The sequence below is a fragment of the Acinonyx jubatus genome, chromosome F2 (assembly GCF_027475565.1).
Source record: "Acinonyx jubatus isolate Ajub_Pintada_27869175 chromosome F2, VMU_Ajub_asm_v1.0, whole genome shotgun sequence".
NCBI classification, from domain to species: domain Eukaryota; kingdom Metazoa; phylum Chordata; class Mammalia; order Carnivora; family Felidae; genus Acinonyx; species Acinonyx jubatus.
The window spans coordinates 72,174,134-72,462,491 of record NC_069394.1 but is presented as its reverse complement, the minus strand read 5'-3'; the positions used below and the strand labels follow the sequence as shown (position 1 = coordinate 72,462,491).

At 41.4% G+C, this 288,358-nt stretch overlaps 4 protein-coding genes and 2 long non-coding RNA genes across 15 annotated transcripts; 2 read left to right on the top strand and 4 right to left on the bottom strand.

Annotated features, from left to right (window-relative positions):
- Window positions 1-71,217: 71,217 nt before the first annotated feature.
- Window positions 71,218-98,992, top strand: UBXN2B (UBX domain protein 2B). 2 transcript variants are annotated; one of them, XM_027042910.2, is made up of 8 exons: window positions 71,219-71,373; window positions 75,753-75,856; window positions 81,490-81,640; window positions 84,192-84,275; window positions 85,070-85,179; window positions 88,499-88,636; window positions 93,521-93,682; window positions 94,642-98,992. In XM_027042910.2, the coding sequence occupies exons 1-8, from the start codon at window positions 71,293-71,295 to the stop codon at window positions 94,802-94,804; spliced, it is 993 nt and encodes a 330-aa protein (XP_026898711.1). In that variant the 5' UTR covers window positions 71,219-71,292; the 3' UTR covers window positions 94,805-98,992. The 2 variants fall into 2 exon arrangements, with proteins under 2 accessions (XP_053064068.1, XP_026898711.1); XM_053208093.1 differs by lacking the exon at window positions 93,521-93,682 and having other exon boundaries at window positions 71,218-71,373; window positions 97,936-98,992.
- Window positions 98,993-126,781: 27,789 nt separating this feature from the next.
- On the bottom strand, window positions 126,782-135,903 carry LOC106984174 (cytochrome P450 7A1). Its single transcript, XM_015082387.3, has 6 exons — window positions 135,728-135,903; window positions 133,704-133,944; window positions 132,226-132,803; window positions 130,597-130,727; window positions 129,065-129,240; window positions 126,782-128,473 (listed from the first exon to the last, which is right to left on the bottom strand). The coding sequence occupies exons 1-6, from the start codon at window positions 135,805-135,807 to the stop codon at window positions 128,174-128,176; spliced, it is 1,506 nt and encodes a 501-aa protein (XP_014937873.1). The 5' UTR covers window positions 135,808-135,903; the 3' UTR covers window positions 126,782-128,173.
- Window positions 135,904-145,318: 9,415 nt separating this feature from the next.
- On the bottom strand, window positions 145,319-167,418 carry LOC106984170 (uncharacterized). 5 transcript variants are annotated; one of them, XR_008292645.1, is made up of 4 exons: window positions 166,689-167,418; window positions 155,850-155,911; window positions 151,889-152,040; window positions 145,319-145,771 (listed from the first exon to the last, which is right to left on the bottom strand). It is a non-coding gene; the product is annotated as an uncharacterized LOC106984170 (long non-coding RNA). The 5 variants fall into 5 exon arrangements; XR_008292646.1 differs by lacking the exon at window positions 166,689-167,418 and adding an exon at window positions 163,225-163,387; XR_008292647.1 differs by lacking the exon at window positions 166,689-167,418 and adding an exon at window positions 156,011-156,096.
- Window positions 167,419-170,648: 3,230 nt separating this feature from the next.
- SDCBP (syndecan binding protein) lies at window positions 170,649-204,931 on the top strand. 3 transcript variants are annotated; one of them, XM_027042916.2, is made up of 9 exons: window positions 170,649-170,777; window positions 185,481-185,546; window positions 191,238-191,316; window positions 192,527-192,636; window positions 198,363-198,521; window positions 200,882-201,057; window positions 201,781-201,952; window positions 202,685-202,776; window positions 203,767-204,931. In XM_027042916.2, exons 2-9 carry the CDS (start codon window positions 185,496-185,498, stop codon window positions 203,819-203,821), a joined length of 894 nt encoding a protein of 297 aa, XP_026898717.2. In that variant the 5' UTR covers window positions 170,649-170,777; window positions 185,481-185,495; the 3' UTR covers window positions 203,822-204,931. The 3 variants fall into 3 exon arrangements, with proteins under 3 accessions (XP_026898717.2, XP_026898715.2, XP_026898716.2); XM_027042914.2 differs by having other exon boundaries at window positions 198,360-198,521; XM_027042915.2 differs by lacking the exon at window positions 170,649-170,777 and adding an exon at window positions 184,401-184,454 and having other exon boundaries at window positions 198,360-198,521.
- Window positions 183,797-198,363, bottom strand: LOC128312882 (uncharacterized). Its single transcript, XR_008292792.1, has 3 exons — window positions 197,775-198,363; window positions 189,310-189,569; window positions 183,797-184,435 (listed from the first exon to the last, which is right to left on the bottom strand). It is a non-coding gene; the product is annotated as an uncharacterized LOC128312882 (long non-coding RNA).
- A 606-nt stretch (window positions 204,932-205,537) lies between the features above and the next one.
- Window positions 205,538-267,035, bottom strand: NSMAF (neutral sphingomyelinase activation associated factor). Of its 3 annotated transcripts, none has more exons than XM_027042913.2 (31): window positions 266,414-267,035; window positions 249,570-249,659; window positions 245,471-245,549; window positions 245,307-245,374; window positions 245,190-245,226; window positions 241,359-241,409; window positions 238,578-238,649; window positions 238,211-238,258; window positions 238,062-238,114; window positions 229,547-229,676; window positions 227,101-227,172; window positions 226,645-226,753; window positions 223,802-223,978; window positions 222,104-222,183; window positions 221,466-221,556; window positions 221,307-221,370; window positions 220,098-220,149; window positions 219,860-219,980; window positions 219,328-219,459; window positions 218,529-218,571; window positions 217,828-217,991; window positions 216,228-216,336; window positions 214,849-214,907; window positions 212,279-212,346; window positions 211,411-211,478; window positions 210,864-210,987; window positions 209,328-209,411; window positions 208,015-208,165; window positions 207,498-207,600; window positions 207,240-207,349; window positions 205,538-206,247 (listed from the first exon to the last, which is right to left on the bottom strand). In XM_027042913.2, exons 1-31 carry the CDS (start codon window positions 266,470-266,472, stop codon window positions 206,153-206,155), a joined length of 2,763 nt encoding a protein of 920 aa, XP_026898714.1. In that variant the 5' UTR covers window positions 266,473-267,035; the 3' UTR covers window positions 205,538-206,152. The 3 variants fall into 3 exon arrangements, with proteins under 3 accessions (XP_026898714.1, XP_053064459.1, XP_053064460.1); XM_053208484.1 differs by lacking the exon at window positions 266,414-267,035 and adding an exon at window positions 265,668-266,123; XM_053208485.1 differs by lacking the exons at window positions 223,802-223,978; window positions 226,645-226,753; window positions 227,101-227,172; ... (8 more) ...; window positions 249,570-249,659; window positions 266,414-267,035 and adding an exon at window positions 223,735-223,756.
- Between the last annotated feature and the right edge of the window lie 21,323 nt (window positions 267,036-288,358).

The window sequence follows — 288,358 nt, the reverse complement described above, 5'->3', positions numbered from 1 at the left end:
TAGTGCCTTTATTAGCAGGGAACGCTTTCTCTCCCTTGCTCCCTCTCTGTCTCTCCCTACCATGTGTAGATGGAAGGGAGATGGAAGCAAGAAGGAAGCCATCTGTAAGCCAGGAAGAGGGCCCTCACCACTGACTCTTCTGGCACCTTGATCTTGGACTTCTTAGCCTCCCAGACTACAAGAAATGAACATCTATCATTTAAGCCCCCAGTCTCTGGTATTCTGGTATAACCGCCTGAGCTAAGATATCCAGCTTCCCACCAACAGCATCTGTGAATGAACTTACCACGACCCATTCTCTGGCAGAAATAGGATAGATTTGGTCCTTACTGATGAAGTATAAGGTTTCAGTTGGGACATTCAGTGATAACACGCCTGTGGGCACTTTTTCATGTCTGAGAGGAATCACAGTCTTAAATAGCTTTGAAAAGCATGTGAGTATTAGATTTATGTTTTCAGATGAAATTGCATTTTAGAAAGTAATTTTACTCCTAGATAAAATATTGTATTTTCATAACAGAGATATATGGAATAAGCTTGGGGTATCATTCCAAACAAAATGATAAAGGTTTATTTCACAGTTTAAAATATTGTCACTTTTAGCCCATCCTACTAAACTTGGGCCTGAGGCTTGCGCATCATTCACTTGTCATCTGCCCAAAATAAAATCTTATCTTTTGAGACATCTGTGTAAGTGGCAAAAATGCTGAAGGACATACAGTTAGTCATTACTACTGTCCCAAGTTTGAATAGGAAAGTAGAAGCAAACTAGCCCCCTTTAAGATCACCAGGTAGGGGCAGATTATGTCCTGTATAATTTATCAAATGGGCTTTTTTGTGTGCATTTTCCACAGACCACTTATTTTAATTTCAATTCTAAGCTACTTGAGAACAAGGATCATACCTTGGTTTAAAAGTTTCTCAGTAACTCCCTGGTTATGCCAAGAATCCTGGTTGGCCGTGACGGCCCAGCACAACTCTTGGAAAATTCATAACTACCAAAGGTTTTATCTCAATTATCCGCCTATCAGAGCATCTGTTGGAGCGCATCAGGAAGTCCATGCACACGTCTCAGGTCCTCCAGGAATTTCCATACCTCACAAATATCCCCCAGCCTAATTGTGAGGAGGCCAACTCAAGACACTGGACATTTCTGGACCACATCTGTGTGGGTTAAGGGTGAGAAAAACATGAAAGGACTAGCAGGCCTATGAAATGCAACCTCTGTCTTCTAACTCTAGAAGGTGAAAGGAGGCCACAATACAGCCACAGCATCCTCTGGTTTGCCTCATCCCCAACCTGGGAGCAGTATGGAAACTACCTAAGATTCAGAGGGAGAAAAAGCAACTCTTTGTTTCTTCTCCCTACATTTCCACCCTGGTATTTACTAACGGGAAACATAGAAGAGTTCATTAGTGTTGAGGAAGAAGGATGGTATGCAAGTGAGTGTTATGGAGTCAGCTGAGCGTCCACCAAAAATCTGTCTTGTTTTGAGCACATTGTCAGGCTATGCTATACAGTTTTCCTCTCTGTTATGTGTGACCATATGACTAGGTTCTCAACGGCTCAACCTGAAAAAGCGAGGTATGCTGTTTCTATAGAGTCTGGGCCTTAAGACAATACCCTTGCTTCCTTCACTATTTATTTTTCCTTTGTGGAAACTGGAACCTACCAGAAGGATTAGTGTGAACAGAACACGTAATTAACCCCCATCCCAGCCCATAGACTTAGGACTCCTGTTTCTTCATGGGGTATTATAAAGGAAACATCCATCCTTTCTCTACTTCTCACAAGTTTTTCAAATGGAAGCAGAGTGATTTATTTGACTGGCGAAATTGAGCACAAGAGTCAGTCTCCGTGCCTTGACCGGTCTGGTGACTCTTATTCTGAGTATCGTCCCATCCTCAAAGGGTTCATTTTCTTTTTAGTTCCTTCTGTTTGTAGCTAATAAATATACCTGGGAGAGGGGTCAGAATCAACCTCCATGGGAAGACCTGGAAGCCCATCTTTTTTGGCTTCAGCCTGCCTAGACTTGAGGAGTACAACATAGGCTACCATTTTCAAGGCAGCCATCTGGGTAAGCGCCCTTATAAACTGCACTCTTCAGACACAACCCTTTCCAGTAGCAATCCTGTAGCCCAGATTGGGAAAGGGGAGAGAGATCATTGAAAACTGCTTTTTTTTTTTTTTTTTACTTCAGACCCAAGTATAGTCTCCGTTCAACCCATGGGACTTACCATATTATGTTCGCCAACTAATTTCTAGGTGTATTTCTCAATTTGTTTCAGAACCTTCAGAGAAAGAAGGATGTAATTGTTTGGCACCTTTATACCCCAAATGAGAGGGCAACACCTCAAAGAAATGTTACAAAGCCCAATCATTATTTATTTCATTACATTGCGTCTGCTTTGAGAAGTATGAATTTTGACTCATTAGGTACATGGATACAATCATTCTGGAAGACTTTCTAGCATGATCTATCAACAGTTTTCAAAAAGGTGCTATGGCTGATGGGGCACCTGGGTGGCTCGGTCGGTTAAGCACCCGACTCTTGGCTTCAGCTCAGGTAATGATCTCATGATTCATGGGTTCAAGGCCTGCATTGGAGTCCACATTGACAGTGCAGAGCCTACTTGGGATTCTCTCTGTCTCCCTCTCCCTGCCCCTCTCCCAGCTCATGCTCACACACTTTCTTTCTCTCAAAACAAATAAATAAATTTTTAAAAATGTGCCATGGCTGAGATGGCTACAGTCCCACCACTGATTCATGTGTCACCAATTCATCACCCTCACCTTGGGTGGAATGACTAAGCTATGCAGGGTCATTTCCCATCCCCCTAACACCTAAGTGAGGTCATGTGACTCTCTCTCACCAGTGGAACATAAGCACATGTGAGGAGCGTCATTTCTGTGCCACATGCCACAAGTCAGGCTGAAGTGGACTTGTGTGATAACCCTGGAGGCCTCATCCAGAAGATGGTGGAACTCAGTGCCACCAGAGGAGAGAGAATCAGCAACAACCACTTTGAAATCTGAGTAAGGGAGAAACTGTCTGTATTTGAGCCATTACCCTTTGTTTTCTGTCTACTTGCTATAGCACACGGCCCCTAATGACAGCACTGAAGCCACAATCCTACCTATAGACCATGGCCCAAGGAAATAATCACAGATACACAGAAAAAGTCATATCCAACGATGTTGTCACAGCATTTTATGATAGTGTAGCCATTTGGAAGCAACTGAAAGTTTGAACAAAAGTCAGTTAGGTAAGTAAATTAATTTAGAAGGTATTTTTGAGCATTTAATATAAATTTTAATTTCAAATTAAAGGATATAGTAATAATTTTTAAAAAGCTAATTAATACCTACGAAGTAGTTGCCACATTTCAGGCACTGTTGTAACTGCTTTAATCTTTATACCAACCCTGTTGTGTGCTTTTTGTGGATAAGAACACTGAGGCCCAGAGGTTAAATATCTTACCTCAAGTCACACGGCCAAAAAGTGGGGGAGATAAGAAATGCACATAAAATCACATGGGGAAATAGCTATTAGAGATAAATATTAAGAAGCAGAGAACAAAATTCACATACATTCTTTACTATTTTGTATGAGTGGGTCAGGCCGGCTGAGGATCATTCGTGCATTCATTCAGTTATTCATTTGTCCATCCATTCAAAAATGTTTCCTGAGTGCTTACTACACGTCAGGCATTACTCTGCAACAACACATAACACCAGCTTCATAAACCTTCCACTGAGGTTTATGAAGTTTCTCTTACTCAGGTAGGAGAGACGTAAGCAACAAATAAGCAGGTGATAAAATGTTGACTTGAGAATTGCTGTAAAGTGAAGCCAGGTAAGGAGACAGATGAGCGAGCGGGACACTCACTTGAGGAAGGATCATCAGAAAAGGCCTGAGAGAAAGGAGGACGCAGATCACACAGGGTCCTGGGGGACAATTCTGTTCTGGGCAGAGGGACATGCAAAAGCCGTAAGGAAGGAACAAACCTGCAGTGTCGGTGGAAAACCAAGGCAGCCGTAATGGAATGCGTGGAGAGGACAGAGGGAGGAGAGGAGGTGGAATTCAGACAGGTCCAGTCTGCACATGGCTTTGCTGGGAAGGAGTTTGGATCCATTGTGAGTGAAGTGGGAAGCGTGGCATGTTGAGCTCCCTGAGACGGAGTTCGAGGTCCCGCAGGGGCAGGACGTTTCTGGGAAGGGATCTCAGGCATCTGTATCTACAGAAGAGTGAAAGAAGCAGGATTGGCAGAGGGAGAAGTCAAACTGTGATGTAGCCTCTTCCCCTGGCAGCTCAGAAGCTACACCCGCTAATACAATGCAGGCTCAGTATGCCCGCCTCAGCCACCCGTGGATGTGGGCGGCGTGAAGGGGACCTTGGTTGAGGTAACACTCTTCCCCAGACTTCCTAAAGAGACTCGGCTGAGGCCCGTCAGCTGCCTACCATCCCAGCATCTGAGGAAATTAGTGCTTCAGTCCTGGGGAGGGATGTCTAGGCAGAGCACCAGACCATCCACTACAGGAGGCCACTGGAGGGTTTTGAACAAGGGAGTGACAGGGCTGGAACCATGTTCCTAAGGGTCACCCAGGCTGCTGTGAGAAATCATGGTGAGAGCAAGAGCAGAAGCAGGGAGACCAGTTAAAAGGTGAGTGGCCGCTTTGGGCTTCTGGTCTTCACATTTTCAAAAATAAATTAGGAAGCTGTACGAAGCCTACTAGGCATCCAAAGCAATTTCTCGATTAGTCGTATCAGAGAGTCAGAGCATCCATTGGAGAATTCCACTTACACTTTTAACATGAGCAACAAAGTGAAGAAAGTCCCATGGATCTCGGGAGGCATCGTCAGTCTGACTTCAGAGAGAAGGCGATGCCACAATCACTTTCTACAGTTGTGATAATAAATTGGTTCACAAAAACTGGTGATCTTAAAAAGAACTGTAAGGGTGACTTTGCTGTATCTCATTAAGAAAGATGGGAAACGGTGTGGCTGTTAATTGAAACTGACAACATCAACAAAACAGGAAATGCCAATTTTCCTACCCTGAGAAGGAGCCGGCTTTTGTCCGGGCTACAGAAAACTTTATTGCAATAAATACAGTGATGGGTATATATGTGCAAAGTTCTAGACCAAAAATTTAATGCTGAATCACCTGGTATATGAACTTAACCAGATCTCAGATTTAATTCGTTAATATTTTTTCCAATTTGGATCTTAAACTGTCTCTCATCAAGAAAGTGGTTCTGAAACTTTTCTCTGCATGAGGGCCACCTTGGATGCTCATGTCAAATGCAAGTTCCAGGGTGCCTGGGTGGCTCAGTCAGTTAAGGGTCTGACTTTGGCTCAGGTCGTGATCTCGTGGTTCATGAGTTCGAGCCCTGCAGCAGACTCTATGCTGCCAGCTCCGAGCCTGGACCCTGCTTCAGATTCTGGGTCTCCCTCTCTCTCTGCCCCTCCCCGACTTGCACTCTGTCTCTGTCTCTGTCTCAAAAAATGAATAAACATTAAAAAAAATTTTTTTTTAATTCAAGTTCCAGGGGTACCTGGGTGGCTCAGTGGGTTAAGCATCTGGCTCTTGATCTTGACTCAGGTCATGATCTCACAGTTGGTGAGACCGAGTCCCTATCCCCCGCAACCCCTGCTCCCATCAGGCTCTGAGCTAACAGCACAGGGAATCTCTCTCTCCATCTCTGCCTCTCCCCTGTGCACTGTCTCGCTCTCTCTCAAAAATAAATGAATAAACTTTAAAAATAAAATTAAAATTAAATTAAATTAAATCAAAATTTTAAAATGATAAAATAAAACAAATAAAACAGAATAAAATAAAATAAAGTAAAATAAAATTAAATTAAAATTAAATAAAACAGAATAAAATAAAGTAAAATAAAATAAAATAAAACAAAATAAAAGAGAATAAAATAAAATAAAGTAAAATAAAATAAAATAAAATAAAATAAAATAAATAAAACAAAATAAAACAGAATAAAATAAAATAAAGTAAAATAAAAATAAAAATAAATAAAACAAAATAAAACAGAATAAAATAAAATAAAATAAAATAAAATAAAATAAAATAAAATAAAATAAAATGCAAGCTGTAGGCTTGCACTCTAAAGACTTGATACAGGTCTGGGTGTGACTCAAACATCCACAATGATTCTGATGGAGGTGGTTAGCAGGCGGTCTTCCAGAAACTGTCTAAGGGAACACTCACCAACAACAGAAGATGACTGACATTTTATCTTGGTAGGTACAGCAAGCATATATAATTGTGAACGGATTTGTGGTCATCTTCACCATAAATATCCTCTGCCCAACACAGTTGTATGTCACCCTTGCACATACCTGGGTTTAAAATCGTCCTCAGCCACAAAATCCTCTAAACCCGGGTTCATAACATTAGTGCCAGAAAATAGCTCAGCTGAAAGTCACTAGGCAAAAGAAGTGCCACAGACAAAAATCACAGGAAGACAGGCAATCACTTGTACTTATCACCACATCTGCTGCACTGCAGGAGAAAGTTTTGGTTTCACACCCAAAGTGAAAGAAAAACTTAAAATCCCATAAATAATACATTGAAGGCAGCAGAGTTGTTTTAATGCAGTGTCTGGAGAGGCCCCGCTAAGATAAAAGGCCCTGTTCAGTGTTCATCTTGCCGGCAGAGGACAAGGCAGGCAGTGAGGCAGGCTTGTCATTGACCCAAAAGCGTCTATGGGAAATGAACCAAGGGGAGTGTGGATTTAAAAGCTTCATAACAGAAACAGTGCAATCAGGTAAAGAGTCCAGCAAATCTGCAATTCAAGTGATGTGAAAACACGTTTGACTCAATATACCGATGCACTGAATTTGTACGGAACTCAAGCTTTTGTCCGAGTGTATTTGGCAAGGTCCAGAAATAAATTTGAGGCTCAAGTTTTAGCGTCCCCTTTCTCTGAGACACACCAAAGGATGCAATTAACCAAAACAGCTGGTTACAAGCTCTATTGGACCTTCTAGAAAGCCCGTACATTCCACTACTAAGGCTAGAAGCTGAAATCTACAATAAATATTGAATTTGTAAGCCAAGATGCTTATTAACTCTGATCAACATACAACCTTCTGATGAGACCATACAGTCCGTGCTAGAGCATCTATTTGATGATTCTTATATGAACAGGTGTTTAAAACTGCCTTATGACCAAAGTTCTGTTAACAAGCATAAAAAAAGAGATTTTTATTTGATAAAAAACCTGATATAGAAAATTATATTTAGTATAAAATAGTCAATTCATTATTATCTACCGGAACCAAGAAATAAACAGAGCAAAAATAGCTAAAACTTGGCTTTAATATTTATAATGTTTCATAGATTTATTTTATCAACTGGGTTGTTTTTTTTTTTTAGAAAAAACACTTCATTTAGATATGTTTTACTTTTACATCCCAAGCACACTCACAACGAATGGGGACTGGCCCAGGCGAGAAGGTGTCAGGATAAATCATGTTGATATTTAAAGCTTAGAGCTTACCCTTGTTAACCTGGAATCAGAAGACGGAAGTTAAATAATAGAACTTCCACTTGCATCTCTGATAGAGTAACTAGGAGACCTGCTCTCCCACAAAAACAACCATAAAAGTAGACAAAACATATGAGGCAATTGCTTACAGGCACTGAAACATAGGCAGCACAGAACCATGATCTTTGACAGAAGGGAAACACACAATATAAGCTTCACAATAACCCAATTTTCTGCCTCGGGGCAAATTCCTTCTGTGGCAGGAAGGTGGGACCCTAGCAAAGCAGCAGTCTGAACGAGATGAGATGAGCAAACAAACTAGACTGCTGAGGCAGCTGGAATTTGCAGGGAAGATTATTAGAGAAGTGGGAGAAGCCTGCAGGGTCACCCCACAGATCTGCACAAACCGTGAGTCCTTGGCCAAGGGCTCCTCTGTGCACCTGCAGGGTATGCCTGTGAAGCACAACGTTCCCGTGCTTTAGTGCTGAGACCTGTTTGGTGACATCAGAGGTTCAAAGTGCTGAGAAACATTGGGGCTCCTGGGGCGCCGGGTGGCTCACTTAGTTAAGCTCCTAACTCTTGATTTCAGCTCACGTCATGATCTCACGGTTCATGAGTTGAAGCCCTCCGTCAGGCTCCGCACTGAGCACGAAACCTGCTTAAGATCCTCTCTCTCCCTGTCCCTCTGCCCCTCCCCTGTTCATGCTCTCTCTCTCTCTCTCTCTCTCTCTCAAAATAAATAAATAAATATAAAATAAAAAGGAAACAATGGAGCTCTAGTCCAATCAGAGTACAGTTTGCTCACTAAGCAGCCTCTTCATTAAGAGACATGCCTTAGGATGAAGTTCAAAAAAAGATTCTCCTAATAAAGAATATAAAAAAGACTCATGGGACAATTAGGACTCACCATTAATTCAACTGGCTGCCATAAGAAAACTCAAGCTCAATATCCTTCAGAGGTAGATAATATAATCCAGACTCTATAGAACATATCATCCACACTATACAATATGCAAAAATTACAATAATAAAATAACAAATACAATAGACATATAAGTAAGAAGGAATGCATAGCTCATAATTAAAGGGAAAAAGAAGTTAATAGAGATAGAGCCAGTCGTGATCCAGATGTAGGGAATGATGGTCATAATGAATGTACAGATGGTAAAAATTAGCAGAGAATTGGAAACCATAAAAAACTCAAATGGAAATGATAAAATTGAAAAATATAATATCTGAAATTAAGAACTCACTATGTGGGTTTAACAGCAGATCACAAACAGAAAAATAAGTGCTCAAATTTAAAGATAGATTAATAGAGGGGTGCCTGGGTGGCTCAGTCGGTTAAGCACCTGACTCTTGGTTTCAGCTCAGGTCATGATCTCACAGTTTGCGAGATCTCACAGGCCCCACATTGGGCTTTGTGCTGACAGTGCAGAGCCTGCTTGAGATTCTTTCAACCCCTCTGTCTCTGCCCCTCCCCCGCTCACTCTGTCTCTCTCTCTCTCTCAAAAATAGATAAATTTTTAAAAAAATTTAAGATAGATCAATAGAACTTTCACAATATGAGGATCAGAGATAAGAAAATCAGGAAAAGTCAACGTAGATACATGACCTGTACAGCAACATAAAGCAGTGTAAATGCAATTAGAATTCCAGAAAGGCAGGCGTGGGAAAACAGGACAGAGAAATACGTGAAGAAATAAGAAATGAGAGTCAAGACAATAAGAAATAAGAATCAAAAACCTACATTTAGTAAAAACAAAACAAACCAAAAATCCATAAACTCAAATTCCTACGAAGCCAGGGAAATCCAAGCAAGATAAAGATAAAGAACCACATACCTACACACATTGTAGTCAAAGCACTGAACACAAAAGACAAAGACAAAATCTTTTTTTTTTTATTTTTGTTTAACGTTTATTTATTTTTGAGACAGAGAGGGGCAGAGCACGAACGGGGGAGGGTCAGAGAGAGAGAGGGAGACACAGAATCCGAAGTAGGCTCCAGGCTCTGAGGTGTCAGCCCAGAGCCCGACATGGGGTCGAACTCACGGACCGCGAGATCATGACCTGAGACGAAGTCGGACGCTCAACCGACTGAGCCACCCAGGAGCCCCGACAAAATCTTGAAAGTATTCAGAGGGGGGAAAAATAGCTCTCACAAGAAAAATAAAAATAATAATGCACAGAGGATTGTCTTTGAAAATCGTAAAAGTTGGAAGACAATAAGATCCTATCTTCAGAGTGCTTTGGGGAAAAAATACAACCCTGCCAATCTAACACTCGAGGTTCAACAAAAATACCCCTCGAAAATGAAGACAAAATACAACCATTTTCAGGAATGACATAGCTGAAAGAGTTCATCAGTAGCAGAGCTGTGCTGTAAGAGTGAAATTGCTACCAGAAAGAACTTAGGATCTTCACAAAGAATGAAGAACACTGGAAACGGTAAATGTGTGGGTAGATATAAACTAATCTTCTTTTCTTTCAATTTCTCTAAAAGATAATTGATGCAATAAAATAATAAGAATAAGGTAGTGGGATATTAGCATATGTAGAAGCATAATGTATGACAAAAATAGCAAAAAGCATACGGTGGGTAAAAGTACAGTGCACTGAAGGGCATCACATTCTCTGCGACGTAGCGGCCAAAGCTAGGTGGTAATAAGTTAATGATGCTTATTGTAAGCGTTAGAGCAGCCACTTAAAAAAATAAAACAGACATAGCTAATATACCAAGGGAGGAAATGAAATCCATTACTACAAACACTGAGCTAACCCAAAAGAAGATGGGAATAGAAAAATTCAAAGAACAAATGAGACTGATGGAAAACGAAGTAGCAAGAGGATAGACCTAAGTCTCTCCATATTAATAATTAAAAGGGTTTAACACTCCAGTAACAAGGCAGAGTGTTAGATTTTCCTTGCAACTCAGAAAAGGAAACTTATCTAGGCAGAAAAATAATATACACATTATATATATTAAAGTAATATAAAATTATATATTATATATAAAATAAGTAATAAAAAATTATAATATAGAATAATATAATATAAATATAACATAATTATATATAGTTATATAATAAAATATAATATAAAATTATATATATATATATATATATATATATATATATATATGGCTGTAGAAGGTGTTCTACTTGTGACTAAATTTAATCTTAGAAGTGCTGGAATCTTCACCTTCTCTTCAGGCTACTAGTCTTTCTGATCATCACCAAAAGTGCGCTCTGAGGTAGGTTTAGTCTTCTGACCTTATCACGACTACACTTGTTGATATAGTAATAAGACAGACACTACCAATCCAACATTACGCTGGAACTTAAAAAAATTTATTTGTACATGCCCCGTGCCAGTTGTTAAAACAGCCGCACCAATTTTTAGAGGCGCCCGGTGGCTCAATCGGTTAAATACCTGCCTTCAGCTCAGGTCATGATATCACGGTTCGTGAGTTCAAGCCCCACACCAGGCTCGCTGCTGCTCATGCAGAGCCCACTTCGGAGCCTCTATACCCTCCTCTCTGCCCCTCCCCTGCTTGCGCACATTCTCTCTCTCTTTCTCAAAAATAAATACATAAATGATCAAATGAATAAATAAATAGCTTTAAAAAAATAATAAAGTAGCCACATCAATTTCTAAAAGCATAAACTCAGCACATTAATCAAATTCCCCAAATGTGAGGTGCAGCATCACGTAGGCATATCTTAAATAATCTAAAAAGTTAAGTAGAATGTCCAGCTCAATGCTTTAGGACATCATTTCTTTTTCACTGTTCTTCAGACGTTAAACTTCGGTGAAGAAGATATTTGGCCTGAAAAACTTTGTCATCGTGAATTTAAAATCTGAAAAAATTAACTGATACCAACTAACATTTATTGAGCATATACTATCTGCTAAGCCTATGCTAAGCGGTCTACCTATATTATCTTCTTTGTGCTCAATTTTTAAAGACGAGTCTTAGATTAGTTGACCTGCCCATGATCCCCTGAGGTGGAGCTTGAGTAGTTTTCAATATAAAATATCTGACATGAGAGCCTGTGTGGTTTATAGCTTTATCTTCATTCTTACTTCTCCCCATATGCCTCTTCCATCTTTGGAAAAGATTCCTATCAATACGATCTGCCAAAGTAAGCAGATTGTGAAACAAATCAGAGTTCAGCAAAAAGGGACAGTAGTGTCACTTGGAGATTGAAACCAGGCTAAATATTCAACTATGGAGGCAGTTTGTGTCATTCTAATGAGGCCTCTTCTACAAATTTAACCACAGGGGACCAATCAAAACACCTTGGGAAGAAATGAGTCCAGGATGCAGAAGTATAATTTGCTATACTACGGAACATCAGTTTTGGCAACCCAATCTCTAATGTGAGCTCTGTGAATCAAAGAAGTGAATTCACTGTGACAGAAGTGTTTTCTGTCACTTTGGTGCTGGCCAAGAGTCCATCAACCCTGCTTGCCAAACAGAATGCCTCTGACAAGGTCATCAACAAAGTCACCCTTAAGTGATTGGGCTCAGTTGATTATATAAGCACTCATGGCTGGCTGTGGAAATGTTGAGGGCTGGTGTATACTGAAGAATCTTAAGAGACTGGGATTGCATGCTTATAAATAGAAAGTAATACTACCTTTGTCCTGTTGAGAAATCATTATTGCCAACAGAATGTAGTTCATCACCAGCAGAATATAAAATATGTTAGGGGCACCTGGGTGACTCAGTGGGTTAAGCATCTGACCATTGATTTCGGCTCAGCTCATGATCTCACGGTTCATGAATCAGAGCCCACTTGGAGTTCTCTCTCTCTCTCTGCTCCTACCCCACTCATGCTTGTGCACGCGCTCTCTCTCTCTCTCAAAATAAATAAATAAGCTTTAAAAAAAGAATATGAAATATGTTCGAAAAAAACAAGAATCACATAATTTCTTGCTACTGACTAGACTTTGATGATTCCATCTCAGGGACTCAAACTAATGATCATACAACTGTTCTTGGAATTGATACAGGTACAAAATCATCACATTTCCTTTAGAATTACATGATCTCTGTGCAGGTAGGTGAAGCATAGATACAGGATGTAATGAATTTGTAAACAATTGTGATTCAAGTTGAAGAATAGTATTTGCTCATCAGAAGAGAATTTGAGGTCTTTAAGCAAAAGTAAGCACTCACATTATATCATTCACATATCACAAGTTGCAGAGGAACAATGACATGTGATTCCTCAGTATTTCAGTGGTTGACTGTGAACTACATTTAGGAAATGCTTGGCTGTATAACAAATACCAACTTTGAAAGTTTAGGGGAGAAAAATGATCTTTTGGTACCTATCTGCCTCCTTTATTCCAGCTAACTTGCATTACTCAAGAGAATTCTGTGTTTACTTATTCTTGGAGAGATATAGGAAGAGTCTAGGAATAAATAACTTAGGTTTCATTCCTTCTCTAAGTCAGGCTTTTCTAAAAGCAGAGTGAAACAATAGTGCTCACTTATTAAACTGGAGTCTTTTAAAGAACAAAAGCTTTTACCGCTGATGAAGTCTTTCTCGTTTATGGATTGTGCTTTTGATATCAGAGATAAGATATTTTTGCCTAACCCAAGGCCACAAAGATTTCCTTTATATTTTCTCCTGGAATTATAATCTGGGATCTTTCATTTAGGTCTAGGATCCATCTAAGCTAACTTTTGTGTGTGATGTGAGATAAGAGTCTAAGTTCAGATATAATATGTATATCTGAATTGTCATAGATCCATTTGTTGAAAGTACTTCTTTTCCTCATTGAAATATCTTTACATATTTCTCAAAAATCAATTGACTGGAAGTAGAACAACTAAAACAACCTTGGGGGAAAAAAAAATAAAGTGGGAGGAATGTAACTATCCATTATTAAGGTCTTGGATACAGCTGTAATAATTAAGACAGTATGTATTAGCAGAGCCAGTCGAAAAATGCAAGTTAAAGCCACAAGGAGATATCACTACACTTCTTTCAAATGACTACAATTTAAAAAATGGTGATAATACCAAATATTGGCAAAGATGCAGAGAATTTGCATCACTCAGATATTGCTGGTGGGGCTGTAAAATGGTACAGCAAATCTGGAAAGTCATTTGCCGGTTTCTTTAGAAAATAAACATGCAATTACTATAAAGCCAGCAATTTCACTTTGGGGCATTTATCCCAGAGAAATAAAAACTTATGCTCATTCAAAAACCTGTATACATGTTCTGAGCAAACTTTTTTGTAACAGCCAAAAAATGGACACAACCGAAATGTCCTTTAACAGGTGATTGCTTACGCAAATTGTTAGTAGATAGGCACAATGAGTACTACTCAGCAATAAAACCAAAAGGAAAAACTCAGCAACAAAAAAAAGAAAAACTGTTGACGCCCTCAACAACTGGGACGAACCCCTAGAGAATGGTGCTGACTATAAAGTCCAGTTTCAAGGCTCCTGGGTGACTCGGTCAGTTAAGCGTCTGATTTCGACTCAGGTCGTGGCCTCACGGTCTGTGAGATATGGTCCCAAGTTGGGCTCTGCGCTGACAGTGCAGAACCTTTTTGGGACTCTCTCTCTCTCTCTCTCTCCCTCTCCCTCTCCCTCTGCCCCTCCCCCACTCACATGCACGTGCATGTGCACAAGCTCTCTCTCTCTCTCTCTCTCCCAAATAAATTTAATAAATAAATAAAAATTCCAGTTTCAAAAGGTCACATATATGATTTCACTTCTATAACAGTTGTGAAATGACAAAATTATAGAAACGGAGAATAGACTAGTCATTGCCAGAGGTCAAGAATGAGAGTAGGGAACAGAAGTGGGTGGGACTATAAAGGAAACAAGAGGAATCTTTGTGGTGATGGAAATGTTCTCTATCAATGACAGTATCCTGGCAATGATATTGCACTATAGTTTTGCAAGATGTTACCTTTGGGGAAACTGAGTAAAGAAAACGTGAGATCTCTTTGTATTCTATATCACAACTACATGTGGATCGACAATGATCTCAGAGGAAAAATGTTTAAGTATAAAATATTAATTACTAGTGTAACAATTTTTCCTAGGTTCTGAATTCTGCTTTGTTGAATTGCATATTTATCTTCAGGCAAATTCCACACACTCTTGAGTCTGTGACTTTATAGCAAATTTTTGAATTTGGCACTATCAATGCTCTGGCTTTGTTCTTATTTTTCAAAAATGTCTTGGCAATTCTATTTCCTTTGCATTTCCACATAAATTTTGGGATCATATTGTCAATTTCTCCAAAAACGCTGCTGGAATTCTGATAAGGATTCTGTTGAATGGAACGTCTGGGTGGCTCAGTCGGTTAAGTGTCCAACTCTTCATCTCAGCTCAGATCTTAATCTCAGGGTCACGAGCCCAGGCTCTGTGTTGGGTATGAAGCCTATTTTAAAAAAAGATTCTGTTGATTCTATAGATCAACTTGGGGAAAACTGACATCTTAATTATTATTTCCCATCAATAAACATGGGATATTTCTCTACTTATTTATATCTTTTTAAATTTCTCTCAGTAATATTTTATGGTTTTCAGTATATAGGTCTTTCTCTTTTTGTTCAATTTATCCCTTAATATTTATTCTTTTTGATACTACTGTGAAGGAAATTATCTTAATTTCATTTTTGTATTGTTTGCTGCTGGTATATTAAAATTGATTTTGGTATACTGATTTTGTATTCTGTAACCTTGCTAAACTCATTTATTAGTTTTAGTAATTTTTGCGGATTCCTTAAGATTGTCCTTCTACAAGATAATACCATCTGACAATAAAAAAAACTGTTTCACTTCTTCCTTTCAAACCTGATGACCTTCCTTCTCTTCCCCTCTTCTCTCTTCCCCTTCCCTTCTCTCTCTTTTTCTGTCTTTCCTTTTTTCTTTCTGCCTCTTTATTATTGTACGTCCAATACAATATTGAGTACAATGGTGATAGTTAACATCCTGTTTTCTGGTTCTTAAGACAAAAAACATTCAGTCTTTCATGATAAAATATAATGTTAGCTATATGTTTTTCATAGATACCATCTATCAGGTTAAGGAAGTTCACTTCTGTCTTTATTATCTGTTGAACTCTTGGATATTTGTCATCAAATTTGGGATGTTTTGGCCATATTTCTCCAAATATTCTCTCTGCTTCTTTCTTTTCTCCCTCTGAGACTCCCACTATACATATGTTGGTGAACTTAATATTACCCTACTTATCTCTGAGAGTCTGTTAATTTTTCCTCTATATTCTCTTTCTCCGTTCTTTAAATTGGATAAATTTGATTGGTGTATCTGCAAGAGCAGTGGTCCTTTCTTCTGCCGTACTAAGTTTGCTGTTGAATCTGTTTAGTGCATTTTTCATTTCAATTAATATCTTTTAACATTAGTATTTCCATTTGTTTCTTTTAAAAGTTTCTATTTTTATTGATGTTTTCTATTTGTTGAGTCATTGTCATATTTTCCTTTAATTTTTTAAGCATTGGTTCCCTTTAGTTCTTGGAGCATATTTATAATACCACCTTTGACATCTTGGTTCGATAAATACAACATCTAGACTTACTAGAAACATTATAATTTATAATGTTGACTTTCTTCTCTCGGTGTGGGTCACACTTTCCTGCTTCTCTGCATGACTCTGCATAATATTGTGTTGAAAATTGAGCATTTCAGGTAATATATTGCAGATTCAGATTTTTGTGTGTTGTGTAAGAGAGTTGTGTTGCTGGAATTTTTGGTCTGGTTTTGTTTTGTTTGTTGTTAGTAATTTTCTCTGGACTAAATCTGCCATATCTGTATTCCCCATGATGTTCAGCTGCTGATGTCTCTTATTTTCACTTTCTAGCCTGACTTTTTAGAGTTTGCCTACGTGTCTGCAGGCTTAATAGTCAGCTAATGATTGGTTCAAAGCTGCGCTCAAATATCTCATGCCTATCAGGTTCAACCCTATGCAGATGGATCCATGCATGGTTTGGAAACACATTTGAAGTTCAGGGGTTTTGTTTCTTTTTTTTTTTTTTTAAGTTTATTTATTTATCTTGGGAGAGAGAGAGCACATGCGTGCACACACATGAGCGGGGGTGGTGGGGAGGCGGGTGGGGAGGTGCAGAGAGTGAGGGAGAGAGAGAGAATCCCAAGCAGGCTCTGCATGGTCAGCACAGAGCCTGATGCGGGGCTCAAACTCATGAACCGTGAGATCATGACCTGAGCTGTGATCAAGAGTTGGGCACTTAACCAATGGAGCCACCCAGGCACCCCTGAAGTTCAGGCATTTTCAAGCCTGATGGCTTTTACTTTCCCCAGGCCCCCCTCACATCTTCCCAAAGCCTACATGCAGTTTGTACTCTCTCTGGTAACTCCTGCACATGAATGCAGCCTCCTGGTCAGCCAGGGGGTAAGAAGAGTTTATCTACTATGTCTATGGCTCTTTGAGTTTTAAGATCTCCCTGTTAAATTTCTGGAGAATCCAACAGTCTGCCGCTTCCCCCAACCAGGATTGTAACCTTAGTCCTGCCCTGTGCGTCTCCTTCCAAGATGGCTACTTTCACTGGCAATGCCCCTGAGTGTGGATTTCTTTCCTTCCACTCTAAATCAAATCAGCCCCCATAGTGGAGCTGCTGCTGTTTGCAGTCAGCCCCATCCTTCTAGAATAGACACACCTACCGGGCTGCAGTCGTCACTAAACAAGAACACCATCGACTTCTACTGTTCGTACCTGAGGTTCAGGAGGAGTTTTTCTGTCAATAAATGTGTCTCAATTTATTATTTGCTTTTGGCCAATTTTTAGAGCCAGAAATGTGTTTGACAGTTTTGTTCAGTTTCATCATTAGTTTTGTAGAAAGGATTTTGCCAACCTCTTCAGTCGCATCTCTTACACCCAATTTATTCTTAATTCTCTAATTTATGATCTCCTTGCACCTGCCCTTATCAACCCTCCTATATCTCAGCTTTTGTTTTCTTAGTCTTTTCTAGCCTCTCAGTTTTGATTTTCAGCTGTCTTCCACTGGAAAAGCTGGAATGAAGAGAACAGCATCATCTATGGATATCGTACTATAATTATAAGGATATAAAATGCCTAATAAAATAGAAAGAGAACGTACAGACAATGTTAGTAATAATCTTTAAAGGGTGTGAGGTTGTGGGTGATTTCTTCCTAATTCATTCGTGTCATTATATTACCACTCTTGATAAACGGTGGCTACTGGGATGTTATTTTTCCTCCAAGAACTTGGAAATAAAGAGCATCAGGCCACCATTCAGGAATTTGATGTACAACCAATGTGGGTCAGGGCAAAGATTATGAAAGTAGCATAAATGAGAGGAGGGCTCCCAGGTCACTTAGTTTGATGGTAACTGAATGGATATGTTAATGTCTCCAATGGCCGTTCATATGGGATCAGCCATGGAGACACAGAAAGGTGACAATCACAGAGTTAGTGTTAGCAACATGAGTCCAAACACAATCAAGCAAGAGGGTGCTCTGGTGCAAGGACATGACATATCTAGTCTGAGTGATACATTTCTCTTCCTTGTGGAGGCCAATGTAGCCAGCTAACTTCTCTTCATATCATTAGACAGCTCAATTCTGTAATTAACTCCCCTACTCTGATGCCATATACACCAATCATCCTTCTGATTACAATTTGGCTTTCCATATCGCTCGCCTTCAAGAAGCAAATTAGCTGGCCCCGGTATGCGTATCCCCTTGACAGATAGCTTTCTCCTTTTAAATTAGAATGCTGGCATCCTGGTGAAATAGAGCATTAGGACAGTGTAGGATAAATTTGAATCTCTGGATAAGATCTGAAATCAGGGAGGTGAGGCAGACAGCTATGGCAACAATTGTGATATGAAGTATAAAGGACCTTAACAGAAACAACTGTAGTCAAGCAGAAAGAGAGAAATACAAGAGACATTGTGCAGAAAGACTTGACAGGAGAGTGTCTGGTTGGACATGGGATGGAAGAGGTAGGAATCAGGAGGAACTCTGGGATTTGACACCCAGCTGAGTGAGCAAATGATAGGCATGAATAGAAACCAGAAAGCCTAGAGGAGAAGCCAGTCTGAGATGAAGTAATTGATGAATTCATTTGGACATGCTGAATTTGAGCAACGGTGAAGCATATGGGGAAATATCCACTAGGCTGATGAAAAGGCAGGAGTAAAGTCTGGAAATACAATGATTACCAAGATTCAGGTTCTGGATATGGACCAGAGATTGGATTATGAAGCAGGGGCTTTAATATCTGCATGGTTTTCAGGTGGTCTCTCTGGAAGACAGAAGGAAAGAAGAGGAGAGCAAGACCAGGAGAGTAGAATACAGGGAGTATCCACATTAGGTAGAGGAGAAAGATTGGGTAAATATCAGAATTGCAAGTCGTGTAGTCTGGTGTGACCTAAATTGCCTAGTATTCAGAGTCGTGTATGTGGTTTATTAAAATTATAGACTCCCTGGCCCCAGCCTAGACATGTTGTCCCAGAAACCTCCAAAGATGGGCTCATAAATCGACAATGCAACAGGTTCGTTTTTTTGATTTTTTTGAGCAGGCAAGTTTCATCAAGAAATATGTTACACTGGATCAGGCAAGTTTCTGAAAACCACTAAAGGAGAATGGAGTGAGCAGATAGGAAGGGAAGGAAGAGGAACTAGGGCATCAAAAATAAGTCAAAAAAAAAATCTTTTAATTTAAATGGGAAAACATTTAAAGCAAAAGAGAAGGACCTAACAAAAGAAAGTAGAAATGAAAATGCTGGGGGTAAGGGTGGGTGAGTAATGTACCGAGCAAAACTAGGAGCTCCATGAGAGTAGGACCAAGCTGGCTTTGTCACATGGGTCCCCAGCTCTCTAGCAAATGCGTAGCATACTTGTAGGATCTTTATATGTAACTGAGGCATAAATGAGTCAGGCATGGGAGCCAGTTAACAGTTAGAAGGGTTGAACGTATACAGGAAGATGAGTTTGTTACTCTCATGCTATAGGAAAGGATGAAAAAATGTATACACATAGTTTGAGGGACAGGAACAGAACAAAGCTGATCTTTAATGGACAAGATTTTTCGGGTTAACTAAAAAGAAGGTCATGCATAGAGAAAGCCATGGGGGAAACACAACAATACTACTGTTAGAGAAATTTATACACTTGTATTCCTTTTAAATGCAACTCTCTCTTCTGCACTGCTTTTACATATTTTTTGATGGTCTAAATGGGGACTATTTTAAAAACAAAAACATTGTCTAATCAGAAAAGGATTTCAAAATCACAAATCAAAGATGAAGAGATTCTGAAGTATGGTTTCTCTCAAAAGAGAGAAGAAGTAACAGTAACTCGGCTCAAAGCAATAGCATAGCTGAGCGCCATGGAAACCGAAGCAAATTTCTGGCAGTGATTCGGAGAAAGATATAATAGAGTTAGATCAGATCCTCCACATTTCCTTTTCTGGCTAAAAAGAAAACCTAAGGGAAGTTGTCCTGGGTCTTTGCCAGTTGTGGCGTGAACAGAAGGCAGGACCGATAAGACCGCTACCTAATGGGGGTTTGAGCTGGCACTTAATTCTAGATGCGATGCCCACAGGGAGCAGGAGCAATGTGGTGTTTCGTGAAAGATGGAGTCAAGTGCGTTGGCCAGTGGTACTGAGCAGCTCAGGCTTCCGGGACGCTGACCGACAACAGCCGGATGACACCTGCTGACAAAGCTGCAGATGTGACTGTGGCAGATGTGATACCTCGGTGCGCACGGGAGGGCAGCCATCAGCCCCGACGCTAGGGTACGACCCCAGCCTGACTACATCACAAAAGCGTTTTGACCTGGGAGAAGACAGACGCAAAAAACTCTAACATGTAGGGATGGAGGTACATCAGAAACTTAGCCTCAAGGGGAGATGGGCTGCAACTTGAGACAGGTGCTTTCTGCACTTGGATTTTGTACTTGTTACCAGTGCAGATAGGTGACCGATCGGCATTGCATTTTATGTTAGCATATTTGACTATATTTTACCATCAAATCATTTTATTTGCTTATGACTTCAGAGTACCATCCATGAAAAGAAAAGCAAGTCAGTGTGGACTCATCTCCTGAGGAAAAGAGAACACCCAGGATTCCTGAAAACTCAAACAGCCCAAAAGAAAAACAATTAGGTATCTTCTAAATATGCCACTCATTATCACTTTCAGATAATACTACATTTAGGTACACAGCGATCAAGGATATTGTGGGCGAGTGGACACCCATAGTAACACCAAACAATAATCAACCATCTTTCAAGAGTGTAATAAAAGAAGCATGTTGGATAAAAAAAAAAAAAAAAAAGTAGATAGATCCGTGCACACTTCCCCACCCCTGCTCTTTGAAACTCTCAGAATATGCCATTTTGATTGGGGATCATCTTTTTATCCTAAAAGTCAGTTCATTCTAATTAATTATCCCCACACTCTCCAAACTACTGGATATACTCTCCCACTTCGTCCCAGAATTTTCCACTTTCAATGAGAGTACAGAAAATTCTTTTATTCTACAATTAACATAGCCAAACATTGTATTTAGTGTAATCCAGATTTAACCAAATGTCATAGCAGCCATCATTCACTACTCAACCTAAATGATGATGATGATGATGATGATGGTGATGATGATGGTGGTGGTGATGATGATTTTTGAAGGATGTAATAATAAAGTGTACGACTCCACACAGTGTATTGCTGAAAAGTTTCATAGAAGTTAAATTCTTGTTAATCAAATTATGTTTAAATTGCACGAGAATTCTATGATAAACTCTTTTGTAAGAGAAAAATGCCTTTGAAGAAGAATAACTATTGCCTCATCTGTCTTTTATAAATTTGGAAGTTGCATAGATATTGTCTTTAAATCAGGGCAATACACGCTTATGTTTATATTTCCAAATTTGTGTTTATATTACCAAATCCCTAAAGCCTTATCCAGCACTAGTCCCCCCCGCCCCCCAGCCTCGGCCAGAGGAGGGTAGTTTTCCTTGGCAACCAGGAGGTGCTGATAGGAGGGTAAGTGTGAGATACAGTTACATGGGAGGGAGGGACTTCAAGCATCAGGAACAAGAATAAGTCTAAGTACGATGAGGAAAAAGGCAAAGCGTTGGGATGGAAGGAGCCCTGAGAGGTTTGGGAACAAAAGCATAGACAAGTGAAGCAAACAGCTTCACATATGGACTATGACCTACACGAGGGTGGGTGGGTGTGTGTGTGTGTGTGTGTGTGTGTGAGAGAGAGAGAGAGAGAGAGAGAGAGAGAATGCCTATACAGTGGCCATTGTGAAGAAGATAGCGCATGTTTAAGTCATGTGCCAACTCTAGGCCATAGGAGCTGGGTGTTTTATGATACACAGGGCTGAAGCAGACGCTGAGCATTTTGACATACTTCTGGCAGTTGAAAATGATCACGATAGACACGTTAGACAGGTTCTCCTATCAAACACCATGCCGATGCCACGCCCTGGAACCTGGTATGGCTAGAACATGAAAGCCAGGAAGCCTAGCACAACCTTAACATGTTTGACAGAAACACTACGATTGTTTCCAGCCTACAGTTAGGATGGTTTTACCACTAATAAAAATTATGCCCGTATAAAAATCTTGAAACACGGGGGAAATAAAAGTAACTTCCTAGAGCATGTTCAAAATAAAAACGAGGGCTGGAAAATCCTGAAGTATCTCTGGACAACCATGGGAAAAGGGTCTCGGTGAGAAACATGCTGTGGGATGCAGACACAGGAGCCCGAAATGTGGAGGAATGGTGTGGGAGCAAGATCCAGGGCTCCTCTAGGCTTCTTCCCAAGGCAATGAAACAATCTTGGAAGAGCCTCATCATCTCCCAGGAAGGCTGGGGCTGGGCAATGGTATGATTCTAGACTACCCAGGACCAACTCACCCACCAGAAAGGAACCGGTATTTTGGTTATTCCCACCTCAAATAGGAATAACCTCTTCATATTTGGGGAAAATCCATGACAAACGTGTGGATTTTGAAGTCTGTGTTGACCAACCCAGCTCATGTTGCCCCCACTCCATCCCCTAGCATGTTTCCCTTTTTCATTATCTTTAGTGCCTCTAATGCTAACTGAAAATATGGCTTTGTTTTGTAGGTTGCTTACTTATGTCCCCGTAGATGATATTTGTTTTGAAATGTCTTCACTGTCTACACGTTCAGCATTTTCTCATAGTCCTTACTTCAGACGCTGTTTCTGGGGTGCCTCCCCCCATTTAAAGCAAAGACCTGTGAGGGCAGAGATTTAGGAATTGTTCACCGCTCGAATGCTCAGCCTGGCATTTACTTGGTGTTCAACAACTATCTGACAAATGAATGAATTCTATCAAAGTTTGGGTGGGTTTCTCATAGTCGGATTCTATTTTTTTCTATGCCTTCTTTCAAAAGTTCAAGAGGCCTTTTGTTTGTTGTGTTATTTTTTCAAATAAAAGAAAAAGATCAAATAGAATAAGAATAAAAGCACTCTATTCAAGCAGAGTTAGAGGATGACATAATAGGAAATGATCAATAGTCATTTATTTTAGTAGGACCTATTACACTGTTGACTTCATGTTTGAACAAAACACTCAACAGCGGACAGACAAGTTCAGGGTCGGAAGGGATGTTTGAAGTACTATGATACAGCAAACGGTTTGAAGTGTTCTTGTATCTTGATAGAAAATGGGCTGAATTTTGAAACTTTATCCCACAAGTAAAATATCCAAACTTCTTAAGCCATTCCATGCTTTCTAAGGCAGAAAAGGGAGCTCTGGACAAAGCAAGTGGAGGAAACACAATTCAGCCACTGTGCAGAGCTCACTGGCCAGTGAGGTTCAACCTTCCGCGCTCTTTCCCACAAAGTATTGCACATCCATCGACATCTGTCCTTCTCCCAAACCCGCACACGAGTATGAGAAGCTATTAAATGTGTACTATATATAGGATAGCATGATCTATTTCATACAAAAGACTTCTCCATTTGATTATTTTATTATGGCCACATGATTGCTGAAATTTAAAAAGTGAAACTTATGGGGGGGAGCCAAGATGGCGGAAGAACATGGAAGTTTTTTGTGCGTCTCGCGTCCGTGAAATACAGCCAGACCAACACTAAACCATCCTGCACGCCTAGAAAACTGATCTGAGGATTAACACAACACAACCTGCACAACCTGAACCACAGAATTCAGCAGGTACGTGGCGCGGAGAGGTGAAGTTGGGGAGTGAGAAGCCGCAGGAAGGGAGGTGCTTTTGCGGGCCAAGAGAGGACGGAAATGGGAGGGAGAATATAGGAAAAGTACCCCTCCCCAAAAGCAGCTGGAGAAAAAGTGGAAAATTGGAAACAGCCTCAGGGACTGAAATAAAAAGGGAGAAAGGAGAAAGGAGAGAGTTTAAGTGCCATTAAGACTGTAAACAAGGGGGGCACAGAGATTGCAACTCCGCAGCTCCCTACCTGGCGGTGCTCTGGTGGGAAGGGCGAATCCCCAGGAGCAGAGTGGGGTCCGGGAGGTGCTCGGGACACACGGGGAGAAGCGGCTCCACTGCTGGAAGGACATTTGGTGGAGACTGTTGAAGCCACCTGGTCCCAGCAGACCCCGGAAGGCAGCCACAGTCACTGGTGCAGGAACAAGGTCGTCGAGGGTGAAGCCCGCTGCCAGGCGTGTGTTGTGATTTTCCATAATCCCTGAGACGCTGCTGCTACACCATCTCGCGACCTTTTTCTGGGGCGGGCTGGCACCTGGCCGCAGTCTCGGGGCTCCGGCAGCAGCAGGGTCCCACAAGCGGTCCTGGGTTCAGCCGACTTTCGGCTGTTGCTCATTCGGCCAGTGCTTGGCGAGACCCTCCCGCAGAGGGATGGAACGGGCCAAAGCCGCAGTCCTTCGGAAGTAAGGGGCGGGGAAAACAGCCGCATCTGAGACAAAACTCGGGAGAGAGGTAGTGCCTGGGGCTTGGTCACGGACAGTGAAAGAGCAGGGAGTGGACAGAAGCTGAAGACAGAGGACAGGTGCGCGATTGCTGATCGGGGAGAACAGACAGGGGGCTCGAGGACGCCATTTTCACGCTCCCGCGCACGCGCATACTTACGAGCGCCGCCACCATCCACCCCAGGAGGCTAGCAGCGCCATCTAGTGGAGAACGGAGCCGTCACACTGAGCCCCGCCTGACTGGGCCCACCTCGCTCTCAAGAACACAAGTCTCACCGAGGGCTTAGTTTATGGACTATAAGGCTCTACATAGACTGACTTCTAGGGGAAAACGAAGTAATTTCAGTCTGATTTCAATCTGCTAGCAGGCCCATCTATTCAATTTTCTTTCTTTTTTTTCTCTTTTACACTTCTTCTTCGTGAATATAGAAAGAAAAAATTCCTTTTTATTTTCAATTTTTATTAAAAATATTTTCATTTAATTTTTTACTATATTTTTTACTTTTATGTAAATTTTTTCAATTTCTATTTTATTTCCATCATTTTACCACTACGGTGTATTCACCTTTTCAAATTTTCAAACAATTTCCTTTTTATTCTCTTTTTCATTTCTTTTCTTTTTCTTGAGTACTGAAACAGAAAAAATTCATTTTTATTTTTAATTTTCATTAAAAATATTGTTAATTTTTTTCTACTATATTCTTTACTTTGTGTGAACTTTTTCAAATTCTATCTTACTTCCATCATTTCACTTTAGTCTACTTCAGTGTATTCATTTTTTTCAAATTCTCAAATAATTTCCTTATCCCCCACTTTTATCTCTAGTCTATCAAACCACTGTCAACACCCAGACCAAAACACACCTAGGATCTAGCATCATTTATTCGATTGTGTGTGTGTGTGTGTGTTTAATTTTTTAATTTTAATATTTTTTTAATTTTAATTTTTTTAAATTTTCTACCTCATTAATTCCTTTTCTCCCCTCAAAATGATGAAACAAAGGAATTCACCCCAAAAGAAAGAGCACGAAGAAACGACAGCCAAGGACTTAACCAACACAGATACAAGCAAGATGTCTGAACCAGAATTTAGAATCACAATAATAAGAATACTACCTGAGTTGAAAATAGACTAGACTCCGTTTCTGCGGAGATAAAAGAAATAAAAACTAGTCAGGATGAAATAAAAAAATGTTATACCTGAGCTGCAATCATGGATGGATGCAGTGATGCCAAGGATGGATGAGGCAGAACAGAGAATCAGCGATATAGAGGACAAACTTATGGAGAATAATGAAGCAGGAAAAAAAAGGGGGGGATTAAGGCAAAAGAGCACGATTTAAGAATTAGAGAAATCAGTGACTCATTAAAAAGGAACAACATCAGAATCATAGGGGTCCCAGAAAAGGAAGAGAGAGACATAGGGGTAGAAGGGTTAAGCAAGCAAATCATAGCAGAAACCTTTCCTAACCTGGGGAAACACACAAAAATCAAAATCCAGGAAGCACAGAGGACCCTCATTATATTCAACAAAAACCAGCCATCAACAAGGCATATCGTAGTCAAATTCACAAAATACTCAGGCAAGGAGAGAATCATGAAAGCAGAAAGGGAAAAAAAAAAAGTCCCTAAACTACAAGGGAAGACAGATCAGGTTTGCAACAGACCTATCCACAGAAACTTGGCAGGCCAGAAAGGAGTGGAAGGATATATTCAGTGTGCTGAATCAGAAAAATATGCAGCCAAGAATTCTTTATCCAGCAAGGCTGTCATTCAAAATAGGAGACATAAAAAGTTTCCCAGACAAAAAAAGTTAAAGGAGTTTGTGACCACTAAACCAGCCCTGCAAGAAATTTTAAGGGGGAGTCTCTGAAGGGAAAAAAGGATGAAAATATAAATAAATAAATAAATAAATAAATAAATAAATAAATACCAAAAGCAACAAAGATTAGAAAGGACCAGAGAACACCAAAGAAACTCCAACCCTTCAAGCATCATAATGGCAATAAATTCCTCTTTCAGTACTCACTCGAAACGTAAATGGACTCAATGCTCCAATCAAAAGACATAAGGTAACAGAATGGATAAGCAAACAAGATCCACCTATATGCTATTTACAAGAGACCCACTTTAGACCTAAGGACACCTTCAGATTGAAAATAAGGGGATGGAGAACCATCTAGTATGCTAATAGTCAACAAAATAAAGCAGGAGTAGCCACACTTATATCAGACAGTCTAGACTTTAAAGTAAAGACTGTATCAAGAGATGCAGAAGGGCATTATATCATAATCAAGGGGTCTATCCACCAAAAAGACCTAACAATTGTAAACATTTATGCACCAAATGTGGGAAAACCCAAATATATAAATCAATCACAAACATAAAGAAACTCATCGATAGTAATACCATAATAGTAGGAGACTTCAACACCCCACTCACAGCAATGGACAGATCATCTGATCAAAAAATCAACAAGGAAACAATGGCTTTGAATGACACACTGGACCAGATGGACTTAACAGATATATTCAGAACATTTCATCCTAAAGCAGCAGAATATACATTCTGCTCCAGTGCACATGGAACATTCTCCAGAATAGACCATATACTGGGACACAAATAAGCGCTCAACAAGTACAAAAAGATCGAGATCATACTGTGCATATTTTCATACCACAACACTATGAAACTCGAAATCAACCACAAGAAAAAATTTGGAAAGGTAACAAATACTTGGAGAGTGAAGAACATCCTACTAAAGAATGAATGGGCTAACCAAGCAGTTAAAGAGGAAATTAAAAAGTATATGGAAGCCAATAAAAATGATAACACCACAACCCAAAACCTCTAGGACACAGCAAAGGTGGTCATAAGAAGAAAGTATATAGCAATCCAGGCCTTCCTAAAGAAGGAAGAAAGATCTCAGATATACAACCTAACTTTATGCCTTAAAGAGCTGGGAAAAGAACAGCAAATAAAACCCCAAACCAGCAGAAGACAGGAAATAATAAAGATTAGAGCAGAAATCAATCCTATCAAAACCAAAAAAACAACAGATCAATGAAACCAGAAGCTGGTTCTTTGAAAGAATTAACAAAATTGATAAACCACTAGCCAGTTTGATCAAAAAGAAAAAGGAAAAGACCCAAATAAATAAAATCAAGAATGAAAGACGAGAGATCACAACCAACACAGCAGAAATAAAAACAATAGTAAGAGAATATTATGAGCAATTATATGCCAATAAATTGGGCAATCTGGAAGAAATGGACAAATTCCTAGAAACACATACACTACCAAAACTGAAACAGGAAGAAATAGAAAATTTGAACAGACCCATAAGCAGTAAGGAAATCGAATTAGTAATCAAAAATCTCCCAAAAAACAAGAGCCCAAGGGCCAGATGGCTTTCCAGGGAATTCTACCAAACATTTAAGGAAGAGTTAACACCTATTCTCTTGAAGCTGTTCCAAAAAATAGAAATGGAAGGAAAACTTCCAAACTTTTTCTATGAAGCCAACATTACCTTGATTCCAAAACCAGAGAGAGATCCCACTAAAAAGGAGAACTATAGACCTATTTCCCTGATGAACATGGGTGCAAATATCCTCAACAAGATATTATCCAACTGGATCCAACAATACATTAAAAAAATTATTCACCACAACCAAGTGGGATTTATACCTGGGATGCAGGGCTGGTTCAATATCCACAAAACAATTAACGTGATTCATCACATCAGTAAAAGAAAGGACAAGAACCATATGATCCTCTCAATAGATCCAGAGAAAGCATTTGACAAAATACAGCATCCTTTCTTGATAAAAACCCTCAAGAAAGCAGGGATAGAAGGATCATACCTCAAGATCATAAAAGCCATATGTGAACGACCCAACGCTAATATCATCCTCAATGGGGAAACACTGAGAGCTTTCCCCCTAAGGTCAGGAATGACACAGGGATGTTCACTCTCGCCACTGTTATTCAACACGGTATCAGAAGTCTTAGCCTTTGCAGTCAGACAACACAAAGAAATAAAAGTCATCCAAATCAGCCAGGAGGAGGTCAAACTTTGACTCTTCGCAGATGACATGATACTCTATATGGAAAACCCTAAAGATTCCACCAAAAAACTTCTAGAACTGATTCATGAATTCATCAAAGTTGCAGGATATAAAATCAACACACAGAAATCGGTTGCACTCCTATACACCAACAATGAAGCAACAGAAAGAGAAATCAAGGAATTGATCCCATTTACAATTGCACCATAAAATACCTAGGAATAAATCTGACCAAAGAAGTGAAAAATCTATACCCTGAAAATCATAGAAAGCTTATGAAAGAAATTGAAGACACAAAAAATGGAAAAAGATTCCTTACTCCTGGATAGGAAGAACAAATATTGTTAAAATGTTGATACTACCCAAAGCAATCTACATATTCAATGCAGTCCCTATCAAAATAACACCAGCATTCTTCACAGAGCTAGAACAAATAATCCTAAAATTTGTATGGAACCAGAAAAGACCCCAAATAGCCAAGGCAATCCTGAAAAAGAAAACCAAAACTGGAGGCATCACTTCAAGCTATACTAGAAAGCTGTAATCATCAAGACAGTAAGGTACTGGCACAAGAACAGACACGCAGATCAATGGAACAAAATAGAGAGCCCAGAAATGGACCCACAAACATGTGGCCAACTAATCTTTGACAAAGCAGGAAAGCCTATCCAATGGAATAAAGACAGTCTCTTCAGCAAGTGGTGCTGGGAATACTGGACAGCGACATGCAGAAGAATGAACCTGGACCACTTTCTTACACCATACACAAAAATTAACTCAAAATGGATAAAAGACCTCAATGTAAGACAGGAAGCCATCAAAATCCTCAAGGAGAAAGCAGGCAAAAACCTCTTTGATCTTGCCTGCAGCAACTTCTTACTCAACACATCTCCGGAGGCAAAGGAAACAAAAACAAAAATGAACTACTGGGACCTCATCAAAATAAAAAGCTTCTGCACAGTGAAGGAAACCATCAGCAAAACTAAAAGGCAACCTACAGTATGGGAGAAGATATTTGCAAATGACATATCAGATAAAGGGTTAGTATCCAAAATCTATAAAGAACTTATCAAACTCAACACCCAAAAATCAAATAATCCAGTGAAGAAATGGGCAAAAGACATGAATAGACACTTCTCCAAAGAAGACATCCAGATGGCCGACTGACACATGAAAAAAATGCTCAACTTCAATCATCATCAGGGAAATACAAATCAAAACCACAATGACATACCACCTCACACCTGTCAGAATGGCTAACATGAACAACTCAGGCAACAACAGATGTTGGTGAGGATGCAGAGAAAGAGGATCTCTTTTGCACTGTTGGTGGGAATGCAAACTGGTGTAGCCACTCTGGAAAACAGTATGGAGGTTCCTGAAAAAACTAAAAATAGAACTACGCTACTACCCAGCAATTGCACTACTAGGCATTTATCCATGGGATACAAGTGTGCTGTTTTGAAGGGACACATGCACCCCATGTTTATAGCAGCACTATCGACAATAGCCAAAGTATGGAAAGAGCCCAAATGTCCATCGATGGATGAATGGATAAAGAAGATGTGGTGTATATATACAATGGAATATTACTTGGCAATCAAAAAGAATGAAATCTGGCCATTTGCAACTACGTGGATAGAACTAGAGGGTAATATGCTAAGCGAAATTTGTCAGTCAGAGAAAGACAAATATCATATGATTTCACTCATATGAGGACTTTAAGAGACAAAACAGATAAACATAAGGGAAGGGAAACAAAAATAATATAAAAACAGGGAGGGGGACAAAACAGAAGAGACTCATAAATATGGAGACCAAACTGAGGGTTACGGGAGGGGTTGTGGGAGGGGGGATCGGCTAAATGGGTAAGGGGCACTAAGGAATCTACTCCTGAAATCATTGTTGCACTATATGCTAACTAGTTTGGATGTACATTTAAAGAAAAGAAAAGAAAAGAAAAAAAAGATGAATAATAAAGTACCAAAAAATGGCAAAAAAATGAAACTTATAGTTTACCTATTTGTGTTTCAATGCTGCCTGCAAATTAAAATTAATCAAGTCTTTTTTTCATTCAAGTATAGTTGGCATACAATATTATTAGTTTAAGGTGTACAACATAGTGATTCAGTAATTATATACATTACACAAATAATTGGATTTTTTTTTTTTAATTGCACATACCGTGCCTCCATTCCAGGAAGTCTGTCTAATTGTTCTGGGGTTGGGCTCAGCAACTGTGTCATCAAGGCTGAGACCCACTGCCCTCTACTGTTACTAATTCTGTCTAGGACATATAGAAATTCTTTTGTCTCTGCTTGAACATCACTAATAACAGCAAATTTACATGTAGCATTTATCCTATTTTCCAGACAACTCATCCTTAGGAAGCTCTGTCTTCCACATAACCACAATTTTCCTGCCTATGCGTACATTGGTTGGTCGGGTCCCACCTTTTGTTGTACACTCATATTCTCCTCCATATCAGGGAAGGATTCATGCTTTGCTGATTCTGCAGAGTCTCTGTCCTTCCCTGATATTTTTGCAAAGATGGAATTAATCAGGCCACTCTCTGCTTCAGTACATCTGTTCCGTTCCTTGGAGCTCTCAGGCTTCAACTCACCCTGCTTTCCAGCCTCATGGCCTGCATTCTTCTTCCCTCTTCCTAAATTCTCTTCCCTCTCCAGCCTACTCAAGGATCACTGTGTTTTGTTCTGAAATGGCCTTCCTCCCTGGGCTTATTCCTACTTATCCTTAGATCCCAGGAAGGACAGCTTCTCCTTCTCCCCACTTCTCACTCAGGAGCTGGCCTCCCTGGTCTGAGCACCACAGTACCTTCTTCATATCTTTCAGAAGCAGTTACCAGGTTCATGTTCTCCAGTGTATGTGTCACTGCCTTCCCACTAGACTTTGATATCCTCCCTGTAAAACATGTATCTTACTCACCATTCAATCTTGAACTCATAGCGAAGTGCCTGACTTAAGTTAGAAGCTTAAGTAAAGTGAATGAATGAATTAATGAATGAATGAACGCTGTATATTTTCCAAAACAATCCCATAAAAGGCTTCCATTTTCTAACCTAAAATGGTGTTTGTTCTTCAACTCTTCCCAGAGTGGCCTGGTTCAGACCTTTAACCAGTCTTGGTTGCTTTTCTCTTAAATATAAAATTACAGTTAAAAACTAAAAAAATCTTCCCATTGCTGAGATCCTTCTTAAAGTGTAATATTCCACTGAACACAACAGACGAGACGTGATTTCATGATGTAGGACACAGCAGAAACAGTCCCTCTACTGCTGTCCAGAATTAGCTTACAAAGGAAACTTTATGTACAATTGCCTTGTTTCTAGCGATCTCACCGCCATCATGGTGAACTTGCTGTCACTTAAACCCCCAGACTAAATCTCCCATGTGCTGACGTCTGATTAACCTCTGTTATGAATTTAGTTTGTTTTAAGAGTCAAAGGAATTCTTTTATTATGGTAAAATATATACAACATAAAATTTACCGTCTTAGCTATTTTTCAGTGTTTAATTTAGTGGCATTAAGCACATTCATATTGTACTACCATTACCACCATCTTTCTCCAGAACCTGTTCATCTTTCCCAACTGAAACTCTGTGCCCTTTAACAACTCCCACTACCTGCTCCCACCAGCCCCTTAAAACCACCATTCTGCTTTCTGTGTATGAATCTGATGACTCTACGTACGTACCACATATAAGCAGAATCATACAACATTTGTCCTTTTGTCACTGGCTTATTTCTCTTAACATAATGTCCTCAGCAATGACCCATGCTGTAACATATATTAGAATTTTCTTCATTTTTAAGGCTAAATAATAGTTCATTATACATGTATGCCACATTTTGCCTATCTATTCATCCATTGATGGACACTTGGGTTGCTTCCAATAACATCTATTGTATCAGGCTATTCTACCCCCAGAAGTACATCTAGATCCTGACTCTATAACCCCCCCCCCCCCCACGCATGGTATGCTTGCAGCTTCTATTCACCTGGGAGGTGTCCTCAACCCCTTTATCAAGTGGCAGTGTTGCTTCTAAAGGACTTTGCAGGCCCTCAGCATACCCACGTTCCTTCCCAACCTTGAATTTTGACCAGGGCTTTGGTCACAGCAAAGTCTTTCTCACATTTAAGGACCCTATTCAAACATCAGGTTTTCTCCGACACCCTCTCTCTTCCTAACACTACAGCTGAGGTTCCAGAAGACCTTTCTGCTCCGCAACAGCCCCACTTGTGATAAATTGCAAGTATTTTAATTATGTGTGCTTCCTCCTCTCTACTATGGGCTCACGCTAAATATATCTTTAAACCCCCAGGGCTTAGTTCGGTAGATGGTACATACTTGGTACCCGGTAAATGTTTTGTGTTGTTTTTAATGAATGAATAAAAACACGAATCCTCACTGCCTTCCAAAATTGAAGAAGTAAATTGAAAACCATATATTCTGTGAGTAATTTTCATCCTCTGTCCTCTAAAATGGCCTAGTGTTGTTGTTTTTGTTTTCCTGCATTCCAATATAAAGCTGTCCGTTAAATACGATACACTGATCCCAAGTAAAGATCAGATTATTTAACAAAAGAAAGATTTGAAAGAGACCTAACAGGAGAAAGAACAATGATAGATCGGCAGAGCAACATTGTCTTCTCGTAACGTTGTCTGCTTTCTTCTGTCACTTTATGGGGCACCGGGGTACAAGGCTTCAACGCAGAGAACTGTAATGATTAGATCTTTATGCCTAGCCGGCCCACCCTGCGGGTGCGTAACTCACTTTGCGGACTTCCAGCTCCCAAAGGCTTCAGATGCAAGTAAGATGGAGTTGACTTTGATAACACAGAGGAGCAGCCTATCAAGAAATGGCTCTGTCGAGCAGCAAGCGGATGCTGCGCTTTCAATTGCATAAAAATGGTACCATTTATTTTGTGGAGCGGGCACGGTAGCAACATATAATGAAGATTAAACAAACCTTCCAGCCTGCTGGTTACTGCAGCCACTCCTTCAAAGCTTCAGTTGCTGTTTGAAAGTATTGCTAACGTGGACCGAATTTGGCACAACTAGCAGGAATCCAACATTAGAAAGGACGCATTTAAGTTACAAAAGAGACGCGCTAACATAAATGTATGGAGAAAACACAACGCCGGATTCTCTTGTCCAGTTTCCAGTCAGTAATTTTCATTTGCCTAAGTGACCAAATTCACCCAGATCTTGGGAAAAAAAAAATGTACCTTTATCCGTTAACCCTAACCTTCAAATATGTCCTTAAGTAGATGCATTTATACCTGCTACCATTCAAAGAAAGACTGCAACCTTTTTCGTGGTTACGTGAGTTACATGGGTTATGTGGTTACGTGGCTTATGTGACTACGTGGGTCACGTGTGTTATGCGGAAGTGTCTCGGATGCCGCTAGAAGCTGGAGAAGAGGGAATGAGGTGTTCTAACCCCTCAAACCTTTCCCAGTGCAGCAAGTTAGTTTTAGATGCTCCCCACGTGGATCATCTCCAAAACAGAGTCTATGATTTCAAAAAGCCTGATAATCACGATACTAAAAAACTAGAAATCTAAGGCAGCAGAATCTTAGGAAAAGGACCCAGGACTCAGATCTAGGAGAGCTGAGATCCAGGCTAAGCTGAGCACTAATCAGATCAATGCTAATTGGACAGACCACAGAATTGAGACCTCTCTGGGTCTCAATGTCCTTGTCTGAAAACCGATGCAATGAATAAGAGTCCATAGTGTGTTTCAGCTCAAAGATTCTGAAATGCAAATGAAAAATTTTGAATGATATTAATGATCACTTGTGGGTATGTAAACACAATTTCTGTTTCAGACATTTTAAAAGAAATTTTATTTCTTCATGCAGTGACATTCTGTATAATAAATGTAATGTGTGGGAGTCATCGATCTTTAGACGTTGTTTCTCATCATTGGTGCTTAATCTCAGTGCTTCCTTAAAATTCTGTCCCTGTTGTTTTTGGTTGCCTGATTGAAAACTGCAAACATCTGAACCAGACCTCCTATTCAATTTGCTCAACTTATTAATTATTTAAATTATGTGGTTCAATTAAACTGAAATGGAGATCCCTAGCACCCCAAGGTGATTAAGAGAATATGAGATCTAATCCATAATTCAAAAATTATGAAGATATGATTGAGCCCAGGAGCTCAAGGCTGTTCCATATGTCACAGCAAGTGTTTCTGTATGTTGCTAATAAAATCTTGAATGTACTGCTAAGTAATAATATATTTGACTTTCTTGGGTATATCACACCTAAGATAAGCAAGCATTGAAAACCATATACATACACATATATTTCCACACATATATACATATACACACACATGGATGTATATGTGTATACACACAGGATTTTCAGAGAGCTTATCTCATTTAATTTGCACAACAGCCCTACGAAATATGTGTATATATGTGTGTGTGTGTAATTAAGAAATTATCAAAGAAGTTAATGACCCTGCCCAAATTCACATCTAGTAGGGATCAGAGATCCAGAATTATGAGATCTTATTCACTGTTCTATCCACTACATCTTGTACGTGCAATGCAAGGACCTTGAGGGAGACGTCCTTACCTATGGCACTCTCGCCATCTAGTTGACAGACAAAGCGTGGAGGAAGCACCATATGACAAAGGCAGCATTATTGAGATGCCTGATGAGCAGTATGACCCACGGGGGCTGTGAGAACTCAGAGAAAGGGAAATGATTGGCTGGGTAAAGAAAAGCTTCAGGCAGGAGGTAGGATCTGACCAAAGTTTTGAAGAATGAAGTTTTGAGTCCATGGGAAAGCACAGGAGGCATTCTAGGGTAGGAACAGAGGGCACGAGCAAAAGCTTGAGAGGCAAGAATGAAAAAGCATCATGCAGTTAGAGGAAGTGGTAACGCCCAGGCCCAAAGTTGAGGGAGAGGAGGAGGACCATAGGGTTCATTTCATTACTATGCTTCAAAACACACACACATGTGGTATACACATTCTTTTGCATACAACTGTTACACAACAAAAGTTGAGCAGATTTAGCAAAGTATATTCAGGGAATAATTAATAGAGCCTCCTGGAGATACAGGGCCTATAATTTGAAGAGAGGAAAAGAAGATTTGGCAGATGGGTTGAAGTCAAAATGAGAACTGACTTGAACACAAGAAAGAAACAATTAACAGTTAAGGACAATGGATACCATTGGGGAAAAATTTTAAGGTCTGTGTAATGACGTTATGATAATATCTTTGCAAATATGAAAACACTCTTCTGTTCACTGATTGCAGCAAATTATATATTTAATGAATAACCCTGGATAATCCTGCATATTGCCCTGGTTCTTGTCCACACAGTGGTTGCTGGCAGTGACCAATAAATGGGGCTGAAAACATGGACATTCTATTCGCGTGCTAGGAAATATTTATGTTTCATCAATCTTCTTATCTTCAGCATGCCAGTCACCTAAATCTTGTCGATACATAAGCATCTAATAAACAAAGCGATTTAAGGGGCGCCTGGGTGGCTCAGTCGGTTAAGCGGCCGACTTCGACTCAGATCATGATCTTGCCATCCGTGAGTTCGAGCCCCGCGTCAGGCTCTGGGCTGACAGCTCAGAGCCTGGAGCCTGTTTCAGATTCTGTGTCTCCCTCTCTCTCTGACCCTCCCCCATTCATGCTTTGTCTCTCTCTGTCTCAAAAATAAATAAACGTTAAAAAAAAAAAAAACTAAAAAAAAAAAAAAAGCAATTTAAGCTAGTTGGTGTTCTTCTAGAAGCCAGAGATAATGTCTGTCTGCCTCACTGTCACATCTCTAGAGCCGAGGATTTGAACTCCTATAGCCATTCAGTTAGTACTTGTCAAATACACAGATGAAAAAGAGAGAAAGGGAGGGAAGAAAGGAAAGAGCACTTACCCTCCGTTTCCTTTTCCCAAGTACATCTGTTCGTTTATCACCTACGAAATCATTCTACACATACTTATTGAGTGCCTTTTATGTGCTAGTCAAGGTCCTACATGCTGGGGATACAGCAGTGATCAAAATGGATCAAAACTGCCTGCCCTCATGGAATAATTTCTAAACGAATGCCTCAGAAATAAATTCTTTATCATCCCTGCAGAATGTGACTTCCGGTTTGATAAATTAAACTGTGTGTGTGTGTGTGTGTGTGTGTGTGTGTGTGTGTGTGTGTGATTTTGTATCAAAGGATTTTACTAGTTTTCAGTTAAGAGATGCTAAAACATTTTTTTTCAAGTTAATCGGATCTTCCTAAACTTATGCAGTTAAAGCCTGCCACACATTAGATACTATTGCTCTGGTATTGGAATGGTGTATTTAGGGAAAGGAATAAAGAAATCCATTTTGTTATAATGGTATTTCACATTTTGTAAGGTTCTAGTACAGAAATGATAACATAACTCTTTATAATAACTGGAAAGGACCTACGATACTTTCAGCCTAACAAGGTCATGTGAAGACTAAGCCACGGTCTTCATTTCACATGTCTGGATGTGGGGCATTTGGCAGACCTCTGGTTCCTCTTCAGCAGAGATCAGTGGGGAGGGAGCTATTGGAGGTATAAATGTGGCTCAGTCTTTCAGCGATCACAGGCAGACTCTTGTTTTATTGATTAAAAGAAAAAGGATTCATCCTTGGATAGAATGATCCAAAGTTATCCATGCTAATGTGAGCTGAACTCCCAACGAATTGCTCGGGAACATACCAAACGCTATGCAGAACTCTGGGTACAGATAGATTTTACTTAACTATAGGGCCAACGTACCATTTCATTAATCTTCCTTCTCTCTCCACTCTAAGGAATCAGTGTTGTGACGAAGGGATAACCCCACACAAGACCAAGCCTACGACGCGGTGTAAATAACTTAACATCCTACAATTTTTAGGCATCTCTTTATCTCACAACAGCACACATGCTCGCATCTGCTTCACCGTTGGAACCCCGTAGCTTAACTAGGCCTTTTTAATTAAATTGCTTTCTTCAAAATCTTAACTGGATTTTTATTCCTGGCTTTGTCTTCCTTCAGCTAAATTACAAAGAAGAAAGTAATGTGCTATCATTATTTGTCTTAATTCCTAAAATAATTTTATAGGTAATCTAATAGGTGATTTTCAGTTCAAACAAAAGCACCCAGAGAAGGTCCCTGTATGACTGTAACATACCGACTTGTCCTTTAAATTCCCACCGTCCTGTATTAGAGAATTCTTCCTGGAGGCACGGAGGATGAATGTTTAAAAGCTCATTAACTGCTAGTCAAAATAAATCCTTAAAAAATGTATTTTAATCATACGGAAGGTCCAAATGGCTTTCCAACCAGAAACAACTTGTACTCTCCCATCATATTATTAACCACACATTAAAGTTTGTGAATTGCCTGACCCCACTCCAGTAAAATTCTATGATGGCAGGGAATGTGCCTATGTGATAACTGAGTAGCTGCTGAGTAAATTTATGCCCTGAGATTAACATTTTCCTAATTAAAGAAAAAATTTAATGTTTATTTACTTTTGAGCGAGAGAGAAAGAGACAATGCATGAGTGGGGTAGGAACAGCGAGAGAGGGAGACACAGAATCTGAAGCAGGCTCCAGGCTCCAAGTTGTCAGCACAGAGCCCGATGTGGGACTCAAATTCATAAACTGTGAGATCATGACCTGAGCCAAAGTCGGAGGCTTAACTGACTGAGCCACCCAGGCACCCCAACATTTTCCTAACTGGTATTGAAAGCATAATTCTGAACAAAGGATATATGAATACGTAAATATAAATATATATACCACTTTTTATATGTGCAAATGTATGCATATATTACGGAAGACAGAATGGCTGTTTTTGTTCTGCTAAGAAAAGCAAATGACTATCTCACACTTTTTTGACACCTTTCACTGTTTGACAAGGCTGTGGAAGTTTCTCCGGCATCCAAAAAGGACAAATTATTTTGTTAAAGGTAGACTGATTAGCAGAGAGGAATTCTGACATATCAGGGCAGGGAAGGAACATGGAGCAAGAAAAAGACAATGTTTTCTAGAACTTAGCATCAGAACTTTCTACATCAGAGGATGAAGAAGACAACAGATGGTTTTCTCCATCCTACCATCTTTCCTCAGGGAACAACAGTGATTTCTCTCACGGGCCTCTCTATTTTGCCAATTTTGCAGGCTAGTGTTATCATTGATGCTGGGAGAGGGGTAAGTCCCTAATTGAATATTGCCAGATTTAACAAATAACAGGAGGCTATGCCTCGGTAAATTTGAATTTTAGATAAGTAAGGAATAATTTCCAAATATATGTCCCAACTGTTCTATTTGAGAGTCCTGTATTTTCTCTGGCAATCCTACCCCCATAGCAGATAAATTCGAATTTTAGACAAACAAGAAATAATTTTGAAATATATGTCCCAGCTGTTCCACTTAGGAGCCCTTTATTTTCTTTAGCAACCTTATCCCAACCCTACTGTGCTTCCCTAGAAGGATATTTCAAATTGATTGCAGGCTTCCTAGAGTTCGATTTCTTTTGTTTTTATGCTACACCTGTGCCATTTGGCCTCTCTCAGGGCTGAATGATTAACTACACTGGAGATGTTTAAAAATTTTTCTCAGGATAGGGGCACCTGGGTGGCTCAGTCCGTTAAGCGTCCAACTTCAGCTCAGGTTACCATCTCACAGTTCACGGGTTTGAACCCGGCATCAGGCTCTGTGCTGACAGCTCAGAGCCTGGAGACTGCTTCGGATTCTGTGTCTCCCTCTCTCTCTCTCTCTTTCTGCCCCTCCCCACTTGTGCTCTCTCTCTCTCTCTCTCAAAAATAAACATTCAATTTTTTAAAATTTTTCCCTGGATATTGTATTTGTATGTCATGATGACTTCCCAGTTTTTGCAGAGAGTCCACTCACCCACCCACATCATCTTCCAGCAAGTTCTCCATAGTAGCTACAACATCCCAAATATTGGCATAAAGGGGAACCCTGCTGACATATTTTTCAGACTAGATCAAACAGACCTCCTCACCTAAAAGAAGTCCGCATAGCCTTGTTGCCTTCTGACATAGGGTGGAGAAAGAATGAAAGGCAATGTGGGCTTCACCTCTGGCTCTCGAGGTGACTTTCCCTACAGACGCCAGGCAACTCATGTCAAGATTTTTGTGTCCCTCCCCCTAGCATGTCAACGTTGCGGGGGAAGGGGGGTGATCATCGCAGCGTCTCCTAACCGGGAAGAATATTACAAGACCAGGATGAAACGTCTTTTGGAAAGGTGACATTTTGTGGGAAAATGTACCATCACTTGTTTAGAAAATGCCTACTCCTCGGAAGGCCTGAGGATGGCATAAAATAAGTTTACACGTGAACTCTCTTTTAAAATAAAATGATGTCTCATCTCCCCGGCTTTCTGGGAGAGTGTTCCATATTAAGCCAAGGTTTTAGAAAAATATTTCTAAATCTTGCCTCTCTGAGCATACTGGAAAAAAAAAATTTGCATTTTCTTGATGATTCTAGGGCAACGTTAAAAACATTGGTTCTTGTGGGCACCTGGGTGGCTCGGTTAAGCACCCAACTTCGCCTGAGGTCATGATCTCATGGTTCATGGGTTTGAGCCCCACCTCAGGCTCTGCGCTGACAGCTGGGAGCTTGGAGCCTGCTTTGGATTCTGTGTCTCCCTCTCTCTCTGCCCCTCCCCCACTCGGGCTCTGTCTCTCTCTCTCTCTCTTTCTCTCTCTCTCAAAAATAAATACACATTGAAAATTTTTTAATAATAAATAAATCAATAAACATCGAAAAAAATAGTTACTGGGCTGCACTACATGAAACAAGTAAACAAGAAACAAACATATAAAACGATTTTGTACTTTTGAGAGTTTCCAGGGCCACTGCGACATGGAGGGCGGTTTGCCCTTGTGCTAAATGGCCCTGGCTGCTGGCTTTTGCAGTGCTGTCTCTCAGCCGCCGTCATTCCTCACGGTTGTCACGGGCCATCATTCCTCCGTGCCGCTTTCCATCTCGTGTAACATATCCTATAACAAAGCGCACAGAATTTGCCACTCAGAGGCTTTTTTGCTCACTTCTGTTTTGCTCCCTGTGGTCCAAGTGCTTGAGATGCACAGTTTCTGGAGGACTCTGGTCTACGTCTTCATATCACCCTCAGGTCCTGTGGACCCACGACACATTTAACAATCATTGATCCTTACCTGAAATGTTGAGTGGTTAATACGCCTCCAGATACATTACCACCTACCACCAGTCAGCTGGAGTGCCGCGTTCCTTCATTCTGAGCACGCCTGAATGCACGTTTTACGATTTCTTAAGTTGAGCTGTCTTACAACTGATAATGTGTACTTAATCGGATAATGTTCCTTGGATTCCAGAAACGCTGCTCTTAAGAATGACACATCTGGGGCGCCTGGGTGGCTCAGTCGATTGAGCGCCGGACTTCGGCTCAGGTCGTGATCTCACAGCTGGTGAGTTCGAGCCCCGCGTCGGGCTCTGGGCTGACAGCTCCGAACCTGGAGCCTGCTTCGCCTCTGTGTCTCCCTCTCTCTCTGCCCCTAACCCACTCGCATTCTGTCTCTGTCTCTCTCAAAAACAAAACAAAACATTGAACAAAAATTTAAAAAAAAAAAAAAATGATACATCTTCAACTAATGAAGTTGTGGATGAAAAAAATAGGAACCTTGTTAGGACTTTTCCACCCAAGAAATTTAGAGATTTTTCTTTGATTTTGTTTAAAAAAAAAATTTTTTTTAATGTTTCTGAATTATTGAGAGACAGAGTACGCTTGGGGGAGGGGCAGAGAGACACGGTGCCATGAGAAAAGAAGTAATATTACAGGTATTACTAGTACAGCTTTTAATCACCATCACATCTATACCGTTATTTCCCCCCCACACTCCAAAGGCAAGTATAATTTTGAAATATGGGCTTCAATTCCATTTTCCTATTTTGGTATGTAGACTTTCATTCCATAGATAATTTACAATACCTACTCTTATTCTATTGCACGTTACAGAATGATCTCACAACACTGTTGTGTAATTTGTTTGTCTCCTTCCACGTTATGTTTTGAAAACTAGCCAATATGTATGAGATTCTCCAATCATACAGGAAGCCATTGCTCCTCTCTTTGAACTGAACTATAACCTTCCTGGAAGTGATCGCAGTTTATGAACTCGTTCATCGGTTGGTGGATATGTAGTTTGCTTGACATCTTTGATGCCTACCAACAGGCCTCAGAGCACATGCTTGCTCATGTCTCTTGTGCTCATGTGCCACGTCTCACAGTGGGAAGATGGACCCAGCTCAGGTGACCCGTGAGAGTCAACGACAGTGCACCGCCCTTCCCTGCTCTGCCAACCGTGATGTTACATTGGTAGCTTAAATGTGACCCTAGCGGGAGCATTTACACCATGAAAAATGGCAAACCTACACATCAAACTCTCCATCTTCCAACCAGAAAGCCAATCGTTAAACATTTACCAGTAAACCGCTGATACTTTTCCAGCCCAGCACTGGATGTATATTCCCTGAAGCAGAATTGCTAAATATTAGACTAAGCTTGTTTGCATTTTTTCTGGATGCAACCAAAGTTGCTTCTCCACCACGTACTCCCGCCAGACAGTGTATGAAAGCACTGCCTTTGAAATATCTTCACAAAGGCCTGATGGTGCCAGGCATGTTAACTCATGCCTGCACGATACGTGGAAATCTGCATCCCATCACTGGTTGCGTTTACAGTTCCGCACTGGCCAGTGAAGTTGAGCCTTTTTTTGCATGCATAGTAGATATTTGGATTTCCTTGCCTTTAGATTGCTTTGCCCATTTTGAAATCGGCCAATCTTTTTTTTTTTTAATTGAAGTATAGGAGTTCTTTATGTATTCTGGAAGATGAATCTTTTCCTGTTACACAACATACAATGTTTTTTTTCTCAATTCGTTGGTTGTCTTGTAACCTTGTTTATGAAGTCTGTCATGTACTAGCTATGTGACCTTGAGAAAATTACTTAACATCTATAAATCTCATATTTCTCACCAATGAAATTAGAACAGTCATTGAACCCTCCTTGTTGGTTGTGTCAGTACATGTATTTATACGTATCAGGGGCCAGTAATTGTTATTATTGTTGTTGCTGTTGTTATTATTACATTGCTCTGTGGAAGTTCTTGGTTTTCATATAAGGTTGTTTTTTTGTTTCGTTTTGTTTTTACGGTTGTTTGTTGAAGACGTAGTTCCCAAATCCAAAAGGAGAGGAGATAGGCTACTCTTTGTTTTTCCACCCAAAGTTTTAGAATGTTTCACATCAAGGCCACTTATACCTTTGACTTTGCATTTTCTTCCCTTCATTCTGAGTACCTAGCCAGAAGTCTTACAACCACTAGGTACTCAGTATGTGTTTACAGAGGAAAGAAAGGAGGGCAGGGGAGAGGAATTAAGCTTTAATTTTTATAAGTGGTCCTTCTTAGAAACCCAAAGTGGGGACAGATGATGGAAGAGCTAGAAGCATGAGTTAATATTAACCATACTTACAACCTCTTAAGATGGAAATCCCTTATTCCCTTGTCATATTTATGTCAAACCTTCTAGAAGCTTCTAAGACAAGCAAAGGCACTTGGTATTCGTGCCTTCAGATATTTTACCCTGCACATAATAATGAGTTCTTCCTTTATTCTCTCCTTAGATAATATCTAAATCTTGCACCCTAAATTCTCTCTCCCTGAATCATGGTTTTCTGTATGTATTCTTGGGCTTTGGGGTGAATCTAATTTAAATTAACAGTCAGGGCGCCTGGGTGGCTCAGTAGGCTACACGTCCAACTCTTGATTTCTGCTCAGGTGGTGATCTCATGGTCTCAAGATCAAACCCTGAGTCAGGCTCATCAAGACGTGCAGAGCCTGTTTGGGATTCTCTCTCTCTCTCTCTCTCAATAAATAAATAAACTTTAGGAGCGCCTGGGTGTCTCATTCGGTTACATGCCTGACTTTGGCTCGGGTCATGATCTCACGGCTCCTGGGACTCAGGTCCGTGTTGGGCTCTGTGCTGACAGCTCCGAGCCTGGAGCCTGCTTCAAATTCGGTGTCTTCATCTCTCTCTGCCCCTCCCCTGATCATGCTCTGTCTCTCTCTCTCTCTCTCTCTCTCTCTCTCAAAAATAAATAAATAAATAAATAAATAAATAAATAAATAAAACATTAAAAATAAACTTTAGGGCGCCTGGGTGGCTCAGTCGGTTTAGCATCCAGCTTGAGCTCAGGTCACCATCTCACGGTTCATGGGTTCAAGCCCTGAGTCGGGCTCTATGCTGACAGCTCAGAGCCTGGAGCCTGCTTCAGATTCTGTGCCTCCCTGTCTTTCTGCCCCTCCCCTGCTCACACTCTGTCTGTCTGTCTCTCTCTCTCTCAAAAATAAATATTTTTTAAAAAATTTTCTAAAGACTCAGATGAGTCTTTTTTTTAATGTTTTTTTAAATTTATTTTTGAGAGAGAGAGGGAGAGACAGAGCATGAGAAAGGGAGGGGCAGAGAGAGAGAGAGAGAGAGAGACAGACAGAATCTGAAGCAGGCTCCAGGCCCTGAGCTGTCAGCACAGAGCCCGACACGGGGCTCGAACTCACAAACCACGAGATCATGATCTGAGCTGAAGTCGGATGCTTAACTGACTGAGCCACCCAGGCACCCCTAAAATTTTTTTTAATAAAATAAAAAGATAAACTTTTTAAAAATTTACAAAAAAATAAGTTTACAGTCAAAAAAGAGGATGGGAGAATATACTGTCAGGCTTCTTGTTTCCTCCCAAGGCCCCACTCAGGGATCCATAATCCATGTGGATGAGCCATGGGACCAGTACACAAACCCCTCAAATTTATAAATACCGAGTCGTATCTATAAGACTGAAAAGTTAATGGTACCATCACTGGCAACTGGGCAGTCCTCATACTCGAAAGCTTGGGAGCCACCAAAATAAATGGTAAGCACTCGGAAAGATAGATTTTCAAGTGCTTACCTAGATTTGAAAATTTCAAATTCAAGCCAAGCTGGAAAGTCATGAAGTTCACCATCAGGTGATTTTTACCTTATTGACACGTTCTCTTTGCTTTTATTCCATCAACCAATTAAGTTCCTCAAATGTTAAATTCTTTGGGATTAGGGGTTTTATCACTTTTCTAATGCCTCTGTCCATTCCCATGATTTAGATACATTTCTAATGTCCTGCTTACCACATAGTAGCAAACGGAAATGCTCTGGTTTACAGGTGGCTCTTGAGTTCAAATTATTAGCCTTTCTTACAACCAGAACTTTTCGTGATCAACCATCATTGTGTCTGGTACACTTTTTTGACACTAATGGGAGTTTTCATCCATCAGCTCCTAAATGCATCCACAGTTCGTGGTGCAGTGCTCTGTCTCAGGCAACATTTGCACTTTTGCACAGTTACCAACTTGAGCGCTCAGAAGCCTCAGATGCAATTGCTAGAATCTTGCATTAAAGTTTGTAACAATAGGGCCACATGGGTGGCTCGGTCGGTTGTCTGTGTGACTCTTGATTTCAGTTCAGATCATGATCCCAGGGTTGTGGGATCGAGCCCCGAATTGGACTTCGTGCTGAGCACAGAGCCTAACTAAGATTCTCTCTCTCCCCTTCTGCCCTTTACCCTTGCTTGCTCTCTCTCTACTTTTCTCAAATAGATGGATAGATAGACCAAGTTTACAAAAATAAGTGAAAGTGGAGAAAATAAGAGTGCTGATACTAAGGAAAAGATCATTGTGACAAGAGTGAAATTGCCATCACGCTAAAATTAAAATATATAAAACTTCAATCAGATACGCCTTGTCTTCAAGTGATCATTACACATTCAGTCTTGAATAGAAAGACTAACATAAATGTGTAGAAAATGCTAGAAATACATATAAGGAAGTATGTCTAAGGAAGGATATGGAATTATGGATTTGAAGAGAGTATCGTGTGTACAACTGGAAGACGGTATTGTGACAGCGTTTGTCCTCTGCTCCTTGGGAGAGGAAGTCGGTTCAATTGGTCTTAAACCCCAGCACCAAGCACAGCGTCGTCTCCTGATAGGCACTCAAGGGACGTGTGTTGAACCAACTTGCTTAATTGTGTACAAGCCTCTACTTCTATTCGCCCCAGATATCCATGACCACTCTCACCATATAAGAATTTAAAGTACTTCTTAGTGGCTACAGTTTGCCTTTGTTTCCGTTCACCCGCAAGAAAGCATTTCCGTCTCGGCTCTACGGCTAACCCTCACCAAGATTAAGCTACTCACATCGTCTAAACAGATGCTGACTCCTATGTTAAGTGCCAAAATTCAGCTTCACACTCTTCCTACTTCCTCCATGTCTACGATTTCACTCACCAGCCATCTTGGGGACAAAACGAATGGATGCAATTTTTACGTATGTGCAAAACGACTCCTTTTGAATGAATCCCAGTCCTTCTGCTTCTGATGTGCAAGCTTTTCACTGGTGCCAGTGAGAGCTTGGCTGGAGTAAGCCTGAAGGGATTGGTCTGTTATTGGAGAATGGAGAGGACAGAGCGTTTTATGAAAAGTGGGATCATTATAATGCTTCCCATTAAAACATTTTTGGTGCTCACATTTCAAGCTTAACACAGTCGACCCTGCAAATTGGCAATATCCCAGATCCAAGAACCAGTAATCTCCTCCGTGCTTCCTGAGGCTTCTTAAGCAGTGAGGCAGGCAGCTCCTTCTCTTTTCTGATCTCCATCAAAAGAATAAATTACTAAACAATAGACAATCCCGCTTCATTTAAAACATATGAAGGACTTCACAATGCTATTGCCATCCTTTTTTGGTCAAATGGAACAGTTGTTTTAAAGGCATAGCGTTAGACCTTAAAAATTATTAATCTAACTTAGAATGATTTAATCCATTACAATACACACGTCACACTAAGTGCAGGCTGTCGATTTCAATGAAGTTACAAAATTGCCTTACAAACGTGGTCTCAGAAAAATCTATTTCTTCGAGACGTTGTGACAAGATCTTTCTTTCAGAATGTCAAAGATCTTGCTGAATAATTAGGCTTTTTTTAAAGCAAACATCTTTGTTTTTTTAAATAACGAATAGAGACTCCTTATAAACATAACCCTGATCTGCATGCTTTTGGTCTGCGGTCTGACCCATGAAGTTTTTCTCTGCTGTGAAGCAATGCATTCAGTCATAGCCTTGGTTGACACAGGTATTTTGCTGATATCCCTGGGTTGAGCAATTTCTGTCAGTCAGGGCAACAGGAGCCAAATTGATCTTTTGTTTCTGAAGTTTCATTTATCCTGCAACCTCCAAAAACAAATGACGAATTCAGCTTTACTCTTGTGACTAAGAGAGTGGTTAGCGATTTCTAACAACTTAAAAAGAGCTTGGAACCAATGGTTTCAAATTCATATTGATGTACGACTGTTTCAGCCACAAAGGAAATAACGACATCTAATCATGATATTCTTGAAGTCAGTAGGGCCGCCTGCTTCCAATCAGTAATCCTCTACGCCAAAATGTTTTCTGAGAAGTATGTGTATAGATGTATTTTTGAACTTCCTGTGTGTCCTGCTATAAGAAGAAAAACATCCCTGAAAGTATAATCCTGCCAAACAGGAAAAAGGAAAGAGAGATGTGAGCTGACGCATGCTCTCCATGACCCTCTGAGACGTCCTTTTAGGTGGCAGTTAGGGATATTGCGTCACATAGGATCTGGCAAAGTAGGGAGTCACAAAATCAAATGTGTCCGGGAGGACACCTGGACACCTAACAAGAAAACAAAAATGATTGTGTGTGTGTGTGTGTGTGTGTGTGTGTGTCTGTGTCTGTGTGTGTCTGAGAACATAACAAAATAAACTACAGTTTATTGATGAAATTTTACATTAGGAAATTCTATGGTCAAAAGCTATTGACTAAGTTTCAATCAATCAGTGTTTCTGAGTACCCGCTTCATGTGAAGAATCGATCTAAGCACCATAAGACGTAGAGGAGAAGACATTTATGAGAGACGCACCTTCAAGGAGCTTATCACCTAGTTGGGCCAAACAGACCAACACACAGAAGGACGACAGCCCTAAGAAGCAGAATATAAATGACCAAGAAGTGGCAAAAACAGTCAGTGTTGTGCCTCGAGGGGTCACTTTGAGCCAGGGAGGTCAGTAAATATTACCCAGAATAGAAAAGAGAGAAGTGACCCCAACCATGTCAGTCAGAAGCTAATCCTTGCTGAATTCTTGATCATAAATATGATTCTTTAAAACTCAATTAATACAGTGCTCCATTCACATGATTTCAGGGTCTCCCCTCCCCTTCTTTGGCAAGGGCCAAGAGAAAACCTCACTCAATAAAATACAGTGTTGACACTTCTCAACAGATGTTGAAATAACAATCGCCATGCCTATTCTAGGCTACATCTAACAAAAAAATATGATGAAAGTAACAAAATTTGAATTGAACAAAGTTAAATTAAAAAACAAATCTCATTAAAATGTTTGCCTTCCTGAGGTAAAGAGCAAAAGATCAAGAATGAGTAAAAATGTTCTTGTTAGTAGAGGTCGTGCTTAAGATACACTAGCCAAGTCAAGTCTCAGCTAAATGACACAAGCCAGTGATGCCACATCCGGTGGCAATGAGCGAGAGGGATTGAGAGAGGGAAAGGGGCAATCAACCACCAAATAATAGAAATACTAGAGAATGAAGCGGCAATACTAAAATAATACTCAAAGAAATAGAGTTCACCTGGGGGTGCCTGGGTGTGGCTCAGTCGGTTGGACGTCCGCCTTCAGCTCAGGTCATGATCTCATAGTTTGTGTGTTTGAGCCCGGCGTTGGGCTCTGTGCTGACAGCTCAGAGCCTGGAGCCTGCTTCCGATTCTGTGTCTCCCTCTCTCTCTGCCCCTCCCCCCTCCCTCTCTCTCTCAAAAATAAATAATCATTAGAAAAAAAGAAATAGAGTTCATCTGGATAGAGAGAGGATCCCAGTATAACAACTATAGAAGAAACACCAATTTCTACAAGAATGGTTGAGGCCTTCAGAAAACAGGTGACATCAACAATTAAGGGCACACAATTCTAAAAACAAAACAAGGCCAATGAGGAAAAAAAAAAATAACTGGCAATGAAATGGCTAGAGTATTAGATGCAAATGTAACATCGTACATAATTTCTAAATGAGTTAAAGTGTAGAACACACATTAAAAACTACAAATAAGTCAGTAAAAAATTCAAAAACACGTTTGGTGTTTTTTTTTAATTTTTAATGTTTACTTATTTTTGAGAGAGACAGAGCGTGAGCAGGGGAGGGAGAAAGAAGGGGAGACACAGAATCCGGAGCTGACTCCAGGCTCTGAGCTGTCAGCACAGAGCCTGACTCGGGGCTCAAACCCATGAACGGTGAGATCATGACCTGAGCGGAAGCTGGACGCTTAAACGACTGAGCCACCGAGGTGCCCCTTAAAAACCCACTTGTAAAATGGCATGAATAAATGTCTTAAAAAGAAAGCAATGAAATTCCCAACTGACAGCAACATAACTCCTAAAATTTCATATTCTGACTTATAAAAACTGATCCAAATAACGTCCATGCTCACATTTCACTGGAGAGACGGAAAAAATGTAAATCAAAAAAATTTCAGTTACCACTACATGTCTGTGAAACCAGCCGTAGTAAGTACAAATGGTAGTCAACGTGAAGGACCAAAGCTGCAGGAAACGAAAGGTATTCCCAGTAAACTATCTGACACTGTCAAACAATATTTACAAAAATCTGTAACAACATGGAGTGTCTACCCACATAGCCACGGGAGAAGGTGGGGGGCAGGTGGGAGGGGGGTCCGAAGGAAGTGGATGCTGTGGTTCATTTCTGAAATTTACAACTGAAGAAATAGCAATTTACAGGTTGTTGTTGTTGTTGTTGTTTTTAATAATATGGACCTAATTACCTTAAGAAACAGACAAGACAAGCCGTGGCCGGAATCATGAGGAAACAGTGAGGCAGAAGACTGCTGTTTGTAATAAGCCTTGGTATATTAATCAGTGTTGTGATCATGCTTTGTTTTGAAATTTTTTTCTAGCATAATTAATTAATTGATTTGAGAACCATGTGGGCATCATGCAAATTTTCCACTTCCTTATGTGCAAATTTGGCTGCAAGAAACACGAGCAATATTGCACCCAGCTGACCTGGTGGGAATACACAACACACACACACACACACACACACACCCCTCAGATATCTACCAGCTGTCTCCATGCACCGTGTGTATGAACCACACCCCTCCACAGCCCCTATTATGCATCAGTATCACTCTTGAAGATGAATAGCGATAAGTGTGGCTGTTTCTTCCTAGTCACGCCAGCATTGACAATTTTAGCTATTTTTTTTTATTTTGCTCTTAACGAAAGTATTTTTAAAATGTTATGTCCATTCTGATCACTGTGTGTCAAGTCAATTTATGTCACTGACGACGTTTTTTGCCCTGCGGTCTTTGTTTGTTGTCGGGTTTGTTTGGCATGCGTAATTAATAGACTAGATTTTTTAGAGCAGTTTTAGGCTTACAGAAAAATTGAATGGGAAGCATAGAATTCCCCCAAACAGTTTCCTCTGTTATTAACATCTTGTACCACTGTGGTACCTTTGTTACAAGTGAGGAGCCAATATTGATGAATTATTATTAACTAAAGCCCGCAGTTCAGTCTTTGTGTTGTACATTGTACGGGTTCTGACAGATGTGTAGCATGTATTACCGCATCTTACACAATAGTTTCACTGCTCTAAACATCCCCTGTGCTCCCCCTACTCATTCCCCCCACCCCACTAACACTTGGTAGCTGCTAATCTTTTTACTCCCCATAATCTTTTTACTGCCCTACAGGGAGTAAAATATCATGTAATTGGAACCGTACGGTATTTAGCTTTTTCAGACTGACTTCTGTCCCTTAGTAATAGGTACTTAAGATTCTACCACGTGTTTTTGTGAGTTGGTAGCTCATTTCATTTTATTGCTGAGTAATACTCCATTGTATGGATGTGCCATAGTTTATTTTCCCATTCATCTACCGAAAGGACATTTTGGTGACTTCCAAGTTTGGGCAATGATGAATAAAGCTGCTATAAATATTTGTGTGCAGGCTTTTGTGTGGACATAAGCTTTCAACTCATTTAAGGGCAATTAAGTTTTGTTTTATTTGTTTTAGAGAGAGAGAGAGAAAGCACCAGCTGGGGAAAGAGACAGAGGGACAGAGAGAGAGAGAGAGAGAGAGAGAGAGAATCACAATGAGGCTCCATGTCGAGCACGGAGCCCAATGTGGGCTTCGGTCCCCCAGGACTGCGAGATCATGACCTGAGCTGAAATCTGGAGTCCAACACTCAACCCACTGAGCCACCCAGACGCTGGGAGGGGCAGTTAAGCTTTTTAACTCAAGGAACACAATTGTACGGTAAAAGTAGGTTTAATTTTGCAAAAAAAAAAAAAAAAACAACAACTATGAAACTGTCTTCCAAAGTGGCTGTAACATTTTGCATTCTCACCAGCAATACAGGAGAGCTCCGTTTACTCCAGATCCTTGCCGTCACTGGATGTTGTCAACGTTTTGGATCCTGGGCATTGTAACAGGGTGTGTAGGTGTACCTCATTTTTTTTTATTGCAACTCCTTAATGACTTGATATTGAGCATCTTTTCACATGCTTATTTTCCATCTGCGTATCTTCTTTGGCAAGGTGTCTTTTCAGACTTTCGTCCATTTTTTAACTGGGTCGTTTCTTTCCTCGCTGTTGAGTTTTAAGAATTCCTTGTGTATTTTGGATACCGCTTCTTTATCAAATACGTATTTTGCAAAGATTTTCTCAAAAACCTGGCTTGTCGTTTCCTTTTCTAAACAGTGTCTGTCACAGAGCAGAAGTTTTTAATTTCAGTGAAGTCCAACTTGCCATTTTTTCTTTCGTGGGTCATGTTTTTTATTGCACAATTTTGCACAAGTCAACGATTTTTAGGAATTCATAGACTGTGATAGCCACTGACCACATTGAACCTTTTCAACCATCCATTTATTTGACCAGATAATTCCATTTTGAATAAAGTCCCTAAAACAATTGGTGCCGATGTACTGAGCAGCACAATTTACAGTGAAAAATAGGAAACCTACCGCCAAACAGAGGAGAATGGAGACATAATAATAGAGAATATTAACGTTATAAAATACACTGTTGAAGATTGTTAACACGTCAACATACTTGGCACACAAATAGAAGTTCATGGAAATGTTAAGTGCAGAAAGTGGCACAGAAAGTATTATTTATCCATTAATTTCAACTGAGAAAAAATACGACCTGACAAATAGAAATGAAAATCCAGAAACATGTTTTCGTTAGAATAAGTAGCACTAGTTGCTGTAAAACACATTCCAAAGTTTCGTAGTAAAAGTTGAATTTTTCATTCATGCAAAGCCTTATTTCAGGTTAAGTAACCGCTAAGGGACCCAGGATCCTTCTATCTGGGGCTGTACCCCACCTCCCGCCCCCCCCCACCCCCGGCCCCGGGCTGTGGCGCTCTTGGCCCTTCCTTCCTCTGCGTTGGCTGGCGGATGAAAGAAGAATTTGGGGGATCACACAGCAGGTTTTCACGGCCAGGTTTAGAAGGCTGAACTTGACCTGCACCCACCTGGCTACATCTACCTTGAAGACAGGCTGGGAGAAGTGACCTAGCTGTGTGCCCTAGACATGAAGGGATGCTTCTGTGCCTACATAACGCTGCACCTGACAAAATTAGACTGGTGTTCTTAGGTTTCTTTCATTTTCAATTTTGCTGGACTCCGTAGTAATACATAAGTATTCTTTATCATCTTAATCTATTTAGTTCCAGAGTCCAGATTATGAGAGTTTAGACACCACTTATGCCACTTATCCAAGTCTATCAGGTTCCTGTGTTCAGATAGGAAGAGTTTTGATAGCTATGATTTACTCCTTCTTTCCTTAAAAAAAGAAAATTGAAATTTGCAGCCTCTCTGGACTCATCCCCTATCCTTCATGTCAGACAATACCTCCTAAACCAACTTGGAGTATCGCTGGTCCTATTTAAAAATTTTACAGCAAGATGACATGTCTTGCCAAAGAACAACGCTGAAAAATCATTTCTGTGATTCTTTATTCATTTCTGTGATTCTTTATTCCTAACCTAAATTTGTGTGTGTGTGTGTGTGTGTGTGTGTGTATGTGTGTGTGTTGTGGTCGTTGCTTTGTTTTTTAGAGAGAGAGAGAGAGAACACGAAGGGGAGAGAGGGGCAGAGGGGGAGAGAGGGAAGCTTAAGCAGGCTCCACACTCAGCAAGGAGCCCAACCCAGGGCTCAAACCCACGACTCTGGGATCATGAGCTGAGCCGAAATCAAGAGGTGGACGCTCCACTGACTGAGCCACTCAAGCGCCCCTAAATTTGTTTGTTTGTTTGTTTTCTAAGAGAAAGCAAAATTCCTAAGATTTTCTTCCCTGCGTATTAACAACTAGTGTTTGGTTATGCATCGAGAACATTCATCAGGGTCAATTCTTGTAGAAATGTTTCATATTAACACAATGTTTATATAAGGGCCTGTAAACATGTTGTATTTGAAGCGTAGAACATCTTTATATGATAATCCATTTCTAAAAATGTTGGTTTTTTTTCCTGTGGCAGCTCTTCCTGCCCATGGGTTCTCTCCCCATGTTTTAATAAAGTGCTTTAGTAAAAAAAAAAAAAAATCCGTTTCCATGATCACCTTAACATTGCTCTCCAGTCACCTTTTTTTCTTTTAAGATTTTATTTTTAAGTAACCTCTACACCCAATGTGGGACTCAAACTTAGAACCCCAAGATCAAGAGTCACAGGCTTTATCCACTGAGCCAGCCAGGTGTCCTTCCAGGTACCTTTTAAATTTAACAAAAGTTTTGAAAAACGTTTGAAGGTTTTCTAAAGTAAGTTGATTGTTAGTATCCTTGTGGTTTTTCCAGATTTTTTACTATTAATTTGCCAATTTGTATAAAATGTCTCCTACAGGCTCTTAATATATATTTACACTTTATCTATGTTTACCTTAAATAATATTTGCATGTTTAATGTATTTAATTCTGTAGTTATGAGTGTCTTACTTTATTTTTCCTACGAAGGTTTTATTATATTCTGTTAATATATATTATATGTTCCAAGATAAATCACTATCCATCTATGCAAGGCTTTGTTGCTAAGTTATTACATTTATTTTTTTATTTTATCTTCTAACTACATGCCATTAATGTAAGTGTGCAATTGATTTTTTGAAGACCACATTAAAATCTTGCCATTTTGTGAACTTCTAATTTTTTGGTTGATATCCTTGATTTTCTGTATGATTATACAATTAGTAGAGGTTGACTTCCTAACAAACTATCCAGGAAACTTATTTGAGACTTTCCTTTAACTAGCTTCTTATACAGTAGTTTTAAGGTTTCATTAAGATATACAAAGTTCAATCTGTGTGCACTCTTAGTTTTGTGATTAAGTAAACCTATTAAAACCAAAATATTTATAAAATTAACTGAATTAAGGAAACTGTGACAGATTGGAAATTATATCATCTGACCTAATTGGATTTGGAATTCTATTTCTATAGACGTTAAAAGAACAAATTACCAATCCATTGCTATCCTAAGTGAATAAGTGTAACATAAAAAATTTTACAAATGCACTTTTTGTATAACAATAAGTATACTATAACACATTTTGTAAATGCATTTTTTTGTGAAAAATAAAATTTTACTACAATGGCAAAGGCTATTTCTGAAATGAATTCTGAGAATTACAGTCAGTTATCAGATCAGGAACTGTTTGGAGTGTTACAGTATCACCACCTACTGGAGAATTAGAATTGCAACATTTTCATTGTGGAAATCCTCATCAAATGGCAATATTTACTCAATTTAGACATTCCTAGACTCATAACATTTCTTAAGATGTTGGGGTCCTAACCCCTGACTTTACACACATGTAAAAATAGACACAGAAGGGCTAAACAGTTCAATGATTTGCCTAAAATCACTAATCATGCATAAGATGACTATATATGCTAAATTGTAGATAAGACTATACCACATTTCTACTAGTCCTCAGTCGCGTGATCTGTGGTCTCTATCCTGTGTCTCCTACTGCAACACTCATCACGCTCATTGTCAGTGACCTTTATGATAAAGGCGAAAAACACTCGTGTTTTCCTACCAAATTATTTAGCATAATTTCCCATTTTTCCTTTACTGTCTCAGAATAATGAAGAGCTAAGTGTTCACTGCATCCTTAGGTTTTCTCCTACAAATGAATGCTGATCAAATTATTTATATTAGCAGCCAATTTCTCAATATCTCTCTTGCATTTTCCCACCCACAATCTAAAAAGGAAGACAGCACTTTCCAACCCTCTGCCTACAAATTAAAAGGCTGCTGGAAACTGTATGAGAAAGCAGGCTCCCTCTCAAACTGGGAGAGAATAAATTAGTGTTAAAGTTTGTTAGTAATTTCACAGCACTGTATCTATCAGAAGCTTACCTAATGTCACTTTGACACCACAATTCTACTTCTGGGTATTCATTCTCCTGATAGTTTTGCCCAAATATTCATTGCAGTATTATTGGTGATAGCAAAAACAAAACAAATCTGGAAACAACCTAAATGTTATATAAAAAGATACTGATAAATTAGGGAACATTGACACAGCCAATACTGTATGGAGTACTGTTCAGCTATTTTTTTTTAATCACATGGTTCTGTGCACACTTATAAGAAACAAAGCCTAACCTTTATGCTTAAAAAAAAAAAAGAGCCAGTTTTTATTTTATTTATTTTTGAGACAGAGAGAGACAGAGACAGAGTGTGAGCAGGGGAAGGGCAGAGAGACAGACAGACAGACAGACAGAATCTGATGCAGGCTCCAGGCTCTGAGCTGTCAGCGCAGAGCCTCACGCAGGGCTCGAACTTAAAAACCGCAAGATCATGACCTCAGCTGAAGTTGGATGCTTAACCGACTGAACCACCCAGGAGCCCCTGTACTTGTTTTTTTTTTCTTTTTTTTTAATATTCAACACATGAGATTGAGAGTTTATAGGAGTATAAGTATCCATGTGGGTTTAGTTCTTTGTTGACTAAACTTGAGTTTTCTGTATTTATTTTGTAGTGGATTCTTTATAAAAACTAGAGTGTATTGAATGTACCTACCTTTTAGGCTGTTAAATAAACCCCAATCTTAATATTTAATTATCTGTAATTTAGCAAATGGGTTAAGGAGTCCTTCAGCTCTAAAAGAGAGTTATGACCTTACACTGTCATTTAAAAAAAATTTTTTTTAATGTTTATTTTTGAGAGGGGCAGAGAGAGACAGAGACAGAGAGACAGAATCTGAAGCAGTCTCCAGGCTCCGAACTGTCAGCACAGAGCCCACTGCGGGACTTGAACTCACGAACCACAAGGTCATGAACTGAGCTAAGTTGGATGTTTAACCCACTGAGCCACCCAGGCACTCTTAGTCTAACTCTTGATGGCCACCTTTGATGAAAAGCTTTATTTGCACAAGAATACAATTTGAAAAAATTGTAATTACTTTACAACCATGCAAAAACTTTAATATACCTGAGAGTCTTTGTCTTTTCAGTTAATGTCTTATCTTTTTCCTTCATCAATAAATGTAATGTTAAAACTTCTTTGGTGAGGTGACTGGATTTCCAAGTTAACCAAACGCTTTCCTACCAAGTATTTCTCAGTCTAAATAATCTCTAATTTGCAAAAAGACATGGGCCTTGTTAGAGCAGTCACCTTCACTGTGGTTTGGATGGCCCTAAAAGGGCACGTCTGCCCCCAAGTAGGCAGAATTAGACAATATCTGTGGTGCACAGGGTTGAATAGTGTCCTCCACAAAATTCATGTCCATCCAGAACCTCGGAATATGACTTGATTTGAAACAGGGGCCTTTGCAGATGTGATCAAGGTCATGTTTAAGATAAGATCATCTTGGATCAGGGTGGGCCCAAAATCCAGTGGGACTTTTCTTAAAAGAGACAGAAAAGGAAAAGACCCAGGGATACTGAGAAGAATGTGATGTGAATATACAGGCAGGAGTTGAAGTGATGCATCCTCAAACCAAGGGAGGCCAAGGATTGAGGGCCACCAGCAGAAGCTGGGAGAGTGGAAGGGACTGGGTTCTCCCTCAGAGCCTCCAGAAGAAACCAACCCCGATGACGCATTGACTTCAGACTGGTGGCCTCCGGAACTGGGAGAGAAGGTATTTGTGTTATTTTAAAGCCTAGTTTGTTTATGATGTCCAGTCAACTTTGCCATGGCATCCCCAAGACACTAGTATACATGGGACGCCTTCTCGAGGATGGGATGCCTGGGGTCGGGTGGGGAGTCCAGTAGAGCTCTCTTTCCATGAGGTAAGCCAAGATTTCAGTTTCAAGATAGAAAACCCATGAGGCTCAGCTGTGACTTTACTCAGCACTCCACAGCCTGGGCCAATCCACCTCCCCCATGCCCCCCATACAAACGCTTCAAGGAAACAACCTGTGAGGGCAACACTGAGAGAACAGCTCAGGAAAACAAGATATTTATTTAATTCCTGTTGCAGTGCAGTAAAATGTCGTAGAGAATGAAGAAAATGATCAGGCTTTTTCAGAGAAAGCAGCATCTGTTGGAGGGGCGCCTGGGTGGCTCAGTCGGTTAAGTGTCCGACTCTCGATTTTGGCTCAGGTCATGATCTCAAGGTTTGTGAGATCAAGCCCTGTGTCAGGTTCTATGCCAAGCAGGGAGTCTGCTTGGGATTCTCTCTCCCCCTCGCTGTCTGTGCCTCCCCCGCTCACTCGCACATTTTCTCTCTCTCAAAATAAATAAATAAAACCTTAAAAAAACTGTCAGAATATCAAGAAAATTTTAAGCACATAGACAGTGAGTTTGATGAAAGGCCATATTTGAAAAACATCTTCGAAAATATCAACACATGTGAACCTCAGCCACCTGATACTAGGTCATGCTGCGGCTCCAAAATGATTCTGGGAAAGAGAATCTTCTCAGACAAGGGTTAAATGAAGTCTTCCTCTGAGACCACCAAACTGAAGGACATTTGGTTAATGATCCTAAGTATCTTGGACATAGAATGTGGGCAGAGAGATATTCTCCAGGTTTTCAGTGTATTAATGGCTGGGGCTTAGTGTCAATCACCCTAATATCCATGCAGGCTTAGAACAGAGCAAGACATAGTTGGCTCAAAAGAAATACAATATTTATAATATAAAATATTTATGGGGCGCCCGGTGGCTCAGTTGGTTAGGCATCCAACTCTTGATTCCCGCTCAGGTCATGATCTCGTAGTTTGTGAATTCAAGCCCCACCTCGGGCTCTGTGCTGATGACAGGTCCCGGTTGGGATTCTGCTTCTCCTTCTCTCTGCCCCTCCCCTGCTCATGTTTGCTCTCTCTCTCTCTCTCTCAAAATAAATAAACTTAAAAATATAAAAATATTTACACAGTATCACTGTTTTCACAGCATTTAAATCCGTGAAAAGAGTGCACAAATCAAATTTTACAAATATAATCATATCTAAACATTCTATAGAATGTTTTTATTTGTAAGAACCACAGAAAATACCCTTGTGGACACCGAAAAAAACCTCCTGCGGCAAAAATATTTATTTTGTTATTAATCTCTTTAGTTTATAAGGTACTTAAGTATGTTTAAAGTGAAGAGCCCTCAGAATTTGTTTTCTGACATGAATTTTTGTTTGTTTTTAGAGCTTTAGTGCAACATAATTGCCAAAAAAATTGTGAGATATTTAAAGTGTATGTGATTTTGTATATATAGTATATATTTAAATATATTAAATATGATACTCATATTAATATGTGATATATTTAAATAGGTAAATATTTAATACATTACATATTACAATATATACTATTGTATATTTAAGTATATTAAATATGATGATCATATTAATATGTGATATATAGTTAAATATCATTTAGCATTAAACGATACACATTTAAATATTGTATATATATACATATATAGTGAAAAGATTCCCCACAATCAAGTGAACCCACCCATCTCCTCCCATATTTACCTTTTTTGGGAACCAGGGGGACACTTGAGATCTATTCTCTTAGCAGATTTCAGTTACGCAATGTAGTACTATCAACTATAGTCACCATGCAATTCGTTAGCGCCTCAGACCTTATTCACCTTGCAACTCAAGGTTTGTACCCTTCCACAGCCTCTCCCTGCCATTTCCTTACCCCAACACTTGGCAACCACAATCTCCTTTCTGTTTTATGAGTTTGGCTTTTTTTTTTTTTTAAGCTTCCATGTATAAATGGTACCATGCGGTGTGTGTGTGTCCTTCTCTGAATGATTTCACTTAGCACAATGGCAGGACATAACCCTTGAGTTCCTACATGTCGAAGAATGCAGGACGACCTACGGGGGTTCTCTGAGACGCATACTTAGCCGTCGGGCTTCCTTCTCTAGGCGGGGAGGGTACCTGGTGTTGTCTAGGAATTCAGGGTGAAATTTCCTTCGTTGCATTTTTGTCATTCACATTGCCTGCCCTAATTCTGGTCCTTTCTGCAGATACTGGGTGTGTTTGTCTTGTCGTGGCTGTGTTTGCGTTGGGGCCCAGGAAGAGGGGTGAAGGTCAGGTGCTGGGAAGGGCCTGGGGTAGTGAAGAAGAAAACCACTGGCTCTGTGCTCTCCACAAAAAGCTGAGGGCTTAAGGAATAGCTTGGTAAAATGTGCGATCAAATCAATCAATACAATTTGATTACACTAGACTCTTTAAATGGCTTTTTAAATGTTTTTATGCGAGTATAATTGACACAGTAGTTTCGAATGTACAACATAGGGATTCAACCTCTCTACATTATGCTGTGCTCAAAAGTGTAGGTCCCATCTGTCACCATATAACACCATGACAACATCATTGACTATATTCTCTAAGCTCTGCCTTTTATTCCCATGGCTTTATTCATGACATAACTGGAAGCCTGTATCTCCCACTCCCCTTCACCCATTTTGCCTTTCCCCCCACCCCCTCTGACAACCACCAGTTTGCTCTTTGTATTTATGGATCTTATTCTACTTTTTATGTGTTTATTCATTTGGTTTGTTTTTTAAATTCCACACATGAGTGAAATCGCATGGTACTTGTGTTTCTCTGTCTGACTAAATTCACTTAGGATAATACCCTCTAGGTCCATCCCTGTTTTCACAGGTGTCAAGATCTCATCCTTTTTTATTGTCTGTATCATACATATCTATATATGTATATGTATATGTATATCTATATCTATATCTATATCTATATATCTATATCTATCTATCTTATCCCCATATCTTGGCTGTTGTAAACAAAGCCGCAGTAAACATAGTGGTACATATAGCTTTTAGAATTAGTGTTTTCATTTCCTTTGGGTAAACACCCAGTAGTGGAATTATAAATATTGGGTCATATGGTATTTCTATATTTAATTTTTTGAAGAACCTGCTAAATATTTTTTCAACTTTCTTTCCCAGGTTATTTGGCAAAGAATGGGAACAACCCCTGCAAATTTCACCTCACCAATTCAACTCTCCCTCTCCCTCCCATTCTCTCTCTGTTTCTTAAATTCAGCTTTACAGGGGCACCTGGGTGGCTCAGTATGTTAAACATTTGACTACAGCTCAGGTCATGATCTCGTGGTTTGTGAGTTCGAGTCCCACGTCAGGCTCCGGGCAGGGGAGCCTGCTTCGGATTCTGTGTCTCCTTCTCTCTCTCTCTCTGCCCCTTCCCTGCTCTCTCTCTCTCTCAGAAAACGAATAAAACTTAAAAAAAATTTTTTTAAATAAATTCAGCTTTACATTTCTATATAATAGCTATCAAAGTAATATACTTAATCCGCTTTTAATGTATATTTTATACATTTATACATTTATAACAACGTATGGCTGAGAACTTCAGTCAAGATTAAGGAATCTGAAGCTCAAATTGGGAATCTCAAATTACAGGCAAGTCTGTGGGCTGGTGCCCCCTCTGGTGGACAGTTTTTACATTGCGCAAGCTTTTTTTTTTTTTTTTAGGGCCTTTTTTTTCCTTTTTTTAATGTTTATGTATTTGAAAGAGAGCGCACACAGGAGTGAAGCGGGAGAGTCAGAGAGAGAGGGAAAGAGAATCCCAAGCAGGCCCCGCGCTGTCAGCACAGCCCAAGTCAGGGCTTGACCTCACGAACCAGGCGATCATGACCTGAGCCGACACCAAGAGTCAGACACTCAACCCACTGAGCCCCCCAGGCACCCCTGTCGCTTGGCTTTGTGTAGGTCCTACAGCAGAAAATGGTGCAGAAGCTGATTCTATGTGCCGGGTGATTTGGGGTTCTGGAGGTGGCTGCCTGAGACACAGTTCAGAGTCCGAAGGGGCTGCTGAATGTTGGAGGCCAACCTTAATTACCACTATGGTCCTTTGTTGGGAAGATGCATAAGCCCATGATGCTACGGTGTCTCTGACTCAACACGACCGGAGCGCTTGTAAGAGTCAGAACCAACGCCGTAGGTCGGTGTTTCCCAGCGCGGGAAATGGCGGCCTGCATGTAGCTTCCTGACCGAGGCGCAGGTCCAGAGCCCGTGCAGGGTAACCTCCCACCCGGTGTTGCTTTCCAAGGCCCAGGAGCACTAGTACCTCCGCACCACTGTAGCCCACCGAAGGCACCACTGTGGCAGGTCGACGGCACGTGGGTGGCTGAAATGGCAGGGACTTGGTCAACAGGACTGAGCGTCGCCCTCTGGACAGGGCTGAGGCCTTGGGCCTGCCCCGGGTCTTCCGAGGCTCTAGCTGCGTCATCCTGTTCTGTGTCATCTTGTCGTCGTGGAACGGCCTCTTTTACTGAATGCTACCTGGCTGGCTTCAACCGGGTGTTTAGTTCCTCTGTGAATGTACTCAATGGCTCTATTTTCAGTCACAGGCGGATAGAAATGCAATACAAGTTTGGTGGCTGCCTTTCTTCCTTTGTTTTTACCCTTCCTCTGCATGGTCATTTTGCTCCGGCTAAATGCTTCACTAACAAAGATGGTAACACATTACACAACTGAGAACAGGGAAGTTGGGGGGGGGGGGGGGGAAATGCCTCTGAACGACCAAAACAGATATTGCAAAGCCCATGTGTGAGATTGATGTAATGTTTGCATAATCCTGAAACCACTATCTGAGGACAATGCTAACATCTTTTACTGCTATAAAGGAAGATCTCAGTGCTTTTAGAGGTAGAAGAGAGCAGCTTTCTGGGAAATTTGCAGTGATGATTGTCCCGATTTACTAAGTATCTTTTCCAAAGCTACATTTCCTAGTCAGCTATTGATGGGGAAGGTCATCAAAAGGACATGACCTCTAGAAGATATTTGCAAATGATACACCCCATAAAGGGTTAGTATCCAGAATATGTAAGGAACTGATACAGCTCAACACACACACACACACACACACACACACACACACACACACACAATAATCCAATTACAAAATGGGTAGAAGTCATGACCAGACATTTCTGTTTCTTCCTAAAGGAGACATCCCGATGACCAACGAACACTTGAAAAGATGCTCAACACCACTCATCATTGGGAAAATGCAAATCAAAACTACAGTCAGATATCACCTCACACCTGTCAGAATGGCTAAAATCAAAAACAGAAGAAAAAATAAGTGTTGGCAAAAATGTGGAGAAGTAGGAACATTTGTGCCCTGTTGGTGGGAATGCAAACTGGTATAGCCACTGTGCAAAACAGTATGGAGGTCCTCAAAAAAAAAAAAATAAAATAAAATAAAAATAGAACTATCCTATGATCCAGCAATTGCACTACTGTGTATTTATGCAAATAATATGAAAACACTTATTCCAAGGGATACATGCACCCCTATGTATACAATAGCCAAGATATGGAAGCAACCTAAGTATCAATTGATAGATGAATGGATACTGAAGATATAAATATGTGTGTGTGTATACACATATATAACAGAATATTATTCAGCTATTAAAGAATGAAATCTTGCCATTTGCAACGACATGGATGGAGCTAGAGGGGTACAAAGCTAAATGAAATAAGTCAGTCAGAGAAAGACGAATACCATATAATTTCACTCATATGTAAAATTCAAGAAACAAAACAAATGAGCAAAGGGGCAAAAAAAGAAAGAGAGAAACCAAAAACAGACTCTTAACTACGTAGAACAAACAGATTGTTGCCAGAGGGGGAGGTGGATAGGAGGATGAGTAAAATAGGTGAAGGGGATTAAGAGTACACTTATCTTGATGAGCACTGAATATATATACATAATATATTATATATATTATATTATATATTATATATTATATATGTGCAATATATATTATATTTATACAATTATTGAATCACTATATTGTACACCTGAAATGGATAAAACACTCTATGTTAATTACACTGGAATAAAAAAAAAAAAAAAGACATGATCACCAATTGACCCAAGAGCTAGACTGGGCACTTGGAAGTTCCTCACCTCCTCCCTGTGCTGGGAAACGGGGTAGACTTGCCTCTCCTACTTCCAGAGGCTGCTCCCAGGTCATGGCCTTGAGACAGTGATGTGGTGTTGGCAACACCTGCATGGTATATATGACTGAAACCAGTTAAGACCTCTTAATAAACTTTCAAGATTTGGATGGTGGGTGCTGGGATCCATTCATTCTGTTGCCCAGTACAAGCGCCATATGTAAGTTGCTTTTGCTTAGTGAAACCACCACCTACCATACCAACCTGGAGTGGCCTCTTTGTCTGGTCTCTCCCTGCCCTCTGCATATGGGGGCCAGTTTCACATTTCACCTGGGAAGTTCCTGGGAGGGTTATGAACCAACGGCTGTATAGTATCTTGGTCACAATTTTAGATTAGATGAAAGAGACTATTCACTCTTAGGACCAGTGCTTCAGAACCAGTGCAGGAAAACTCTTTAATACTCCCCTGTTCGTAATTTATGAATCACACTGAAATAGTCAGTGCTATTCTCTGAGATTTCCACTTCTTCAAAGCACACCATAGGATTGTACTTCCCCAATTCCTTGAGTTGGGGATGGCCATATGATTTTCTTTGGCCAACCAAATATGCTTATTCGAAGAAATAATGGTCCTTTGGGAGCCTACACAATGCATATATGGGTGAGCTGAATGGTGTCCCATAATTCCCTCAAGCTAGCTTCACTCCTTTTCATTCTTTTTAATTTTTACTCCCCTGATTGGATGAATTCCACTGCCTTGTCTTGGAGTTCTTCACTCTTAAGAAAGAATGAAATCCTGCCATTTGCAACAACACAGATGGACCTTGGGGGCACTATGATAAGTAAAATAAGCTGGATATTACATGCTACCGCTTATATGTGGAATCTGAAAACAAAAGTCAATCTTACAGAAACAGAGAGTAGAAAACTGGCTGCCATAGGGATAATAAGAAGTTAAAAGGTACAAACTTTCAGCTACAAGATAAATAAGGTCTGAGGATCTAATGTATAACACAGTGACCACTGATAACACTCTATAATTAAAATTTGCTAAGAAAATAGCACTTAAATGTTCGTGCCGTGTGTGTGTGTGTGTGTGTGTGTGTGTGTAAATGTGAGGTAATGGGGGTGTTAATTAAGTCAGTGAGGGGAATCTGTTCATAATGTATACATAAATCATTACAGTGCATACTTTAAATATCTTATAATTTAATTTGTCAGTTATACCTCAGTTTTCAAAAGAAAAAGAATTTGTACCATGTCAGTGGAAGTAAGGGTAGAAAAGAGAAGACATGCTCAAGAGATATTTTGGGGGGAAACTTAAAAGATGTGGTAAACAATAAATGGTGTGGGTAAAGCAAAAAGGAATTAAAATGACTCTGATTTGTAGCTTTTGCTAAATGGTGATGTAATAAACGCGAAACTAATAAAGAAGGTTTATAGGAGAAAAAAAAGAGTTTTTGGTTTGAGACACGATGTTTTTGAGACATCCAAATGAAAATTACGGTTGAAAAGACGATTGGAGATGCGGGTCTGGAGTAGAGGAAAGAGATAGGTATTACAAAAATAGATTTGGAAATCCTAAATGCAGTCAATCCTCTATTCACATTTCCATATTCGCAAATTCACCTACTCGATAAAATTTATTTGTGACCCCAAGTCAATATACATGGGGCTTTTGTGGTCATTGGCAGACATGAACACAGAAGCAAAATACTCGAATTACTCAAGGAGCATGTTCCCAGCTGAGGGCAAAGCCGGCAATCGTCTGCCTTCTTGTTTCAGATCTTCGCTGTATGCAAATATCCTTTGCAAGGTCTATTTAGTGTCACATTTTTTACATTTTTGTGCATTTGGTTGATGATTTTGTCATCGAAAAGGGCCCCAAGTGGAATGCGGTACTGCTATTCCGAAATCCAAGTTCATAAGTACGAGGCTGTAATGCACCTTGTAGGAAATGGAGGAAATGTATGTGTTAGATAATCTTCGTTCAGGCATGAGTTATGGTGCTATTGGCTGTGAGTTCAGTGTTAATGAATCGACGATGTATATTAAATAAGATGTCTTTTAACAGGAACAGAAAACAAGGCTATATATCAATTGGTTGATGAAAATATAATCGGAAGCTTGGAGAACCCTAACCTTGTATTTCCTCTGGGAGCAATGGTTCAGTACTCACTAATTCAATGTTCTTGGCAACGTTATAGGACACAACCACGGCAAATAATGAGGATTTTCTGTGTAGAATAGTCAGTACGAGACTGGGAGACATTGAATAGCGAAAGCATATACAGCAAGATACAAGATAGTAAGAAGGCTAAAGACAGAATTCTAGGGAATACCAGTATTTAGAGGGTGGACGGAAAGCAAAATGTCAGGGGAAGCTCAAAAGGAAAGGTCAGGTAGGTAAGCAGAGAGTGCCAAGAAGTATCCTGAGGAAATTTCATTAAGGGAGCAATCCCCAATGTCAAGAGCTGAAAAAAAAGCTCCCGGGAGACCCACAGATGGCATAAAGGAAATGCATGTCTTTAGACCTAATATACCTGAATTTATTTATTTTTAAAAGATGTTGATTTATTTACTTTGAGAGAGAGAGAGTGTGTGTGTATACACATGAGGAAGGGGCTAGAGAAAAAGGAAAAGAGAGAATCCCAAGGAGGCCTGGCACTATCAATGCAGAGCCCGACAATAGGGCTCCATCTCACGAACCCTGAGACCAAGACTTGAGCTGAAACCAAGAGTCAGATGCTTAACTGACTGAGTCACCTGGGGGCCCATAATAGACCTAAATTTAAAACTTGGTTCTGCTACCTAATACCTGGGTGATACAAAAAAAAAAAAAATTCAGCTTACTTCCCTGGTCTTTAATTAATTCTGTAGAATGAAGACAAATCCTAACCCAGTAGATTGTTGTTTATGTGAAATAATGAGCAACTAAAAATTCTCCATATTCTGTAAACACCAAAAAGTCAAGATTAATGTGTTTAATTTATTTTTAATTTTTTTTCAACGTTTTTTATTTATTTTTGGGACAGAGAGAGACCGAGCATGAACGGGGGAGGGGCAGAGAGAGGGAGACACAGAATCGGAAACAGGCTCCAGGCTCTGAGCCATCAGCCCAGAGCCCGACTGCGGGGCTCGGACTCACGAACCGCGAGATCGTGACCTGGCTGAAGTCGGACGCTTAACCGACTGCGCCACCCAGGCGCCCCTGGATTAACGTGTTTTAAAGGGTCATATACTACAATGACCTCGGATCTTGTTACATTCCAGCAGAAGTAAATTACACAAGTGTGCGTTTCACTTAGGTTGGGAAGTTCGCAGCGAGATGCAGTTTATTAGTCCGTGATGGATAGGACTGCATTTTATTGTCTTTCCTATCCATATATGATGATCTCTGTTGATATTTCTTGTTATTTCTTGCAGAGTTGCAGCTCTGTCTCTGGAGAGAGTCAAATCTCGGTTTGAGTTATGGATCCCTACCTCCGTCATTCACTCATCCACTTATTAAAGATTCATATTATGTTCCAAGCTCTACATCAAGGCACTGGAGATAGAGAAATGGCCTGTAGCCTCCAGGATCTTACCATCTAATGGAAGGAAAAACGAAGTATAGCAAGGTATAAAATGACGTTTCTAGTTTAAGCACCCCAAGGAACAAGACATATTGTATGTTGAAGCAAGTGTGAGACAGAATCTCCTGGATTTTATATCATAGAATAAATGTCGTGATTCTTGAACCGCCCCCCCCAACCACTTTGAGAATATAAAATAAAAGATGGAGGGCAGTGAGGTATTTGTAATCATAACTCTTTGGAGAAGAATGGAAAGAAATACTATAGTTTTCATCACAAGCTAAAAGAGAGGGGACTTCCAAGTGACCACGTGAATGTCAGCTGATATTTTTATGGAAGTTAACAAGATTTGAGTGAAACAACACAAACGTATGGAGGAACTCAATGACATGACATGAGCAACTTCTTTTGTGAATCCTCTAATAAGCTAATAATTTACAAATACTGGAATAAAAGGTCTTTCTTTTTTTTTTTTTTTTTTTTGCTTTTCATACTATTAACAGCTATAGACACAGCATACTTTCAAATCTTAACTTCATTGCAGGGGCACCTGCGTGGCTTAGTCAGTTAAGCATCAGACTTTGACACACGTCATGATCTCACAGTTTGTGGGTTCGAGCCCCACGTCGGGCTCTGCGCTGACAGCTCAGAACCTGGAGCCTGCTTCGAATTCTCTGTCTCCCCCTCTCGCTGCCCCTTCCCCCGCTTGTGCTATCTCTCTCTCAAAAATAAATAAATAAACACTTAAAAAATTAAAAAAACAAAGTCATACCCTTAACTGAGCCACCCAGGTGCCTCTCTCCACCACATTTTTAAATCTGGAGTGGACTGCAAACAAAACAATAAATCAAACCCTTCCTTATGGTATTTGCCAATTTCTGAGGTGTGATACTCCCATCATGGTAAATTTCAAGCCACCGCATACTGTTGCTGAATGCATAGAGTTAGGAAGAGGGGTTCAGTAGCGTGCCGTTACATAGTGTCTCCACCATATGGATACAAGAGATATAAATAACCTCAACAGCATAGATAATAATAAAATGTATTCAAATAATTAGGCAACAATGATTTTTGAGTATTCATTACATTGGTTTTTAATATGACGTCATTGTAAGTTTATGTAATTTACTTTTTAATAATGGTTATGTTCTACAACTGCTTGTAAAATTCCTGAAAATTTAACAATAGGCTCTCGCAAGCCAGCCTAAGCCACTTCTTACACACCATTGACTTTAAGTACATGGAAAACATAGACCTCACTGTCCTGGCTGTCACTCTCAAACTACTAAAATATGGATTTTCCTCTGTATGAAATTAGTAGTGACCTTTGGTATGCCAATCTCCTCTTCCTTTAATCCAGCAGACACTTTCTGGTCCTAATCTTGCTTGATTTTCTGTAGGAGATGACACTGTTGGTCTCTTCCTTGAAACCACCCTGTCACTAGTTTTTCCAGTCTCTCGCCTTCATCCTACCTGACTATTCCTTAGGTTTACTTTGAATGCTCTCCTTTCTCCACCGAGTCCTTCAGTGTTGGTGTTTCCGTGTATTGTCAGTCCTCATAGCTTCTCGTGTTTCACATTGCCACGGGAAGCCTCACCTACTCTGCTCTCACTAGTCTGCAATCAACACCAAATCTGTCTGTCTCCACACCAACGTTCTCTCCTGGTCTCCTAGAGTCCACATCCACAGTTGCGATTGTTCCGTGATGTATTTTCACTGTATCGTTTCACATGAATTTCAAATTCAAAATGTCCTTAACGGAATGGCTTCTTTCTGTTGAAGTTTGTGTCTCCCTTTCTACTCAGTAATTTGCGGGTAGCACCATTTCTCAAACCACCTGACCAAAACCTGGAATGTCATTCTTTATTCTTCCTTCCATGTATTTCCCATGTAAACTCCAGCATCATTGGGTCTGACCCTAATATCTCTACCAACTGTTGCTTCTTTCTGTACTCACTGCCACTGTGGAAACTTCTAATTTCCTAACAATGCTTCATCCTACACCCTGATGCCTCTGTGATCTTTTGAATCACAAATCCTTTCGTGGCCCCCAGTTGCCTCAGATCGGTGGTTCTCAACCATGGTCACAGAACAGAATTATCTGGAGAGATTTTTTTCAACCAAGTATATAAATGTATAATTTACGTATAATAAGGCATGCCTATTTTAAGTATGCAGTTCCGTGTGTTTTTAGCAAATGTATACACCTGCGTAATTACCACAGCAGTCAAAATATAAAACATTTCTATCATCTCAGACAGTTCCCATATGCCCTTTTCCAGACAACCTTCCCAGGGCTTATCTTCCCCAAAGGGACAACCCTAAGCAACCACCAGCTTTCTGCCCGTAAAGATTAGTTTCGCCTGTTCTAGAATTTCATATACATTAAATCACACAATATTTACTCTTTCGCATCTGGCTTCTTTTACTCAAGATGTCTTTGAGATTCATCCATGGCGTGTGAGTCCACACTTTCTCCCTTTTTACTGTTGAGTAGCATTCCACTGTATGAACTTATCAAAATGTTACCCATTCAGTTGCTGATGGGCATTTGGATTATTTCCAGTTCGGAGCTATTATGAATGCAGCTTCCATGGACATTTGGGTACAAATATTGTTGTAAACCTGTTTTCATTCCTCTTGGGTCAATCTTAGGAGTGGAAATGCTAAGCCTTATGATAACTGACTATTCAGCCTTAGAAGAAATGATCTTGCAAACGGGCTGTGCCATTCTCCATTCCTACCAGCACTGTGTGAGCGTTCCAGGCAGAAAGTCAGAGCAAACACAGCTCATCTTGCTTGTTTCTCTTCTCTGGGATATCACAGACCTGTACTGCCTGTTATTCAATATCTGAAAACAGTTATTTCATGTACAAGTTTTTTAATTGTTGGGAGTGAGAGTGTAAGCGTAGGGCTAACTTGTAGCCTTAAGAGATAACAGCTTTGTTTTAACACTATAGGTTAAGAGATAACAGCCTTATCCTATCAATCAAGGGATGGATTAGCGCTTGATTGGATTGGGGCGAGGGCCTGTTTGAACTGTTTCCACCTGGGAACTATGCCTTTGTTCTGTTCCCAGGTGATAATAAGACGATGTGGTCGGCTCTAAAAACTCGGTACCCCGGCTGTTTGAGACCACGCTCTGGTCAAGAGTGTCGGTCCCGATCGATTGGTTTGCCTTGCCTCTCATTGCAATAAACTTTGTTGTGACTGTCACTGGTACCCATACATTCTGTTTCAGGAGTGGTGTGGATGCAACAAGAGCAAGTCTAGTGCCAGCTGCAAAGTCATGGCCAGAAGCAAAGTCCACTTGGGAAGCAACTTAAAAAAAATATGAGCTTGAGTCCCACCCCATATGAATTAAATTCGAGTTTCTGGGGTTAGGTGGGGAGGGAAGGGGGTTCTGATGTGAGCTCTAATGCGCAGCAACACTTGAGAATCACTGGCCGAGAGGTAAGGTTCAATCTCTTCACTAAGACAAGATCTTTCAGAACCTGTCTGTGCTAAGCCTGCATCTTCAGTCTAGATCTGTACCCCACCCAACCCATTTCTATCTTTTGTCATTTCCCCTAAGCTTCAACCATGTAGTACTTTATCAACATGAACATGGCGTCTCAAACCAATGCCATTCCTTGTGATCCCTTTTGGTCCGTAGTCGATTGGAAGTACTTATCCTTTAAGATTCGGCCAAAATGTCCTTGGCGCTATGGAACATAACGAAGAGCCAGGGATTTCTAGAGCAGATGTTGCATGAAAAAAAAGAATACTGGAACCGCCAATACCGGATTTGGTACCTGGACTGCCATTTACAACAGGGTGAATCCAGCCATTATTTACCGTCTGGTCTCCTCGGGTACAACACGATAATAACAGTACGTAACGAAGAGAGACGGGATTACAACACCGAGCGCACCTAGCAGGGTGCACAGGGCAGGTACCAGCAAAATACTCTCCTTCACACCCCACATCCCACTCATACCATTCAATGCAAAGCTCTATTGCAAATCGCATTTTATTATCTGTTTACATCTCTCTTTTCCCCACTAGATTGTGAGTTTTAGAATGACTGGGGCCTACTATTTTCTACCTTTGCACCTCCGGGGCATAAAAGTGTCTGGAATAAGACACGAGGAGTTTAAACACATCTCAGATGAACGAAGAGGGTTTCGCAGTCTCCAGCTCTGCGTGCAAAGAACTTTCACTGTGTTCTTCATCCTCAACACCGATTCACGCACTGGGGGCGAGCGTACCACCACCCAGTCTTTGCTGGGGAAAATGGGCTAATTTGACCAAGACCAGAAAAGCAAGGTTGCGATTTTTAACAGACAATGCGTCCAGAGGACGTTTCCATTGTTGAGTTAACAGAACCTACACGTCTACGCCGCCCTGTAGGGCGGCCTACACCACCACCAGGCGCGTGGCGGAGACAGCGCGCGGCTTACGTAGATACGTCCCTGCGGAAAAAAGTCTCCGAGCCTACTTCCTTTAAGGAAAAGAGGATTAAGGCCCGGGAGGGACGGCGCCGGAAAAGGGCGAGGCGCGCCCCACGCTCCGGGGAGGTGGGGGCGCGCAGGCACCGCCCCTCCCGCGGTTGCCGGGCAACCGGCCCGGAAGTCGCGGAAAGCGCGTCGGCGCAGGCGCCTGTGAGCAGGTGCAAGATGGCGGAAGGCGGTGGCGCCGATCCGGGGGAACAGGAGGGGTCTTCTGGGCCGCGGCCCCCGAGCGCGCGGGATCTGCAGGTGCGGCGAGCGGCCGAGGGCGGGGCGCGGCGGCGGGAGCTGCGCGGCGGGGTGCGTTTCGGCGGCCGCCCCTGGCCGCGGCCGAGCCCTCGCCAGACCCCGCCTGGGGACCGAATTGTAACTCCCGCGATGCAGGTGTCCCCAGGGCGGTGCAGCGGACAGTGGTGTTCCTGGAAACAGGTGCCCGAGCCCAACGCTCTGGTGCCCGCGCCTCTTTCCCCTCCACCCGATTTGCAATTTAAGAAGCAACCGTACATTTAAAATGGCATTGTGTGTGGGGTGGCTCACTGGTTGGTGCCGCCTTCGGGAGACTTCTTGTAGAAGAAAGCTTTGCGGTGGCCGCGGGCAATCAGCGGTCACTTTATAAGTAATGATACGTGCCGGCTTGATCTTTCTTGTCTCGGAGGCTGTTTTCTGCCTGGATTACTTGTGTATAAAAATGATTGCTTTTAATCAGGGAGCCTTTCCCTTTTAGAAGGGGAGCTAAGGTATTTCATCCTAAGGCTGTGCATCCTCGTTGTAGAAACTAGTGCGTGAAGCATTGCACATAAGAAACGGTGGCTTAAAACTTCATGATGACATTAGTTAGCTAAATAAGAATGGGGCAAATCTCGCTTTCTCAGATACTTAACCCTACTGTCCTCATTTAAGCTTTTTCCCCCCTGTCTCATAAGACCATTGATACAAATTCAACAAGTAAACAATCATAATACGCTGTGTAATTAGAAGTAAATGACACGGAATCTGCATGCGTTGGTAGAGAAGTTCTGATGCAGTTACACCTTCAGTTCTGCTTCTTTGAACAAGTATTGAACCACCTGCCATGCATCGTTCCGCTAAACCCCCCAGAATGAAGAGACGAGTAGGACATCAAATCCACAGTTGGTACTGGCCACTCTTGAAGGGGATAGAAGGGGAAAAGGCATTTCTATCTATTTGTTGCAGAAATAATATATGAATATGTTGAACACAGCATTTTAAGGCGGAGTATGATTGAATGCCAAGTTAAGCAGGACATAAAATGAAGAATTTGGAGAATGGAGAGCTCAGTGTCAGGTTAGAAGACAAACTGAATGGGGAATAGTCCCAGTGCTCGTAAATTAATTCAGTGGTAGTTACCATCTACTTCTTCTTTTCTGTTGTAGACTACCCTCCTTAAGAAGCAACATGGGATGGTGGGGGAAACCGGTCCTGCCACTTAGTAGACTTGTGAATGTCAGAAATGTCTTAATCCCTCTGATGATCCTCAGTGTCTTTATTTGTAATCTAGGGGTGATGTAGGTGGTGTCAGGAATGAAATGTCTATAAAGTGCCCATGCACCCCCATAGTATCTTGGGCTCTATACTTGCTTGGTAAATATTTGGTTGCTTTTTCTTTAAAGGAGGAGAATACTATACCTTTAACTGGTTAGTCCATTCTAATACTATTAAAGTGAAAACCCTGTAACTTAATATCCTGTCTCTAACTTCAATCCATTTCTTCTTTTCATGTGAAAAATGAGAAAAGTTTGGTTCATGATTGCCTGATACTTGTCAGATTTACAGACCTAAGGCAGGGGATTTGATATGATTAATGGTTACAGATGTTTTGGTGAATGTCACTAATTGGAGAATGCCGACCTCTTCACCATCAGTTAGAGGATAGGGATTTTTTGTTCTTATCTATTTCTGGTAGGTTGGTAGGTGGATAACTAATATCTTATGAACGTGATTTGGATATTAAATACATTAAGTATTGATAATGTGTCCTTTAGAATTTAATAAGCATCTGAAGAACTTGCGAATAAACCTGAAAACAACCAAAGTGATGATGTAGGAAGAAATAGAGTAGGTTTAAAAGAATGATGTTCTTCTCCCCAATGAGTTTCTTTAATATCAGTTATTGTTTTATCGTCTCGTTATTGTCTAATCTAGCTCTGCTTTTTTAAGTGTACTTTTCAGCAGATACTTCTTTCTGGAAAGTTCCTTCTAAGAGTCACAATATTGTAGAGGAAAGGAGTAATGTATTACTAATTGGAACACGCAAAAGATACCCCTAAGTATGTATATGTTAGCTGCCAGGCAGTGTAGGGTTTGTTGGCATCAAAGTCAGAAGAGATTTCCTCATTTAGCACAGGAGGAAACATGGACGGCTGTCCCCCAGAAAGCCTCCCGGCACTGTGAGCCTCTGACTTACAAACCGCAAAAATCTCCTTTGTATAACAAACCAAGAGCAGATCTTAGCTCCCTTCCTGTACCCCCAAAGTGGGAAACATTCAGTGGGAAGGCTTAGGATGGGGTTGTGAGTGACAATACTAACCCTAAAAACCTCAGTGTTCGTAAGTTTCTGAACATTTTCAGAGACTTTTCTCTCTTCTGGTTCCCCTCAATCAATCCACACGCACATGGGTTTAACACTTGGTTAACATATTTAATTGTATGCTTCTGTCCCAGTTTTCCTCCAGAATCGTATCAAAAGAAAAAAGGTTTCTGTTCTCAGTGCTGTGTTTCCCTATAGACTGGAGTTGGGGGTGATTAGAGATGACTTCAGTACTTACGAGAGTTAGGACGGGTTGGGGGAAATAGTGGAGTTCTGTAAGTGGGCAAAAGAATAAGAATGTCTGATCCTGTGTTACAGTTGCCACAAGTATCCTAATCCTGATGGCTATCAGTATTCCATATCATTGGTTCTCAATTTAGTGCGTGTCCGAATCATCTAGAAGGCTTGATACAGCACAGATTGCAGGCTCCTCCCCCCACCCCAAGAGTTTTTCACTCACTGGGTCAGGGTGGGGCCGGAGTATGTGCATTTTCAAAGCTTCCCCGGTAATGGTGATGTTGTTCTTCTGTATAAAAACCATACCTTCTGGCACTTGTCACTCTAAGACTGAGAATTCCAGGAGTTTTCATCTTTTGCTGTCTGCTTGATTATTCTCATTCTCAGTTAGTTTTCCTTCAGGTTTCGCTTCATGCTCTTCACATTTTAAATTCTAGAGAAAAGATGATCAGTGCTTATGTGCTTTATTCCCTCTGTGCAATTGAAATAGCTTCATAATCTCATTGTTTAGCCCGTGGAACTTTCCGTCCTGATGATTCACATGCTTCATTACTTCATAATGCACACATTCTCATCTCTGTATTTGACGGATATTTTGTTGTTGTTCTGTTGGTTCTGACCAGTACTTTAGTTTATTTTGATCTGTTTAAGTAATCATTTCCTTTTCTGGTGTGGTGTCTTTTGCTATGTCAACTAATATAAATTAAATTTCTTTGTAACATTTACGAATGAACTTACACCATATGATGCTGCAGGGACATCATGAATCCCAGCATTCATTCCCTCTAATTATCATTTTTGGTTACTTTTTTCCCAAAAGATTTCCAGAGATGATCATGCCTATTTGGGGGACATTAAGGGAAATTTTTGAATTGTTCAAGTTGTCAGAAGTGGCAACAAAATAACTTAATGCTGAAATTTTATGAATAACTTTCTAAAATTCCAATTTCAAGAACTATGTTGGATTTTTCTTTCCATTTTGAAGGTACCCAGCCATGTATCTATAACGCATTATTTGGTAATACTGCTTTCTAAAAGTTATATAAACCATATGTACAATTTATTATCTTATATTTTTAAAAGTTCATTTGCGTAAACTTGATGAAATTCAGATGTCTGTTAAAGTTTTAAATAGAATAATTTTGAAATTATTTTATGTGCTTGGATTTTGAAAACTTAAACAGCTAAATGAAATAATTTTTATCAGAGCAGACTGACATGAGTGTAAAACATCTTCAAGTATTTTTTTTTAATTATAGGAAAATTATACACCCAACTTTGAAAATATTATCAAATGCAGTTTTTGAAACAGGTGAATAGTTAATTGAAAACAATTAAGCAGTTATTGTAACTTTAATTTATTCTAGTATATGTGGCATTTTGATTAGTTTTATCAAGTGAGAGATACTTTGGTTTTATTTTGGAAGGAGGTCATCTGAAGCAGCAGCCTTTATTTTTCATTAAAACTTTTACAACTCAGGGGCAGCTGGGTGGCTCACTCAGTTAAGCGACCCACTCTTGATTTCAGCTCAGGTCATGATCTCACGGTTCCTGGGATCAAGCCCCAAATGGGGCTCTGCACTGACAGTGCAAAGCCTGCTTGGGATTCCCTCTTTCTCTCTCTCTCTCTCTTTTTCTGTCCCTCCCTTGATCGCTTGCTCGCTCTCTCTCTCTCTCTCTCTCTCTCTCTCTCTGTGTGTGTGTCTCTCTCTCAAAAATAAATAAATAAACTTAAAAAAAATTTACGACTCAATCACAAGTTAATATTCTACTCTTCATTTCTACTTGTCTGTAAGAGTTCATTCCTAGGGTTATACTTCATAACAAATCTGTTGTTTTATAGTTGGCCTTGGCGGAATTATATGAAGATGAAGTGAAATGCAAATCTTCCAAATCTGATAGACCTAACGCTGCAGTCTTTAAAAGCCCACGAACACCACCTCAGAGGTAAGTTTTGTTTTTGTCTTGTTTTGGTTTTAAACATTGCATGTCTTTTTAGTTCACCAATCCTCTTATTTTAAATGGCCTTGGGAATTTTTTCTAAAACTATAATTTCTAAAATACATATTATTTAGGTAGTATTCCTAGAACAATAATAGAAGGCTAAAACATACTTATGGAAAAATTGTCTTAAAGTCCTGATACTTTGGCAGACATCATAAAGAAATACACACTGAATAGTATTTTTGTTGGACACTGTGGTCCTTTTTGAGTCATAGGACACACTGAGGATATGACAAAAGCTATAGCCCATCTCCCCACAAAATAGCATTTACGCACAATTTTATTAATTGTTTTTAAGGATTTGTGTTTCTGAAAACCCACTCATGGAGTCCCTATATGCCTTCTATCCTCCATTTAAGAACCTAGAACTTCAGGAACCTGTCTGTGCTTTCACAGATGATGACCCATCAAATAAGTGATCTCTTAGACAGTGTTTGCTATTGCTAAACCCCTGAACTAGAAAGAGAACCACTAGATTTAAGAGATGAGAGCCAGGTACACTTCATTACCATGAGTTTTCCTGTTTCTAGCAATGTTTTCATTAATGTCATTTTAATACTGCGAATTTCATCACTGTGGAGAAACTTGGAATTTTTCCATTATATCTCATTCACAGAAGGTCTGTCATTTTACCAGAAATTTAAGACTTCACTAGAAATTATCCTTTCTTTTTTGTTTGTCACTACTCCACATCCTTTTTTCTGTAGGGGAGATAAAAATGATGTACCTTTTTTGGACATGAATGAGAAGAAAGAAAATTTGTCCCCAAACTTTTTATTTTATGAATTTTCAAACCCATAGGTAATCACAAGATTAGTACAATGAATATATGCTGTATATGCTTTCCCTATATTCCCCGGTTGTTAACATGTTAACAACTGTAAAAACACTGTTACTCAACTACTTGGAAGCAAATTGCAGCCATCATAACGTTTCATTAGATACTTCAATAGACTGTCCACTAAGAAGAGGCACATACACCTTTATCACCTGGTAACGTATCACAGCTGAGAACATGAACAGTAATTTCCTGAAATCCTGTAATGTCTAGTCCATAAATATCTCTTCAAGCCTTTTTTGGATTTAGGATCTAACCAATGGCCATGCCATCCACTTGATTGTGCTGGTTTTGAATCTGAATCCAGAGCATTCTCCTCCTCATCTGTTCGTTGTTTGCTCTTAGCTCAGCTGTATAATCCAAAATTCATTACATTGACATTCAAGGTCATTGTTTCTTCACCATTAGATTCTTGTTAAACATATTTGTCAAGGATACTAGTAAGGGATACTGTCTGCCCTGTATTATATCACATCAGGAGCCATATGTAATTTCAGATTTTCTCACTATTGGTGATATGTTCACTTGATAAAGGGGCAGATCACCACATCATTCCGTTGTAAGACACGGTTTTTCTTTTGTACATCGGCAGCTTGGTATCTTGGCACTGTTTGAATATCCTGTCCTTTTCATTTTTGACACGTATGTGTGTATGTACATATATATGTAAAATATATATACAATATATTTTAACTTCTTGACTTACACATTCTCCAAAGTTTTGAAAATACTTAAAATATTTATGTACCAAAGTTTTATTCTTTAACTGTTTGACCATTGTTTCGCCAATTTGAGCGTATTTTGAACAACTTAATTTGTTTACGATATAACAAAATAGTTGACTACTTACAATAAGGTTAGTGTATTAATGTTTTCCTTGCTATTCAAATATAATCATTAAGTTTTTTTTTTTTATTTAACACTTATTTTTGAGAGACAGAGCATGAGCAGGGGAGGGGCAGAGAGAGAGGGAGACACAGAATCTGAAGCAGGCTCCAGGCTCTGAGCTGTTAGCACAGAGCCCAACACGGGGCTTGAACTCATGGACCCTGAGATCATGACCTGAGCGGAAGTCGGATGCTTAACCGACTAAGCCACCCGGGCGCCCCAAGATTTTTTTTTTCATGTTTATTTATTTTTGAGAGAGCACAAGCAGGTTAGGGGCTGAGAGTGGGAGGCAGTGGTTCCAAACAGGCTCCAGGCTGGACAGCAGCGAGCCTGATGTGGGGCTCGAACTGTGAGATCATGACCTGAGTGGAAGTCAGATGCAAAACCAGTTGAGCTGCCCAGGCACCTGAATCTTTAAGATATTTTAATGAATGGTTTTTTTCTCTTTTATTTTGTCCTGTCTGAAACAGTGTTGCCATTAATAGTTGCAATTTGGTAATGCCATTTTGAAGAACTTTGTGCCTCAGATTTGATCTCTGGAAATATTTACATACCCAAAAGGAGGAGCTGCCCTAAAAGATATTGACTGAGGCTTAAGCTGTGTTTAATCTGCTTAGAATACAATGAAGCAAGTTATTGGCGATGTTTTTTTTTTTAACTCAGTATGCTATTTCCTAATACTAAGTATGTAATTCTTTTGATTCCATCCTCCACATTGACATATACTCAGTTTCATTGCATCTCTGCTGCTTTATTTGGTACAGAAGACCTGCTTATTTTCATGGTTCACTTTCTTGGGCAGAATTGCATATCAAATTATTTCTCTGCTCATTGTCATTTTTAAATCCAGTATATTTTCACTGTCTGGAACTCTGCACATAATGTGGTCTATGTTTGTAATTTAGGAGAGGAGGGATAGAATCTACAGAACTCAGAAGATAGCCTGACACCAGCTTTAACATATTCGTCTGCAAAAGTTGACATCTAACAGAACCTAAAAACAATGTGCCTCCTTGTTCACACTGGACGACTATGAAATTGGAGTTATTCAAAAATTTGAGAACTTATAAAAAAAAAAGTTCTTTTGAGTCATCAGGCAGTAGTTTTATTTTGAGAATTAAATGGGATAAGTGTTTAAGATGACTAGCACAGTGTTGGAACCTAGCTGGACCTTAAAAGATTATTAGGATACAGGTACCACAAAAGACAAGGGACAGGGTTCCTAAACAAATGGGCACAGAGGAGAAAATGATAAGTATGATGAGAGGGATCCGAATAGGAGCTAGCAGAACCTTAGTTAGACCAGCTGCAGATAAGGTTGGCTAGATAGAGTATTCCTGGCCATGTGACCTGCGCATTCACCCAGAGCCCCATGCTGCGAAAGGCCCCGTGCTGGGGTTAGTGTTGTGCCGTTACTATATTGAAATTCCTAACAAATTTTGAGCAGAGAGACTCCTTTTCGTTTGGCACTGAGCCCCGCAAATTACATAGCCAGTCCTGGATAGAGCCACATTATGGGCAGACAGCCTTGAATGCCAAAGGGGCTTGTACTTGTGTAGAAGGCAATGGAAAGCCAGCATATGTTTTTTAATGTCAATTTTATGCTAAAAACTGCAACACAGTGAGAAAAGCTTTGTTTCTAGAGACAGAATCAGTTCTGATTTTTTTTCCTCTCTGTTTTAATAAGGTTTTGCCAATGGACAAGTTTTTGAAACTCCCTAAGGTTTAGTTTTCTCTGTAAATCAGAGATAATACCACTGTTAGGAGGATTAAATGAACACATAGTTACTCCTTGATAAGTGGTAGCTATTGTTATATATTTTAGAAAAATAGGACTGGCGATACAGTGTAAAATTAATGTAATGGGGAGAACAAGATAAGGAGAGAAATTAAGAAGAAAACAATGACAGTAATCTAAGAAATGTGGCAATAAAAATTTGGACTCAAGTGGCGTCAGTGGAATGGAGGAGAAAGAGTACAATCAGTGTGGGATACTTCCAAAGGATTCACTGTAGAAACATGGTAACGTGGGATATAGGGAGCAACTGAGTAGGAAAGAGACCTACAGGATGTACAGGGAAAAAATGTGACTGTTCATGAGAAGATTTGTGTGCGGAATACAGGTTTAGTTTTGGAGACATGAATTTGATTCAGTAGGTGCTTTTAAGTTCAGCCCTGGACCCCGTAAGTCACAGGAGGCTAAAAACATACTTGAGAATCGCCTGTAGAAGAGGTCGTTACCTAGGGAAGTGCACAAATGTTTTGATGATCAGAGGAGTTCACGTTTGAGGACAAGAGTCAAGGATATAGGCGTACTTAATTATGAAAGAGGAGAGACGGATGGATTGTGATCTAAATATAAAAGGAAATATAAATAGGGAAATAACATATAATAAGAAAAATAAAATAAGACTTCTGGAAGAAAGGGGAATATCTCCACGACCTTCAGGTAGGCAAAGGTTTCTTAAACAGGAAAGAAAATCATTAACCATAAAGGAACTAGTAAATCCTTTCCCATGTCACATTTTTCCCGTAAGGTCTTTGTAACCAGGACTGAGATAAAAAGGAAATACATAGTTGTGCTTTCCAGAATAGAGACATGGGAAGGAGCTACGACAGGAAATAGCTGCAACAGGCAGCTTTTCTTTTTGTTTTCCTTTCCTCCTTCCTCTTCCTTTCCTTTCCTTGCGCACAGCTGCCTTAAGTTCTCTGCTACCCCACCTTGTACCACCACTCGCCTTAAGAGCCAGCTGTGGCACTGTTCGGCCTTGCCTGATCTACCCGGCCCTCTGAGGATAAGCTTGGCCCCTGAGGCTTCCATTGTCTGCTGCTCTGGGCAGACTCACCTCTGTGCTTGCCTAGTGCCCTAGCAGGATGGGGTCCAGCCCACCGCACCCCTGTCCTCAGTAATCACGAGCTGGTCTTGTGTTCGCAGGGTTCTGATGGTGCCCACCTGTTCTCCAGGTGGATTTTTTCCTTCGCTTACAGTGAATTAAGAGCCATTCTGCCATTCTGTCTTTTCTGTCCCGTTTTCCATATACTAATTTTGCAGAAAGTCTTCTAGAAAGGCTATTCTCAGCCTGCAGTATTGATGTAATTTCCCCTCTTTGTTTTGTGAGTCCGTTCAGGACAGATTTAGAACTGAACATATGAGGTTTGTTATCTTATTCTGGTTGTCTCCATGTTGATATTTCGCTGGTTATATTTTCTGATACTCTTGACTGAAAAAAAAATCTTGAAAGATAAAATAGATAAAATCTTATGTAAAACATGATGTGAATTTTCTGTTCCCTAGGACCATTATGAAGTTGGAGTCAGGCTAGAAATTAGTCACTATGTAGCTGATACACTGGAAAAATTGTGGTCTACATTATGTACCTTTGATACAGGGAATTATAATTTTTGAATCCAAAAGTCTCTGAGGAATAAATCCCTGTGTGGGAGTAGGTCCCTTCACTAAGTAGGTCCCTACTGAATGTGGATTCATCAGGGGAAGAGACTTAATTCTGATTGTCAGCGCTGTTTTGCCCACCGCACCAAGAGTGCCCACGTTGTGCGAGAGATGCGTTTGCTAAGCACTTACAGAAAGGGGATGGCAGAATCGACAAGCCAGTTCTCGTGTGGGATGTGGATTTGACTGCCATACTCCCCACAAACCCCATCAGGAGAAAGTATATGAAGCATTTCCTATTTCATTCCTTAATCCCATTTTTAAAATTAAGAATTTCCACAGAAGTCATAGAAATGGTTCTTCTTAAACAAAGGTCATGTCCTAAGACTGTAGCTTTTTACTTCAAAGGAGTTTATGTTTGTATTCTGAGTTTTTCTTCATGAACTTTAATGTCGAAAGGTTCTATTCAAGTGAACGTGAATACAGTGGATTACATATAGTTCAACCTTCAACTGGGAAGATTGTGAGTGAACTTTTCAAAGAGGCAAGAGAACATGGGGCTGTCCCTCTGAATGAAGCCACAAGAGCTTCAGGTGATAACAAATCTAAGGTAAGTGCGAAATTTAAAACTGAAATACACTGTTTATATATTTGATCTCGTCTATAGGTTTTTATCTCGTTTGGAAGCATTGTTTTCTGACTACATGTTTCTGTTTTAAACATTTGCTCTATTTTTATAAGATTATAATCCATTAATGATTGAAAGTCGCAGCAAGTTTTTACGTTTCTGTGAAACTTGCCTGTTTACCCTTCCTTAAAAAATAATTACAGATTCACATGAATATGTGAAAAGCACACAGAGAGGTTCTACGTGCCTTTCACCCAGTTTCCTCCGGTGGTTATATCTTACATAATTGTCGTACAGAATCAAAGCCAAGATCTGACGCTGGTACCATGTACATATATAGTTCTGTGTCGTTTTCTCACGTGTAGATTTGTGTGATTGTCAGCCCCGTCAAGGTACTGCTCTGCCATCACGAGGATCTCCCGCATGGCGGACCCCGCTGTGGTCACACCCTCTTCCCATCCCTAACCTCTTGCCACCTAACCCTGTTCTCCATCTCCGTAACGTCGTGACGCTGAGAACGTCATACAAGTGGGATGATACAGTAATAGTATGTGACCTTTCGGGATTAGCTTTTCTTCACTCCGCTCCATGCCCTGGAGATCATCGGAGTTACTGAGCGTCTCAGTACCTTGTTCTCCTTAGTCCAGAGTAGCACTTCATGGTATCGATGTGCCGCAGTTGGTCGAACCTTTTGCTTTACCGAGGGACGTTTGAGGTGTTTCCAGTTTGGGACGATTACAGATAAAGCTGCTGTGAGCAGTCGTGTCCACATTCTCGTGTGGATGTCAGTTTTCCTTTCTGTGGGATAAATGCCCCGGAGTCCAGTTGCTGGGTCATAAGGTAAGCGTGTGTTTAGTTTCTTAGAAACTGCCGAACCCTTCACCGTGAACGGCAGAGCCCGTTTCTCCATTCTCGCCAGCGTTTGGTATTGTCGCGATTTCACCTTTTAGCCGTTGCGGTAAGTGTGTGGTTGTAACTCGTTGTGGTCTTCGTCGGCGCTTTCCTAACGGCCAGTGACGTCGGCTTGCGTTTTCCTGGCGGCTAGTGGTGCGCAACGCCTTTTCACCTGTTTGTTTGCCATTATCTTTCCTCTCCCCCACTGCCAAATGGCTTTGGCCTCTTTTCAAATTGGATTGTTTGTTACTGTTGAGCTCTGGAAGTTCTTTAGAGATTTCAGTAGGTATGAGTCCTTTGTCAAACATATGCATTCAAACATACATATGTATTTATATATTTACATACATATATATACGTATTTACATATCTCTTTATACTTACACGTACTTATATACATTTATAAATCTATATGCATATATATATACACATATATCCGTACATGTGTGTGTATATGTATATGTGTGTATATATATGTATTTGAAGGAAGACTAAGAGAGCGCAAGCTGGGCAGGGGCAGAAGAGAGAGGGAAAATCCCAGGCAGGCTCCTTGCTGCCAGCACAGAGCCCCGTGCGGTGCTCAAACTCATGCCACCCTGAGATCATGTCCTGAACTGAGATCGAGTTGGACACCTAACTGACTGAGCCACCCAGGTGCCCCTGGATCGCAGGTATTCTCTTCCAGATGGTAGTCGGGTCTTTTCATCCTCTTATCAGCGCTTGTCGCAGAACAGAAGTTTTTAGTTTCGACAAAGTCCAATGCACCTTTTTCTTTTTATGGATTATTTAGTCTATAGAAAAGAAAGGAATGTGATCATTAAAAGCGTATTTATGATATGGAAAGTGATTAAAAGGAATGGTATTTTTACTTCATAAGCCTTCCTCCCTGAAAAATAGAAGACCTTGTGATCAGTGTAATAAAACAAAAAGTACAATCATAGTTGACTGCAACAGTTAAATAAAAGCAGCTTATAAAATAAAGATGCAGCCTTTCTTCAGAGTAATTTATACCCATTTATAAAATTCTTCCTTAACTCTGAAACTGTTATTTACTTTGTGAAATATGATTTAAACATAATTTTTATGGTAAGACATAAAATATTAATGGTGGCTTTTTAAAATCTGTTTATACTTGAAATTAGATATTTCAGTGTGTAAATACATTAAAAAAAATTTTTTTTAATGTTTATTATTTGAGAAAGAGACAGAGAGCAAGCAGGGGAGGGGCAGAGAGAGAGGGAGACACAGAATCCAAAACAGGCTCCAGGCTCTGAGCTGCCGGCACAGAGCCCGACACGGGGCTGAACCCACAGACGGCAAGATCATGACCTGAGCCGAAGTCGGCCGCCAACTGACTGAGCCACCCAGGCGCCCCTGTAAATGCATTTTTAAATTTGAGATTGGTCTAAATTATTTCAACTCAAGTCACTAATGTTTTTAGGGAAGAAACATAGTATCTTACTTGAGTATACTTCTCTGTAACATAAGAGCTTCATTTAAATAAAAAGTTTTCCTCGAAAGTGCAAACCAGTTGGGCTAATTATAACTGATCTAGTTTTAAAATATATATCATACATTATCATAACGTTTTTCACTATAAACCTTAGTGAATTTTTCGCTCATTTGCGGTATATTTTAGTCATTTACAGGTGGAGGATATAGATTGGGCAATTCCTTTTGTAAGCGCTCTGAATACATCTATGGAGAAAACCAACTGCAAGATGTAGGTACAGTAGCCAAAATGAAAACTTGTAGACATTTGCCTCTAGTTACTGCTGTTTTAAATTTAAAAATTGATAATATACTCTCTTTTCTGTTATGTTTTGAAACATGGATTTTAAAAGGATCAATGTGTAAGCTTTTAGTCTCACATTTTATATTTTGTATCTCCATTATGCCTTGTACTTAGATTGTAAATATTTTCTATACGTTGAAAGAACGTATGATTCACTATCAAAATGAGCTTTACGTACATATGATAATAATTACCCTTAGTGGTAGACTGTCAGAATATAGAAATAGCTGAGTTGTAAACAGTCATTCTTTGTTTTTGCCTTTTAAAATTTGGAGTTACAATTTCATTTAAACACATATAGTTTAGCCTTGGAGGGTCATTGGAAATTCTCTCTTGCCCCTTGACATAACTGTTTAAGCCCTGTAGCAGACAGGAGTGTGGGTACAGATGAATGAGAAGGGTGGGTGTGGAGTGACAGCTGTATGCTCTCAATCCTTTCATTTTCTCAGTGACCCAGAATAATTGTACTTCAAGGCCAGGGTCTAGCTGTGGGACCTTTGGTATTTCAGCCATTGTTGATTTGTTAAGCTACATACAAATCTGCCTGGCAAACACATGCTTTCATTTATGTCTTTATTTTAACCGTGAGTAAAAAATAATAACTCCCATGTTTTAAACAAAGTGGGTGGCTTAATATGTTGTGAAATATCACATTGGAAGCTTAAGATTGTTCAGTAAGATGGATTCTTATATGCCTTTGTCTTTTTTCCTATGCCCAACAGGTTCAGATTTTGCTTAAACTGTGGAGCAATGGTTTCAGTTTAGATGATGGAGAACTGAGACCTTATCACGACCCACCAAATGCTCAATTTCTGGAGTCTGTTAAAAAAGGGTAAGACGTACGTGTTCTGTTTGTCACTTAGGGTGGGACTTTTTCACGATGCTGGCATGTATTATGTAAGTGGTTGCTGAGGGAAGGGTATCTTTAAGTATCTAAAGGGTATAGTGCTATCTGTAAGTCTCTGGTTCTTAACTTGCTGGGGAGGGACAGTAGACATTGGCCCCTTCCAAAATCTGATCAAGCTATGGTCCCAGTTCCAGGAAGAAACCTCTTGATGTAATAAGTCAGTGCATTGATTAGCATGTAGCTGTCCATCCACTAAGCCACTCTCCTGCTTACCATTAACAGGATGACTCTCATTGTATGTGTACCTGAAATTCAGCAACTTATATTAACATTTTTAAGGTGGCTTTACTGCTGGCAGAAGAGTTCAAAAGGTTAGTTGGGGTAGTGGCTCGTGAAAGTAAACCATCTATACGATGCTCTGACCCATCTAACGAACATCATAGCTCACCAGCCCTTCTTGCTAAAGGATGAGGCATCAAGTGATTTTGCTATGATTATGAAAGCTTTTCTGCATCAATGTGACCGTTCCTAAGTAGAAACGCAACTAAACAGAGAAGGTTGGTGAGTAAGTGGGGGATTTAAGTAGCAGGGAAGGGGCTGGAGTAGGAGCTTATGCTCCATCCAGGAACTGAAGCTGGGGCTTTTCCAAGCGATGTAAATACGTCCAAGGAGAGTGGCTGAAGTGGAGTAGAGGTGAAACTCATTGGCGTTGAGGGAGTCGGGAACCTCTATTTTTAGAACACTCATCAGCATGAATTTTGAATTTGAATTCTACAAAGATAATGTTTGGATACCAAAAAGTGCTGTAGGCGATATGCTGAAGTCCTTGAGAAAGGTGGGAAGCTGTCCTAGAAGGCAGTATGTGGCGAGGGTAAATACGAGGAAATAATAGTTTAAGACAGTGCTGTGGACCGGGAGACCTGCAGTCACTGGGAAGAGCTGGGAGCAGCTGGTTAGGGAAAGTGAAGATCTGCTAAGGGAAAATCAACACTGCTATTGAAATTGATGCTTGTTTCAAGATGGTGGAAGACAAGACCACGCTGATGTTGGATGTACTATAATGTAGACCCAAACTCATTTATTCTTAAATGAAAATAATCCACAAACTTCATGGACTAATATTCAAGCCATCGTGGTATCCTAAAAGGAGTTTTAATTTGAAGTAAAATTATGATCAAGAACAGTTTTTAAAAAGACTCCTTGAAGACAATGATTTGATGTGAGATAGTAGTTGGCAACTGTAGAATCACCTTCCTCTTTTTATGACAAATATTTTGTGCCACCACCTTCACTGTCCTCAAAGAAGAACTCACAGATGATATAATCTGCCCCTGCATATTATTTCCCCAAAAAATGATCTAAAATTTACTTTAAATGTATTGAAATAAAGGAAAGTAATTTATCATAAAATTGTACATATTTTAATTTGTAACTGCTTCATCTGACCACACCAGAAGACAAAATAATAGTAGTCAGATAATTCGCACCTATGTGCAGTCTTACACCTCTCAAAGAAAATGTGACAAACATAAATGCGGAATGATGAGGTGTGTGAGTTTGGCAACATAATTACCATCAGTGGCGTTGAAGTCCGGGGCTTGGTAAAGCTCCAAGCAAACCAAAGTGCAGCCTTCTCCGTTTATATGATACACATATTCCTGAAATTTTCGAAGTACATTAATACAATGCTCCCCGTCCCCCCAAAAGTGTCTTGCTTTTTTCTAAGACAGACCCGAAGCCTGAAGTTCTAGACTCGGACGTTACCGACAGTGTTGTCATCCATGTGAGTCTCAGGCAGGGCATTCAGTGATTCTGTGGAACCCAAGACAAGACTTGATTCGGCAAACAGAACCCCTGTGGCAGACCATCTCATACCTGGGTCCCGACCCTGAACGGCAGCACTCGCGAATCACTCGACAATCAAAGACACCTATTGATTTTTAAACTTCAGCTTCTTCCAGAGAGTTTAGAAGTAAATATCTATATTAACTCTTATGTCCTCATAGGAATTTGCTAGTGTTTATTTAGGGATAAATTGCCATCTTACAGTTTGGCTTTCTAAATGTTAGAAGCACTCCAGGATCACTGATGACAAAAAGTCCCTGTATTGAGAACCACTAAGGAATAATGTGATACAACTTTTTTACAAATTCTGATTCCAGTATCGTTATCATACGGTGTTACATGCATTTCAGGTGTACGATGTAACAATCCAACAATTCCCACATCACCCAGTGCTCAGCACAAGTACAGTCCTTAGCCTCCTCACCTGTTTCACCCATACCCCACCAGCTCCCCTCTGATAACCATCCGTGTGTTCTCTGTAGCTAACCATCTGTTTCTTGGTTTATCTCTCACTTTTCCTTTGGTCGTTTGTTTTGTTTCTTAAATTCTACATATGAGTGAAGTCATATGGTATTTGTCTTTGAGTATTTCACTTAGCGTAATACTCTGGCTTTTTCCACATCATTGCAAACGGCAAGACTTCATTCTTTTTTTTTTTTTTTTGGCTGACTAATATTCCATTGGGTATATATAGCACATCTTTATCCATTCATCAGTCAGTGGACACTTGGGCTACTTCCGTGTTTTGGCTACTGTAAATAATGCTGCTATAAATATAGGGGTGGGTGTATCCTTTAGAATTGGTGTTCTTATATTCTTTGCATAAATACCCAGTAGTGCAGTTGCTGGGTCACAGGGTAGTTCTATTTTTAATGTTTTGAGGAGCCTCCATACTGTTTTCCAGAGCGGGCGTACCAGTTTGCATTCCCACCAGCAGTGCAGGAGAGTTCCCTTTTTGCCACATCCTGGCCAACACCTGTTGTTTCTTGTGTTTTTTTATTTTAGCCATTCTGACAGGTGTGAGGTGAAATACCTCATTGTGAAAGAATTGGAAGATGACACAAAGAAATGGGAAGACCTTCCAGGCTCATGGATTGAAAGAGCAAATACTGTTAAAATGCCTGTACTACCCAAAGCAAACCATACATTTAACACAATCCCTGTTAAAATACCAACAGTATTTTTCACAGAACCAGAACAAGCAGTCCTGAAATGTAAATGGAACCACAAAAGACCCCGAGTAGCCAAAGCAATTTTGAAATAGAAAAGCAAAGCTGGAGGCATCATAATGTGAGGCAGCTTGAAGAAGAAAAGATCTACAGGGACTAATCCATCATCGTGGGAATTTCTATATTATAACTGTTTCCCAGAGTAGCTCACAACTTGGTTATAATCATGTCAACGGTGTAGATTAGGTTTTTTTTTTAAGTGAACTAAAACCTTTTTCCCTTTTTAAAAGAGAGATTCCCCTGGAGCTTCAGCGGCTGGTTCACGGTGGCCACGTGAATTTGGATATGGAGGACCGTCGGGATCAAGAATACATAAAACCTAGACTGAGGTTCAAGGCTTTCAGTGGAGAAGGACAAAAACTTGGAAGGTAAAATCCTAAAATGAGAAAAATACTTGTCTTTGTCCAGCATGAGTTTTCTTCGAGAATAACAAAAGCAAAACAACCTAGCAAGTAAAAACTAAAACATGAACTGCGAAGGCCTTGCCGGTAGAATTACATATGCAAATCTAGTGATAATGTTGGTAGCTCATACCTAGATAGCAGTCACCACATCCCTGGCCCAGGAAACACCTTAAAATACATGAAGTCACTTAATCTTCACGACTCTTGGATATAGATCCTGTGATGACTTCATCTGCTGCCACGGCAGTCTGCCCAAGGCGACGGGTCTGGGAAGTGGTTGCTCTGTGGGACTCAGACCGCACACTCTGGCTCGAGCTGGTGCTTTTGACCCCTGTGCGGTCCTGCCTCTTTCTGATTACACGGGCACACAAGGGGAGGTTGTAAAGGGTTGTTGATCGGATGAGACAGTCGGCATCTTAGGTCTCAGCTGTGAGCTTGCCTGTCCGCCATAAGGCACTGCTAAGCTCTCGCAGCAGGAGCTGTGTGCTGAGGTTGGTTTGTGTTCAGCACATTTAAAGCCACCAAACCCTTTCTTCAAGTTAGGGAAACCCAGCACGGAGAACATTTCACACGACCTGAGCTTGGATTGCAGAAGGAAGGCATTGCTCTGGAGATGTTTCTAAAGAGCCCCTAGGACTTCGGCGCATACAGTTCAGAAACCAATGTGCATGGCATCTTGTGTGTGTGAGCGGACTCCTTTATGATAGCCGTGGCTTAAGAGAATTTTCAGAAATCTTGCGAACTTTGTTGGTAAAAGTCACCCTGTCTTTGTCCACGTATTACGAGTGACACGTAAAATAGTAACACGGGCCTTGTTTCCATCACAGCCTTTTCAGTGCGTCCTTTGTTCCTTTCCACGTGATTCCTTCCCATCCAGGTTCTTTCCCCTTGCCTCGTGCACACTGGTTCGCCATTCCCCTCGCGTTTCTCAAAATAGGGAAGAATTCACGTCGGTTCTTTATGCTCATCTCTCATACCTCGAGTCTCCCTTTCTGTATCCGTTTCTCCTGACAGACACCGACTTCTGAGACAGGTAGGGAACACAGGGACAGGTGTGGCCCTGGCTTCTCTTAGGACCCAAAGCCTTCAGTGCCCACTCACAGATCTGTTTGGAAATTTTCTCCCTTATCTCTCCTTACCACTAACACGGGTCAGCTTTCTCCTGACGGTTTTCTTCCTCTCCTTTGTTTTTAAAACTGTGACCTTCAGATGTAGCACTCTTCATTTCTTAATGTTTAGTCAGATTATGATTTTTAATTTAGAACACAGGTAAAATGCCCAGCCATCTCTCTGCTTTGTGCATAGTCTTTCTTTTTTATTTAAATTTATGACCAAGAATTAATGTTACAGTGCACACCTTGGTTAGTAGAACAGTAAATCTAGAACTGAAAATGAAGAAAGTAGCATAAAGGGGAGATAGCTGAGACGAGCCAGTGATTGCAATCGACAGTTTCAACTCATAAAAATAAGGATGTTATCTCATTGTTGTATCTTACAGAGACCGGTCTTTCTTCTCATAAGGCAATTAGCTAGAGAACATGACCCCCCCAAAGAAAGGAGGTAATGATGACAAAATATATGACAAAAAATACCTGACAAAATGACAAAAATAAGTGGTGATAATGCTGTGTTGTTAATCATTAGCCATATTGGTCAGGGTTTTCGAGTGTAGAAAACAGAATCCACTTACTAGCTTAAAAAGGGGCTTCTGACAGAACCCTGGATAGTTTATAGAATTTCTGGAAATAGCAAATCAAGCTTTCCTGGAAGAAACAAACGCAACAGAGAACTTTCTAGAGTGAAGACTTCTGTGTCCCCCTCAGCTGCTCAGTGCCCATGGAAGCTAGGGACCAGACACTGGAACATTCTGTCATGGCTGCTGTAGAAGAATCAAATGCCTCCAAGACCTTGGGGACCAGAAGAGCTGCAAAACCTTGGCCTCGTAGTGCTTACGTTCACCATGCAAGTGTGTATCTGTCGCTCGGCAGAAGGGTGGGATTATATAAAATTCTCGCTGCAAGGGCATCTGAGAAATGTAGTCTTCAGAATTTTCAGCTTCTACTGTGTGGGAAGCGACACTAGGAGATTAACATGGTGGTGTGAGCCTCTCGGATGCACATGAATCGAAATGCAGAGTAGTAGAGTACATGTTACGTTCTCAGAAAGTGAAGAACTACATAGGACATTTCAGAAGGCTTTACGTTAAGAAGTCTGTTAAAATATAAAAGTTCTCTAACGGTTCACCTTTACAGATTCAGAAAGCAACTTTCTAAAATGGCTCATTTCCTAAGAATTCCAGATGACGACTGAACAGAAATCACAAAACAGAGGCAAACAAAACAGAAATGGAAATAAGTCCATTGTTTTCCATAGCCGTCAGTCGAATTGCAGACAGAACGTTACACAAGATAGGGATGCCTGGGAGCCTCGGTCGGTGGAGCTACCGATTCTTGATTTCAGCTCAGGTCGGGATCCCACGGTTGTGAGTTCAAGCCCCGTGTCGGGCTCCGTGCTGACAACACGGATCCTGCTTTGGATTCTCTCTCCCTCTTTCTCTCTTAAAATAAATAAACTTAAAAATACATATAAGAACATTACACAGATGGAAGCTAACTTAATTTTTTACTGGGATATGACAAATATAGGAAAACCTAAATGCAATAAAAATATTACCTAGTTCCTTCGTGTAATATCGTAGGAGCAAGCAGATCATAGGTTTGAAGCTACAAATGTACAGTGGCAGAATAAACTGTTTTCCTGCATAAAAATTAGCGAGCTGGATGGAGTAGAACCCAACAAGACCCAGGAAATCACAGAATCGTTTCTGATAAGCAGGGCTAGTAAGTGACCGTCGCTGTAGGTTTGTGAGCTTGTGTGTATGATGATGCAAATCATGATTTGCAGCAAATCTCTCTGCTTAACAACAGTGGCTGCCTGTTCTCATACTGTGCACTGCAAAAGAACCCACCTGCCACTCACCTGTTCTGAGTTTGGACTTCATCTCGACCCCTGGACCCTAAGGGCTCTCTCCTCTAAAATCTCACAATCCTTCCCTTCCTGCCTTTTCTTCCTTTTCTTATCTCAGCAATTCTGCAGCCCCTTGCCTTGCTGTGCAGCCTGTGGATTTGTCTGCCCCTGTGCAGCCCAGTACTGTCAGGGATGTTCGCACCCCCATGCCGGGCGCCCCCATGCCGGACGGGCAAGCTGCCCTCTCCCACTCTCAGAGGGCTCACCCCAAATGTTTCCTGCCCTCAGCAGACTTTTTTTGCTTCCAGCTTCCCTGAGAAAACGGAGCCTGACCGGAATTAAGTTTCTGAATATATTCCTCTTGGCCTCCAAGTTTAGGAAATCCATGCTTACTTCCCTCTCTTAAGTTAGAAGATGCTTCTCCACCTGACCAAGAGACTCGCTCTCCTTCCAGACAACCTCTGTCCTTCCCTCCAGTTTGCCTGCAGAGTTTGTTTTATCAATTAACTTCCCTCTTTCTCTTCATTTTCCTTTTAATGTAATACTTGAACCATGCAAACAGTGTATCAAAAATGTCATCCTATTTTGATCAGTTGAATGATAAGGAGAATGTTTTGATAAGTAATAAAGAGGTGTAAGTTTGAAGGCTAAATACTAAAGTTGCCACAACTTTTTAAAATGTGTTTTTACACCTTACTAACCAGCTTACTCAGCTAACTATCTTTCGTGGCTTTGAAAATGCCTTTCAATCTCTGTGACTCTGTTTTTTTCCTATAAAGTGATATGGTTGGCCTAAACCTCCTTGAAGATCCATTCCTGTTCTCAAATGTTATTATTCCACATAAATTCATTTTAACATACACACATCTTATAAAGAAATTCATTGAACAGCTTTCCTTACCTAGTTTCCCCACCTGGTACTTTCTTTTTATATTTTGAGAAGAAGCTTATCTGGTCAGAATCTGTTTTAAAAAAAAATTCTTTTAACCTGTTTTATTTTTGAGAAACAGAGAGACAGAGTGAGAGCGGCGGGGGAGGGAGGCAAGGGGAGGAAGGGCAGAGAGAGAAGGAGACACAGAATCAGAAATAGGCTCCGGGCTCTGAGCTGTCAGCACAGTGCTGGACGCTGGGCTCGAACCCATGAACCGCGAGATCATGACCTGAGCCGAAGTCGGATGCCCAACCGAGTGAGCCACCCAGGCACCCCAGTCAGAATCTGTTTTTTTGGTTTTTATGTATGTATGTATGTATTTATTATTTTTGAATGTTTTAATTTATTTTTGAGGGAGAGAGAGACAGAGTACAAGCTGTGGAGGGGCAGAGAGAGAGGGAGACACAGAACCCGAAGCAGGCTCCAGGCTCCGAGCTGTCAGCACGGAGCCCGACGTGGGTCTTGAACCCACGAAGAAGTGTGAGATCATGACCTGAGTCGAAGTCGGACGCTTAACTGACTGAGCCACCCAAGCGCCCCCAGAATCTATTTTAAACAGAAAGCATGAAAGTACAGAAACAGCATTCCAAGCCGACTCTGTGCTGACACAGGGCTCGATCCCACAAGCTGTGAGATCATGACCTGAGCTGAAATCAAGAGTTGGACGCTCAACCAGCTGAGCCACCCAGGCGCCCCACAGAGTTAAGCTGTTGAAAGAGATCGGATAAACCATAAGTTAGAATCCTAGGACACACGATAATTTTAGTATAATGAAAGAAGTTGGAGGAATTATGGGAGACCCAAAGGAAGCCGTGTTCTTGCTGGTCCAGATCCCAGGCGGGAAAACTTGAGAGTCAGCTGTGGATGTCAGTCGTTATTCCACTGTCTTCACTGTTTCACGTCTTACGTATTCAGACTTGTGTTCTAATTCTTCAATTCTTCCTTCTCAGCCTTACACCTGAAATAGTCAGTACCCCTTCGTCCCCTGAAGAGGAGGATAAGTCCATACTTAACGCCGTTGTTCTCATTGATGATTCAGTGCCAACGACAAAAATTCAGATCAGATTAGCAGATGGGAGTCGTTTGATACAAAGATTCAATAGTACACACAGGTGAGCTCGATCGCAGTTTTACACGTGGTTCCTCGTCCAAATAAAACTATGCGACGTAAGCAGAGGAATGGGAAATTCATTAGATACACTTTTTAAGTATGTTTTTGACAGAAGGAAAATAAAAGGATCATAGCTGTGTGAAAGGTCAGTGTTAGAACATCCTCTGTGAACTGCTCACAGACTAATGCAAATTCAGGTATCTCTCCAAAATAAAATTGTTAAAAGTTGCAGTTTTGCACTGTTGCTAAAACCGTGTAAGTGGGATCAAATTTGGTTTAATGTAGTATATATAGTAAAACTTTATTTGGACTTTACTCACTTAAAAATTATAATTCTGATTGGAGTTAACTTTCTACTTAGCAGATTCTTCATAATATAAGTTTGTGGTGTAGATAAAGTATAATTGTGCTATTGACAAGCACTGTCAATAAACTTTTCAATGTCATTTTAATATTCATTTGTACTTTTGTTGTACTCAAAAGGTACCATTTTTATTTGTTCATTGATTCCCTCTAAGGGATATATTTATAATCTTAGTTGAGTTACCAGGGATATGTGAAAGTCATTTTTTAAAATGATCCTTATGACTTACACCTTTGGTAGTTATAAACTCACCTTGACCCAGGCCACTCAAAGTACCTTTTTCTGGGCTGTCTGCTGCTAAGATATTTTATACTCTGAAAAAAGTGTTAATAACATTGTTGACATTTATTTTATGTATAAAACACTTAAAGATTATCTCTGTTTACAGTTAAAGGAAGTATTAGCTACACTCAGAGTGAATGCTCATGTTTTATCTATAGTCCAAGATAAATCCATCCGTTGAAATAATGTACGTTTTTAAAAGCTACAACACATTTAAATAAGGGTTAGGACTTACCATCGTCTAATTTTAGCTAAAAGCTTACATTAAAATAAAACTTTTAATATCACAAATCATTTTTATCTTATTTCTTCAGGATCCTGGATGTCCGGGACTTTATTATACAGTCCCGTCCTGAATTTGCAACTCTTGACTTTATTCTTGTGACTTCATTTCCAAACAAAGAGCTAACAGATGAAAGCCTGACACTACAAGAAGCAGATATTCTTAACACTGTGATACTCCAGCAGCTAAAATAACATTGCTCCTACCCATGCACTAGCATGTAGGAAAGATAATGTGCCATAATAATAAGGAAAATGCGTATAGCATTAAGAAAACAAACTATTTTTATTATTTATACGGATAAATTTTGGGTTTATTCTCATTCTGTCTTCCAGCCTTAGAATAGATGAATTTGGACCAGGAATAGATTTTGAGAGAAATATGTTTGAGGTTTTAGTTGCAGGGCTGGCTTATGTTGATAGCCTGTAAATGTCCAGGCAAACCAATTTGTTACATGCTCTGTATTAATGTAACAACATTTGTTTGCAGAGAAAATGAACAAAATCCCATTTTGATACATGCGTTTGGTAAAATTTGCACTAAAGTTGCTGCATTGAGCAACAGCCATCAAGAAATCTTGTGATCAAATAGCTTGAAATTTTTTCTGTGTCATGTACTGAAAAGTATCTGTGTTCTGATTTTGAAATACGTTGATCGTATAATTATTCCTCCTATTAAGATTGTACGCATCCTTTTTACTGATTTAGCTATATTACTGTGTCAAAAAATACAGTTTGGCCTTGTATGTTACAGAACTATGACCATCATAAACCAGAAGCATAGACATAAAGGCCAGCAGTTCTTGAGAAGATCTGTTAAACGGCACTTTAGAGTAATTACAATCCCTCCCAGAGCCTGTCTTGATCGCATTCATTTATTTATTCAACACATTTTTCTAGGGGACCCACTATATATACTGAACACCGTTCTAAGTGTTCAACCCAGAATGTATTCTACTCCAGGGCACAACGAGTGTACAAATTCAGAAATGTAAATTCCGTCAGCCAGACTGGATCTAAAGAACTACCAGCATAAATATTTGCATTTCTGCCAAAGCCAGCTACTTCCCGAATGAGGTAGGCTACATCAGGAATGATAGAAAAGCTTTTTCTTCTTCCCAGATACCATTTCATCTTTGGTCACCACTTCTGGTTCGTTTTCTGTGGCTGCTGTAACAAGTGACTGCAGACTTAGTGGCTTCAAATAGCACAGATTTATGATCTTGTAATTCTGTAGGTTGGACGTCCACCATGGGTCTCACTGGCTAAAATAAGGCATTGACAAGGCTGTGTTCCTTTTGAGAGGCTCTAAAGGAGAACCTTTTCCTTATGTTTCCAGCTTCTAGAGGCCACCTGCCTTCCTTGGCCTATGGCCCCCTTTTTACATCTTCAGAGCCAGGAATACTGCCTCTCTGACCCTTCTCTGTTGTTAATTACACCTCGTTAACAACAACCGGGAAGGGTTCTCTGCTTTTAAGGACTCATGTGATTGGATTGGGCCCACCAGATAATTCCAGATTATCTCCCCCCTTATAAGGTCTGTGGTAACCTTGCCGCATCTTTAAAGAGTCCCTTTTCCCACACGAAGTGGCACATCACAGCTTCCCTCTGGAGGCTCCAGGGGCGAGTGTGTTCTCTGCCTCTTCCGAGGCTGCTGGCATCCCTCACTCTGGCTGCATCCCGCCAATATCTGCTTCTGTCCTTCGTCCTTTACTACCGACTTTATTTCTCCTCTTTTCCTCTTACAAGGACCCTTGTGACTACCTTTGGTTTACCTAGCATAATTACCAGAAAAGTCTCATCTCAAGTTGCTTAACTTAACCACATCTGCAAAAATCCTTTTCCCACGTAAGGTAACACATTTATGGGTACGGTGATGGGAACAGGGACGTTTTGGGGGCCGTCCTGACTACCACGGCCCACTCCTGCTTCAAGGATCCATATGCATCCCACAGAAAGTCACCCCATCCAAAGATGCTCGAAAGTGTCAGCCATTCCCGCATCGACTTAGACTGCAAAGTCTTACCTGGATCCCACCGGTTCAGAAGTCCCAAGCCTCATTTGAAATCCTCTAAATCAAGTGTGAGTGAGGGTCTGGGCATGATTCCTGGGACACAGTCCTCTCCACCTGTGCACCTGTTAACCTAGAAAAACAGTTATCCGCTCCCAAATAGAATGGTGGGACAGGCAGACAATAGGGTTTATAGGCATCATTCCTGTTCAGGCAAATGAGAAAAAGAGCCACCCATGCCAGGCAATTTAGAAATGAGCCATGCGCACGCCATTAGGTCTCAAATCCCGGGTACAGCCTTCTGTGACCCACAGCACCATCTAGGCTCGTGGTGTCCTCCCAGAGCCGTCTTTCCTTTCTTGTGAAAGGTGGCACCTGAGCAGTTTTATCGGCTTGTTTCTTACCTGTGGAATTGTGGGAAGTCTGACCGTCTTTCACTTCATACATCTCCATCCATTTCAACGTAAGAGAGCAGTAGCTGCCCGTATAACATCCGAAGAAACTTGGGGATCTTGCGTGCGTGTTACGAGGATTCGGTCCAGAGGCCCCTGCACAGAGCGTTCCTAGCTGATTGGTCTCCCTTTGTGGCTTTTTCTGAGAAGGCCGAGAGGACCGATGGGTCACACCCTTAATCTCTTCAAAGAACCTATAGTGTGACAAAAAAAATTCAGGCCTTCCTCAGGTATTAGCAAAAGGTTCCATAGCTGCACCCTCCTCTCTTTCCCCTGAGCCGGCTTTCCCGACAGGGAATCTCTTAAGGCCCTTTGTCATTTCGGTAGACTGAGAATCTGCAAGTCATTTTTGAGTCCTGTTTTCTTTAACACGTATGTCCTCAATTTATCTGGCTCCTCTCACCTCTTACTGTAACTGGCGAGAAGAAAGCAGGCCGCATCTGGCCCACTCTGCTTGGAAATCTCTTCAACCAAACAAATGTCTTCGGTGTATCCCTTACAACCAATGCTTTCCACACAGCTGCTGACCCTATGTTGCTAAGCTTTTTGCCACTCTGGAACCAGAATCTTTTCCTTCGGTTTCCAACAGCATGTTCCTCATCTCCTAGGAGCCCTCACTGGCAGCACCTTTAATGCCCATATTTCCTCTAACAGTCTGTTTATGACGGTTTACGTAATCTCCATGGCAGTTTAGGTGTTCTCTACCCTGCCCTTCACCTCCTTCGTGCCCTCATGAGCGTTAACATGCGTAGATCCGCTCGCTAACGACACTCGGGGCCGTCTTGCCTCTTTCTGCCATGCTCCTGAAAGCTCTTCCAGCCTCTACCCACTGCCCGATTGCAAAGCTCCGTCCTCATTTCTAGGTATTTGTTCCAGCGGCGCCCCATTTCCAGGTGTCTGGGAAAGCACGATGCCTACTCACTGCCACGTGACGTGAATGCGCCAATAGGAGACCTGGGCTCCACCTGCCTCGGGTGCTCTGGTCGTTTTCAAGGAGGTGAACTGACCCGTGGCAGAGGGCTTCCCCCTGGCAGGGCTGGCAGAAGTTCCACGGATGGAAGTGTTATCTCACCTCCACAGAGAAGCTTGTCCGCAGTGTCACGAGGCAGAGGGACGTCATTCCTGAGCCTTCTCAGAGCAAAGGAAGCCATGCTCCTCTCCACCGACTGATAACCGCTTGGAGAATCTGTGAACAGATGGCAGGCTAAAACGCTTACCAGGAATGAGCTATGGTGTCACGGGAGCAAAATCATCTTCCTTCGAAAGTCATCTGTTGGAACAAATGGACATTTTATATTAAAGGGCATTGCCATATTTTGGATTCACAAAACCCTGTAAAATTGTTTGAAATGTTATTCCTGCAGTTCCTTTTTATCGCGTAGGTCGCGTGCCTGTAGACGCACACACAAAAGCCACTGCCATCGTTATATATGATAGTCTTCGACAATGTAGAAGTTAGGAGGGAGAATTGGGCATTCAGAACAACACTTTCACACGTACTACATGGCGTTTTGCTTCCTTGGAGTCCTTTCCCCGAATTCTTTTTACTACTGGAGTCACTGTAACCTGTAGGATTTATCATCACCCCCCCAAACGATGACATTACATCGAGCTGTTAGACAACCACGTGTGAGGGCAGTTGGTTTGCATGACATACGTAATCAAAGAGTTTAAGTGTCTGCTTTACCAATAAAGAATGTTTTCACTGAAAGTCATTGAAAATCCTTTTCAAAATCTCCTTGATTTGCAGGTTTATTAGAGTGACGTAGATTAAAGCATGAATAGCCTTGCCTGTGCTTTAATTTCCTGTAGTGTATCTTCTTGATTGACAGAAGAACTGAATTGTAGCTACGGTATCTCAATTTCCCGTTACCGTTTTTGTTTTTATTCCATCAAAATAAAGGTGCGAAATTTTCTGTATGATTTTGTATAAGTCTGTATAATTCTCTGTATAATTTTAAGTATCTTTTAACTCGAAGGAAGTCATTTATAAAAGCAGCCCCAATGCACATGTGTAACTGTGTGTGTGTGTGTGTGTGTGTGCACGTGCACGAGCGTAGCACCCAAAAATTAACGGTTGGTATAGATAGCAACATAATCATGTTTAAGGCAACGCCTTTTCCTGCTTTGACCTTCGTGATGGAAGATTGTTTAAAATGAGCACGTGTCGTTTTATGCCTTCACAGTTGCTTTTTGGTTCATATTTCCCGTCTCTGCAGAGTGCACCTTTCCACGTACCTTTTAGAACATTGTTAATTATACAGCGTGTCAGGCCGGAGTTTCCACGTTTAACATCTTTCCCGTTACGTTCATTTTTGTCTGTGTGGGAAAGGCTTGTTTCTTCTAATGTTAGCAGATTTTGTCATTTTTGTCCTAGGATTGGGAATGGTAAACGTGTAATTTTTAGTGTCCCATCAGAATCTGTGTTGATTAAAAAGTAGCAACTACAAATACTGGAAATATTCAGAACATCAGTAGGCTTGAACATGAATGCATGAACACAGTTGAATCCGAGTGGAGGTCTTGCTCCCAGCAGCCTGGACTTTTTAGCCAGTTCTGGGCTTCTGAGCGTAGAAGGTAGTAAGGTAGAGTAGCACCTTATAGGAAGCAATGTTCATCCTCAGTGCAGATTTAACAGTCCCTGAGGTGAGGTGATAATTTTTATTAACATAGTAAAATTACATGCAAATAAATGGTTTAGATACGCATATCATAAAATATAACATGAAGGCTGGGTCTTTTTTCCCCCTTGAAAACACACTGTAGGGGCGCCTGGGTGGCTCAGTCGGTTAAGCGTCCGACTTCGGCTCAGGTCGTGATCTCGCGGTCCGTGAGTTCAAGCCCCGCTTCAGGCTCTGTACTGACTGCTCAGAGCCTGGAGCCTGTTTCGGATTCTGTGTTTCCCTCTCTCTCTGACCCTCCCCCATTCATGCTCTGTCTCTCTCTGTCTCAAAAATAAATAAACGTTAAAAAAAAAAAAATTTGAAAATTCGCTGTAAATGTCCATAATGTTAGTAGATGTCACTGAAACGTTGTGTGTACATAGGTATTCTATGGCAATTCAAACTAATCTGACTTTATATTCTTTTTTTTTTTTAATATTTATTTATTTATTTATTTATTTTAAGAGAAAGAGTGAGCAGGATAGGGGCAGAGAGAGAATCCCAAGCAGGCTCCACACTGGCAGCACAGAGCCTGATGGGGGGCTTGAACCCACAAGCTGCGAGATCGTGACCTGAGCCGAAATCAAGAGTCGGATGCCTAACTGAGCCAGTCAGGCGCCCCTGACTTTATATTCTTTAATTAAGCTTGTGCGTGATTCATTTGCAATAAGGCCTATAGATAATAAGTACTTGGGTTGAACATTGATTGAGGGCTTAGGAAAAGCAGGGTCCCATATTCGATAGGCAGATGTCACTCATGGTCAACATCCCTCTCTGTCACCCTGATCTCAGTGTAAATGTGACTTCAGAGAGACCTTTCGTGAGGCCTCAGTCTAAAATCACGCCTTTGTCTCTGTCACACTACCCTATTTACTGTAGCATTAGCAATACCTGATATTTTCTCGTTAATTTGTTTGGCTTTTACCAACATCTAACATGGAGACGGTCTTTCCTGTACCCTGTCCCCCCTTTCATGTGACGAAAGTAAAACTATTTAGCAACAGCTTGATGTCCTTTACCTAAGGGAAAACAATCCGTGGGTTGGGTGGGGGGTGGGGGGGTGGGGCCGGGAATACACCGCCTCACAAGCCCCAGAGCACTGACCCCAAGGGATTTGGGGCAAGAGCGAGCCTTGTAGATGGTACAGGAGGCAACCGAGAGACACGCATGATTGGCTGGGGGGGCGGGGGGGGGGGTTCCTTACAAGACTGGCAGGGCCTGTTTTCCAGAGAAAGGTAAGCTAGCTAAAGCTGAGACAGAGGATTATGATTGGTGTGTGCTAGGTTTCCTTGACGGGCATTTCCCATAAGAGCAAGCTTGGGTTTAAATTTGTGACACGGGCCAGACCCTGGGGGCATCCTACATTTTGTGGATCCCAATATATGAACTCACTTTATCGCCCCAGATAGCCCGTGCTATCCACTGCTGGGGACATCGCTTGGAGCTTAGAACAGTACCTTAAATGTAAAAGTCCTAAGTGGTTAATAAGTCACCAACCAGTGAATTAAGAATGGGACCCTCCGAATGTTGGAAGAATGTGTATATACATATTTTGAAACAGAGATTCAGAGGTGCTAACAGAACTGACACCAGTGACAGAAAACATTTGCCCAGATGTTTGGGTTTTAAAGGAAGAGGAACAAAGTATTGTACAAGTGGGAGACTTGATTCATTTCCAGGAGCGGTGCCACCTATAACTCTAAGTGGATGGCCCTGGCATTTCCCGTGGTAGAACTGGGATAAAGAGAGCTGAAGAATAACGACCTCCTGAGAAGCCAACAGTAAGAGAAACACCCGACATTGTCTGGATCCCAGTGGTAGGTGCTGTGATTCTACAAGTTCAAGAATAAGGAAGAACTTTGTTCTTTAGGCATGGTTGAGACCCTCAACTCCTTATGTTCTACTTGATTATTCAGAAAGATATGCTGCCCACCTATCGTGTAATCTAATTGCTTCTAGTCTGATTTCTCTTATGGATTCTATCCTTACATCAGAGTTAAAATACCACTAGCCTCTCAGTAACTATTACTTAACTTGCTCCCTTTCACATAAAATGTTAGCCGTTGATGTTTTACGGTAGAATGTGATGCCTCGTCATCGTATATCTGTTAACTTTAATACTGATACCTCAAAAATGCGAAAGTTGATTTTAATGAAATTTACTTGAAATTTATTTAATTGGGAGTGTGCCACAGTTTATGTCAACTCTCATCAACTGAAAAGCTGCAGAAAGTCAGATGATACTAGAAACTTTGCTTGCACATCGCTTGTGCCTTTGAAATGAAATTAGTGTGAGGAACTGTTTGTTGACTTTGGCTTGACTCTCACTTTGGCCGAACTGATAAAATTCTCACTAGTCACTTTATATCGTTCTTGTTCTCTAAATTAACTCCCATTGCCCAATCTTCCACGCAAGCAAAGAAAGCAGAAATGACCTGGAGTTAACGGATTTCCAAATAACCTTTATAAACAGACAAGGATATCAGCAAACAGGTGTGAGTTTCAATGTTCTTGAAATTATTTTTCAGAGAGAAAATAAGGCTTAAAATTCTCTTAATTTGGGGGCACCTGGGTGGCTCAGTCGGTCAAGCATCCGACTTCAGCCTAGGTCATGATCTCCCAATTCGTGAGTTCGAGCCCTGTGTCGGGCTCCGTGCTGACAGCTCGGAGCTTGGAGCCTGCCTCGGATTCTGTCTCCCTCTCTCTCCGCCCTTCCCCTGCTCATGTTCTGTCTCTCAAAAATAAATAAATGTTAAAAAAAATTCTCTTAATTTTGATATTCTTTAAATGTTTATTTTTGAGAGAGAGAGAGTGTGTGTGAGTGGGGGAGAGGCAGAGAAAGAGGAGAGTCCCAAATAGGCTCTGCATGGTCAGTGTGGAAGCTGATGTGGGGCTTGAATGCATAAACTGTGAGATCATGACCTGAGCCAAAACCAAGAGTCAGATGCTTGACTGACTGAGCCACCTATGCACCCCAATTTTGATATTCTTTAATAGCACCCTTTATGTCTTTATGTATGTTAAAACACCTAGTACTTATTTAATTTGCATAGATTTTTAACATACTGTAAATAAATACAAATATTAAGTATATTTGACACTCAAAATGGCACTGAAGCTCATAGCTGTAAATGATCAGGGGTTCCCTATGTGCAGCCCATGAAATAAATGACTTTTAACATAGAATTATGTCCCAAGGCATCCTAATCATTTTGTTTGAGATGTAATGAAAATTTCAAGAGAGGCTACATTCGATTCCAAGGCACACACATGACTCATTGAGTGTGTGGCATATGCTCATTAGATCTTGTCTCCTCAGACAAGGACCACTGGGTGATTCACAAACTGTATTTATCTTTTCTTTCTCTAAATATTTTTTTTTAATAAGAGGATCTACCGTAACCTATCAGTGAAAACAATTATAAAAACTGTCCGCAGTTTTAGAAGTTTTCAATTTTATCACTTAAGCTTTTCGTTTCATACCTGCAAAGAAGTCCCCTAAATCCACTTCTGGATGGTTCTCCAATGAAGGCTAAGACTTTTACTCAAATAATTGCATTTAGGTGTATGTAAACATATTTTTGGTTATTTCCCTCATTATTCTTCCTGTTATAAACAATAGTTAGTGCCTACTTTGACTCATAGGGTCTACCAAAATATCTAAAAATCTTCATCCTATAGGTATGTGGGGGGCTGGGAGCGGTGGTGGTGATGTGTTTTCCAACCAACACACACACGTTTGTTTCCATTCTCATTTCTCCTGCCTTTCTCTTGTCAGGTTGTCTTTTCTCTCTTTTCTCCATATGCCGTTAAACATTACTTCCCAAACTTGTTGACTGGCTGGGGGCTTCCCATGGAAGAATCAGTTCTTCATCCTCAAATGTGTAGGGAGAAGGGCCACGTGTAGGGAAGACAGGGTGAGGCGAGCCTTCACGAGAGCCCTGGGAGACAGCAGCATCAATGTTATCCCCATTGTCCTTCTGGGAGAAAAAGTGAAATGACTGGGGAAGAATCACGTTGTGAGCAGACATGAAGTCAGCGACTCCTGCCTCTTGGTGTGCTTTGGTTTCCAGTGGGGTCCGGCAACAAACATTGTCCTCATTTCTGATTAATCATCTACAGTGAATGTACAGAGATATCAGGACACTCATTTTACAGACTGTTGATAAAAGGTTAAATAATATGCTAAAACATACTCAGCAAATATGGCAACTCTTAACTTTACCACCAAAGCCATCCTCAAATACAATCTTACTCCATGATGATTTGGTCACTTTGGTGCTCTGTAACTTCTTGTGTGGAGTATTCAAATATCGTTCAAGGTTTTGTTCTATTTTTCCTCAGTGTTTGCAGTTTCCCTAGCAATTTTACTACGTCAAGAATAATGAGGCAGAAAAAAAAAAAAACAGTATTGGAAGGAATCAGGCACTAGTCCTCTAAGTCTTTTTTTTTTTTAATCGGAGCAGTGAATGTCGAATTCTTTTTACATTGATCTAGTGCATGAATCTGGTATTCTTGCTCAACTTTAAAGCGGAATATCTTGAAAGCCAAAATGTTAATAAGCCTAGGAATCTGAAAAATTCTCCGTACAGCCTTTGAAAAATCCTGTGTGCTAAAACATGGCGGTGGATGGAGGCTGGCAGGTGGTTATCTCCAATGTAAGAAAAGAATTGAGCTTACCGTAACAGTTATCACTGCCTGGCAGCAATTAACAATATCAGACATGCTCTTGTTGATTACCGGTTAACTTCTTTCACAAAATGACTCCAATCTTATAAAACAACCCGGGTGGAAAGTGGAAGGACGGCATTTTCGCCCACCAATGCCTGTGTCTGGAGGAGGAGCCAGGGGAGGTAGGGCAGTGAGTGAAGAATTTCTTTTCTCATATGTCATCATCCGGTAGTAAACATCGAAGGCCACCGGCCCCGCTGATCTTCACAAGGATCGAGGTGCTGCTGTTAACAAGACGGAATCCTATAGTGCCTTTGACAAGTTAGTGCTGGGACATCAGTATGTGCCAGTTCGGCTCCTGAGTACTGTCTCCAGCAGACAGTGCGGAGGCCCTGGGATAGAAATTGCATCGTTGTCTCTCCCTTAGCTGTCTGAATCAAGTGTAGGGAGAGGATGGAACCTACTGGTTAAAATAAGAGCTGGGAGTGACCCAGACCTCGACATCATTCGTTTTCTGACCTGTGCGATGCCTAAGGAATAGGAGGCTGAACACAACGTGCGTTGTCAGAAATGTGACAGTAAATTGTGAAACTGTTGACTGTGTCGTGTACTAGTCCTTAGGGGTTTTTCGGTGTGGTGTCATTGCCCAGATGTTTATCACTTGGGCACATTGTCCACGGGCCATTCTCTCCGGAGAGCATCCAACTCTTATGCCCCAAATGTCTCAACTCCCTCACTAATGCACTTGCCAGGGGGCGCCTGGGTGGCTCAGTCGGCTGAGCGTCCGACTTCCTCTCAGGTCATGAGCTCACGGCTCGTGAGTTTAAGCCCCGCGTCGGGCTCCATGCTGACGGCTCAGAGCCTGGAACCTGTTTTGGATTCTGTCTCCCTCTCTCTCTGCCCCTCCCCTGCTCACGCTTTGTTCTGTCTCTCAAAACTGAATAAACATTGGGGCGCCTGGGTGGCGCAGTCGGTTAAGCGTCCGACTTCAGCCAGGTCACGATCTCGTGGTCCGTGAGTTCGAGCCCCGCGTCAGGCTCTGGGCTGATGGCTCGGAGCCTGGAGCCTGTTTCTGATTCTGTGTCTCCCTCTCTCTCTGCCCCTCCCCCGTTCATGCTCTGTCTCTGTCCCAAAAATAAATAAAAAACGTTGAAAAAAATTTAAAAAAAAAACTGAATAAACATTAAAAAAAATTTTTTTTTAAATAATGCATTTTCCATTTTAAGGCACTGCTATAAAGGCTCTGTCCTTTTTTTTTTTTTTTTCCTTTTACCCATATCATATTCCGTGCTGTTTTCTTTGGCTAGATTCTGATTACTCAGATTCGATTCTTGCAGTGGCCGGTTCTTCCAAATTGTGTGTGCAAACCGTATGCTCGCCGGGCCCGCTAATAAAGACAAAATTGGCAGAGTTGGCAGGTGGAAACGGAGAAGACTGGCTTAAGAGCTGGGTGTCCTAAACTGCTCAACATGCTTTACCACCAGCTCTGCCAGTCCCTGGTCTTCTTCTGTCCAGAACAAGGACATTCGAACACGGTCCTTCAGCTCTTAATTCTGATTCTTTCCACAAAATTCTGATTCTTTCCACTGACCAACATAACGTGCCTAAAGGTGGTGTGATGGAGGTAAAAATGGCCAATAAGTAAATCCACAGAAAATACACCTTGTGTTGTTTATTCTCTTCCTTGTAGGTGGGTTTTCTGGCGCTGTTCTACTGGTAAAAGAATTTGAGGAATCTTGTCAAAAGCGTTTTTAGTATAGTAATATCTGTGGAATAGCTGGTAAATTATAGCATTAACGAATAGGTTAAAGACAATTTTACAGGTTGGGGCGCCTGCATGGCTCAGTTGGTTAAGCGTCTGTCTCCTGACTGCAGCCCAGGTCCTGATCTCTCAGTTTGTGAGTTCAAGCGCCGTGTCCAGCTCCACACCGACAGTGCAGAGCCTGCTTGGGATTTTGTCTCTCTCTCCCGCCCCCCTCTCTCTCTCCCTTTCCCTCTGTTCATGTTCTCTCTCTCTCAAAAATAAACACTTTTTAAAAAGACAATTTTACAGGTCAATACAATTTTTCTCATTGTTTGAGAACTTTAAAAAAAATTGTTAGTGTCTAACTGTGCAGATCTAATCAACAAAACGTATGGTGTCTGTATAAAATACTATTCAGTCATCTTTTAAATGCAGAATATTTAATAGTATGAAAAAATGCATGCTAAAAACAAAGTCATGTTAGAAAAGGTTTACCATAGGGGCAGCTGGGTGGCTCAGTCGGTCAGGTGTCCGACTTCGGCTCAGGTCATGGTCTCAGGGTTTGTGGGTTCAAGCCCCGCATCGGGCTCTGTGCTGACAGCTTGGAGCCTGTTTCAGATTCTGTGTCTCTTTCTCTCTCTGCATCTCCCCTGCTCATGCTCTGTCTCTTTCTGTCTCAAAAATAAGTATTAAAAAAAAATTTTTTTTAAAGAAAAAGTAAAGGTTTACCGTAGGATGACAGTTTACTTAGGGAGAACAAAGCAAACAAACAAGCTTCTTACCATTTCTAGCCCAAATTTCAGTCTCTAATATTATTCCTCACCGAAAGTAACCAGAGTCCCTTCAAAAAAAATGGCGGATTTCAGCAGCCCCCTAATTCAGCGACCGCACTTAGCATCCCCGGTGGTGAAACAGCCAGGCACTGCACATCTCCCAGTGGGTTGCCTGTGGCATACGCGTAGAACTTGCCAGATAACTCTCTACTAGAACTGTAACTTGAATCTGTCAGCCTTAGATGAAAGTTGCACTTCATAGGAAATATATAGAAGAATAAGTTAAAGGTCAACCAGAAGTGATCAGACAAATCCAGAAGGTGAAACATTTTACAGGACAGATCTATGTCATGAAAAGAGGAGACTCTTCTAGATTCAGGGAGGGATAAGGAACACAACTGGATTAGTGTGCATTGAACTAGATCCTGATCCGGAGAGACAAACTCTAAATGATATTTTGAGGGCAACTTGTGAAATACGGTCGGGGAATATTGAAAATTATGATCGATCTTGTGAAGCGTGGTTAATATTTTCAGCTATGTAGAAAAAAGTGGTCAACACATATTAAAGTATTCCAAAAATGTTAATGCTCATTAATGACAAAAATGTTAATGGTGGTGGAGTGTATAGGCTTTGGAGACAGGTCTGACTTTGACCCCTGACTTCATCATTGACCAGCGGGTCAAGGCACGTTAACTCTATGCCTTAGTTACCTCGTTATGCTATGCCTACCTTATAGGTAATGGGAATTGTACAAGATAATGTATAGTTTAACAACTGTCTACGCCACTTTCCCATTAACCTCCTGATGGTTGACCTATTTTCTATTACAATTTTTTTTTCTAAATCTCTCTGTTCCTGTTTTAAGCTTTCACTAGATTTCATCCTTATTTCCACTCAATATTCTTCTATTCTCTCTGTGCTGTGAGGACTCGGGGTGAAATTATCCATTGTTATCTCCGTGCCGCTGAGTACTCTGATTATACATAATCATCCACTTCTCTTAGATCTTTTTGTCACTAAAGAATTCAACAATCCCTGCTGCTGTGTCACTTGGTGACAGTTCATTTAGGACAATACCTTTTTTCTTACTGACTTCCTAATCTCCTTCAGCCCTCTATTTCCTAAAATAGTCCTGCCTGCTTTATTTTCGTTCCCAATTCTTTTTTTTTTTAATTTTAGTTAACATAGAGTGTAATATTGGTTTCAGGAATAGAATTCAGTGACTCACCACTTTCATACAACGCCCAGCGCTCAACACAAGTGTCCTGCGTACTTTATTCGCGATCGTTCAATCTCTCTTTTTTCCTCTCCCTCTCTCTCCCTCTCTCACTCTCTCTCATTCTGTCTCTTTCTGTATCATTAAAGAGAGCCAGATTTTCTCTCATATAAGGGAGAATAGCTTTTCTGCTTGACAGTGTCTACTTCTCGTATCTTTCTATTTCCTTTGTCTTGCTCCTCAGTGGAGTCCAAACCCACTTGGCTTGTGTAAATGCTTGAACTGCCTCGCTGTCCACTCTCCAATTCTCTCCCCAGTTTGGGCTCTGACTTTTGTTGCCCTCAATTATCAGAAACAGCCATGATAAGGTCTTCCTTAACCTCTTCTTCTTTTTTTTTTAACGTTTCTTTATTTATTTTGAGAGAGAGTGAGCAGGGGAGGGGCAGAGAGAGAGAATCCCAAGCAGCATCCACGTTGTTGACGCAGAGCCTGAGGCAAGGCTAGATCTCACAAACCATGAGATCATGACCTGAGCCAAAATCAAGAGTCCAATGAGCCACCCAGGCATCCCAACCTCTTTCTTAACTAAATCCAAAATCTTCGTGGTGATCTTTAACTTTTGGACTTTTCAGCCACTGGTAATTGTGATCAGTCTGTCTTAATTTACCTAGAACTGGCTTTCTTACTTTTCCAGTAATGTCTTTAATGCTCTCATTTGATTACAGCTACTTGTCATTCTCTCCCACCTGTCCCTCATTTGCACATGGTTTCCCTGTTTTGATCATATTTACTTTGCAGTCCCTGCAATTTCTGTGCAAAGAACAGAAACAGTGTGTTTTCTGCAGCAAATTCCCCCAAGAAAACAGACTGCTGAAGAACCAGTGTTAAGAGAGTAAATGAAAATGATGATATGGCAAATGTCATTCATTCCTTTAAAATCTCCTACTTTTTCCTTTAGGGATCTGAATATATACGTCAATATATCGTTAGTCTCATTAATATGTGGCAAAGTGAGTTGGTTAGATCACAAGCCACCAGAGATCCTCCCTGCCCCCAGTGTAGGGAAGTATGCTTTTCAGTCACTCTGGGCGGGGAGGGGGGGAGGGGGTCCACGTTGCTTCCATGTGCCCTAAACATCATCCTGGGGTCAGGTCTCAGCATAATCCCTCGCTCTCCCACTGTTCATTAGTGTCCCTGGAAAAGCGACCCAGAGCTCTAATATCTTCTTCTGTAAAATCAAAAAGAAGCTCATAGTACCTCCTAAAGGCAAGATAAGGAAAAGTTCGGTAAAGATACTTGTGTATTTGTTAACCACCCCCTTCCAGAGAGGGAAAAGGTGAGCAGGAGAAAAATGGAATTACTTCTACCCAGAGCGGCTGTGCTTTCTCATCCTTCTAATTTCTACATGAGACCGGCTCTGACTTCCCTTCCATGTCCTGCGGAAGTCAAAAGCCCTCCCCAGCATTGCTCCACATTCGTCTTGTTTTCATGAGCATCTTTATTCTGAGCTCCTTGTTTCTAACGAATTAGTGCAATTTGTGAACCACCATGCCACTGCCCCATCCCACCGCCCCGTTCCTATGCTGCACGACATTGATGCAGATGTCGAACCTGGACATCACCCATCCTGTCCTCCCCCAAAAGCCCAGCAAAAACAAAACTCTGCCTACAGGGTCTTTCTTTGGGCAGCCAACTTTAATAAAAGTTGCAGAGGAAGCGGAAAGAAATATTACAGCAAGACAAACAACTTCAGTAGAACATTCCAGCCCTACCACTGTCTATTCCTGGGGATTTTTCTTTGGCCACCTTGTTCTGTGCTGCACCTCCAGGCTTATGCCACCGTGCCGACTTTATGCTCTCTGCTAGGAAGTTAATGCTCCCTAAAACTCCAATTTTTCTAAGTAAAGCCAATCCCCTCTTTGCTGTCTATAATCATAAACTTAGCCTCTTCACCAGACCAATTGAGGTCCTCAGCAGAAAAGGGTGGAGATGTCTTCCTTAGTAGCTGTATATGGCATTTTCACCATCCATTACATAATGGCTTGGTTCTTAATGAAAATGTGGCTGTGGTATCACAGTTGTTTTGTTTTGTTTTGTTTTAAATGCCGTTGACCTAGAGTTTATAGGCCTAAGAATAAAGAACTACCTCAGAGTAAACATAAGAAGTACAACACACACAGGATCAAGGCTACATGCAAATACAGTTTGGTTTCAGCGTTCCCAAATAGCTGTAGGGGGGCCAAAAAAAAAAAAAAAGACCTTGATAAGTACTGTTCAAGGTCTATTCTTATCAGTAAATGGCCTTGATCTTGGCTATTGGGTCCAGAGTTGAACAGGCCATGTATATAACCTACTGGCTTATGTTGACATTGGAAGCTTTATAGCTCTTCAGTGACAAAATGCTTGCTATTTCCAAACTTTCTAATATACACACAAATACACACTGTTACCTCTACTGATATTTCTTTGTCCTAAGAGATATAGTTATCTGTTTACCTTTTTGTGCAAGCCAATTGTTTATAAGCTTTGAAAAGTATGCTATTTCAAGGTGAACAGAACAGGGAGAGGGAAATAATATCAAATATTCAAATAACACATCTCAATAGAACCAACTTTGCGTCCTCCTGCTTTATTAGAGGGAGATTTTTAAAACACTTACAGCACCTAATGTGTGGCCAATGTCAGATGAACCCAACGCGAACTGGAGGCTGGAGTGCGGGGTAAGTTCTTGCTTTCTTTCTTTGAACTTCCGTTAAACAACCAACAAAAACAGCATGTCCCATGACATCAGTGCTTGGACCAATTTTTCAATTAAGTTTCGGTAGATCAGCACCATGGCAATGAACTCACTGGGTTACATGTTTAAAGTTTTGTATTTCTCGAATGTTCATGTCTCATGTGGATTTCTGCAGAAGCAATATGGTTTATGGACACATCATGGCTTGGCAGGAGGAAGAAAATGACTATATAAACTGAAGTCTTGTCTTTATTCCACCACTTACCATCAATGGGACATTAGGCAAATCACTTCACCTCTCTAGAGTGTTCCACAACATAAGAAGTCATTATGTATCATCTGTCATCTATTGATTTAAGGCCTTCCTTGCTTTGCTGACCACTGTCTGTGAAATAGAGATCGTCCTTTTTAGTTTTAGTTTTTCTAAAATTTGTTTACATCTTAAGGAGTCTAGTACTTTTGAAATAACTTGACATTTGATGAAAAATAAAGTTACTCTGTTGATAGCTGTCATGATCTTTCAGTCATCCCCCAAAACTTTTCTCAACATTTGGTCATAATAATAACATGCTGACTTAGAAGTCTATTTGCATGTTTTTCTCCCCAAATAGGATATCAACATAGATCACCGTTTCTGAAGATTCTTTCAACCTTGGAATGGTTGGAAGATTTCTTGAGGATTGTGACCAGACCAGAAGAGAACAAATATAGAGGCAACATATTAGTCAGTTATAGCCTTAGTTAGGTTTTATTTGAATTTTTCTTTGGATGATTTACCTTAGAACTGTTTGGGCACATCCAAGCTCAAAGATAGACTTAACCCGTTGTACGTATAAAGCAGGATTTCTATGAGGGTAACGCTTCTTCTAGCCTGGCATTTTATAAGGCAGCATCACTTCTGGTCAAACCAGCCACAGCCCACCCAGACTCAAGGGCAGAGGGAATTGACCCCACCTCTCAAAGAGAGGACTATCATCTTTAGTCTTCCACAAGTTCATTTTCCAGAAACATCACTCTCAAACATTTTTTCCTAAAATGACATTTCAAAAAGCCATGATGGATTCTAAGAGTAATAACATAGGCAGAATTTGATCTAAGATACAGAGACGTTCCTCCTTTATTTTGGAGTTAAGTGTACCCTAATGTAATGTAATGTGTGGTGATATAGCACAATGCAGGTGCCCTATTTGGGGGATCCATTTTCCTTGTTATGTGACTTCAGAAAATACCCACTCTGGGTTAAGATAAGTTATTTCATTACAGTTGTGGGTGGTTGGCTAGGGAGAAGAAATAATTCTTTCAAAAGGAATGAATATTTATGTTTATATCCAAAAGTCATAGTGAATGTGAACACTAATGTCCCAGGGTCTGTTAGTTGTGCTCTATCTACTTTAATAACAACTAATGTTTATTCTTATTGTCAATCTCGTGTAGCATCTGAGGACCAGCTACTAGCAGCTAATCAATCAGGCGCTTTTAAGTACACGTCGTCTTGATGTTCAAGGCTTTGCCGATAAGATCAGCAGGCTACAAAACAAAAACAGCCAGAGTAAAACCACTCCATCTGTTCAGAGCTACAGGTTATACACATTTAATTTGTCGGCTTTGGAATCTAGCCATTGACAGAGGTAATCATCATGCGAAGCGACCCTGCTGATGGGACTGAGCCATGAACACGTGTGCCGTGAATAGGTGACTGAGTGCACTGACAGTCGGCACTTGGCAAGCTGGCTGGGTGCTGGGACGGCGACAGTCCCCCGACCGATGACCTCCGGCTTCAAGCAGACCTTTCCAGTTACCCCCATGTGCCTGAGGTAGAATAATGTCTCTATGTGTACCATGCTGAAGGAAAAAAATGAAGAGCCACCCACCCGAGGAATAGCTGTCATCAAATTTTTAACTACCCAGGTTGGAAGGTCATCTAGCCTAAAACCCGGACTAATTTATCGACACATATCTTTGTTTGCTCACAATGGCAAGATTCTAGAACACTGATCTCACCGGCTGATTTTTTTGGAACTGTGGTAAAATACACATAACATGAAATTTACCACCGTAACCATGTTTACGTGCACAACTCAGGAGTGTTAAGTACACTGTTAGGCAACCAATCTCCAGAACTCTTTTCCTGTTATAAAATTATAATTCTACCCCCTTAAACAACAACTCCCTATGGCCCCCTCCCTCTAGCCCCTGGAAATCACCATTCTCTTTTCTGCCTCTATGCATTTGACTCCTCTAAGCACCTCATGTAAGGGGTATTGTGCTGTGTATGTCTTCTGGTGACTGGCTCGTTTCACTTAGCATAATGTCCTCAAGGTTCATGTGTGTGGTAGCGTGTGTTAGAATTTCCTTCCTTTTAAAAGCTGAATAATATTCCATTGTGTGCAACTGCCACGTTTTGTTTAACCCACTGATATTTTACGCATGTTTTTATTATTGATACAGACTTACTTCTGCAGCCTGATCAAGGCATCTAGAAGCCATTGCATTGTGATTCATTTTCATTTATTATCCCTTTTAAACAAATGCATCTGCCATAGGTCAACCACAATATTTGGGGGGGGGGGTTGGGGGGGGTTGTTTCTGTTTTTGCCTTGGTAATGTGTAACGGATGTTACGTAATATAAATAGAGCAGAAATTATTAGAACTCTAGTCCAGGTCAAAGCACTTGACTGTCTATGACATTGAATGAAATACCTTTGATGGCTGGATTCATTACAGGATTGTGTTAGTGAGGACTCCTGGTTGCCAAGGCCTCGAGGGCATCTCGCAAAATCTAAAGAGAATCTAAGGAGTAGAAAGGGAAGGACTGGGGCGCCTGGGTGGCTCAGTCGGTTAAGCATCCGACTCTTGATTTTGACTCAGGTCATGATCTCAAGATCATGAGATCCAGCTCTGCATCTGGCTCCACAAGCCTGCTTAAGATTCTCCCTCTCCTCTCTCTCCCTCTACCCCTACCAACCTTCCCCCCACCCCCATCCCCCTACCCTGTACTCTGTCTCTCTGAAGAAAGAAAGGAGGAGGGAGGGAGGGAAGGAAGGAAGGAAGGAAGGAAGGAAGGAAGGAAGGAAGGAAGGAAGGAAAAGAAAGAAAGGAAGGAAAAGGAAGGAAGGAAGGAAGGAAGGAAGGAAGGAAGGAAGGAAGGAAAAGGAAGGAAGGAAGGAAGGAAGGAAGGAAGGAAGGAAGGAAGGAAGGAAGGAAGGAAGGAAGGAAAGGAAGGAAGGAAGGAAGGAAGGAAAAGAAAGAAAAGAGAAAGAAAGAAAGAAAGAAAGAAAGAAAGAAAGAAAGAAGAAAGAAAGAGAGAGAGAAAGGAAGGAAAAGAGAATGACTTATTTGAGGTACAAGAACAGCTGGACCTGGAACTCAAATGACATCAAGACCTTCTCCCTTGTATCTACTTCTCTCTTGTCTGTCAGCCTCATTCTTCTCTCTCTACGCATCCTGGCCTTCTCCACCTGGCAGAAAATATAACAACTTCAGGACCTAACTGAACCGTTAACAGTTGAGTGGCTTTAGCAACTGACTGGCTTTAGCAGCCTTCGAGGAGCCCAGATTCCCGAGAGCCCACTTCAGACGTGACCATAAGGCCAGTGAACACCCTGCCAGAGGGAGGATCCCAGGGCCTGGAGAACACAGACAAGGGAACATGATCAAGGTCTACTTAAGGCGCTACACACCCACTTCCAGGTACAGAATCCTTATGGTCCCTGCCCTGGCGAGATTCCGTCTTCACAGAGAAGCAGTGACTGCTGTGTTTCCTCTTTTTCCAAGTGGTGGTTTTTGTTGCAGTCACCAAGCTTTGCTTTACCACATTCCCAGCTAGAACGTGACGCGAGCAGGGCCACTCCGTGGTCTCATCTTCTCAAGGTGTCTCTGATGATACAGCTCTGTGTGTCTGACTCCTTTGTCCCCACCTCCATCCCCTGTCCTCCTTCCCCACTTTTGCTCATGGAGGGTTGGGACAGTAGATGATACAGCTCTGTGTGTCTGACTCCTTTGTCCCCACCTCCATCCCCTGTCCTCCTTCCCCACTTTTGCTCATGGAGGGTTGGGACAGTAGCAAGAGTGATGTTCCGCCCTGTCAACCCTTACCTGTTTTGTCAAACCCAGCTGGCCTGCCTCAGATCTTTCTTTCCTCAGAAAGAGTTCCTTCACCCTCTAATCAGTGACGAGTTGAGATATAGCTTGAGGTTTCCCAACATTCTTACCGTGTTAGTGAGGGTCTGTAGTGATCTGGCCCTGCTGGGACGTCCAACATTCATAGTGCACCCCAGCATACTCCCATCCCACAACCAACGGTTTGTTACTAAACACCTTCTGCCTTTCCCTTCTTGCCGGTAGTAGCGGAAGGTCTTTGCGCTGGGGCCTTCGGGGTACAGATCATTCTTGGCCATGAGTCACTTAGCTTCTGTAAATCTCAGTTCCCTCTTCCGGAAAAAGAGCCAATAATGGTATAAACCTCATAGGGTGATTGAAGCAATCCATGAGAGCCCCCAGTGCAATGTCTACCTCATAATAAGCATGTAGTACATTTACTATTATTAGTAGTCTCAGTCCAAAATATTGGATGGAATTAGATACTTGGGATTTCAAGCTGATTTAATAAATCAAGAAGTCTGATATGTGAAAATCTCAACAGAATGCCTGTGTCACTTCCCATCAGTAAATTTCTTCTTCTAGGTGATTTATTTACCCATTCCCCTGGATATACACATCGGTTGGGGGTGGAGTTGAAGGGTCAGAAAATCTTTGGAATTCTTATCCTGAAGTTGGAGGTTAGCCTCTGACTTCCCTTGATCCTACACTTTGCAGCCTGACAGGTGAATCATGAGAGTGTTTTCTTTGCTGGCAATTGCAAGGCTTTTAGGTCTGGTGGGGAGGCATAGCTGTACTCTGAGGTCAATAAGATTTGCAAAGATATGTTTACTTTGACTTTAGCTCTATTGGAATTCTGTAACCTTGGGCAGTTCTCAAATATATTTTTTCTGAAGGGCAAAGTCAAGAGGTTCTCCATCCCCTATCCTCTTCTTACGAGTAAAATAGAGATAGGGAGCCATCAGAAACAGAAGAAGGTAGGGGTGCCTGGGTGGCTCAGTCGGTTGAGCGTCTGACTTCAGCTCAGGTCATGATCTCATGGTCCATGAGTTCGAGCCCCGTGTCAGGCTCTGTGCTGACAGCTCAGGGCCTGGCGTCTGCCTTGGATTCTGTGTCTCCCTCTCTCTCTGCTCCTCCCCTGCTCAGGCTCTGTCTCTGTCTCAAAAATAAATAAAAACATTTAAAAAAAATTTTTTTTAAAAGAAAGAAACAGAAGAAGGCTGCTGGTCCTCAGGTTCTGAGAATTTGGACTTCCCTGATGAGATTTTTGGTTCTTCCCATCAACATCTCCCTCTCCACCCGAGGCCTTCTTGCCGCGAGATGGGAACTCTGGTAGTGCTCCACTCAGGCGGCCATTTATACTTTTGCCATTTTATTTTTCCTTCGGTACCACCTCCCTGTGGGTAATGCACGTAACAAATATATCACCTCCTATGTAACCCAATACAGAAAGTTCTCATTTTTAGCCCCACAACATTTTGAAATCCAGAGTACCAAGCAATCCCTTGTAATAATCACCAAAGCTTCTGGAAGGCTTACTTAGTGCTAGGCGGTGTTTTAAGGACTCACTGACTACTCATAACAGCTCTGTGAGGTGGGTGCTTTATTATCCCCTTTTTAAATGTAAGGAAATTCAAGCACCGAGAGATCAAGATCATGAGGCTAGTAAGTGGAAAATCTGAGACATGACCGCAGGTATTATGATTCCAGAATCAGACTCCTAGCCACTGTGCTATACAGCCCCAAAGATGGCCCCAGTGATCCCTGCCTTCTGGGATTCACGCCTTGTTTGGGAGCTAAAAACTTTGACTTGCTTCTAACAATTAGAAGACAGCAGAAGTGATGGGATATTACTTCTGAGGTCAGGTCATAAAAAGACTGTAGGGTCCATTTGGGGCCTCTTGCTATCTCTTGGGTGACACTCCGTGGGGGACGCCAGCTGCCATGGCATGAAGCAGCCCACATAAGTAAACCCACACAAGTAAACTGGATACAAATTTCTCAGGTCTGCCAACAGCTACATGAGTGAGCCTGGTACCGGATTCCTCAGCCCCGATCCGGCCTTGAATGACTACAGTCTCAGGAAAGACCTTGAGCATCGAGAGGTCTGGACGTCTGGCCCGTAGAAACCGTGAGTTGATATTTATTGTTGTTTTAAGCTACTAAATCTGGGGGTATTTTGCTGTACAGCAATAATACAACTGCTAAACAATACTGCTCGGTTTTTTGTTTGTTTTAAACCATACAAGATATCACAACGAGAACTTGCGTTTCTTAACAAAGCCTATAGTTAGTGAGGGCACTTGGCTGTTTGTGGTGCCTGTGTTGATTGCTTACTCCGAGCAAGTTCTTTTATGCATATCTAATGAGAATTATTTCTATAACAATTTCATGATGGATTTTGTGAAACTTATCGAAGACTTTCTGAAATTCTAAATGGGTCCACTGCATCCTGTTAATCTGATGCTTCCCTCAAAGAAATCCATTTGCCATGCCTACCTTCCTGGAATTATGTGGTCAACTTTTGGTTAATGAGACGTGATCATGTCATATGATGGAGGCTCCATGAGCTCGGGCAGTGTGAAGAATCACCCCTAGGTGGTGACCCAACTTACCTTCCCCATCTGGTGCTTTTAGTGTCTTTCTTACACCCTCTTCTGTCTTTCTTTGTTTTTTTCTTCATCTCTGTGTATGAGTGCATCTGTGTATGTGTGTGTGTGTGTGTGTGTGTGTACAGGAAATCTGCTTGTGATCTTCTCCTCTGGCACAAGTGAACATATTCTGGCCAGAAGCTTTTCCCTAGATTCTTACAAAATTATGAAATTATTTTCATTCAGGTGCATTAAATTGTTTAAATATTTATCAGTGTCGCTTAGAAACGATGAGGAACTGCAATGTGGTCTTGTGCATCTAATTTGTACATTTTATTAATAAATTTGAGCTCAGAACCTCTTTAACATATTTATCAATAGAGGCCAAGGACGTACGTAACCGGTGAGTCATTAGCCTTTGTTCCTTTGGTCTTATCCCCATAATCATGAGAGGGTCCCTTCCTTTGAAGATTTACCATCACAGTTTGGAACATTCAGGAGGGTCCCCCCACCATCCTTAGTGTTTAGTAATCTGTGATATTTGTGTGCAGGAATGAGTCACTTACCTGGTGAATAGACACTTGAACAGCAGTGGTGCTTGGGGGTTTGGGTGGTCTTAAAAATACATCCCTGACTACCAAGGGGCTACTTCATGTTTTCTTTGTTTGTTTGTGTTGTTCTCTTGTTTCTCCGCAAAGTCCTTTGGTTTGGATCGTGTTTAGCTCGCCGTCTAGTCTGGAGATGTTTTATTATTTGCAAATACTTTTTCCTTGCTCTTTTTGAATATAAGTTGCAAAAGGTTACTTAAAGTGTGTGTGTGTGTGTGTGTGTGTGCGCGCGCGTGCGTGTGCGTGCGTGCATGTGTGTGTGTGTGTGTGTGTGTGTGTGTGTGTTGACTGGCCGTATTTGGGCAGGCCTGCAGTTTTTTGCATTCTTACCCATCAGCCTTGCCACTGCCCTTAAGTGACTTTAGATTCAAAAGCTGATTTACCGAAGATATAGCGATGGTTACATCATTTCACCCAAAGTAACCAAGCTGAATACTTTGCAAACAACTGTTGACCCTAGATCTCCTGCCAAAATTTCAAACACCATGAGACAGCATTGGAAGACATCCAATGAGGGTTATTAGTTTGGAGCACTGAGGCCAGGGTTGCTCTGCAAGACTCATACGGTGCACAAGGGTTGATAACGGCCAAGCCATTTTGATGAATAAAGCAAAAGGCTTGTTTTGTAAGTGAGCAGTCAGATAGAAGAGGTGACCACTGTGTCCCTAATACAGGGCCAGCCTCCAAAGAGCAATTGTCTCCAGGCCTGACTGCAGGACCTTAGGAAGACAGCTTCACCCGTCTGCCACTTGACATCCTCTGATATAAGATGGGGTCTGTTTGTTCTGAAGTTAGAAGTTACACTTTAAATACCTGCCCCCGCCCCAAAGGTATCATGTTATTTTAAATGCACCCTTAGGTATATGTGCTGTTGGAATTTCATCTGTCTGGGCTCCTAAAACAATTGAACTCAACTCTGAACTCTTGGAGGGCAGGATTGGGTCTTTTCATCTCTATGAATTACCAATCCTGGCACCATGTCTGGGCATTCAGCAACTCCTAACTCTTTCATGAATAAAAGATGGGCACTGGGAGACGAGGAAGGGACCGCCAGAGAGTAAGGCTCACTTCATAATTGCACCTTGCCTTGTTCTCAGGTCTCAGGCTAAAATCATGTTGGGTGAGTCACGGGGGTCATTCTCGCTACAGAAATGCTATAGGCTCTGGGCAGTTCAATATTTGTTATCTCTAGCTGTGAAAGGACCCACTGCCTGCAGGTAAATACAAGGTCCCAAATGAGGCTGAGATTTGCTCTGTGGCCCTATGAGTCCTACAATTACCTGCTTACCCAGAGGAAAATAGGAGTGAGAAGGGGCCCCCCTATGTGTAGATACTTATGCTGCCCTTCTTACTCTTGGGTTGCAGTAAACATACGGACAAGTTGACCATAAAGCAACAAGAGTCATCATCAGACCAAATCAAGCTGTTACGTACGTTCTCAGAGGAGGGCTGAGCACTGAGTGGGGGAAAGGGCTGAGGAAGGGCTGTTGGTAGTGGTTCTTAGCGTCTCCTTCCTCATCACGAGCAATCAGCTGGTCATAGGGGTGCACGTCAGTCTCTTTCCCTAGAAAGCGATTGAGCAGACGCCGGACATTACTGGAATGTGCCCCTTGCGGGGGTCTCCCTTCTGCCCCACTCCCCACAAACAGCTGATCAAAGGATTCTGAGAGGAATTTTTGGCAAATACAATTCCGTTCGCTTTATTGCATTTCCATCGCCTCTCATGGATTGGCTCTGAGGGCAGCTGCCCAGCTGACCCACCCCTTTGTTTGATTCCGATTCCGAGGGGGGCTAGAGTGCAGCACAGAGGAGCAGGCTGAGAGCTGAGAAACAAAACCTCAGAACAGCCTTTTGTGAGGTTGCTCTAAATTTTTGGAGAACAAGGTATGTGGGGGGACTATTTGGAATGAGTTAGCACATGGGACTGGCTGGAATTTGAGATAAGAAGTCTTTATGAAAGCAAGGGTCGAGGGAGATGGGAAAGGAGGAAAGCATACAACAGTGAGGCAATTTCAGTTTTAGAAAAGCCTGGGACATGCCTGTTTTTTGGTGGCATACACATAATAAGCAGATTTATTTCTCACTGATGCAACACCCAGCGTGTGAGTCAGGTGGCCCTTGTCCATCACGTGCTGGCCTCCAACATGTTATCTGCGGTCACCACGGTGAGGGAAAAGAGAAGTGGCTGATCTCAAAGAGGGTTCCTAAAGGCCAGGTTGGGAGCAACCAACAGCACTGGTGAACTCATCCTGTTCGCCAGAACCCAGACATCTGGCCCCAAACTCACCACAAGAGAAGCCAGGACAGGTAGTATCCCATGTACCTAGGAAGAGAATGAGGAGATAGAATCTGAAGACCCATAACATTGTCTCTATAGCAACCCACCCTCTGAGCACCTCTAACAATCCCACTGTTCTTCTCATTCATGGAACACACTGACCCCGACCCAAGGGGAGCTCCCTAGAGGGACTGTCAGCCCCATTCCAGCTAAAAGTCTAGGGTCTCCAGCAGAAGGCCCATCAAGTCAGAGATGCCTCCTCTTGATCTGGGCATCTATGAACTAAAAAGGCACACCTTGGACTGATGAACCAGGGTTGAGTAGGGGTCGAATAAGTGCAAGAAAACACTCCCCTTTAGAATAGGAAAGAGTGGGTGACATACAGCGGTCAATGTTCTACAGCCATTCTGAAATTCCCAGGCCAGACACTGTGAAGGCCTTCTAACGTGAAGGGAAGCTCCTTGATTAGTGTTGGATTACACTGTCCAAGAGGGAATCCCTTGGCCAATGTTATCTGACTGTCATGTCTGACGTGGGTACTGGGAAGGATGCCTTCATTGGAGGCACAGCCACCTCAGCCAGCTTCCTGTCGAAGGAGTTTAAGATGGGTTAAAAGTCTTCATGGAGACTGTGTGTGATGGCATCACTCTTTAGGAAAAAGTCAGATTCATGGGGTTGAGAATTGAGGTGCCTTAGTCCCCCCCCAACACACACACACATACACACCGGCTGGTTCAGGGGCCCCATACCCCACTCCCTGTCCTCATGCAGAAGCAACTAGCCAACCACTGGCTTCTTCCCAATCACCACTCTGTGTGCCCTGCCCCGTTCACTTGTCACGTTGGTAACGCATAACTCCTCAACTCATTTCTTGATCTCTCTCACCTTCCCTACTGGTATGGACTGAATTGTGTCCCCCCACCCCAAATTTGCATGTTGAAGCTCTACCCCACAATGTTTCAGAATGTGACTGTCTGGAGACAGCGAGTTTACAGAGATAATTAAGGTTAAATGAGGTCACATGGGTGGGCCCTAATCCCATATGGCCGGTTCCTTGGAAAGCTATGCCAAGACACCAGGGATGTGCATGCAAAGAAGAAAGCCTGTGTGAGGACACAGTAAGAAGATGGTCACCTACAAGCCAGGGAAAGAGGCCTGCGGAGAAACCAAACCTGCCAACACCTTGATCTTGAGTTTCTGGCCTCCAGAACTTGGAAGCCACCCAGTCCGTGGTATTTTGTGATGGCGGCTCTAGGAAATGAATGCACTGACCTGTCCCATTTCCCCCAATTCTCCTTTACGTGCTCTTAGCCTTCTCCCTAACCCCCCCCCCCCCACCACTGCTGACACAGCCGAATGAGAAGTAAATCGAATGGATACGCTTTGAGGTAAAATTAGAAATAGCTTTCTGCCTCTTGTTATCCTCAGCTATAAAATCAGGGAGTATCCTTCCCTTAGAGACTATGATTCTAAACCGCCTCCTGTAAAATTACCTCCTTCAAAGTACCCAGATGACTCTTCGGGCTTCATATTCCAACTCCCATCCTCCTCTAAGACATATTTTCAAGGTAAATCAACCTGTTCCTTAACTGACTTAACATATTCATATTTCAACAGCGTCCCCCCCCTTTTCTTTTGCATTGCAAAATTACTCAAAACAGAATGACCCGCGTGACGTTAGGGATTAAATTAGCTTTTGTTGGTTTCTCTGAGAATTGAAGCCCCATTTATAACGTAGTTTCGTCCATACAGTATGTTCTGAGTCCCCAATATTCTATTCACAAGTGCCTCTTCGGAAATTACTATATAGGAGTTGGGACTGTCTAATAAACACGGTTGAATTGAAAGAAGTCACATATCTTGACGCTATTTCTTTGGCGATAAGCCTTCGTTATTATGAGACGAGCAGCCTGAGCTAATTCTAACATGAGCGGAAATCCGAAAGGTGGCTGGCCTTACAGCTCCATAGGAAACTACACAGTGAACGAGTTACCTCACTGTGCCACAAGCGAAGGCCTGATTATGACCATTTCCGAAACTTCAGTTAATGACAAAGTAGGGTATAAACGTGAGGTTTTCCGTAAATGAATGCACCCTGAAGGGTTCTGTTGGCTCTCCGCCCAGTCTCTGCTGCATGTTCTGCCTCTGTCACCGCTGACCAGGCCACCTGTCTGCCTCGGGGACCCGGGGGCCGACTGCTCGGCCGGGCGAGGGGCTGAGACCCGGTCCACCTCGGCTTTCTCTTCGCAAATAGTGAACCCACCTCATCACGCAATCGGGTGCTGAGCTGTGTTCTCAATTCTGTGTGTAACTCTTTCCCAATAGTTTAATAGAGTGAGAAATCAATAGAAGGAAAAAGGTCTGCCAACAAAGCAGCCAAATAAAGCATTTGCAACTTGTGGAGCCTGGACTAAGGCAAAACAGGGGACCCCCACACCCCCACCCCAGAGCACGGAGCGCCTCCACACGCATCATTCATTTCCTTTGGAGCTGTGTTCAAACATCATCGGAACTCCTGCTGTAGGTAGAACCCCAGTCCGGAGCACTGGCGAGCAGTGGAGGGGAATAAAATACAGTTAGCCTCCTGTGGAACCGGCTTGCCCTGGAATCACTCCAAAGAAGTGATGAAGTAAAGGAACTAAGGTCCATATTTCTGAGAAACTAACTGCTGAGTCTGCCTGATTGTCCTGTGTTCACGCCAAAACACCCCCAGGACACCTGCCCTCACTTCTCAAGGACAGCCCTTGACCGACACACGTTACTTGGAGCACCGAAGGCTTCCCTAAATCCCTGGACCTACCTTCTCCCTGGCCATATACTCACCAACACACTCAAAGAAAAATTCTGAAGAAAAATAGTTTCCTGGATGTATTTCCCTACATGTATGTGTGTGTATGTATATATATATACACACACACACATGGGTTTTTTTAAGTTTATTTATTTTGAGAGAAACAAAGCTCAAGCATGGGGGAGAGGCAAAGAGAGAGAATAGAGAGAGAGAGAGTCCCAAGCAGGCTCCACGCCATCAGCACAGAGCCCGATGCAGGGCTCCATCTCATGAACCCTGAGATCACGACCTGAGCTGAAATCAAGAGTCGGATGCTTCACTGCCTGAGCCACCCAGGGGTCTCTCTGTTTGTTTAAAAAAAAAGACACAAACAAAAACAGGGGCGCCTGGTGGCTCAGTCGGTGAAACGTCCAACTTCGGCTCAGGTCATGATCTCAGGGTTCATGGGTTCAAGCCCCGAGTGGGGTTCTGTGCGGACAGTTCAGAGCCTGGAGCCTGTTTCGGATTCTGTGTCTCCCTCTCTCTCTGCCCCTCCCCCACTCATGCTCTGTCTGTCTGTCTCTCTCTCTCTCAATAATATAATAAATAAGCGTTAAAAAAAATTAAACAAAACCAAAAACAATTTCTGTTTCCCAGGGAGTTGGAGTGAATCTCTCTTTTTTTCCTGCCAGAAAAGTAAAACAAGATTACATATTGATGGAACACGTATTGATGGACAGTGGGGAAGAGAATCCATACCTCACTTACCACCTGGGTCCCTTATCCCTTTTTCCTCCCAGAAGGTTCAGAGGAACCAGAGACAAAAACGCCAAATTGGAAACTTAAAAGGAAGATAATTACAAATGAAAACCCTAGCGAAAATCACTCGTCAAGCCATCTTTCTTGGTAAAAGCAGACGTGGCGAAGTGGGAACGTGGCCGATCTGGATGAGAGTGGAGGGCGTTTTCACTGTGTTCTCTAACCTCTTCTCAGCGTTTGAAGTTTTGCGAAACAGCACGTCAGGGAGATCGTCCTTTCTCTTGTAAGCTCTCCCTTGTGTCAAAGCCTGTCTCACACAAACTCTGAACATTCTCGAAATTATCATTCATTTAGTCCGTGATAAATTGGCTCTAGAACTCCCGACGGTCCCATCGACATTCTGATTAACTTAACAGCAGATTTGGGGTCACTTTCGCTGACTGGGAAGTGGTTTTTAGCAAATGGGGTTAAGGATACCAGACATTGTTGGTGTATTGCTTTTTTTCAAATAAAGGCTGGAATTCTTTTTTTTTTTTTAATTTTTTTTTTTTAATTTTTTTTTCAACGTTTTTTATTTTTATTTTTGGGACAGAGAGAGACAGAGCATGAACGGGGGAGGGGCAGAGAGAGAGGGAGACACAGAATCGGAAACAGGCTCCAGGCTCTGAGCCATCAGCCCAGAGCCTGACGCGGGGCTCGAACTCACGGACCGCGAGATGGTGACCTGGCTGAAGTCGGACGCTTAACCGACTGCGCCACCCAGGCGCCCCAAGGCTGGAATTCTATAAAAATATCGTAGTATTAAAGTTTATGAATACTTGTAATTTTTCTATTTTTTTTTTCATGTATATCTTTATAGATAAAGAAATGGACTTGGTGGAGTCTATGAAAAAAAAACTAATGCCTCTGGTTTGGAGAGCAAGGTCCTTAATGTTAAATATATACCGACTCATTCAGCGACTACTGTTGTCTGCTGGAGATTTCTAGATTCGGGCCTGTCCTGGACCTTGCTGTGCAACCTTTTTAGCAAAATCGCTTCTCTCTCAACAGATACCAGTTTCTAACTAAAAGGAGAGCTTAGACTAGAAGAATCTGAATAATCTGTGATGCTCTGCGAAACATTAATGCCTTGGGTGCCTTGGGTGTCCAAGCCTCTGAATTGGGATCAGTCGAGGTGATGTAGAGAAGGGGCTGGTGAGTATGACATTGGCATTCGGTTATCTATCAATGAGATGGAGGCTGGAGCCTGAAACCCAGCCGCCCCAAAAATGTCTAACACTGATCCTGAGAGGGACAGACGGAGACTCCACAAAGAACAAGTCCGAGCTATCGGTGAGGCAGAGGACTGCCTTCCCCGCGAAAGGGACCACAGTTGAACGTAGCGACATTGTATGTGACTACACAGCAGCTCCTCATGCACACGTGGTTGGAGTCCCACCGCCAGCATCCTGGCAACCCTGGACCAGCTGAGCGTGGCCAGACGAGGCTCCCCCACGGTCGAGATTTTAGGATAGAAATGACATTACGGATTCTGTTAACTGTGGCCTACCTTCGACGACCTGAGTTCAGAGACACAGCCTGTCACTTTGACTTGCCACGAGGTGAAAAAAGTTGGCTCTCGAGAGGGAACAGCCTGGATTCCAATATGCTGCCACTGGCCAGCACTGTAACCTTGGGTCGGTGACTTGACCTTTCCGGAGTTCCCTCTCTCTCCTCTCTCACACAGGGGTAAAAGTAACGAGCACCTCCAAGGACTCTTAGGAGGATCAAATGAGATAAGTGAAGCAAGTGAAGTGAGTGTTCAAGCTTGGACCCGGACTGCATCACCCTGAATACATGTAGCCGTTAATAGGCTTTTAGGCTTTACAACCTAATAAATCTTTGAAGCTTTATAACCGCATGTTCTCTGTGCCAACTACTCAGCCCCGCAGCGGCATTACAAGAGCAGCCGAGACACAAACACAAATGGATTTGCTTGTGTCCCTGAGTAAGACCTCACTTATGGACGCGGAGATCTGAAGTTCGTGTAATTTTCAGACGTCACGAAATAGCCTTTCGACTTTCTTGCACCCGTTGAAAGCTGTACGCATCATTCTTAGCTTTCAACCTATGCAAAAACAGGTGGAGAGGTACCTTTGGCCCACAGTTGTATCCACGGCCAGACCTTACTCTACGAGAATCAAGACGTGGAAAGATGTATAGACACGTTCGCCAAGCTGTAAAATATATTGGGGAGCCACAATTAGAAATTTAGTGTAAAACAGTTTGCCATAGGGGCGCCTGGGTGGCTTAGTCGGTTAAGTGTCTGACCCTTGATTTCAGCTCAAGTCCCAATATCAGGGTTCATGGGTTCAAGCCCTGCATCGGGCCCTGTGCCGACAGCTCAGAGCCTGGAGCCTGCTTGGGATTCTGTGTCTCCCTCTCTCTCTGCCCCTCCCCTCCTCACTCTCTGTCTCTCTCTCTCTCTCTCAAAATAAGTAAATAAACATTATAAGTAAACAATAAGTAAATAGATAAAACAATTTGCTATAAAAACAGAATTTTGTCCATCTTGAACCATATAGAAATGAGTTTAATTTTCTTAATATGTAAAAAAACCCACACAAGAGATAATTCCACAGTAATATTAAATAGCAAGATTAAAAATCTTCAATGACTTGTATGAAGTATGGAGGAGATTTTTGAGTGAAGGAATATTTTGTTTTTTCTAAGAGATGAATAATAAGCAAAATTGTCACAGCCTGTCACTAGGTGAATGTTTGAAGCATTTGGAATATTGAAGAATTTAACGTACACACACGTTCACACGTTTATTTCTGAAAGGTGAATCATTTCAAAATTTTCAAATGTAACAGATTTTCTTAGAATTTGTAGTACAAGAAAAAAGTAAATTATATTTACATATATATACATACAGAAATATCAATAAAAATAGTACAGCTGATAACTCCAATGTTTCAAATATTTTACCAAAGCACTGTTGTATACAGGAGTTAAACACTACCATATAGCCCACAATTACTTTTCCTTCAGCTACAAGTCACTTAAAGATAAAACGTATTTAAATAAAACCCAATGTCGAGCTATAGTTAACGAACTCTTTGCATGTTTTATATCCAAAGTTGTTTTAAGCAGTCATTTTCATCCAGTTTTTATTTTAAAAGGTATCACATGAGAGCTACATTCTCTTCATTGATGGATGTTTAGTAATACCAGAAAAAACTGCCTTCTCTGAAAACAATCTTCTCATTCACATGAAATCTGATGAAGACATAGATAAAATAGTTGAAACCTGATGTAGACATTAGAGTTTCCAGCAAAAGTACATTGAACCATAGAGAATATTAAAACCATCTCTAATGTGTTTAGGATCTCAAGGTCATCATTTTAAAAGCCCTGAATACTATAGGGAACACTGAAAAAAAAAACATTTTGTTTTGATTAAGAAGCACGATAAAACCATTTGAAATATCGTTATAATATGCATCTCCATTTGACTGTGGTGGGAGCATGTCAGGTGTGGGCTTGGTTGTACGAGCAGCACATTTACCATGTGTTAAGATATTTGCTTACTTCTGGGTGTGCCTACCCCCTCCTTTTCCTTTAAAAGGGCTAATAATGCTCTAAACTTCCTGTATCCTTTAGAATGACATGAATCTGTCACAGGTGCTGGACAATGAAAGGGTTATACTCTAAAAAAACAAAAACAAAAACAAAACAAAACAACCAGATATCCCATATCTACTCAAACCATCATGTTGTTTCACTAAAACGTGAATCTGTACCTTCTACATAATTGTTGGGTGGTTTTTATAAAAATGAAATCATTTCCTTAGGAAAAAAAAATAAAACCATTTGCCAATTGGAATATCTTCATTCTGGGGGTGGGGGAGAGGAAAGACATTTTTTTTTTTTTTGAAAATAATGAACTTCAGTCCCTGGCTGTATGAACATTCACTGACTTATTCAAATGAAAACAAAGTATTGTGCTTCTAGAAGCTAGTTTTTTTCGCTAGCACAGCCTATGATAGCATCTGGGAACTGTCACCAAAATGTTAAGATTTACAAGCACATTGACCTGTGAATCAGTGCCACCACGGCCAAATGTGACTGTCCAGAGGGACTGATACGTGATGGTGTGATGCAGGCCAGTCACGTGATTTCTTGTCCTCTTTTGCCAACCGTATGTTCACAAATGTTTGAATTTATACTTAAACTCGATATCATTTAGTGGCGGCAAAACGCCCAAGCCTGCACGGGACTGGTCCAGAGGGGGACATTTAACATGACTGTCCACAAGCTCTAGTTCAAAATAGGAAAGCATCAGAATCAAAAACTGTTTGATTTCCTGCACAGCAAATAGTCTTCCTGGACATATGGTCGCTCCTGACCCAAAGGGCATGTAGTAATACTTCAACTTGATTCCGTTGCTGTAGAAGGTGGTCTTCGTCTTCCCATTTTCATCAAGATATCGATCGTATTTAAAAGTCTGCAATAAAAATACAAAGAAAATAAATCTATCAGCTAGTTTTAAAGGAATCTGTCTCTTGCTTGACCTGGAGGCTCCAACAAGTCATTCTCGTTTTTAATCCAATCTGTGGGTAATTTAGCAAATTCCCCACCTTGACTCAGAAAGTAATAGGGAATAGGAGTTTAACAAGAACCGACGGGAACAGAAAAAGCTTTATAATACCTTCCATCCTGCCTGGGTAACTAGTTCCTCTATTAGGCAGGACAAGAAGGACAAGTTCAGATTAGAAACTAGAAGAGCCAATATATATATTAGCTTCTAATTTCCTGGATTCGGGAGCAGTACTTAAGGAAAAAGGAAGCCAGCAACTCTCTTATCATGACTGCAAACAAAATCAGGCAAAGATGATGTGATGACAAATACCAGGAATTTTAAAATTCAGGACAGCCTCCAGGTTTTCCAACATATATGAATACTGGACATAATTCAGGAGGCAATGCCCATCTATGGTTTCAATGGTTAAATCAATTCTGCAGTGATAAATTTCCTCTTTATTTCCATCTGGGTAGGCCTCCCCTGGGTATTGAACTGGGATTAACAGTCACTTACCAAAGGGTCTGGGTAGATTTCTGGATCTAAATGCATCAACTGCGGATAAAGAGCTATGATGTCATCTTTGCGGATGTTATAGGAACCGTCCTGGAGGTGCAAAGTGAAATCCTCTTTAGCCGTCCGGATGTTCAGGGAGGCACTGGAAAGCCTCAGAGACTCCTTGATGATACTATCTAAATATTGTTAAAGGAAGCAAGAAGGAGAAGGAGGTAAAGAAGGATGAATGGAAGAACAAGTCATGTATTCAAAAGCCTCATAATATGGAGTCTGAAATACTGATAGCAACCTATTACACAAAGTTGAACAAACTCGGGACAGCCGGCCAGATAAAACCTTCCCAAACTTTATTCTGTTGCCCCTGTGCTATAACCAGTGATTCACTTGTGTCTGAATGTGCTTTCTAATCTGATAATCTGAGTTTGAAATAATCATTTAATCAAGATATAATCTTCTTGGACACCAATGGGAACTAGACTTCCATAATTTTATAGCTAAAATCATCTTATTTCTATCTGACACTAGACATCCAATACAACAGAAAAATCAGTGAATCACTTTCATGTGAATCAGTCAAAGTTAATTACTTTTGAGATTGAATATACTGCTAACCTTTTTATATGGAAACATTTTCCCGGATGTTTAACACAGCTACCGTTGAGTGTTTCCAAGAACCCATTTTCATCACTACACTCTGATGTTGTATGATGTAAAGGGGCAGAAAGAACCACCCTGAAAGTAGCTAAAATATGAAGATCTCATGCGAAGGTCTAGCCTGATCCTCTAGCCTCTGTCCTTTTAACTCTCGTGTTTTAGGTGCTCATCACATGATTGTATATAAAATCATAGCGTGTTAGCAGCTTTATTTTACAAATGAGAAAAGCAAGGCCCCCCAAAATGAAGCGACATGTCTGGGGGTCATCCATGGTGGGCACAACCCAACATAGGATCTATGCTTCTTGCCTCATGGTCACCTCCACTAAGGCCTGCTGCCCCTAATTGCATACACTGGTTTCTTTCCTCAAGAGAAAAGGAACAAAAACAAGAAGAAAACTCTTTATCACTACACACATAGAATACTTTCGTATTTCTGTAAAACACGGAGAAGCAAAGATAAGAAAAGTAAAACAACCTTCAATCCCATCAGTCCACCCATGCAGCTAATTGCGGTTTCTTGATGGTACTTTTTCCTCTTTGTTCCATGAAAATGAGTAATATGCTCCCAGTAATCGTAACATGAGTGGTAAGAGTCGGGCAGGGCAGAGACACAGTTGAGAAATGTAGGGTCAGGAGTCCCACATAAACACTGTCTCTGGGTCCACCATTCTATCCCAGCTCAGAACTTAACCTTTAAATATCAATTTCCTCTCTGGTTATATAGAAACTAGTCCCCAGTCATAGGATTGCTGTGAGGCTCAAACAGGACAACACACATGAAATACTTAGCTTCATGCTTACAAAGTAAGTACGTAATGCATGTTGACGATTACCGTTTGTGGCGCAGTCAATGAAATGTAACACAGTAAACGTACCTAGCACTGGTGTCTCATTCAGTTGCCTTTGATTCAGACAAATAGGACTGCCTTCAAAGCTGATTTTTTGGCCAGCATTCTCTAGGGTCCTTTTCACTTCTTCAGTGGCTGCTTTCAGTGCTTCAGGGCTCCTATCAAATGTTGAGAAAAGAAAAGATGTGCAGAAAATAAATGGTGTCTATACCAAAGGAGCTGCCAACAAATAGGAGTTTTCCCCTTCTTTTAAGGAGGCGGCCAAGACGCCAGAGAAGGTGGGGAAGGGGCATTCGCAGTTACTTGTTACTCCGTTTTGCACTTGTGTTTAAGTCCTTGGATATTCGCAAGAATCGTTGCCTTACAAGGCCTTGGACATAGAAGTAAAACTTGGGGCATACTTCTATAAATAAATGATTCTAATAAGGAGTACCTGGCCAAATCAGTCACACACATAGCAATGGAGGAGGAAAATTGCCTCTAAGATAACAATTATAGAGTGCAAATGGAAATCTGAATTTACTCTTAAAATCCATACCACGATTTCAGGTAGAACAATAGCTCTTCCATTCATATTGTAAGTCATTGTTCTAGCGTGTTGACTTGTAAAATGAATGGCACTTCATTTCAGCGCATGGACATTTAGTAGATGCCATGGGAAGGGGTCTATAGAACACGATTGCATCTATAGATGAGATTTGAGTCCCGTAAGTATATGTGTGGCTATCATAAAATGGCTACTATTACCTTGATGATATTACGTTGATGTTGTAACCTTACGGTAAATATATAAATTTATTCTGGATAGAGCTTTCTCAAGTAAAAACTTTGGAAGCCATTTAACATCTGAGGCAGATTTGTAATGGAGTTTTATATCTAAAATTGTTTCTAGATATTTTTTATATTAAAGGCATAGCATAGTCAACCATCAGTGGGAATTTGGCTTTCCCAATGGTACAGAATAGTAGTTTTGTATCCATGTGACACGAAACACTCAACTTAACTGGGATAATTCAGTGAACAATTTGAATGGCAAATTTCTAAAAACACTTGGGAAGAAAATCATGTTATGTAAAGTGTATATTACATACAGTGTTTTCGTTACATACATTTAAAAGGCAAAATCTAGCTAAATCCCATCAATAACGATTAATAATAATATGACTGATCCACAGCTATCATAGTTGGTGAGATGAACTCTAAGAAGTAATAAGGGAGCGAAAAAAACCAAACTATTGATGCACAAATGAATAAGGCATAGGTACTGCCCTCTTACTGTCCAGAAGTCAGAAGCGCTTAAATATATTTTTGTGATTATGAAGACAGAATTCATCAACTTAAGGAGGCATCATGAGGAACAGCTTGAGGTTGAAAGCCAGGGCTCTGGGCCCAGGCGGCCTGAACTGACCCTACATAGTGTGTTATTTTCCCCTAGGAAGGTCTCCGCTTCTACAAGATGCATTTACCAGTCACATTTGCTTATGTTTTTATGCGGATTGGATGAGCTGATACCTGTTAAGCACTTATAACGTAAATGTCACACTCTTGATTGACAGCATGACAAAGTACGATGACTCTTTTTTTTTTTAAGTGAAAATAGTAGATTTTCTTCCTCTCTATTCAAATAAAGAAACCAACGGCTACGTGGCTCGTTACCTAATCATTTGAAATAAGCTCCAGAAAGTCGCCGGAATGGTGTTTGCTTGTGATGCCCAGAGGACAGCGAGGTGTGTCTTGGCCTTCTCCATGTCATCTAAGGTGTAAAGCATATCATTCAGAAACCTGACCAGTTCTGAGATGTGGGCTCTCTTTCCGAGGTTCTCGTGTCGCAAGCCCTCTGCCAGTTTTTCCCGAGCATGGTGCGCGGTCTTGAACACGTGAATGGGGAGGCCTGCCACCAGAGCCGGAAAGATCTTGTCAAACTGCTTGAAGTGGTCAAGGTTATTTAGAATAAGTGCTTTTTGTGCATCTTGCCCTGTAAGATCTTTGCCGAAGAGGGTTAAATACCCAGCTTCAAACATCACTCGGTAGCAGAAGGAATACATCCCTTCTGTCACCCAGGCAGGCGTGTTTGACTTAGCTACCAGTGGACGTCTCATGACAAGTTGGAGGTTCTCCATCATGGCTTCTGTGAGGGAATTCAAGGCATCGCCCTGCAGGGTTTTGATGAAAGTTTTGTTTATGTTTTCAGTGGTATTTCCGTCACTTGGGTCAATGCTTCTGTGCCCAAATACCTGACGATAGATGAAATGTGCGAGAAAAGAGATTAAACCTGATGCAGTGCTAGAAAGTGGCTGAAAACCAGATGAGATACTTTCATAATCTTCTACTTGTTAAAAAAAAAAAAAGGGGGGGGGGAAGGAGGGAAATTGGCCTTTCCACATACAGAGAACTTTTCAAAGACATGGCTTCCTGAAAAGCCAAGTTGAAATTCCAGTTCTTCGGTGGAGTATCCCTCAACGCACACAAGTTGCCTATTTCTTACTTTTCTTATGCTACTGCATCTATTGGAAGGTTAATTTGGTACTAATCTATATTTGTCTTAGTCATCAGTTCTCTTCTATATTTTTTGTAGATGTACTTTACCAGACTTTAATCTGCTTAGAGCAGAGACTGTGTCTAACACTTCCTTGCAGAGACTCACTAAATATTGGCTAACTCCCTTCTCTATTAAGGAGCCTCTTAGATTATAGCTAAGCGATACCAAAATATCTGATCAGTTGCTTAACAAAATTGAACAACCGGTGTGGCATAGAGTGTGGCAAAACAGTTGTTCAGGGGTCAGTTCCCACCACATGTGCTCTGGGAGTCATGTAGACATCGTTGACAAGAGTGAGTTTGTACCTGTCTTACTGATACAGTGCCATGTGGCTCAGCAAAATATTCCATTTTTTCTCTCAGCCTAGGTAGTTAAGAAATGACAAATCTATACCTATTTTGACTTTGGAAATGACTAGTACCAAGAGGTTATATCTAATTGGATCTATTATATTTCTAAGAATCTCCGTGTAAGGGTAACCCTCTTCGCCACCTCTATTTTTTAAGTCTAAGTACATCAAAATGCTAAGTAAACTGACATGTTCAGAAGTAGAAAACAAAGAAGCAGAATGCTATACACACGGGAAACGGGTTACCTTTGCAGAAGTAGTGAAGTGGAACTTTTTCCAATCCAAATATTTTCCATGGCACAACACTTTCTGATATGACAAGGGATTCGTGAGAAAGTGGACATAGTTTCCCATCAATCTGCAGGTGAAAACAGGACCATGTTTCTTTTGAATTGCTCTCAGGAACTCAAGAGGATTCGCCCCAAATTGCAGAGCACATCCCAGGTACGGAATCAACCCATTCTCCAGAGGTGGTTCACCCATCTGTCTGTAAGACACAAATACATGATAGATATGAGAAATTACACATTGTTTTTTTTATTTACACCTCGTTTTTAAACTTTTACTACTGACTTTCAGCTTCAAAGCTCTCTACAGTTCTAGATAGTTTTTTTGTCCCTGGGGCCCTCATCTTTTACTAAAATAATGGGTTGTATTAACTTAGTAACATGAAAATGATTGCTATATACATCCATCCATCCATCCATCCATGCATTCCACAAAACTTATTGTCTACTAAATGATAGTCATTTTTCCCAGTGATGAGGATAAAAGAATCAACAAGGCCAACAAGATTCTTGCTCTCAGTACAGATGAAACTACCTACATTCTAGTGTTTATATTTTTTCTAAGCATCATTGGCCTGAGTATCTCAGAATGTTTTCTCTTATTGTTACCCTTAAAGATACAGAATACTGAATTGCAGAGAAGATGGCAAAATTGAAGTGTTCAGAATCTTCACAACTTAAAGATATCATTCTATAGTGATATTTGACAATAAGAATCTCATTTAAAAAATTAGGTTATTATAAGATGAAATTATGTAAGAGTTGACAGGATCATCAATTGTGATTCAACACTCATGCTATTTTTTTGCATCTTTTTTCAAATATAGTTGACACACAGTCTTTTTTTTTTTTTTTTTTTAATAGAGTGTAAGTGAGGGAGGGGCAGAGGGAGAGAGAGAAAGAATCCCAAGCAGGCCCCGTGCCCAGCACAGAGCCCAATGCAGGGCTCAATCTCACAACCATAAAATCATGACCTGAGCTGAAACCAAGAGTCAGATGCTTCACCAGCTGAGCCACCCAGGTGGCCCAACACAGTCTTTCATGCTATTTTAAATGTTTTTATTAAATAATATCAACATTAATTCTCCAACATAAACTCCTATCCCTCTTGACAGAATTACTTAGCATAAAATAATTATTTTCATTGTAGTTCAAAGATAAGTAAGGTTCACTAAAACTAGAAATTATCAGGCCTGAATTAAAATACCTTAAAGCACACACACCAAAAAACTTGTAAAAGACGGACAACACATAGCAATCTACATAGCCGAAGACATGTTTCGGGTAATTCCGTCTTTTGGAGATTGATATAACAGAATACTTACATACCCCTCCCCCAAATGCTCTTTGAGCCAATCAGAAGGTAAAGAAATATGGCTATGTATGTGACTCTATTTGTACTTCTTATATGCTTGAACCAATTATAAACGACACACAAAAAGTGATAGTATATATATGTAGCAGTTTCCCAATGTAGCATGGTTGATTATCAGTAATGAGAAGAAAGTGACAGAATAATCAATGCAAGCTCTGTGCTCTTGTCCAAACCTAGGCTGAGTCTATACGATGCCCAAGAACTGACAGAGCATCTTTTTAATCCTCATGTTAGAAAGAAACCCTTCCCACTGCAGACCCCACTTACCATTTGTATCCTTACTAATCCAGACTTCACCTTTACAGACACACATAAACATGCAAAGAGACCTTATAAAATTTGTCGGGTATGTTTAACAAGTTTGTACATTTTTGCATGACCATGGATATGTCAAAACTAAAAGGGAAACACTGTCATTCTATCTTTTGTTAGATATAAGATCTCACTTTAAAATTTTTAATTAATTTAAAATTTTTAAGTTTTTTAATTAAAGAAGAAAATGCTAATGAGTATAAGTGCAGGACACCAAATTTATTATATAACCATGAAGGTAAAAGACTATTAAACGAATGAACTAAAATGCAATTCAAAGATAAAACCTTCCTTACCTTCTCCTCATTCCAAGAATAAGCCACAAACAACAGCACACTGCTACCACAATCCCCCAGATCAAAGATACGGTCATCATTTTACAAATCTAGTGCAAACTCTAATCCGACTCTCTGATTAGAAAGGTAAGGATGTCACCGAACAGAGACTCTAGCTAGACTTTTATATAAGGTAGGATCCTACACTTGAGTGACCAAAGCAAACAATTAACCATTTGTTCATCTTATTAGAAAAAAAAAAAAAAAACAACTGGCCTTGAACTAAGTCCACAGGTATCAGAAGAGGTTCCAAAACAATCAGAGACCTGGAATACTTGATAAGTTGAAGGTCTCTCAAACATACACTGACTTAACATTCAGACCTGGCAACAACAGCTAATATTGCAAGTTTAGTATGCTTATAAAGAGAACAAAACATAAACGTGTTCAGGATATCAAATAGCAATGTAAAATGTAATAATTTAAAGAAAATAAACATACATTATCATCAAGCTAATGAGTAGATCTTGTTACCTTTTGAAGAAGAAATCAATTTAAATCATTTGCAAGAGATAATCGTGGTCAAGTTCAAAGGAAAGAGAACTGGGTGAAATGTTTCTGCTGCTTCACGTTTCAGCGCGTTCACAAAATCATAAATATTTTGCTATATATAGTAACACATTACTTACCTAACATTCTCAAGCAGGTATCCCACATAAGTCCACCTGCCACTTAAACAGTTTATTTTAAGCACCAAAATTTTATCAACCATTTTTGCTCATTGAAAATACATTGTTACTTTTTCTAGTTGTTAAAGTAATGCAATTTCATTTCAAATAATTTAAGACTAACTGAAACCTATCTTGGTAGAAAGTGAAAGTCAATTTATAACTAACCTTCCCTACTACTCCCCACTCAGAGCCAACAACCGTTAACTTGTATGGTATGTATCCTTCTAAATTTTATTCCAACACACATATATATTACTTGAGCACCTACTCTGTGCCAAGAATTCTTCAAAAGTATTCTGGTTATAGGTGTTAACAAGATAGACAGATTGCCTAATCTAATGTAGACTCTCTTTCAGTAGAGAGACAGCTACTAAAATATAAGTGTTATGAATAAAATAAAACACGGTGTAGAGAGTATCGGGGATGAGAGCAACTTTAGACATGGTGTTCAGGGAAGGGCTGTCCGAGGAGGTGACATTTAAGATCTGAATGACAAGAAGTGATTAGTCAAGTGAGAATCAGAAGGAAGAGACTTTTAATTTTTTTTAATTTTTTTAATGTTTATCTTTGAGAGACAGAGAGAGACAGAGTGCGAGTGGGGGAGGGGCAGAGTGAGAGGAAGACACAGAGTTCCAACCAGGCTCCAGGCTCCGAGTTGTCAGCACAGAGCCCGATGCGGGGCTCAAACCCACGAACTGTAAGATCATGACCTGAGCCAAAGTTGATGCTTAACCAACTGAGCCACCCAGGCACACCACAAGGAAAAGAATTTCAGGAAGAGGGAACACCACATGAAAGGTCCTGAGTCAAGGATGAACTTGGTATGTCTAAGAACCAGAAACAAACAGAGGCAATAAGAGGAAACGTGGTTAAGATACAAAGAGCTTGACGTAGACACGAGCTAGTTCATGTACAGAGATGCTTCAGAGTAGAGAGAGACGGATTTTGGAGGGCAACAGGTCAAAATACAGTCTTTAGTTCTGTAGATTGCTATGTGTGGCCAAGTTGACAACTGAACTTGAAAGAGTCTCAAGCTAGGAAGAAAAACCAAGTTGGGAATAGAAACCTCAAGCCTTCAGCATTTGGGTGGTACTTAAAGCCAAAAGGCCTTACAAGATCACCAAGGGAGACCATAAAGGCCACACCAGGCCACAAAGGACTCCACTTACTGAGGTCAGTCAGAGACCAGGCAAAGAGGAGAAGGGTAAGGAAGAACCAGGAAGAAAATCAAGAGAATGTGGTGTCACAGGAAGCAAAAGGAAAATGCATTTGAAGAGAGATCAGTGATTAACTATCACATACTACCTGGAGGTTGAAAAAAATGAGCAACACTGGATTTGACAGCATGGAAATGGTTGGTGAATCACATATAAACACACAGGGATGGGTTGTATGGAATGTCACGGCAGGATATCACAGAGAAAACACCAACCTAATATCTGAACAATTAAGCCCTTTAGAATTGCCCCTCAAACAAATAAAAACAAGCAAAATACCTAAAGGAGAGGGGGCATGGGACCTCTTACTATCATCTTGCAACTTCCTGTCGATCTATGATTATGTCAAAATTAAAGATTTTCAAACGGTGAAGGGGAAATACATTCACAACCCCAGGCAAACTTTCTGAAGTTTTGTCCTCTTATAATCCTACCAACCTCTTATAATCCTACCAACTCCTTTCAAATACAGCCTGGTTAGTGTTTATCTCCGTTTTCCTTACCCTGATCTATTCTTTTTACTCCTTTACTTGCTATCCCTCTTCTCTACAACAACAGCCCCGGAAACACACACACACACACACAGTTTCCTTCAGTTGGCTGAGGGAAAGCAATGGCTTGAATACAAATATTCATATTTTTTCATGTTATATCCGGCTTATGTGTTCCTTCTGAGGATATCACTTCCTGCTGCTGTCATATGTCCACAAATAACCTCCATCACACCCCTAACATCCTGCTTCTAATCCAATGAGTGGGAATTAGATGCTTGTTACAGTTGTCAAAACAATCCGTAAACTTCATGGAAATCCCTACAAGCTCTCCTGATGCCTACGGGTGTAAAAATTTCATGCATGAATTTTAGGACATCTCAGTGTGTTCAGCATGGTGCTCAGAGCATCAGGCACTAAGTAAATGCTAGCTGAGTTGGAAAGCCCTTTGCTTGCTTTTTGATTCTCTGCTATGTTTCAAAATGTGAAACTTCTCTTTGCTGTCTTTGCCTCCCTGCTCTCTCTGGTTCCACACTCACACACTCATGCTCGTTCACACACACACACACACACACACACTCATACACGCCACACTGAGCCCCTACTACTCGTGTCAGGCACTACATCAACACTGGGGACACAGTGCTTTGTTAGGCAGCTGTGAGCCCTGACCCTGTGGGGCTTCTGCTGCAGTGGGGGGACGACTAAGTGCCCTGATGCCCAAAGAAGGATACTCTAGTTGCCAGAAGGCCAGGCGTGATAAACCGAGTTTATCTAAACTCTCTAATCCCTCCATTGCCTGTCAATTTCCTCTTTGTTTGTAGATAGTAGCAGAGAGCATATGCTGCTGTGCAGAGGAATAACCTTGTTCTGAGCCTCAAAGAATATAAGGCCTGAGTCGATACCCCATGGCCACGAACACACGTATACAAAACAAAGAAACTCAGACGAGAGGAACAGAAAGTAAAAAGGACAACTACAGCTATCAACTTATGTCAGCTAATGACACATGTCAGTAGTTTTTATTAAGAAATGCAGAGCCTAAATGCCCATCAACTGTTGAGTGGATAAGGAAATTGTGGTTTATATACCCAATGGAATACTACATGGCAATGAGAAAGAATGAAATCTGGCCTTTTGTAGCAACGTGGATGGAACTGGAGAGTGTTATGCTAAGTGAAATAAGTCATACAGAGAAAGACAGACACCATATGTTTTCACTCTTAGGTGGATCCTGAGAAACTTACCAGAAGGCCATGGCGGGGGGGGGGGGCGGTGGAAGAGGTTAGAGAGCAAGGGAGCCAAAACATAAGAGACTCTTAAAAACTGAGAACAAACTGAGGGTTGATGGGGGGTGGGAGGGAGGGGAGGGTGGGTGACGGGTATTGAGGAGGGCACCTGTTGGGATGGGCACTGGGTGTCGTATGGAAACCAATTTGACAATAAATTTCATATTAAAAAAAAAAAGAAATGCAGGAAACATGGTTTATGAACAACTTGCACATCAGTATGATTGCTTTAAATAAAATGAACTGTGAATGTGGCCAGACAATTGAGGCGAACAAGTGGTTTTCCAGAATTTACAAGTCAGACTAGCTCTCTATGGTGGAACCTAGATTGCCTGAATTAATGCAATGCTTTGCATTTTTTCAAAAGCATCTCATTTCCCCCAGATCAAGACTGCACATCAGGTTCCTAATTCAGGGCAAGTCAGTGGGAGAGGAAAGTGGAATGAGCTGCTGAAATTCCATTATGAGTAATTAGGGCTCTTAAAGAAGCATTTAGGAAATATGTCGATTCACATTTGAGCCACATCATCCATTTTGTTTTTTGTTTTTTTTCCAGAAAATAAAAAACCCCATTCTGTTATGGCAGATAGAGCGTATCTGATTCTCAAACATAGTTTTGAATCTTAAACACATGGTTCTGCGGTTGTAAATGCCTGGTATATCCAAATGTGTCCATTGGGCAAATACAATTTCACAAGACTAGAGAATAAGAAGGGGCTGGTAAGTTCTGTTTCAGAGAATCACAATCATTTTTACACTTGTTTTGAAGTTTTCACTTTTTAAAAGCTTCCGCCGTATCTTTTCTCCTTGAATGGAATAATTAACTCAGGTGGGCAGGATAGGTATTTTAGCTATTTTAAAGATGAGGAAATAGAGGCGTGAAGGTTTAGTGGCTGAATGTCACATGGCTTGAAACAGGTCAGGGGCGGCTGGGTGGCTCAGTTGGTTAAGCGTCCGACTTCGTCTCAGGTCATGATCTCACGGTTTGTGAGTTCAAGCACCGTATCAGACTCTGCCATCAGCGTGGAGCCTGCTTGGGATTCTTGCTCTTTCCCTCTCTCTGCCTCTCCTCTGCTTTCAGTCTGTCTCTCAAAAATAAAAAAAAAAATAAATAAACATTTAAAAAAAAAAAGAAAAGAAAGAAACAGGTCAAATAGCTCAAAGCCGGCCTTAAATCTGGGTCTGCGTCTATACTGCCACTGACTAAGTACATACCTGTGAACAAGGCGCTATCCTCTCCAAGGCTTTGCTTTCTTCTCTGTAAAATGGGAATGATTATACTGCATGACTCCTAATACAGATGTCAAGGTGAAGTAAGGCAACGTGTGTAAAATGTTTGGCCTGGGGTTTGGCACAACCTGTGCTCCAAATGTTTGTTGTCCTGGCAAATCCAGGCCACAACCCTCGATTTTTCTGTGTTGAAGCTCAGCATTCCTCCCTTACGGCTCAGAACCTCACAAGAAGTTCAGTGCAACCGAAGGGCACCTGACCACGCGTTTAGGAAAGAGTTCCCATGCCACCTACATACTCAGACATGAAGATGATTCATCAAACATGTTTTGAACACTGAGTACGTAGAAGGCGCTGTTAAGTAACGAGGGAGAGATGGACAGATTCCTTAGCAAACACTTGTTTCGTGCATGCATTCATATTAATTTAGCACCTACTTTGTGCAAGGCACTTTTTAGGTGCTGAGGGGATGGAGGGAGCTAAGACAGGCAAAGTCTCTGGCTTCGAGGGGACGCTGCCAATCAGAGGAGCACAAATCCACTGTTTGATTTCTGATAAAGAAACATTGCGTCCGTTACCAGAAAAGGTCAGGCAGCGCATTGGCGTTTTGTGCCAAGATCTTCACGGGCTTGCCTCATTTGGTCCGCACGGTAGCACCATGAGATGGACGCTGCTGTCTCCATTTGTAGATGACTCGACTCTGTGAAGCTCTGGCCCCAAGCCTTTTTTGATGGGTCTCACCTTAATCAGAACTTTCTGGAACTCAGTCCAGGAAGCTCAACTGGACAGTGAGAGAAGAGAAGCAATGGTTCACTGGACCCTTTGGGCCCAACCAACCTTGGCAGGAGGTTAAGAGAGCTCAGGAAGAGGGAGAAAGGGGAGGGCAGCCAGAGGAGAGGGAGTCAGCTGAGCCCTCTTCCATTTTTTTTCCATTTTTCACTTGTTTCGAACAGTGCTACTGTGAACGCTCACATTCAAGTTTTTGTGTGACCATATGTTTGAAATTTCCTGGGTATATAACGAAGAGTGGATTTTCTGGGTCAGATGGTAACTTCATATTTAACTTTATGACTGGCTTCCAAATGGCTATATTATTTTACATTCCCACCAGGAATGTATGAGAATTCCAATTTTTCCATGTGCTTGTCAACACTTATTATTGTCTTTTTTTTTTAATTATAGCCATCCCATTAGGTATGATGTTGTGCATCTTTTTATGTGATTATTTGCCCTTGCAAATCTTTGCTCATTTTTTAAGTAGGTTATTTGTCTTTTTATCGTTCAGTTGTTAGAATTCCTCCCATATCCTGGATACTTTACCGTTAGCAGATACGATTTTTCAATATTTCTTCCCATCCTGTGGGTTGTCTTTTCATTTTCTTGGTAAGGTCTTTGGATGCACAAACGTTTTTAATTTTGATGAAGTCCAATTTATCTATTTATGTATTGGTTACTTATACTTTTGGTGTTGTATCTAAGAAACATGGCCTAATTTAAGGTCATGAAAACATAACACCTATGTTTTCTCCTAAGGGTTTTATAGTTCTAACTCTTCTATTTGGAGTTTTGATCCATTTTGTGTTAATTTTTGTATATGATATGCGGTAGGGAGTCCAACTTTACTCTTTTGCACATCGATATCCAATTGTCCCAGCACAGTTTGTGGAAAAGAATGTTCATTCCCAAGGAAATCTCTCAGCACCCTTGTTGAAAACCCTTTGACCATACATGGAAAGGTTTATTTCTGGACTCTCAACTCTATATTCCATTGATCTACATGTCTATCCTGGTGCCAGAACCTCAGAGTTTTTATTGTTTTAGGCTTGTAATAAGTTTTGAAATTGGGAAGAATGAATTCTCCCACTTTGTTCTTTTTCAAGATTGTTTTGGATATTCTGGATCTCTTACATGTCCATATAAGTTTTAGAATCAGGTTGTAAATTTCTGCAAAAAAAAAAGTAGCTACAATTTTGATAAGGGTTGCATTCACTCTGTAGATCAATTTGGAGAGTATTGTCATCTTAACAATATTAAGTCTTTTGATCCATGGTCATAGGATGACTTCCCATTTATTTAGGTCTTTAATTTCTTTCAATGATGTGTTACAGTTTTCATTATACAAATCTTGCACTTTCTTGTTGTTGTTAAATTTATTCTTGTTATTTTATTCTTACTGGTGCTATTGTATAGGAGGTTGTTCTCTTAATTTGCAGATTGTATATTGCTAATGTATAGAAATAAACTAATTTTCAGATGTTGATTTTGCATTCTACAGCTTTGCTAAACTTGTTTATTAGCCCTAAGAAATTTTTTATGGCTTCTTTAGGATTTTCAATATAGAATATCATGTCTTCTGAAAATAGAGGTAGTTTTCCTTTCATATATGTATGTCTTTTATTTCTTTTTCTTGCCCAACTGCCATGGATATAACTTCCAATACAGTTTGAATGGAAGTGACAAGAGCAGATGTCCTTGTCTTGTTCCTTACCTTTGGGGAAAAGTTTTTAGCCTTTCATCATTAAGTATGATGTTAGCTGTGGTTTTGTGTGGATACTTTTCATTGTGTTGAGGCAGTGTCATATTTCTCAGGGTTTTTTTAGTGATTTATCATGAAAGGGTGTTGGATTTTTGTTAAGTACTTTTTTCTGCATCTATTGAGATGACCGTGTTATTTTTGTCCTTATTGCATTAATATGGTGTATTTCATTGATTAATTTTTGTATGTTGAACCATCCTTGCATTCCTAGGATAAATCACATTTGTTAATGGCATATATGCTTTTTATATGTTGCTGTATTCAGTTTGCTAGTACTTTGTTAAGGATTTTTGCATCCATATTTTTAAAAAATACTGGTGTGTAGATTATTTTACCTGTGGTATCTTTATCTGATGTCAGTACCAGATAACACTGGATTCATAGGATGAATTGGGAAGTAATACCTCCTCATTTAATTTTTGGAGAATTTGTGAAGAGTTGGTATTATTTCTTTTTTAAATGTGTGGTAAAACTCACCAGTGAAGCTGTCTGATTCTGGTATTTTCCTTGTAGGAATTTAAAAAAAAATTAGTGTCTTTTCTTATTATAGGTCTATTCAGATTTTTTATTCCGTCTTGAGTTAGCTTTGATAATCTGTGTCTCTCTGGAACACCTCCATTTTACCAGGGTTATCTAATTTGTTTGTACATAGTTGTTCTCAGCATTCCCTTATTTTTCCCCTCTTTTTATTTCTATAATGTTAGTAGAAATGTCCCCTCATTTAGTCTTCATTTTAGTAATTTGAGTCTTGTTTCCCTCTTTTTTTGGTTAGGCTAACTAAAAGTTTGTCAATTTCCTTTGTCTTTTCAAAGAACCAACTTTTGGTTTTATTAATTATACCTATTGTTTTTCCACCCTATTTCATTTATTTCTGCTCTGATTTTTATTATCTCCTTCCTTTTGATTGCTTTATGCTTATCTTGCTCTTACTTTTCTAACTTCATAAGGTGGAAGTTTAGGTTATTAATTTGAGGTCTTTCTTTTTTAAAAATATAGGCAGTTATACGTTTCTAAGAAACTGCTTTTGGTGCATTAATTTTTGGCATGTTATGTATTTAATTTCATTTGTCTCAAAGTATTTTCTACTTTTCTTTGTGTTTTCTTCTTTGATCCATCGGTTATTTAGAAGTGTGTTACTTAATTTCCACGCATTTGCAAAGTCCCGAAATTTCTTTCTGTTATTGAGTTCTAATTTCATTCCATCATGATTAGATGCATGAGTTCAATCTTTTATATTTGTTAAGACTTATTCTATGGACAAATCATATCTGTCCAATATACCAAGTGTACTTTTTGTATTCTGCTGAAGATTTTGTATTCTGCTGTTGTTGTGTGGGATGTTCTGTATACATCTATTGACTCTAGTTTGTTTATAATGTTCAAGTATTTTAGATCCCTTTTGGTCTCTTACCGTTCTGTTTATTAGTGGAAGTTAAGTATTGAAGCCTCTGTTACTATTGAATTACCTATTACTCCCTTAAATTCTGTCAGTGTTGCTTCATGTATTTTACAACTCTATTGTTAGGTGCATATATGTTTATAATTGTTATAATTTCTTGACGAATTGACCCCTTTCTTATTCTAGAATGTCTCTAACAATAATTTGCTCTTACATTTGCTTGATTTTTCTCCCATTAGTGTGCAATTTTAGAAAATATTAAATATGTTCCAACCACAAGGTAGTGCGAAAATCATTTAAATTTTCGTTGCTTTAGAGTTCATTGTTTTCTCCTTAGTGTACAAATACATTTGTGCTAGAAATCTGGCTCAGTGCCATGTTTAAAGACGTTAATACTCAATATTGCTCTCTAGTGGACAACCATATACACTGACACTTCCTCTGTAGTGAAGGAAACCAGAAGAAGCACTCGTAACTCTCACTGATGGAACCATGGACTACAGTCCTAGAAAGCTGTATAAATCCAACCCATAGAAACAGAGCCCAGTCTCCCACCTCACATTTTGGAGCCAGCAAAACCTGGACGTGGGGAAGCCTCCATTTTTTATTATAAGCCAACACCCTGGGATATACAAAAGTAGTAAGACCACTAGGGGCAGTGTAACCAAAACAACATGAATTTGCTCCTTTGGTGAATCACAGAAGCTATACCAGGTGAATTGTCACACAAAGGAAACTTTATTTGCAGCAAATCAGGAGATTGCAAGGAATAACTTCCAAAGCCCTGACTCTTCAAGCAAGGGTGATTGGGTTTCTTTTGTTTAGGGTTAAGATGAATGTTTAGATGAGGAAGTCTTGTCATCATACGCAGAGGTGGGCATAAGGTCATGCATGGGCCTGAAAGGAACATGCCTACACATACATGTTATGTAAATGAGGCTACTGTTCCCTCCTTGAATGGAGATCTTAGTATTATAATGAGATAAAGGTGATTGTTGGTCATTCCAGAGGTTACTCCATGGCCCCTCTGTGCAGGTGCAAGTCAGGGGTTTAGTTCAAACTGGTCTGGGTCATCTGGTCCAACTGGAGGTCTTGTCACATCATTCACTATTGCCTGCAGGGTGGTTTTGCTGTCCATTAGCCTGAGTTAAGAGATAAGCTGGAGAGAAGAGCTTAAGAAAAAAAAAAGTATGACAAAGGTCAGTGAGTACAAGCAGGTGGGCAGGAAAGGTCAGGTCTTGGGGTCTAGCTGGTGATAGGAGGACCCTGGGGAGGTTCCAAACCCAGAGATACTAGGATAAGTCCATTTAAGTTTTCCCATTTTCATAGCAAACAAAGAAGAGAAACCCAGCAGCGGGTCAGATAGCTGGTCACAGCTTCTGCTTGACTTATACTGAGCAAATGTTGTTTTGGCAGGGTGTGGTTGCAGGTCTGTATGTAATGTTTTTCCTCCTCTGATTGCCTTCAAGATCTCCTTAATATGGTACTTAGGAGTTTGACAATGATTTTTTTTTCTTTAAAAAAATGTTTTTAACGTTTATTCATTTTTGAGAGAGAGAGAGACAGCGTGCGAGTGGGGGAGGGGCAGAGAGAGAGGGAGACACAGAATCCAAAGCAGGCTCCAGGCTTCGAGCTGTCGGCATGGAGCCTGATGTGGGGCTCGAACCCACGAGCTGTGAGATCATGACCTGAGCCGAAGTCGGATGCTTAGCCGACTGAGCCACCCAGGTGGCCCTCACATTTTTTTTCTTTAATATATCTTTGGCTTATATTCTTTCATTGACTTTGGAAAATTCTTGGCTATTATCTCTTCAAATATCCTTTATACTTCCTCTCACTCTCTTCTTCTGCGACTCCAATTACAAGTGTGTTAGTTCCTTATCCCACAGTTGTTCCCTTCCTTCCCTCCTCCTCCCCTTCACCTTCTCTTACTCCTCACCCTCCTCCTCCTTCTTCTACTCCCTCTTTGTGTTTCAGTTTGTATGATTCCAGTCGACGTATTTCCAACTACACTGATCTTTCCTCTGAAGTTTCCAGGCTGTTAGTAATCTTATTGAAGAAATTCTTCATCTCTGATCCCATTTTTAAAATTTTATTTCTAGCATTTCCTTTGGACTGTTTGATAGTTTTTGTCTTTCTAATGCAATCAGTACCCCATAAGTTTTTGTCTTTCTAATGCAATCAGTACCCCATCAGTTAATGCCCATTGTCCATTTGTTCCATTAGATCTTTTAACATTTTAATCGTGGTTCTTTCAAATTCCCTGTCAATTCTAACATCTTGGTCATCTCTGAGTCTGGATCCATTGAATGCCTTATTCCTTGAAGATGGATTGATTTTTCTTACTTTTTGTAGAAGCTATCTGTGATTATATTTAAATTCATCCGTGTTAGCTAACAGGAAATAAAGACTCACTGTACAGTGAGAGAAGGGAGAATCTATACTGGGGACCCTCGTCTAATTGGAGGTTTCTGGGCAAGAGCTGAGTCTGGAAGAATATGTGACGGAGGTAGAAAGGGCCTCTGAAACCAGGCCTCTGCATAAGGCAGCCAGGGTTTGGCAAAAATAGCTAAGTGTGTGAATATAAACATTTTAAAAGCCACAGAATAAAATATCAAGTCTAAGCCACACCCTGCAGCCTGCACAGGGATTCAGACAAGTAACAACATCACACACAGCAGGGATACCTCTGGCTGTACGGAACAAAGTTTGCTCGTTTGTTTGTTTTTTAACTAATGGGTTTCAATTTTTAAGACAAATTTAGGGTTACCAAAGAAATGAGCAGAAAGTAAAGAGTTCACATATACCCCCTCCCAGTTTCCCCTATTATTATCTCGCATCGATGTATATTTGTTGTAACTAATGAAGCAATGTTGATACATTATTATTAACTAAAGTCCTTGGTTTACATTGGGATTCACCCCATGTGTTTTATAGTTCTATGAGGTTTGATGAATGCCTAGTGTCATATATCCGCCATTAGGACATCATATTCTTAGTTTCATGGCTCCACCTGTTCATGACTTCTTTCCTGACAAATCCCTGGCAACCACGGATCTTTTTAGTGCCTCTACGGTTTTGCCCTTTCCAGAATGTCATAGAGTTGGAAGTATATAGTGTGTAGCCTTTTAAAATTGGCTTCTTTCACTTACAACACATGTTTAAGATTCCTCTGTGTCTTTGCATGGCCTGATAGCTCATTTCTCCTTACTGTTGGAAGATATTCCATTGTATGGATGTTGTGATGGTTAATGTTTACATGTCAATTTGACGGGGCCGTGGAGGGGGGCTGGAGGAGGCAGGCAGATATTAGGTTAAATATTATTCTGGGTTATGTCTGTGAGGGTGTTCCTGGATGAGACTAACATTTGAATCAACAGACTGAATAAGGCAGATGGCTTTCCCCAATGTGGGCAGGCTCCATCCCACCCACTGAATGCCAGAATAGAACAAAAAGCTGAGCAACAGAGAATTCACTCTCTTTGCCTGAAGGTCTTCACGCTGGGACATCAGTCTTCTCTTGCCTTAGGACCCAGACTGGAACTTACATCATCAACTCTCCTCATTCTTAGGCCTTTGGACTGCAGATCTGTGGGCTTTTTGTCCCAAATATATATTTAAGAGAGGAACAAAACAGCCCAGAGAGAGAGCCAGACTAACTTACACTCCTCCATATGGAGCAACCTAGAAACCAAATGTTTACAAGGCCAGGCGAAAGCAGGGCAAATGACAAGAAGCGCCCCCCCCCATCATTTGGGACTTGTAAAACTCTACACCAGGGACATGTTCTACTTTTATTTCCAGATACATAATCAAGGTTTCTTCCAATGGTCTGCCTTAGTGCCTAGAATACAGAATTGGTAGACCCGGAGGAATTTGAGATGTATGTGGAGATGGGGTGGGTGGTGTTGCAGAATGAAACAGGGTGGAACATGAACCCTGTTTTACTCTTGTTATCATTTGCCTACTGAATTCCCAGGCAAGTGTAGCCTGCAGAAACACAGATTATACGTAGAAATGTCGAGAACCATGAAGAAACATTTCAGACCCGTTATCACACCACCCAAACCTGACCATTCTTAGCTCGAAATTTACCTGCCATCATTAATTTACTCAATTTGTCGGACATGTTATTTATCGGAAAGTACTGAACATTGCTAAGGTATTTTCTCCTCCTGTGTGTGTGTGTTTTTAATAAATGGTAAAGGGAGTTTTCAATCCCAGTTTAAAATTCTCGTGCAACTTTAAGCTAAAAAGCCAAAAGTCTAGGGTGAATCTATATTTATAAAGTCATAAGTGGCTAAGAATTGGAGTTATATAAAACATTTATACTTCTTTTCTTTCCCAGTGGTAAGGAGTGGAAGTGGAGGGCCAGAAGGCAAAAGACACACAGGCAAAAGCAGTCAGCTGACTAAACCTTTAGGTTTTACTTAGATTCTTTTTTTTTAAAGTTTATTTATTTATTTACTTTGGGCGGGGGGGGGGGGGGCAGGAAGAGAGAATCCCAAGGAGAGAGAGAGAATTTGTCAGCACAGAGACCAATGCAGGGCTCGAACCCATGAACTGCCAGATCACAACCTGAGCCGAAACCAAGAGTTGGATGTTCAACCAAGTGAGCCACCCATGTGCCCCTTAGTTAGATGCTTAAAGGAGAAGACTTTAAGTAGATTAGATAAAATATCCTTCCAAGTATTTGCCAGTGCTTTATAACATGTTACCTTCTACCCCAGCTTGACCCATTCATTGCTGGTGGGAATGCAAAACGGGGTGGACACTTTGGAAGCCCATTTGGCAATTTATTACAAAACATCATCCGCCATCCCATAATGGTGCTCCCAGGTGTTTTCTTTTTTTTTCTTTTTTTTTCTTTTTTTATTTATTTTTCAACGTTTATTTATTTTTGGGACAGAGAGAGACAGAGCATGAACGGGGGAGGGGCAGAGAGAGAGGGAGACACAGAATCTGAAACAGGCTCCAGGCTCTGAGCCATCAACCCAGAGCCCGATGCGGGGCTCGAACTCCCGGACCGCGAGATCGTGACCTGGCTGAAGTCGGACGCTTAACCGACTGCACCACCCAGGCGCCCCTCCAGGTGTTTTCCTAAATGAGCTGAAAACTTATGTCCATACAGAAACTTGTATGCAAATGTCTATAGCAGTTTTGTTCATAATTGCCCCAAATTGGAAACAACCAAGATGTCCTTCAATAAGTGAATGAATAAATAAACTGCGCTACAGAGAAACAGAACTAATAGAAAGTTACATATACGTAACTTTTATTTTAATGTAGTCAACTTGTCAGCCTTTCAAAAAATATTTTTGTGCTATTTGCATGTTGGTCAAATGAATCTATCCTATCCCAACATCATAAAGGTGTATCTACAGATATAGATAATATATCCTTTATATTTTCTTTTAAAAGTTTGAATATTTGGGGCAATAATTTTTGTCTGCTTTAGTTACTACTATATTCAAACGCCTGGAACAGTGTTGGCACAAAAAAAAAGGCGGGCACTATTTGTTAAAAGAGTGGAACGAGAGGGGTACCTGGGTGGCTCAGTCGGTCGAGCAACCGACTTTAGCTCAGGTCATGATCTCACGGTTTGGGAGTTCAAGCCCCGCATCGGACTCTCTGCTGACAGTATAGAATCCACTTCAGATCCTCTGTCCCCCTCTCTCTCTGCCCCTTCCTGGCTCATGCTTACTCTCTCAAAAATGAATTAACATTTGTATGTATATAACAAAAAGAGCGGAAGGAGAGGAAATGTTCAGGGGAAAACAAAGTAAAAATGGAAAATCAGAATCGTGAGGGGGAACTGCGACGTCTTTGATTTGTGAGACATAGAGCAGGGCCACGAGGCATACTTTTCAGCACTTCTGATTGATTGGAAATCAATGGGTGCCCATGTCGGGCACGATAAATCCTTGTGTTTGGCCACTATCCAACACAAAGCGAAAGAAGATAGCTACTGTCGGACTCAGCCACGACGTCAAATCAGGAAATAATGACACACAAAGGCGGCACTGTCACACACGGTGGCTTCACCCAGCTGCTTAGAGATCACCATTGACGAGTTCCAAACTGGTTACTAAGTTGACAATGTGTCTACCCTGTTGGGAGGTTTGTTTAACGAATAATTTTATGGCATCTTTCTATTGTGTTTGCTTTTCATGTAGCATGAGACAAGTTTCACTTTGGTTTTAAAATGGTGAAGATAATCTAAGTTTTAAGCTGGTGGGCCCGGTGATGTTACTTCTGGCTCTCATAAATTTTAATCCAAACAAATTCTCCTCTTCAGGTATTCTATTTTCCTTCAGCTCCTGAGGAGACACTTTCCATAGCCCTGACAGCTATGGCCTTCAAAGCAGCATTGGCAATGACATTAATTACTTTCGTTAGATCAACATTCATTGTTCTTTGAATCAATCAATGTAAGAACTGCCTAGTATTTTCTAAAATTTTTTTTTTAACGTTTATTTATTTTTGAGACAGAGAGAGACAGAGCATGAACGGGGGAGGGGCAGAGGGAGGGAGACACAGAATCTGAAACAGGCTCCAGGCTCTGAGCCATCAGCCCAGAGCCCGACGCGGGGCTCGAATTCACGGACCGCGAGATCCTGACCTGAGCTGAAGTCGGACGCTTAACCAACTGAGCCACCCAGGCGCCCCAGAACTGCCTAGTATTTTCCTGCTACTAGTGGTACGATGTGGTCCCATCATCCTTAGGCTAAGACCAAGGCAGATATCTTTCAGAAGCTGCAATGACAGAAACCTGGGTTCCCAAACTGAGCCAGTAAAATCTCCTGTAGCATTAGCACCATAGAGAGGGAGGATGTGAATCACTGGATAAGTTAGACGTTGACATCTGGTCAGAAGAAACATAGAGAACTTCTGTGGATGTGAAACTTCCGGGCAGAACTTACATCTTGATGTACCACGGGACTCTGATATCATGCCCAAGAACTGAGGCATAGTTTTCGTCTCTTATTATCTTACTTTTATCAATTCTGCTTCCTCTGTGACATACACATTTAGCATACCATGACTCATTATAAAACATGACTTCCCAATTTATCTGAACATGTTGCCTCATGTTACTGGTTGTCTGTATCTGGTCCACAATGTCTTTTGGTTGGGCACAAGTGTCACGGCAGATAAGCCGTGTTAGCTAAATAGTGACGGTTCCGACACATGCACCGTGAGTTGTCCAAGCTGCAAACCTGACCCCAAATTCCCCCAGTCCCTACCCCACCCCACTGCCCCACCCCCATCCCTTCCCTCCTTTCTACCTGGATCCCAGGCCCCGTCCTGCCCCGCATCCAGTCCTACAGCCAGATCAGAGTTTATGGTTTCCTATGCTTTCTTAGTCCAGGTTGCATGCTTCTCTTGGTCACGGAGCTTTTAATGACTGGAGGCGGTGAAATCTTTCCATGTGGTATTCCTATCACACCACACAAATATGAAGTTAAAAAAGAATTTCTTTACAAATTCTATCACTGGGAGTAGTATCAGTGAGTGCTTAGTGAATATTTTGCCTTGTGGATGGAAATATTTAACCTGTACTCAAATATTGTTGGCTGTATTCTGGTATACTTTCTCACTCTGTCCACAGGGCAGTCATCTGGATATTGTTTTATTATTTTTTTTTAATGAAAAAAATTTTTTTTTGAGAGAGAGACAGCATGAGCAGGGGAGAAGGGAAGAGAAAGAGAATCTTTTTTTTTTTTTTTTTTGACATTCATTTATTTTGACAGAGAGAGAGACAGAGAGACCGAGCATGAGTGGGAGAGGGGCAGAGAGAGAGGGAGGCACAGAATCTGAAGCAGACTCCAGGCTCTGAGCCATCAGCACAGAGCCCCACGCAGGGCTCAAACTCACAGGCCGCGCGATCATGACCTGAGCCAAAGTCAGACACTCAACCGACTGAGCCACCCAGGCGCCCCTAGACATCGTTTTAAAGTCAAACGTGTAGACACCGATTATCATTATTATTTATTTCAATACCTTGATTACGCTCATCGGTTCCTTCAAAAGAGAGCTTGATCACTTCTCCGTAGTTTGGTTTGCTCCTATATAGCTCAGCCTCTTCCCACAGATCCCTCCCAGACATATTACGGGGCATTTTTCATCATTGAGGTCCTTGGCTAGGTCTCTGAATGGGGCCCGCTCTGCAAGGGGCCGCCGGTGCACATTCGGTCTTCCCTACGTGTAAGGGTTTGTCACATGTTGTGACTCGTGCCACTTATCGGTACAGGGAAACGGCTCTTTTTCTGGATACTATAGGTGCACAGAACTCCAGCTCTGGAGAGTAGCTGTGTCAAGAGCGGCAGGATTGGGGAAAATGTACTGGAAAAGGAGAATGAAATTAAAGGGCCAACTTAAGGGGCGCCTAGGTGGCGCAGTCAGTTAAGCGTCCGACTTCAGCCAGGTCACGATCTCGCGGTCTGTGAGTTCGAGCCCCGCGTCGGGCTCTGGGCTGATGGCTCAGAGCCTGGAGCCTGTTTCCGATTCTGTGTCTCCCTCTCTCTCCGCCCCTCCCCCGCTCATGCTCTGTCTCTCTGTCTCAAAAATAAACAAGATATTAAAAAAAAATTTTTTTTAAATAAAGAAAATAAATAAAGGGTCAACTTAAAAACTTGGTGGATCTAAGTTATGTTGTATTTACCACATATCCTTCTGTCAGTCCAACTCAACTCACTCAGCTTGGGGGCTTAGTTCTTAGTTCATTTGGACACAGTTAATTTTCCTTTTTTACCTAAATCTTTTGTAGCATTAATAAAGCTGTGGGGGCACCTGGGTGACTCCGTCGGTTAAGTGTCCGACTTTGGTTCAGGCCACGGTCTCACCGTTTGTGGGTTCAAGACCCACATCAGGCTCTGTGCTGTCAGCCTGGAGCCTGTTTACGAGTCTTTCTCTCTCTCTCTCTCTCAACATAAATAAATAAACTTTAAAATAAACTTAAAAATAAATAAATAAATAAATAAGGTTGCAAATTCTTCTTCTGGTTTGTTCAGTAAATTGCTATCACATTGTTTCCCCAGTTTATGTAAACAAGGATTTATAAAGACTAAGCAAACAAGTAAACTTTGATTCTATTTAAAAAAAATTTTTAATGTTTATTTTTTTTTTGAGACAGAGAGAGCGAGCGAGCACGAGTGGGGGAGGGGCAGAGAGAGAGGGAGACCCAGAATCCGAGGCAGGCTCCGGGCTCTGGGCTGTCAGCACAGAGCCCCACGCGGGGCTTGAACTCACGAACCGCGAGGTCCGTGACCTGACCTGAAGTCACTTATGCTTAACCGACTGAGTCATCCAGGCGCCCCAAGTAAAGTTTGATTCTAATCTGAATAATAAATGATTAAAATAAAGTCTATTAATTCTGTTAAAAATGGTTAGTAACCATCAATATTTGGTACGTGTTTTGTTTGTTAAATTTAATTGATATAGGAAAAATAATACCCTCAGATAATTAATTTAGAACTCTTGTTTCTATTTTTTCTTTGCTCCTGAGTAATTTAAAAGACTGATTATAAATTTCCAAATGGAAAGAATGTATTTTGTTTTGATTTTTTATTATTTTGTTTGTGAATTTCCACATTTTCTGCATTATGGTCCAAGAATGTGGTCTTATGTGAATTCTGATCTGGGGACTCTAAATTCTTCAGTGTGGCCTAATGTATCATCAGTTTTGGCAAGTATTCCATGCGGATTTCAGTATAGGGCTCTCTATAGTGAATTGGCAAACAAAACTAAGGGTCTGAACAAACAAACAAAACAAAACCGACTGAGCCACCCATGTAAAATGGGTTAATTACATGAAAATTACATGAAAATTTTTACATGTTAATGTAAATTGTTAATTACATGAAAATTTTTAAAGTTTTACTGTTCTCAGTTTGATATTTTTATTTCTCCATTATACTTAACTTTCCTACTCTGGTTGGGGATTTCTCATTTTCTCCTTGTCATTCTGTCAAGTTTGTTTGCTATACATTTGAAGGTATATTGATAGGTACATTAGTGGTTCATCAATAAGGGATGCCTTCTCACCAATAAAGATTTTTGCCATATAGTCCAGTTATTTTCATTTTTATAGTTATACTTTTCTTTATATTAGTGTTTGCCTTGTATATCTTTCCCATTCTTTTTGTTCGCTTTTTTTTTTTTTTTTTTTTTAATTTCAGAGGGAGAGAGAGCATGACTGGGTAGAGGGACAGAGGGGCCGAGGGAGAGAGAGAATCTCAAGCAGGCTGCATGCTCAGTATGGAGCCCAATGTGCGGCTTGATCCCACGACCCTGGGATCATGACCAGAGCCAAACTCAAGGGTCGGACACTCAACCGACTGAGCCATCTAGGCACCCCGTTTTGGTCCCTTTTTATTTTTAATGTATGATTTTTGAATATCAAAGAGTTAGAATTTGTTTTTACCCCACTATGAGAGCTTCTGCCTTTTCTTTCTTTTTAAAGTAGGATCTACGCCCAATGTAGGGCTCAAACTTACAACCTGAGGTCAAGGGTCACATGCTCTACCCACTGAGCCAGCCAGGCATCTCTGAGAGCTTCTGCCTTTTAATTGGATGAAATTATTGTATGTCTACTTTGTTTCTCATATCTTCCCATCCTAGTTTTTGTTTGCCAATTATCACTCTTTCCTATTCCTCATCCCCTTCCTACCTTTGTTGGACTGAGGAGTTTTTTCTCTGCATAGTTAATTTTCATTCTCTTTTATGGCATATATATAGACAGATATCTGTATCTATATAGATGGATAGATACAGATATCTATCTTCCTAGCACCTAACATATACATGATGTATTAATAGAATAGTGCTTATACTCACATGTTTAATGCACTTACTTAATTTGTAGTCTTCTAGTAACATCTAGAGATATTCAGTGTCTTTTTATGTTCTCAAACATGATTTGAGCATGGTTTGACTTCCCTCCTTCCATTCCAGAATCTTCTACGTGCAGATAATGTGCAAGGTAAGTTCCAGTTTTTGTGTTAAAGTTTTGGCTCGTTTCACATTTTACACCAACAATTAGACTTTATATATTTTGCTAGTATTACCACTATTTTTCACATCCCACGTATATATCCCTCACTTTTCAAGTCACTGTTTAATTTCCTAGAATATATCCCCAAACAATTCTTCTAGGAAGAATGAGTGGCTATGCCCCTTAGCCTGCTTATCCATGAGGGCTCCTCAGTTTTTCCAGGAGCCACTTAGCTGAAGCAATGTCTGGCTTACCTGCTCCAGTTTCCACACTGAGGATTCTATCTGTGAGGAGGCCGCAATCGCCCTTTGTCCACCTGGGAAGAAGGAGAAGAAGAAGTGTGCCTGCTCTGTACCCGGATGCCCATGGATAATTCTAAATATTCCAAGAACTCTCTCTTGCTTCTCGTACTTACTTATTTGGCCTTGGAGTTGCTGTAAAATGCCCACACCCTCAAACTGAAGTTTTTCTGCATATCTTCCGGGCTACAGTTTTCTTGGGTAAAGGAACATGGCGCTTTAGCACTTCTGTCCATCACTTGGCTGCTTCTGAGTGTCCCAGGGGAAGAGTCTGTTTCTGTTTAACTAGGACCTCCCTCGCTGCACTCACAACAGCAGAGCGGTCTGCCGGTTGAGTCAGATGCGGCTCTGGTGAGCTGTGTCCAAAGCCCAGAAGCTAAACGGTGTCATGTTTTCATAGTGGCCATATGTACAGGGTGGTACAGTAGACTCAGTGATGACTTTCCAAGGATGTCCATGGAGTAATGCCCAGAATTGGCCAAAGTGTTAACGTACATGGTAAAAGGAACTTTGCGGTTGTGACGAAGGATCACATTAAGTTGGAAAGAACGTCCTGTACAGTATTAACAAGGTGGGCCCAATGTAATCATGAGACTGGGGAAAGGGTTGCAGTCAGAAAGGCAGATGTGGCCACAGAAGCTAAGTTCAGAGAGATGAACTTTGAAGAGGGAGGAAGGGACTTGAGCCAAAGAATGCAGGCAGCTTCTAGAAAAGCAGGGAAATGAATTCTCCACTACCGCCTCCAGAAGGAACACAACTCGGCCAACACCTTGAGTTTGGCCCCTAAAACCCCATGTCCACCTTCTGACCTCCAGAACTGTAAGGTAATATATTGGTGCTGTCTTAAGGCACTAAGTTTGTTATGCTTTGTTATAGCAGCAGTAGGAAACTAATGCAGTGGCATCTTTCTCCAGCAATAATGACTCTCTGGGTGTGGGTTCTCTATTCCCCATGCTCCCTTCAAGGTAGGGTGGTCCAAGCCAAAGCTCTTCAGAGAAACCTGTTTCCTCTTCCTTGCCCTAGAGTCAGGAGAACGGACAGGTGCCAGTTACCTTACAAATGGGAATCCGTGGAGGTTTGCGCTTCAGTGGAACAATGCTATCGGGTTGTGTTGGCTACTGTAAAGGCAAAACAACCCAGGAAAGTCATTGGGACCGGTGAAAGATGAAATCAGGGACGTGGGAGGAAGAAGCAAGTAAAAGAAAGGGCCTCTGCCCTGATGAGCCACGCCGGAGAGCTGGGTAGAAGGCATAGTCTCACTGGCTAGATTCTCTACCCCGGCTGTGAGACCACAGGGTAAAGAAATCTCCAGATTATTTCCTGAAAGTTCTTCACCCCAGCTATTACATCTAGAAGCAACCTGCTCTTGCAGATATGTGTCAGTGCTTCATAAGCACAAGTTGACCTCTGGATACTGGGTCAAGGCCAGTCCCCGGACCCGACCTCCCAGACCCAGACATGCCATCCCTTCACTTCTCTCTCTAAGAGAGAGAGAGAGGGACAGCGAGACGGAGACTCATCGGCAGAGCTGGCTCACCCTCTACCTTTACAGTAACTCTATTTCAGGGGCCTCATTCCCCATATCTAGTCCGGTTGATCTGGGAGATCCCCATCACTTCAAATCTTACAGAACAAGAATTAGAACACAGCTTCCTTTCCTCGAAAAAGTCTCTGAACTCTTTAACTACTTCTTGCCCCTCCCCACACAAGAAAAATGTGCTTCCAAGTGATTTTCCTGTCCCTGGGGTCGACTGTGAAGCAAGTAGCAATTATAAAGAGAGCAAGTTAACCAAACGTAATTTTTGACTGTGTACCCTTCCATGGTTGGGCACGAATCCTTACTCTGACTTTCCATGAATTCTTCTGACGAACTTTGCCCCTCATGCTGTCGTGTATCTTTAATGGTAGAAATCAAGTGACACAGTTCCTGGCATATTAAAAATGCCCAGTACACATGAATTACTTTGAAGTTATACTGTAGCAGAGAATACTGATTGCTTCACAATATCCATTCTCCCTTCTTTAATAATAAAACCCTAGGAAGTGTGTTTGGCTATAAGAGGGTAGCTCTTAGACCCTTAGCAATTAGATATGGCCGGTGAGATGTAACTAAGTATTCTCTGAGGCTCAGCTCCATAAAAGGAGGGGACCTGTGCCCTTTGGCAGGTCTACTCTTCCTTTTTCCTGTGTTTGGAGTATGAACATGGTGACTGGAGCAGAGCAGGACTCTTGCGTCATTTGCTTCTAGATTATTTTTATGTGAGAAAAATTAACGGCTCTATTGTTTAAGCCACGTTATTTTGGATTTCTGTGTGCTGCTAAATATAATCCTGACCAAATCAAGCATATTTTTCCTTGCCTGTAGAGAACAGAAGAAAAGAAACATGGAGAGAGGACGGAGGAAATGGCAGGGGGTGGGGGCGGTGGGCGGAAAGCAAAACAAAACAGTGTTAAGATTCTAGGGGTGGTGTATTCCCTGAAGTCTTTCAAAGAACAAAAGGTACATATGTGTGCTGCTGTCACACGTGTGTTGGCGACACGAATTAGCTCATACGCAACTGGTAAGCAGGGAAATGGTATCAGTGAAACAATGGTGAGGTCACTTTGGTTCATAAACCATTTTTCCTGCATGTGATTTCCAAGAAATCAGGAGCAAACTTTCTCCACAATGAAAGCAAGCCTTAGCAATACATGAACGCCATAAGAAAGAAATCCCACAAGGTATCTTCCTTTCGTGAAAGCAAGGGCTGGGGTGGTGATTCCAAGAACTGCTACACATTTTCCAACATTAAACTTTTTGATGAAGTTGTGAAGACAGATAAGGAAGTTGCAACAATATTTCCTTCTATATTAAAAAAAAAAAAAAAAGATGAAGCCTCCTGAATGAGATGTTTCATTTTGATAATCTGGTCTCTTGCAAGCAAATGACCTTATGTTTCCAGGAAGAAAGTGCAAGCCACCAAGTTCAAATGCTACCCAGGGCAAGCTGCTAGTGGAGACTAACTGAGCCTTAAAAAAAAAAGATGTTTGTTGTTTTGTTAGCGCTCCTGTTATAAAGTTGCATGGCATGGTCTGCCCCTAACCCTATTTATCCCATATGCCTGTTATTTTTAGCACATGTTTTTGCAGAGTGCAAAGCTTTAAATGAATGCATACATGATTTTATACATATAAAAAAATAAGATGTTAAGAAAACAATAAGAATAGCTCTAGAGCAAACTATAACTGATAAAGTATTCCTCTTCCACATCTTAGCACCAATCCTTTAGCCCAGCTTGGCTTTCCAACCCGCTTCCTTCTATAATTTCATTTCTCTTATCATCTAGAATAAAATCTTGAAAAATGCCGAGCCTTAAACATTTTACCCTCCATGCTCCTTTTCTCAGGAGGCTACTAGAGGAAATACTCTTGCAGATTGCGAGCATGAATGGAGGCATGCAAGAGTGAGGGGCTCAGGGCAGGAAAGCAGTGGGGTAAGGTCTAAGGCGATGGTGACGGATGGTCCTGGAAAACCTCTGGGGCTAACACAAGACAAATGGCTCAGATGGGCTTCCTGGGAAATGCAAAGGAGGGGATCCGCTTGTGCCTATGGAAAAGTAACATCTAAAGGTATTTTGCAGCTCTACTGGGGACACCAGGAAGAATCAGCGGTAAGACCATGGACAGCCAATCCTGACTTGACTCAAGAAACAAGAGACAGGACAGCACTTGCACCTCCCACTATACAGTGTGTGGGTCACGCATCCTACGCTGGCCATTAGGACGGAAGAATAACAACATGGTAATATCCTGTTACATTTCAAGAGTTCCAGTAACAGCCCTGTGCTTTTAATAGGAGATTTACTTGCCCTGAGCCCATGGGATATTTTGTGCTTTTGTGCCTGTGGCCTAGCTCAGAGGGTTTCCCTCCGTCCTAAAACCCTGGTCAGGAAGCATCATCTCTGCACATTTTCCAGAAGAATAAAATTCTGATCGTCTAGTTGCTCTTTTTGAGTGTGCTTATCTAGACCTTTGGCTTCAAATGACAACAGTACACCTGTTTCTCTCAATTTCCTAAGCCCAGCCCCAATCTTGCTCCTGAAAAATTCCTTGCGAATCTTACACGCCTCTTTGACGGATACTAGGTTTATTGTGATATAGGCCTCCCTTGCAAAAGGTGGGCCTTCATAAGGTCAATCACTGAAGAAGAGGCTGATCCTTGGAGAGGAAACAACCTCTTAAAATATATACAGGTGAATGCCTATTCTTTTCAAACTATTCCAAAAAAAAATAGAAGAGGAAGGAAAACTTCCAAATGTATTCTCTGAGGCTAGTAGTACCCTGATACCCAAAACAGATAAAGACACCACAAAAAAGGAGAAATACAGGCCAGTATTTCTCATGAATATAGATGCAAAAATTCTCAACAAAACAGCAAACTGAATCCGACAAGACATTAAAAAAAAAAAAAATCATACACCATGATCCGGTGGGATTTATACCCCGGATGCAAGGGTGGTTCCATATTTGCAAAGCAATCAACGTGATCTATCACATCAAGAAAAAGGAAAAATACCGTGTGATCATTTCAATAGATGCAGAAAAAGCATCTGACAAAGTACAACATCCATTCATGATAAAAGCCCTCTGCAAAGTAGGTCTAGAGGGAATATACTTCAATATAATAAAGGCCTTATATTAGAAACCCACAGCCAACATCATGCTCAATGGTGAAAAACTGAGAGCTTTTCCCCTAAGGTCAGGAACAAGACAAGGATGCCCACTCTCACCACTTTTTTTCAACATAGTACTAGAAGTCCTAGCCACAGCAACTAGACAACATTAAGAAACAACAGGCATCCAAACTGGTAAGGAAGCAGTAAAATTCTGTTTACAGATGACGTGATAGTATATATATAAAACCCTAAAGACCACCACAAAACGACTAGAACACATAAATGAATTCAGTAAAGTTGCAGGATACAACATTATCGTACAGAAATATGTTGCATTCCTATATGCTAATAATAAAGCAGCAGAAGGTGAAAGCAAGAAAATAATCCCATTTACAATTACACCGAAAACAATAAAATATCTAGTAGTAAACTTAACCAAAGACGTGAAAGACACCTGTACTCTAAAAACTACAAAATACTGATGAAAGAAATTTAAGATGACACAAAGAATTGAAAGACATTCTATGCTCATGGATTAGAAAAACAAACACTGCTAAAATGGCCATACTACCCAAAGCAGTCTACAGATTTAATGCAATCCCTATCAAAATACCAACAGCATTTTCCACAGAGCTGGAACAAACAATCCTAAAATTTGTCTGGAGCCACAGAAGACCTTGAATAGTCAAAGCAGTCTTGAAAATGAAAAACCAAACTGGAGATATCACAGTTCCAGACTTCAAGTTACATTACAAGTTGGTAATAATTAAAATAGTATGATACCAAGCATAAAAATAGACACAGAGATCAACAAACTGGAAGAGAAAGCCCAGAAATAAGCCCACAATTATATGCTCACTTAATCTTTGACAAAGGAGGAATGAATATACAAAGGGGAAAAGTCTCTTCGACAAATGGTGTTGGGAAAACTGGACAGCTACACACAAAAGAATGAAAGGGGACCACTTTTTTTCACCATACACAAAAATAAATTGAAAATGGATGAAAGATCTAAATGTGAGGCCTGAAACCATAAAAATCCTAGAAGAAAGCACAGGAAGTAATGGCTCTGACATTGGCCACAGAACATTTTTCTTTTCTTTTTTTTAAAAAAATTTTTAAAAATGTTTATTTACTTTTTAAAAAATTTTTAATGTTTTTATTTATTTTTGAGACAGAGACACAGCATGAGCAGGGGAGGGGCAGAGAGAGAGGGAGACACAGAATCGGAAGCAGGCTCCGGGCTCTGAGCTGGCAGCACAGAGCCCGACACAGGACTGGGAACTCACAGACCATGAGATCATGGCCTGAGCCAAAGTCATATGCTTAACCAACTGAGCCACCAAGGTGGCCCAATGGACATTTTTCTTAGGCAAGGGAAATGAAAGCAAAAATAAACTATTGGGACTACCTCAAAATAAAAAGTTTCTGATAGGAAAAAAAACAAAAACAAAAACAAAAAAACAAAGAACAAAAAAACAAAAGGCAACCTATTGAATGGGAGAAGATATTTGTACATGGCTTCTCCAATAAAGGGTTAATATCCAAAATACATGAAGAACTAAATACAGGTCAAACCCAAAAAACAGATAATCCAATTAAAAAATGGGCAGAAGACATGAACAGACATTTCTCCAGGAGACATCCAGATGCCCCACAGACATGTGAAAAGATGCTCAACATCACTCATCATCAGGGAAATGCTAATCAAAGCTAGAATGAGATACCACCTCACACCTGTCAGGCTAAAATCAAAATCATAAGAAATCACAAGTGTTGGTGAAGATATGGAGAAAAAGGAACCCTCTTGTGCTGTTGGTGGGAATGCAAACTAGTGCAGCCACTGCAGAAAACACTGCGGAGGTTCCTCAAAAAGTTAAAAATTGAACTCCCGTATGATCCAGTAGCTACACTACTGGGTATTTACCCCCCAAAAATACAAAAACACTAATTCAAAGGGATCCATGCACCTCTACGTTTATAGCAGCATTATTGACAATAGCCCAAATCAGGAAGCAGCTCAAGTACCCATTGACTGAGGAATTGATAAAGATGTGGTGTATATACCTATACTATAAATATTATTAAAAAATGAAATCTTGCCATTTGCAACACCATGGATAGAGCTAGAGAGTGTAATGCTAAGTAAAATAAGTCAGACTGAGAAAGACAAATAGCCTGTAATTTCACTCATATTTGGGATTTAAGAAACAAGACAGAAGAACTGAGGTAAACGAGAGAGAGAGAGAGAGAGAGAGAGAGAGACCAAGAAGCAGACTCTTTACTAGAGAGAACAAACCGATGGTCACCAGAGGGGAGACGGGTGAGGAGATGGATGAAGTAATTGATGAGGATTAAAGAATATGCTTATGATGATGAAAAAACAATTAAAAATACACATGCAAGTGAGATCATGAATTCCTCCTTCTGGCCTTTTGTTTCTTTTCATTGCACAATCTGCCGCTTAACTTGCGGTTTTGAGTTACTTCCCTGTGCAATCTTTTGGAATGCATTTTCCGTGACAACAAGGAATCCAAACTTATGTTAAAAATCTAACGGTTGGAGTGGTTAAGAATGCAAATAATACAGCCAGGTGACAAAGTGTTCAAGGGATGTCTTCTGAGCCTGGCGACATGAGCAGGCAAAACATTTTTTAAAAACCTGTCTCAACTTACATTTTGGTCCGGCAGCTGAAACATCCTATTGACAGTGATGATTACAGAACTCTTAAATTCTGACTTGTTAAAATGGGAACAATGGGAACAACGTGGATCCGAGGAACCAAAAAATATGGTAACTCTAGACGTGTAGAAAAATTGCCGTTCCCCGGGCGCAGCGCCAGGCCTCAAAGACCATTTCCAGCATAGACCCAGCCCTCAGGAAGTTTCTATAAGATGAAGTAATGATGACATAGAAGAAATGATAGGGAAGAAAAGCAAAGACAAGGCCATTTCTGATGACGCGCAAAATTACATAGAAAGGGCTATCGAAAGAGCTGAAGGATGAGGGAGCCATCCAAAGGTCAAGTTACTACAACTGCCTCATTATCCACACCGCGAGAGACTGAATGATTGAAACTGTAGTAATTTTCCATATGAGTACAGTTCAGAAATGATGCATTTTCCTGGCTGTGTAAATGCAATTGCTACGGCTCATTCTGAACATCTGGAACGCTTTTGGCCATGAGAAACTTGGAACAGAGCATTTGGCATCCTTGTGAAGGGTGTGTGCTTTCACCGTTTAGGGAGGAATCCCAGAGAGAATGCCACAGTTAAAAGCAAATACAATTTGTAATATACCGAAAGAGTACTGGCCTGTGAGACAGAGGAATACCCAGCTGATAAATGATGGAGCCCAGGGTAACCTAAATGTCAATGTGGCACATCTCCTGCGAGATGCGGATGCATTCAGAGACTTTAATGATTTTACTTGCTTAATAGAACTCAGATGCTCCTAACTATTCCAGGTATTATTAAACATTAAATTGAACTTGAGTGGACACAGCATATTATGGTGTTCTTTCAATAATCGTTTCGGACACTGGTGTAGAAAGAGCTGTGTCCTTTTATCAACATGGCTATTTCGCATGCGCTACAGTAAATTCTTGTATATTGCTGACCATCTCTTCATATTTTCTGTTAGAAGAATTCTGTATCCAGTGCACTACAGTGTATTTATATTTCTTGCCTGAAGTGTTATTCATCAGGGTCAGTGAAAGAATATAGAAAATAGAACCTTGAAACAAAGCAAATGACCCAATTGACAGTTGAAACTCTTTTTTTTAAGACCCACTTCACGTTAGCTTTGCTTTAAAATTTTTCAGTAGCCCCCTAGAATATTTCTATTTTGTGGAGGAGAGGGCTTTCTAAATGAGATGAAATGTATTTTAATTTCTTAGGGAAGTGGAATTCAACACACACCTTTGAAATGAGAGTCACGTGCCATGATGTAAGTTAATTCAACTATATTTACGAGTTATGTTTAAGTTATTGGTATGTCATCCAACCATACTTTTATTACCTGTGAAAGGTGTGGCTCATAACTGTGATGGAATATTTATTTGTTTATTTATTGGGGGGGGGGGGAGCAGGGAGAGACTCTTAAGCAGGTTCCACGCCCGGTGCAGAGCCCCAAGCAGGACTAGATCTCACAACTGTGAGATCCTGATCTGAGCTGAAATCAAGAGTTGGTGGCTTAATCAACTGAGCCACCTAGGCACCCCTGTGATGGAATTTTTAGTGCAGACGACCATTTCAACATGACGAAATCACCTATGATGAAGGAATTTTAAACACAGTTTTGTAAAAGAAGGCAAGAACACCAATCCAAAGGAATACATGTGCCCCTATGTTTATAGCAGCATTATTTACCATTGCTAAGATATGGAAGCACACCCAGTGTCCAGCAATTGATGGATGGATAAAGCAGATGTGGCATATATTCACAATGGAATATTATTCAGCCATAAAAAGAATGAAATCTTGCCATTTGCAATGACACGGATGGAGCTAGAGGGTGTGATGCTCAGTGACATAAGTCGGTCAGAGAAAGACAAATACTATATGATTTCACTCATCCGTGGAGTTTAAGAAACAAAACAAGACGAATAAGCAAAGGGGGGAAACATCACTGTATGTTAACTAACTGGAATTACAATTAAAACTTAAAAGTAGCTTTGTAAAAATTGTAAATACCTGGGAAAAATGGTAATTTAACAACAGAGACGATTATGATTTACACATCAGTGTTCTACTGTAAAATAACCAGTCACACTACATCCAAACTTAAGAAGTAATATTTACTAAGGAATAATTATTCACTCTTCACAAGTGTCTTTACACTTATTTCAATGTTCTTTTGAAATAGGGAGCACCCCTTGCATATTTAAGAAGTGACTGAATTGACAAAATATTATTCACATATTTGTTTTCCAGGAAGATATTCTCTTTTAAGTGAGATTCTCTAGAATGTACGTAAATTTGTTCCAGAAAAGTCAGCTGAGGAGTGTTTTAAGTGGTGGTTTCACTGTTCAATAAAACATCGTTCATAACCTTGTTGATGCAAAACCCTGAGGAAGGAAATGTGTTCCGGAATGAAGGTTAACATTATAAAGAGTTTAGGGCAGTCTGGTTAGTCATGTGGCTGAGATTTTAAAAAGGAAGAGAAAGTTACATAATTCAATAGAGCAAGTGACCTATAAGTGATTGACTGTTTTTTGTCTTTATGGTAAAATGAAATCTTTAGAAATAGCAATAATGCTAATTAGGATAGTACTATTCATTATTAGTATTTCAAGGACCTGAAAAAGACAAAGTTCTCAGTTCTGGAGATTGAATAAAAATGTATCATAGTCATTCTTATCTTTACTGCTACCCATAAGCAACATTATAAACCAGGAAGAGATCCAAGGTGCAATTTTTAAATAATAGTACTATACTTTAGGCATTGCGTGGAATATAAAGAGATTTTAATATATAGTAATATCTCTAAAATTTTTTTTTTAATGTTTATTTATTTTTGAGAGAGACAGAGACAGAATGCAAGTGGGTTAGGGGCAGAGAAGGAGACACAGAATCAGAGGCAGGCTCCAGGCTCTGAGCTGTCAGCACAGAGCTGGACGCGGGGCTTGAACTCATGTGCCGTGAGATCACGACCTGAGCCAAAGTCAGACGCTCAACCGACTGAGCCACCCAGGCGCCCCAATATATAGTAATATCTTTGGTTAGGCATACCCTACCATGGTCATTGTTAGAGCATATTCGTATTTGTGGATCTGTTTTTGTATCGGACCAAAGAAAGTAACATGTTCTGGAAAATAACATTAGCGTCTGTGGCTACCCCATGATCATGGTTTGGGCCTAAACTAATAAATAATATGTTGATCTTACTATGCCTACATAAATATTATTCAAAGATGAGTCATGTAAAGCGATATGATTACATTTCTTTTCTTGGTCAGTTTGCCTCATTTTTTCCCACTGGTTTGTACTCGAATTTCTTATTAATTCATCTCCCGTCTCTCAGAAGCAGGAACCTCTTGCTATGTTCACATACATTACTTTTCTTGGAGACATGCCGCCTAGAGCCCTCTATCATCCAGTTTCAAATGGGATTGCTCCTTTCTGGGCCTCTTACATACCTGTCATCCCAGGGTCTCCTTTCAACAACATCCTTCACCAATGTTTGCCTCTTAACTGATGCTGAAGCCTCTGTGTTGTGGGAAACTTCTCACCTCCTTTGACTTGCGGTCTTCTTATTTTTGTGCGGCAAGTGCACATTTAATTTGCCACTTACTTCCTGTCAAAGAGAGCTTGAGAGAGAAACTTTATGATTGATTCTTTGTAGTATGTAGAAAAAGTCTTCGTTCTATCACACTTGAATGATCTTGATCGGTTCAGTATACAGTTGTCGGTTAGAAATCACTTTCCCTTAGAATTTTGAAGGCATGGCTCCATTGTTCCGTAGCTTCAAGACTTTCTGGTGGGAAGTCCAATCCATTCAGATTCTCAGTCAGGAGCTTAGGACATGTTTCTTCTACCTGGGAACCTATGCACGAACTCAGTCTCCAGTGTTGTCTCCTCCTTAAACTCTGGGAACCAAGGCTGAAAGTACCAACTCTCTAATCACAAGCTTGGTCTTTCTGGCAACCGGCCTCCATCACGAAGCTATCTAGGGCTCCTTTCACATCTGGCCATTAGCTACCTCATTAGCATAACAAAGATGCACTTTATCACTCGTGAAACTTGAAGGGTTTCTGAAGCTCTGGTCCAGGAACTGGAGACAAAGACTAAACATATAAACACCACATACTGTCCTATGGCCTTTGACCAATGCATAATGTCATTGTCTACCATTATGGTATCATGCAAAAGAGCTTCACCACCTATGTTTCACCCACCCATCCTTCCTGTTATTCCTCAGACTTCGGGCAGCTGTTTTTTACTGCCTCTATGATTTTACTTTTCCCATAATGTCGTATGGTTAGAATCATACAGTATGTAGCCTTTTGAGACTGGCTGCTTTCACACAGCAATATGCAGTTAAGGTTCCCCCCATGGGTTTGCATGACTTAATAGCTCACTTCTTTTTATCGCTGAATAATCTCCCATTGTATGGGTGTATCACAGTTCATTTACCCATTTAACTTTTGAATGATACCACGTTTGCGTCTGGTTTGGGGCAATTATGAATAAAGCAGCTCTAAATATTCACGTGCAGGGTTTTGCATGGGCATACATTTTCCACTCATTTGAGCAAACATCCATAAGTGTGGTAACTGGTTCGTGCGGCAAGACTATGTTGATCTGTGTAAGAATATCCAAATGATCTTCCAAAGTAGATCAACCATTTGGCTATCCTCTTGCAATGAATAGGCATTCATTTTGCTCCCCGTCCTCACTGGCATTTGGTGTTGTAATTTGGATTTGAGCCTTTCTAATAGGTGTATAGTGCTATCTCATTGTTGCTTTAATTTGCATTTCCCTAAGATCATATGCTGTTGAGTCTCGTCAAAGACTTCCTTGCCATTTACATATCTTATCTGATGAAGTGTCTGTTTCAGATCTTTTGCCCAGTTTAAAAAAAAAAAATTTTTTTAACGTTTATTTATTATTGAGAGATAGAGAGACACAGAGCGTGAGCAGGGGAGGGGCAGACACAGAATCCGAAGCAGGCTCCAGGCTCCGAGCTGTCAGCACAGAGCCCAACTCGGGGCTTGAACCCACGAACCCGTGAGATCATGACCTGAGCCAAAGCTGGTTGCCCAACCAACTGAGCCACCCAGGCACCCCAGATCTTTTGCCCAGTTTTAAATTGGGTTGTTTTCCTATTGTTGAGGTTTCGGTGTTCTTTGACTGTTTTTGATACAATCCCTTCATCAGATATGTATTTTGCAAATATTTTCTTGTAGTTTGTAGCTTGTCTTTTCATTTTGTAAACAGTGTCTTTCACAGAAGTTTTAAATTTTAATGAAGTCTAACTTGTCAATTTTCTATTTCATGGACTGTGTTTTGGTGTTGTGTCTAAAAACTTATGACCAAACCTAGTTTTTCTCCTATGTTATTTTTCAGAAGTTTAAAGTTGCATGTTTTAAATTTAGGTCTATGATCCATTTCAAATTAAGTTCTGCAAAAGGTGTAAGGTCTATGTCTAGACTTTCTTTTGGCGGGGGGGGCAGGTGGAAATTCAGTTGTTCCAGCACCATTAAAAACAATTTTTTTTTTAATGTTTATTTGCTTTTGAGAGAGAGAAGACAGAAACAGAGCACAGGTGTGGGAGGGGCAGAAAGAGAGGGAGACATAGAATTTGAAGCAGGCTCCAGGCTCTGAGCTGTTGTCCCAGAGCCCTACACAGGGCTTGAATCCACTAACTGCAAGATCATGACGTGAGCAGAAGTAGGTTGCTTAACTGACTGAGGCACCCAGGCGCCCCTTCCAGCCCCGTTGCTGAAAAGACTATCCAGTTAGCACCTTTGGCAAAGATCCATTGAATGTATTTGTGTGAGTCTATTTCCGGGCTCTGTATTCTGTTCCACTGTTCTATTTTTCTAGTCTTTTGATAATGCCACACTGTCTTGATTACTGTAGCTTTACAGTACGTTTTGATATCAGGCACTGTCAGGCCTGTGACTTTGTTCCTCTTCTTTGATATTAGTGGTCCTCCTGGGACTTTTGCCTTTCCATAAAAACTTCAGGATTAGCTTGTTGACGTCCATAAAATAACTTGCTGGGATTTTGAGATCATATCAAATTTATCGAGTTAGGAAACACTGAAATCTTGACAATATTCAATCTTCCCATTCATAAACATGGAATATTTTTCCATCTATTTGGATCTTCTTTGATTTCTTTCATCAGAATTTCATAGTTCTCCTCATATAGATTTTGTACACATTATGTTAGATTATACCTAAGTATTTCATTTTTTGGTGCTAATATAAGTGATACTGTGTCTAATTTCAAATTTCAGTTGTTCCTTGCTGGAAAATATAACAACAATAGGCTTTTGTATATATTAACCTTTTATCCTGCAATTTTGTTTTAATTGTTTAAATTTTAGGGGGTTTTCTTGGTTCATTTTTAAAAAACTTTCTACATAATCATGTCACGTTTATGATTAAAAAGCAGGTATATTTTTTTCCTTACCAATCTATTGTCTCATTATTTTTAAACGTCTGTTTCATTCACTAGACCATAAACTCTCCGAGGGCAAGTTTCATCCCATTTACTCGTCATCCCTTTTATGCTCAGATTTTTTATTAGTTTTACCACAGATTATTGTGGCACTAAATAACTTAGCTAGAGATAAAATGCTTCTAAGTTAATGCTATGTGGCCAAGTACTCGATGTTACTCTATGGTAATACGGTAAACTTAGGTGATTTAGTGCCTCAGTTTCTTTGTATGCTAACAGGGATGTTGTACCTTATAGACTGATGTAAGGACCAAAGACTATATACATCAAGTTCTTAGGACAGTGCCTGGAACATAGCCCTCAAGAAATATGGTTGTTGTTGTTGTTGTTTTAGTTTTTGCATCCAGATACTGGTTATTACTTTTACGCAATACCACGCACACTTGAACGGCCAACGAACTTTCGCTCGGATGGCCGAAGAGTTTATTACAGCCGAAGAAAGCAGCTGTCACAAAGAGGGCAGGCGCTGGGAAGGGTTCATGGAAGCAATGTTTCTAAGCCTGTGAGTGGCGAGGTAAAGCGAGAGGGAAGAGATGAGTAGGAGTAAAGCGGTACAAGTCCAAGGCTGGCGAGGAAATCTCCAGACGATGGGCTCTTCAGGACTCCCTCTGTATTGGAGGCAATGGGAACCAAGTGACCCTAAGCACGGACGAACGCAGCGGAGGGCAGGTGGCACCCGGCCCTGCCGCACTACCCGTCGGGGCGGGGGGGGGGGGTGGAGAAGGTGCGAAGCGTAACCCGGGGCAGCGGGTGGGCACTAAGAGCTCCCCAACCCTGGCTGGAGCGGGAGCCGGAGCAGCCCCCGTCGCGCCCCCTACACCCCGCCCCCGCCGCAGCCCCGTTACCATAGGGACTGGATCACCTGACCCGGAGCCGCGCGCTTGCGCGGGCGGAAGGCGGGGGCGGCACCGTGACGCGCCTCGCGGGCGGTCCTCGGGCGCGCGCCGCTCTTCTCTCTTCGGGTCTCGGAAGTCGGTGCCAGTTACCGAGGCGGCGGCGGCGGCGGCGGCGGCGGCGAGCGAGTCCTTGTGGCCTAGGTGAGCAGCCTCGGTGGGGAGGGAGGGGAGCTCGAGCCGCGTCCCGGGCGCGGAGACCGGGGGCGGAGGCGGGGGGGCCCCGGGTGACCTAGCGGAGAGCGTCTGGGTCACAGCGGTTTTCGGGAGTCGGCGGCGACGCCCTCTCCTCAGTGGTCGCCGCGCCCCTCCTTCCGCCCGGCGGGGCCCGGGGCGAAAGTTTGCGCGGGCGGCGCGCTCTGCCTGCCCGCGAGCCTGTCGGTTTCGTGGTTCCGCCTGGGACCGGGGCGAGGGGATCGGGGTCGGTGGGGGGCTGGCGGCGGCGGGCGTAGGGACAAGCCCCGAGGCCCGGCCCGCGGCGACGCCGTCAGCCGCCGCCTCAGCTTGGACTCCGGGTTCTGGTCCCTCTCGATCGTTTTTGTTCGTCTTGGCCGAGATCCCTCGGGACCGGAGTGGGAAGAGCCTGTGCGCCGCTTTCCTTGGACTGCACTTAGCCACCTTCCTGGGTGGCTTCATCGGAACGCCCTGGATTTAGAAGGAGGAAGGAGGTGTTTGTTGAGTGGGCCAAGCCTTGACTTTCTGGAAGGGGGTGGGGAGAGGTTATTCGCTGCGCGTATTTCTGGAGAAGTTGGAGGAAAGGGAGAAACGTTCCAGCAGGGTGTGTTCAGAGGGAACTATCCCCCCGAGATGTAAATGACTCATAGTTTTCATTTCAGGATTTCCTTGTAATAATGGGAAAGTGAAGGCACGTATGGAGGTGGAAAGTTTTCCTTTGCGCTGCAGTGGAGTTAATCGTGGGGTCTTCCGGTGTGCCAGTTTTCGAAAGGAATTTTTAGGTTATCTAGGCTGTGTTACTGTCTGCATACGCATTTACTGTGATTTTTTTTTTAAGTACACTACGTTGGTTTCCCAAAGTCTCAGCGTCTGCTTGTTTGCGGGGCAGCTGGTGGGTTAATCGGTTAATCCTGGGACTCTTGATTTCCGCTCAGGTGTTGAGCTTAGTTGGTGGGATCGAGCCCCTCATCCGGCTCTGTGCTGACCGCGGGGAGCCTGCTTGGGATTCTTTCTCTCCCTCTCTCTGCCCCTCCCCCGCTTGCGCACTCCGTGCGCTTTCTCTTTCTTTCTCAATTAATTAAGCGTAAAACATTTCTGTTTTAAAACTCTGCTTGTTTGAGAGAGAAAACAATTGGTTAAAAAGGAAAATTACATTGAAAACAGCTGCAGGCTGTTCGCTGTATCTCCAGTGTATGTAAGGGATTAGTTTAAATTCAGATTTTCCGGTCTTTAGCTTTACTATTGAGGGCAAAAGGTAAAGAAATTTTTTTTTTTCATGTGTTCTGGTCCCAGTTTAGTTGTATACGTTTTTGTCCGTTAATTAGTGTGTAAATATTATGGATCAAGTGGGTTGTGCCACAGGATGAAACTAAGGATGTGGCACATGCTTCAAAATGTTCCGGAAATAGTCCATTAAAATCCAAATTTAAATTTGACAGCATTAGTGTTTAGTTATTTTGAGCATTAAAAGGATATAAAAGTCATGACCAGAAGAGGATGAATTGACGAATAGTTGGCAGTTGAACGCACTCTTTAATAAAGCCATTCCTTTAATTAAACATGACTCAACAAGTTTTTTCCCCCTCTTTTTGCCAGATTTAGATACTTGTTTTAAGCAGTAAATATCAAGATTCTCTTTAAAAAAAAAAGATTCCCCTGAACCACTTTATTTATTTATTTTTCAAGTTTACTCATTTTGAGAGAGTCATGGCAAGTGGCAGGGGAGAATCCCACGCGGACCCCACACTGCCAGCGCAGAGCCCACTTCGGGGCTTGAAACCACAAAGCCATGAAGTCATTGGGACGCCTGGGTGGCTCAGTCGGCTAAGCATCCGACTTCGGCTCAGGTCATGATCTCGCAGTCCGTGAGTTCGAGCCGCGCATCGGGCTCTGTGCTGACAGCTCGGAGCCTGGAGCCTGCTTTGGATTGTGTGTCTCCCTGTCTCTGCCTCTCCCCTCTTTCTCTCATTGTCCCTTTCTCTCTCCAATATAAATACACATTAAAAAAAAAAAAAGAGGGGCGCCTGGGTGGCGCAGTCGGTTAAGCGTCCGACTTCAGCCAGGTCACGATCTCGCGGTCCGTGAGTTCGAACCCCGCATCGGGCTCTGGGCTGATGGCTCAGAGCCTGGAGCCCGTTTCCGATTCTGTGTCTCCCTCTCTCTCTGCCCCTCCCCCGTTCATGCTCTGTCTCTCTCTGTCTCAAAAATAAATAAACGTTAAAAAAAAAAAAAAAAAAAAGCATGACCTGAGCTGAAACCAAGAGTCCTGAACCTTAACCAGCTGAGCCACGCAGGTGCCCCTTTTCTTGAGTTTTTGATTATAGCCATTCTGGTAGGTGCTAGGTGATATCTTATTGTAGTTTTGATTGCATTTCCCTGTTGAGAGTGATGTTGAGTATCTTTTCATGTGTCTGTTGGCCATCTGGAAGTCTTGGTTGGAGAAATGTCTGTTCATGTCTTCTGTCCATTTTTTTAAATCTGATTATTCTTTGGGCTTTGAGTTGTATAAGTTCTTTATGTATTTTGGATACCAGTTTTTTTATCAGATCGGTCATTTGCAAATATCTTTTTTCATTCAGTAGGTTGCGTTTTAGTTGTGTTGATTGTTTCTTATGCTTTGCAAAAAACTATTTTGATGTCGTCCCAATAGTTAATTTTTGCTTTCAGCTTTGCCTCAGGAGATATATCTAGAAAAATGTTGCTACAGCCCACGTGAGAAACCATTGCTGCTTGGGCTCTCTTCTAGGATTTTTATGGTTTCAGGTCTCACATTCAGGTCTTTAATCCATTTTGAGTTTATTTTTGTGAGTATGGTGTAAGAAAATGATCCAGTTTCATTCTTTTGTGTCTGATCAGTTTTTCTTCAGTACTTGTTTTTTGTGTTTTTGTTTTTGTTTTTGTTTTTATAGTAGCCACCCTAATGGGTGTGAGGTGATATCTCGTAGTTTAGATTTGCATTTTTGTAATGATTAATGATGTTGAGCATCTTTTTACCTGTCTATGGCCATTCTTCTATCTTATTTAGAGAAATGTCTATTCAAGTCCTTTACTAGTTTTGTTGGTTTTGTTTTCTTGTGGAGTTTTAGTAGTTCTCTAAATATTCTCAGTATTAATCCCTTACTGGACATATGATTTACAGATATTTTCTCCCATTTTATGTGTTGCCTTTTTGCTCTGTTGATGGCATCTTTTGAAGTACAAAAATTTAAAAGTTAATGAAGTCTAAAGTGTATATTTTCTTTTGTTACCTGTGCCTTGGTATGATGTCCAAAAAATCACTGCCAAATCCAAATTCATGAATCTTTAGTCCTGTGTTTTCTTCCAAGAGTTTTTTGTTGTTGTAGATCTTGAATTTAGGTCCTTTATCCATTTTGTTAATTTTTGAAATGGGGTTGTTAGGTAAGGATTCACATTTATGCTGTAGCACATGGGTACCTAATTTTTGAGCACCATTTGTTGAAAAGACTTTTATTCATTGAATGATCTTGGCACTCTTGTCAAAAATCATTTGACCATATATACGTGTGAAGGTTTATTTCTAGGCTTTCTGTTCTTTTCCAATGATCTCTGTGCTGTTATGCTGATACCCTACTGTTTTGATTACTGTAGCCTTATAATAAGTTTTGAAATCAGCAAGTGTGAGTCTTCCACTTTTGTTCTTTTTCAAGATTGTTTTGGATATTTGAGTCCCTTGAAATTCCATATGAATTTTAGGATGAGTTTTTCTATTCTTGAAAAATATTCATTGTGATTTTGATAGGGATTGCATTGAATCTTGAGATCACTTTGGATGATATTGACATTTTAACCATATTAAGTCTACCAATCCATGAACATATGGTACCTAAGTATTTTATTCTTCTTGATGTTATTGTAAGACAGTAGCAATTTTAAGATTGTTCATTTTTCATGTATAGAGATGTAGCTAATTTTTGTGCATTGACTGTATCTTGTGCTGAATTTATTAGTTCTAACAGCTTTTTTTGTGTGGAGTCTTTAGAGGTTTTTAAACCCTAAACATATACATCATATAATATGCACAGATCATTTTACTTCTTTTTCAATTTGGATGCCTTTTATTTCTTATTTTTGCCTAATTGCTCTCACTAGAACTTCCAGTACTATGTTGAATAGAAATGGAAAAAGCAGGTTTCCTTGCCTTGTTCCTGATCTTAGAGGAAAAATATTTAGTCTTTCACCACTTGAGTATGATGTTCAGTGTGGGATTTTCATGTATGGCTTTTAATAATGGATGTAGTTTTTTTCTATTTGGTGAGTGTTTTTATCATGAAAGCATGCCGGATTTTATCAGATGTTTTTTCTGCATCAGTTGAGATGATCATGTGGTTTTTGTCTCCTTTATTTTATTGGTGTGACCTATTACATTGATTAGTTTTTGTATGTTGAACCATCCTTGTAGTCCAGGAATAAATCCTAATTGTTAAAAGGTGTATAATCCTTTAATGTTCTGTTGAATTCCATTTGCTTGTATTTTGAGAATTTTTGCATCAGTGTTCATAAAGGATGTTGGTCTGTAATTTTCTTTTTTGGAGTGACTGTCTGGCTTTGGTGTCAGGTTAGTGCTGTCCTCAGAGAATGAGTTAGGAAGTATTTCCTTCTCTTCAGCTTTTTCACCAATTTTGAGAAGGACTGGTATTCTTTTTTAAATGTTCAGAACTCACCAGTGAAGTTTCATGGTTAGGGCTTTTATTTGTTGGGAGATTTTAGATTACTGATTTAGTCTTCTCACCTGGTATAGGTATATTCAAATTTTGAATTTATTTGTGATTTAATTTTGGTAGGCTTTATGTTTCTCGGAATTTGTCCATTTTATTTAGGTTATCTGATACTTTGATGTATAGACATTCAGACTACTCTCTTATAATTTATTTCTGCAGAATAATTGTTAATATTCCCATTTTCTGATTTTAGTATTTTGAGTTTTCTCTATTTTTTAGTCCATCTAGCAAAAGGTTTGTCAGTTTTGTTGATTTTCTTCAAAGAACCAACTTTTGGTTTCATTGATTTTTTTTTTTTTCTCTCTCATTTTTTCAGTTCTCTGGTTCACTTATTTCTAACCTTTATGATTTCTTTATTTTTGCTAGTTTTGGGTTTAGTTTATACTTCTTTTTTTAGTTCTTTAAGTTCCCTCTCCTTGTAACACATATGTTAGCATATTTTGTACAGTGCTCTAAAGCATAATTTGTTTTCCCAGTTAATGATATTTTAGACCTCTTTCAATGTTCGTATATATAGAACTTTCTCCTTTGAAGTCTTTTGCTGTTGCAGTTGGTGCTTCGATGAATAAGCTTTTACATATGTCACTCTTTACATGCGAATATTTTTGTAGGCTGAAGATCTAAAGTGGTATTGCACTATGTTTATAATTCTGGTAGATACTGCAAACTTCTGTATGGAAATTGTACTAGTTTACACTTCCACTAATAATGTATGAGTATTTCTCACAACCTTACTATCAGAGTGTTGCCAAACTTTGGATTTTTGCCAATCCAGCAAGTCAGAAATGTAACCTTATGGGTAAGAAGACAGTATCCTACAGAACAGTAGACTCTATATGGCCACGTTTCACAGTGGTTTATGAGAATCTCCTTGGATAATTATTAAAGAGTTCCTAAGTCCTTCCATGGTCTGTGTCAGCCTGGGAAGCTCTTTTTAACTAGTGCCCAGGTAATTCTGATCTGATGATTAACCAAGTTTGAGAACCATCACCCTAGACCTGTTTAGGACTTTATCAAAGTGGGTGCATTGACGCCATTTATGAGTCATATAGAATGCTTATTAATCCTTAGTGTACTGTAATACATGGTTATCACCATTTACCATCTAAGCCCAATGGACACTTCTTTTATTTTTTATATTTTAATTCACCTTATGAAAAATTTGTAGAAGTAAAAAGTAAAGGGACAGCGAAGCACAGTTTTACTGAAAACACAATTTTAATAATGACTGGACACAAGAAACCCACATTTTATTCTAAATTTTCCTGGATTTGGGGTGCCTGGGTGGCTCAGTCAGTTAAGCGTCCGACTTCAACTCAGGTCATGATCTCGTGGTTGATGAGTTCAAGCCCCATGTCAGGCTCTGTGCAGACAGCACAGAGCCTGGAGCCTGCTTGGGATTGTGTGTCTCCCTCTCTCTCTGCCCCTCCCCCACTGACACTCTCTCTCCCTCTCCCCAAAATAAACAAACATTAAAAAAAAAAACAAACCTGAGAATATGTGTAGCAGACAATAAATAACACAGAGAGCAGGAAAAAAAAGATTAAAAAAAAGAAATAAGTAACATTTCCTGGATTTGAAAGCGTATGTGGCTGAAATGGGCAACATCTTTTTGTGTACAACTAATTGCTCATCAATTGTAATAAAGGAAATTAGCATGTGTCTATCTTATAAATATTGTTTCCATTTGAATATGTCTCTAATATGTTCTAGCTTGTCATTACTTCATGATATTTGTTGTCAAAACAATACTGATTCTAGATCTCAAATATATCTCTAATAGATTCTGTCTTTACCATCTGGTAATTTTTGTATTTGCATTGTCAAAATGCAGTACTTTTGCAAATATTAATGTCTTTTTGAGGGGAACACTATCTTTGTTCTATATTTGCAGAGAATTTTCACTTATACTTTATATTATAAACTCCAATTAGGGTAATTAATGTGCTGAGTTTTAAAAAATTTCTCTACATTCGTTTCCTTCCAATCATCTTTGTTTAAACACCAGCCTTCATTTGGCCATTTAAAAGCCATATCAAGTAAATTTTGATTCACAGATATAAGAGTAAAAAGATGATAATATTTTAGTAAAACTGAGTGAAAAGTTATATTTCTTTATTAGAGATACATATTTACCTATTGATTCTTAAATTTGAAGAATTTCTGTTAGGGTATTGTCATCTGAAAACCCAGTCTGTGATTTGCTTATATAATCAATTTCCTCATTATCGTAAGAGCCTAGAGTACAGCTACTTGTCACTTTGCATTATCTTCTGATTTGTCAAATAAATAACTTCCTCCTTCAGTTTCCTTCTTCTTACATCATGGGTGAAAAATGAAAAATTCCAAGTGTTCAAGGAATGCTTGTTTAGAAAATAAGCTACAAATGTGGTGTCTAAAGAGTATATATGTTCTTGAAAGAGGATGCAATACTCTGGCCAGTACAAACTGAAGGATGAAAGAGTGTGATTAATTTACTATTGTATCATTCTAGGTGATCTTATTTTTTGTTAATTTGGTTTTTTAGCATGGTTGGGGATAACTGATGAATTCTGATGAAATAATTCCTAGATTGATGAAACAGGTGTTTCAAAGACAGAGGAAAATAAGTTCACTAAGATCTCATAATAGATCTTAGTTTTATAAAAAAAAAAATCCAGTTGAGCCCTTATTAAATTTATAAGATAGAGTGATTTTACTACATTTAAACATTTTTCTTCCTCTTTGTTCTTTGGATGACCTGTATGAAAGAATAAAAGTAGCTAAACAGAACTCCAAAAAAAAAAAAAAAAAAAAGAAAAAAAAAAAAAAGGAATTCATTGGACCCTGATGGGTACACAGTGTTGAGGGCAGATCTCTGAACCTGACTCCAGACTTGACTGTTTCATTTTCTGGGCTAGGAATCTAGATTACGGTACTATAGTAGTCTCCCTTTATCTGCATGGTCAGATGTGGTCTGGAAGCAGATGATTCTTCTCTGATGTATTATCAGAAGGTCAGTAGTAGCCTAACGTTAGGTCACAATGCCTATGTCATTCACCTCACCTCATCTGTTTTATCACCTAACATCATAAGAAGGGTGACTATGGTACAAAAGGATATTTAGAGAGCGAGAACACATTCATATAACTTTTGCGGTATGTTTTTATAATTGTTTTATTATTGTTAATTTCTTAGCATGCTTACAACTTTGTTGTAGATACATATGTGTAGGAAAAAGCATAGTGTATTTAGGTTCAGTGTTATAACTAGTCCATATATCCAGTAGGGGTCTTGAATGTGTCCCTTGCAGATAAAGGGGTTATGAGTGTACTTTAGGTTCCTTTACTGATGTGCATTTGTTGTTTCTTGTGCTAATTAAAAATGTTTTGTACCATATTTTATTTTACAGTAATTGTAAGCTAATTAGGCTACTTCTATGTTTAAATAAGAGAATAGTTTGATATGCTGACTTCCTGTGAAAATAATTTATGGGACTAGAACATTGAAGCCCTTTGCTGTTGAAGAGTTCCAGGAATATACCTTGTGGTGGCAGATATTTAAGAAACAAACGGGTTCTAAAAATTTTTGCCTTACAGGAAAGATACTTTGTTGATGTCATACATTAAATTGAGACCCTGGAAAGCAAATTAAGTTGGTGGCAGAGCTGAGACTAAGACTTGGCTCCCCCGCCCCCCACTATATTTTTTAATTTTTAAAAACTTTTATTAAAGTTCAGAGGAGACCTATATCATTGTTAGTTTCAGGTGTGCAACAGAATGATTTTATATTTGTATATAATGTGAAATGATCACAGTAAGTCTGGTTAACATCATCACCACACATAGTTTTTTTCCCTTGTGGTGAGAACTTTTAAGATTCATTCTCTTAGCACTTTCAGATATACAGTACAGCATTATTAACTGTAGTCATCATCCTGTACATTATATCATCAGGATTTATTTTATAAGTGAAAGTTTGTGCCTTTTGACTCTCTTCATTCACTTTGCTCATCCCTTACCTTCCCCCACCACTGGCAACTACCAGTCTGTTCTCTGTATCAACAAGTTTGTTTTTGTTTTTGTTGTTGTTTAGATTCCACATATAATAAAGACCAGATGGTTATTGTCTTTGACTTTTTTCACGTAGCATAATGCCCGTAAGGTGTGTCCATGTTGTTGCAAATAGCAAGATATCCTATTTTTTTATGGCTGCGACATATTCCATTGTGTGTGTTTGTGTGTCTTATATTTTCTTTGTTCATTCCTTTATTCATGAATAACAAGATTTCCTTCTTTGTTATGGCTGAAAATATTCCATTGTATATATATACCACATTTTCTTTACCCATTCATCCATTTATGGACTCTTATGTAGCTTCTGTGTCTTGATTATTTTATTTTTTTTTTCAACGTTTATTTATTTTGGGGACAGAGAGAGACAGAGCATGAACGGGGGAGGGGCAGAGAGAGAGGGAGACACAGAATCCGAAGCAGGCTCCAGGCTCTGAGCCATCAGCCCAGAGCCCGACGCGGGGCTCGAACTCCCAGACCGCGAGATCGTGACCTGGCTGAAGTCGGACGCTTAACCGACTGCGCCACCCAGGCGCCCCTGTGTCTTGATTATTTTAAATAGTGTTGCTTTGAACGTGGAGGTGCAGATATCTTTTTACGTTGGTGTTTGTGTTCAGATATATACTCAAAGGTGGAATTGCTTGGTAATTCAGTTTTTAATTTTTTGAGAAACCTCCGTGCTGTTTCCCACAGTGGTTGCACCAATTTATGTTTGCACCATTGATGCACAAGGGTTCCTTCTCTGGATTTTCACCAACACTTATTTCTTGTCATTTTGATTACAGTCGTTCTGACAGGTAGAGGTGATATCTCATTGTAGTTTCGATTTGCATTTCCCTGATGGTTAATGATGTTGAGCATCTTTTCATATACTTGTTGGCCATTTGTATGTCATCTTTGGGAAAATGTTTGTTCAGATCCTCTGCCCGTTTTTTTAAATGAGATTTGTGTGTGTGTTTGTGCGTTCGCACGCTTAAGTTGTATGAATTCTTTATTTTGGACATTAACTCCTTTTCAAATATATGACATGAAAGTGTTTTCTCCCATTTTGTGGGTTGCCTTTTCGATTGTTGATTGTTACCTTTGCTCTGCAGAAGTTTTTAGTTTTAGTCCCACTTATTTAGTTTTCTATTGTTGCCTTTGCTTTTGGTGTTACATTCAAAAAATCATCATCAAGATGAATGTCAAGGAGCTTAACATCTATATTTTTTTTTCTAGAGGTTTTCTAGATGTTCTGAAATATCACATATGGCATTTGAGTTATGGAGGCCTTAGGCCACCCAGATAGAAAGACTCCAGGGAAGTTACCCTGACACTGCCCTGAGGAAATGGAGAGTCAAATGGGAAACTGGATACTGAGGCAGAGTAGTTGGGTAATTTTTATTTTTAGATATTCTCAAGAAACCCTGGCACTATTTCAAGCCCTGAGAAACCTCTTAGTAGAAACGAATTTGGGGGTTCTTTTCTAAGGCCTGGGATGCAGAGGCCTTTCATTATGCATGGAGAAAGTTGAGAGTCCATGAGGTTGCATAGAGTGGGCCAAACCTGGTGTAGGGGTAAATGGAGAACACCAGTTCTTTCCAGGCATTAGACCAGTGAAAGAAAGCTGTTACAGTCAGGAATGTTGTACTGAACTGGTGGAGTAGAGTGGATGGCAGGATGTTTTGCCTACTAATCTCAGGGTGAGTAGGATATACACCAGTTGATTCTCAGCTGTAGGGGAGGCCTGGAAACAAAATTGTATAGTCAGTCCGATGATAGTCTGTGAGGGGCGTTTTAAGAGAAAGTGAAATGAGAATTCACATACTGATGTAATAGAATTATTTTCACAATCCCCTTAAATCTCATCATTAGTCATTCTGAAATTCCAGCCATACTTGAAAGGATTTTTCAAAGATAGCTTTGTAGTTCTTCAGAAAGAACTACTTATTGTTGGCACTTAAGATTAGACCAAAGATTAACTCATACAAGTTGGTAGAGCCTTTCAGAAAAATAATACAAGAATTTATTATTATCCTGGAAGTGCTTTAAACAGGGTTGTGTTCAAATATGTAGACTTGGAGGCGAAGAAAATTGAACTTTTCAATAAATGTTCGAAAGATATTTACTGCTATTGACAGTATCAGTAAAAATGTAATAAACATTTGACTTGGTTTAGGACAAGACATCATGCTAGATAAATAGGAAATTAAAGGCCTTGACCTCAAGAACAGAGATAAACGTAAACTAGCTATATAACGTAAGGCAGAATGACGCTGGTGACTTGAGAGAAACGGTGTCAGACTGAGGTCATCAGTGGTGTCCTCACAAAAGTGGCTCTTGACTGGGATTTTGATGGAGAAGTCCTGGAAGGACATTCTGGGAAGAGGAAGCAGCTTTTGCAAAGATCCGGAGACACAGAAGCGCTAGACCTGGCTGGGAAATAGCAAGTAGTTTGTGGCTGGAATGTTGTAATGCTTAAAGGATATGATGTGAAATGAGGCCACAACAATAGTTTGGGAAGGAAAATCATTAAGGAATCCTTTGTATTTTAGAAGAGTGGTGAGAGTTAATTAAGGTCAACATACTTAGAGCAAACCTGAAAGTAAATTTTTAAAAAAGCATCGGTTGGGGTGATACTTGATATTTAAAAAATGTCTGAAAAGCCATTTATTTTTTCGGGGATTGAATTTGAGTATTTGTATGAGTGTGAAGTCACTTCTGGGGAATGAGCAGCCTTAGAGTTGTTCAGACAACTTCAGTTAATATTTACTGGAGGGAAAGCTTCTGTGACGAAAATCTCTGAGAAAATTCACTGAGTTTTGAAACTTACCACTCATCCAATTCATTTTTCCTGAGGAAGAGGGGATCTTGTGGGTGGCCAGTGGCAAAACTAGAAGTAGAAACCAAAAATAGAAATAGTGCTAGATTCAAAGTCAACATTTGTTCCAGTGAATTTCAAGTGATGTTATGAGGTTGATAAAATGGTTGGAAAGGTAAATAAAATGTGTTTAAGGGGGAAGCTGTTAGAGAAATGATTTTTTGAGACACAGGAAAGGGACTCCCATTTCCCCCGCCCCCCGGATTAATAGAATTAAGTCATTTTTTTAAATTGTGCTTTCACATAAATTTGTATTTTATTCATAAACCTAAGCCCTATTTTCCCCTTAAAAACTATCAGGCCATTTTTATTTGGCATTTTATTGGAGGCCCTATCCCAGGAGAATTAGGCAAAAAAAAAAAAAAAAAAAAAAAGAGAGAGGAAAGAAAGTAATAAAGTGGTCAAAGGATTTGAATTGGCATTTTCCCTAAGATATACAAATGGCCAATAACCAAATGAAAAGATGCAGAGCATCATTAGTCATAGGGAAATACAAGTCAAAACTGCATGGGGTGCAGCTTCACGTATGCTAGGGTGTCTGTAGTCAAAAAGACAATAGTAAGTATTGGCGAAGATACGGGGAAATTGGGACCCTCTGCTATTTGTTACTGGTGGGAATGTCAAGTGATGCCCTTTGGTAAAAAGCAGAAGATTTATGCGATCTGAAAAGCCAGAGTATGATGATGCAGTCACTTTGGAAACCAGTTCGCCAGTTCCTCGAAAAGTTAAACATCAAGTTACCACGTGACTCGGCAGTTGTACTCTTACCTGTGTGACAAGAGAATTAAACATACGTGTTTACGCAAAAATTTGGATGTGAATGTTCATTAGCATCATTAGCATTATTCACAATAGTCAAAAAGTGTAAAAACCCAAAATATCATCGAGTGACGAATGGATCCCCCAAATGCAGTGTCTCTACAACGGAATATTATGTAGTTCTAAAAAGGAGTGAAGTGTTGGTCCATGCTACAGCATGAGAAACTTGGAAAGCATTATAGTAAGTGCAAAAGAAAGAAATGCAAGAGTCAACATGTTTTGTGATTCTAAATTAAATATCCAGAATAGGCAAATCAAGAAGCAAAAAGTAGATTCTTAATTGTCTAGAGCTGGAGGGAGGGGAGAATAGATAGGCATGTCATTTCTTTTTGAGGTGCTGGAAATGTTCTAATACTAGATGGTAGGGAGGGTTGCACAACTGTAGACATGTTAAAACTGTAGAATTGCACCTTTTAAAAGTGAATTTTACGGTATGTGAGGGATATGAATTTTTTAAAAAGTACGGTGGTTCGGCATCCAGTCAAGAAATGGAAGCGATACAGCCATTTAAATGGTGAAAGTTGAATGGACGGAATTATTAACTATAACATGATTCAAGGGACAAGAATTGGTTAGCCAAAAGTAAAGACAACTTTAATGAATTCAGGAAGAGCAGATTTAGTAGGTACCTGCTACCCCAGGGCTGAGCTGGAGCGCCCCCAGAGGCTGCCCTCTTCCTGCGTCTGAGACCCGGGCCTTGGGGAGTGCGGGCCTTGCTCACTGGAGGGTGAAGTCGGCGTCTCAAAAGCACCCTCCTGGCCGTTCTCCCTCTGGGGTGCTGGTGGAGGCCAGGATGGTGCCGCCTCTGGGGATTTGCTGCACACGAGGCGGTGTTAGGGAGAGCTGCTCATGGGGAGGTGCCTCGCGGGTGGCAGCAGGCGGGAAGCTGCTCGGCGCGGCGCGGCGCCGGGTCCGAGGCGCTTCTGTGCGCTGTGGGCCTCGGGTGCTAAAGAAGCCGCTCCTGGCGGGAGCAAGGCGCTAGAGAAGCAGGTACGGCGAGGGCCTGGCCAGAGTGGTGTCCTGGACCCTGGAGGCGAAAACCCTCTCTCCTCCAGCGGATCTCCAGCTCCCTGCACTGACGGAGCTTAACCTGGTGCTGCTGGTCACAGAGCAGTGTTCAAGGGGCCCGTCTCCATATCGCAGAGCCTAGAGGAATGCCTGGAGTTGGAGAGGGGAGGTAGGTAATACATTGATAGCTAGTTCCAGAATCTCTGTTATGCCTACCCTATGCCAGTTTGGGATATGTTCTGTTTGGTTGGCTTTAAAGAAGGTACCAGGTATCTATTTCAAAATAGCCAAACAAAACTTTAAAGTACATATCCTTGTAATACTTCTAAAGAACTTTGTTTTAAATTACTAGAAAAAACAACTCATGGTCACTAAAAAACATTGAACAGTATAGAAATGTCTAAAATGTAAAAATTTCCTTGGGCTCCTTAGTGGCTCAGTCAGTTAAGCATCCGAGTTGAGCTCAGGTCATGATCTCATGATTCATGAGTTCGAGCCCCGTATCGGGCTCTGTGCTGACAGCTCAGAGCCAGGAGCCTGCTTCGGATTCTGTGTCTCCCTCTCTCTCTGACCCTCCCCTGGTCATGTTCTGCCTTGCAAATAAATAAACATTAAAAAAATTTTTTTTAATGTAAAAATTTCTCTTATTCCTTAGTCCCTTAATATCTGCATCATTCGTGTGTCCTGAAGATAAAACTATTGTTAATAATTGCTGTCTATTGTTTCTTCTAACTACGTGTGTGTGTGTGTGTGTGTGTGTGTGTGTGTGTGTGTTTCCTAGTGATAGAGATTCTATAGATACTGCATAGGAACTCTTTTAGGGTTTTGTTAGGATATGATCATTGCACATCTGCCAAGTGCGTGTGCACACTAGGTAAGTCACATAACTGTACTCTTTGATTTTCTAAACTTTTGAAGTGGACCTTTCCTTGAAGGGAAATTTAAAATCTGCAGTGGATACAGTTTGGTAGTAGTAGTAAGGGAAGGAGAAATAGTTTGCTAACCAGTAATCAGTTTTTAGTGTAGGCTAGATGTTCATATTTTTCCACATGTCTTACAGTTCAGATGTTTCTTACCGTGTTAAAAATTTACACATGTTCACATGTATTGCTGGTTTATATGTTGCTGGCTATGCATATTATTTAAATTTCAATGAAATTTGAATTACAGAAATTTATTTTTGTTTTTTCTTTAGAAAAATCCTGTGAAAATGTCTCTGTACCCATCTCTTGAAGACCTGAAGGTAGACAAAGTTATTCAGGTATGTTTAAGTTGTTTGTGTACTTAAAAAGTATATATATGTAATGTCATAATGTTCTAGTTATAGGTGAAGTGAAGGAAGAAACTTAAATAGCAGATACATTCATTTTTACAGTTCAACTTTTTTCAGTTTATTAATTGCAGACTAAAAAGTTACAGAAAAGCTACCAATTCTTTTTTATTTCACTGTGAGTTAATGGGCATGGGGTATTATTTCTTTAAAACTGGACTTAAAGCTCTAAAGATAGGTTGATTTTAAGACCGAAATTTAAATACTATATATTTAAGTTGGTAAAATACACTTCAACTGCTTAGGCGGTTCATAGTTTTGTTTAAAATTAGTACATTGTTCTCTTGGATCTTCAGGTATGACTGATTTTTAAAATGAGTCTTTGCCTTTTCTTCGAAGTTAAAAATTACAGAGATGGTGAATGTTTTTAGAAGTAGCGTAAAAGCACAATGAAAGTGAAGGGTTTTATTTCCTTTTAGGTATAAGTGACAGACATTTCACATGTTTGTCCTCTAAATGTATTTCATTAAGTCAAATGTTTTTTGTAGTACTTCATGTAAGTATTAGTTTTGAAGACAGATGCTTCTGGGGCAGGCACCTGGGTGGCCCAGTCAGTAAAGCAAGCATCCAACTCTGGATTTTGGCTCAGGTCATGATCTCACATGGACATGTGGTCTCTGGACATGAGGTCCAGCCCTACTCCGGGCTGACAGTGCAGAGCCTGCTTGGGATTTTCTTTCCCTCTCTTTCTTTTTCCCCCTCCCTGTGTATGCTCTTCCTCTCTCTCTAGATACATAAATAAACTTAAAAGAAAATTTAGTTTTTGAATGAAGACTGAGTCTTCTGCTTAAGAAAGTTGGAAATAGGGGTCAATTCTTGCTGTTTTTGTGAGTTTTTATTCTTTTTAACTGGGATAATTTGTAGTATTTAATGAACCTATCCTTTTTTCCAGTTTACATTAAACTTGATCTTATAAATAAGCTCATTTTTTTTTTAGCTCTTGTTTATTCTTTGAATTTGATAAGGTAAATGAAATTCCGTGATTTCCTTCATTAGTCCTAAAACCTTTTTAAAATGATAAATGTGATGAGATTCTTTGAGTTGTTAATTACTTCAAAGCTTCTTATCCTGAAGATCCTTGTTTACTCCAAGTAAGATTTACTTCTTACTAATTATTTAACAGACATAAAAAGTTTATTATAGGGGCACCTGGGTCTCAGTCCATTGAGTGTCCGACTTCCTCAGGTTGTGATCTTGCAGTTTGTGAGTTCAAGCCCCACATTGGGCTGTGTGCTCTCAGGTCAGAGCCTGGAGCCTGCTTTGGATTCTGTGTCTCCCTTTCTCTCTCTCTCTCTCTCTCTCTCTGCCCCACCCCTGCTCATGCTCTGTCTCTCTCTCAAAAATTGGGGCGCCTGGGTGGCTCAGTCGGTTGAGCGTCCGACTTCGGCTCAGGTCACGATCTCACGGTCCGTGGGTTCGAGCCCCGCGTCGGGCTCTGGGCTAATGGCTCAGAGCCTGGAGCCTGCTTCCGATTCTGTGTCTCCCTCTCTCTCTGCCCCTCCGCCATTCGTGCTCTGTCTCTCTCAGTCTCAAAAATAAATAAACATTAAAAAAAATTAAAAAGCTTATTCTAAGCCTGCAAGATGTCTTAAACAACGTCAAGTATGTAAGTTTTTTTGGGCAAAATGTTGGCCTTTCTAGGGTGAAAAACTCCCAGCAATAACAGTAGCAGTTGTATGGCTGAAATTATTACCTTATAGCAATGATTGGGTAAATATGGGTGGACATCATGAGTATTTATTTTCCATTATAAATCCACTGAGGATATTAAAATACGGTTGGTAAAAAGTGTCTGAAATCTGTTCAGCTGCTAAAGGCTTTGATGCTTCAATTTTAAGAGGTTTGTTCAGTCATGTAATGCTCTATCCCTTCTCTCTTCAGTATTTGTCAGCATTTTTCTTATATAGTTTTATTTCTGCAAAATTCATCTGAACAAGCATGCATTGTTTTTAAAAAGCTTGTGTCGGAAATATTTAGCCTTCACGAATAACAAGCCATTAATAAGACATCAATAAGGATTTGCAGATGGATCTGAAGGAATGACTAATCTGTTTTCATCGTTTTCTGTTAGTTTTTATAGAATTGAACTCTAACCAGAGTTGCCTTTGAACAGAAGTTTTTGATTTTTGAAAAACAGAAAAGGGAAAGTTGATATTTATAAATGTTTGATTGGAAAATAAAGAGGGCTACGAACGCATCACACTGACCTCTTTAAGGAGAAGCAAATTATATGGGTATTTCCATTAGAAGACCTTTTAATGTTCTGAGCAGGAAGCTAGCTGCTTAGAAATACAACCATGAGTTAAGGAGGGGGAAACTTGGCTTTTTATGCTTTCTGTATTTAAAAATAGTCCTGCCTTAGTCACTGTAGTCCTGGGCTGGTCTTTCTTGTTTCATTTTCTAAGATAGAGATAGGTTTATTTTTGTGCTTGAGATGCCCCTGCAGAAGCAGCGTTTATTTTCTAATCTTCTGACCTTGTACACCACGGCAAAGCTAAATTGCAGCAGCGAACTGGCAGTTCATATTGTGTAAACTATTTTGCAAAAGCCATTAGGCTGTTGCTCTTAGCATCATACAATCCCTGAACCTCTATCCATTATGAGGTTGACGCGAGTGTCTCCGAGTGCATGCCCTGGAAGGGACTCCTTGGGGATCCCATTCCTTTTTTTCTTTTTTTTTTTTTTTAGTAGTTTGAGATTTCCAGTAAGTGTGAAATAGTTTGCTACATTTTAATGGTGTATAGTCTTTAAGCCCTTGATGTACCTTCTTTCTTGTGTTTTATCTTTACTACAGATTATATGATAATTAAATATGTACCTATTAGCAGAGAGCTTTCTCTATATAGTCTCACTTCAGTATTTCTTGGATAAGAACAGAAGCAATGAGTACAAGAATAGAAAAATATACCCAACGTAAAAAGGAACAATTTTTTATACATTAAAAAAACAATTTTTAAAAGTTTATTTGAGAGTCGGGGAGGGGCAGAGAGAGGGAGAGAGGGTCCCAGGCAAGCTCCACACTCAGCACGGAGCCTGAAACAGGCTCATGAGATCATGGGAAAGAATAATTTTTAAAAAATAGGGGTGCCTGGGTGGCTCGGTCAGTTATGTGTCTGTCTGACTTTGGGATCAGGTCATGATCTCCTGGCTAGTGAGTTCGAGCCCCGTGTCAGGCTCTGTGCTGACAGCTCAAGAGCCCGGAGTCGGCTTCGGATTCTGTGTCTCCCTCTCTCTCTCTCTCTGCCCTTCCCCCATGCATGCTCTGTCTCTCTCTCTCTCTCTCCTTCAAAAATAAATAAACATTAAATTTTTTTTTAAATTATTACGTTCTATTTTTAGAACAGTTTTAGGTTCACAGCAAAATAGAATGGAAGGTTACAGAGGGTTAACCTGTAATTAACCACCCCTCCCTTCAACACATACATAGAGCACATCCTCCCCCACTATCAGTATCCTCATTTGATTGGTATGTTTGTCGTAAGTGATTAGCGTACACGGACACATTACCACTCAAAGTCCATAGTTTGTTTACATTAGGGTTCACTCTTGGTGTTACGTACTTGGTGTTGTTTTGACAAATGTGTAATGACATAGCCACCATGGTATTGTACAGAATCTAGTGTTATACAGAATTCTGTGTTGCAAAATATGGCCCTAAAAATTCTTACCTATTCCTCTCTTCCTCCCCACTTACCCTGGCAGCTGCTGATCTTTTTACTGCCTCCATAGTTTGCCTTCTCCAAAATGTCATATAGTTGAAATCATACTGTTTTCAGACTTCTCAGGTTGGTTTCTTTCACTTAGTAGTATGCATTTAAGTTTCCTCTATGCCTTTTCATGGCTTGATAGTTCATTTCCTTCGAGTGCCGAACAGTATTTTTTTTTTCCTTAGAGGTTATCCAAGAAGTAATCCACTGGCTCCTAGCTCATTTTAGCTGATAGCTGCTGAAAGAACTTTGAAAATTCAACATACACTGAGTTTGTGGACTATTATATAAAATTGTAGAGATTTTCATTGCATTTTATTTCAGTTTAGAATGTGACAAATTGTAAAACAATCAATACTAAAGTATGCAATAACAGGCATATCAAAATATTTACAACCCAAATGAATGAAGTACCCTCCAATGCTTTTATAGGCTGTGCTTATTTAAATTAAGCTTCCATCACTCCAAGCCTCTTTGGGACTACTCTTGGCACTAATTTCAGGAATAGGTATAACACTTCATTATTTTTTTAACGTTTATTTTAGAGAGCATGAGCGGGAGAGGATCAGAGAGAGCGAGACACAGAATCGGAAGCAGGCTCCACAGGCTCTGAGCTGTCAGCACAGACATTTACACTTTTCATTACTCTTTTACTCACTACTCTACAAATACTTGTAGAAGGAAAAAAGCTCAACCAGATTCATATAAAAAGTCACGTATCAGAAAAACACCTAAAAATTTAAATACTTTTAAGTTGCTAATATTTTGCCGTTTTAGCATATCCCACTGAAATCATCTTCGTTTTATCAGCTGTAAGCAGAGGGATACACTGTACTAAATACAAAATTATTACAGAGTAAGCAAAGTGCATACTTTATCATGGGTGTAAAAGAATAATGATTAAAATAACGTATAACTTTTAAACAAATTTGTCAAAGTCATTTCGCAATGCATGTATTTGTCAACATGCTACTCTTACTGAAATATGCCAGGAACTCCTCTCAGGCTGCCTCACGGCGCATGCCACATTAAGTATTCCAAGATGAAATCCTTTTTCTGATACGGATCTGATTTTCTGAAATCACCATGTATCATTTAGAGACAATATTGTAAAGTTGTATGGCCCACCTCTCTTTTTTTTTAAATTTATGTATTTATTTTAACGTACATCCAAGTTAGTTAACATATAGTGCAACGATGATTTCAGAAGTAGAATCCAGTGATTCGTCTCTACGTATAACACCCAGGGCTCATCCCAACAAGTGCCCTCCTCGATGCCCCTTGCTCATTTAGCCCATCCCCCCACCCAAAACCCCTCCCAGCAACCTTGTTTGTTCTCTGTATTTTAAGAGTCTCTTATGTTTTGTCACCCTCCCTGTTTTTATATTATTTTTGCTTCCCTTCCCTCCTGTTCATCTGTTTTGTATCCTAAATTTCAAGTATGAGTGAAGTCATATTTGTCTTTCTCTAATTTCACTTAGCATGATACACTTTAACTCTGGTTCCATCCACATTGTTGCAAATGGCAAGATTTCATTCTTTTTGGCTGGATTAAATAAATGTGTGGATTAAATTGGAAATATGTGTATTAAATAAATATGTGGATTAAATAATGCAGTTTAGGGGCACCTGGGTTAAGTGTCCAGCTTCAGCTCATGTTATAATCTCATGGCTCGAGCATTCGAGCCCCACATATGGTATATGGTAAATGTTAAAATATTCAGAATATAAAGTGTATTTTAGATTTGCAGATTTTCTTTGAAAAATACATTGCTGAAGGATTTGAAATTAAACTTTATTGAATAAGATTTAAACTGTTTTAGTTTTTTTGGAAGTACTAAATTTAACTTATAAATTATGGAAGAATTTTAAGTAAGTATATGTAGCGTTGTAAGAATCTTCTTTTCTTTTTCAGGCTCAAACTGCCTTTTCTGCCAACCCTGCCAACCCAGCAATTTTGTCTGAGGCTTCAGCTCCCATTTCTCAAGATGGAAGTAGGTTTATATTTTGGGTTCATTCTTCTTGAACAGAAATATGTTTAAGCTTTCTTTTACTGAAATAGGGAATCCAAAAAAATTTTTTTAACCTGTAGCATAATATGTGGTTCAAGTTCCAGTAATAGTAGGAAAAAAATGTTTACTTCAAAATAGAATCCTTTAATCAAAAGAATGAACTATGACTATGAAGATAGGTCTTATAATTTCATCAAACTTAAGTGGATTAAGTTAAATCTCAGCCCCATAAACCCCTAATTTATGACTGCTTCATTATGAAAAAACAGTATATGTGCACTGTGTGTCCCATGCTACTGCTCTTGAACTTTGTGAACTGTCCTCCACCTTTGTGAGGTGAGGGTGGGGTTTGAAATTTCCAACCACCTCCGTTTGGGGGAGCGTCCCAAATTCTGGAACCTCTACTAGGTCTCTGTATATACTTCTCTTTGATTCCTTTTCCTTGTTTGTTTAGAGAGGTTTAGACCAGAGCCCCTAATTAGTATGACTTAAAATAAAAAAGGAGTATTAAATAGATTTTTGTAACCAGTCATCTTATAGCTACTTATAACATTGTTTCTTCTAGAAAATTCATTTTAAGTCACAAATCATGTAAAAAGGAACTTAGGGAAATAGCACCTAACTTTGCTACTAAGTTAAATACTGCTGATACTTAAATATACTGTTTCTAAGATTTCGTTGGAATGTGGTTAATGTTTTTTAAAGGCTCTGACACTAAATACGTTTTTAAGCTTTGATTTATTTTTTTAATTTTAGTTCAGAAGAATCATTTCAAAGCTGTGTTTATTAAATGAGTTGTAAAGTAGCTGGCTTGACAATAAACATTTTAGTCAGTTCTGAGGTGGAGATCAGTGCTATGCTTACGAAATTGAGAAATAGGTTTATTTCAAGAAAAAAAGGCAAGATAATTTATTTGGAAAAATTATTTGTACTCTTCACTATTTAGAAATCTGAGGTTATTTCAGTTCAAATGTCTTTATACTTTATGACTTTCACCTTAAACTTTTTCTGTATTTCCCATTTCTAATTGTCATTACAGAGACAAGGAGACGATTTTCCAAATTGCTAATTTAAATTCATTCTAGATTTTCTAAATTAAATGTAGTTTTTAAATACAACTAGAAGCCCATAACAACAGTTTTCATATTAAACATTCCTGTGCTTTTTTTCCTTATGCATTCATTTATGTTAGATCTCTATCCTAAACTGTATCCGGAGCTCTCTCAGTACATGGGGCTGAGTTTAAATGAAGAAGAAGTCCGTGCAAATATGGCCTTGGTCCCTGGAGCATCAGTTCAGGGGGTACGTATAGTGTAATTAATTTTGAATTGTATAAAATCATATTTTAGACATAGATAAAATGTCTTACGGCCAACTCACAGATCTGTAACTTCTCTAATTTTAGATTGCCTTCTGGATCTCACTTCGTAAATGATCTGCTTTCATCCTTTTACCACTTTTCTAGTTTCTTAGGAGTGAAAGATTCAGACGCCGCTGACTAGTCCGTTCTCCTTAGTCTTCTGCATTTAGTCAGTTACGAAGACCTGGTGATTTTGTCTTCACTGTGATTTTGGTATTCCCTTTAGTCATTCCAGTGCCGCTATAACCCTACTCAGGCTACTTCTAACCTCTTCAATTTCCTCGAGTGACTGCTTATATCAAACAGTACTGAGCTGCTGCTGGATTCATCTTTCTCAAGTACAGGTCTGTCATATCTCTTTGGTCACAATCTTCTAGCACTCCGAAGTCTAAAGCTCCCTGTAAGAAGACCCCAGATTCTAGGCTTAAATCTGATGCATCTCACAGCCTCTTATTAAGGTCTTTGCTGTAAGGCCATAGCCCTTTATAGCACTTATTATAATTACATCACAAAGACAGGGTCCACGTCTCTCTTGTTGCCATAAGTCCAGTACTTAATACGGTACCTGGCATTTACCTGTTTACCAAATATTTATTGAAAACTTGCCTGGATCAGTCAGAGCCCATTTGGTAGACAGCAGAAGAAATTAGAAAAGTTGAAGACTTGAAAACGCGGACGTGCAACAGAGATGTGATTGCAGGAAGTAGCTGCTGCTCCTGGCACTGGGGTGGCACGGGGAAGGGTTCGGAGTTCGCAGAGCCGGCAAGCTTGGGGGGAAGGGCCCCTTGGAGCTGGGCCTCAGACCTGGCAGGAGAGGACACTGCTGTTAGCACCGGGACCTCGGAGAGGGCGTGGCGAGGCCGGTTCTGGGGGTGGCAGTAAAAGCTGGAGAACGGAATCAACTCCTGCCACCAAGATGAAGGGTGAGGCCCAGGCCGTGCCGACAGGAACAGGAAACAAAGAGGAGGGAACAAGGCACTTGTCCTCCTCTAGCCTTCCGGCCTCCTGTGGTGGGTGCTGACGAGAAGCCCCTGACCCAGGAATACGCACGTAATCTGCACGTGGAAGCCCCAGTGTCGCCAAATAGAGCCTAGGAGGGTGGCTTAAGAGCTGGCACTGCCTCCTCCTCTGACTCCTCAGTATGTGCACACGCTTCTCCAAGGATTTTAATTTCCTAGGACAGCAGTTAACTTCGCAGGCGCCTTTTAAAAGATGTAATTCTTGGTAAAACTGAGGTTCAGTCCACTTTCTGTTACGGGAGGCCCTCATGGTAAGCGTTTTAGGCTTTGCTGGGCACATAGGGTTCCTGTTGCATGTTCTTGTGGTTTTCTTTGTTTGCTTACAACCTTTAGAAACAGAAAAGTCATTCTGAATCCAGGGGTGTATAAGTCAAGTCAGTCACCACTGATGTCACGGCGTTACTCTTGCCCTTTCCCCAGAATGGGACAATGCCAGTTATCATAGCCATGTCTGGGCAGCGGCCTGTGGTACCAGTGACTGTGCAATATCAATTACTCCTTACTACTCATGTTCCCAGCTGAATATTTGTAACGTAAAGACAAAGGTATCAAGTTCACTGCTATAAAAAATTCAGGTATTTTGGGTAAAGGAAGTAGGGGGAAACAAAAAGATTAATTGCTGTATTTACAGAAGGTGTACGTACAGGTACAATCACAGAAGGTAGTCATGGCTACTGTGATTATTTTGGTGACTGATCATGATGCTGTAGTTGGTATTATGACTCCCTTTGACTGCTACACATTCTTTACCCCCTCTGCCTTGAGCTGGTCTTTTCTTAATACCTACTGGGGTGACCTAAACCATTTTTGAAGTGTCTGATTCTCTGGGGTTCCTTTTTTTTGTTGTTGTTTATTTTGAGAGAGTGCAAGCAGGGGAGGGGAAGAGAGAGAGAGAGAGAGGGAGAGTGAGAATCCCAAGCAGGGTCCGTGCTGTCAGCACAGACTGGACACTGGACTCGATCCCACGAACTGTGAGATCATGACCTGAGCCGAAACCAAGAGTCAGATGCTTAACCAACTGAGCCACCCAAGTGCCCTGAATCCCTGGGATTCTTAAGCATCTTGCTTTCTCTTTTGTTTTATTTTGTTGCTGGAGATTTCTACTAACCTTTGCCATGTAGTGAATTTTTCATTTCACATACTGTATTTTTCTTCTCTAGATGGTCCAGCTGGTTTTGAGTCCTTGAGTGTACTGAGCATAATCATAGTAGCTATTTTAAAATCCCAGTGTGCTAATTTTATGATTTATTATTTCTGAGTTTCTATTAACTGCCCTTGCCCCTAATCGTGGGTTACATTTTCCTCCTTGTTCACATGCCACCTGTTTTTTTAAAACCCGAACTGAATATTGTGAAATTTACGTTTTTCGGTGCTGAATCGTGTTGCACTTCTGGAAAGAGTGTCGGCACTTATTCTGGCAAGCAGTTAAGTTAGTTACATGTGCATCAGCTTGGTCATTCAGACGCTTGATTTTACACATTGTTAGGGTAGGTCTGAGGCAGCCTTTATTTATTTTTTAATTTTTATTTTTTAATGTTTATTTTGGAGAGACAGAGAATGCGAGTGGGTTGGAGCAGAGAGAGAGGGAGGCACAGAGTACAAAGCAGGCTCCAGGCTCCGAGCTGTCAGCACAGAGCCCGACGTGGGGCTCATGAGCTGTGAGATCACGACCTGAGCTGAAGCCGGACGCTCAACCAACTGAGCCACCCGGGCTCCCCAGGGGCAGCCTTTATTTTATTGTAGGGTTGTTGTAGCCCCATTACTCAACATGTGTGTCCCCTCAGGTTCTCTGCTGAAGGTCCTGGGTATTTAATGAGCACACCACACTTGCTGGTAGGACCCTGGATGTCTCCCAGTCGTGTGGGATCTGCGGGAAGCCTCAGCTTATACAGCTCCCTGCATGTTCTTTGCCTGGCCTTTGGAGCTTTATTTCATAGATACTGGGATTCGCATTCAGCAGAGTGTTCAAGGAGACCCCTGTACAGCTTTCTGGAGCTTTTTCTCTGTGTATTTCCCTCCTTTTTGGAACTCAGCCCTATAAATTCTAGCAGTCTTTCTAGCTGCTTCTGCCTTCCTGATTTTTGTCTTTTCAGCTAACAAGAGCACAGTGCTCTGCTTGGGACTTGTACTTCTGTGTTCCGGTCCAGATAGTGGTCTGGGCAGAAAGCCAGGCGATGACAGGGCTCACCTCATGTGTTTCCCATCTTTCAGGGATTACTGTCCTACACTACCTAGTGTCCACTGTCCAAAAATTGTTGCCTCCTATCTTTCCAGTTTTCTGGTTATTTATCGCAGGAGGGTAATTCTGGCTCCATCGTGACTACAAGCTGAAGTGTATTTTTCTATTAATTTTACTGTTGGACATGGAAGACCTAAGAGGCATCTCAGAGAACTTTCTGGATTCCAAACATAGTCTAGAACCCATTATCAAGCAGCAACCCAGTTTCACTTGGTAACCAGAATTAATCACACTAGCCAATTTAGTAACCTCCTCTTGCCTTTGTTCAGTGGCATATGAAGTCCAAAACAACGGTTAGGTGATGTTCTTCTGATTCAGAGGAGACAGTGTTGTGTTCCCAGGTGGAGGCATGCCTCCTTCGTAAATAAGACCTTCACACTGTAGAGCTCGGTATGGGGGTCTGGGGGGCGGGATGCAAAACTTTTGTGTGTGTTTAGATATGACAGTGAGAGGAACTATTCCCACAGCCACACCTTGGTTTCCAGATCTTTTATTCTGGCCTTGGAAAAAACTGTATCATGTATTTGGTTGCACATTCCAAGCATATATTCTAGAAGCTAGAACCCTTTTCAGGGTGCTGTCTTCCACTGGCACCTTAAATGAGGGGAGATGAGAGCCAGTAGCTTAAGAACCCACATGTTCCATGCACTGTGCTAGGTGTGATAGATCTAATAGTGAACCACAGCAGTGTCCCGCCCGCCACACACGCCAGTGAAACTCGCATTGTAGGCAAATAAGCCAGCGCTTATGACATGAACCAAATGAATAAAGTGCCAGGGCTATATGTCAATATCGTGAGCATATGTGTTCTCTCTGAGGGGTTGACATACGATGAGTACAGAACTGAAGGAAATGAGGGAGTAAGGCATGTGAATATCTGGTAAGAGAACACCGAGAACTTGAAGGCTTTCGGGCAGAAATGAACTTGGTGGACTTGACAAGACTTGTGTGATGGCCAGAGGAAGCAAGGGTAGGACGTGGTGGTAGCAGATGGCATTGGAGGGGTAGTGAGGGCCGGGTGGTCTGTGGCCTTGTAGACCGTGGTAAGGGATTGGGATCTGAGTTGTGGGAGTGGTGTAATCTGATTTCCTTGTTTCCTTTTTTTTTTTTTTTTTTTTAAATTTATGTTTTTGCTCTGTGGACAGTCAGGAAGACAGTCTAGAAGGTTATTGTAGTAGCCCTCTCCGGAAATGGTTGCTTGCTTAGAATGGGGGTAGGGCGCAGAGATGATGTGGTGTTGGTCATAGTAAGTAAGAACACCTAGTAGGTCAAGTACTTAAAAATACTTGCTGGAAAAAATAAAGATATTTCAAAAGTAAAACCCCCTCCAAAGCCCCCTTGCCCCTTTGTTCTGTATTCCAGCCAAACTAAATAATTCATTGGCTTCAATTTTTCCGTTTCTATCCCATTACCTGATTTTCCCGTGTCTCTTATAGCTGTAATCATCTCTTGTTTTGAACCTGTATAATCTCATAAGTAATATTTTCTGGCATTGTGTTCTGATTTCTAGCATAATTTTATGTGTGCATTACTCCCGTTAAGACTTTCAGCTTTAGGAATATGCGGTCATAATTACCACACATTCTGAACCAAAAATTTGCAATCTGTGAATACGTAGTTGAGGTTCCTTTTTCCCTGTTATTGTTGCTCTGAGCTCATAGTTCTTAGGTAGGTCAGAGGTTCTTTTGACAGATTCCAATTAAGAAGGCTTGGTAAGCTCTTCCCACATTATCTTTTTGGTTGAAGAAAGGGTCCGCTTAAACTAGAAAACCAGTTTTGGTCAAGAAAACTTGAGAAAACGGAGAAACTGGAAACATGGTACCTGCCATGAATGCCAAGTATAGCTCTTCTTGGTCAGTCTGCTTTGTGCGTACAGTTGGTTAGTCCATAAATGTTCACTGTGGAGGAGGAGAATGATCCTGTCTCGTGTGCCAGAACTTCCGGAACATGCAGTTTTAATCCTTACAATGGCACTGTGAGGTAAGAAGGTTCTCCCTTTTATAGAAACTCTGAAAGGGTCAGTAGATGGCTACACATCAGACCATATACAGAAGAACCCTCTGGAAAATGTGTGTTTTCAAGAGTATGATGTGGCCTTTAAGCTCAAGGATAATATGTTTGAGTGAAGACAAGCCAGAGTATACATGAAGCAGATATCAGTGAATTCAGAAGGCGACAGAGAAAGCCATTGAATCTTTTGGAGGTGATACATGTGGTGATAAATTTCCTTTAGGGTTAGTAAATAAAAGCTGGGGACATTTTTGTGTAAATCCATTTATTTGAAGGAAACAGTATGCAAATTACTTTGTGGGAAACCACAACTGAGTATATTCAAGTTACTTGTCATTTTAGGTATTTTCATGAAGAATGTTTCTAAGTATTGACACGTCGTATATGTTTTTGTCAGCAGCTGGTAGCACGACCTTCCAGTATGAACTATATGGTGGCTCCTGTAACTGGTAATGACGTTGGAATTCGTAGAGCAGAAATTAAGCAAGGGATTCGTGAAGTCATTTTGTGTAAGGATCAAGATGGAAAGATTGGGCTCAGGCTTAAATCGATAGATAATGTAAGTATTTTTAATTATATTTCAGTTTGTCAAAATAACTTATGGGATATTAAGTGATCACTATTAGCATAATTTACAGTGCAAATGTTTAAAAAAAATTTTTTTAATGTTTATTTTTGTGAGAGAGCGAGCATGAGCAGGGGAGGAGCAGAGAGAGAGGGAGACACAGAATCTGAAACAGGCTCCAGGCTCCGAGCCGTCAGCACAGAGCACGACGTGGGGCTCGAACTGATGAATTGCGAGATCATGACCTGAGCCAAAGTCGGACACTTAACTGGCTGAGCCACCCAGGTGCCCCTACAGTGCAGATGTTTTAATTAATTATATTGCATCTATAATCAAGATTATTTTGAGTCCACTAACTTAAATTTTTCCACTTGGAGATGCTCTATTCTGCAGAGGCAGAGCTGATACTTCATTACCTTAAGTGAATTATTTTTTGAGTCTCCTTTCTGGAATAAAGTTCATCGGTTTATGTAGAACATAGTTTATACAGATAAAATTACGACCTTCAAATAGGGCATCATATGTACATGTTAAGAAAGACTGACCAGTGAGAGTTGGTGGTCTTGTGTGTATTTTCCAATAATGATCATTTAACTTGTGAAGTGAGTTTGCAGGCTTGTTATTTCCATCCTTCAGTGTGAATTTAATAGGTCATTTTTTGAGCAAAAGTGATTTTCTAATTAGGGCAGTCATTATTTTACTTTGTAATTACTTCTTACCGCACCATACTGAAGAAATTAAATGGGGTGGTTACTCTCTGAGGAGGCGTTTAGGATTGTTAAAGACATGCGGAGTCTTTACCCCGATTTGTGGTTTCAGGCATTACCTCGGATTCCTTATCAGTCTGAAGTCTTATTAGCTTAGTGTGTCCCACCTTTTCACCTAGAAAATGCTAAAGGTAATGAGTGTTGCACACTGTGGTAAATGGCTGAGGCTGATCCTGGCAGGAAGCCCCAACCCTGCCTGCCTAGCCGGAGGGCTCAGGGCATCAGCAGCTCGCACACCTGTAATTTACGCAGGACACGTCACCACGCTTCCTCGGAAGCCCTGACTTCGCTGCCTTTCCTTCCTTTTCAGTAGTGTATGCAGCCCCTTCTGCCGGGATTTGCTCTCGCCTCCTTCCTCTGCCCTAAAAGACAAGATACTCTTCATAGGCCCCTATCTCCATTGCACTTATCCCTGCAGTGGATTTCGCCGTTTGGCCAAAACTCCTCGCTCTGACCATTTCATAGGGGGCCACCCAGTTTTCGGTACTGTCCTAAAGTAAGCTATAAGATATGGGACAGGAATTCTGTCCGACCCAGCCTAAGAGTATAGAGAGGGTCTAGCTTTGTAGATGCTTTCATATTTTGCCAAGTTTACTCTTCTTCATTTCTGAGACAGAGCGAGAGTGTGAGTGAGGGAGGGGCAGAGAGAGAGGGAGACACAGAATCTGAAGCAGGCTCCAGGCTCTGAACTTATCAGCACAGAGCCCGACGCGGCGCTTGAACTTGTAAACCACAAGATCATGACCTGAGCCAAAGTTGGATGCTTAACTGGCTGAGCCACCCAGACGCCCCAAACTTGTATTTTTTTTTTTATATTCAACATCTGAGATTGAGAGTTTATAAGAGTATAAGTATCCATGTGGGTTTAATTCTCTGTTGACTAAACTTGAGTTTTCTGTATTTATTTCATAGTGGATTCTTTATAAAAACTGGAGTGGTATTGAATGTACCTTTTAGGCTATGACATAAACCTTAATCTTATTTAATTAACCTTATTTACTTCTTTGTAATTTAGCAAATGGGTTGAGGAGTCCTTCAACTCTAAAGAAGAGTTATGACCTTACACTGTCATTTAAAACAAATTTTTTTTTTAATGTTTATTTTTGAGAGGGGCAGAGAGAGAGGGAGACACAGAATCCGAAGCAGATTCCAGGCTCTGAGCTGTCAGCACAGAGCCCGGTGTGGGCTTGAACCCATGAACCGCGAGATCATGAGCTGAACTGAAGTCATGCTCAACTGACTGAGCCACCCACCCAGGCGCTTGTAGAAACCCTACTTTGTTTTCCTTAGACTTTTTATTCCAAGATGACGGGGATGATTGAGGTTGGTTAGGTGGGTCATGATTTGAGGTAGAAATTACTAGTGTGATTTTACGTTTTTGCCCTAATTCCTGGGGTCATTGCCTCCATAAAACTTTCAGTTTCTTTTTTGGGAGTAATGACGCATACATATTCATGAAGTTTTTCTTTTTTTTTTTTTAACTGGGGTAGATTCATAACCTGAACAGTTGGTTCTTAATTTTCCAGTGTTTTTTAAAACCATATCGTAACAGTGGCAAATGACTAAAGTTATTTCCTTATTCTCTAGGGTATATTTGTTCAGCTGGTCCAGGCAAATTCTCCAGCCTCTTTGGTTGGTCTGAGATTTGGGGACCAGGTACTCCAGATCAACGGGGAAAACTGTGCAGGTTGGAGCTCTGATAAGGCACATAAGGTGCTGAAACAGGCTTTTGGAGAGAAGATTACTATGACTGTTCGTGACCGGTAAGTTGACTAGACCGTTGAAATGGAAATTCAAGACTAGTTTTCCATTCTCTTGGGCTTTGAGATTCTGTGAATATGATTGACTGTGTTGCAGAAGAATATTAGATGTCATTGATTAGCCTTACAGTCTTGCAGTTGTTTGGTGCCGATTTTTCTTAAAAATTTTTAGAGCATTCTGGTTTCGTATGCATCCTCTAGAAGTTACCTTCCTGTCTCTTTCTCTAGATCGTAGTAAATGAACATTGGAAGGGCAAGCAGTATGGCATCTCTGGCCTCACTTTCCAGTTTACTGTTTAGACATCCAGTGTAGGAGAGACACAGTGCCAGGGTCCCTGCAGAACTCCCAAGTTGGGGTGGGAGTTCTAAAAACCAAATCTGGCCTTCAGGGGGGTTATGAAGCTCTAGTTGCCAAGGTAGAAAGGTGGCATTTTTATATTTAGCAGTTTATAAACCAAACATTTGGCACGGAAATAAGGCCTCTATTTTCCTGCCCCTTAGCAAGTGTTAAGGGTCGACCTATGTCACATTGGTACAGTTAGCGTTTGGGTTTTTATTCTTCTCAGTTAAACTTCGGTTTTATCTAATTTTGTTCCTGATTTCTCACACGGTAGGTGTTTAGTAAACATTCTGCAGATGGAACATCTTCTCTGCTTTAAGGAGAATTTTGAAGAGTAACTTGGGCCAATAGAAAGAAATTTTTCACTTAACCCATTATGTCTGCAGGCCCTTTGAACGGATGATTACCATGCATAAGGATAGTACCGGACATGTTGGGTTTATCTTTAAAAATGGAAAGATAACATCCATAGTGAAAGACAGTTCTGCAGCCAGAAATGGTCTTCTCACAGAGCACAACATCTGTGAAGTCAACGGGCAGAATGTCATTGGGCTGAAGGTGAGCACAGAACTTGGGTCTCGTGCTACTTTTCCCATTTGTTTCAGTGGCGTTTGCATGTAGACTTGCAAAATAAATAGGAACTTGGGGAGATGTGGGACCTAGGACTCTGGCTGTGCTCTCAGGCCAAAGGAATTACGTGGACTATTCTCTGGAATTGTCGTTCCTATAGCAGAGGGCTTGACTACTATGATCTCTGCAGTCCCTTGAACTAGAATTCTGTGGAGATGTGGGCATTGAGGATTTTGAGGACATTCTGAATGAGTGATTGCTCAGCTTTTTCCAACCCAGGAATGGTAGGAAGTGAGTAATGGTTTCTGTTTAGATTAGTACCACATTTTCCCCCTCCACAGATTCCTAAATAAGGCTGTGTTAGGGTCGAAAGGTTTTCATTAAGACCTGCTCGTTTCATGAACTTGGTTAAGAACGCACTGTTAACTGAGAGGACACGGGAAGTCTTGTACATGAAGAAAATTCTTTCATCTTAAGTAATGAAAAAGATGATTCTTTGGCTACAATACTTAGTTTACTTAGCAGTTTTGTTACCACCTATAAAACTGCCATTCTATACAATTAAACTTGGTGAAACTAGAAAAAATACCAAATATCAAGGGTCAGATTTTAGAATCATTAGCAAAACGTATGTGGACATACATATTTACCAAGAATAACATAATTTCATACTTCTTAAATAAAGCCTTAGAATTAATTTTCATTGCGTGTTTTTAACAGGACTCTCAAATTGCAGACATACTGTCAACGTCTGAGTCTGTAGTTACTATTACGATCATGCCTGCTTTTATCTTTGAACATATTATCAAACGGTAAGTAGACCGTACTTCAGCTTGGTGCTTACGGTCCTATGAGGTAAAAGAAAGTCCTTGTGCCTATGAATTCCTCCATCTATGGTTCTTTTACCTAAGGGATGACGTGTTGATCTCGAAATTTGAAGTTAATTATTTAAATCAGGGGAATTGGTAAGGATGACCACTCACAACTTCCCAAGTATTGAATAAAACTCACCATCTGCTTCTGAAATTTTGACCTTTTCTGGTAGAAAAGAGGACGTGAGCAGAAGTGGGCAGGCTTTCACTTCAGCTTCAGTAAAATGGACTAGAGTTGCACTCTGCCCGCAGTTCCTCTGCTCAGTAGAAATCTACTCGTGGGGGTTCACGATGGGATGTTAGGAGTAACAGTGCCTATTCTGAAAACATCTCAGGAGGCAGGTCAGGCGTGTGGTGCCACCATGGTTCTCAGGAAGGGAGGCTGGAAAACTGACTTGGGGGAAGAGAAGAGGGACAGCTAGTGTTACCTTCCCTAGAACCTTTGAAATCCTGGCTTCTGTCAGCTGTTTTTACCAAGCCAACTTGGATCCTTTTTTCAGATTCTGTCTTGCCTGTAGAGATAGGATTGAAAAGAGTAAAAACATTATACCTTAGTAAAGTTTGTGTTTATGGATAGAAGGAAAAGGAAGCTGGAGTCGAGACTAGTCAGAGTTCTCTTAAACCAGCGATAGGGTCTCCCTTCCCCTCTCCCTCCCAATTCATAGCAGTGTTGTCATTTTCCTTGTTTTAGTCACTGGTATTAATATTCAAGCACTTGTATCTGATCTAACTTTTCCCAGCCTTTCACAATGGGTATTTTGTGAACTAGATTACCTGAGACTCTTAGAACTCATGAAAAAGACCTTCCCTCTCCCCACAATTCCACTTGATCCCAAGTGCTAAGCTTGAGTGCGAGTTTTCTTGGATCAGCAGAATAGCTTTTTTGAACCAAGAAACCCAAACCTCAGTATTTAATAAACTCTCTCGTAGGATGGCCCCAAGCATTATGAAAAGCCTGATGGATCACACCATTCCTGAAGTTTAAACGTCATGGCACAATGGAAACTTCACTGAACTTCTCCAGTTTACTTCTTGGGCAACTTAACTTTATATTATGCACATGAAGCTTTCTAGGAGCCAGAGAGCATATGCTGCATGAAGACCTTTCTATCTTACATTATGGCTGGGAATCTTAACTGTTTTGATCGGATATCTCCTCCCACTTCAAGATCGTTGTAGCCTTATCCTGGTTTTACAGATGTGAAACTTTGGACAGATTTACTGATTTTCATAGAGTAGTTTCTCTACTGGAAACCCGATGCTTTTACAAGCCATTATGATTAGAATGACTGATACAGGCTTAGCTCTGTGTTAGAAGGAATCACCTTTATCCTGTATATCAAGTAGTGCCGCTCACGTTACTTTAGTTCTGTGGTATAATTGCCTTTTTAATGTGTTGCCATAGTACGTGTAGAATGATTGCTTTTGATGGTTTTTTAGTTCTGCGTGCGTGCGTGAGTCAAACACCAATTAACAACACTGGTTTCATTCCGTGTAAGCATTATACAGTGTAGGTTGCAAGAGACTGTGTTGATCATCATTAAATTGTAACTACCTTTACTCTATATGCTTGAACTGTCGCCTTAACTGTGTTAAGCATCTAGAATAAAAGCCAAAATAGAACTATTGCTGCCTTTCTAAAACCCAGAATGCAGTTCTGTATTAAACTGAAATGTACACTAGCCCAGAACGGTTAATGGTACATACTGAGCTACCGCATAGCTGCTTAGTTGCATTGGAGATTTTTCTAGTCGTCGTGTAATGGAAATTTCTTTCTTCAAAAGTTACTGACCTTCCTTCCTAGAAATGAATCAGTATGTATTAACTGTAAAAATTCTTATACCAAATAGGATAAACTTTGACTCTCTTTTTTCATTTGTAGATTAAGTGGAATAGTATCTAATTTTGTCATTGACTCTAACATTATGTAACCTAGCTACTTCGGGATGGCCTTAGGATGTCTTCCAGGTAATTTGTTCCATTTCCTGACCCCTCCCTACAAACCAAGTGGCATATGACACATTACCCTCATTTTTTTGTTTTTTGTTTTGGTTTATGCCTATTCCATTTTAATTAAATATGTATAAATAAACTTGACTTTTAGCCTATTTATTGCATCATTTGGAAACTGTCCGTGGATTTCACCAAACTTGCACATGACTTAGAAAACAGGCCCGTGGGGTTGTCTCCCGGAGCAGCTGACGTCCACGGGCCCTGAGAAGAGCCCTCTGTGCTGAGAGGAGGAGGAGCGTCTGTCAGGAGCAGTGCTTCCGCCTCCGAACCCCAGAGGGCCGGCGTGCACATCCAGGCAGAGCAACAGGAAGCCACTGAGGCTCCTTGCAAACCTGAGACTGAGTCATGTTTAATGACACTTGTTACCCTGGTCAAGTTCTCCCCCCCCCCATGTGATACGGCCTATAAGACCTAACAATGTTTTTAAAGATCATAGGAGAGTTTTAACATAAAGGCAAATCAGTACTGTTTAACATCTTACCTTGAGATTTAGAAAAGCAACCAAAACAACATTTCCCCGTTTACTTTACCTTGTTTTGTTCTCTGGATTTGGACTATCTGAAGACAGTTCCAAAAATATAAGAAGGACATTCTCATCACTAAGTATGGTTTTCTAGAAGGACCAATACTTGAAGTTCGTAAAGGGCACTAGCCTTGGTAATAAATCACTTAAGAAAATGAAAACAGCTTTCATTACAGAAAAATATTTTTAATGTAGAAAAGATGAGCATTTAATAGCTATAATGAAATAAACCGTCCTGTACACAGTAAACTTACAAGAATTGCTGATCCTTCCCCAGGTTCTTAGAATCTGAGAACAGTAGGTTATACAAAGTAAACCACGCCATGAAAACACATACCCAAGGACCCAATGGGCAGCAATTTCGTAGGTAAGGAAGACAAAACAGCGTGACTCAGAAGTAGCAGAGAATACTGCACATTTTCTTGGAAAATTCTGAGCTGCTCAGCGTTTTTTGGAAGTTGTCCCAACTCCGTTTTGTATCTCTTAGCTACTTTTCTTTGCCACTCAAACCTGCCGTCTGACCATCAGCACCCCGGGACGAACACCTGCCTTACAGATGTAATGTTTTCTCCCTACCACCACCACATTTTGTCCGCCTTAGAGGATGGCGACCAGTGGCTTTCAACGAAGTCACCATGATTTTGGAAGTTTAAAACCACAAATACCTCGTGTGGTAAAACTTCGAATACCATCATTGCACATTCACCAGTTGATTTCAAAGTTTGGTTTAAAAATACATTAAATAGAGTTCGACTTAACATTCAAGAGAGAAAAAGGCACTTAATACTGCAGTTTCCAGAACATAATTTGTCTGTCTTCCCCTCCTGTGATGATACTGCTACACTGTTCATTCATCCATATACATGTCACAGCACCTACGGGAAAGAGACCGTGTGGTTAGGTGGCAAGTTGACCAGGGGGCCCCGAGATCCGCTGTTAAGTACTCTCATCCTGTAATCGGTGTGTCAATGAAAAATAACTGCTTGGCACAAGGAACGTGTAAGGAATGAGAAACCGCTCACGTGTAAAGCTGAAATAACGGAGGATTAGGGGTAACACCAGAATGCAAGTATATACACCTACGATAACAGGAGGCAGACGAGAGGAAGAGGTAAGGAATTGGTGTAAGGCTGCAAAGTCCATTTACTGGACAGAGTCAAAGGTTATTTAAAGCCGGTAAACTGAGAACGACCTACACAGGTCACTTTAGAACGTGAAGAAATAACAATGTCACCAAAGGAAAGAGGGAAGAGGATGTGGGGGGAAGTTCCTGGTCACAGTGGAAAAGTAGATACTTATAACCTTAGAAACGAGAAGAATTAAAGACCATAAATCTTCGAGATGAGGAGGCAACCGTGCAAATAGAAGCACATACAGTGACTCTCCAGGGGATACTGGGTGGGAATAAAAGGGCAGGATACTTCATACACGTACAACACATCCATCATCTCAACAGTGAGTGCACCCACACCCAGGACGCAAACTGGAAGAAAGTCCTCAAAGGAGAACAGGGAGGAAGGGGGTCAGTGGTGGGAGGAAGATCGTTTTTACTGAAATTAATTACTTTTGTGCTGTTTTGGGGTTTTTAAAAAACTTTGTGCATGTACTTAAAAAAGTTGCAGCTTTTACTGTGGTTTTTAATTCTCCAAGTGGGAGTTAATGCAAAAACTTCTTTTTTGGAGTCAGTCAACATAAATCTCAGTCCCGAAGGGTCACTTGGCCAATGAAGATGCTCGTGGGGAACATTTACGACGTGGAGGGCAGTGGGGTGTTTTCTGCCTGGGAAAGGTAGGTTTCCTGATGGGAAAAGCAGGTTGGAGTTCAGCCTTTTAGGAAGAAAGGTCAAGTCAACTGCATAACCGCTTACCTGCGTGGCCCTGTATTCTCTCACTGAGCTTTCCTCCGAGGAGGTCCCAAACAAGCAGTTCACCAGACTGACTTCCAGACAAAACAGAATTTCCATCCCAGATGAAGCACCTGCAACAATGATTTAGAAATAGTCATTTGGTCATTTATCATGAAGGGCGGGCCCTATCCACGCTGGCCAAAGCAAGCCCAAATGTCACGATCACGAGCTTGTCCGTAAACGTCTTCGCCCACTAGTAACGCGAGCAAGAGAACGTACCTCTGGGGCTCGTCTGAAGTCATAGAGGAGATGAGCATTCCCGTCTGCACATCTATGACGTTTAGACAGCCATCTGCACCTGTGCTGAGGACGTGGCGACTGTCTGTAACGCGAGAGACAATTACAGCTTCAGAAGTGTGTTCTAGATCGTTCTGACGTTTCATCTCTGGCATAGTGTTCGCTTGCATTTTCCCTGAGCTACTTGTACTTAACCAAGGACTCTCCTCTCCTGGAAATGTTTGTTTCTAAGACACTGGGCCGATGACCCTTTGGGGTGAGTCCACCCGCGCACTATAAATCAGTTCCTCTGGTGAGCTGGCAAATTAAGAGCAGCGTCCGCCGTAGCTCTCCTGGAGGTACAAATGGCCCAAGTAGCCCGTATTCTGCCACGAAGCAGCCTTGGATACAGGCGAAACTACTTCTATCGGCAGCCTGTTTTTCTTTTTACATTCTTATGATTTCAAGATAATAATTCTGATTCCCCCAGTATCCTCTGTATTAAAAAGGATAAAACTACCTGGGCTAAAAGCAGCATCACGTATGGTCCCCGAATGGCACGGGATCTGGTGCAGTATGGTGGCCGTGGTGAGGTCCCAGATACTCACTGTGCCTTCTCTGGTGCCCGAGACCAACATCGTACCTGCGGCATTTAGGCTAATTGTATCTACCTGAGGAAGGAAACACATAACGTAATCCATTTAGAATTACGGTCATCGTGGTTTCCCTAGGCTGACTCGACTATGTGCACGTGATGAAGGTTAAGCTCTAATGGACAGTGTACTGATGTGGCTAATGCAGACGTGTTTCAACATCGCCCACGCAGTTACTGAAGAATGAAATTCTTCATATGCTAGTGAACAAAATGAAATATTGCCAACGTAAATGGAATGCAGTTTTAAAAGAGCCTAAAATTGGGGTGCCCGGGTGGCTCAGTCGGTCCAGTGGCCAACTTCAGCTCAGGTCATGATCTCGTGGTTCGAGAGTTCGAGCCCCTTGTCGGGCTCTGTGCTGACAGCTCAGGGCCTGGAGCCTGCTTTGGAATCTGTGACTCCCTCTCTCTCTGTCCCTTTCCCACTCACACTGTCTCAAAAAGTGTTAAAAGAAATTCTTTTTAATAGCCCAAAATCGACAGTTTCTGAATGATTCTGTGAATTACAAATTGTAACGAGGTACCAAACTGAGGCACAGGTGATCCATGTTATTTGAGGGATTTCGGAGAAATGGGGATCTCTCGGGTTGTATTTGCGTGCGTGCCTGGAATCACATACTCTGTAAATATTTCTGAACCTTCGCTCGTCTGTCGACCATGCAAATCAGGTTTCAGGTCACCATCTCAGAGGAAAGACAGTACCGTGAGCTCCAGTGGGAGGAGCAGCTGTGTGACCCACTGGTTGTGGAACGAGCGAGGGGAACCAAGTGTGAGCTCTGGTTCTGCCCCAGGTCATGTGCGCCCGGGCCACCCAACACCAGGTTTACGTTCTTGGCTGTTGGAGGGTGTCACGCTAGATAGTCCCTTCTACTAATGTGCTGGAAAACATGAGAGACGATGGGGCATACTTTCTTGCCCCAAATAGTTTGAGGGGATCTAAACAGTCATTGTCATGCTCAGAAATTGGATTGGACAGTAGCTGATTCTCAGAGAAACAGCAAATTGGAGAAAAAAAGGCAAAGCAGACTTGGAAACCCAGAGTCGAGTCAAAGAAAAGAACGGAGAGCCCGTGCTCTCCTCCCACGAGCGAAATAAAATGAAGCAAAAAAATGAAAACACAGGTTAAGACCAAGAACAGCCCACCCTCCCTCGGGCTCAGGCGTGTCGTTGCTGGTACTCACACTGACGTCGTGTTCCAGCTCGGCCAGCATGTCAAACCGGTGTCTTTTGGGGCATGTCGTTTCTGCAGGAGCCCCGGACCACACCTAGGGCAGAACGTATCACGGGAGGGATTTGCAAACATTCGGAGCGAAAGCATTTCTAACACATCCAAGAAAAGTGCCCTTGACCAACCAACTCCCATTTAACCTATTTGCCAACAAAACACAGCTGTGACTAAGTGCTTCTGGCTCCCTCCCTGCACTGCCCACGCTTCTGCTCCTGCCACAGGCGCTTGCCCGGTGTCGACTGCACCTGTGTCGTCGTCGTGGTCTTCGGGTGAACTACGGAAACCTGACTGCAGAAGCGCTGTGGCATCCGGTGGTGTTTCGAGAAGACCCAAAAAGGCAAGTCACCGGAAAAAATTGCCAAAATGCGGCGCGGGCAAGAAAATTTGTCTATAAGAAGGGGGGGAAATCCTGAAAAACTCCGGAAGGAATTCTGATAGTTTTAGGTTCCTGCTTGCTTTTTACAGAAATGCAAATTGGAAACTGAGGATGGTGAACGCTGGTGTGGTCTCTGCAAGACAGTTGGGCAGGATTCCAAAGCGAAGGCTAAGGATGCCCCACATCGACAGAATGGTGAAGGCGTGTGCATTTGTATGTTCTAACTTTAAGTCGAATGCATTCTCTTTTCATGATTCCCCACTTCAGCTTGATGTTTTTTGATTAACTGCTAGTTCAAACTGTGAGATAAGAGGACTCCTACTGCATACAGTTGGCCCTTGAACAATGCAGGGGTTAGGGCTCTGACCACCCCTCCGGCCATGCACTTGAAAATCTACTTATAACTTTGACTCTCCCCAAACTTCTGTACTGATTGCCTACTGTTGACCGGAAGTCTTACTGACAACATAAACAGCTGACTAACCCTAGTCTGCATCTTATATGTATTACAGACTGTAATCTTACAATAAGCTACAGAACATAAAATGGTAAGAAAATCATAAAATAGATTTACAGTAGTGTATGAATTTACCAACAAAAATCCACGTATAAGTGGACCTGAGCAGTTCAAACCTGTGTGATTCAGGGGTCCAACTGTTCCACCTCATTTAACGCCCTGGTTGAGCGCACAGTACAAAAGTCATGAAGACTTCCTATTAAGAGGTGCACACATTAAACAAACACAGGCAGGGGCGCCTGGGTGGCTCAGTCCATCCAGCTTCCGACTTTGGCACAGGTCATGATCTCACAGTTCGTGAGTTCGAGCCCCGCGTTGGGCTCTCTGCTAGCAGTGCAGAGCCCTCTTTGGATCCTCAGTCTCCCCTCTCTCTACCCGTCCCCTGCTCATGCTTGCTCTCTCTCTCCCTCAAACGTAAATATTAAAAAAAACAAAAAAAAAACAAAAAAAAACCAGGCATTAACGTTCAGGATCTTTATGTATCACTTATACACTTTGTGAAAAATAGTGAAGTGACTGAACACATGAACAGACAGAAGAATGGTTTATAATACTTGTATCATCCTAACATTTTAAGCTAGAAATTCTATGCAGACCTTCACTGTGGAGTCCCACGATGCGGAATACAGCCGGTTGTCATGCCAACAGATCTTACTAACGGCATCGTCGTGTCCCATTAACGTGTCCTGGCGTCTTCCAAATGCTATAGAATAAAAATAGCTAACAGACAAGATAATGAGAACTATTAAAAAGCATTCCAGCTTAATTTTAAGACCCTTAAACACATATTCAAGGAATATATCGTTTTAGTCCTCTACTTCGACCCACTAGAATTACAAATTTACTTGTTCTCCTGTTACCAGGCCAAAATACTCAAAATCTGAATTTAAAGCTAGGAATCTCCAGGTCTGGCTCATCTGTGTTTTCACCTCCATTTAACACACAGAGGAAAACAGAGTCCAGTTGGAGAACTTATTAGATTCAAATGCGGAGTCAAAGCCATCAGCACTACCCTTCTGTAGTATGTGACAATAGCGCAGTGTCTGGCCCTTCCTGCGGAAGACCTGGCCCTTCCTGCCTTTCGTCCGCAAAGACAGCGGGGCCACTCGAGGGATTACACGAGCAGCCCGCGCAGATACATACACATTGTTGTCCCACGAAGAACTAATGACCGTGGCGTCTCCTGGCAAAAGCAAACAAGATGATAAAGCCTGAAATACAAATGGTTTGACATTAATGGTTTACGATAATCAGCAGATCCCGAACATGGTGAAACTATCTTGGGAGCCCTCCCCTGCCAAATTAATGCTCACGTTCTGCTTATTTTGGCCTTCCTCATATTCAGGGAGTTTTTTTTTTTTTTCAACCGGCCAATTCCAGAGGCTTAGTTTCCTCCCAAACGTAAGAAAGGAGGTCAAAGTGTGTGCAGTGCGCACGGGTCTAGCCTGAGGATTTTCAGGGGCTCTGGATGGCTCTCGTGGCCCTGGGCTAGAGAAACTCCTAACACAGGTGAATCGTGGGGTGGGCAGAGGTGGGGGCTTTATTTATCCTCAAGAATCCTCTACACTTCCCATGCGTAGGGAGGACTTCAAAAATTCTTTTAGGGAATTTCAAAACCTTTCGGATGGTTTACATGAATAATAAAGTGTGTCTTTTTCGGAAGAACTGGTTTTCTAGTATTAGGTGTCCTAGCAACTCAGAAACACAAGTTATTTATAAACTACAGTAACAGATAGTTCCAGAAAAGCACAGACTAAGTAAAGAATTCTACTGAGTAGTACTTCAAGTTTTCTAGGCTACAAATGAAAACACGGTATTATGAGAAAGAGGTACCCTGAAAAAAGTTGAAATTGAACTTAGAACTAATCTAACTCAGGCATTCTGTGCACACCTACACAGGAATAAACCCAATTGTCTGGGGGAGAAATGAAATGCCATTATACGTGTGTTGAAAACAAATTGCTACGTGAATTTCCATGGTGACGCTGACTTAAAAGTAAAATGAACTCACCATATTTGAAAATGATATACTTCTTTGTAGCATTTTGGATTCCTTAGAAAACATCTTCAGGGTGGAGTCTAATTTAATAACGAGAAGGCAGACATGTGAGAAAGATTTCCTGACCCTTACAGAGGACAAAGAACAGCCAGAGGCCAGCAGGCAGTGGCACACTCTTACAGAGAGCTGGGTGGCAGGTGGGGGGCTGATCTGCGGCCCGTCTGGGCAACAGCACTGGCGACCTGTAACCCCTGGGCGAGGAAATTAACATACCAGTAGGGGCCCAGCACACTGCTGACATTTCAGCATGACTGAACACAGAGCTGGCCCAGTCACTGACAGGAGTTAAAAGTTAAAGAGAAGTAAAACAGCAATTTTGAATTAATGAAAACAAAAATCTTGCCAATATCTGTTGTTGTTTTTTTTCTTTTTAAACAGCCCAGTTAGAGTGTGATACCCTTGAATTAGCGTTTATGGAAGAACCACTCGACTTTCTAAAGGATAACAAAGTAGGGATTATAATGTCCTTGCCTAACAAACAAAGGTGTAGCAAAACAATTTCTTTAAAAACCAAGATTCACAAAACTTACAATGAGCTCCAAACGCCCCATATTTGAAACATGTAACAACTCATTTCCTAATCTGTAAACATATAACGCGATAAATAAAAGGCCCGAATGAGTTTTAGGCAATTTCTTCTGTACAGTAAAAGGTAACCTCTCAACCTAATTTTTGCAACATCAACACACACGAGCCCTGAGACTTCGTAAAACTGAAAATTCTCCAGGATTAGCTTGGAAACAAAGCCAGAAGAGTGAGCACATTACCTGAACTTCACCCTGTGGGGCATAATTACTTCTGAGACTTTCCAACAGTGCTTCTGATTCTAAAGAATGCCCCTCCTATTGAGCATTTTTGAGTATTCACCCCAGGGTCTACGAAAGCTCACTAATTTGGGGCATCCTATAGAAAGCCATAAGCCAGCCTGGGGGATAAGGATGCTGTTCTCAAAACCAAAGGTTCCCTGTGTGTGCTGGGGGTGATCCTGTCAAAGGCGGCTGTAAGAGCCAGGCTCACAGGTGATGGGTCCCCGCCGAATGCTCACATCACTAAACGCATCTACCACGTACGGGAGGAAGAAAGGTCACTTTGGGGTGGTGATCTTGATATGTATAAATCAGTAATACAAGTTTTATCAACAGAAGAAAGAAACCAGAAAAAAACCAATGCTTCTGACTTAAAAGAAACCTCTTTCTCCTTTATTTGTCAAATTCGCAAAGAAGCGACACAATGCTTAATAAAAGCCTCAGAGTTGCAAAGCCTTGACACTCCTAAGACTCAGGGTTTTACAAGGTCATACAAGTACAATGGACTAAAGGATTTAACAAACCATGTCAGACAAATCTGGCTAAGAACACAGGCTCTGATTGAAGCATTTTGTCTTGTGTTACAATGCTGGCACATTCAGCGGGCAGGATCCTGGCAAAACATGGATGGCTTCCTTCTACCGGAACAACACCTCCGTGACCCCAACAGGGCCCGGTGCGTGTCCTGCATGTTCACTCCCTTTGGTCTACAGTACGATCACTTTATGTTTTTAAATTTATTTTTATTCTATTTTAGAGCAAGCGCATGAGTAGAGGAGAGGGACAGAGGAAGAGAGAGAGAGAGAGAGAGAGAGGCAGGCACTATTAAGTAGGCTCCATGCTCAGTGTGGAGGCCAACTTGGGGCTCCAGCCCATGACCCCGGGATCATGACCTGAACCAAAATCAAGAGGCGGACACTCAACCGACTGGGCCACCCACGCGCCCCTACAGTAGAATCGTTTTTTATACTTTGTGGAAAATTCTGTTTCATGAAACCTGAGACTGTACTGGGAAGGGAAAGGAACGACGTGCTACAGACAGTAAACCACAACTGCAGAACCAGAGCGTAGCAACTCTCGTTTATCTGGAGGTGTCTGGTTAGCACCATTGCTGACCTCCAGCGACAGAAAATAGGATTTCCTCTGAAAAACGCTAAAGAAGTACCCTCAAAAAACAGCCAGCTACTAACTCTGTCAGAGCAAGTTGTAAAACACAAGCAGGACAGTGAAGACATAATTTGATAACGCATAAGAACATTAACAGTGTATGAACTGGGTTTCCAGCTGAAATCGACATCAAACACCCTGAAATATATACCAGGGGCAAGAACGAAAACCTTAGCGGCAAATGCGCCCCTTCACGCTCCGCGCCCTGGGACGCCCTCTGCTGGACACTGCGGCACCCCGCCCGGCCCCCCGGGCTCAGGACCTCAGCCAGCCCCGAGGCAGAAAGGGCCCCACCGAGCAAGCAGATGGGAAACTAGCGCTTTCTGTCCCTTAAGTTTCGGGAAACCTTGTCAGCAACAGAAAGGCACTTGCGTGATTGTTTCTGGCCAACTATGAGGAAGCTGCGTGCTAAACGCCACAGCTGCTCAAAATTCACGTTTTGGGGAGGCAGCACACTCAAGTACAAGCCCCTGACCGAGAGTTAACAGACTTCCGCAGCTTGGACGCTTCGTGCTTCCGGGCGAACCACCTTTCGGGCAGGAGACCTACCTTGCGACGTGGTGAAGACAGACGAGCCGTTGCCAGACACTGCGATTCCAGTAACCGCCCTGTGTTAAAAAAGACTTTGATAAATCACCATCGACCGTGTGCCAGACGCGAGTCTCTTCCGAGTCTCCGATTTCATCTCACCAAGCTCCTGGGATTCCCCTTGTCACATCTGTCTGCTGGATCCGTCCCACCCGTGACACCCGCCACTGCCAGATCATCGCCGGGGAGCCTCTCATTTCGTCTGGGCGATGCCCGTGGCTAGAAATCATCCCCACTCCCGGCTTCCCTGGCTGCCACATTCCAAGTCGCACACCGTCCTGACAGCTGGAAAAGTGGGATGTTTCTCCTTCCGTTCCACTCTCCTGGACCATCTCCCAACATTACCGAACCCCTCTCTTCTTCACACTCGCTCGCTCGCTTCGTGGCGGAGTCGAATTTACCTAGCATCTGTTCACCGATGACACCCTTGTCTGGTTCCGCCATTTCCTCCTAAAGGACCCTTTGCATATTCACTGCCTTGGATGATGAGGCCCCTTTCTGTGCATCACGTGGAGAAGTTGAGACAAGGGAAAGCCTCTGTTGTAATGAGGAAGGCAGGACGCTTTCTTTTCAGGAGGCTGTGCTCTGATAGGAAGCCACTGGTCTCAAGTAGGTGGCACATTCAGTTCCACCCATGACCAGTGGTGTATGTGGCATCAGCACGTGGGAGGGGACGTCTGTGTGCATGGGACAGGACAACGGGCCTCACCCCTGACCTGGCGTTTTCTTATCTGTGACAGGATGGCTGAGGGGACGTCAGTGCTTCTCAAGCCTTTCCAGCACAGTGCGTGAATGACCTGACTGCAGAAGTCTGAACGCCCGAAACCCCTCTGGGTCTGACAGCAGGCCCATATTTTTTGAAAGGATAGGTGTTATTTTGAAAATTCCTGTCGAACTTAGCACTTTAATCTCTTTCTCTCTCTCAATGCACACATTTGTTGTAATTTTTTTTTACAAAGACACATTCTCTCCTACAATATCAGTAAAATTCAACACCCGGGGAGGATACACTGTGCTTCTGCCATGGCTCCGCACCATCAAAGCCGAGAGGGGTCGTGCGCCCCAGCGTGAGAGGCACAAATCTACCTGCTGACTGAAGACCCCATCCTGTGCTCTAGAAAGACCAGGGCATGGGATGCTGACATAAATTCATTTTGTGCCAAACTCTGTTTCCCTTGCCACACTGACCTCAGATGGCTGATCACTACAGACATTTCGGGGGATAAAAGCCAATCAAGACAGCACTGAAAGAGAATTTCCACCCCCTTGACTCCATGTAAAACCTGGGGCCCCAAGCCAAGACCCCGACCTCTGCCATGATGGCACAGAGACACTCTTACTCTTTGTGGATTTTATATCGCTCGTGTAACTGCAGTTTGGTGATGTTATTCCAGGCCAGTGTTTTGCTTTCTTCGGTCAGGTCCTCAAAAGACTCTTCACCTGGAGAGACTACATTGAATTGTTGCTAAGTGAGTCAACTCAATTACTAACGTGCAACCCAGGCAACAAATACCAGAATCACCATATTTTCTATTAAAATCAAACGACCAAGGAAACAAAATGCCCCACTGAAATAGAACCGCTTTGAAATGTACCTGCTAGGCAGCTCCATGTTGGTCAAGGGAAAATGATAAAATGTATAATCTAAGTAAGATAAAAATCCTGTGGGGAAAGACTAAAAAGTACCTATGCGGTAACTGAAGTCATTTTAGACTCTTATCAGCGTCTGCAAAGTTTTCACTCGCCCCTAGCTTAGGAACCTCAGGAAACACAGACTGAGTAACTACTTCCTTGTCAGTAATCTTGCAAAAACCCGTTTCCGAAAAATGCTGCGGTGTCCTTTTGGTTTTGAGGGGGAGAAAGAGCAGTGATACGATCAGAGCTACAAGTGCCCCCGGACGGGACCAGCGAGGCCATCCCTCCTGTTTTATGAGCGGCTGGCACAATTACCCTTTCAAATCATCACAAGACAGTGGTATGAGCCTGCTGACTAAACAGGGCACAGGTTTAAGAGGCATCACAAGACAGTCCTATGGTCTCTATGACTTAACCCCGCGGGACATGACCTCTCAGAGAACTCCCAACCAGCCCTGGCTCAAGGGCCCCTGCGAGCCACGCCTCCACGCCGGAGGGAGCACTCAGCTGTTTGTGCACAAGCCCGAAGCTGTGTGTGTGCCCGGAACAGACGCACAAGCGCAGAGGAGGAGAAATCATGTGACTGTGCTCCCCATGTTCCACGTCCTGTCAGACTCCTTCTGGGAGCCGGTGGGTTTGAGGCTGTCCTACGTGCCATGTACAACATGGATAACGGGATAAAGGGGAGTATTCTTTCCTCCTTTTCCAAACACTAGATGTGAGAACAGGCAGGGTCGAGTTCAGTTTGAGCACGTAGCACATGCCTGGCACACAAGAGAGACTCCGGAAATGTCTGTCAAATGACTGAATAAGGAAAAAGAATTCAGTAAAGAAAATAAAGCACCTGGAACTCAAGACCTGTGTGTGGGGAAGGAGGAGGAGAACTCGGGCTGGAGGAAGTCATTTCTGGGACAGAGCCGGGAGGAGCCGGGTGAAGCGGCAGGGCCAGGACGCGTCCACACGGACGTGTGAGCGGCTAAGGACCGAACGGCAGCGTGGAAAACCACAGAGAAGAAAGAGAAGCAGAATGCTAACAGAGTACTGCCAAGTCTCATGTGACGTAACACTACCAGAAAATAAAAGTAACCTGGTTTTCTCTGAAGTCAGTAGTCAAACACAAAACAGCGACAAAACCAGGCTTGTTGGAGTCGTTTCTCAGCTGAACTGCAGTAAGATGGCCAAACACACCCACCTCCAGGGAACGCGACGGCTCCCGCTTCAGCTACGCTTCAGAATCTTCCGGAACATCTTCTTCAGAAAAGAGCAACGCAAGGTGCTCACGTTTATTCCCTTTACAAAACGTACCTGGAGAATCCACTAGGGGAGCATTATGACCGCAGGTCTGGGAGAAACTTTTACACTTTGGGGTGATCCGTCGAGGATGGGGCGTCACAAAGAGCTGTTTTGGCGTCTGCCCAAATTCCAAGATTTGGGTTAGCATGGCCACTTTCTCATCAGGGTCCTCGATGCTTTAGGACAGAACACAAATAACGCAGTGAACCTCGAGGTTCCAGTTAGTTTCTTGAAAGCACAAACGTCAAAAGATGCGGGTCAACACGAGAGGTTAACCCTCACATAGCTGCTGCTGAGCAACAGCTATGTGCTGGGACTGCTGAAGCCTCATTACAGGTTGTTCGATCATTTTCTGAGGCTCCGGAATGTACCTAGTGGTGAATGCAAGATACTATTCATTGTGAAATTTCCGTACCTTAGTATTATTCACAGAGCTGCAGCAATCATTTAAAGAAGTACTTGTTTTTTTATTTTAGAGACAGAGTGCAAGTGGGGGAGAAGGGGAATTGGGGGTAAGAGAGAAAGAGAGATTGAGAACCTTAAGCAGGCTCCATGCTGAGCACAGAGCCCAACACAGGGCTTCCTTCCATGATCCTGGGATCATGACCTGAGCCGAAATCAAGTCAGGCGCTCAATCGACTGAGCCACCCGGGTGCCCCGATAAAGAGGTATTTTGTAACTTAAGTAGAAACTCCTTACAGACATACAAATACCTGTTCAAGTCTACACCTCCTTCGTAGGTCAGCGGATGAAATACTGAAAAAGGAGATGAAAAACACTATTGAAAGAGGTCCTGTTTAGATAATATACACGCTGTACAGAGTTCTGGTTTTTCTTTTAAACTCAACAGTTTTAAATTTTTATTCAAAGAAATTGACGGTCACTTTGCAAAAATGACTAATAATATCCAACGGCAATAAATATCAATTTGGGCTATTATCTCTCACAGAGCAGAAATCTCATCGGCAGCTCAGACAGTCTGTTATCTCCGGGTGTTTCCCCACCAGCACTTCAGGCCCCCACCCCCACCCCCCGGGGCAGCACAAATCACCCCGCACCGCCCCAAACTTTCAGCTCAGCCACCCTCATGAGTGACACCGGAAACCTGGAGGCGGTAAGAACCAGGCTGAGGAGGAGGTGGAATTCTGCCCGCGTCTGTCTTTCTGCTCAATTAATAAGACACTCTGGGGCCCTTCATGGGAACGGAGGGTGCTCTCCTAGTCTATCCTGACTGAGTTTTACTTGAGATTATTGGGTGGGATGGAGAGTACATGCTAAAACTGGAAGGCTGTAGAAAACACTTCTCGGGATCATGGTAAAGTTGATGTTCTTAAGGCAAAAGTCCTTCCCCCTCTGTGGCTCAGTCTCTGATCCCAGAGGCGGGTGTCAGATGCTTCTGCCACACCAATGCCTCAGTTTTTCTTTCTTCCTCTTCTTTTATTTTATTTTTTATTTTGGGTTTGCTTTCGCTTTTATCAAAGGCTATAGGAACTTTCCGAGACTATCACATACCATTATGGGCCCCAACAGCATCGGTGCCTTTTTGCTTGTAGCCAAATATTAGATCGATCCACTCATGAAGGTGTTCTGACACGTAACCGCTTTCCAACGCCTCTTTGCTCTTCTGGAGAAAGTCCTCGGGACCTATTAGATTAGACTTGATCAAAACATCAGTCTTCATTTGTTTTCTCCCATTTCTTGTCTGCCCGTATGCAGATAAAGCTTCTAAGGAGAGGCAAGAGGTACATATTTCTTAATGAGGTTTCCCCCCCCGCCCCCATCACATAAAATATAAATTTTGGTGGGAAGCGGGGGGTGGCAAAAGGCACGTTCACAACATTTAGGTCTTTCAAATACATATCAATGTTTTTGCATCTTAGACTCACAGACCATTTCTGATTTGGAATAGGACTGCTATTGCCTCATTTACATAGAAAATTACACCATCATTTAAAACCACCCAGGCAACTATACATAATAATACTAAAATGGCACTGCCGGGTGAGGAACTGTTGTAATTCAGTACTTGCATGGTGGTACTCACTCCGTGCCCAGGGCGGAAGTTCAACGTCATCCACCATCTGCCCTCCTTGTCTCTTGCCCAGATCCAACTTCAGACTATTAACTAAAAAGCTGACATCATCGCCATAGAATTCTGGAATCAACTGAAAGTGTCACGGGAAGAAAAAGAAAAAAAAAAAGGAAAGGAAGAGCAACGAGTATTTTTTCAAGCAGTTGGAAACCACAAGCCCAGTGAATCATTAGCTTTAATAACCACTTACCTCTTTAAAGTCTGTGGCACCATCCAAACAGTTTTTCCAAGTTTCTGCAATACTAAATACAAAAAAAAAAAAAAAAAATCAACTGATCTGAACGCTCAGGTGAGTGAAACAGCAACCGCATCGGGGTCTATGCAGCTAGGTGTCGGTCTACACTTTACCTGCAGTGACTCACTTCTCTAACTCACAATTCTCAACGTTTGTATGAGGATCCCCTTTTACAGAAGAGACACCTCCCTGAGCTCATGCAGAGAGGGACACGGGGGAAGGACACAGACCCAGATGGGGTGTCTCCAAGTCCTTGCCGGGAGCCTCCGCACACACAGCGGCCGGTGCTTAGACACGGAAAACCTAGCACAGCCGTTGTAATAGCTCGTTTCAAAAAGGAATTATAAATAAACAAGCGTACAGTTTAAAAAATGATCGGAGAGGCACAGATGAAAAGATTAACAAGGAATATTATCTCAGCATGGTGGGAGGCCAAGTGAACTTAATTTTCTTCTTCATATTTTCTGATTTTTTTGCAAGGAACTATTACCTTTACAATAAAAAAGTTAAATGCTCAAATGGAATTATAGTCAATAGTATTATTTAGAATAACAAAATGTCAGAAATTGTCTAGATGTCCAACAATAGAAAAACTGCTAAAATACTTAAATTATGGCACACATCAGGATATGATATGGGAATTTAAAAAAATCACTGTTTTGAAGAACATGTAATAACATGGAAATATGGAAAACTTCAATATCTAATACGAGGCTGCAACAGGCAGGACAAAAGCTGTATTTAAAAGAAGTTCTTGGGGTGCCTGGGTGGCTCAGTCGGTTAAGCGTCCGACTTCGGCTCAGGTCATGATCTCGCGGTCCGTGAGTTCGAGCCCCGTGTCGGGCTCTGTGCTGACAGCTCAGAGTCTGGAGACTGTCTCAGATTCTGTGTCTCCCTCTCTCTGACCCTCCCCCATTCATGCTCTCTCTCTGTCTCAAAAATAAATAAACGTTAAAAAAAAAATTTAAAAAATAAATAAAAGAAGTTCTTAGTTACACACACACACGTGCACCCATGACTAGAAAAAGCCTGAATGGAAAAGATATACCAATCAGTGATTCTTTACATCTCTTGACATTTTAGTATCCAGTTTTTGGAAGCAAACACATTGCATGTTTGTAACTAGAGGGTTTAAAACACGGTAAGGGAAGCATTAGGCCAAACCTGTTGAACATTCTGTCTGCATTATCAAACCTTCCGTTCTGCAGGCACAGCATGTACTCTGGTGCTAGGGGGGAGATCAGAGTAAAGTGAGACCACCGAGTCACCGAAGACGCCACGTGAAATAGCACCACATTTGGGAGCGAGGGTAAAGAACCTTACCGATCCTAACAAGGTAAAACAGCACGTAGCCCGGAGAAGAGTAGTGACTGCCGTACATGAACTTTGGCTCTGGCATTTCCTGGTAGCGGCTCTACAACACACGGAAGATCCTGCTGAGTGCTGGCCATGAAATAACAACTGACCCAAGTAGTAAAAGCCTCAGCTCGTGGCATGGATACATTATATCCCCTAATTTCTCTCTTGAATAGGAATAGAAGGAAGGAAAAAAAAAGGCATAGAAAATAAAACTGCACACACACACAGTGTTCCTGTGATAAGTATTTTGCTTTTCTTGGCTCAGTGGGAACAATGCTGGGCTGGATTGAATAGAATGGATTTTATGCATCTCTTGAGCAATTTACCAGAGCACCTTCATGAAAATAAATCAGTCAACTAGTGATCAGTAAACTCCTACTTCCTGAATTGTAGGCCAAAGATGCAAATGGCGGGTGAGCAGCGAAACCCACGGGGGAAGGCAGCGGGCAGAGAGGATAGTAAGAAGAAATATGACGTAGATCCTCTGGTCACTCGGCATAGTCCTCATCTAAGTCTTGGAGAAATGAGTTTCCGTTACTATAGACACAGAGGCCATGGCTCGTGGAGTTGTTTAGAAGCCGGGTATCCCCGAACCCACATACCAGAAGTCTTTCCAGCCGTTCCTTGTTTAGAGCCCCTACTGGCCTGCTGAGATCCCGGAACGTTCCCGGATTGGACAAATCTGTAAAAATAAATACATTTTTAAAAATGAATTATTTTGGGGTGCCTGGGTGGCTCAGTCGGTTAAGCGTCCAACTTCAGCTCAGGTCATGATCTCACAGTCTGTGAGTTCGAGCCCGGCATCAAGCTCTATGCTGACAGCTCAGAGCCTGGAGCGTGTTTCGGTTTCTGTGTCTCCCTCTCTCTCTGACCCTCCCCCATTCATGCTCTGTCTCTGTCTCAAAAATAAATAAATGTTAAAAAAATAAAAAAAAAAATGAATTATTTAAAATAAAGCAAACAAGCGTATACTTAAGAACCTCACTTCCCACACAACAGATACACATGCACACATTTATTTCCACAAATAGTTTTTGAAAAACTTGAGACAGACCCATTAGAATTCTAGTGTTTCTGATAGTTACTTATGCAGCTGTAACGGTTGCAGCCTGAGCTTTAAGTTAGCAACAGTCACTCAAGAGTAGCATCTCTAGAGGCGCCTGGGTGGCTCAGTCGGTTAAGTGTCCGACTTCAGCTCAGGTCATTCTCTCCCGGTTCATGAGTTTGAGTCCCATATTGGACTCTGTGCTGACAGCTGGAGCCTGGAGCCTGCTTAGGATTCCCCTGCCCCTCCCCCATGTGCGCCAACGAATGTCTCTCTTTCTCAATAAACATTAAAAAAAAAAAAAAGTAGCATCTCTAATTGAAAATGCCCTGAATATTGATTTTTTTTAAAAGAACTACAAACTAAAAAAAAAAAAAAAAAAAACCTATATTCCAAGGAAAACAACAAAAATAAACACATTTTAAAAGCTAGTATTCTACAAGATTTATGGTTTAAGTTTGAATTATAGTCAACCTTATTTTTCTTATTTTTCTATTATAGCACAATTTGAGAATTGGGGACTGAATATTAGCAGAGAAATAAATTCTCATTCTTAGAAAATCTGTTATTTCCTTCAAGTGTGAGGGTTCAATCAGTCAACTGTCAGAAAGAATTTACTGCCCACAGTACGTTATTTAGAAATACTAGAAAATAAAATTATAATAGAATCACATTTTTGTTAGAAGTAATTTGAGAGATAAATACACAAAGTTAAAATGGTTGCCACTCATTTATGTAATTATTGATGGTTTTTATTTCCTTCTTTAAATATCTCAGTACTTGCTACATGTTCTGGAATGAATAATTATTACTTTTGGCAATCTCATTTTTGAGCGTGAATTTTAAAAGTCTATGACAACCTGGAACAAATTTTCAAAGTGAAAAACGTGTTTCTAACGTGGTAATCAGAGGTAATGCTGCTAACTGGCTTCAAATCGTCTGCCTACTTTCTGGGCAGGTCTTTCCGGAAGTATGGCGGGGTGAGGGGGGGAGGGCGGGGCTTTTGTGAGGACTAAAAAAAATTGAGATAGTGGAGAAAACACCTATGAAACCCATATATAATTTCTGGAACACTTATCCAGTGTCTCAGAATGCACATTAGCAACCTTCACTAAAAAAAAAAAAAAAAAAAAAAAAAAAAAACAAAACCAAAAAACAAAAAATCAAGATGAGTGCTAACGTGCTTACATATCACAACACGATTCTCAGTGAGAATTCATTCTTCCCTCTACAAACTCGGCGCGGCGGCAATTACCCAGTTCTGCGCTGCAGTAATCATTTATTATCCACGGAAACACCGGGTACTGAGAGAGGTCGTTGCAGCTGCGGTCGGCCAGGTTGTTGAGGTGCAGGAGGTACTGGTAGTTGGAGAGGTGCCCGCGCTGCCACTGCAGGGTGTAGCTTTCGGCCGTGCGCTCCGCGACGTGATGCTCTGAGGAGGACGGGGCCCGCGGTCACCACCGAGCTGGGCGAGCGCTGGCTACGTGCTACTGAGCGTGTAAAAGCTAGGTGCTTTCAACGGAGGCCCTTCAACGCGTTTTTGAAAAATACATTTTAAGAAAACGAGGGGCGCCCGGGTGGCTCCGTCGGTTGGGCGTCCGACCTCGGCTCAGGTCATGATCTCACGGTTCACGGGTTCGAGCCCCGCGTCGGGCTCTGTGCGGACAGCTCAGTGCCTGGAGCCTGTTTCGGATTCTGTGTCTCCCTCTCTCTAAGACCCTCCCCCGCTCACGCTCCCTGTCTCTCAAAAATAAATGAACATAGGGGCGTCTGGGTGGCTCAGTCGGTTACGCCGCCGACTTCGACTCAGGTCATGATCTTGCAGTCTGTGAGTTCGAGCCCCGCGTCGGGCTCTGTGCGGACAGCTCAGAGCCTGGAGCCTATTTCGGATTCTGTGTCTCCCTCTCTCTGACCCTCCCCGTTCATGCTCTGTCTCTCTCTGTCTCAAAAATAAATAAAAGTTAAAAAAAATAATAATAAAAAATAATAAATGAACATTAAAAAAAAAAATTAAAAAAAAAGAAAGAAAACGAAAAGGAGGCTATGGCTGGTTTTCACCAAACAGCCGTTGTGTTAAGTGTGAATATCTCCAAGATCCAGGAGGCAATATTATCACACATATGGTATAAAACATACTTAGGTATTAGATATATGAAAGAAAACAAATATGAAGGTATGGAGCAAATATGTAAATTACATGGTAATGCATAATACTTACTATATTATACATAGCCTGCCACATATACAAAGTGCTTGAGTTTTAACGCCCTAAAGAAGCCATGGCCATTCGTAAAAGCTTATTTCCTCCATTTTTTATGCAATCAAAACAAAAATAATCTTTCAGTCTTCTTTTAGATTAGGAAGAGGTGTACGACAGCTGGTTTGCTAATGCCTGTGCATTATGTATGCGGGTGAGGAGCAAGGCTGAAGGAGAAAAAGGTCTCTGGCAGGAAAACCTAATTTCTCAAATGAGAAGAGCCAGAAGAAGGGCCACCCCCTCCGCCGCCCAGAACACCTCAGGAAACGTGGAATCAGTATGTGGCACCAAGGATAGCTTTCCTCTCAGAGAGCATAAAGTGACTGACTGCTCTCTTTTGTTGAGAAAATTCTGCCGTCGACCTGTTGCTGGCCGCACCAAGCCACTTATCTAACTCCTCTGCTGGTTCAATATTTATGATTTACTTTTACCACGTTGCTTCTCCGACCAGCTAAGAGGAAAGGGGTTAAAAAAATCAAAATGCTGCTTCTTCTCATTTCCCACACTCAAAACACCTCAGAGAAAGTCTGACCAACCTGAGGAATAATACCAGAGAGAATAAGGAAGATTCACAGAAGACAGGTTTTTAGGTCATGGCAAGTTCCTTGACTTGAGATTTGAGGACTCACCATGAAAGTTGAGTTTTTTGTTGTAATCTTGTTATATAGTTAGAGAAATAAAATGAAAAAAAAAAATTAATCAGGAGGCAAGAAATAACAGTCAACTCATATCAGAGCTATACTTAGGCATTAAATTAAACGTAAGAGCTTAATGTGAGAAGAAAAAAAATGAACTCTAAACCTACTAGAAAATAAAATATATTTCTTATTGAAAATAAACGATTCTTCTTTGAGGGAAAATTCCATTTCCAAGGGAGTAAAAGCAGCACACAAAATTAAGATGGCATTCATAAAAGCCCAACATCTATTTTTGAAAATCAACCCATTGTAGTTTTTATGGTTTACAGACAACTCTGTAAACAAGAATAACTCAATTGAACCATATACAACTTCATATCATGTATGCCTAAAAAGAAAAATATAGGTGTTCTTTCTAACAAAGGTGGGAAAATTCACATTTTTATGGAAGACTGAGGAAATATTAATTAAAAGCAAATCAAGTCGGCTAAGCATCCGACTTCGGCTCAGGTCATGATTTCATGGTTTGTGGGTTTGAGTCCTACATCAGGCTCTGTGGGGACAGCTCAGAGCCTGGAGCCTGCTTCAGATTCTGTGTCTCCCTCTCTCTCTCTCTACCCCTTCCCGCTCACGCTCTGTGTCTGTCTCTCAATAATAAATAAACGTTAAGAAAAAATTTTTTAAATAAAATAAAAAAAGCAAATCAAGTCCCATAGTATTGTACTGAGTACAAAAGGCTCATGTGCACCTTTGGTGCTGTTCTTCAGCTCTGCGATTAAGACCACAGCTAACTAACGCTCACAGACACATGACTGGGTAACTCACGGCCTCATATTAAGAAACCAAGTCTTGGTTTTCATAAACGAATATAAGACATGAATGAACATAGAAACAATTAGATGAATTCTTTATAATTCATTCAACGTGGGAGGTGTTAAAATGTAAAAAACATTTAAACGTATGTATCAAGAGTTTTTAAAATATGCAATTGGCATGAGCTATTACCAAGTTTCACTTATATCTCCCTTGGTTTTTGGAAGGCCATTCTGCCAGCCACAGTCCCTGATGAGGAGAACCAAGTAGACCCGGAAAGGGGATTCTACATATAGCAAGCTTCTTACTTCCTACCCCAGGCACTTAGGAGTTGAACTAGAAGATGAACAGAATAGAAGGAATAGATACAATGAAGGGTGAGCACCAAACCTAGATACGTGGCAATATAAAAATAGAGGTCATCTCTGTCTTGAGGTTCATAGAACTTCAGGTAGATGTCAGAACAGAGGTCATCTTCGGTGCAAAACACTTCCAAGCCCTATAAATTCAGAAAGAAAACAGTAAAAGTAAATAGCGTTGTATTTACCCTGTAATCTCAAAACAAGCTACGTAAGTACCAAAGCCTTTCAATTAAACATTTCTGTTTTTTATCTGTAGGTCTCATTTATTTATAATCTCCACATATAAATTTGATTTAGTGACGTGTGTGTGTGTGCGTGCGCATGCACACAGCTCATCTGAAAGAAAGACTCAGAGTCAATGTGCTTATGACAACATACCTGCACTTTTCAATCACGCCCTGGGTGTGTACAAGTGGAGAAACCACTGGCTAACCTGAAGACATGACAGTCCTCCATCCAGAAGGGACACTCCACACGAACTCACCAAAGGCATGAGGCCATGTCTCCTCTTGTAAATGCGGCGGACATCCTGAAGTGTTATCTGCACCACGGGTTTCTTTAAAAGTAGAAAGGCAGCTTCAGACATCAACACTCTGACACAATTAGAAGCTGTCCTTTAGTATCAGAAAGGTGAAAAAAAGGGCCAAATCTTGCTTTTCCAAAGCGTTACATGTGAACAACTGGAAAGGGAGATTTTATGGGGCGCCCGGGTGGCTCAGTCAGTTGAGCATCTTGGTTTCAGCTCAGGTCATTATCTCACAGTTCGTGGGATCGAGCCCCACATCGGGCTCTGTTGCCGACAGTGTGGAGCCAGCTTGGGGTTCTCTCTCACCTTCTCTCTCTGCCCATCTCCCACACAGGCACACAGACGCACTCTCTCCACTTCTGGTTTTACATGCTGCTCTGCCCTTTTTCTTTTCCTTTTTTTTTTCTATTTGTTTTTAAAATGTTGATTTAATTTTGAAGGAGAGACAGAGCACGAGCAGGGCAGAGACAGAGAGAGTGGGAGGCACAGAATCCGAAGCAGGCTCCAGGCTCCGAGCTGTCAGCACAGAGCTGGATGTGGGGCTCGAACTCACGAGCTGTGAGATTGTGACCTGAGCCGAAGTCGGATGTCCAACCAACTGAGCCACCCAGGTGCCCCTGGTCTGCCCTTTTTCACGAACTTTGTGACCTTGGACAAGTTCTGTTACCTTCACTCAGTACCCAAAATATGATAAATGTGCTAATCTATTGCTCAGGATACTGCCAGGCTGCTGCTGAGTGACAAGGAATATTAACGTGCTGGTACAGGTAACTTCTCAGGAATTTGCTTTTTATAGATCAATGGTTTGCTTACAACTGACACAGTACATCTTTTTTTATTTCTGTAATCATCTTTATTTCTGTAAAAACCACATTGTGTTAAGGCTCATAAACAACTACACTATTAAGCAGGTCCTCTAAAAGTTTTGTTCTTTATGAGGAAGAATATTTTCTTGCTTCTCTAAAGGCTTAAAACACTAGTAAGGGGAGAGCAAGGTTAGAAAAGCCACTCAGGGGTCCCTGGGTGGCTCAGTCAGTTAAGCCTCCAACCCCGGGTTCCGTTCTGGGTTTCAGCTCAGGTCATGGTCTCACAGGTCATGGGACTGAGCAGCCCCACATCTGGCTCCATGCTGACAGGGCAGAGCCTGCTTGGGATTCTCTCTCTCCTTGTCTCTGTGCCCCTCCCCAACTCTCTCTCCCTCTCCCTCCCCCTCCCTCTCAAAATCAATAAATAAACTTAAAAAAAAAAAAAAGCCACGGAGATTGGCTAAAAGGTGACACATCCGTGCTTTTCCCGAATGAGAGGGAAGAAGAGCCCACAGAGGCCAGGATGCGCAACTGTGGAAACTGCCTGAAGACTGGTCAAGGATCCTAGCCCAGAGATTTGGGAGGGGATGTATGCTCATACTGTGGATTCTCAAGCTATGGCACATACTCAGATATTTTCCTACAGGTTTTGGACCCAAGCCACAGTAACAGTAGCGGCCAAGCCAAGTATTACACCAGGAGAGAACGCCCATCAGCAATGCGTAGGGTCTACTGCAGGGCTCGGTGAGCGTGCCCCGCCACCTGGTGGACAAAATTGTCATAGCACCACTTTTCACACAAAAGTATTAGATGTTTTAGTGACATACTGACTGAGTGACCAGCCTGGAGAATTTCCAGGATGCAGCATCCTACGACAGAAAACACGTTCTTTAAGCTGAAAGTCGCACCAAATGGTCCGACTGCCTTATCATGGTGTATTAGGATTTCTGTTCTTCTAATGAACCAGGCCAAAAAGGGGTGAGATCCAGAGAAAGCTACAAATCTTTACAAACTTTTAGTGTGAAAATCTGAGTTCAAGTTCACTTTCTGGCCCAGTAAGCCTAAAGTCATTGTGAAAGAGGAGCCTGTTTCCAGAGCAGAAGCACTACAGCTGCCCCATTCCAGCATCCGCACACACCCCGTGCTAGCTGGCAGAGGGCCACTTCATTCGCTCCTTTGCGTATGAAGACCTACTGAGTTTGTTCCTAATTAAAGAAAAACAAAATATCCCGCATATACAAACGCATAAACAGATGTACAGAAAACATCCATTTCTCGAAGTGCTTCCGAGTAGAAAGCTGTAACAAACCTCCACTGACTCTTCACTAAAAGCGGGAGGGGCAGGGTTTCTTTTCACCGCACTGAGAACAAGTGATCCCCAAATTACGGAAAAGACATCAGAAGAGCTCAGATCTGGATGAGCAGGCCTCGAGATGACACAGGGAAGCCTGTTAAACACGCAGCTGCTGGAGGGGAGGGGGCGGATTCTGATCCTCGCCAGGACAGGGGAACACTGTAACCCCGAGGTCAGGCTCACAAGGAGGATGAGTAGTCTGGTGCTAACACAGCCGTCCTGCTGACCCTGTGTCCTTCCTCACCGGGTGGCCGTTGAGAGGCTGGAAATACAGGTTTGTGTCCGTGATGCACACGTGTCCAGGGTTCGTCACCAGCGGGGTCACCATTTCTGCCTGGCATTCCATGTGCAGCTTTTCAGAAACACTCTGGAATCTGACAATACAGTTTGCAGCAAAAGCAAGAAAAATCAGAAATCAATCGAATTTCTAGGTTTAACTTTCTCTAAGGGAGCTATATAGCCTGACTATGCACGAGGTGTCTAAACGACATTTAATACAAGAACAACGGTAATCTAAATTGGTCGCTTAAATAAAACTGGCATTCTTTACACAAACAAAACCCTGACATTCTTTTAAATGGCATAATGAAAATTAAAAAAACAACAACAGATGAACTTATGTAGCATAGAAAACAGACAAGTAAATTATACTAAATAATCCCTTATAGCTCAACTCTTCTTCCTCCCAACATAAACTGGCCTTGAAACCGTTTATTTTTAAGTTTATTTATTTTGTGAGCGAGAGCGCGCACGGAAGAAGGACAGGGAGAGAGGGACAGAGAATCCCAAGCAGACTCAGTGCTCTCAGCAAAGAGCCTGACGCAGGGCTCGATCCCACAACCATGAGATCATAACTAGAACCAAAACTGTCGGGCGCTCAACTGACTGAACCACCCAGGTGCCCTGAAACTATTCTTAGATTAACGTATTTTGCTGTTTGGGGGCCACTAAGCCCTATTTTTATAGTCCCATAAGTCTTCTGGCGTAAATGGCATTTACTTCACATTCTACTTTAGGAGGCTATGAGTATATAATTACAATCACTTGCATGTCAGTTCCAAGGTAGTTCTTTTGTGGATTTACTGCAGAAAAACCAGTCACACATGATTTTTCCACTACCTCCTCCTAAATCGTTTAGTCAAAAAAGCCCATTTTCCTTTTTTTTTTTTTTTTTTTTACTAATTAAAACAAAATAGAGGGGAAACAACCATGTCATCGATATTTTAAAGCAATTCCTTTGTAAAAGTAACTGGGATAAAAATAAATCTTCCCTGGGGCATCTTGGTGGCTCAGACGGTTAAGCATCTGACTTCAGCTTCAGGTCATCATCTCCTGATTCGTGGGTTTGAGCCCCGTGCAGGGCTCCGTGCTGACGGCGGGGAGCCTGCTTCGGATCCCCCGTCTCCCTCTCTCTCTGCCCCTCCCCTGCACATGTGCACACATGGGCTCTCTGTCTCTCTCTCAAAAATACATAAATATTAAAAAAAAAATCTCCCCTGCAAGTAACAATGGGACAAAAGCCCGCGGGACAGACTTGAGGTTCCTTGAGAAGTCAAGGGGACCTCAGAGCTCTCACCCTCACCACAAAAACCAGCTGGAGGGCTACACAAGCCTTTTACAAAGCCATCAGAAAGCTTAGATGCAAAGAAACCTAAAAGAAGAGAGAAACAGCTGGGTGGTGGGAAGAGGAATGACCTGTGTTAGAAGGGGAAGGGCTGCGGGATGGAGAGAGGTCTGCAGGGAAGCAGAAGGCAGAGTCAGGACTGAGAGTGGAGGTGCAAAGATGCTGCCAACCGGGGGGAAAGCAGAGCGAGGTCGCCCCCGGCTCCGAAAGCAGGTGGTTCAGCTCCACGGCATAAAGATGGCTCTAGGGATCCTCTGAGGGCTCGGATCCCAAGCCCTGCTGGAAGGAAGTCTCAATCGCCCGCAGCAGAGAGGGGGAATGGAACGAGGGCTGCAATGAAGCCCTGACCCCCCTCGATCAGGGGTCACATGGTCAGCACCCTGTCAGAGCCTCAGCACAGGTGGCCAGACAGAAGAAGGGGGCGCACAACTACTTTTGGAGGTAAATAGTATTTAGTTCAGTCTCCACGGTTCTTTTTAAAACCCAACACTCAGCACATGATAACAAGTTACAAGAAACACAAAGAATCCAGAAAACATGACCCATGCTCCTGAGAGAAAAGATTCAACGGAAGATGACTCAAGCTTGGATCCACCACAGGGAGACTTCAAGATCATAAACACACTAAATATCTAGAAGATGAAGAACATATGTGAAGAGAAAGGGAATTTCACTGGAGGAATCAAAACTAGGAGAAAGAACCAAGAGGAAACGCTAGGAATGAAAAATCTGGACAGGAGAAATGAAGAATTAATTAAACAAGCTGAACAGACCGGACATAGCAGGGAAGAAGTCGGGTCAGGCTGAAAATGGGTGAATAAAAAGTGGCCTGAAACAAAACGATACAAAAAAAAAAGAACAGAACAGAGTATCTGACAGCTGAGGGAATATACAAAACACACAGACATAGGCATAACTCCAGTTCCAGGGGAAGAGACTGAATATGGGGCAGAAGAAATACTGAGGGAGAGAATGTGGAAGAACCGGTAAGAGACACGGGTTCTAGACTCATGTTACCCCAAAACCTTGAGGTCCCCAGGCAGGATGAGCACAGAGAAAACTACACCTTACATGCAGGCAACAGGACGACACATGACGTGACTTCACAGCAGACAGGGGACACCAACATACAAAAGAACACAAATCTTTAAAATAGTGAAAAGAAAACCAACCCAGAATTCCATATCCAACAAAAATGCCCTTCAGAAATGAAGGGGAAATAAAGATATATTCAGAGAGACCTACTCCGAAAGAAATCACTGAACAGGCCTGCACTACAAGAAATGTGACAGAAAGTTCTTCAACCTGAGGAGAAAGGAGACTAGATTATTATTTTTTTTTTTTTAATATATGCAATTTATTGTCAAATTGGTTTCCATACAACACCCAGTGCTCATCCCAAAAGGTGCCCTCCTCAATACCCATCACCCACCCTCCCCTCCCTCCCATGCCCCATCAACCCTCACTTTGTTCTCAGTTTTTAACAGTCTCTTATGCTTTGGCTCTCAAAGGAGACTAGATTAAACACATTGGAGTTGCAGAATGAGTACATGTTTAAATATCTGAGTATATGGAACAAGATGTATTTTTCTGTATATTTAGTTTACATATACACATGTACGTAGCTAAATTCTTTTAAAAATCAAATGATTTTTTTTTTTTTTTGAAGCAAAAATAAGAACACTGTGGTTATGGGCTTCATGCTAGATGTAGAAATTTAATATAAGACCATAAGATCAGGTCTTATGGGCAGGAGAGGCCATATGGAAATACACTGCTGTAAAGCTCTTACATTGTTGTAGAGTAGTGTAATATTATTGAAGATACACTATGGTCCCAGGTGCCTACTGTAATCTCTAGAGCAACCACTAAAAATGATACAAAGTGGCACAGCTTAAAAAGTCAAGACAGTAACAAAATGGACTACTTAGAAATATTAGATTTACCCCAAAGAAGGCAAGAATGGAGAGTCAGAAAAGCCAAGAACAAATGGAATGCTAACAAATACTGAGATAGTGGATTTAAAAGCAACTATATTAATAACACATAATTACAAATGAATTAAGCATCCCAATTAAAAAGGGAGGGTGTCAGACTGCATGAAAAGCAAGACTCAACTACATAAAGTGTGTGTTGTTTGGTAACAGAATGAAGACACAGACAGGTTACAAGTAGAGGGACAGAAAAGGAAATACCATGCCATCATACCATATGAGGAACTGGTACGGCCAGATTAGGAGAGGACAAAGCAGACTTCAAGACAAATGGATAAAGAGGGATACTTCATAATGATGAAGGGTTCAGGGCATCAAGAAGACATTACACATCTAGGGCGCCTGGCTGGCTCAGTCGGTTGAGCATCTGACTCTTGAGTTCGGCTCAGGTCATGATCTTGTGGTTCGTGAGACTGAGCCCTGTGTCGGGCTCTGGGCTGATAGTGCAGAGCCTGCTTGGGATCCTCCCTCCCTCTCTCCCTCCCTCTCTCTCTCTTTCACCCTCTTCCACTCATCACGTTCTCTCTCTGTCAAAATAAACATTTGAAAAAAAGAAGATATTACACATCAAAATGTACGTGAACCCAACAATATAGCTTCCTAATATACAAGCCATGAACTGACAGAAATGGGAGGGGAATAATCCCACAGTCATTACTGGCAATTTTAACACCCTTCTCGCGGTAACTGATAGAACAAATCAACAAAAACTTGACAGAATATAGATGATCAAAACAACCATCAGCTAGGTGGAACCAAATGGCATTTACTCAACACTATATTCAACAACTGCCCAGCACACCTTCCTTTCAGGGACATACGTAGCTTTCACCAAGACAGCCCATATGCTGGGCTGAAAGCAAATCTCAACAGTACCAAAAGACTGGAGTCATATGGAACGTATTCTCTGAACCAAGATGGTATTTAACTAAACGTCAGTAACAATAATAACAAAATCCCCAAATAGGCTGAAGTTAAATAACACACTTCTAAATAATCCATGGGTCGCAGAAGAGATGGCACAGGAAATTACAAAATATTTTTGCAGTAATGACAGTGAAAACATAAAATGTGTGGGCTGCAGGTGAAGCAGTGCTTAGAGGTCAATTTACATGTAAGTACAAAAAGAAGGTCTAAAATTGCTGATCTGATTTTTGTAAGAAGCTAGAAAAAGAACAGTTAAACCCAAAGGAAGCTGAAGGAAGGAAATCAGAAGAGGGGAAATCCATTTTATATAAAATAGAAAAGTAGGGAAAAATCAATAAAGTCAAAAGTTGGTTCTTCGAAAGGTTAATAAAATTGACAAAGTCCTGGAAAAGCCGGCAAAGAAAGAAAAGAGAAAACACACAGCTTCAATGTAAGGAATGAAAGAGGGACGACCATCACGACAGATCTTACTGACATTAAAAGGACAATAACAATTTCACACCAATAAATGTGCCATGAAGTGGACAAATTTTTTGAAAAACACAGCGTAACCAAAACAGACACAGGAAGAAACAGACAACATACACAGTCTCATGTCTAGTAAATAAATGAGTAAGAGCCCTCAGGCCTATATGGCTTTACCAATGAATTCTGTTAAAAACTTAAGAAAGAAATACAATCTGACAAGCAGTCTTTCAGAAAACAGGATGACGGAACATTGCTAAACTCATCTGATGAGGCCAACAGAGAACCCTGATAGCAAATCCCGACAGATACATTAAAGATTTATGGAGCAACAACCCTCATGAACATAGAGGCAAAAATCCTTTACAAAATACTAGCAAAGCAAACCTAGTAATATCAAGTAATAAAAAAGGAGAATATATTATGATCAAGTTGGATTTATCCCATGAATAAGGTTGGTTGAACATTGAAAAAATCAATCAATGTAATTCACAACATTAACAGAATAAAGTGGAAAAAAAATGATCATTTCAAGAAGTGCAGAAGAAAAAATTAACAAAACTCTAAACCTATTATTGAAAATGCTCTCCGCAAACCAGGAATAAAATGGAGCTTCCTCATTCTGATGAAGGGCATCTATAAAAAACCTAGAGCTAGCCTCATTCTTCAGCGGTGAAACAAACCCTTTTCCAGTAAGATCAAGGACAGGGCAAGTATGTGCTCCCATCACATCCATTAATTAAACAGCACAATGAGGCAAAACGCAGAAATAAAAGCCATGAGGATTTCTGTGAAACTGTCATTATTCACAGATGAAACGATTATGTATACAGAAAACTACGCAATTTACAGAAACCCACCAGGACTAATGAGTAAACCTGGAAATGTCACAGGATACAAGGTGGATGTAAAAATCAAAGCAGGCAACAACAACAACAACAACAACAAAACACTGTATTTCTACATACCAGTAACAAATAATTGGAAGAAAACATTTAAGTAGCAACAAAAGATCTCACAAATCTAGGAATCTGTCCAACCAAATATGACCACATCGACAGACTAACCATATAACAACAGGAGAAAGCAGGTGAGTTGTAGAACTCTGTGTGCTATCTTTACACCTTTCCTTTATACCCCAAATTAGTCCAAAACAAAACACTTTCAAGGGGATTTTTGGGGTACATATGGGGGCAACTTGAATATGACACTATAAATTACATGATGCTATAGAATGATTGCCACTCGAGTACTGTAACAAAATGGAGGGGTGCCAGAGAAGATCCTCGTAAAAGACACAAGTTGAGATGGTTATGGGTAAAGTGTCATGTCTTGCAATGTAATTTCTAGTGATTCTGAAAAAGAATATTTTATAGGTAACACATTTACGTACAAGTACACACGACTTATAATGTATATACACATATATGTAAGTATAAAGGAAATATAAATATCAGACATACACCCACACATACACACACACATATATATACACACACATACACTTGTACACACACAAACACAGAACGTGCAAGAACTAAAGCAAATCTGACAAAATATTAACAAATTAAGCCTTGGTGACTCATAGGGTATCTCTGTTCATTATGTTATTCTTTGGACTTGTGAGGATTTGAAAATTTTCAGAATGAACGGTAGAGAAAAATAAATGTAGTTATCTTTTATTTCTTCAATAAGAAAGTATTTCCTTGGAACTATGATGGTCAAAGTTTACCTTTCTTTGAGAGGAAGTATACCACACGGGAATATCGCATTTTATACAGTAGAAGTTTCTTCTCTAAATTCTTCAGCCTAACATTTTGGAGGCTGGATTAAATTAAAACCTCCACAGTGAGCCATTTTTAAAATTAATGCGATGCTGAAGCCCAGGACTGAAAAAATCGCTACTCAGAATTATGCATTCTAAGTAGGTCAAGAGAAGCTAATTCTTCTTATTCCTTTTCCTTCCTAAAAAGGAAGCTATTCTTCCCCTGGCAATCCATTTACCTAAAATATCCTGCAAGTATTAAAACAGAAAGAAAAATTAATGCTTTGTAGGTGAAGCAGAAAGAGAAGCAAACAAACATACATAGAGAAACATTATTGGCCAGATGGCTTTCCTGGCAAGTGCTTCAACACTCTAAAATGTAGTGTAAGGTCACAAATCCCACAAAGATAGCAATAAAACAGAATATTACAAACTAATCTCATTTATAAACATAAGCCTGGAGCAAAAGCCTGGCATATGATAATCCACAAATGAGTCTATTCAACCAATACTTTCTACGTTGTCTTAAGCTGGAGTCATTACAAATGCAGGAATCTAAAATAAGAATCTAAAATAAAAATGGTATTTAGTGAACAGGGACTGTAATAATTTATGACAAGATTTTGTACATATTAAAGAATTTACATATAAAGTTAATGGCACTGATCACGAAGTTTAGCCACAAACTGAATACACAAAAATCCACTGCATTCCACGTATCAACAATGAACAGGAAAGGAATCTTTAGGACATCATTTACAACACTGTCAGAAATACGAAGTCCCTGTAATAAATCTAACACAAGTGGGGAAAGACCTTTATAGAGAAAATCATAAGGAAGACGTTAAAGAAGGCCTAAATAAATGAGTGATTCATTGCAATCCCAATCAGAATCCCAGCGGGCTTTCTTTTATGGAACTTGACAAGCTGTTTTTAAATGTATATAGAAGTGCAGGATAAGGCCAAGAATAGCGAAGACATAAACTGAAAAGGAAAATAAAGTGTGAGGCCCTGAACCTGTAAATATCAAGAGTTATTATACAGTTACAATGATTGATACAGTGGTATTAGAGAGGAAATGCAGATCTACTTAATAGAAGGCAAGAAACCAATAAGAACACAGGTCTGTACAAAAAGCATAATTATTTGCAGGAAATATGTTGTATACTTAGAAAAGCTGAGAAAATCAATGAAAAAAAATCACTGGACTAGTAGGAATATAGTTTCCCAGTCCCCACAGGACACCTTAGTAAGGTACCTATCACAGCTTGAAGGGTCGGATAAGACTTTCCAGAACAACTGGACACAAGTGACTTCAGCCAAGCTGAAATCAGAAGAATAAGTAAGAGTCAGCCAGATGCAAAAGAGGAAGGAGGCTGAATGCTCTCAGTACAGGGAACATGCAGGAAGGCTCAGAGGGAAGAGACCATTTGATTCAGGATCTGCACAGATGCAAAGAGCTGGAGCACAGAATTCCACAGGACACCAGCGACCACACGTACTGCACACACAAGGGCTAGAACCTAAGCCACGTAAGATTCAGACTTTACCCTGAAGGCAGCTGGAAATCCTGAAGAGTTTTAAACAGACGTGCGATATAATCAAGTTCCTTAGAAAAAGCACATTTTCAAGGCATGCTCGGTAGGGAAGAGACAATAGGAAAAGGGAAGACTGGAGTCAGGTGGACAAGCTCACAGCCGCTACAGTGTTCTGAGTGAAGGCAGTGGAGGCCTGAACTCCGGCAACAGCAGGGTGAAAAGACGGAAGTTGACGGCCTAGAAAGATCTTAGTGAGCATCAGTCCACAGGCCTGTCTGGCTGACCCAAGTCAGGATGGAGAAGCGGAGGCAGGGACATTCCCGACAACACGCAGGCCTGGGGGCCCGGGCGGTGACATCGGCGGTCTGGGACAGGCCAAAGGAGGCACACGGATCAAAGACATCTGCTGCTTTTAGAATCTGGGAACGAAATCATTAAAAACTTACCTGTTCTTGTCAAATGATGTCCTAGCCAAACGCGACTGCAAAATAGCGGTTATCTATTAAAACAGAACCATTAAAAAATAAGGATTTAGGAGTGAAACCTCAATACAATTTAATTCACGAAAAAGACACCGATCTCTAGAAACTCTTACCATAGCAGTTTGGTCCCCAAGTTTGTCAAGGCAGGACGCTCTGTGAAGCTACAATATACAAATGTACAAGAATTTATTTTTTTTTTTCTCCGAAACGATACAAAGATATTTCCTTAGAAGCAATGAAAACCAGCAATCATTTTGTTCCTCGGTAACAGGTAAGATCACTTCGGATACATCTGTGACTTCTTCCTAACACACAGTTTTCAAATGCAACATATTCAAGTAAATCTGCTTCATATTTAGAAAAGAAATTATGGTTTTAGAGAGATGTATAAATAAGATTTTTTTTTCTTTTTTTAAGTTTCTGCCTAAGTGTGCTTTGAATTCTCTGCCCAGGGAATGCCCGAGGAAGGCGCTGGCTTACCTGAAGCAACGTTTCCACGACATCTTCCACTTTCCCTGAAACATCCAATTCAAAAACATACTCCATTGTGCCCTAAGAAGAAGGGAAACAAATCAAATCAAGAGAAGAAGCCCAACCATACTACTTTAGGAACATTTGCAATGCCTCTGCTGGGCTGTGCCCCTGTCTGCCGGCTCCTCCCCCTGGAATGAGAGCTAGGGGCGGGGGAGGGGGCAGGAGCAGACCCTGCCAGACATTACTGCTACATTTATTATTTCTTCCCTTCTGCCAACTTTGGACTCAGTTGGCTGTTTTCTCTCATTTCTCGAGGTGTGTAGTTAGGTTTTTAAATCTGAGATGTTTCCTTCCCTTACTGTAGGTACGTATCACTAGAAACCTCCCCCTCAGTACAGCTTTTGCCGCATCCTGTAAGTTTAGGCATGTTCCGTTTTCGATTTTGTCTCGAGGTGTTTTTTAATTGCCCCATTTCTTCTTTGACCCACTGGTCGTTGCTGGTAACGCCGGTGAACTTGCCTTCTGCTATGTATTTCTAGTTTTAGTCCACCACGGTCAGAAAAGATGCCTGGTATGACTTCAATCTTCTTAAATTCATTTTGTGACCTGACATGTGCTATGTCCTAGGGAATGTTCCTTGTGCTCCTGAGAAGAATGTGTATTCTGCTGCTGTTGGGTGGAGTGTTCTCTGTATGTCTCTTAGGTTCATCTGGTCTATACTGTTGTTCAGATCCTCTGTTTCCTAACTGACCTTCTGTCTGGATGTTCTACCCATTATTGAAAGTGGGGCATCGAGGGGCACCCGGTTAAGCATCAGTTAGTTAAGCATCCAACTCTTGATTTTGGCTCAGGTCATGATCTCACAGTTCGTGAGATCGAGCCTTGCGTCAGGTTCTACACTGACAGCACAGAGCCTGCTTGGGATTCTCTCTCTCTCTCTCTCTCTCTCTCTCTCTGCCCCTCCCCGACTGCGTGCTCTTTCTCAAAATAAAGAGACATTTAAAAAAAAAAGGAAGTGGGGCATTGAGATCTTTTATTTTTATTGTGTTGCTATCAATTTCTCCCTTCAATTCTGTCAATGTTTGCTTCAAACATTTAGGTGCTCAGAGGGCAGGTGAATATCTCCTGTGATGGTTAATGTGATTTGTCACATTCTCTCCTCTTAGCCCTGAGGGAGCGTCTGCTGGGCTGCACTGTCCTCCGTCTGCTGCACCACAGGTCCCTGGAGCGGCAGCCTGATGCCCAGCTTTTCCTTGTGGTCGGTGGCCCCAGGCATCTAGAGCATGCTGGGTCCTATCACTGCTCCAACACAGGCAACACTGAAGCCAGTCCCTTGGGCAGCCACCCCAACAGTCAGAACACGGTCCCAGACACATGGTTGGACACACGGTTGGACATGGTCCTGTCTTCTCCCGGGAGGAGCTGTGAGTTCCCTCCCATCACGCGGTAGGGTATTGGGGGCGGGACTATATTGAAAGGATGTTACAAACATCCCTATTAGCTCCAGTGGGGCTGTTTCCATGCTAACCTGGGGTGCAGGGCCTCTTAACTGGTTTCCAGGTTTGTCACAAAAGGTGCTGGTGGTCCATGTACTGTTGACTGAATCAGGGTCTCCATGAGAGGAACGAGGGCTTCCTACTCCACCATCTCTCATGGTCACCACCAATGTCACTATCCCTCTTTTTCAATCTGAAAATCACACCCAGTTTACGCTGAAGCAACAGAGCTTCTCTGCTTCGGAAACCTCCCTCATCTCCTTTTACATAACTTCTCAATGGACCAAGAACAGCTTTGTGGATATCAGGAGAGTGATGGGAGGGACAGTCCCCCAGGCAGTAGGTCTCAACTTGGCAGGGGGGTGGTGGGGGTGGGCAGGGGGGTTCCTACTACCCCAGTGCATTGAGGTCCTACTCAACACCAGGGGGAACAGTGAGTAGGGTGTCTATACCTGCAGTGTGAGGGATGCCCCCACACCATTAAGAACCATCCTTCCCCAAATGCCAACAGCACCAGTGGAGAGCAATTAAATCTCATATCTACAGTTTCTGACTGGTAAATGCCAGTGTTTCTTGTGCATAAACCTCAAAGCCACAGCATGTAGTCTGCGAGTTCCCCAAGTGCTGAGACACTGCAGGCTGGCCTATGACAGACAGAGGTTTAGCCTGTGGGGCTGTTTGCTCCGAGAGGGTGGCTTTTCCTCATTCACGGCGGTGTCCGTGTGCAGAGCACCAGCCTGAATGCAGGTCCCGTAAAAACCCTCTTTTGGTAGGAGTTATCCCTTTACTATATATTAAGCTGAAGCCAAAGAATGAAGTGATGTACAGAACGGTTAAATGTGATGCCTATGCTTCCTTGACAGGGCCTGGAAAACCAGAAATGTATGCAAGTATACTCATAGCTCTCTCAATTAAGACAATTTATAAATTATTATTCAGCTCTCAAGGGCATTTTATATCCTATAAATATTTCTTAAACATTTTAAAAAATACAGTTAGCAAATGACCTTATAAATGACACACATTCTGATTTCAATTGCTAATCTAATAGTTTAAGCTTTATTTCTCCCCCCTATTAGACACATTTATTTTTTAAGTCAAAAAGTTTATTGAAATCTCTTGGACTAAAGTCTATGGCTCCCTTGGGTAATTCTGTTATAACTGCTGGTAACAAGCTTTAAATACTCTTCATTATTCTTCTATTCGATTAAAGATGTTAATAAAATCACAAAATCTTACTGCTTAAAATCACTATATAAAGTGTTGGGAATAAATGAAAAGCTTTACTTACCCTTTCTATTTTATACGGCGCAACGATATTGTGTTCTTTAATGAAATATACCTGAGAAGGACAAATCAATTACATGTGAGATAATTAAAAATTCTCAGTAATAAGTTACTATAAATTAAGATATTATGCATCAAATTTAAATCAGTGTGAACATAATCTCTATTTCCAAAAACACTTGCATTGCTCTTAGTATGGCTTTAAAGTTGTAGTGTTAGGATAACAAATCTTAAAAAGGGATTCAAGGCAGCAAGGTAGCAACCTTTGCCGGGTAAGTAAGATCCCTAAGATGTTTTATGAATGTCATGACCTGTACCCAGTAACCAAGCAGACAGAGGAGGGAAGCTAATCGAAGTGCCAATTTTCTAAGAAACGGGTAAAACAAAGTCACTGTGGTATGAGATATGCTTATTAACATAAAGAAACTTCTCTTTTCTGTAGGCGATCTGGGCATAGGGTGTCTTACACGCACTGGTCACCTGCCTACACTGTATGTTAGTAACCATGTCCAAGAAGCAATGCCACCCGCCAGGGCCATCAACACGGAGCCCTACCCGTCTCCCTGCCTTCCCTCCTGCCATGATGATGGGTCTGCCCGGGCCCTCAGAAGCGGTCACTCTACTAGGCCACAAAATGTAGACCTCCCTCCACCTGCCAGCTGTTCAGAAACTCTGCTCCTATGGTGATAACGCTTGCTGTACTTTCTCACATTTGAAACAAACAAGAGATAAGAACCCTCCCTTGGGTCTTATATCCTCATTTTACTGTTTCTGTTCCTTTTTGTGGCAAAACTCTTTGCAAGAGCTGACGGTACTTTCTCTTGGGCCCTGGGTGGGTTTTTAGCCACACCACACATTACAGGGGTGAATCCACTCCTGAGGTCATAAAAGGTGCACCAGATCTCCAGGTCACCAAACTCAAGGGTCTGTTCTGAGCATTTCCTGGGTTCTGTTTCTCAGGATGGCTCTTCCTGAAGCAGCTGTCCAGCTGGCTTCCAGCCACTGGCTCCCAGCCCTCCCTGGCCTCGCCCGCTGCCCCTTCTGTCTTCCTTCAGACCCTCTCTCTTCCCAACCTCCCGCGGCAGACTTGCTGGGTTTAGTCCTCAGGCCCCTTGTGTACACCCGGCCCCTAGAAACCTCATCCAGGCCCCGGGCTTCACCCAGCTTATGTCTGTCGCCTCAGCCTTCTCCCTGAAACCCAGACCAATGCTCCTGAGGCCCGCCAGACTTTCCCTCTCGGAGGTCACCTTCTCAACAGAGCCTGCTCTTCCCTGGGCTCCTTGACAGCAATGGAGGGCCTTGCTATCCACTTTGTTGGGGGTCATTCCTGACTGTTCTCCTTTGTACATTGCAACGAACCCATCAGTACACCTGTTAGGTTTTTCTTCAGCATGTATCCAGACACTGGCCACCTCTCACCCTCCCATTGCTACCATCCTGGACTAAAACCTCCAGGTTCTCAATACCCCTCAAGGCTCTCCTTGCTTCCGCTCATGCCCCCTACAGCATATTCCCTACCCAGCCTCCAAGAAATTTACCAACACACACAACTCAGCTGTCAGGGGTTATTTATTCTCTTTTGTGCTTTATGTGGACTGCTTATTACTCCACAGGGCCTCCGTGACACAGAGCCCACCACCGCTCCACCTCCCTTCCCCGCTGCCCTTCATCCCTCGCCCCCGGCACGTTCACCCCCACTGAGCCTGCCACCTGCCAGGACCTTCGCCTCTCAGGCCCCCACCACTCGGCAGCTGCCTGGCTCATTCCCTCAGCCCTTCTGAGTGGTGTGCCTTCCCATGTGCCTTTGCGGCCAGGCACCGCTGACCATTCTCTCTAAAGCAGCTCCTGCTTTCCTCATCATTCTCGATCCTTTTGTCCTGTTTGCATTTTCTTCCGTACAGAAGATGTCTGCTTATTGTCTGTTGCCCCCATCAAACAGTAAAGTCCATGGGGAGAGGGGCTTTGAATACTTTATTCTTCCCTATGCCTTCAAAGCCGTGAATATATATACTGAATATATAAAATAAAAACTATTGTTTACACAAACACCTACTCTCTAAAGCCTAAAGAACCATAACATATTTCTGAAACAAGTGTGACCTCTTAAAGTAATCAAAAGCCACAAAAGTTGAGCTGCTTTTAATTGTATACTTAAGTTGATTTTGAGTTAGTCTGACACGAGACCTCTGCTACTGAGTCTGTAAATGACTAAAATGGATCATTTGTATAATGGAAACCACGCTTCCAATTGAGAAAGTACCTCTTCCTTTCAAGAAGTGGACTTTCTAGAACAAAGCTATGATGTAGGATGATACTACAGAAATAATGAGAGCACAGGTGCAGGCCAGAATTACGGTGTTCCCCCCACCCCACCTCCAAAGTAACAGACGGCTTTAACTGTTTTCATTTATACCAGGTAAAACAACAGGAAGTCAAAGATAGGCTGGTTTCAAATGTTTTCTTTCTGGAAACTAACTGAATCATGGAAGGTAGACCTAGAAAATCACCTCATCTGTTTATCTCCCTGCTTTCACAAAACACTTTTCAATACACATTAAAAAGTGTTCCATGGGGCCTCCTGGATGGCTCAGTTGGCTAAGCGTCCAAGTCTTGACCTTGGCTCAGGTTATGATCTCACAGTTCGTGAGTTTGAGCCCCATGTAGGGCTCTGTGCTGAGCACAGAGCCTGCTTGGGATTCTCTCTCTCCCTCTCTCTCTGCCCCTCCCTTGCTCGCTCTCTCTCTCAAAATAAATGAATAAACTTAAAAAAAAAAAAAAAAGTGTTCCATGAACAGAAGGGGTAGGTGATCCGAAAAAAACCCACCGGAGCAGCCTCTGCTCCAATCATCTCCCTCCTACGCTTACTTGACCGTGGAATGATTTCCCTTTGAGAAAATCCACTTCATGGAACTAGGCCTCTGCAGATAGTTGGGGCAACATGATCTCTAACCCTCATTTTAAAGATAAAAAAGGTAAAATCCAGAGCAAAAAGCAAGTGGGAGAGGCCCTTGACTCCTTTCTTATTTATAAGTTAAAAAAAAAAAATCTATGAACGAACTAAGTATATGATGGGAGAAAAACCGTATTTTAATTTTCTTTGTGTTGCCAGCAGTAAGCACGGCACTGGGTACATCATTGTACACGGAATACATCTGGAATGAGTAAGAGGTCATGACCCCAAGCCTCATCACTGTACAAGCCGGCACATCTTGAGCTGGTGGCCTGCTGTCACCATGAGCCAAGCCGAGATCCTACTCAGTGCTGTGCTGCTGACCCCCACCGACTAAGTGGCCAGGAGGCCTGGGGGGAGGGGGGGACGAGGGGGGGCTGCGGTGGTTTCATCTCAACCCACGGACACCATCATGATCCTCAGGACAAAACCACAAGCCTGCAGGCATCACACAACTTTATAAACATTAAGGATCTCATTAGTGATCACAGCTTTAAAAATATATATTTCTCGGGGCCCCTGGGTGGCTCAGCCAGTTACGTGTCTGACTTCGGCTCAGGTCACGATCTCATGGTTCGTAGGTTCGAGCCCCGCATCAGGCTCTGGGCTGACAGCTCAGAGCCTGGAGCCTGCTTCAGATTCTGTGTCTCCCTCTCTCTCTGCCCCTCTCCTGCTTGTGCGCTCTCTCTCTCTCTCTCTCAAAAATAAATACAAAACTTTAAAAATATTTCTCAATGGTTCAATATTAAAAGCATTTAAAGATCTGTTCCAGCAGTCTTTGTTTGAGATTTCTACCAATAATTTCACTGTGCTAAAAAAACCCAAAATGGTGTGTGCGTGTTTTTACTCAGGTTAAGAAAAAAATATTCACTATGTGCTTCTTACCTGACTGAAAAGGAGTGAAATCGCCCCAGATTTTGCCCTACAATGCAGATAAAAGTCATTAAATATACAGAATTTTTTGGCAGAAGTAAAATTAAATAGTTACTGACAAAGACATACTTTGTAAAGTGTCTATTGGATCCATTTTCTTCATGTTTTCCTATTTTTATACAATCTCTCAAAGGAATCTGGATAAAATTGAGGGAGAAATATTATAAAATAAGCAAAGGTAAGATATACACAAAGAGTAAGAATGTCTCTGTTCACATTTAAAATGCATTTACCTTAATGATGGGCTGGGATATTGCATCTGGTTCAAAAATAACTGATTTTGAACATATTTTTAAGGAGCCTCTGATTTTCCTAGGGATCAAAATACAAAGGATTATTGCTCATGAACATAACAGAAGTCACCAAAGCACTATAATACATTTTAACTAGAAAGTACATAGCCAAACCATTAACTAAAAGAACAACAATGCAATTTAAGAGAAGTGGCAGGCCAGATTTTGAACCCAGGGCCATAGTTTGCCATCCTGACCCCATTACTCATTAGGAACTGAAATTTTTATCATTCTTTCTGTGTTTATTATCTAGAATTCATTAATAGAGAACAACCTGATAGTATTTATCTGTGATCTGGTTACTCTAAAAGTACAAGTTGTACAGAGAAAGCAGAAAAACTGCTTGATTCTTTACCTTTATTTATCAATTTCCAGAAAAAAGAGCTGGGGTCCCAGCATCACTGGGATGGATGGATATATATCTCATGAACTCATGGATTTTAACGGTTCTGATATGTTTCAATCACTGAGTCATTATTCTTTTCCACTGTCCAGTTTGCCCCATTTGTTGCCCAATTCTTCAAGTTGGCCCTTGTGTCTTTTCAATTCAATGCACGGTAGTTTCTGATGCTTGCCTTCCCGTCCCAACAGGACAGACATTCCAGGCTCATCTCGCACCCCTCCTGCCCCACACTTAGACTCAGCCATTTCTCCAAAGGGCCCTCATTCCTTTCAGTGGGAAGTGGTATTCAGAGAGCACAATCTCGGTGCTCAGCGCGACAGGGTTGTTTCTAGGCCTTTTCTGAGGGGAGAGCTAGAAAATGCTTTCTTTTAAAAGAAAAGTGTATGTGGGGCGCCTGGGTGGCGCAGTCAACGGTTAAGCGTCCGACTTCAGCCAGGTCACGATCTCGCGGTCCGGGAGTTCGAGCCCCGCGTCGGGCTCTGGGCTGATGGCTCAGAGCCTGGAGCCTGTTTCCGATTCTGTGTCTCCCTCTCTCTCTGCCCCTCCCCCGTTCATGCTCTGTCTCTCTCTGTCCCAAAAAAAATAAATAAACGTTGAAACAAAAATTAAAAAAAAAAAAAAAAGAAAAGCGTATGAATCCACATAAGTGTTTCCAATTCAAAAGTAAGATCAGGCTTTTAACTTAACTCCTTTACTATTGGATTTGTATCTCTTTCATACTCAGTTTCTGTCACAGCATCAATATACTACTCATTTGCTTCATATAAATCTATGTGTGTGTGTGAATAACAAACAGTTTCAAAATAATAATACCAAAAGTACTAACAACAATATTACTACTAAAACATTTGCCACCTTTTTTGCAATTCTTTTTCTACTCAGGCTGCATCTCACCAGAGACACAAATTACTGTAGTTACCCCTCAACTTATATATAGTTAAGTTCATTTGCTTCATTTTCTTTTTCATTTTTAGGACTTGCTGTTTCTTCTGAAATTCAGTTCTATATTAAAATATGTGTAGGGGGCGCCTGGGTGGCTCAGTCGGTTGAGTGTCCGACTTCAGCTCAGGTCATGATCTCACAGTCCGTGAGTTCGAGCCCCACATCGGGCTCTGTGAGGACAGCTCAGAGCCTGGAGCCTGCTTCGGATTCTGTGTCTCCCTCGCTCTCTGCCCCTCCCCCACTCGCGCTCTGTCTCTGTCTCTCAAAAAATGAATAAATGTTAAAAAAAATTTAAATATATGCAAAATATTTCTATAGTTCCAAAAGCAAAGGATATAAAATAAGGGACACTCAGAGAAGTCTAGTCATCATTTTATATTATTCCCCCATCGCTCCTTCTTCTGTGTAGATAAGTATTTTCATTACCTTTTAGTTTATGCTTTTTAAAATGTGTAATTTAAAAAATTTTTAATTTTTAAAAAATATAGCCAAAAAATATTTCCTTCCTTTCTTATGTGAAAGACAGCACACAGTACCCAGTATTCTGCCCTCACTTTTTGCACTGAATGCATGCATGCCGGAGACAACTCCACAGCACTATGCACAACTTCTTCACTCACTGGACTCTTTCCAGTATTTTGCTATTGCAAGGAACGTTATGGTAAATAACCCTGTGCATGGGTCCATTTATATATTTGCCATGGTACCCCTGAGACAGTTTCCTAGAAGCAGCCTTGCTAGATCAACAGGTTAATGCACATGCCATGTTGCTAGATATCACCGAATTCACTTCCATGGATTACACCAATGTACTCTAATGGTACCTTAAAACGTATAAAAATAGGTTTCAGTTTGCTAGCTTACGTGTGTGTTTTAATAAGAAACAAATGTACAGTAAAACCTTGGGTTGTAACTTGTTCTGCAAGCGTTCTGCCAGACGAGCAAACGTTTCTAATGAATTTTAACTTGATAAACGAGCAACGTCTTGCAATATGAATAGTACATGACACCGAACATCACATGATCATCTCTGACCCAATGGTTCTTGTCTCTCTCTGCCTCTCTTTCTCTCTCTCTACGGGATCGTGGGTGATAGTCTCCCCACGGATGCTCGGTCTCAGGCCACGGTGTTCGGCAGAAACCAGTGATTTTTCAGAATGTTGGAAGGTGCCCGCCACGGGCACTAGGGTATTTTTTATCACTTCACAGCATAGTCCTTTGCTTTTCCAGGAGAGTCAGCTTAGGAACGCTTTGCTTCATTCTAGGTCAGGCTGCCCACAGATAGAGACCCTCTCCTCTGCAGCCTTATTGCCGGTTACATTAAATACAGTACATGGCAAGAATTTATTAATACTGTACTGTAGTCAACATCCGTTAGTGATAGTGAAAGTTGTCCTACACATTAACCCTCCTCTCTCTTGTCTCCCTCACACCAGTCACAAAGGTTTTCAAGGGTAAGTGCAGGTTAATATATTTTTCTTTAGATTTTGTATTTTCTTTATTATTTTATATAATATTACAGTATTGTAATCATTTTTATAGGAATATTTTTGGGTTGTGGAATGAATCATCTCAGTTTCTGTTATTTCTTATGGGGAAATTTGCTTTAATGTACAAATGCTTTGGATTACAAGTATGTTTCCAGAACGAATTATGCTCACAAATCAAGGTTTTACTGTACTTAATTTTAAGCAAGACATTGTTATGATATAGGGCAGAGGAGTATTGGGAGGAAAAACAAAGGTATGAAATTAAGGAAAAGAATATGAGCAAAATTCCAGAAGTAAGAAAACAAGGTCCTACTTTCAAGGAATAGTAATTATCTAATTTGAATGCTAAAGAAACAGACATTCAATGCACAGTAGTTTCTGATGCCTGCCTTCCTCCCCAATAGGACAGACTCTCCAGGGTCAACTTGTACCCTTCCTGCCCCAGACTTAGACTTAGCCACTTCTCCCAAACAAAAAGCTAAGTAATTTTCACTTTAGGTTGTATTCAAACAAATACCACACGGCTTTGATGGTCCTTTCAAAATAAAACCTGAAGAACAATAAAAATTAAAGAGTTTAACTAGTATCAAAGCATGTTCAAGTTGTGGCCTGTATTGTTAAGGGACATCTCTCAAAGGAGACCATAAGCAAAAACAACTTTGCTGCAACAACTCTGATTTTATGCATTCCAAGTTGGTATTTTAAACAAAAAATTTCATTATACATTTTTGTACACAGCTTTCAAAAGGTATGGCCAAAGAAACGGAATCTGTTTTTATAGCAATAAGCTGTAACGATTACAATATACAGAAAACTGATTTCACTTCTACTTCAGATCAAATTATTCATTTTGAAAGTACTGATTTTTATGCCACTCTGGTGTTTTATGATCATTACCTTAGAACATCATAACCCAAATAATTGAGAGTATAAGTACAAAAGTGACACATGAAAAAAAAAAAAGATGGAATAATGAAGCCGAGTCCTATCCAGCTGATTTAAGAACCCATATTAGAGGAATTCATACACACTACTTCTTAGCTTTAGAAAAATCTGAAGTATGACAGCAACTTATAAGGCCTCCTTTCTCATTCTGTTCCCAGTACAAAAGGGGGGAGAACCTGCAAGATCATACATTTAATTTTTAAAATATCAGGCAAGGAAAAGGTCTGTGACTCTGTAAAGATCCAAAAATCTTCCTTACCTTTCGTTGTGACCACCCTTGTTCTGAATATGATTAGCTGTATGTTGTTCAAAGTAGTATTCCTCCAAGTTAAGTAGGAGCAAGGAAAATCTAAATTTGGAAAAACCAGAGCAAACAAAACAAAACCTCATGTTTATTATTTTTTTTAAGTATAAGAAAGCAGAATATTTAAAGCATCTGTTCTCAAAGTGTTTTTCCATTCATTAGATCAACAAATACTTATTAAGTATAGATCCTATACCAGAAACCCTTCTCTAGTCACTGGGAGAAAGCGACAGACAGACCTACCTGGCCAAGCCAAAAATAACACAAATAAAATTATTTACAAGTGGATTTTTTAACTCCTTTAGGAGAACCCCCAAATTTTATTTTATATTAAATTTTTTTTAAATGTTTATTTACTTTTGACAGAGAGAGAGAGAGAGAGAGAGAGAGAGAGAGAGAGAGAGAGAAAGAACAAGAGCAGGGGAGGGGCAGAGAGAGAGGGAGACACAGAATCCGAAGCAGGCTCCAGGCTCTGAGCTGTCCGCACAGAGCCCGATGCGGGGCTCAAACCCGCAGACCGCGAGACCATGACCTGAGCCAAAGTCGGATGCTCAACCGACTGAGCCACCCAGGTGCCTGAGAACCTCCCAAGTTTTTGAAATAAAACTTATTCTTGCCTGAACAAAACCTGGGGCTTTCCTATCTATGGAGTTTTCATCCTTTGTTTCCTCTGACCGACCACCAGACGTCCCCACCTCCCCTTCAAACTGCACCCCGCCTCCCGTTCTAGTGTTCCACCTTCTGGTTAGTTGGGTTTATCTTACGACTTCCACAAGATCATATGATTCTGAGAGTCAGATCTTTAGATACAGTCCAATGCTTTGGTGTTGAGTAAGTAAGTAAACTGAACAGAAGAGGACTGAAATGTAGTTCTTTTAAAAGTTTTAACTGCTTTAAAAGTATGAATTCAGTTGTATGGCCACAGAAATAAACGCATGGCAAATAACTGAAAACAAGTGTTTCGTCTGTTCTGTGGTGACATCGGGCAACACTGGCGGCATTCTACAGGGTCAGGAAAAGCTCTCACGGGCAGTGTGGGACTGGAGGTCTGGTGGTTGGAGGAAGGTATCTCTGATATACATAGCAGATCAAGCATGTGTGCTATTCTCTGCTCCACTAAAATGTGAATGAAAATATTTTTTAAATTGTAAGACCTCAGACCAAAGAAAACTGAAGAGTCACAAAGACAAGAGCAACAAATATGTAAGAAATGGAAAGCAGATGGGAGGAATCGGCAGTGATCGGAAACCAGAACGGCAGATGCCTCCAGTAGAAGGTACCAAAAGGTAGAAAACCAACTCAAGTCACAGGACTTCCAAAAAGTCCTGAAATTGCAGGAATCAGGTACCAAGAAGGTAAGGAGGAAGCATGGGGGGCATGGCCCGAAGTCTGAATGGTCAGTAGCCCAGATTCCTCCCCTGATGCCTATCCTACTTCGCTCTGGCACAGGTTTTTCTAGACAAAAACTGCGTAAGAGGCTCCAAAGCAGACACCAAGCACAGTGGAGAGCAAGGCTACGTACAGCATGAAAAGAGAGTGATTAAGGAAAAAGTAGGAACACATAACCACTCCAAGCAACAGTTTGGCAGATTATTTTTAGAAAAAAAACAACTAGCTTTAGAGAAAAGACCTATGGATAGGAGTACTTGAAGGAGCCGGGTCTCTACAATATCATCCCTTACTGGAGCCCACCAGAAAGGGCCTGCCCACAGTGACACAGAATTACATGCTTCATGCTTAAATACGAACGGATAACTCAAGATCACCAGGCTCTAACATGAAGGAACTAGAGCAAAACAAGCGGAAGAACACGATGTGAAGTTCTAGACATAATACAGAGAACAGGAGCTCAAAAACCTATAATATACTTACAAAAAAGCCATTACATCCAGACAACAAGACATTGCTCATTACAAAGAAAACCTGAACCAAAAGACAAATAACTCATAAATTAAAAATAATGACAGCAGGAACCAGCTTTACCATCCTCATAGGTAACTCTTTATTAGCCTATTCTATGTCTTTAAGTCCATGAACAAGGATTAATCACTGGCTAAAATGCCAGAGCTCAAAGGCAAATGCTCACTATTAATTCTTATTCCGAAGGTGAATACAATCACAAGAGTTAGGATTGCTAGAACGGTCCTTTGATGCTTCAGATAATTTCCACGAAGGTTTAAATCAGAGACATACTTCCTAGTTACCTTGGCCCTTGTCTTTAGCTTGTGGCTTAATGACCTAAAAACCTTTGCTTGGGCTGGAGCTATCTAATCCTTCGTTCCCCTTCTTGGTCCCCACTCCTCCTCTTAAGAGAAAAGGTAAAATAAGATAAGTATCTTTAGTAAGACAATGGCACAATTTTATTGCTATGAAGCACAAAGAACCTTCATAGACAATCGGCTCTTCCATATAATTATTAAAATATAACCCTATCCTTTGCCACAACATGGATGGATCTAGAGGGTATTAAATTACATGAAATAAATCAGAGAAAGACAAATACCATATGATTTCACTCATATGTGGTATTTAAGAAACACAACAAATGAATACAGGATAAAGAGAGAAAGAAAAACATAGACTCTTAAATACAGAGAACTGGTGACTGCCAGAGGGGAGGGGGCGGGGGGTGGCTGAAATAGGAAAAGGGATTTAAGAATACACCTGTGACGAGCACCGAGTAACGTACAGGCTTGTGGAATAATTATATTATACACTAAGTTTTTTAAAAAAGAAAAATAAGCATATATACATATATAATCCTATCCTTAATATTGTTAAAACATCCATACTACCCAAAGTGATCTGCAGAAATCAGTGCCAAATCCAGTGTCATGAAGCTTCCCTCCAAGTCTTCTAGGAGTTTTGTACTTTCAGGTCTTGCATTTTAGGCCTTCAATCCATTTCGAGTTAATTTTTGTATGCGATTTTAAAGTAAGGGCCCAACTTCATTCTTTTGCATGTGGAAATCCAGTTTTCCCAGCACCATTTGTTGAAAAGATTGTCCTCCTCTTTCTTTAAAAACTTTTTTAATATTTATTTATTATTTTGAGAGAGAGACAGAGTGTGAGCGAGGGAGGGGCAGAGTGAGAGGGAGACACAGAACCCAAAGCAGGCTCCAGGCTCTGAGCCGTCAGCACAGAGCCTGACGCAGGGCTCGAACTCCCAGACTCCGAGATCATGACCTGAGCTAAAGTTGGATGCTCAACTGACTGAGCCACCCAGGCTCCCCACGAAAAGACTGTCCTTTTCTTATTGTGTGGCCTTGGAACACTTTTAAAGATCATTTGACATTGATTTGGCAATGATTTCTTGGACAGGACACCAAAAGCATCGGCAACAAAAGCAAAAATAAATGAACGTGACCACCTGAAACTTAAAAACTGTGCAGCAAAGAAGATAATCAACAGAATGAGAAGACAACCTAAAGAACTGGAAAGAATATTTACAAACCATATATCTGGTAAGGAGTTACTACTCAGAATATATAAAGAACTCCTACAGCTCAACAACAAAACTTAACCCAATTTAAGAATGAGCAAAGGACTTTAATAGACACTTCTCCAAAGAAGATATACAAATGGCTGAAAAGTATATGAAAAGATACCCAATATCAGTAATCACCAGGAAAATGCAAACCAAAACCATAAATGAGAGATCGCCTTGCACACCATTCAGAAGGAGGAGGAGGAGGAGGAGGAGGAGGAGGAGGAGGAGGAGGGGGAGGGGGAGGGGAAGAAAACAAACGTTGGCAAGGATGTGGAGAAATGGGGACCCTTGCCCACTGCTGGCAGGAATGTAAAATGGGGCAGCTGCATGGAAAACAGGGTAGAGGTTCTCTCAAAAATTAAAAATAGAACTACCACACAATCCACAGTCCCACTTCCGGGTATTTATCCAAAAGAATGGAAAAGGGGACCTCAAGGTATCAAGTGAGCATAGCCAGGCTCACTGCAGCGCTGTTTACAACCTAAATGTCCATCAATGATGAATGTTACTGAGAGTAACAGAATAAGCCTACGTAAGACGGGTGAAAACGTGTGCCCTCCCCTGCTGTAAGCTGCTGGGAGGGTTGGCGTTTGGGACCACAGGATCGTTTCCGTGATCTAGGAACTTTGAAAGGTGATGCGTGCACGGGCACAGGAAGGGGCACGAGAGTCCTGTATCTGCCATGTCTACTCTGGATACCCTGACACCATGCTTGGATTAAGCTAGATTCCAGTGCCCCTACCAGTTACAGAGTTGGTTTAACTAAACTGGGCATTTTGGGTCAGCTTCCTAAAATGGCTCCGAAGACGAGGATGTTAAGAAAAACACTCAACGAACGAGGCGAGAACACAGTCCTTGACTCACCGTTAGAAACGTTTCCCCAATAAGACATTTGATGGTCTGAATACAGTCACTCACACACATATTATCCCACCTGTCATACTAACATTAATTTCTCCCTTCTTGATTCTGTTAAAAGACATCAAAAGAACAAACCTTATTCTCTGATGAAGTTCAGATGAACTAATCTACTGTGTGTTCCTGACCGACCTGTCAGAATGCTGTCAAAAGAGATTCGCAAGATGTGACTTTACAGTGGATTCATGCTAGAGACCGGTGGCAACGACTTCCTCTTCTAGTGGTTTATAAACAATCCATCTGATCTAGAAGTCGCACTAAGCCTGCTTATGCACGTATGCTCTTTCTGCACCTTTCAAAGTTCCTAGATCACGGAAACGATCCTGTGGTCCCAAACGCCAACCCTCCCAGCAGCTTACAGCAGGGGAGGGCACACGTTTTCACCCGTCTTACGTAGGCTTATTCTGTTACTCTCAGTCTGAAGGTTCGTGTCATGACAGAGTACAAAATAAGAACCACTTTCTCTGTTATAAATCAATTTTACAGTGGCGGCCTGGGCCCTACGCAGCAGCCTGGTTATTTAAATTCAACATCAGGAAACTTAAAAAAATTTTTTTTAATCTATAGCAGTTTTTAAAGCCACCACTCATTCCCATTTGGGGCTTTAACTTTCTTTTTGCTAATTGTGCAGGTCTGTGACATCCTCTTAAACTGTCCCTGGTTGTTGCCCTTCCTGCTTCACACCATATACATATATACACACACACACACACACACACACACATATACACACGATTTTATATATATATAATATATATAATATATATTATATACAGATCTATAGATATGGATATTATAGATATTATATATAATATATATATATTATATATATATAATATATACTATATACATATAAAAGCTCAGAGGAGCCTGGGTGGCTCAGTCGATTAAGCATCTGACTTCACCTCAGGTCATGAGCTCACAGTTCGAGCCCTGCATCAGGCCCTGTGCTGACAGCTCAGAGCCTGGAGCCTGCTTGGGATTCTGTTTCTCCCTCTCTCTCTCCCCTGCCCCGGCTTGTGCAGTGTCTCTCTCTCAAAAATAAACATTTTTTTTTTAAAAATTATAAGCTCAGAGGAACACTACCTGTACAACCATCCTATGTTTAGTTGTTTGTCTGATTTTCTGTAACTCTTTACCAAAGACCACTTGGCCTGAATGTTCTGAATTTTATTTTTGACAGTTTCACAGCTTTCTGGATCAATATCCATTCCAGAACAGTCCAGTAAAAATGCCTATCTTTTTTTTCTTCATTGAAACTTTCAGTATCTGTCTTCTAAAAGTCTAGATTCTATGTATGACAGAATCCTTCTGGATCCCAACCCTGGGCTTCAACAACAAATAACTTGCTATGGACTGCTTTTCCTGAAGGTTTCCAGCACCGCTACTTAATTAATTTCTCTTTAATATTCAGAATTTCACAGTTTTCAAGCTCTCTGTCTTAAGATAAATCAACATTTCAACAAGGAAACTCAAGAAACAATAACTGTATCTCACTAAGCAACGACTAAGTAAGGTCTCTTGTCATTTTCTGGGTGCTATTTCCTGTTTTCAATCTACATGAGGTACACATCCGCCATTTTTTTCCACTCACTCAGGTGCCTTATAACAAGTGAATGCAATGATCTCCGCTCCTCTTTCCAGTAAGTTCCCTGGGTGTTTCCCCCTCTGGTCATGGATTCCCCTGCAGTTGTACTTCTTGACATTCGGGTGCACTGCCTCACTTCCTGACAGGTCTTTCCTTCTGTATAGCTCTGCAGCTTTTCAGCACTAGTTTCCAATCTGGAGTCCTGTCCTGCCAAGCTTCGGCATCATCGAAGACACACCATTAATCATCTTCTGTAATAAAATTTGACTCATTTTATCATTCATGGTCCACACGATTGCACAGAGACATCTGTGTGACTAAATGTTATTTCTAGGTCTTGAACCCATTGTTTTCTCATGTAAATTACTGCCCCTTCTTCCTTGGAGTAGCATTTCATCTCCTACCTGCTGTCCTCCAGTGTAACCAGTATCACCATTTCATCTGCCCTTGTGATCTTTTCCCTTGGGAGTAAGTTTAAAACTCTAGCCCTTGGCCAGACTCTAGGAAATTACATTCTCCTCTGACTTTGTGAGATGCAGTTACTTCCTGGACAAGATCGTTCAGACATCGAAATCCCTTTCATTGACCATCCGTAAAGCCAGTCACTTCTGCTCTCAAGTCTCAACTATCTTCGAGAACAAATGGCAAAACTATCACCTACGCTCTCGAAGACATTCAATTTCCTCATCAAGGGAGGATGCTCCATGAGCACTCCCTAAACTGTCGAGAAGCATAGTTCAAAGAAACCAAAAAGAAAAAAACAAGAAAAGAAAAGAAAAAGAGGAATACTTAATTACTGTTCTCTAGAACAGTGCTTCTCCAACGTGAATGTGTGTGCGACCATCCGGGGATCACGTTAAAGTGCAGGTTCAGATGCGAGAGATCTGGGGCACAGCCTGAGACTGCGCGTTTCCCAAGGAGCTCTGAGGCAGTGCTGATGCCCCCAGCCCGTGGATTACCCCGAGGACAACAGATGCTAACCAACAGCCACGTACACCAGGCTTCGATCGTTCCTCAGTTATTCCACATTTCTGAGATACCATAGAAATAAGTAGACCTCATTTTAAAACAGAAGCAGGACGCTGTGGTGGCACAGGAGATGTGCTTGGATAGGACAGTATCTTTTCTAGCCCTAGTTCAGCCGTGACTCGGCCATTAGACTTTTAGTCAAATCACTTTACTATAAAATTGAGGGGAGGGAGACAAATTAGATTACCTCAAGCCTCTTCTTAACCAGCGGGTTTATAGATTTACTAAATAAACCCGGGCTTACACAAATCAGCAGGAATCCCATTTCAGACATTATGGCAGATTACACGTCCAGAGAAACAATCTCAGTGCAGAGCCTCTAAAATTGCTGGATCAATTACTGAAATCTCTTTTCAAATGCTTGGCTGAGGTGATGGGAAAGTGAGGAAAAGCTTCAGAAGAGAGAAGTTAGCAGGCATTGGAGCAGTCTTTTCCCCTGGGTGTTTGCCCAACTCTGAGTATCAGAGAGCCTGCACTTATATGCCCTGTGTCCTGAGGGGACAGTGGGAAGGGGGACAGGGGTAGAGAAAGCTAGAATCCCTAAAGTTAATACCCTTGAAGGATGGAAATAAAAACCACCTCCCACCCTTCCCCAGAGGGAGATGGTAGGACCCAGGCCCTGGCTGGGCTGGGGACAAAGTCAGTCTTCCTTGAGAATGTGAAACCACCAGCCTGTCTTGATACACATCTGGGGCTAGAATTCACACTACTTATTTAGCCCAATAAAACTCCAGACAAACCAGTGTGGTCTCTCCCAGCACCCCAGGCAGAAATGAACGCAAATACTTTCCAGAAAACTCCACCTTAAATCCAGGTCTGCAAGAACTCCCAAGAAGAAGCTTCCAAGGAACAAGACGACACAATCAAAAAATCATAAAATAAGGAACAAGATTACTGAATGAGGCTCAATACAAGCAACAGACTATTCAATCAAACCTGTATAAGCTACAGATAGCTTATTTCCTATATCTAAGCACTCCAATAGAGAAGTTTAAAGAAACAGAAGGACATCAAAAGTATAACAAAGAAACAGACTTTTATCAAAACTGATCAGGCAGTTATAAATGACCCCCCCGCCAAAACTAGAAATTTAAAAATAATTGAAATTAGAACAAACTAATGATATAGACAGCAAATTAGGCAACTAGAGAAAAAAATGTAAATTGTAAGATAGATTTAAAGAGTCCACAAGGCAGCACAGAAAAATACATATTAAAGAGACTTTACGAGAAATAAAAGTAATACCCTAAGAGCTGAAGGCCTGGCTCCAAATTTTCTAAAACTGTTTCAGCTTTTGAAATACCAATCAGGACAGGTGAATAAAAAGAAATTTTTATACAGACAAACAACAAAGCACTACAAAGAGGAGATCTTAAAAGCAGCCAGAGAAAAGACAGAGAACAATCAATGTTACAAAGAACAATCAGACTTAAATGATAGGGGGTTGTGGGGTGCCTGGGTGGCCCAGTCGGTTAAACGACCGACTTCGGCTCAGGTCATGATCTCACAGTTCCTGAGTTCGAGCCCCGTGCTGGACTCTGCTGACAGCCTGGAGCCTGCTTCAGATTCTGTGTCTCCCCCCTCTCTACCCCTCCCTCACTCACAGTCCATCTCTCTCTCTCTCTCTCTCTCTCTCTCTCTCAAAAATAAAACATTAAAAATTGTTTTTAAAAAAATGATAGGGGTTTGTGGCAGGCTGGTCTCCTCTAGAATAAAAAGTAGCTTCCTGCAAAGCTCCACACAAACCCACTATGCTTCTATGTCAAAGGCAAACAGTCCAGACAAACGCAAGGCTTGGACCCCAGTGCCTTAATTATGCCGGGGAAAGTGCTGGTGGTTCCTTAACCACGGCACAAATACAACAAATCCTGTCCCTATCCTGCCATATCATATGGGCTCAAGTGCAAGGCTTAACAGCCCCAGTCAGGTCAGAGAAGGGGCGAGGGCAACGCATAGCCACAAACGCTGAGCTGGATGGTGAGTCAAGTCTCCATCACAACACAGCTCTACTGTTTCCTGGCTCCTGGTCATTCCATGGGGTCCAGGTTTCTCCTGGAGTCTGAAGCCTGATCTTACCAGGTAGCTAAGAGCTGTACCTTGGGGCAAGGCACACCTTTTCTCTTAGTTTGGGAGCTGAGATCCCCTCCACCAAAAAATGCTTCAGCAAGTCGGGTGCATAGTCCCTGGATATCTCCCTTCATTTGTGCAATCTTCAAAATGCTGAGAAAATTACAGTTGACCCCCAAACAACATGGGTTTGAACTGTGCTGACCCACTTACATGTGGATTTTTTTCAATACATATACCACAATATTATAGATGTATTTTGTCTTCCTTATAATTTTCTTAATGACATTTCTTCTCTAGTTTACGTTATTGTAATGATACAGTATATAATATATATGATACACAAAATACGTGTTAATCAATTGTTTGTTATTGGTGAGGCTTCCAGTCAACAGTAGGCTATCTAATAGTTAAGTTTTGGGAGAGTCAAAGATTTTGTCATAGATTTTTGATTGCGCAGGGGGTTGGTGTCCCAAACCCCCTTTTGTTCAAGGGCCAAAAGTATACATCTAGCAAAACTGATTTCCAAAACAGGAACATAAGCACATGTTCAGACAGATAAGAAGAGTTTAGTACCATCAGGGGAACTTCTAAAGGATATTCTTCAGGAAAAAGAAAATAATTCTACATGGAAGATATGATAGGCAAGAAGGAATGCTGAACTAAGACAATGGTAAACATGCATGTAAAACTATATAAACATAAACTAGACAATTGTAAAATCTAATTTATAGGTTTAAAATACAGACTGAAAATACTAGACAATAAGAGACTATAATTTGGATGGGACAGAAGTATTCCAAGGTCCTTATATAGTTAGGAAGGTGGCGGGGAGTGGGGTGGGATGGTAAGAGAATGATTAGCTTCAGATCTTAAGCTAAATATAAATGTTAAAATTTCAAGGTAAGCTCTAGAAAAACAGAAATATGCAAGTTACCATATTCTTCAGGAAAGATGAAAGAGAACAGAGTCTTAATCCAAATGAAGGAAAAATGAGAAAAAATTAAAGAACAAAATAAAAAAATAAAAATAAATCCAAATATATCTGTACAATAAATATAAATGGACTAAATTAATCTTTCAAGACAAAAATTATTTAAAAATGAATTATTAAAGAATCCAACTATAAAGCTGTTTGTAAAAAATACGTCTAAAAACTAAGGACACAGAAAAGTTGAAAGTAAAAAAAAAGAAAAATTCCATATAATGCAAATAACCCAAACAAAACTGATAGCATCATATTAATATCAAACAAAACGGAAAAAAAAAAATTCCTAGAAGAAGTCATCATATATTGACTAAAGACTCCATTTTGTAAGATAGCAATTTTAAACTTACATACTTAATAACAACCCCTGAAAATATAAGCAAAAATTGATGGAAATATTAGTCAAAGTTTGTATCACGAAGCATCTCTCGGTAACTGGTAAGTCAATCAAAAAAAATTCATTAAGGAAAAAGAAGATCTAAACACAATTAACAAGATTAACATAACAGATATACAGATATTATACCAATATTAATGTACATCTATTTTCAACCTCACATCAGTTTGTGAAGAACGACTATAATCTAAGTCATAATAATTTCAAAGCATTAGTATTATACAGACCTTACTCACTAAACACAAATTAAAAATAAAAAACAAAATAATTTTCAAAATCTTTTGAGTTATAAATGTTAAATCACAATTTTACATGTCTGATGGGTAAAAGATGAAATCACAATGGTATATAGGAAAATAAAACAAGCAATGAATTCATTAAATGGCCATACCCATTTTATATCACATTAAAAACAATTTCTTGGGGGGGCACCTGGGTGGCTCAGTCGGTTGGGCGTCCGACTTCAGCTCAGGTCATGATCTCACGATCTGTGAGTTCGAGCCCTGCGTCAGGCTCTGTGCTGACAGCTCAGAGCCTGGAGCCTGCTTCAGATTCTGTGTCTCCCTCTCTCTCTGACCCTCCTCTGCTCACACTCTGTTCTCTCAAAATTAAATAAACATTAAAACAAAACTAAAAAAGATTTTCTTGGGGCGCCTAGGAAGCTAGGTGAGTTTGAGCATCCAACTTTGGCTAAGGTAATGATCTCATGGTTCATGAGTTCAAGCCCTGCATCGGGTTCACTGCTGTTAGTGCAGAGCCAGCTTTGGATCCTCTGTCCCCCCCTCTCTCTGCCTCTCTCTCTCTCTCAAAAATAAATAAACATTAAAAAAAATTTTTTTTCCTTAATGAAAATCATAGAGCAAATCCACTCAAAATGTATGAGCATTCTCTTGTCTCTTGTGTCTTCTTAAATGGTAGCCATTTTGGAGGAAATTAATGTCAGACAGCAATGAGGGCATAAGGTGAAGGGCTAGTAATGTAGTTTGGGTAAAGCCAATGTAAATTCTAAATTACTCAAAATATTTACAGCATTTATTTTTTCTCCCACTGTTTTTTTGTTTGCTTTTATGTGAGAAAAACACACCCTATTTCTGAGTCACAGGCAGATTTCCTTCAACCCTTCAGCATTCTAACTGCTGATTCCGCAGTTAAGTCTCCAAATTCAACACCAGGCACATCCCAAATGAGATACTGAAAGAATGGGATGCTCGGTCTCAGAAATGAAAGAATAAACAGGAGTACAGCAAGTCACTTGGCCCTCGCAACCAGCATCATTGGTATAATAAATACAGAATCAACTGATAACACTTGAAGTAAAAGATATTTAATATCAGCCAAGAAATTTGGTTATCAGCATAACCAAGAGAATTAAACACACATGGAATGTTTGAGGCAAGGATGAATTCGAAGAAGTGTCTGTAAAAGTATTAATGAAACATGTGTGCCCAATATAGAATTCACGATCACTAACGTTTTATCCTAGAATGACAGCTTGTAAGCTACAGCTAAGTAATTTGCTGTACAACCTTAGAGAAAAATTTGACTCCCCAATAGAGTATGCCTTAGGTTATCTAAATTTCTGTATCACCCCAGAAAAAAGAGCTATTCTTCCATCATACCACTCTAGATGTGAAGATAAAAATATTTAACAGTTAGCCTACTCCTAAATCTTAAAATATAAAAATCTTAAATGCAGCAGTTTGTAAAATATCCTTATCTGCTAACCCACTGTACACGTTATTTCCAACAACTCCAAAGAAAGACACGAGTTGCCTTTTAAAAATGTTTTCCACTGATCTTCATTAAGGCCTAAACAGCACATTTTTTAATTAACATTTTTAATGTTTATTTTATTTATTTTAAGTTTATTTATTTTTGAGAGAGAGACAGAGAGAGTGAGCAGGGATGGGCAGAGAAAGAAGAGGAGAGAGAGAATCCCAAGCAGGCTCCACACTGTCACTACGGAGTCCGATGTGGGGCTCGAACTCACCAACTTGCGAGATCATGACCTGAACTAAAACGAATAGTCAAACACTTAACCGACTGAGCCACCCAGGCCTCCCATTAATGTTTATTTATTTTTGAGAGAGAGACAGAGCGCAAGCAGGGGAGGGGCACAGACAGAAGGAGACACAGAATCTGAAACAGGCTCCAGGCTCCGAGCTGTCAGCACAGAGCCCGATGCTGGGCTCAAACCCACCAACCGTTAGATCATGACCTGAGCTGAAGTCGGACGCTTAATCGACTAAGCCAGCCAGGCACCCCGACAACACATTTTTAAAAACCAGTAAAGGGGCGCCTGGGTGGCTCAGTCGGTTAAGCGGCCGACTTCGGCTCAGGTCATGATCTTGCGGTCCGTGAGTTTGAGCCCCGCGTCGGGCTCTGTGCTGAGAGCTCAGAGCCTGGAGCCTGTTTCAGATTCTGTGTCTCCCTCTCTCTGACCTTCCCCCATTCATACTCTGTCTCTCTCTGTCTTAAAGGTAAATAAACGTTAAAAAAATATATATAAATAAATAAATAAATTAAAACCAGTAAAATCAATATAGTTCCTGGCATCTAAATCTTAACCAGGATACGAATGTACTTTTAATGACCAAGTATCTCTTCATTTTCTGATACACTACCGAAAATTCCCAAAGCATTCTTTACAAACATGACTAATAAATGGTACTACTGTACAGCTGGTCAAGCCAGAAACCTGAGAGGAGGACTGCCAGGCTGAGCAAACGAAAATACAGGATACCTAGTTAAATCTGCATTTCAGACAAATTACAAAAAAATTAATATAAGTATGTAGCAAATATTGCATGGGACATACTTGCACTAAAAGATTTTTCATTATTCATCTGAAATTCATTTAACTGGGCATCCTGTATGTTATTTGACAACTCTAGCTGGGATTCTTTCTCCGTTGCCTCCTACATGAAATCTACCACACCAAGACCTGTCAATTCCACCTCCTAAGAACATCTCCTAAGTGTAAAATCCATACACTTTTCTCCATTTCTTCTGCCTCCGCTTTGGTCTCAGCCACCAAGAATCTCCCAACCGGTCTCTCTGCTTCTATCTTTGTGGAAATATCACTTACTCTAAATGCAGTAGCATCAATTTAATACTAAAAGAAATAAATGCTAACTTCAGGTTTCTCCTTTTCTGAGGTTATTACTGGGTAGTGGTAGAAATCTAAAATCTCTAAAGCAGCATGAGAGGTGAGGCCTTTTATTAAGGGTCACCTCCGAAGGAGTCCCAGGGAAAGAAACAGTTCTCTTGGGTATGCTTGAGCAAATGGCCTATATCAATCACTGTGCTAATTGGTGTTTATTGCCACAAAGGGATGAGCTAGGAAAAATCTGTGCAGAAATAAAGTTTGCTTTTTAAAGTTTATTTATTTTTAGAGAGAGCAAGCAGGGGTAGGGCAGAGAGAGGGAGAGAAAGAATCCCAAGCAGGCTCTGCATCGTTGGCACACAGCCCAACACTGGGCTGGATCTCACGAACCCTGAGATCATGACCTGAGCCTAAACTAAGAGTCGGATGCTCAACCGACCGAGCCACCCAGGCACCCCGGAAATGAAGTTGCTTTAAAATAAATCGCCTTGTCTTTCAGAGTGAATTCTAAGATTTATAGAGACTGCGTGGTTCTAGCCTACATCTGCTTGTGAGACAGATTCCTTTCATTCAACTGGTGCTCTACGGACACCTTCGGGGTTAAAGTCCACTCATCAGCCCAAGGTTGCAAAGTCGGAAAGGAGAGTATTAAAAAAACGTGGGCAGTCAGCAAGTAAGATCCAAATAACTCTAAGATATATGGTGCCAACGTCTTCAGATTCCTGATACGGCAAGTGCAGACTTTAAGATTTGTGCGACATTGTAGAGCTGTATACACTAAGCAAATTAAGCAAAAATTACAGCTATTGAATGAACTGACAAATCTAAAGAAAACAGGTTTTCCTCTTATGAAAGAGGCCACAGAATTGTTACAAATAACTCTTTGATCAGAGAACATGATGGCAATTCAAGTGTTTCTAAGTTCTTACAATGCAAATTCGAACATCCATCTATTTAATACAGAATACCCCCAATTCTTAACGGTGTTGGTACAGAACAAAGAAACTCTACTCAAGCTCCTTCCAAATTGAAACAAGCATTATAAATGAAGTCAGAAAAGCCTCTACAAGTATGAGTTACTTTATTTAGGGTCCAGTCATTATTTAAAAAACAAGCGTTTCCGGGGATGCCTGCGTGGCTCAATAGGTTAAGCATCCGAATTTGGCTCAGGTCACGATCTCATGGTTTGTGAGTTCGAGCCCCACATTGGGTTCTGTGCTGACAGCTCAGAGCCCGCAGCCTGCTTCGGATTCTGTGTCTCCCTCTCTCTCTGCCCCTCACCCACTCACACTCTGTCTCTCTCTCTCTCAAAAATAAACAAACATTAAAAAAAAAAAAAAAAGGCGTTTCTGTGGATAAAAGGCTAATCACAAAACCAGAAACATTCTTGAAAGCCATATCCGAGATATGTTTTTTTGATACATCTTATCTTCTACTCTACAGTGGGGAATGAAATTTCAACCTACGGATATTCTGGCCAGGCCAACATTATAAATTAGAAAAGGATATGAATGTTTGGACAAAACGGATCAAATCAACACCTATAAAACAGGTGTGGATGTTGCAAGATCATGCAAACCTTAAAGTCTCCACCTGTATTTCCATGTATAATCTGCTTTGTTGGTGTCCACTGTAGAGGCCAAGGGCAGGCTGTCCCAAAACGTGCCCCTGCGGCATATTTTACATAAAAGTTACTTAAGAAATAGCCAATGCAGGGACACTCAGACACTCCTCCCGCCTGAAATCAGGAACAGAATCTTCCAAATGAGAAATACCCTCCCTACTAAGAAACAAAAAGACATCTTTATCACCACAGATAGGGCCTTTAAAGCCAAGACAGCTGTAGAAACAAACCTTATTCCCCCACCCCCATCTACTACCTCAGCCTAAATTCTGCCTTGAATTCCCTGCTAATTAAAGCTCCCAAACACCTGTTTTCTTTATCCTGTCAATTCCTCACAAATGTATTGTCTCTTTGTCTGAAATGTAAAAGAACTGCCTGCCTTGGTCATTTCTTTAGGTCTCTATTTTAATATTGGGCCTCTGCGGACAAGTCATAAAACTTTGCTTTTCTCCTCCTGTTCATTTGTCCTATGCAAACTGAATTTAGCCCAGCTGGAAGACCTTCAAAGGTAAAGGAAAATTCTTGTTTCCTTCCACCGCCGATCACACAACAACGTGACAGGCTAGCAGAACTCCTAGAAAACTTATTCTCACGATCAAAATAACAACTGTAAAATAATTCGTTCCCAGTTCCTTTTGACACCTGAGACCACAGACCCGAAATTCAGCAAGCTATTTCGCTCACCAGTAATTTACTTAGGGCAGAAGTGACCTTTTTCAGAAATGACTTCCCTTGGAGGCGGAGAATCAGAAACTAAACCGGTGCTGCTGCTCAGAGATCATTTGATTCAGCTCGCGGGACCCCAAATCCCTACTGGGATCTGGGGATAATGACTGCTGTGCCTCACCTCGCGTCTGAATGCAAAGCCTTCCAATGCACTTGTCTTGTATGTAATGAGACCCATTGCTCCGTACAACACGTTTGTGGCGTGGCCCTTGGCTTTTCGCAGAATAAGGCCTTTCTTGCGGCCCACCTCGCGGCCCGGCAGGGCAGGGAGCCGGGCAGGCCCTTGCCTTGGCCTTCCGTCTGAAGAAGTCGACAAAAAAAGGCGCAATAAAGCGTGGTATCCAGGTCCGTCCCGGCGCAGGCGGGGTGGTCGCCGACCGCGGAGGGCAGCCCTGGCGGAAGGCCCCTGCGGCGCCCACGCAGTGCCCGGACCCGGCGCCGGTGACCCGGGGGGGGGAGGGACAGGGGAAGGCCGCCGGCCCGCGCACCGCCAGCCGCACCCCTCCGGAGAACGCCAGGGCTCGCGTCCCGGGCCGGGGCCCGCGAGGGAGTCCGCACCGGGACCCTCGCGGCCTCTTCCGGATGAGCCGCGTGGTCCCACCTGCGCCCGGCTCGCTACCGGACCGGGACGCGACCCCGGCCCCGACCCGGCTCCCGGGCTCCGGCCGCGGCCCCCGCCCGAGCGCCCGGCATGCTCCGGGCCCCGGCCTTTGTGCCGGGTCCCCACACCGGATCCGAAATCTCGGGGCCCGGCCGGAAACCCGGCTCCCGCCCCCCGAGCGGGCCCCCCCCCGCCCCCCTCCCCCGGCCTCCGACCCCGGCTCCGGCCCTCCCCGCCTCCGCCCGCAGGCCGGGGCCGGCGCTCACCTCTCCTTGGAGTAGAGCTGCAGCTGCTGCTCCCGCCGCTTCTTCCGGATAAACGCCATGGAGGGAGGGCAGGGCGCCGGCGCGCGGGGACGCACGGCTCGGGCGCCGCTGCTGTCCGCGAGGAGTCCGGGACGCGCCTGGGAGGCGGGCCCGGCGAGCCGGCCCGCGAGGTCCCGGCCGGGAGGGGAGTGCGGCTGGGGGGCCTGGCTTCGCGCGCGGCGGCGCCGCTGGGCGCCCCACCGCCCGACGCTGCGCCCCAGGGCCCGCGGCGTCCGGGCCGCGCTCAGCGGAGCATGTTCGCGTGGGGACTCCCGCGGCGCCGTGACTCAGGCCGGAGGAGGGGCGCGCGCTGACCCGAGGCGCCCGACACCCTGGCCGCCGGGTACGGGGGAAGGACCGGGGCCAGCCTGCGGTCTGTGCTTACGCGCCGAACGTTCCCCGCTCTGTCACCCGCTGCACAGCCCCGTTTTGAATGTTGCACGCGTGAAAACGGAAGCTTGCCCGTGGACTTGCCCCCACGTTGCTGGCCACCGAGACTCCCAAATAACACCGTTTGGGGCTCTCGATCTCTTGGTAGTTGAAATGCTTGGTCGCATGACTTCTCTTTCTCTTTTTCTAACGGCTTTGTTGAGCTAGAACTCACACGGCAAGCAGTTCACCCATTTAGAGTGTACCATTCGGTGATTTTTACCACGGTCGCAGATATGCAGAACTCCCCCCCCCCCAATACCCTTCGGTTATCACCCCCACGTCATCGAAGCCCAGCATAAGCAAGCACTGATCAACTTTTCTGTGTCTATGAACTTGCCTATCCCCAACATTTCATATAAATGCAATCGTACGTTATGTAGCCTTTTATGTCTGGCTTCTTTCATTTAGCATGAATGTTTTTCAGATTCATTCATGTATCTGTACTTTATTCTTTTTTATTGCTGGAGAGATAGATCCTAGCGTACGGACGTACCCCATTTTGTTAATCCATTCATCATTTGGCAGTTACGAATAATGCTTCTAAGAACATTCTTGTACAAGTTTTTGCACGGACGGATGTTTTCATTTCTACTGACTACATGCCTAGGAGTGGAATTGCTGGGCCGTGGAACTCTACGTTTAAACACTTGAGAAACTGCCAAACTGTTTTCTAAAATGGCTGCACCATTTTACGTTTCCACCAGCAGGGTATAAGGGTTCTAATTTCTTCACATTCTTGCTGGCACTTGTTATTATCTGACTTCTTGATTATAGCTATATCCTAGTGGGAGTGAGTAGTATCTCACTGTGTTTACGACTCCTTCATATATCCTGAGCATGACTCTGTGACTGTAAAGGATTTCTAGAATAACAAACTTCTAAACTGTATATATGCTAACACGTATGTATTATCTTACAGATCTGGTTCTGCAGAGTTAGATTTTTAAAAGCTTCAGGGTAAATGAGTATTTCAGCTCGCTAGGATGTGGCAGGACATCTCTGAAGGAAAGATGGAGAACCAGGAATAAAAGCCAGGGCTGGATCTTACTGAACTTGATCCCAGCAGCATTGGAAAAATGATATGCATAAAGGGGGCACTCATTACAAGCGTTTGGGAAGGAGTGAGGGTGTGCGGATACCCTGTAACTTGCACTGAGTCCCTTCCGTGTGACCAAGTACTACACAGAACCTGTAACTGTACAAACGTGTCAGAGGCGTTAGCCCCAGTATACCTCTAGGAAACTGTGATTTAGTCGGGTGGCCAAGACAAATACAGGAGTAGATCCACGATGAAACAGGATGATATAACTGCAAAGAGGTACAACGTGATAGCTTTCTATATGAGAAGTACACAATACATATTAAGAGTTATAGGTATTATGAGGTACCACTTTTGACTGGAAAAAGGCAAGAAAACAGCATGCACGTTTTCTTCTTTTAAACGTTAAAGGATGGGGCATCTGGATGGCTCCGTCTGTTAAGCGCCGACTTAAGCTCAGGTCATGCTCTCCTGGTTTGTGGGTTCAAGCCCCGCCTCGGGCTCTGCGGTGACAGCTCAGAGCCTGGAGCCTGCTTCAGATGCTGTGTCTGCCTCTCTCTGCCCCTCCTCAGCCTGTGCTCTCTCTCTCTCTCTCTCTCCTAAGTAAATAAATAAATAAGGAAAAATAAATACGCATTAAACATTAAAGGATAATGTGATTCTGGTAGGCAGAGTGACAAGCAATTTCTCCTTGACCGAACTTTAGCCAGGCCTCTTTGAACTTCTTTGTCAATTAGGCCTCAACTGTGCCCCATAAAGACTACAGACTCTCAGCACAAATGATTTTCTCCACACCCTCACCCACGTTAAAAGACCTAAACCAACACTAGCATTGTTTCTAACAGCTCAAGACCCCACACCTGGGATGACCCTAGCCTCCTCTAACGTCCCCGTCTGAGAAAGCTCAAGGCTGCCTGCCGATAGAATTTCATGTTCTAGCCAACACCTGACATGAACCCCTGACTGCTGTTTCTTAGAGCATTTACTAAAAAGAGGTTCCAATTCTGAATTCTCTCTCTGAACCTCTGATATGGACAAACATGTACCTCCTACAACTCAGGAATGCCTTTCTCAAGGACTTGAAAGCCATTCCTTTGAAATGTAATCATCAGGAAGGATCAGGCTTCTGTCTCCCAGTCTGGGAAGATTAATTGCCAGGTAGCAGATACAGATACTGCCTTTACACTGATTAACCCTTTGTAATTCTTCACTTCCCCAGCTTTATCTTTGACAAGAGGAGGGGAAGAAACTCACTCAAAAGGATTTTCTAGAACGACGGCTCAGAAGATGGATGCTTCTGCCGTCACAGAGTGTATGTTGGTGGAGAATTGAGAGAACTGGGGCGGCAATTTCCTCAGCCCCCTTCCACCTCCAGATCCTTCTGGCATCTGCTCCTGCGCTTTCCTTACTGCTGTTTTGAGGTATATTTGCTCCTTTGAAAGACCAACTTCTTCCTTCTCAGCAATTTCGCTTTCATAATTGTGCTTTGTCTCTAGTCCCTTTCTCTCCCTTGCTTTGGCTATTTCTCCCTCCCTTTTGAATCATGCCCACCCAAATAGAAATACAGTTTTCAAAACACGGTCCTTTTGTTTCCTCTAGCTCCCCATTCTTAGTAAAACTTCTGGAGACATCTGTCCCTATGTGCTGCCTGCATTTTCTCTCCTTGGACTCCCTTCGATCTGTTCCAACAGGACTTCTGTTTCCATCATTCGACTGAAATGTCAAGTCACCATGTTCCTTGGTCACCTTTCTACCTTCAACTTCCCTGAACTCTTGGTGTTGCAGGGTGTTTTACCTCAATACCTGGGATTTGTGGTCTCGCTGCTTCGAAGAGTGAAGAGGTGGACACAAAATGAGCAGCAGGAGAAAGTTTATTAGAGTATAAATTTAGAAAGTAAGAATAGTATGAAAGCTCCCTTTACAGGGAGGGAGCATTCTAAAGTGAATGCCCATGGACTACAGGCAAGTGTCCTTTTTTTTTTTTTAACGTTTTTATTTATTTTTGAGAGAGAGAGAGAGAGAGAGACAGAGAGACAGAGTGTGAGTGGGGGAGGGGCGGAGAGAGAGGGAGACACAAGATTCCGAAGCAGCCTCCAGGTTCTGAGCTGTCAGCACAGAGTCCAACGTGGGGCTTGAACTCACAACCCGTGAGAGCATGACCTGAGCCGAAGTCAGACATTTAACCAACTGAGCCACCCAGGAGCCCCAAGTGTCCTTGTTTCATAAGTTCTAGTCAGCCTCCATATTCCCCCTTGATCCTTCTCAGGTTTTACCCTTATTGGCTAGGTAACTCTAAATGCCTAGTCATTCCCTCTTGATTGGCTCGCTTCCATTGAATGAGGGGTGTCTATGACCATACTGTTCCTTGTGGGTCACACATTTCATGGTCTTTTGGCAAATTCCTGAGGGGAACCTGAGGGGGAGTTGGTGGTATCTCTCACATTCTTAAGAGGAAACTTACCCCCGAGGGAGTCTGCTGTGGTCAAACTCTCCCAGCATTGTTCCAAAATATGTTTTTTCCCCACCCAGGGCCTTGGGACCTAACCTTTCCCTCTCTGCCTGTTCTATCCTATCTTTTCCCTATCTGTTGGCAGAACTCCACACACTTGAACGTCGCGTTCGACACAGCTCCTTATTGGAGTGCTTCCCTCCGTGAGTTCCGACGCCCCACAGTTGCCTTGCTTCTCTCTTAGGTTGGTCCTTACTCTTCCTCAGTCTCCCTGGCAGGGTTCTCCCCTGCCTAACTTCATACCATTGATTCTCTGCACTCACCATACAGGTCGTTCTACCTCGTGCTGTGATTGGGTGGGGTGGAGGAAGGAGGATCAGAGATAAAGTCTTAGGTTTAGGTGTGGGTGAATTCAATTGAGTAGCAAATTTCCAAGGTTCTACCCTGCAGAGACTTACCAGGGAAGACAAGAGGGAAAATTTCAGGACATACAACAAAGTAAAAGATTTCACTGGGGGATGACTGACAGATTGCTTTGTCCCCCAGGCAATGGAGTTTTGGACAGAACGTCGGACTTCCAATGAGGCTGAGTAAAGCCTTAAGATAGTCTTATGTTTTTACTTGTTTTTTACATTTTTTCAGAGAGAGAGCTCAAGAGGGAAAGGAGCAAAGGGAGAGAGAGAAAGAATCTTAGGCAGGCTCCACATTCAGCGTAAAACCCAGCATGTGGCTCAGTCCCAGGACCCTGAGATCATGACCTGAGCTGAAATCAACCGACTGAACCACCCAGGGGGCCCCAGCTCGAAGCCAATCTTACTTTGATCTTTAGTTGCTTACAAAACTAGTTTGAAGTAATGTTGTCGACCTCAAATCAAGATGCTTGCACACCCCAGAAAACATGATGAAGCTCTGGAAGAGATCTCATCTCTTTACCCCCGTCCCCATTAGCGTCCTCATAAACTCAGAGCTTTATTCTCTTGAAACAATTTTCATTCAGAGCTATTTTGCAAGGCCAAAACACATCTTTGAGCTCTTGGAAGTGTTTTTATTTTCATTGCACAGAATAAGCCCTAAAAACTTCAAAGAGCTTTGTACTCATCAGTTTTTAAAAAAACAAAAAACTTGTGTTTGGAGGGGCGCCTGGGTGGCTCAGTCAGCTGCGTGTCTGACATCAGCTCAGGTCATGGTCTCACAGCTCATAAGTTCTAGCCCCGCGTGGGGCTCTGCGCGGACAGTTCGGAGCCTGGAACCTGCTTCGGATTCTGTGTCTCCCTCCCTCCCTGCCCTTTCCCCACTTGCGCTCTCACTCTCTCTCAAAAATAAACAAACAAACAAACAAACAAACCTTAAAAAAATTGTGTTTGGTCACAGATGAGGATGTGTAAATTTATGTACCTCCCACTTGCAAGGTGACCATCATCAGAGTAAGCAAGAACACTGTCTTCATCCTGTCCGTAAAATGAATATCTTTCACTAATGCATATTTCTGACAAATGTCTGCTTATTTTTTTAAAATCTTATGAATGGAAGATTACGTACAGCTGTGTACCATTTTCCTAACAAAGCAGCAAGAAGGTTTTCAAAAATAATACGGTGGAAGAACTGATGTTCTAGACCCTGATGACTGTGTGGCTGCCTGATATATCAATAAATAATTCTTGAAAAACTTTTTAGAAATCTTATGAAATTGTCCATATTTAGCTCTTCTTAAGTAGAAGTGGTAGCCTTTTTTTGTTTTTGTTTTTTACCTAGACAATATGGTCAGTCATCATTCTCTTCTATATGTTATGTCTTGCTTCCATTATGCCTTTAAGCTTCCTGTTCTCTGCCTCAGTGCCATTGTATCTTTCACCCAACATTTCTCCCTGTCAACATCCTACCTCCTTAAGTTGCCACTCAAGACTTTAAGGCCTTCCCTGATGCACCCAGGGAATTCATCTCACGTTCATTCACTTAAGACATGTTTATTTCACACCAAGATATGTCAGACACCGTAATGGGCACTGGATAGTGACTTTACAAAGCTCACAGTCAAATGAGGATTTTAACAGTGATCCCAGTCTACCTTATATTACTGGGATCTTTCTCTCCATTTAGGTTGGAAACTCATTGGAAACAGGAACAGCAGCTTGTTGGTCTTTATATCACATTACTACTCACCACAGTGTCTTGCATTTCGTGGTTGCTCGGTAGTTTTTTGGCACCACTGTGTCTGTTATGATTTGTTGCATTATAAGTAACAGAAAACTCAGTCAACAGTTGAAGCTCATTTTCCTACTATCGGCTATGTTTGAAAAGCTCAGGAGTATGATGTGACTTTTCTCTTAGGCTTACATCCATATGGTCCACAAGATCACCGCTTGGTTACCACGATCATACTTGGCTTCTGAACAGAAATAAGGAGGGGAGTGCCTGGGTGGCTCAGTTGGCTGAACGTCCGACTTCGGCTCAGGTCATGATCTCGCGGTTTGTGAGTTTGAGCCCCGCGTCGGGCTCTGTGCTGACAGCTCAGAGCCTGGAGCCTGCTTCGGATTCGGTATCTTCCTCTCTCTCAAAAATAAATAAACCTTAAAAAAAAATTTAGAAATAAGGAGGAAAGATAGAGCCTTTCTTGTCCCTTTGACCAGGCAACCAAAAGCGTTCCCAGAAACTTACTCCAGACTTTCACATATATCTCATCAGCCAGAACTGTTATATAGGCAAGCCTATGGCAGCAATAGAGGCTAAGAAAAGTATTTGAATCTTGTAGGCAGGATTGTGGAAAGTAGCCAGGAAGAAGGGGATGGGGAATGGTTCTTGAGTCACCCAACCAGCAGTATGTACCCTGTTACTAAAATAAATAATAGTCAAGGACTTTACCTTGGTAGTTCTTCTTAAGGAAGATCACTCTTGGTGACTATTACTGTCTTCTCTATTTTTTCTTCAACAAACATATACTGACTGTTTGCTGTGTGCCAGGCAATGCTCTAGGTGCTGGAGACACAGTTGTAAAGAAAATACAGTACTTGCCCTTATGGAACGTGCATCCTAGTGAGATTGAAAGCAAGGAATATCAATACAGGTAGGGATAAATGCCATGAAGACAAATAGAACAGAGCAAGGGCTAGAGTGTGAAGGTGGTAGGTACCGCTTTCAGTAAGGGAATCATAGGACCCCACTCTGCTGATTGACATTTGAGCTAGTAAATGAATGAATTTAGATATGAATGTGAAGATCCCAGGAAGGGCATTCCAGACGGAGGCGACAGTAAACAGAGCAGCACTGAGACCTGAGCTGAAGTAGCTAAGCACAGGAAGGGAGGTGGGGCTAAGGCAGCTGAGGCCAGAGACATGGAGCTAGGGAGGGCACTAGACTATTCGTTATTATGTTATTACCATTATTGTCATTGTTGACGATGTGTGACAGAAGCCACCTGGGGGGTTAAGAGCAGGGGAGTCACCTGATATGATTTAAATATTCAAATTTGATAATGGTGTAACTAGCCTGATAGAAGCTCAGAATGTACACAAACAGCTTTGAAAGTTAGGTAGGAACAGTTACTGCTTCCCTCTCCCTTTCACTTCTTGCTTAACAAAGAATTTTCAGCATAGATACCTGGAAATCAGAGGTAAAGTGGACTTCAAGGATTATTGAGCTAGTGGCTCAACATTTTCATCAAAGACACAGTTTCTTTCCATCTGTGTTAGGCCTGTAGCACCATTAGCTGATTGTAAGTTTGGCCCCTCTCCCCACGGGGCTGACAGATCGTTTAGGTTTTCTCCTGCAGGGTGAGAGACCACATCTAGCCCAGCATCCTAGCAAGAATCCAGAGATCCACCTTGATCAGATTTCTAGGTCTCACAACTACTTTGAATCAAAGACTTTGGAAAAATGGACTGTTCAATGGGATTTAGACCAGGGCCATCTCTAAAATTAAAGGTAAGAGTGAGTTTCCCCCAAAGCACATGGCTACGTGAAGAAGGGGAGAAAAAAACAAGTGAAAAGTATGTGAGAAGGACCAGGTCATGGGACGGCAATGAGATGCTAGCTCTGCCCCTCATGATAGACACTACCCATAACCCTTTGAATGTTTTCACCTTGGCAATATGGGTGTGAACCTCTTCTTTTTCCTTTCATGCCTACTCAGGCTTTTGAGTTAGTGTTGAGGTTAGTGGAGCAATACAACCTTACCTTTTTTTTCAGGCAATTCTTCCTCTTTTTTTTAATTTTATTTTTTATTTTTAAAAATTTACATCCAAATTAGTTAGCATATAGTGAAACAATGGTTTCAGGAGTAGATTCCTTAGTGCCCCTTCCCCATTTAGCCCATCCCCCCTCCCACAACCCCTACAGCAACCTCAGTTTGTTCTCCATATTTATGAGTCTCTTCTGTTTTGTCCCCCTCCCTGTTTTTATATTATTTTTGTTTCTCTTCCCTAATGTTCATCTGTTTTGTCTCTTAAAGTCCTCATATGAGTAAAGTCATATGATTTTTGTCTTTCTCTGACTGACTAATTTCATTTAGCATAATACCCTCCAGTTCCATCCACTTAGTTGCAAATGGCAAGATTTCATTCTTTTTGATTGCTGGGTAATACTCCACTGTATATATAAACCACATCTTCTTTATCCATTCATCCATCGATGGACATTTGGGCTCTTTCCATCCTTTGGCTATTGGTGATAGTGCTGCTATAAACATGGGGGTGCACGTGTCCCTTCGAAACAGCACACCTGTATCCCGTGGATAAACGCCTAGTAGTGCAATTGCTAGGTTGTAGGGTAGTTCTATTTTTAGTTTTTTCAGGAACTTCCATACTGTTTTCCAGAGTGGCTGCACCAGCTTGCATTGCCACCAACAATGCAAAAGAGATCCTCTTTCTCTGCATCCTCACCAACATCTGTTGTTGCCTGAGTTGTTAATGTTAGCCATTCTGACAGGTGTGAGGTGGTATCTCATTGTGGTTTTGATTTGTATTTCCCTGATGATGAGTGAAGTTGAGCATTTTTTCATGTGTCAGTTGGCCATCTGGATGTCTTCCTTGGAGAAGTGTCTATTCATGTCTTTTGCCCATTTCTTCAGTGGATCATTTGTTTTTTGGGTGTTGAGTTTGATAAGTTCCTTATAAATTTTGGATACTAACCCTTTATCTGATATGTCATTTGCAAATATCTTCTCCCATTCTATCGGTTGCCTTTTAGTTTTGCTGATTGTTTCCTTCGCTGTGCAGAAGCTTTTTATTTTGATGAGGTTCCAGTAGTTCATTTTTGCTTTTGTTTCCCTTGCCTCCAGAGACGTGTTGAGTAAGAAGCTGCTGCGGGCAAGATCAAAGAGGTTTTTGCCTGCTTTCTCCTCAAGGATTTTGATGGCTTCCTGTCTTACATTGAGGTCTTTCATCCATTTTGAATTAATTTTTGTGTATGGTGTAAGAAAGTGGTCCAGGTTCATTCTTCTGCATGTCGCTGTCCAGCTGACCGCATGTCGCGGTCCAGACATTCTTCTACATGTCTTATTCCACTGGATATTCTTTCCTGCTTTGTCAAAGATTATTTGGCTATATGTTTGTGAGTCCATTGCTGGGTTCTCTATTCTGTTCCACTGATCTGAGTGTCTGTTCTTGTGCCATTCAGGCAATTCTTCTAAGCTAGATTTAAAAAATTGTTTAAATGGTTCTCCCTGCACAGTTAATATTGTTTCTGAAATTCAGATTTTTATGGCCAGTTGGATTTTTGCCTCAGTCTCAGTGTGCCTCAGGAAATGCATATGCCCACATTGCATTAATTTTCTTCTCCTCAGGGAATGTATTTGTCAGAGGGCACCTGTTATCTGTCATCTGCATAGAGTATCTTCCCTGCATGAGTAAGTGAGTACTTTATAAACCCAGGAACTTTTTACAGGAACATTGCCCGTGAGAGATTAGTATGAATTAGATTAGAAGGTAAGTAGCAATTGATAAATGAAACGGTGACTTTAAGATATACATCATACACCTCAGAATACAGAAATGTCAACTTTATTAATAAACAAGGAAATAAAAAGTAAAACAGGGGCTCCTGGGTGGCTCAGTCACTTGGGCGTCTGACCCTTGAATTTGGCTCAGGTCATGACTTCATGGTTCGGGGGATGGAACCCTGAGCCTGCTTGGTATTCTCGTTTTCCCTCTCTCTCTGCCCCTACCCGGCTCACACACGCATGATTTCTCTCTCTCTCTCAAAATTAACAACAACAAAAAAAGTAAAACAAAATGAGATGTCATTTTCATATATCAAATTAGCAAATAATCTGTTCTATTAATGGTAGTGTTGGCTAAATCCTTAAACATGACTGATAGAACTAAAATTTGGTACCTGTTTCAAGTGCGTGCTAGTACAGATTTAACAACTAGCAAGCTGGGAGAAAACAGACTGATTTCCAGTGCTTACCAATAGCTGTGGTATAAATACTCCTGTCATGGCCAATTTCAAGCTACCAACAGAAGTCATTGAAGACAGAGTTGTGAAGAGACAGGCACAATGAACCAGTTCTTCTGGAAGGCAATTTAAACAGGTGGCAAGACCACTGATTTCATGTCTAGGAATTTATTCCTCAGGAGCTATTCGGCTGCACAAAGAAACACTTTATCTCTTGATCCAAAAGTACTCGGGGTGTAAGGACTCAGGATTAAGACAGAACAAATGATTGGGGTGCCTGGGTGGCTCAGTCGGTTAAGCATCTGGCTTTGGCTCAGGTCATGATCTCACAGTTCCGGAGTTCAAGCCCCACGTCGGGCTCTGTGCTGACAGCTCAGAGGCTGGAGCCTTTTGCGGATTCTGTGTCTCCCTCTCTCTCTCTGTTCCAACTCCCACTCGCATTCTGTCTCTCTCAAAAATAAATAAAGATTAAAAAAAATTTTAAAAAGAACAAATGATTAAGAGTTTGGGGAGAAAGGGAGGGATGAGAGATGGGATCAGATTCGGAATGCGTGTCTTGCATCAGTGGCTTGAAAAGTTTGGGCTTCTAATAATAACAGAAGTAAAGAGATGAGAAACGGGAGACTGGGTAGAAAAAGGATTCAGCCTGTTGTCCTGAATACACAGATCATTGACTTCTGGCTAGTGCTCACGTCTGCATCTGCCCAGGCTTCAGAAGCCCGGGAGGGAAGCCTCTATTGGGAGCAGCAGCATACTTACTCACACACCCAAACATTTGCAAAGTTGTTTTGGACTCAGTAACTTCCTTATCCTCCAACTTCTCATTAATGATTCAAGTAAAATTTCACTTCCTCCTAGAGCCATCCCCCAATCTCCATTTTGACCTAGCCACACCCAAGGTAAAACACAAGAGATACTGAATCCCCAGCATCCTCATGGTTTCCTGTTCATAGTGTAATTTTAGATCAAAGTATAATGTAAATATTTGTTCACATGCCTGTTTACTCTAGTAACATCTCTTCATGGGCAGAGATCATGTTACTCATTTCTGATTCCTAGCAATTAGTAGAATGTCTGTCCATGCATATCTCATCAATGAAAGTTGATGGAAGAAGGAGAGATTCAGGGGCACTTGGGTGGCTCGGTTGGTTAAGCCTCTGACTCTTGATCTCCACTCAAGTCTTGATCTCAAGGTCATGAGTTTAAGCCCCATGTTGGGCTCCTCGCTGGGTGTGAACCTACTTCAAAAATTTTTTAAGTTGAAAAAAAAAGAAGAAAGAGAGATTCAGCTACTAGTCATTATCTGTTTTGTGCTGTCATATTTCCTCATATTTCCTGTACTTATCTCGTTCAAGTTTCAGAGTGCCCCTTATAGTAGCATTTTGAACTTAGCTAACAAATCTCTCTTACCTTCATCACATGGTTTAGATTTGTGTGCTATGTGTCTTTCTAGTCTAAATTCTGGCAAATTAAAGAGTCCACACTTTGTGGCTCATCTTTTTTTTTTTTCCTTAATTTTTCTAAGTTTATTTATTTATTTTGAGAAGGAGACAGCATGCGGGGGGGAGGGGGGGGAGGGAAAGAAAGAGAGAATCCCCAAGCAAGGTCCTCAACGTCAGTGAAAAGCCTGATGCTGGGGCTTGATCCCATGAACAGTGGAATCATGACCTGAGCTGAAATCAAGAGTTGGATGCTCAACCAACGCTTGTGCCCCGTGGCTCATTCTTTCAATGTAGTTTCTCTTTTCCATGGTTTCAATGTCTTCAGTTGCCCTCCTTTGTACAATTAGGTACAGACTCCCTTTGCATTGTTTAAAATGTGAGTACTTGCTTTAATTCTTAGTCTCTTCACTGGGGCTTAAAATCAACTCGGAAAGGTGACTGAAAACAGGCCCCGTTGTCCCTGTGAAAGAGATACAAAATATCATTCTCCACATGGCCTTGACATTCAAGAGATTTTAATTACAAAATGGACCAGGTGTTTTTTTTTGTTTTTTTTTTTTTTGATCACCCAGGATTGTGTTGCTTGCCACATTTAATATAATCATTTATTTAAAAGGTATTGACAAATGACAGGTGTAAAATGCAGAGAAAGGATGCACTCTCTGTTTCTAGATACATAAACAGTGTGGAAATTAGAAGAGAAGCCTTAAAATAGCCATAGAACAAACCAAAACATACCAGTCTACTTTTGCACAGATTTATGAATAAGATATCCGGTGAAGAGTATGACATGCAGCCTATTACTTTTTAAACAATATAAATTGCTTTTGGAAATAACAAAGCCTCCTCAGATGCTGCCAATAATCGCCAAAGGCACAATAATAGCCCCCCAAAGATGTCCACATCTTCATTCTCAAAACCTGTGAACATTTACCTTCCACAGAATTGCACCAAAAAGAGATTTTAAAGATGTAATTAAATGAAGGAGCCTGAGATTGCAAGATTATCCAAGATCATCCTGGATGCCCTGGGTGTGCCCAATTTAATCACACGGCCCTTTCCTAGTGTGTTCAGGGGGAGACGTGCCTATGGAAGACAAATTAGACAGATGGCAGTGTGAGGACTCAGGTCACCCTTGCTAGCTTTGGAGACAGAGGAAGGAGGCCATGAGCCAAGGAATGTAGGTGGCCCCTATACATCGGAAAAGGCAAAGAAGTGGATTTTCCCCTAGAGCCTCCAGAAAGGAACACCACCTTCCCGACACCTCGATTTTAGCTCAGTGAGCCCCTACACAATGGTAAGGCAATAAACTGTGCTGTTTTAAGCCATTAACTTTATTGTAATTTGATATAGCAGCCAGAGGAAAATAATATATGACATTTTTGGAAAAGTAATGGAAGTGCTTTCCAGAAGGAAAAAAAAGAAAAGAAAAGAAAACCAGGCTAAGCATAGTATCTAATTTAGATGGAAATAAGGGAAATAACTTTATAGCATGAATTGCCTTTGATTATTATTTTTCTAGATAGGTCTAATGACTACTTAAGACAAAATAGAGAAAAACAGATGTATCATACACACTAAAATGTTTACAGCATTATCTTTGTTAGTGGGATTGTAGATACTTTATTTATTTATTCATTCATTCATTTATCTATTTTCCTGTCTATTTCTTTATTTGCTTAATTTTTAATTCTTCTATAGTAAATATATATCACTTTGTATATTAACAAAATATTTGCCAAAAAAACTGGAAGTGGGCAGAAAAAGAAATGATTTGCCTACAGAAAGATTTGCCTACAGAAAGATTTCCCTTCAACATACCAGGTCCTATGTTCCAGAAATCATGACCCATGAGTAAGTTTTTCAGTCAGTAAGAAATTCTCTAAGTACTCTGCAACACACACACACACACACACACACACACACACACACACACACACTCATCTTTGAAGCAAAACTTTGAATTTTTAAAAACCTTCATATAAAAACCATGAGCTTGGTAGTTTCCTAATGGTCAAAATAATGTTCTTGATGAAATAAGTGGGGATATTAGCAAGTGTGACTTTTTTGACATTGTAATAATGAAATCTGTCAACATTTGGAAGTTATACAATCACATGTGTACAAGATGCATTCAGATTGGGAGAGAGAATGATGGGATTTCATGGAAGGAAGAGCTCACTTCGGTCAACTATGGTTTTGGTTTCCACGTTCAACCACTCTTTAAAAAGCTGCCACTTGTTGAGTTTCAGTGTAGTACTAAAGAAGAATATTCGATTATACAAGAAGGCTATTAAAGAGACTTCCTTTTTCTAACTACACACCCCTGTGGGATTGAATTTTCTTCATGTACTTCAACCAAATAATACATCACAATGAATTAAAGGCACAAGCAGATGATGGGAATCCAGTTTTCCTCTATGAAGACAGACATTAAAGGAATAGCCAAAATATAAAACAAAACCATTCTTCGGATTAACTTTATTTTAAAAACATGTTTTTGTTTTTGTTTTTGGTGAATACGTTATCTATATCCACAGGTAATGGGTTTATCATTGTCATTTTAAAATATTTTTTAAACTCCTCACTACAAATTTTGAGTATGGTAGATATCAACAATCACCCACATACACAAAAGTTCCCTGTAATTTTTAAAACTGCAGTGTGTTTGGCAGACCGAAAAGTTTGAAAATCGCTAAATAAACAAAACCATCGGGAAGCTCTAGAATCTAGAAGTTTCTGACAGAGATATCGCAAAATTTGTTAGCCAGAGGTGTCTTATTTGTTTGATACACTTGTCATTTCAGGAAGGGTTAAAAGTATCACAGATCTAAGACCAATTCCAGTTACCCACATGACTGCTAAGATTTCTGGTTGGTGTTATAAACTGAATTGTAAATGAATTACATTAACATAAAAGAGATTTTCTTATCCTATTGGTAATAAAAAATGCCAAGTATGAAAGACATTTTAGTCTTTTGCTATCAGAGAAAAAGGTGATTTATTAAAAAGAAGAAAAACCTGAATAGGAATTGACATAAGAAGGTAAGACTTTGGGAACCATTTAACAGAAAATAGCCACTAAGAGACTTGGTGATTAGGCACTTGGGTAGCTCAGTCGGTGAAATGTCCGACTTCGGCTCAGGTCATGATCTCGCGGTTTGTGGGTTCAAGCTCCATATCAGGTTCCGTGCTGACAGCTCAGAGCCTGGAGCCTGCTTTATATACTGTGTCTCCATCTCTCTCTGCCTCTCCTGCACTCATGCTCTGTCTCTCTGTCTCTCTCTCTCAAACATAAATAAACAAACAAAATCTTAAAAAAAAAAAAAAAGAAAGAAACTTGGTAATAAAGAGGATTATAGATTATGGAAAGACTGGAATTCCTAACAAGATTGAAGGGATATTTGAAACAAGAAGAGTAATTACACATCAGTTAAAATAAAAACCTCAGGTTTAAGCAACATCCTTTATTCCTGTAGTTTTTATAAAGTACACTGTCAATGTAAATAACCAGAGCAAACCTATTTCCTATCCACGTAATTTCTCAGCTGCATGTCGTAGACCAGCTGGATCATGGTCATGGCCATAGTGACAAATAACAGCTTTCGAACTGGCAATCTGTAATGTGGAGAGTTCACATATGGAGAACTGGGAATTTATTTCACGTAATTTAATTTTCCCTCTCTACCCAGCAGGGACAATGTTTCAGATATTTTCAGGAGTCATGATCATGTTCCCCCGGTTATGATTCTAGAGGTACAGTGTTTCAATGCCAGTTAATTGAGCCAATGACTCCCTCAACACTCAGGCTCCACCAGCTACACACAGGAGCTAAATGGCCTGTAACACAGCACTGGCCCGGAAGGGCTATTGAAGTATCCCATCGCTACACACTGTTCTGCCACGATGATAAGGGTTTGATGGTGATCCAGATGGATGATGATGGCCGGAACTTACTGATGCTGCTGGACCCCTGGCCATTTATTTTCCTACTCATTCACTTACGTGCTGTCACAGCACATCCAGAGTCTCATAAGTTAGTAGTCTAGAAAAAATACAAAAGCTTTTTAAAAATTGGATTAAGGGGACGCCTGGGTGGTGCAGTCGGTTAAACATCTGACTCTTGATTTCAGCTTAGGTCATGATCTCACGGTTTGTGAGTTCAAGCCCCACGTTGGGATCTTTGCTGACAGTGTCGGGCCTGCTTGAGATTCTCTCTCTACCTCACTCTCTGCCCCTCCCCTGTTTGCACTGTCTCTCAAAATAAATACCTAAACATTTAAAAATAAATAAATAAAATTGCATTAAGGGTCTGTTTCCCCCAAGTGAGAGGCTATAGATGAAAAATAATATGGTTTAATAATGATCACACTGTAACAATGGTTAGAGTATTGAGTTAAAGTTAGTTTTAGGCCCCAAGTTCAGGAGATGTTTGTAGTTTTTTGGCAGCCAGCATCCCCTGCCTCTTTCCCATAGACGGCTACTAATTTCCTTTTGAGGGTTATCTTATCTCTTGTTGTTTTTAATCTGGTGGAATTTTTTCTGAGTCAAATGTTCTTTCCTCACCAAGCTAAGGCTGGGCACATAACCTGAGTCCGATGCACCTTCTGTGAAGTTTAAATCCTGAGCGGAGTACAGAGATTGAGGATGACTGAATTGATGTGTATTAGCGGCACTAACTCGGAAAATCTGTCCTTGCTGCCCCTTCATTCCTGCCGCTCTTCTTGGCTAGTCCCTGGAGCTACTCGGCCTCCTGCCCATAAAAACTCTGCTTCTCCAGGCTGCCCATTGATTTTCACTACTCCTGATACCTTTCCAGAAAACTTTCTTTTTTGTGTAAGCAACCAGAGCCTAAACATCCAGTTTTGGGCTTGCAACCAAAGAACCCCAAGGTAAACAAGTGTCCATACATGTGTTACCACGTTTAACCCTGTAATTTAAACACGCATTTGTAATTTCATGCTACCTGAAGAGCCCCAGCCTTAGCCGTGTGCAAGAGAGCGTGGCGTAAATACCCCAGACCTCCGTCCATTCAAACAAGTATCCATGAGCACAAGGGACTTCATCAAGAATCAGTCTAGTTTACGTAATCTGCATCACACATTGTTCTAAACCCTAAAGCTAGGTATTGGAAATACAGAGATAAGAAAGAAATGGTGGCATATCTTCAAAGAACTTATAATCTAGCAGAGTAAATAGACACATACACAATTAAATAGAACCATCATAATAAATCCTTCAATAGAGGTGTGGACAAGAGACTGTGGGGGCCCAGAAACAGCAGCAACTTCCTTCTGCCAACTAGTTCCAGAAGGAGTTAGGCTTTAAAATAGATTGGACTTCTCAAGCTCAAGAGGAAGGTATCTCAGTCAAGGGGAACAGAGAGGGAGACTAAAAAAAAAAAAAAACAAAAAAAAACAAACAAACCAGATAATGCAATGGGGTGTCTGAGTGGCTCAGTGGGTTAAGCATCTGGCTCTTGGTTTCTGCTCAGGTCATGGTCTCACAGTTTGTGAGCTGGAGCCCTGCATCAGGCTCTGCACTGAGAGTATGGAGCCTGCTGGGGATTCTCTCTCTCCCTCTCGTTGCCCCTCCGCAGCTTGTGCTCACTCTCAAAAAATCAATAAATAAACATTAAGAAAAAGACAGGCCATGCAAGATCGTGGCATGTCTGGGCAACAGCGAGAAGCTCGGAGGGATCAGCAGGAGGATGGGAGTGTAAAGGCCAGAGCAGGAGGCTGGGGGAGCATATGGGCAAGGATGCAGGAGTGATGACGCATTTAGGTTTGGAGAAAATGGCAGTGGGGAGCCTGGACACAGTTTGGATTGGAGAAGAGAGTTGAGAGAATGATCAATCCTATATTCTACAAAGATAACTCAGGGGAAATAGAGACTAGCTAGAAAGGAGACAGAATCACTACAGCATGTATGGGAGTGGATGGCAATGCCACTAAATAAGATAAAAACATAGGATGATGTCCAAGTTTGGGGGAAGGAGGTCTTACTACCACAACAAGCTTCTGAGCTACGTGCAATGCAGGGAGAGGAAAGGAGAGAATGGGGGTGACCTGATTCCTTTGGGTGGCAGCTAGGAGACAGCTCTGAGACGGCCTCAGGGACTCCCTGGTCCCTCTCCAATGTGGTCTTTGGCAGTGGGGCCACGTGCCTAGGACAGTGCCCAGAATGAAGTAGGCTCAGAGCCAATATTTGTTGAATGAATGAGTTGGCCATGTCTTGAATCCTTCCTACTTTCCCTCTTTCTTTAGGCCAGCTGCAGAGAATTCTAAGTCATGTTGCCACAGGAGACAGACTGTCTCTGATTCTTAGGTTGGTATATCCAGGTTTCTGGACTTGAAATTTTAAGAGAGTTAAATTTGAGTGAGTAGTTGAAAATCATGGAATTGTCTGCATTTTGCTTCCATTATGGCTTTTTGTTTGTTTGTTTTTTGTTTTTAAAGCAGGCTCTGTGCCCAGCACGGAGCCCAATGCAGGGCCTGAGCTCACAACCCCAAGATTAAGACCTGAGCTGAGATCGAGAATTAGAGGCTCAACTGACTGAGCCACCCAGGCGCCCTCCCTTGTGGTGTTTAACTGATAGTCATTAACATAGCAACTGGTGCAGAATGGGAGTGGATACTCAGGTGGGCCCTATGCGGCTCCCACCTCATCTATGTGAGCTATTTGGGTTAAAAAACAATGTGGAGGACATGTTCTGCTTACAGACTGGATGGTGGGCTCTGGGAACCAGAGTAAAACACTGTTTTGTGGCAATTGTGTTTCCAACAGCTTGATGTTTATTTCTTTATTCATACTTTTTTTTCATAAAAAATGGACAGATAGATATATTTCTTCCTGATGCTCCTCCAGTTTACCACTGTGAAAATGAAACCATCAAAAGAATACAGCATGAGGGGGGCACCTGGGTGGCCCAGTCGGTTGAGCGACCGACTTCAGCTCAGGTCATGATCTTGCAGTTTGTGAGTTCGAGCCCCACGTCAGGCTCTGAGCACAGAGCCTGGAGCCTGCCTCGGATTCTGTACCTCCCTCTCTCTCTGCCCAGCCCATGCTCATGCTCTGTCTCTCAATAATAAATTAACATTAAGGGAAAAAAAAAAAAAAAACTTAAAAAAAAATACAGTATGAGGAACATGTTTTTTTTTTTTTTTCTTAATGTTTGTTTTTGAGAGAGAGAGAGAGCGAGCGTGCATGAGCCAGGGAGAGGCAGAAAGAGAGGTAGACACAGAATGTGAAGCAGACTCCAGACCCCGAGCTGTCAGCAGAGAGCTGGACGTGGGACTCGAACTCACAAACCCTGAGATCGTGACCTGAGCCAAAGTTGGACGCTTAACCAGCTGAGCTACCCAGGTGCCCCAGTACTGGGAACATGTTTTTATGTTTTCATCAACAGAATTCATCATTGAACAGACACTAAAAATGACATTCTTTGAATGATATAATTTCCAGAACATTTTATCATTAGTGACTAAAAAGTCACAGTATCCCTGTATTACTGGTGATATTTTATCCCCCCCTCCATTCATCTCAACTGCCTGTTCTCACTACTAAATGATATATGTGGATAAATATATTGAATGAGGATATTTCAAATGTTAGAGTTTTGCAGGGATTATCATTTTATTGTTTTTTGCAGGAATTATTTTTGAATAAATGAAAGTAGATATAGCTTGACATTTGTAGTTGAGAAGATCAAAAGTCTATATACAGCGGACTGAGTCCTGAACAGCTTTATTTACCTTAAAGTCACTTATTGATTGACTCAGGTATAGTTAGTGAGCTCACACCAAGGCAAGGCCTTTCCCGGGACTCTGGGGATAGACCGATGAGCAAGATAGATGAAGTTCCAATTGGCAGGGAGCTTACATTCGAGCAGGAGAGACAGAGATGAAACAAGCAATTATAGAATGAATTATTTCATTACAATTGTGGTCACTGCTAAAAAGATTAATCACAGAGCCCCTGTGAGCTCATGTGGCCCCACTGAAATTGTGTGCAGGACAAATGACATACAAGGGCGGTGGCTGGAGGCATGGAGAAAGCCTTTCTTCAGGAAACACTGTTGGAGTGTTGATCTGGAAGATTAGTTGTCCAGTGTGGTGAGGAAAGTGCCTGGGGCAGGCAGGAGCCCGGCAAAATGAAGTGAAAGAATCTAGGGTTGCTCTCTGAGGTGCTTAGACATGTGGCAAAAATTCGTAACAGCCTCCAGTGTAGACTCTTAGCTTATCTCCAGTTGAGTTTGTGTATACAGTCGTAGTACATGCGAATGTGTATTTATTAAATAAACATTTAAACACAGACCATGGCTTTTGATTCCTTGTCTTATCATTTGGAAGGGGTGCTTCTTTTCTGTCGGGGTCGTCGACAATTCTACTTGGTTCAGGCTCTTCTCACCTCAGAGAGGCTCTGCTGGAGAAATGATGGGAGTGAGGTCACAAGGGATTTCGTTGGCTTTGCAAAGGATTTGGGGGTCATCTCTCCAGGACAGTGAAAGCCTTACAAGGGCTTCCGTCCATGTGTGAGACATGTCATGTCCATGTTTGCACATTAATCATCTCTTTCCACTTCGTCCCTGCCTGGTGAGGAAGGTGTTTCTTCTTTAAAAAAAAAAAAATTTGTTTTTAATGTTTATTTATCTTCGAGAGAGACAGAAAGAGACACACACAGAGCGCGAGTGGGGGAGGGGCAGAAACAGAGGGAGACACAGGATCGGAAGCAGTCTCCAGGCTCTGAGCTGTCAGCACAGAGCCCAATGCAGGGCTTGAACCCATGAACCATGAGCTTGTGACCTGAGCTGAAGTCAGATGCTCAACCAGCTGAGCCACCCAGGCGCCCCAAGGAAGGTACTTCTGGTCTTATTTTTACAAATGGGGAAACCAAGGCTAAGAGGCTACATAATTTCCCCAGGTCACACTGCTAGGAAATAGTGAAGCTGGCATTTTATTACAGGCCTAACCCCAAAACTCAGGCCATCCCCACTGCTTCATAGCCAGCCCACTGCCCTGTGGAGATTTAAGAAGAGTGGGCAATGTCAGGAAGAAGGTGAGGCTTATGGACTGAATTTCATCCCCCCTCAAACATCTATGTTGAAATTCTAATCCTCAGTACTTCAGAATGTGACCATATGTGGAGAAAGGGTCTGCCCAGAGGTAATTTAGTTAAAATGAGGTCATCAGGGTGGGCTTTCATCCAATCAGACGGGAGTCCTCCCAAGGAGAGGACATTTGGGCACAGACATGTACGTGCACAGACACAGGGAGAAGATGGCCATCTATGAGCATAGAAGATGGGACTTAGAAGAAACCAAGTCTGCTGACACCTTGACCTTGGAATTACAGCATCCAGAATTGTGAGAAGAAATTTCCTTTTTTTTTTTTTTTTATTAAAAAAAAATTTTTTTTTTAATGTTTATTTATTTTTGAGACAGAGAGAGACAGCATGAACGGGGGAGGGTCAGGGAGAGAGGGAGACACAGAATCTGAAACAGGCTCCAGGCTCTGAGCCATCAGCACAGAGCCTGACGCTGGGCTTGAACTCAAGAACCGTGAGATCGTGACCCGAGCCGAAGTCGGACGCTTAACCGACTGAGCCACCCAGGCGCCCCAAGAAATTTCTGTTAGTTAAACCTCCCAGTCCCTGGTGCTTTGTTATGACAGCCCTAGCGAGCCAAAGAGGGAGTTATTACTATCTTTGTGCTTTTTTGCTGTTACTTTGTAATTGATATTATTCTCTTTTTGCAGGTGGTCTTGGCAGATCTCCTCCACTGGCTACAGACCGGGCTTTGCACACCTGGCCTTCTCCCCATAATTAAAAATCATCATCAAGTTAACGGTTGAAGCATTACCCTCCCACCATATGATGATCTATAGTAAAAGATTATGTTGTTTAAGCTAAATCCTGCCAATTATCAATATTAGCCATCCAAGTTGAGATAGAGCCTTAACACTGTTAAACATGTATGAATGTCGAAACATAACAAAGCTTAAGGATCTTAAAGGTGAGCTGTGAGTCTTAGGAATTTCAGGTACTAGGGATTTATCAGAAGAGAGATGTCTGATGGAGGGAAACGTTTGTCATCTTTTGAAACATCCTTCAAACCTCATGCATAAGGCTGACTGCACTGAAAGGGGTATCTTGGC

Coding starts and splice junctions, on each gene's coding strand:
- UBXN2B (XM_027042910.2), top strand. CDS start 71,293: ATGGCGGAAGGCGGTGGCGCCGATCCGGGGGAACAGGAGGGGTCTTCT. Junction 71,374..75,752: donor CGAGCGCGCGGGATCTGCAG/GTGCGGCGAGCG, acceptor GTTGTTTTATAG/TTGGCCTTGGCGGAATTATA. Junction 75,857..81,489: donor CCACGAACACCACCTCAGAG/GTAAGTTTTGTT, acceptor TAATGTCGAAAG/GTTCTATTCAAGTGAACGTG.
- LOC106984174 (XM_015082387.3), bottom strand. CDS start 135,807: ATGATGACCGTATCTTTGATCTGGGGGATTGTGGTAGCAGTGTGCTGT. Junction 133,945..135,727: donor ATTCTTGGAATGAGGAGAAG/GTAAGGAAGGTT, acceptor TGTGTCTTACAG/ACAGATGGGTGAACCACCTC. Junction 132,804..133,703: donor ACTTCACTACTTCTGCAAAG/GTAACCCGTTTC, acceptor ATCTATCGTCAG/GTATTTGGGCACAGAAGCAT.
- SDCBP (XM_027042914.2), top strand. CDS start 185,496: ATGTCTCTGTACCCATCTCTTGAAGACCTGAAGGTAGACAAAGTTATT. Junction 192,637..198,359: donor CTGGAGCATCAGTTCAGGGG/GTACGTATAGTG, acceptor TGTTTTTGTCAG/CAGCTGGTAGCACGACCTTC. Junction 201,953..202,684: donor AGAATGTCATTGGGCTGAAG/GTGAGCACAGAA, acceptor TGTTTTTAACAG/GACTCTCAAATTGCAGACAT.
- NSMAF (XM_027042913.2), bottom strand. CDS start 266,472: ATGGCGTTTATCCGGAAGAAGCGGCGGGAGCAGCAGCTGCAGCTCTAC. Junction 249,660..266,413: donor CAGCTCTACTCCAAGGAGAG/GTGAGCGCCGGC, acceptor TTCCAAATTTAG/ATTTTCCTTGCTCCTACTTA. Junction 209,412..210,863: donor CGTGGGACTCCACAGTGAAG/GTCTGCATAGAA, acceptor GTTCTGCCCTAG/GTGTGGTCCGGGGCTCCTGC.